The sequence below is a fragment of the Anarhichas minor genome, unplaced genomic scaffold (genome assembly GCF_050575085.1).
Source record: "Anarhichas minor isolate MPS153535 unplaced genomic scaffold, ASM5057508v1 ptg000011l, whole genome shotgun sequence".
In the NCBI taxonomy this organism is placed as follows: domain Eukaryota; kingdom Metazoa; phylum Chordata; class Actinopteri; order Perciformes; family Anarhichadidae; genus Anarhichas; species Anarhichas minor.
In genome coordinates, this window is record NW_027466457.1 from 12652567 (window position 1) to 12940924 (window position 288358).

General features: G+C 40.6%; 1 protein-coding gene and 1 pseudogene across 1 annotated transcript; one reads left to right on the forward strand and one right to left on the reverse strand.

Annotated features, from left to right (window-relative positions):
- The first annotated feature begins 12584 nt into the window (after nt 1-12584).
- LOC142947923 (NAD(+) hydrolase SARM1-like) lies at nt 12585-146046 on the forward strand (annotated as a pseudogene).
- A 28413-nt stretch (nt 146047-174459) lies between these two features.
- On the reverse strand, nt 174460-176313 carry lingo1a (leucine rich repeat and Ig domain containing 1a). Its single transcript, XM_076089985.1, has one exon. It carries the CDS (start codon nt 176305-176307, stop codon nt 174460-174462), a length of 1848 nt encoding a protein of 615 aa, XP_075946100.1. The 5' UTR covers nt 176308-176313.
- Between the last annotated feature and the right edge of the window lie 112045 nt (nt 176314-288358).

The following is a 288358-nucleotide window of genomic DNA, read 5'->3' on the forward strand; positions in this document are numbered from 1 at the left end:
CTGCCTGAAACTTTTCGGTTTAGGTTCACTCTCACCACTCTCATGGGGATGTCTGTGGTCACAGCAGGCATCTGTTTTTCAGCGGAAGATCTTTAAAAACCAACTGTACACTACCTGCTCAGCACCAAACAGCAGAGAGACACATTTAGGGACTAGCTGGGGAACATGGTGGAACATTTGGCCATAACTGATGTGTAGATAATTGCCTAATCATATAAATTTGCTGTATCAACTTTAAAGATGATGATATAACAACGTAGCATTCGCTGCCCCCAAGTGACCAAAAAACCCACTTCATGTTCGATTAAGGTAATTATTTTCTTTGTATGTATTTGTATGTAATTACTAATGTTTTAAAATATATTTATATTTTTTCGTTACTTAAATGTCTCAATGCATTTTTACTATTATTATTCTTCCTTCTTTTCTGAGAAGCACCTACTGTAAGATTATTCATTATTTAAGAAAATGAATAATGAAAAAAAGATAATAGTTTTCCCTCAGTGAGTCTATTTTGCAATCAACTTACTCAACTAGATAATAATTGTAAAAACAAAAGATATAATATGAATTTTAGCAAGCCTTTAACAAACAGAAAAGCCCAAGACGATCTACAATGAGGCGAGTCTCTTGTGAGGTGGCCCCATGCAGTTCAATCATGTCTGTAATAACAGTAGAGTCGGCACAGATTACAGCAAAAAACGTTTGATGGATGACATTAGAAGAGCGTTGTGGGATGTCATGGATTTGAAAGAAACGTAAGATGACGTAAGTACCCGTGATGATGTGATTAATGGTTGTTTAACTGTTAAAATCACGAATCAGCTTCTATAGCATTCATCATTTATCTTAGAAGATGGATACTAAACCCCAGGATCATGTTTCATCTTTCTGGAAAGGCTGATAAAAGCAATGCTCAATGAAAGATTACATTAAGTCACAGAAGCGAGTGGAACAGTAGCTAGCATGGAGGTGACATCAGGTTTTTGGCTCTCTATAGTGACTGATGATCCTCTGTGTTGAATGACCGCCTCAAGGCTCTCGATCTGTCTCCTCACCTGTGGGCGACACTTTTTTGAAACATCTCCCAATTGAGAGCATTTGCTTTACATGACATTTGCTGGCAATGTATAGCCGGTCATAATGATTTTGACTCAGGGGGGCCGTTATGTCCAGTACGATCACCAGGCCCACATTTTCTTCCGTAGCTCCGAGGAACTGGTGCCAGACTCCTCGCTGAACGATTAATGAGCGGGAGATACAAAGTCCAGACACGCGTGATGGCTGCGCGATGGAAGGCACTAAAAAGACTGGCCTTTGTTCAACCGACTGGGAGAGCTGAGGGTAGCGGACGGCGACTGGAAAAAATGAGGCAGCCTTTGCTAAATAAGTCTGGGTAATCCATCAGATGCCAGGCCTCATTATGGCTGTGGGTAGAGCATGAAAGAGAGCCTTTTATCTGGGTTTCCTGTTCTTATTAGTAGCACTCAAGCAAAGGATAGCAGCAGTCCCTCCTCCATTCCACCCTCTACCCCCCCCCCCCCCCACCTCTGTGCGGTGCTGACACAGAGAAGCAAAGTCATTCTCTGGCCTGCATACCCTGGCCAGGTCTGTGGGCAGGCCTGGCAAGTTGTGAAGGTAAGAGTGTCTGCGTGTGTTGTCTTTGCGCACAAGTGTGCATGTGTGCGCACACGTATCCGGGGAGGCTCAATAGTCGCTGTCGGAAACCTTTTGCCAGCTGCAGCACATCCTCCTCCTTCACTGACTGGTAGCCAAATCCAAAACGGTTGGAGCTATTTTAAGCATCTCGCTCTCAACACGGTGACACACACGCCACTGAAATCATCGCAGTGGGCTCGGCCTCTCAAACATGGGGTGGAACATCTGCACAATGCAGGATTGAAATGGATGTGGTTTTTTTGGGGGGTTATTGCATGCTGGTCTGAAGTTTAGAGATCTCGAGTCAGTCCCCGAAGAGAATTTTCTTGTTGACGAAGCAACTTGAACTATGCCTACTCATCCAACACAGCTGGAAAAACTGCTGAGCATGACAATATAAAGGGGAATGTGCCAATCCACAATGATGTAAAACACCCCACACTGTGTGAGAAAGACACCTGGTGTAGCAGAATCTTCTGCCAAATGATTGCTTTCTTGTCCCTCACAGGCTAGTCAATAAGGAAGTGCACTGACAAACTTACATGTGGCGGCATTAAAGATTACAACCGAGTGAAAGCCAAACTATTACTGCTAAATCAACCATTGCTCTTAATCTCCATCTCGTAAAACAAGACCATCGGAGCGCTGGTGTTGTTGCAAACAGATGCGATCCCCTCTGAGGCCAGCGGAGGGCAGTAGTTGACAGCCGTGGTGGCCGTGCACGTCACTCTCAGAGCTGTCCATGTGAAGGGCGGTGAGGGCTGTGCAACATCAAGGAATCCTGAAGTATGGCAGGTGGAGCGATTAATGCCCTGAAAAGGAGCGAGAACAAAATGGCACAAAAGCAACAAATTAGCCCAAAAGATGAGCTTCAATTATCACAGCCAGGGACTACCTGACAGTGGAGGGGTGCCAGATTGAACTTTTCAAAGAAGAGGAGGCGCAGCGTGAGGGTCATTAAAAAATAGGGGCCGCCACTTAACAGAATGAAAGGACTGGACTCGTGCACTTTGGATACCCACTTTGGACACTTTGAGGGCATGCAAGAACAGATGCCTCGGTGTGGATTTAAAAGCAAGACAGTCAGTCTTCTGACATCCCTCTGCTGCACCCCCCCCTCCCATCCTCTCCCTCTTTCTCCACTGACTCATGGATTGGGCTCTCATCAAGGTGGCGCCTTGGCGACGGAGTCTTTGGACGAATCCTAAACCAAGGAAGAGCCCTAGCTTTCACCATGAACAGGGCAAAAGAATTAAAGCACAAATGAGCAGTGCGGGCTATATAATTAAGCAGATATACATGGGGTTTTGTGAGTGTGGGTGTTATTTTTTACGATCAAGCGCTCTGAACACCTGTCATGCGTGCACGCTCATCGGTACGGGGCCTATAATCTACATGTCAAAGGTTACCAAAACAAGCTCACGGCTGAGCAAGCATGTGGGATCAAGCTGAGGAGAGCGGGAGGCAAATCAGTTGACTTTTCCCCCCAGACGGGATGACTACTGACAGCGGCTCACAGCCTCAACACAAACACAAGCAGCACAGCCACAAAGTCAAACACATGCTGGCACACACACACACACACACTTCTGAGTCGCGCACATCTGCCATTGCTCGCACACATACATTTCTTACTATCTAGTCCTTCGCCATGAATGCGGCTAATTGGGGCCTGATGAGGAAGTCCACTTCATCCAGAGAAACAATGATGCAGGCTGCAGAGGATATCGCCAGCCAACACAAATGGAGTCACAGAATGGCCCTACAGATAACATCTCAGCCAGCGCCTCTGCAAACCCCCACAGGAGCCTTTTCTTCCGTGCCTTTTCTTCAGGTGCTGGCACGGATGAACACGAAGGGGCCTAATTAAGGGTCATTTCCCAGGGGGAGTGAGTTGGACTCGGCTGCATCATTTGCCCAGTCCGATATGCAGCCAAGGCTGCTGTTTTCCATTTCTTTCTGCGCCTCAGGCCCATGTGCTTGTCCTACTTCAGTCCACAAGGTGCTCTCGGTCGGGTAAAAGTGGATGTGCGAGACTGGAGGACGCGTGGGACAGACGGGGGAGCCTCTCGCTTCTTGTATGACATTGGGAACATGTTTGAATTGAACCGTTTGGACTTTGGGAATTGATTTAATCAAGGTAAAATTGATTACATTAGCACTACAGTGGGTCATTATCAGCACAGAGTCTTAATGAGACTTGATGTCTTGATACTCTGACCACAGATGTCAAATTCATTGATGACTTAGTTGTCAGATTCCTTCAGATTCCTTCAGAGCTACGATGCCCTTAGCACCTCAATGCAGCCACAGAATCAGTTCAAATGAACTAATTAAATATTATTGAACACCACTGAAAAAAAAAGGAAAAGCTTTGTTATCTTTGGCTGCGTAGCCTCCACGGCTCCAGCAGTGATATCCAAGCAGCCCTGAATTTATCCCTCCTATTCTCCCCACACTCGCCCATTCTTCCAAACACAAAGCTAATATGCGGCGGGCCTGACAGTCACTACTGCGTGAGGAGGCATTTACATAAGCTTGTGTATACGGCCATTGTGATGATAATAGGCGTGTGATCTCCTGTGTCAGCGAATGAGAAAAACATCTCATCCATTCAAATAGATATGTCAGCCAAAGCATTAGTCTCCCCCCCTATAATTGGCCACAGAGGTCACCCTGGCAAAGCAGAGAGGCACACATTTAATGTGGCACAAGAATTTGTCGTGCTCACCCCCCCCCCCCCCCCCCCCTCTCTCCAGCCGACGCAACTGCACGTGCCCGGATACAATGTGATTCCCGGGCCGCTCGGTGGCCAGTCGCAGCTGCCCATCCAAGGGTTGTGTTTCTCTGTGTACGATTTCTTTAATGGTTTCCATTAATATCACTCACGTCCGCCGTCCCTGTAGAGACGCGCAGCCCGCCTCATACTCTAAATACGTTATTTGTGCACTCTGTGGCAAAAGGCTGTGACAGTCAGTTCAGGAGATTACAAACTAACACTGAAACCCGACCTTGCAGGGATGACACTGCCGTTAATCTCGGTGTTCTGGCTTTATAATAACTTGTTTTTTTTCTTCAGAAAAGCATGAGACCCATCCTCCTCACACATATTCTCTGAAAGAGGCAACAGGGAGACAGGAGGAGAACAGACAAAGAGTTGCTGTTGACAGAACGAACCGAGACTCGAATCAAAAAAGACTGTAAGTACAAAATGTACCAGAAACGTCACCAACAAATCATATAACACTGACATACTAGTGCTAGTGCATATTGACAGCTTTCGTAGTTTTCTGTACTTCCGACTCCCTTTCTGTAGATCAATCAGTAAAAGTAAAGCTTGAGAACTCAACTCTTCAAGTTTACAGATACTTACACTTTAATACTTTCAACCCTGTGCCCTACAAAAGTACGTTCCCATACAACTAAACTGCACTCTCAGTAATGTCTCAAGGAAAAGGTATTTTCTCTTCGATTACGGTTGCAGTTTTAAACAGTTTGAAATTGGTTTAAATTGTAAATTGAAACTAAACAAAAAATCTACAAAACTACTTAGTCAGGTTTAAGCAACATAATTGGTTAAGTTGAGTAAAAAAACATCATGGTTTGGCCAAAAATGACTAGGAAATTAAACAAAAGTACTTCTATTCACACCTGGGTGTGTTTTGACTCCACCATCCACCATCTTCTACAGATTCTGTACTGACAGAAGTTGTTTTTGTTGCCAAAACTTAAACTAAGAAGATGGAAGTTCATTTAGAAAAGACAAAATGTTTATTGACATTTTCAAGTCCAAAACTGACGCCAGAGGAACACGAAGAGAATCATAGTGTGAAGCTTAGCACTGACCAAGCAAGTATTTGATGCATTGAGGTACAATCAGATCAAATTGGATATACAATCTGATATATTACTAATAGTAAGAATGGATTATGTATAGAATCATATCCTGTGAATCCTTCTTTTGTCGCGCGGAAATACTGGATTGAAAAGCTAATAACAAATAATTTCTTTTATGAATAAATGAATCATAAACAGAGTTTAATTTCCCGAAAGTCTTAAGGATTATGACTTAAAATGTCTTTGAGCTTTTTACTGTGTTTTTTAAATAAGTGGTAAATAACCGATGTCTCGACTGCGGGGGTCCTGCTCTCTCTCCTGACTTCATGGGCCTGCTTCTGACTGTATGAAGACGCTCTATGTTAATGGCGTCTAACCATCACGATTTGACTCTGTTGCCATCTCAATCCTCAATGAGTGTTTGTTATTCATTCCAATTGATCTCCCCTCATGTGTTTGGATCCCGTCCAGCATTTGTTTCCGAAGTCTAGCATAATGTGTGAATTTGTTCTTCTTAATCCTTTTCCTCTATTTCGCCACCAGATGCAACATCTTAGACCAGACTGATTGGAATTTGCCGAAACTTTGGGGGGTTATCTGGCAAGTTTCAAAATGACAAATGTTACAGTCGGCTGTTGCTTTGTCACTTTTTGTCATTCTTTTTCCAAAGTCATCCCACGGTGAAATGCACCCAACTGTCATCATCTGCTCTCACCACTTTAAAGCACACAGCAAGCTGAAACTCTGTGTGCTGATGCATTGGCAGCAGGTCCATCAGTGAAATAAAATCATATATAACATTGTTTTTCAACAAATCTTAGTGCGACTTCAATATTAACGCTCAAAAGTTGTCATACTTTGAAGAGTTCTTCAACTTTGTGTTCTGGAGCAGAGCAGCTGTAAAACTGCAAAAAAACGAAGTAAAAAAACAAATTCAGCCAGCTTAAGCCCCAGCGCCGGGAGTCACCGCCGGCTGGTGGTTAGACCTGGGTCTAAGTAAAGTCCCCCGGATCAGACTGAATTCACTGCTAACTGATGGTCCTACCCCCGGAGCTGCCACCCGCTCTCCTCCTCCTGAGGACGAAACAAAAACCTGAAAGTCGTTATCCCGCTTCTGCCACTTTGGATTGAATCCAATAAACAAACTATCAAAGCACACAAACCCTGTACCTCCATTGCTATAAGCAAGCCCTCGGAGCAGCTCTACTTCTTCATCCTAATGCTGGAATAAGGGCAGACTGGAACCCAGCATCGACTCACTATCGCCTCCTGAGGAGGTATTACAAGACAGGAAGAGCCGGGGCTAGCTCATTTCAGTTGGCATCTCTGCAACAAAATGCATAAACATCTGTGACACAATGTCAACACTGTAACCTCTTCACTGTTGATAATGTTATTATCTGAAATTCTGGCAAGATCTTACACATTGCACCTTTAAGCAGTGTCCCCTAAGAGAAGGGAAAGCCTGGCTCACTCACTCCTCCTTTCCCAGATATTGTCGGATCGTAACCGGTGACCATCTGATCTGACTTGGCAAACAGAAGAACATTTAATTTGCTCTGTAGGAGTTACAACAAGCTGTGCCAGCGAAAAACTAATCTTGAGATGTGATAGGAAAGGCGGGAGCCACAGGGTGCCACGGGCATTATATCGAAATATAAGGGATACTTGTTTCAGAATCGTACAAAAGAGAAATAATTACTACTTTTCACTCCCTTCCAAGTCAAGTTCATATGCATTCATAAAATTCAAAGGCACCTCTGGGCCTCCATGTTGTTTCATGCGCTTTATGTAGCAATCAAATTGCCTCCGAGTGTTCTCTCCCAGAATGAGTACGGGAACACAAGGGACTGAGATTGGCCTCCTCATGCGTTAATGTTACACCTCATCTCTGGGCATCGCCGGTAGCTACAGCATGTTTTCCGCACAAGACGATAAAGAGAAATCTGATTCTTATGAAGATGAGAGGAGCTCCGTACACAGACCCTTCCCTAACCCGGCTTACATTGTTGTTATCATTACTGCCTAAGGCATTTAAAATGTTTAACAGAGTATTACATCAAGTTCTTCCTCTCCACAACCATTATATACATACCACCCATCCATGACGACATTAATAATTAACTGCCCCCAGTACTTGCCAGTGTTGCATTGTTTGTTCAAGTGGCTCGACTCCTGAAGGAAGCTATGGCCCTGCGGTCTGTGGTTTCACATCTGTCCTCCAGGGCAGATGTTGAGATCAAGCCATGCCAAGACCACCCATCAGCAAGATATGCTTCTTTAGAAGTAAAGGCTCTTGTAGACAAAAAGGGGAGACAGAATGTGGCATAGTGATAATGCAAAATAATAATGTCACAATGTAAGTCAGAAAAAAAAACTCTATTTGCATGAAATAGGCAATCAAAGACTGAAATGTAACACAGCAGTAGGCCAAGTGTGATTAAAAATGTATTATTTAGAATGCAATACAACGTTCTTCATCATCAGGGTGTTGTTAATATGCCCTGTAATTAACCAGGCTTTCTCAAATGATCTATTCAATCCTGTTTTAAAGGGTTGGCTCACCGTGAGTCTGTCCTCCCAAGTAAAGCTTCAGCAAACGCATGATAAAGAAATGTGTTTATGTTCAAGTGGCACAGCGTTTTTAGCTGTACCATCATTGTTCCAATGGCCCATTACAGTCCGTAAAATGGACCGAAAGCCCATTGTATCCTGAAAAAAATAGTTCTGACCGCCCATTGCTCAGAAAATACACACTCGACCTGCAACAAACAGAGGCACATGGCTAATTGTTAAGCAGAAAGACTTCAGTTTGGTTCAGTTTTCCTTCAGGGCTTTGGGTCTATTCTCACCAAAACAATGTTTTTTCTCCCTAAACCTAACCAAGTTGTTTTGTTGCCTGAACCTAAAAAGATTTTTGGAAGAACGGGCTTTCTGGCATAATGCCCTGAAGGCTACCTCTCCCATGAAGATGGCCATTCTGCATAATACATAAGAGTGTATTTTTTTTGGAGCAATGGGCCTTCAGAACAATAGAACAATCAGATTATTGTGGTTTCGGAGTGATGGGCCGTCGGAAAGGAGGATTCCACCTGAAAGTACCATGACCCAAACAAAGATGTTATTCTAACCCTACTCCTATTTGTGCTTAAGCATCTCTTTTCATATTAATGTATATCGGGACTGGACTGGTTGTTGTTAAATGACTTTTTCTTTGGAAGAAAGTCGTTCCGCTGGAAGCTGTTGTCATTGAGGTCTATGGATCACGCAGAGGGATGTTGCTAACAAATGTTGCAGTTTAAATTTCAAATCTTTTCATTTCTGTGGGGAGCACAAACACGATTCCATTCACCTTCACTCAAATGAAACATTTCTGCATGGCCAGACACTACTAGAGGAAAATTAACGTGCCTTTTAAAAAAACAAATTCCGTGAATATTCTTGAAACCCATTGGAGGGATTTTTGTGTTGCTCTCAATTTGGCCCGCAGGTCTTGCAATAAGAATATGAGATTCAGCTGCTTGAGACAATATGAGAAAACACTACACACTCGCATCCAATAATGCATAGACGGCAACATAATCCAACTGTGGTAATGAGATTCCTGCAGCAACGGTGTGCGTCTGAATGTCAGGCCGGTGCGTGGGAGTGATATCCACTGAAGGTTACTGAATGCTCCACGAAATGTGCAATGCTCCGGATGGCTTATTCATTAAGCAGTTATAGCCGTTCAGCTGCTAACGCGGTTGATCCCAACAGTCCATCCGATGTGCTTGTCAGGGAGACCGGTGTGTTTCCCTTTAGGCGCTGGATTAATATCTGGATTGTGTCTGAATGTGATTTATCTGGATTATCTTTGAACCTGACATTAAAATCTGACTCCAGCACTCCAGTTTAGCCCCTTTGGTTCAAACCGGGGGCCACATTGCGTCACTTTTGGACGTGTCAGAGACAGCGTGTCGGTTGTCACTTCTTAGTTGCCACTTGTCTTTTCAAAATAAACTTCTGTCTTCACAGGAAGTTCAGGTTGAGGCAAAAAAAACACTTTTAGGTTTAAGAAAAGAGCGTGGTTGACTGACTAACGACTCATGAGCCAAAGGAGACACGTCACTAGTGTGACTAACAGCACCAACGACTCGCATGACTAATGACGAAAATGACCTGCGAAAAGCCTAAAATGCGCTATCATGACTATATATAATCTATATATTCCCCATGAGATCAGGTTGTGTCTGAAACCAATCCGAACACCCAACACTTACTATATGTGGACAGCAGCTGCAAAGGAGATCACCGTCAATTTCTATATTAGTCACTTCATATAAAAAGCAGTTTCCCGCATCGTGGCAGTGAATTTGTTTAGCATCGCCAAGCGAGGGCCTCCCTGCCTTTCACTGAGCGAAAAGAAACTCCCACACGCTCTGTTTCCCTTGCAGTGCAAATGTTTGAGAGAAAGTACAACATTTTAACCCTGAAATGTTTGTTACTTTCACTGTTTTAACAGTGGACATGGTTATATAGACATTTGTACAGCTATGGCGAATCAAAACAAGAAGGAACAGCCTTTCTTTATGGTCAGATGTTGCTTTCCATCTGGTGCGACACAAATCGCAGCGACAACGAGACAGAGGACTGAATCCTCTCTGGCATGAAGAGAGGTGATAGGAATACAACATGTGACTTGGTGGATATTCTGTTAAGTGACCATAGCTCTTACGATGAACGAGGGAACAGACAGTCTCTGTTTGGGGTCTCTATGGTATTTCCATTTAAACAGCATCATTAAAAATGACAGAGAGAGAGAGAGAGAGAGAGAGAGAGAGAGAGAGAGAGAGAGAGAGAGAGAGAGAGAGGCAGGGCACATTCAGAAAAACTGACACATACACTTTCTTTAATGCTGTGCTTCAAATCCTTCCCTCCAGTGCAGAGTGTATGCATGACTGAAATGGAACTTGATTATTTGATTGGATATTATTGCAGTTGAGTTGCCTCCATCAGGATCACTGCGTGTGGACACAATATATGGATCGGCTTGTTTTGATAACGCAAACCCATTCAGAGGCTAATGAGTTGAGCTAAGTGAATGAGTCTCTCTAAAGATGCAACAACACACTTAACCATGGAAGCGCACAACGCACACATAATGTTCCTTTGTATTAGTTAATGTGAGTGAATATCCACATCATAAATAATGGGACTTCCAAAAGGAGGCCAAAGGCAGCCCACTGCTCGCACTGAGCAAGAATTGCTATTGACGCTTTAAATGCGCATAAGCAAACAGAAGTGCGTACAGAGCCGAAGATGAACAGAAGGGTGGCAGTAATCTAACATGCAGTTACACTATGCAAGGCGTTTGGAGCTCTGCACTCCTCCTTAGGCATAATTCTGCCTGCCTGCAGCATGGGATTATTTTTCATAAACAGTTGACAGCGGGAAAATACTGCAAATGAACCTGTTTTTTCAAATTTGCATTTTATTAGCACATATAGAATGTCTGTATACATATCGTTATTGGAAACGCATCTGTAGGAAACAGCTTAGATCCACAGGTCTCTTTTGTCAGCTGCTGATATTAGAAATGATTGCAACTCGGACTCATTCACAATGGTTATGTTTGACAGTGTGGTACACTGAGTGTTTATGTGAATACCTTTGTGTAGAGGGTAGAGGAATTACACATCAAGGATGGAAGAAAGCCCTCTGTCGCCCTCAATGTTTTCAAACATTTCTAAATAAAAATAAAAAATGCAATTTTTGCCAGGCACAAAATGATCGTGAGCGCTGTCCAGGGTGCTGATGTTGGAGCTGTCAAGGGTGCTGATGTTGGAGCTGTCCAGGGTGCTGATGTTGGAGCTGTCCAGGGTGCTGATGTTGGAGCTGTCCGGGGTGCTGATGTTGGAGCTGTCCGGGGTGCTGATGTTGGAGCTGTCCGGGGTGCTGATGTTGGAGCTGTCCGGGATGCTGATGTTGGAGCTGTCCGGGGTGCTTTCTGTCATCGGTGTCATTTTGCTGTGCCACCTTCTGCTGTGACTAGGCCTGTGGTTTGTCATTTACCAGCCCTGTTTACCTCTCTGTAGATACTGTGCGTGTACCAGGTCTGATTTGCAGAGCCTCAATTACATTTATTCTGTGTGTAGTTATTACAAAAAAACGGACTCAATTTATGTTTAGTTGTCACGCACTTGCAGTCATTGTGTTTGAATCGGAGTGACTGAATTTGAGAGAACAACTTCTCTTTATTAAAGTGAATCACAACACAAACATAGCAAATGGTAGAAGCTCAATTAGTGGTGCTATTCTGCAACAACAGATTTCGGTTTAGGGTCATTTTGGATGCCACAATGCGGCGACTAGTAGCAGCAAACAGAAAGGGAATACTCATCAAACCTCCAAACTTTGCGCCAGTGTTTGTGGATTTGGCTGTGGCTGCCCACGAACCCCTGATGTTTTTCCATCACAGATGCATTGTTGCCTTCACAAAGACGCTGCTCTGAAAGAGCACAGCAGATGTCATATGGTCGGTAATCTCCCGATAGCCCCCATTTTTTTTAGTCTTCCGCCATTTTGTCCGGTGATCCATTTGGGCGTGCACCTGCTGAGCGCTGTGAGAGGACTGACCTTCTGCCTCACCTCAAGGCCAAAGTTGTTAAAACAAATTGTTGTGGTGAATGTCACCCGCAACCCTGTAAGTATAAACGGTTACAGACAGATGGATACAGATGGATGGATGCATAATAATACACAGTTTTGTTAGGGATTCATTTAATAAATTGTTTGTTTGTTGATTGGGCAGTTTGTTGCCAATAGTGCTGACCGCACATCCATAGTGTTAATTACAGTACCTGAGTTTTGCCAGTGTATTAAAGATGTTCTACTACTTGCCTTTTTGTTTTTAATTAAATACTATTAAAATCTCATTTTAATTACAAGACCTGAAGGAGATTTGCTCTTGCCCCACTCTTCCCTGTAGAGATCTTAAATGTATGAGTACCTTTGACTGCATTATTTAATGTGTTGAGGTCACTGCGGCTTTCCGTTCAAGGAATCCGAAATAAAAAATGTATCACGAGTGAAAAGGAGTGACTACTATGTTTACTCCAGAGAAAAACCTGCAGACCTTCTGCCAGACACAGGTCATGAACCTTATTACCAGCACATCGACAGTGAGCGCACGGGCCATGTTTCACACGTAGAGTTGCCTATCTGTCTTCAGCCATGATCTTGTGGTAAACGTTGTGATTTCCATGAAAATATTGCAATATTTATTTGTGTGATTCAAACAGGAATAGAAATGGGAACAGTAGCCGGCTCAAGGAGAGAAGATATATAGAATGGAATATGGCAGCTTGGCCTGATTCATTTCTGTGTTCTATTTTTACATTGTTTGAATTTATCCTTCCTGTTAAAGTACAGTATAAAGAGGTGCAGAAGGCCAACGTCGAAAATGTCTTCCAAAATGTTTTATTATGTATGATATTAGTTTTAAATAAATGTTTCACTTTGACCTTGTAAGAACGCTGTGCCTCTTTTTTTTCGTATCAGAAAACAGTATGATCCATTCAATGAACACATTGTACAAGCACGATGACAAAACATGTTCTAATACTCATGTCACAGGAAACGAGAGAGTATTAGAAACAGACATTGCAGCCGTTTGGTTTCATGGTCTTAACAACTTCAATTTAAAGGCAACTCAAGCTATGTTGTCGGAAATTGGCGTGATGTGTCGTATTAACCTCACATGGGGTTCATGGCCTCAATTCTGCAACAGGACTTGAAAATATAAGAAAATCTCCTTTGAAAAATCACTTGCTTCTAATACCCTGCAGCCAGCCACTGTTGACTCTGTGGAGTCCAGTTGGTGTTGGAGGCGCTCCATATCTGTACACATCGACCTCCCCAGGAGGATTGCGCCTATCGCCTCAGCTGCATGTCACTCCAAGTCAATTAAAACTGGACTGGAAGGCCGGTCCAAAGAGACCGGAGACGGGACTGACAGCTGGAGTAAGAGACGGGGAGAGGAATGTGGGAAGGAAGAGGTGGATGAGAAAAAGAGCGTGGAGACGAGTCGCAGGATGAGAAGGAGACTGTGGAGAGAGGAGGAAAGGAGCCAGAGAGGTCTATGTGAAAGGAGACAGCGGGTGTGAATTCATGGAGAGTTTAGAGACTCTGTTCGTAGTTTGAACACACACTGATGTCTCAGTCTGCGCCATCAGAAGGGTCTTTCTCTGCTGGGGTGAAAACCAGCCAGCTGCTGGGAGGGAGGTGGGGTGGACAGGATGGAGGGAGAGGATGAGGGGAAAGGATCTGAGATGGACACTGGAGGCGGAGCTGGCACTCATCCTTTCCTGGCCCTCTCTTTGCCCCCGATCTCTCCCCTCTCTCCCTTTAAGCCCCCTCTCTCTCCCTCCCGCCGTTCCCTCTCTGTTCCTCAGTAATAAGCGATGCCCTGATCCAAAACACAGCACTTTGTGTTTGTGGGACTCAGCCGGACGGATAACTGTGGGAGGGAGGAAGACGTTCCGGAGTCGCCAAATCCCTCTGCTGAGCAGTCTCACCAGCTGTCATTTTCTCTCTCTCTCTGCACATGCATAACTCAAAATGCGATGGTTATTGATACAATATTCTGGCAGTACTTAGCACTTGCCTGCAACCCATTTCTTTCTGCAGATGAGTTGTTCAGTGTTTAGTATTGAGTTTGTTAAACCGGCGAACTTTGTCTCTGGGGTATTAACTGTGTTGTACCACTTTATAATTAACCACATTTTATAAAAGCTTTTGCAAGTAATGGCTGTATTATGGTTTAATAAGTCATTTATAAATGTGTTATAGATCAGCAACAAGCCATTAATAAGGACAACACTGGGGTTGGATAATTAGATAGTGGTTAAGACATTAAAGGGATATTTTCAGTTTCAAAATGTATAATAAGCCATCATGTCTGCAGGTAAGTGTTCATTAGTAGCTAATAAAGGGATATTTACAACAAAAATAATGTATTCATGTTTTAAGGTGAATAGGGTAAATATTTAAACTGATATGTCACTATGCAACTTCTCCAGTTGAATACTCACATTGCACAAGTTTTCTGAAATTTTAAATATGCAAATGAAGCATTATTTGATGCTAACCTTTGGTGAATTCAGAAGACATCTATAGACGCAAATAGGAAAAATGAAAAATAAACAAATTGTGTATTAGTTGTTTATAGATCAGTGATGAGCTATGTATTTATTAATCAATAATCCAATTCAGTTGATGAAGTGAGTAAGTCATTAAAGACAAACACATTTGTCCTTAGTCATCTGGTCTGTAGTTATTACTGAAGTGTCTATAAGGTGTTAATAAAGGGTATTTTCACCACAATAATCATGTATTAATAGGAGAAAATAAATAAATAGGACCCTTCTGGGTTGGATTTACATTAGCCATTTTGCATTTTTCATATCCTTCCATTGCGAATATGATTAATGGCTTATAATAAATAAAGTAAATAATTTATTATAAAGCCATACACTTTCTTTTCAAACTATGCTGTATTGGAAAGTGTAACCTGTATGCATACCTCGCATGTGTAAATACTTGACTGCACATGCTTTTCTTGCTCTCTCCATTTGCATGTACCACGAAAAACATGGATTGATGTCAAGCTTTGTAAAGAACATTGTTGTGCTGCAGAGATTGCTAGCCACCTACTGAGCTGAAAATGTCAAGAATGAACAACCTGGGAGTTATGCATAAATCCTGGGCAGCAGTAGCAGCAGCGGTAGCATTTCGGTGTCAGCTTTGCCAAAATGCAGATCTCCTCAAGGACTGACCTTGTTGTCACTGTGCTGGACAATAATGGATGCCACAGTGTACTGGCTGAACCTTACAAGCCATTGTTTGTCTGTGTTTTTGTGACTTTTTCCACAAAAAATGCAAACTATGTATGTAGGTGCATGTTTTCAGCTGTGAAGGATTGTGGGAGTGCGTATATACCCCCAAAAGACACAGAAATACCTAGAAGGCAGTATTCTGTCTCTGAGTATTGTATGTGTAGATGTGTGAGCATGTGTGTTTTTTGGTTGCGTGTGTGTGTGAGGAATGACAGAATAGCGGTCCCTCGGGGGAGACAGACACCAGTAGCCATCACTGCAGAGGAATCCTGGGGGATGGCGAGCTTTCGCTGGCACAGTCCACGGCAGCATCCCTCTCCCTGACAATCTGGCTGGAGACACACACACACACACACACACACACACACACACACACACACACACACACACACACACACACACATTCCTATAAACCTGTCTCACTCTGTGCCACCTTCTCTCCGTCTGTCTCTCTCACCCAAGCAAAATCTTGCAACAGACTTTCCGCATCACACTCACTCATTTCCAATTACCGGGCAGGTAGCTGCCGTTCCAAGACAATAGCTCACCAAACTTGATTACCTGTTCCCATGGAGCCGGTTGGGACAACAGATGAAGTCTGAGGTATTGAACGTAGCGAGAGCGTCGGCTCATGTTGCTTAGAATGGAGAGAATTTTCAATAACATGCAATTTGAATCATTTCTGTTTCAAGTTATTTTGTGAGAATATCTGGTTTGTGTCAGAGAACCAAAATATAAAAACATGAACTCAGAGTTAATGTGAGGATCATTTAACTGGTTTTAAAAGTCTCAACTTATTCCTTCTACCCCTATATAACTTGCATAAGTAAACGAGAAGCGAAGAGATTGACTGTTCCTATATTGTTATTGTAAATGACCCCACTGGGTCGGATTTGGTAGAAAAAATTTGACGAAATCAGGCCGGTTCACCAGAAACACCTTCAGCTCAGACTTCAGCGGGCAGTGAACAGACCGGACTCATCCAGACCCGGCTTCTCTGCCCCCTTCGAACCTGCAGTCCTACCTCCGGTGGGAATTGGTAAGCTCTGCACCCGGCAGCAGTGGCTCCACTTCCAGCGGTCTACTCCGCCAGTCCCTGCTGGGAGCCAACACCAATACCATGCTACTGAAGGCCCGGGTCCTATTTCTGGGCCCGCTAGAGGGAAAGAAGGCATGGGAGAACCAGAACCAGGACTACGTGGGGCAGACTGTCAGACCCTGCTGAAGTAAAAAGAGGTTTTCTAAAGGGAATCTGTAGCCAGGAAACACTACCACTTTTGGCCACAGGGACTGCCAAAATCAACACAAAATGAATTAATAAATTTTTCTTTCTGGTTCAAATGAACAAAAAGACACATTTGCAGAGAAAATTCAGCATTGGTTGGAGCTTTTTTCATACCTTTATTCAAAAGCGTGGTCATTAAATTTGAGAGCATGACTCATGTTCAGATTTTGTAATGATTCCCTCAAAACCCTGTCCTCGTACTCAAATAGCCCCTGCTTGCACTTGCTCTGTTTCTGCTCAGACTACATGCTTGTATGCTAAGAAGTAAAGAGAACACACCTGCAAGGAGGCAGGGATCAACTCATCACTCAACACTACACCTGCCATTTTATTGATTGGTGAATTTTTTACAGGGTTATTGCACAAAAAAATCCAAGAGCAGAGGAGAAATCTGAGAGCAGATGTTTCACAAGCACACAGAAGCAGCCTGAGTGTAAGGAGAAGGGCTGGAGCTGGAGCGCAGGAAATCTGTGCAAGCAACAATATATCTTGAGTGCAAGCATACAGTTTGAGCAGAAATAGAGCAAATGCAAGCGCCAGCAGGGGCTCAAATTTAAAGAATAAAGATAGCTCCATATGGTTTGGGTCTTGGCTGCATGCACAGGCTATATAGTGTGTAATTCTTCACACGTCAGCATGCTGTTTGTGACCTTCTGAAATTAGCTTAAATATCACGTGTGATTGCTTGTATTTCCTTGTGGGAAAGCATCTTTATTTTCCAGTTGATTGCCTTTGCTTATGTTTTTAAGAAACTGCGCAACGTGTTCGATTTCTGGCAAGTTCACCTTCATTGGAAGAGTATTGCCACCTTGATCCTGCAGTGCCACCAGGTAATCCCAATTTAGAGCATCTCAGCGGAACCTCTTGGAAAGGACTCTACTTGAAGTTTAAATGCCTTTTCAAAGTTGCAAACATATTCATGCAAGGATTAAATGTAACCCGGTGTCAGTAGTCCTGTTGCTGAGGGAAAGTGTTTCTATAGCAACCTCCAGCGCTATGATGGATTGCAAAACCCCTATGTGCCAACGCATACAGACACACAAACACTTACACTTTTCCACACACACACTTCAGACTCAGCAGGAAGACCAGACTGAATTTGATGACCTGGAGCACTCTTGTTCATCTATCTATGAAGCAAAGAAACAGCTTTTAGCTGGAGACAAGAACAACAACAGCAGAGTCTCTCGCTATAGGAAGATGTCGGGTACATCCAGAACGATAGTCAGTGGGTGGGGAGAGAGATAGACAGAAGGTGTGCGTTCTCTTTCTCACGATTTAACAACGGTATGATATGAGCACACAGCTGAGATTAGGACGGAAGCAAAAAAACACCATCTGCATCCGAGAAACACGTGTTTCCGTTCTGCTGCGTGATATTAATCCTCTCACTGATAAGGACACCAAGGAGCCCAAGTTATGACCAATAAACACAGATTGTAGATTATTATGATAAAAATGTGCTTTTGTGGTCAGATGCCGACACACTGGCTACTGATCCGCTCATTAATATTGATGCCAGCGTTTCCACACAGGTTCTCTGGGAGCAGGAGCTCAAGGATATTCAGCTTTTACCGTCCCTATCAAGTCAATTGCACTTTGCATGTCAAAGCATGCACACACACACACACACACACACACACACACACACACACACACATACACAAGCCAAAAAAAAAATCCCCAAAGCAAACAGCCTTATCTCTTAAATGTTGCACAAATCCCATAATTACAATGCTCATCACAGTTTCTCTGTGTTCCTCCCTGTTAATCATATGAATTATAATTGCTTCATTAATATTTTGAGGGGAGAAGGAGCCCATTCTTACCTGAGATGATGTCTGCCTCTATTTCAAGGCCAATTGACCTGAACAACCACCCCCCTCTCTCCTACTTCCCGTTCCCTCTCATTGCACCTGCAGTTTGAGCTGTCTGACTACAAGAGCAATAAAGTACCAGCTACTTTATCTACAAGAAAAATCATGAATTAATATTGACACATACCTATAAACAGAGCGTCTTAATATGTATGCATGTCTACATGGGTTCATATATATATATACATATATTACATGTATATATATATGTTTATGTAATATACTGTCTGCCTTTATATATCTACTGTAAGTATGGGTCCACATAACACATACATACAACATATAAGGAAATGTATGTATTTATTTATAGATACATTTATGCAGTGCAACACAATATATTGTATTTATGTTTTTAATGTCGCATATTTAATCCTTTAGATGTTTAGTCTTAAATTCCTGCTGGGTCTCATCAATATGCAAGACTTTCTTTGCCCCCACCACTGTTGAATTAGCTGTCGACCAACATATCCACACTTCACGCTCTGCTTTCCGTCAGTCAAGAGCAAAAGCAATAAAACCATCCCCGGCTGGATATTTGTTCTGTTTCTTTGTATGAGAACAGTTTGCGCCTCTCGTTAGTTCAGCAGACACGTTTTCAAACCTTGGATGGATTCACTTGATACTAAACTGAACAGCAGGAGCTGACAACACATCGTTCTGTGTGAAGGGCATGGGAGGTAGAGATGACTCACACCCTCCTGATTATCTTAAGTAACATTTTCGAGATGAAGGAAATGAACGTGCATTAATGGAGCGCTGCAGAGCGCTTCCTCCTATATGTATGAGGGAGGGGGTGGGTGGAGGTGCTTTGAGCATTCGACACACCTGCTCACAATCAGTCAGCCACGCAGCTCTTAAACAATGTGGCACCTGAGTTCTTTCATCCCTGCCATCAATCCTCTCCTCCTGCTGCCTCCTTTCTTCCCCATAAAGACCATTCTCAGTGGTCTTTAGGAGGACTGCTGGAAACTGCACTTTTCTAAAGAACACCTCAGTCTTTTGTCTCCGTCGCCATCACAAACCGCACTAAACTATTTTGTCTTTGCTCTGCAAAGAAATGGATATCACTCTCGCTCGTCTGAGTTTCGGGAGAGACGCGAGCATGCTCCGATTATCTTTCGACATTTGCTTTGATAGCTTCTGCCGTGGTCCTGACTATGCCATGCAATGCAATGACAGACCAGCATCGAGTGCCAGAAGGCACGCAACCTGACAGCTCCTCTCACTAGCTTTGCGCCTCAGCTTGTGTGAAGCAGCAGTGAGCCCAACGTGGGAGGTTAAAAGCAAGCATTTTTGTAACCATTTGGCACCCAGAAGCAAACCGTTGTCAAGCACCTATACATATTGATGCAAACTCATATATTGTGTTGCAAAAATGGTAAAATATATGTTAAATAATGGTTAATTGCTTTCAATAAACCATCACAAACCTTTATATCCCTGTATTACCACTCCTTTTTTACACAGTTTAGACAAAGAATAATTGTAAAACCATCCAGTCACATGGAAGTTAATTCATTGGTGACCATATATGTTTATTGAACATGATTTAACATGATTTATTTTTTTAATTACTTTGTGAGGTATTAGAAATAACCCTGACAACCCAGACTGTTGAGTCTGAGTGCTTGACTGAAAAAAAACATCAGGTTGTTTACTTGCAGTGTGACAAGCGCCCTGTAATAATCACACATAACACTGCTCTGCCTGGGACTAAAATCACAGAATTATGCCGGTGAAAATTACATTATTCGACATCGAGTAACACTAATCTCAGAGGACAAGGCTTCAGGCAGCCATGATGCTTTCCATATGGCTGTGGAGTGTGATGCTAATACAGGCAGGAGTCAAACTCCAGGATTTGTAGGTCCCGCTGTCAAATGCTCCAGGTTTCTACACATGCACTTTTCAACAATGCCCTCCTTCACATTCATGCAATGATAAATGTATAGCTGTCAAAGGTTTTGACTGCAAAGTCCCTGAGTGAGTCAGGGTTCCACTGTAGTTTGTACACTGCCCTACACTGGACAGCAGTCATTTAAGCTGGTACTGGTTTTGATCCTTTATGACACACTGCAGAGGTTAGAGAGTAATCTTTCATCAGTAATTAGTTAGAAAGTCCAGATGTTACTCAGAGTGCATGACGGCCTCTAAAAGGCTTTATTGAACGATCATAACGATGGCTTTGCATGTTGTTGCCCATTTACCACAAATCATATATTATTTATTACATTTTGCAAAACATGCTGTAGTGTTTTTATGTTTATATTTCAAGCCACTGCTTTGCATTCTTATCCATAATGCAATTCAACCTATCGACAGACCTTTAAAACATGCTTGAGTTGTGCCATTGTGTGTGCATATTTATTTCCGAGAGTAAAGGACTCAACACACCGGGGGTATGACAAATACACAGCACCAACATTCTCAAGTACTTCGCAAATAAAACTATCCATAGCAGCAACAGTTGAAACACGTTTTCAACTAGAAAGGTTCAGTCAGAAGAATGCAGATCTCCACCAGGTGTGTCTGCAATTACCACCGTTGTATTTTGTGATTGAATGAACACAACCCACAATTGGCTAACCCGACGTAAAGATACCTATGTTTAAACTCCACCTCGTGTCTGTGTCTGCGTTTGAGTCTCCAATCTGCCCCTCGGGCGTGACAGCTTTAAAACACTAATAAACTTAAAAAACGAGCAGCCGTGTTCTTTCCTAACAAAAAAACATGTATTCAGGGAGTGCGGGTAGTGACAGTGTGGGCTCCACGGTTGCTTTGGAATCGGGGTGGTGGGACTTCGTGTGCAGATCGTTTCTGCACAAGCTTATATGGTATTGATAAGAATCTCACTTGTTGTTCTGTTCAACAACAGCAACTGTCTCTGCTGAGTGTTCATCAGTTTGTCTTGTTTCTCACTCTGACTTTTCTTCTCAGTACACTTATCAGTGACAGCCTTCGTCTAAACTTGTCTCATTTGTTCTTTAGTGGCTCAGTCTTTGTCTCATTGCTTCTTTCTATCAGCTCTTTGGCCAAGTCTCTGATGGTCTGTCTCTCAGAATATTTCACATTGTTATTTCATCAGCAGTACTAGTGGCTCTATCACTGACTGCAGAGTGTGAAAAAAAGAAACTGGATATTTCTTTATACTGAGCAAAACTAAGGCATTATGCTGGTCCGTGGTTAACAGTTGCTTCCATCTAAACAATTGGGTGTTTGGTGATTTGCAGCATTATTCGTTTGTTTCAAGAGATAGAAAACCAGTCTAACTAGTTTAGCAAATTGGTCCTTGATTCAGGTACTGCTCTAGTCCAGATCACCATCACTGTTTTAAATCATGACAGATGAGCTCGTGAGGGGGACCTTGTTGAACCTGGCTGCACACATAGACACACCACACATACCTACACAAACACACACACACTCACTCTTCCAACCCCTCTGCATCTGGCACAGTTAGTTGTTCACAGTGGAGAAGCTAGAGGGAGCTGTGGGTGTTTAATATCCACACCCGGACCTCCTCTCTCTCTCTTTGATGACACATAAACATACCCTCAAACATAGACACGCGCACACACACACACACAGATGTACAAACACACCCGGCCACACAGGGACTCAAACATGGACAGGTGAGTTATAAATATCTCATGAGCGGCTCACAGGTTGGAATCATCCCAGGTTCCTCTGACATGTAAAATGCAGTGTCTGTAGTCAGCTGTTGGTACAAAGAACATAACTAAAAGGAAGCTTTTAAGTGCACCCTTCAGTTGCATCAAACCATGAAACAAGACATTATACCCACAGCCCAAAGCAGGGAGTGGGTTGCTCACTCAGGAGTGATGCATTAAGGTTGTACGCATGCAGCGGCCTTACCCGAGGTGGTGAAGAAAAACCCTCAAAGCTCTCGTTTCAGAAGGTGACTGACAGTTCGGCTGAGTTTAGAAGTAACACACCGGTATTCTGATTTCACGCTCATGGACTTTAAGTCTATAGACAAATCATCAAGGCAGAGCAAATAGACATTGCATTATCCAATGTTCGCAGACGCATATGTATCTCTTATTTGGGATTTTACAGGAGTCTTCAAGCAGCATGACAGATGCTGGAAAAGTCTGTTTGGTCAGGTTTTTTTGTTTTTTTTGTTATCTCTTGCGGCAGGTTGCAGCATGATACAGAAACATCTGAAATTAAAATCCATTCAGTAGGATTTCCATAGGTACAGCAGCTATTCAGCGTGCGAAAATGGATGATTCTGCCTTTTTTCCATTCCCAGTCATCACCGCTACAAAGACAAAATGGCGTGAACCTCCTTGGGAGGTAATCGATCTCCAAGGATGTGCAACAGAGGTTCTTTATATACAGATACAAATAAACAATGAACCAAACGGCCACAGGCTTTGGCCATTGTCCTATTGGTACACGCCTACTCACCAACTGTCATTGCTGATTGAAACCACAGAATGTTCCTGTAATCTCCTTCCCCAGAATGTGAAAAAAAGAACAAGAGACTGATTTGAGATCAACCCTACACAAGATTACACTTTTTTTTTTTACCAAACAAGTTGTTCTCTGTCAGTATTGCATGTACCTGCAAACAATCACCTTACCTCAACTATTACCTTGTCCTAAATCATATCATTTCGGTGTAAACCGTCACACATTCTCTACAGTTTCTGCTGTGTGTTTTTTTTGTATCCTTTCACCGCCGTGTCTCTTGTAAACAAAGCTTATGTAACCACCAAAGTTGGATTGAATGAGAACCTAATTTCATTCTTTTATTAGAGGACAATGGAACATTCAGCCTGTTTGATCACCGCATTCAAAACATTAAAACTCTTTGAGAGAAAGGCATTGATAGCCATTATGCCATGCGAATTACAGGGTAACAAACAGCTTCTAAAGGACACAGACGATATTGACAAGACCAATTTTTCCACAAGTAAACACAGAAAGTAATAACGAATAACTGAGTGGTGTTATCATTTGCATTTTTGATAGCTAAATGGAACAGTCTTCACTTTTTCTTGATTTTAATTACAGCCTTTATTTTGTCAGAGTGGATGGTTCTATCTTCAATTATTATTTTATCTATTTTTAAATCTGGGCCACAAATTCAGCAAAATCAAGTAAATATTTGTATAAACTATTTCTGTTTTTATTTTGGTAAATACTTTGTCAGTATGTGTACTGCCCCACTATGTGAGACAAGTGTTTTTCATTTGTGTGGGCAGGTATGGATTTAGCAATGGAAAGGAATCATCAGGTCAGGCCTTTGGCAGGTTGATAATAGTGCAGTCAGAGGCGAGCCTTCAGCTTATTGATCAGTCACACGCAGAAAGACGTCCAAATATTTCAGCAAATGGAATTTCATACCAATGTGTGACGGTTGATACTGTGCGATGACATGATTTCGGATGTTACAGAACTTTTATTCAAAGAGAGATCCTGTTTGGTTTGTGTGTTATCTCTGGTCGCAGGTTGCTGAATGAGGCGGTGCAATATGACATACCCTGCAATTTAAAGGACTGTGACTGTAAATCCATTGAATTAGGTTTCCACAGGTACAGCACATATCCCGGGCGTTGAAATCTCTACCACATTTGTGCTCTTACCGTGCCCAACCATGACCACTGCAAAGACTGGAAGCAGTTTTAACCTGTTTGTGAGAAAACCCAAGGCTTCAGCGCTCTCACAGAGGGGGAAATGCCGCTAAGGGCCAGACATCGTTCATCACCCTGAGATCTTAAAATCTCCCCGCTCTTTGAAAATGAACAAATGGACAACAAGATAAGTTTGTGTGCTGCACCATGTACCGAAAGAGCAGAATACTTATTGTTGTTTGGGCTGTGAGAGGCGAAAGGCAGCCTGTTTTTTGAAGCACCATCGGACGGCGGACCATAGTTAGAGCAGGGAGAGCTATTTATTTTATCTGTCCACACAGCTCACAGCCATTCATCATACAGAGAGAGGGCTGAGCAACTATCAATGCACTTTCAATAACACAGAGGACTGGATTGCCCCAACAACCACACAGGTGGCACACTCCCACGTGAGCTACATGCAGCCACAGACGCACTTTTCCTCTCCAAAGGCCGATCACCTTGACGCTGACCTCTCCCCCTCCCCCTCCCCCTCCTTTCTCTAGCTCTCTTTCCCTCAGACCTCAGGGTTCGTGGGGTCAGAACGATTGAACAAGCTGAAAGGAACATGTTGTGCCGCTATTTAACAGTGATGCCAAGTCATGGACCAAGGTAATAGAAAAACTTGAGGGCTGCTAACAGCCAAAAATATAACTCAGAAATTCATTTCTTTCAGCTCAAGGTGCTCACTGCAGCGCCGACGTGCCTTGTTTGCCATGACACAAAATCGTATGTGTTTTCTCTCCAGCGTAACCTGGGCCTGTCCCTTCCTTCCCAGGCTCATTTCAGAGCCTTTGAGGCAACACGAGAGAGGAAATTGTTGTGGAGTAAATAAGTCACGTCGCATCAGCGGTGCAGTAATGTGTTTCTAATGACCGTCTAAAATGAGAAATCCTCTTGTATTAAGCTGAGGTAATTAATAATAGAAAAAGCGAACTGACAATGAGCAGCAAAACAATATGGGGTGTGCTCGACTAACGAGGCTGCAATATGGATTTATGCTGATGTATTCCGATGACAGAGACACTGAAGTACAGTCAGAGGGCTCCAAGTTGCATATCATGTGTTCTTTGACACCAAAACATGTCATTAAAATGTATGTTTTTTTTACTGTAAACTTTCTTTTGTTTACTTTTCCTGACAACTGAAACTTAAACAAGTAATCGGGATGTGTGTGAAACATTAATACTGGCAATCAATGGAAGTGAATGCAAATAAAAGTGGGTGCGTCATATTGTGTCAGTGGAGCAATACAGTATTATAAAAGATCATCTCCTGCTTATTGAACTGCACGTTTTGGTACAATTGTTTCTTTGATATCGTCAATGTTCTCATTGACAATGTCACTCAACAAGGGGCGGGGGGAATACAGCAACATCCGAGAGGACTGCTAAAAGCTTTCATCTTGATCCGAGGGTAAAATGAACCACAAATGAGGTCCAGCTGACTTTGATCTGGTCTGAAATCTTTGTACAAATAATATTTATTTTGTTTGCACTGAATGTTTTTTTTTTTTTTTAGATCAATAATTAGTTTTACAATGATGTTGGCTTTGATGTCTCCTTTGCATGGCTTGGCTTTTTAGACCTACTGTATCTTATGAACTCGGTTTGCTTTCATTCTCCGCCTCTAGCTGCGCCTTCATGGCCTCTGGATCAATGCCAACAATAATCCTTTCAAAACTGTTTGGCCACAACTTAGTCCGAACCATTATTTCCCCACACTAAGCCCATGATGTACAAAATAGTTTGAATACAGCCATGTGAGATGTCATCAGGATATGAAACAAACAATATGTGGAACAGCTGTCTGCTCAATAGGGAACTTTCTTACACGTCTTCCAACCTCAGTTATTACTAAAATCATCTGTCCTGATAAAATAATCAAGACGCAAAAGGGAAAACTATTTTTGAACTGAAAACTTCCCAAGTGATTGAATATATATATAAAAGCTGAGGTCACTTTTCTTAATTCAGAATCGTACTGAAGGTAAACATACAAAGACTGATAGCAGACTTCGTATGTTGTGTCGTATCATATCAATGACCCGCTGTGAACATGACAGTGTCACGGTGACAATACAATCTGTGTGCTATGATGCAGCTGATAACTCGACCAACATCATGACCATACATGTCATACAGCACACCTGCCTGAGGCCTTCCATGTCAGCTGGTACAGCTGCATGTGCCTGACAGCTGACATCGGCGGGTTGAGTCACTGACAGCTTATGCCATCGCTGATGTCACTACACAGAACACAAACTAAAACCTTGTCATTGACAGCAATCTAGAAGCTGCTCCTCTTCAGCACCAGCCTATACAATCGTACAGCTACGAACACACGCACGCACGCGCGCACGCACCCACACACAGTAGATTCCAATTAAAGCTATGGCCTTCAATTGATTGCCGCAGGAGCAACTGATTGCCGCAGGAGCAACTGATTGCCGCTGGAGAAACTGTGGGTTGAAGGCCCTGATGAAGGACACTTTGGTGAGAGACATTCCGTCCATCCGCGTTGCACAAGGAAACAGTAACCTTGAGGTTTCCGGTTTCACCAACTCTTCTGTTAACATTTAGAGAGTTGTCAAACATTTTTTTGAAGTTCCCATTGAGGAATTGCTACCTTTATTAGGAAATTCAACGTTTTATGTTGTGATAAAGTCTTGTCTATTACCTTTCTCTTGTATACAGTTTCAATATGCCTATATATCTACAGCCTCTTTAGTAAGTCCATTACTGTACTTCTTTGAATAACATTTGAAAATCCCTAAATTGGGAGATGTTGCTCTTAAAGCAACAGCACTAAGAGTCTACAGCCATGCTAGCGGCTCTGTGAGGCTCGACCTAGGGTGCTTTCTCACATCACCACTTTGGTCCGGTTAAAAAACTCAGGTCCATTTGTCACCCCTAATCGAATCCTGGTGCAGACTAAACAACTGAACCGAGACTGGTTGAAAAGGTGGGTCTCTGGTGCGAATCGTTCATGATGTGAGCAAACGAACCAACTACTAATAAATCCATCTGCTGATCGTGAAATCGGTTCAGGAAGGGATCTATTGATCTATATAAGGCCATGTATATAACCTATCTATGCAAATCACCACGTATGCACGTCAGGGTATGAATAACTGGAAAAATGCTATTCAAAATCGTGTGCTTGTGTCCGACTCTGTGTACTTTGTCAGTTGTTTAAGTCCATTAAAAAGTGTGTGACACAGTAAAGTGAGATCCCACGATTCATAGTATAATAATAATAAAAATTCTTATGATCATTAATTTCTTCGTGAGCTACGCAACATTGATTTTAAATGGAATTGCCCCAAGTAGATGATGTAGGATGACAATCGCCAAAAACGGTCCAATAAAAGAGTTACCTGTCAGTCAACGGGAACTAAAATGCAACAATGTATCATTACTTTGCTTGGTCCGGACCAAATGAACTCAACTACAGGTGTGAAAGCACCTTTAGACACTTTGAACTAAATGCAAATGTCCGCATGCTTGCGATCATTAGTGATGATCGAGTTTTGCAGATATTCAAAAGCAAAGTATGGGAAAGATTCTAATTTAGACCTGATGATGGATGCAACATCAATGCATCACAAAACCTGGTGTTCACGAGTAATGTTTCATATTGTTAAAAACATTTATAGTATTTAACTTTATTGTAACTGTGCCAGAAAGATCTTGATGTTGTAATAAACTGTAACAGGGGGAATGGCACATTTTTTAAGTGTCTTACTGAGGCTTTTTCCCTTCATACCCTGCAATCACAATTTTCCTTATTTGGTCTATAAAGTGCTTACTGAATACCAGAATTCGTGACTTCAGGCACTTCTTATCACTGACAAGTGAGAAAGGCTTCCATCTGGCGCTCAGATTACACTTCATGTGAGCCTTCAAATGGCTAATTTCACATCACAAAAGAAATCCACTTTGATCAAGCCAGAAATCAGACTCCAAGATGGAGTGGACGTCTGCATCAATGTCAAAAAACAAATTTGGAGACTTGTAAGATAAGTCGGTGAGCAGAGCAGTGCGAATGCAAACACTGTGTCAGACTGATTAGAATCAGGCCATTAAAGTCAGACTCAGGCCTCTTTAAACTGAGAAAATTGTTTTTGTCCTCTTTAGCAGTTCTACCTCCTAAAACAACATTGAAGATCTAAAGTCGGTGTGTAACAGAGATGGGTTTCCCATTTACTGACAGTAGATGATGCACATGCAGCACAGGTGTAGATAACTCTTTGTCACAATGTCTATATTTGGACGCATATTAAGGAACAAAGCAACATGCTTGAAACCAATGACATTACTGTTTAGACGTTGATGCAGACATCAGGACACACTCTAGTTCACTGCAACATATAGAGAGGCAAACTCTTTTAAAGGGCATTTTAAACATGAACAGCTCTCTTCCGAATAACAAAACTATCGTGATACAACTTAAATTTGTGATGTCATCAAGTATAGAGTGTGTAACTGTTCCTTGGACAATAATTTGTGTGAGATGTTATCGATGACACTAAGAGCACTCAGGGGTATGTTTTTAGCAGATGGGTACATTTTCTGTTTCAGAACGGAGAACACAACAGTAGCACAAACAAAATCTGTCTTACATTCATTGTCTATGGAGCAGCTCCAGACTTTACACTTGATTACATCACACGCTTGAGACTCACTCAAAGACCAGAGAGGTCTTTGGCTTAGAGAGAGACTAGCTCATCACCAATAGCGATTGAACTTCCCCAGGCCATGGGGAAAAACACATCGGAATTTTGAATTTAGGTGGCGTTCCCCTTTAAAGCCAGGCCGTAGCCTCTTCCCCTGAAGAGACACTGCTGCAAACACCTGCTGCTCGTGTAGCATTGTGTGCTCTTTCAGCTAGCTCACCTGTCAACAGTTTAAAATGCTGCTTTAGGATGGATTTGTGGAAGAACATTCACCGGTGGTGCTCGGCGCTTCTCTCCACAAAGGTAAGTGCTCATTTCCTTCTGTTTGCTGCTCACTGTCAAATGGTTGGTTGTGTGTGCAGGCTTTTGGTCAGGCCTTGCTTGTGTGTTTGACTAAAAGGCTGCCAACACTGCTTTGGTGTTTCTTGTAATTTGATACGTTTATGCTTTTCAAATAATCTTAACATATTTCACACATTTGTTTATAAACCGTAGAGATATTTCACACAAGCAGCTTGCTGTACTATTGTTGCATTTCCACTTTTAAACTGATGTCCACATACTGATGGTCAACTTGTCATGTGCTTGACAATATGGCTTCCAATGCTTGTCTGCTGTGCTGTTGTTTTTTCTGTCTAGCTTTCAATGCTGACGTAGAACATTCACGTGTGAGTGTTACATATTTCCCTCGTGGTTGTTGTGGTTATTCTACAGCGGTGAGGGTTGTCTATTGCTTTCTAGTACAGAATCATATTGTTTTTTGGCTTCAAGGATGTAAACATGACTGTAATATTGCTCGCAGCTCATTCACGTAATCATTTCCCTGTAATATCGGCTTCATGTAATCTCAATAGGGTTTTTGTTACACACAAGATAGGTTGTCATGTTTTTGAATTTTGCCCACATACTTCATATTAATCAAATCATTAGAAATATAAAACTCAAAACAATGTGATGGTTTGCTTTGCTGCTCCTTCCTTGTCACTTTTAAGGTTGAATCTATACACTGATGGTCATCTTTGCTTCATTCAGTGTTTGTGTGCTTGAAAATACAGCATCCAACCTTGCTTTAGTGTTTGATGATCGCTTTATGTTTCTCTGCTTGCTACTGCTGTTCTCTATAATAATTATAATTATATCTATGTGCATTGATATTTGTTTGGCTTGTTGTTTGACTGCTTTCATGCTGCTGATTTATGTTGTTGTGAAATCTGAATACTCATGTTTTAGTATTATGGGCTACAACATCTTTGCCTGGTTGTTGCCATGACTGCATTCTTGTACACATGCCATTCAAATCATTTCCCTGTGATGTTTGCTTCATGGGGAACTCAACACGGCCTTTGTCACACACAAGGTAGGTGGTCACGTTCACCATTTAATGGCTGTTTTGTGCTTCTTGTTTTGGCTCAGTTTATTCTTCTTGGTTGTTTCATGTTTTTTCTCTCTCGTATCAGTTGCTTTCATGCTGTCGTTGTATGGTGACATATGAATACTCATAAGTGAGTGTTTCATATTTCCCTCGTGGTTGTTGTGGTTATGTTATGGGGTTGTGAGGGTTGTCTAATGGCTCAGCTTAAAGCAAATTGCTTTCTTTATTTTATTATGTTTTCATTTCATTCTTAGTCACCTTGGCTTTGTTCATTCAGTGTTTTGTGCTTCACACTATGGCTGTTGGGCCGTCTATACTGCTCTTCTGCTGTGCACTGTGTTCAATTGTATGTAATTACCTGCATCTTTTCAGCTGTTTGTGATGCTTTCATGCTGCTGGTGACGGTGAAATATTGACTTCATGGGAACCTCGACGGCATGGATATAATCACAACTGCAGTGATTTTTATCGCACACAAGAGCCATTCAGCCAACCATTATAAACATAAATAACTCATTATGTTAACTCTGGCATTATGAGACAGCTTGCTTTACTTCTTCCTTTGCATCTCACCCTATACTGTATATACCAGCTCTGCACTATTGTACTGCATGACACTTCAGGTTGCTAATGTTGTACAAGAATTTATTTCTGGTCCTTAAGTCATTCGGATGAACCCACGGCTGGAAGTCTCATGATAACGAGCATGTGACCATTTGTGTCTTGGGGCGCTGCAGGGGTGACATTGAGCAGATTCTGTGGAGCTCCAAGGCAATATGGACTTACAACCTCAGTGAAGTGCCCGAGCAAGGGGAAAGCAGAAGAAATCCTCTTTCTTCTTTCCCCTAACACGGGACTGAGCTGGCAGTAGTACAAGGCTAGGATAAATGGAAGTACATCAGAGTGGAGGGATGAGATTATCCTGGTTGGGATTTGGATTGGGACTTTGAGGAAATGCTGAAGGTGGGAGTACAGACGAAGTTCTCACCTAAGCTACGGCAGGCTGGTATAGAGCAGTCGACTGAAAGATGAGAGAAAAGCCAGAGATATAGAAAGTTCCCATCATTTTCTCTGTGCTGAGAAATGGACAAAAGCTGTAAGTGTGTGGATGTTAGAAAGTGTAAGATATTGGGCCAGCCGTATGCAGTTACTTCCAAAATGGTACAGAAAAGTGCTACATATACATGGTATGAATACTCATGTGGTAATAAAAGCAATTATTTGTGCACAATTAGACATTTTGTTGGTTCAATTAATTAGAATTCCTATGTTGATGCATGTAATAAGAAGCCCAAACAAACAGTTTAGTGTGTGTGTGTGTGTGTGTGCATCTTGGAATATTTCAAGGACCAATTACGCCGTCCTCTTAACTTTCTGGGGTTTGCGTAAGCAGAGTTCTCCAGGGCTCATTGGTACAGCAGGAGCATGTAAATCTCGTGCCTCTAACCGCGTGACATTGCTGCCGGTGCACTGGAGATTAGCAAATGGCAAGCATTACATTATTAAGAAAAGTCGTAGCTACTGCGGCACTGTGCTGAGTGCTAACACAGAGTCCTGCTACATTAGCAGCCTCTCAAAAAGTACATCATTAAATTTTCACAACTCGTCCCAGCTTTTGTCTTTGCCGTGACACATCCATTCAAGTTATTGTCATTTGAAGTAACAAAATACATGGTGGAGCAGGATTTAGTTTTCACTTTTTGTTTTCTGTGAGCCAGTTGTTTTAAACCACATAGATAGATCTGCTCAAGCAGCAAATTTGCGAATATCACCGCATGTGGGGTGGGTATTTTCAAGTCTATGCGATGACTTGATTTATGTATTATCCTCTTGATCCTCCTGATACGCTGCAAATCATGGTTCAGCAAGATTTCTCACATCGACTGTTTTTGGGACAGGGCCCACATTTCAACACCTGAAATCTATTGCATTGTACAGAGATATAGCTCTGTCTGCGGGCAGATGAACAGTAATACAAACAGTATATACATTACATACAACAAGCATTATAAAATACTGTTCACTATGTACAAAGTCACAGGATGCGTATGGTACTTACAGAACAAGTTGTGGTTGTTGAGTAAATAACTGTTTATAAAATTCAAAAATAATGATTCAGTCCACTTTAGGAACAATCACGTCATTTTGAACTTTGCATAGCAGTACATGATTTTACAATTCATCTGTTGAATGTTTTCAATGCTCTAGTTGCATGAATCGCAAACCTCGACAGACTCCTTAACGGCTACGGGTGAACAGTCCAGGCTGTGGTTTGCTTGAATAAACTGAGGTTAGCTGCTGTCGTGTAATCTGCAGAACTCCACTAACGCTTATTCATTTCATTCAGAATCTTAATTTGTAGGGATGAATTTTCTAAAGGGGCACAATTGTTACAAATTTCTGTATCCAGACAATTAGTGGTGCTTTGATCTCTAACGTGGACCAATCACAGCTTGTCCCTCTCACCACCGATCAGATTGCTAGATAGAGATTTTCAGCCGGAGACAAAAAGGCAGTGGAAGTTGAGTAGAGGTGGCCTCCTAATTAGCAGGGGGGAATGGTTATTTCATGGCTATCTTTAAACATTTATATGCTCGGAGTCCTGCTGTCAGTGTGGGAACAAGGAAGCTACATTATGTAACAGCCTCAAAATGGACCACGGTTTCTTTTTCCTTTTTCACTCTCAGGAGTCCATGGCAGCAATCAAATAAACATGTCTGCTTCTACTGTAACTTCCAGGAAAACCCTAATGAGACTTAGAGGAAGATCTCGCAAGTGCATCAGGTGCCCCTATAGTGATTAAATGTCAGCTTCCCTTTGGCCGTGACTAACTCTCTATGAACCGAAAGTGGGTAGTAAAAAAAAGTAAATGACTGCATTTGAATTATATTTGAATAAAGCAAAAAAAGAGTCTGCATGCATTATTTATTCATGACAACATTATAATTAAATGCATTAACACAAAATAGTCCTCTCTAATTATTCAACTTCTGTGTTTTCGTGAAGGAATGTCATGTAGTTTGTTGAAAACGGGGAGGTTGCATGCATAACTGAGCAGCAATATTTCCATAATGGGACCTAAACTGTATTCAAAGGGGTAGAAGGTTATAAAAAAACATTACAGAAGAGACAGTGACTTATGGGGCGACTCCAAACACACAACATCTGCAGCATATCTGAATTGTTTTTTGCCACCAAAAATCTCAAACTAAAATAATAGTCATTTCAGGCCAAATGCGACTGTCTGCTTTTGTAACATGATAATTGCATTGTTCAGTACAGCCTTCAGTGTTCAGTGTCCACATCAGATTTATACTTGAGGAGATATTCATGTAGACAGACTGTTAGTGGTTGTCTTTTTCACTTTTACTCATCCTGGGAATCATGCAGTGCTAAAATATATTTTTAGTGATAACTCAATTGCCATTATCACACCCACATTAAAGAGTAACTGCACACTTAAAGATACATTTTTTACCTATAAACTAAGTGTTATGGCTTGTGTGAAAACAGGATTTTCTTTCCCAAATTTCTAAAGAACAAAATCTGCATTCCATGGTTTAAAATGGCTCAAAACGCCATCTTCAGTTTTAAATCAGCCCTAATCTTGCAAGTCCAATCCTGAAAAGGTCTGCTGTTTATAATAAATCATGTTAACCCCTTCTAATTAGACCCCTCTTCGCCTCTCTCCACAGCGCCTATCTTAGCTGCAGCCTTACAGAACAACGCAACGTAGGTTAAATAACTTTGTGGACTGTTTAAGGCCACCTTCCTGATATGTTGGCTAAACTAGCTAGCATTAGCTAACTTCATGGCGTTTCTCAACTCGTTTCCCAGTTTCATCTCTCAGCATCCTTGTCGACTTTTTTTGCATTTCTGAAAATCATGCAGTGGGTGGACTCAGACCTGGGGGCGCAGCTACACATAAAAGATATTCCATATCTGACCCTGCAAGACGGATAGTTCTCTTACCAGGATGGCAGCAGTCGTCTCATACCCTCACGGAAGATTTTGGGTCAAATGAATGGACAATGGCATCTATCTACCGAGATCAGAACAGGACATTCAATCAATGGAGTAATTAAAGGTAATTTAAGGCCTCAGCTGGAATTGATTCTATGTATTATGCAGCTGTGAATTCATCAAATGCAAGTGGTGTGGAGGAAGAAGCCTCATGGGACGTGTTCGGGGTAAGAAATAGGAAAGTTCTCTCCACAGCATGCAGGCCATTAAACTTGGAGAGGATCTGGCTAACATCTCAAATCGCTTCCTTGGGGCTGCAGCAAGACTCGACTCTCATCAGAAAGGATTCTCCCAACAAACCCGTGTAATGGGAAAATATGTCATAGTCTAATGTGAAGGTTTAAGGAATGTAAGTCCTAAAAGAGCAGACACCAAACTGTAGTTTCAGTAGATGACTTTAATTAGTTTAGTATCCAGGTGTCTTGTTATCTGTTATCTTGTGCACTGTTTGTTTACTCTTCGTAAGACAGAGACACAGAGAGGCCTTGATTAACAGAGATCCTCTGTTTTAAATACTTTTGAAGTCATTTGTGACGCGTTATCTGAAGTTGTAAAGGCGTAAACCTTTGCATGCAGATGGGATGGGTGAGGGTAAAGAATGTCTGTTCTGTCTCTGCAAATGGTCATTTTTATGTTGTCACAGTGACTTCAAAAGAAGCATCTGTTGTGAGTTTAAACTGATTAGTGTAAGGCAAACTGTGAACAAAAGGGATTTGTAAACAGGAGATAAAGCATCTTCCTGACTGTCTTAAATGATATACTAAGGCTCGAAGGATGACCTGCCTTTTGTTGTGTTCTTTGTGTATTCTTGTTAGCTAAGCAGATAACAGGAAGCTGTCTGAGCATAAATGTCCATGCATTCTGACTGTTAAGTAGAGCATTCTCCCAGATGACGGCGATGTGTCTGTGAGACTGTTCTCTTTGCTTGCAAGCAAATAAATTGACTTTATAAACCTTGATCGTTCATCAAAACTCTGTTTTACTTTATATTGATAGAAAACCTCAACTTTCTTCTCCCGACTAGTCATAAGAAATATTCCACAACACCCGTTTTACTGTAAATGTATTCCAACCAGCTGTTGTTTTGGGCGTGTTCAAAGGTTCAAGACTTGAACCTTTCGACCTATAGAAATGTGTGCAGCTATGTTTTCCTTCTCCAAATGCTCGTGTGTCTTTAACTCATTATTTGAATTACTTAAACTACCAGCATGGCAGATATGTCTCTCATAATTGGGACAAAATAATTCAATGCATCATAGAGAACTTTCCATTGCAACCAAGGCTAACTCTAACTTCTCTAAAACGCTCTGTCGGTGTAAATACTGTGGTAGTGCTGCGTTTTGTCCTATCAATATTGCAACAAAGCCATCCACCGAGCCATCGCCACCACCGCTGCACTCCAACGAAGTTTGAAAGTTCTGACTGTCCGTGAGCGAGCTCTATCTCCAGGTAAGATCACAGATTGCATTGATCTCTCATTCACACAGAGGAACTAATGATAAAAACAGCCATGCCTCCTATTTTGTTTCCATCTATAATGCAGCAGCGTCGGCGAGAGTGTTTGCCTGACTCTTGCAGGCTTTCAACTTAGATTGCAGAAGCTTTCACAAAATCTGTACCCTCCAGCATCTGTCTCATTGTTAGTCTGCCTCTATTTTAAGTGTTTTATGACACCTAGCAGTTGGCAGAGATGGAAGGGAGGTAGAAATATCCTGCTGCTGAATTAATGCAAGAGATGGAGGAGCACCGCCGGCTATTGTCCACACAAACAGAATTTACACGGGTGTCAACAACAAAGAAAAAAATGTCACTATTCATACCTGCAAACTAGTCGCTTTTCGGCGAAAATCCATCCGCTTTGAATTCGAAATATGTCATCCGTGTGAATGGTGTAGATCCAAAGAGTTTTTTTTAAACTGAGGGGGGGGGGGTGCTGAGTGATAGAGAAGCCCGAGGCAAATGCCTCTTCCAGCAAATGGAGTGACATTACAAATGCAATAACAAACCACCGAGGTAGGGCATGGTCCCGCTGCAGACGGTAGAGAAAGACCCGTTCAGAGCGATGATTCAAGCACTGGATTCAAGATCGGTCTTTCCGGGGCGAAAATACTTAAAACAAGCTGCTATCCCAACATTCCTACAACAGAGATGCCAGCTGGAAGCGGAGCTACATACAGTCACTCTACATACAGCTACATACAGTCACTAACTTTTCTACAACACCTGTGGTCACAGTCAAGTTAATTCTGATTTAAAAAAAAAAAGAAAATTGCATAGGTACTGAGGGAACATAGGCCTGACTCCCTTTCTCTGTACCGCTTTACTTAATACTTTGAGATCCTAATATCTTGAGTGCAAGCATTGGCACACACGTAGAATTACATGCCACACAGAATTATAGCCTAAGTGCATGAATACTGCCACAGGCACGATTGTAACTTTACACGTGATGTATTTATGGTAGCGGGTGGAATCCCAGGAGTAGTAGTAGTAGCAGCGCAGGTTGACACCATAGATGCTGTCATGTATCGCGTCTCTCATGAGATGTTTCCATTAGCCTGAGAGAACGGATAACAGCAGTTTTGTGGGTGTTTGGATAAAAGTGTCTGCAATTTTCAGTGGAGTGTAGTAAGGATAAAATGGTTTGAAAAAATCAAAAAAATCACAGCAAACTAAAATGCCATTATTAAACTCCCTGAATAAATATGAATTTTAGCAAGGACTAAGGTTTAGTATCAACATTTGGGGGAATACATTTGATGTGATGGGGGTCTGGGTGTGCTCCCCCAGGACAATTTCTTTCATTTTTGTGAAAGAATTTCCACCATAAATTGGTGGAAATGTCTTTATCTATGTCAAGGAAAACATTAAATTCAGGTGACAGTTGAAAAATATTTGATTTGATGTTATCCCTGCTGAGTCAACACACATGTCGAAATCATTTTCGCTTTCGTCCTCTTTTGTGTCTTTTGTTTGGAGAATGAACCTCTTTCAGTGTGCAAGTGGCGCCTATTCAGCTCAATAATCCATTGATTCATTTGAATTTATTCAAAAACCCTTGAACTGTTAATGGCTCCTTTGTGTTTCAGCAAGATTTCTGCTCAAAACTTTTTGCAGATTCAAAACATTTTCCACATATCCGTGTTATCTGAGAAGTCAAGAATAAATAGTTCTAATATTTTGAGGAAAAGTCATTACAAAAATATGAGCATAAAGTAATAATATTTCAAATTGAACCTGCCCTACAGTCTGCTGTGCTCCATGTTCCCATTCAGACGGTGTGGCAGACGTATAATTCTGTTTCCTTCAGCTCAGTAGTGTGAAGTATCCTGGTGTAAGGAGACAGTACTAAAGTTGTTCTCTTGCGAATTTCTGCCACTGATATGCTAAACTCCATCTGAAGCACTTCGTGAGATCATTCGAGCTCTCGTCAAAGCAACTACAGAACTCGCTCTGAGAACCATGCTGCTGAGGTGTGCCTCCTCCGAACACCTGTGACGCAACACTCCTCTCGGAGGCGCAATGAAGTCAATGAGAAATGTGGTCCAACATCACAACAAGTCAACAGAAATAGTCTTCGGCTGGGGAATCATGAGAGGGTTGCCTACATCTGGGTGGACAGTCCGCGCTCACAACCCGCAGTGCCTCTGCTTCGACGTAAAGGTTGACTCGGTCCGCTGAGGCTGAGGCAGCCATCGTGGCGGGGCCGTGGGTGCCAGATGGCGCAGTCTCATTGATTGCGTGGATGAGTGAGAAACGAAGGAAACCGGAGGTGTGACATGATTGAATAAAACAGACTTTGGGAAAGGAAACTATATTACTTTGCTCTGTCATACGTGGAGCTGAGTCAGTAGCTTCTGCTACTTTTACAATATTATTTAATACTATGTTCCATAGATTATACCTAATCTGTACCTGTATCTCTAGTTTATACCAAAACAGTTATATCCTGTACATCCTCCTTAGACTTTACCAATACTGTAAAGTACCTTAACCCTGAATACATTTCAGTCTAAAGGCAGACTCACACCAACATTTATAGCAGCGAGATTTCACACATTGCTTTATTTGAAAGAAATCACAGGAATATGTGATGCTGACAGCAGTGAAATGAATCCGCATCATCCAATACACTGTTGAAAAGATGTTGACTGTTTAAGGGATGGCAAAGAGTACCAAATGGAGAACATTTTAGTTTTATTGAGCCCGAAGGTTCACTCTTGAAAGTTATTTTGCAAGGATTAACTCAAGGTACTCAACTTTGAATATTGACCGACTTCCTGTATCCCACAGCTTTAAAAGCTTTACCACTTTAGCATTTGAGTCAACCAATTATAATTGGAGCATTATTTAAGATTTATTTTGTTTGTTTACTTATTGTTTGATTCTGTTATCTAACACCAATTCACACACACAACAAAAAAGCCCGCTACGAGCAACCACGGATGCATTTGGCTGAAAGTCACCAGTTAACAAACAGACCCAAACACCGGCTCCGTCTACGGCTGCAAGCTTTTAAACATGTTAAAAAAGCTACCACTGGTTTGATCAAAAAGGTTAACAAGTTAACAGACTATTAATGTTGCAGTTGCTGTCTCATTAAATCTGTCAAAAGCATGTTTATAATCAAACCCAGATTTAAATGCCACTTACCCAATGCCTATTACAATGTAGGGATTCTGTATATGAGACACTACATTGAACCTACTGTATTTTTTTATGAGAAAAGTTAAAAAGTAGCTTTTTTTTAAGGGTTTATAATATTAGTTTGAACTGTTATGCCTACCTACACTTATATTGAGCAGTGTGAGGATAATTGTTATAGTAAAAAAGGACAAACCTCTGGTCACCCACAGTTTTAGTAGCAGCGGTAGCAACACCTTGGTTACACATATTACAATATTAATATTTGTGAGAGCATCTCAAAAAAGAGGCGAGGCTATTACACTAAAGGGTGAATCTGTTCAGCAAAATACACGTGTCCCTTTTTCAATGTTGAAACCACCAGAGAGCACCGCACTTCTGCAGCGATGACCATGCTTCATGGGAAGGATGTTTGGTTTTGCACAAGTGGTTTTAAATTGACTTTACAACTACTTTTGATATGCACAACAATCAAATACAATACAATGTGCAGCACTCCGAATGATTTGTGCAGCCCAGAGTTAAACAATTCTTCTCTGCCTCAGAGTTTGACTTTGATAGAAAAACCTTTTTGAAGTGAAGAAGTGCAGCAGAATGCAGAAGTCACTGGAGATTGTAGTTAAAAGTAAGTGAACCACATCATGACTTCGGTGTGCTACTTTCGTAAAACCACCCAGGACACAGCAGGCCCTGTGCCAAAAGGGGGGGGGGGCATGGAGAGGAGGCGGTGGTGGATGGGGATTGGGGGGGGGGGGGTAGTTTGAAGCATTGATGGAAAGACCAGCAAAGACAAAAATCAATATTTGCAGGGTGGATGAAAATTCCCCCAGCTTCCAAAGCGGTTGTCTGGAGGAGTTTGGCTGCTTCTCCTCCCTGCTGTTTTCTACGCTGGCTGCCCTTCATCTCTTGCCAGAATCCCTCATTCAATGTGCCTTACTCCAGAGCTATCATACAGATTGAAACGGAGGGAATCGTCGAGGCCTGAATCGTATGCGGTTGGGAATCTGGTGGTCCGCCACATGGTCGTGCACCTACTTCACACCATGTGACCTTTTCTATTGTACCCCATTAGCACCATTGTGCATGTGGGTATCAGTCTGTGTGTGTGCGCCTCAAGCTTATTGATGCATTGGCGTCCCAGTCTCTCCTGCTGTTACATATAGAGCTGATAAATGAAGGCCAACTTCCCGTCCCCCACCGGGATCCTTTTGCTGCCTCTGGCTAGTTCCTCTGTGTATTGATGTAGAGACATAGAGACCAGTGTCGCTTGTGCCCTTTAACCCCACCTTCCAATTTGCCTTCAGTGTATGGTAGGCAGTACTGATAATTTGCTGAATTGCACAACTGCATGAAGTATAACCTTCCCGAGTCCTGAGAAATGAGCCTATTAATTGCACTATGAATGGGGAAAAAAGCATTATTTAACCCTTTGGATAAACTCAAACTGTTAAACCATAACTCCATAGTGTTTCCAACATGTCAAAGGCCCATAGCGAATGCAACACATCAGCATTCTTCATTGGTCATGTTGTCACAGTGGGCATGTGTCAACATGTGGCCGTGATGGAGGGTATGGGCTAGTGGGGGTGCATTCTGGATTTTTGACCAGATAAATCTCCAATGGCAGCTCCCGGTAGGTTCTGCCAAAACTCTCAACAACAAGCCAGCAACTGCATCCATGTAGGAGCCTCCTTATTGGACGAATCCATAGCCACGGGCGAGGAAAAGTTCCCCACATCTCAATTTCACAATGACAAGAGCGCTGCTGTGAGGATAATTGTGGATTTGCCGCTCAATGCATAGAAACTGAGAGGAGAGGGAAGGAAAGGCAAAGAGAGAGAGAGCATCGGAGTATCAATATGATAAAACAATCTCATAACCACTCTAAAGCAACATTTACTTCTCGATTGTAATCGCCATTTTATAACGAATGTTAAATCACAAAATATCTGCTCTTCAAACCGCATATTTTGATTGCATTACATTCTGCCAGAGCATGCAAGTTCACTTCCAATCTACATTATGCTATTAGCAATTTTCATTATGTTATACTCCCCCATGAAATCCTGTCGATGTAAGTAATAATAGAATGCGTTTAGTCACATTCAGCCTGGATGAACTAGAATCCTGATGGGCTGTAATCTAAGTCTGTGAACTGTTGAGTCCTCCTTTCCAATGTCTATAAAAATACCTCCAAATCATTGTTTATTTGGTCATGTTTGGTTTTTGAAAATAAACTAAAACTATAGCTGTAGCCTACTTTGAAGGAAATAGCTGTGTGTTTACAATAGTTGGTCATGTTTTTTATTTTTTTTTTAACATTACGTTTCACCATTAATAGATGTATTTTCCCTTTTTTTTTTAAAGTTGGCAAAGTACATTACAAATTATAAATAGTGCCCATCGTAAAAGGTTCCATACCTACCCATCCCCCTTCATCATATAATGATGAAATTCATGTAACTGCCTTCAGCCCTATTGGCAATTCAGATTCAAAGTCAGATTTTGATTCATGTGTACAGTCACCCTGCTCCCAAATCCAACCGCTGATTGGAGCAACTGCAATAGAGCAGGTGCTGTCCACCACAGCAGTGAATCACCGGACCTCTCGCCCTGCGTGAGAAACATCACCTGATTCAGAGCGCTCACCCTCTCACTCCTGCCGATTTCTCGCAGGCCCATTGAACTCGTCTCCCTGCCTCCTACCAGCTGGTGTCTCCACCACACACCAGATGGCTCCGCTCGCCTGAAAAACGTTTACCCTTTCAGTGTGAACGTGACAGATTCTTTGCTGAGCGTTCGCATCCTTTACCACCAGTATGGAGGTGGCATTGTGGCTCAGTGGTTAGCACTGTCATTTCACAGCAACAAGGTTCACTCCTTGTTTCTGTGCGGACAGTTTAATGTTCGCCAGGTTTCCTCCCACCATTAATTGATTTTTTTGCTCGCTGAGTGTCTCTGGCTCTCCATGTTTGCCCTGTGAGGAGCTGCTGCCCTTTCCCTGGTCCCTTGACTTCTACCCAAAGTATCCTGGGATGAATTCCATCGCGGAATAGGAAAAATATCATTCACGTTCACAAGGGAAAGTTTGAGTAAAGTGGATATTCGGGATGTCCCCCCGACACTGAACATGGCAAGCATCCCCAACGACCCACAGATCCATTGGCAGTTGACAAAGTCTCTGTAATCATATTTAAAAAGAATAATAATACAAAAATAATGGTGTGTGTGTATATATATATATATATATATATACGTACGTATATGGTGTAATTTACTTAAACCTTTTCTAGGCCTTTTATTATCTCAAAAATGCATTCCACACAAAATGGGCAACGGCAATTGCATGAATGCATGGACTTTGGACATGCATTAATATAACCTTGAATCTGAGGGAGCTTATTCTATTTTAGACAAACGGACGAGCATTTCAAAGATAGTGAAATCTCTCATTGAGTAAAATTACTCATGTAGGCCTTTGTTCCAATTTGATTTTCAAAATTGCTTTGTACTGAGCACCCACAGTCATGCAATGATAAAAATGCGTAATGACTAAATCAATAATACGCTAGAGAAGTTGAACTTGTATTGGCGGAGTATAAAATGAACTAGATGAATCAATGAGAGAAGATTAGACAGATGTGCTTTACAATGCTTGCATTAGAAGCTCATAAGGAGATATTACAAAACCCCTGTTACACATTTCACAGACTATATTGTTAGATTGTCAGTTAATAATTACAATATTAAAACATCGGTATAGATGTGGACATTTTGAGCAACATTCTCGTCTTTTGTTGCTCTTGTGTCCCGAAAATGTGTCATCTTTGCTGCCTATCGAACTATTGCACTGCAGGCAATACAACATATAGCAGCGGACTACCTTGTTTAATACCCAAAGATACTTTTAAGGCTTAATTTCCCCAAATGTAGAAATAACAGGGCCTAAGTTCCCTTGTGCCAAATGCACATATAATAAGACATACTGGGACATGACAGCTAGTCGCAACCTAAAGTTACATGGTGCGCGCAGATGCTCCGATGCGGACACAGCAATAGACAGGACAGGATGTGAGATGACATAGCTGTAAGACCTTTCTACTATAACAGCCTTCTGACCTTTTCTCACTGTCAGACCAGTGGCTGAAACACAGACACTTTATTAGCAATGTGATGTCAAGGACCTAATCTGTGTCAGGACTCTGACTAGTAAAGTTCAAATCTCATGCTTTTAATTACACATGCAAGCAATGTGAACATTATTATATTCTGTTCTTTGCCTTTCTTTTCACTTCCCCAACTCTGAGGCAGTTGGATGCATGTAGAGCTGATTATTTTTAAAGGTTATACAGGTATTTATTCATTTGACTAAAGAAAAATACGTGTATTTATATACGGCTACTTTATTATATCAATTTTCAATTCCAATAAAATGAATGACTAACAACTTCAAGTTGTGATTCGCTAAGGATGTACATTTTACGACCAATTGCCTCCGCTTCAAAACAACATGAATATGACAATAGAGAAACTTGCCTGTCTGTCCGTGTCCCGTCCCCATATGGTCTACATGTGTGTTCCTCAGCTGAGAGGTTGTCTTCAGTGTTCCAACAGATATTTGCAAGATAATTGATGACAAAACACATTAAGATTTGCATTGATTACACAGACGGGGGGGGGGCGTCCTAATTAGACGGGCTACTTCGGAAAACGTGTGTGGCAGCAACTTGACAATTGAATTAAAAGTCCACTGAAAGCACCCCGTTTTCTATATACACCACATAGGCGTTTATGGGTGTAATGGATGAACAAAAGAATGAATCATCTTTAGTTACTTTGGGCTTTTTACAGCAGAGCCTTCAAGGGCAAAGACACCTTAAAACAGGCAATGTTAAAGTGATAGGCCTGTCAGGAGGAAAATGTATGCTTTGCCTGAGCCTCACATTGTGATTTACAGTTTAAAATGTCTGAGAACACAGCAGATTCTTTTTGCCATTGACCAATTTTGCGACATGATTTCAGATGCCACAAATCAGGTTTTTAAAAGTAAGATATGATGCAATGGAAACTCCTGCAGTTTGTGTGTATATCTGTATGATCATACTTTCAAATATAATTCATTTTATAAATATAATTTCAAGATAAGACATTCAATTAAATTAGTAATACATAATTAATAAGCTGTAATGATTCTTAATTACAAAATTACTGATCAGTTTGTAATAGGTGTGTTTTAATAGCCATTTACAGACTCTGTGGGCCTATATTCTTGTTGAGAATAATTCACTACAAGTTTACAATCCGATGGGGCAAAAAATACAAGGTCAGTGTTTGTGATGGAATAGTGGCATTAGGATGTGCAAGAAGCTACCAAATCTGGGCTTTTACTGGCATTATTTCCTCCAGGGTGGTCATGGGGGGCATGACCACCCTGGAGGAAATAATGCCCCCCTAACTTATTTTGCCCACTGGCTGGCTTCACAACATCCTTGTGGAAAGCCCTGCACATGGGCTATCTTCTCCTGTAATGCTCAGCTGAAAGTGCTCAGCTCAGCCAGTCGGGTTTCAGGGGTGATCACCTGGCACCCAGTGATAGGGTTGAGGATATTTGAGATTTTGCTTGTCCAAAAAGCAATGACCAGGTCCTCTGAGAGAGCCATTATAGAATGTCAAGAATGATCAGCTTTCGCAACTCTACAGCAGCCAGGAGTAGATGGGATAAATTGAAGTGCCAAAGTTTCCTTCTCACAAAAAAAACATACCTCCTGGACCTGATAAACCACAAGGCTGAGGGATGTCTGAAGGCTATGCAAACACCCAGGGATGCAGTGAAAGCAGTAGAAACTTCCAGATTGAAAAAAAAAAAGCTATAATACTTTACTTTGCTTCAATACTGCTGTCTATCCCGCTTTGCAATCCCCAAGAGGGATTGAGAGGAAGCATGAAAATGATATCCGTGGTCTCCCTGGAGTTCAGCAGACCTGTGGTCCAGAATTTTTGGTAGAATTTTTAAGCAGAAGTACTGGAATGTGTGGGGCCCAAAAATAAACAGGGACTGTATGCATCCTATAAAAAGTGCCAATGTGGGTTTAGAGTGTGGATTCATGTTGCTTTTCTTGTGTGTTGTGTTTGCTGAAAGTCCAGCTAGTGTGCACCAGACTGTGCACCTTGATGCTGTCATCATAAAAAATACCCACCACTGATTAGACGTTCATGAGTTTCTCCCCGTTGGCATTTTTTATGGAATGCTTCCATCAAGACCAAACAGACCTCCAGCTGGTACGAGACAGAACATACAAGGAGAGATGTGATGGTAAAGTGGTAATCGAGGTGTTCTGCAGAATCTCAAAGCTGCCTCGATGTCAGCTGTGTGATGCGACCCCTGGTCAGACATCTTGATACTTCAGACTAACGATTATTTTTAGTCCAAACATGTAATGACCAATTTATTGATTATTCTAAAGATTAATTTTTTAATTAATTAATTCAAAATCTTTTCTGATTACCATTCAAATATTTTATTGGATCTTTTTTCTTTAGAAACAAACACATGTAAGAGATAGACACTATTTGTCAGATGCCTGATCAGAAAAAATACTCTGCCTTTAAATTCCAAAGGATTGCTATGAAACAGATGAATTTAATCAATTTAAAACTTAAAATGAACATTACATGGATTGAGTCCATCACTGCACCAATATGCAGGTAAGATAATCACTGGTACTTTTTAATAATGCACCAGGTTAGAGGATTTCTTGTATTAGTTTTCAGAGAATCATTTTCATAACAAAGCAAAATTGACATAGTAATGCCCATGGTTTAGGAATAAAAGCTCTAACATTCTTATATTCTTAATCTACATACTGGATTTTGTTTTTAATGTTGCGTTTTGTTAACCAACTTTTATCTGTTTGATTAAAACTCAATTTAATACCCATTCTTTCACATACTCATTTTATTAAGTACACCTAGCTAAAACTAATGCTTTTTAATACAACAGTACTGCAATAAATCTGACCTGACCATTAAGGTTATCATGGTTTTATTAACATTTTATTGAGGAAACTGCAGTTTGTGTTTCTGCTAAACTGTACTTTATTATACAGAGAGTTGTTTCTGTTGTTTAGCCTACCGTCTTTGATGTAAATGTGATGGACAAAAGAAAGGAAACATCTGTCGGTATAATGCAATACTTTTCAGCACAAACTAGCAACATCCAATCCAGTGAATTGCGACGTGGCCAATAGTACGTTAACATTGTTTCAATGGGAGGGCCGCATCTTAACAACTATGGATTTTGGCCTTCAGCCCTTTGTGGAAAACAACGCTGAATGACAGACTTGTTTCCCAATGATGCGCTGTTCTGCATGCAATGTCCCATACATTGCCCATACCAACCAATGTCCCTCATAACAATGAGCGGGAGGAGACAGGTGGCCAGCGACCTGTGAGAGCAGGTCTCTTCGGATGCTGGCTGATGACGGCGAAAACATGGACGGGCATTGTATTAATCCAATTCCATGGCAGTAATGTGGAAAATCCAGCAGCTGTCTGAGCTTTATATAGAGGAGCCTAGGGCATGAGAAACCTGCAGTGATTCAAATGGCACAAAAGCACTGGGCCTGAAATACAGCACTCTTCCCCATGGCATATAGATCTCTGCGGCTGCCTTTTTGCCATTCTCTGCCCCTCTCACTATCACTCTGCTTAATTTTACTTTCCCTCCAATTTCCTCATTTGATGTCTCTTTATACTCTGATGGCCTTTCTGCTTATTTCTCTGCCTGCAGTTCCTGTCTTTCATCTTCCCCTTACATCCCAATTGCCTGTGCAGTTACAGCCCAAATCCATCCTCTTTTCCTCCCCTCATTCACTCTCGCGCTCACCTTGCCCTTCTCCCGTGTCTTTGCTCTCAACAGGGACTCTGGAGTCTTCAGGGACGCTGCATAACTCTCAATGGGGAGTGAAGGTGCAGCTAAAAGAATACTGTGGAGCACTTTCTTTTTAATGAAGATGCTGTATTATATCTGCAGGGTTTTATAAAGGTTTTTGATCAATACCAGAAACTTAATAAATTCTTCGCAATATGCTGAGATTTTAAGGATTGAACTCCACACACACATTTGTGTTTTCATGACTTTTGAGGACATTACATTGACTTCAATTCATTTCCTGGAGACTTAACCCTAACCGCTACCAGCCTAATCCTTACCCTAACCTTAGCATACGCTTACCCTAACCTTAACATAAACCTACCATACATTTAAAACAAGTCCTCGCCCTAATATGTAATGATTTACATAATGGGGACATGACAAGTCCCCACAATGTGTAATCAGTTTTACGTCCCCACAAGACTGTTAAAACATGCGCACGCACACACTTTTTCTGCTGCTCAACAATGGAGGGCAGTGACAACCACAAGCTATTTCAGTCATAAAGGCTAATGAGCCTCATTCTTTCACCAAGAAAGCAAATGACCACAATAGTGACCATAATTACAGTAGTTTGCATCACAGTGCTGCATATTACCTCTTCACAAAGCAGCTAAGAGATGGTTAATGGAGCCGTCGGGGAACTGGCAGAGGGGCCATTTTATGTAACGCCATCTGGTGGCTGCCTCCAAAATAGCTTCCATGCAAGATTTTGCGAAAGCAGCTTCTCACTAAAGGTACATCACTTGTTTTCTACAATGTGCTTTGGCGTCAGTAGCTAATCTCACTCCTTTTATTGCGACTCAAAGGGATTTGCTCTAAAATATTATCTCTAAGATATTATCGAAAAGAAAATGTGAAGGCAGATCCACGCGCACTGTATTGACGGCTCATGGTAAAGTTAGTAGAGCAATGCTCCGATCTCACAGAAGTCTTTATCAGGCATTGTCAGAGCAGAGCAGGCAGTACTCCTGATGTATACAAACTCACTACTGAAATGGATGTAACCTGTAAAAATCAATCTGTTACCAGACTTAACCAATTAGCGCTGTGTCATAATATAAAAAGATTACAATTAAATGTTGCACACCTTCATGGTTTAAAAAAAGTCACACAGACGATTGACCTTGTTTTGCATCTAGAAATATCCTGAATAAACAGTTTAGAGATCTCTTTCATAGTGGTGGTCAAGGGAGACAATGCTGTTCACTACATGAATACAACGTAAATAATCGGGCAACTTTGCTGTTTACTGGCTTTTTGACAAGTCTTGTGCCTTTTCCCAAACCAAGGGTTCGCTTGAGGTGAGGCTTTGATGTATTGTGGCCGGCTCTGTGTCACTGCAGTGCGGGTGGTTTATGCAAAATGGCGCCTGCAGAATGGCGCCCTTTTGCCGGGACTGTTCATCACCTGGTGACTGGCTTGGGGAGAGGTGGGTGCCGTTCGTCTGCAGGTGCTTTCCTCGTGCGCCTATGTGTTTATTTCCTTTTTATAGCAAATTACTTTTCTTTTCCCGTCCTTATTTTAATGTGCAAAACCAAAATAACATTTATATAGGTTATGATTCGATCCCAAACATTTTATCAATATTAGCGGTTGATCACTGTAACAGTGATCAATATAAGCGATTTCCACTGTAAAAAAATTGCTTAAAATAGGTTTTTCGCTAAATGGATATCGTTTTGGGCAGCGTCTAAGGAAAAAGGTCAGGATCTATCGCTTTGTAGTGTCAATAAGCAGGACTTTTGACAGCCATTAATAAGTACATTTCCTCCTCTATTGCTGACCACTTGAAGCGTTGGAAAGTTGGAATGTCCTCCCTCCTCATTCTGTCACTTCCTCTTCCTCTGCTAACAGTTGTGACCTTTCATCTGTCCCGCACCAATAATTGCTGTGCCTGAGGTGCTGAGCTTTAATGGCCGGAGACGGAGGGCAAGAGAATGAAAAGAAAGATGGAATGAGCGAGGGAGACAAAATATAGCTGTTTCCCAAACCCAGAACACATCGCTGCTGCTAACCCGACCCCCTCCTCTCCTCCATCTCTTGTCTTTTTTTTTTTTTTTTTTGCCCCCTCTCTCCTCTCCCCTCATCTTTTCTCATTTCGATTGAAGGCTAATGTTCAGGTGTCACATGCCTCAGCCTCGTGAGCCCCATGCGAGCTCCGATTCTGCCCTGTAGCAGCACAGGCTTCTCATTTCACGGTGGAGCAAAAAGGGTAGACACACACAAAACAAATGAGGAAAAGGTTAATGTATTCCAAACACCTTATCTACATTGAAAGACGACATGCCACCTCGTCGACACCGCTCCTCTATAAGACTGAACTCCGACAAGCAGACAACATCCCGGCTTCCCCTCGCTTACTTAGATTACGCACTCAGAGAGAACTAATGCAATGACTGTTGTCCCTTGCCAGTGGACCATAGTGAGCCTATTAAAATCACATCGCTACTTGCCTTTCTCTACGATGTGCCCCTCATTAAAAGCCCATGGCGCCATTAAATGAACAGGCCTGAAGACAATGCTGAGGACTCATGGATTTGATGCGACTCGATTATAATATCTAAAATGACCCCCTAAACACCATGACCAGTTATATCAACAGACGCTGAAGGGATTCATCAGCGGCATCATACTTGAGCTCCTTTCATTCAGAGAGGGGCTTGGAGGAAAAATCATGAGCCAGTCTCAGTCGGGCTACATTAAAGGCCACGCACAATTGCTGTCGTGATCGGAGAAAAGACAACCACGTCTTGCAGAGAATGATTACTCACTGCAGCGCGTGTGGGTGCTCGCAGTGAACACCTCAAGCACAAATGTGTGGAATGCCAGGGTCCTCGCGCGGCAGCTGGTTGCCAGGTGGGCACGGTGCTTTTAATGGCATTGACCTGTGAGACTGAGGAGCACCGGTTTCTTTTAATGTTGCACAATGAGGAAGTGGGAGACTCGAGTTGCGTAACTCGAGAGTTCAGGGGAACGCAGAAACAGAACTGTCACCCAACTGAAAGGAGAGGCTGTTTTTGAGATGGGGTTAATTTCATCCTATTCATCTCAATCCCTCGGAAATTTAAATGACAGCCCTGCACAGATCTGTCAAGGTCTCCTTAAACTTTACACAGGTAATTTATTCGGGGCTCAGAGAATAAAGGCGTAGGTAACACGACTTATTTTAACGTTTTCAATCTCTGCCAATTTAAAATCCTCCTTGCAAGTGATTGTGAGGCCCTTAAAGAAGATATACGAGCCTGCATATTACCTCCCACACAGCGGCTTCACCGAACAGGAATCATTTTCTTTGTGATGATCAGTTTTTTACTAATGCGTTGTCCTGATCTGAATTTTAAAAAGCAAACATCAACCTGACTTTTCCTACGGTGCAATACACTCCTTGTGTTTGTTCAGCAGGTTTTAGTTGCTCAAGTTACAATGCGGTTAACTAAGATCTGTTAAAAAATGTGAAGACGTCAAGCATGAAATTAGTGAGGAGCTCCTACTCCACTTTTATTTTATTTATATTCTATTTTGAGCTTCCATCCCACCTTCATTTTAGACCACTTAAGAAAATTGATAAACTGTCATTGAACACGGTGCAGTATTCCCTTTTCCCCCTGAAGATGCAGCCAGGACAGGTTTCTGATTAGAGGTTTAAACAAGTCAAAGCAAGCAGAGCTCGCCCATTTATTGACAGCTTGCAGTGTTTCCATAGAGCTCCATTAACAGTCTTCAGGATCCACAGGAAGGAAACAGCCGCCTTTTGTATGCAAGAGGAAATGGGATTTAACAAAGAATACATTATTATTGCACTTCCAAAATAAAATATAACACAAGGGGCTTTGTTGTTGCGTTAAAGTCAATAACCAGTGGTGAAATTAAAAGTCAAAATCTTACATCCAATGATTACAAATTAAACCCTGTATGTATGTATGTAGATATAAAGCATGAAAAATATATTTCAAAATAACAATTGAAGGTTCAATCTGTAAGATCTGGCCAGAATTTTAGTTTATATTATTAAAAAAACGATCAACAGAATGTGAATAGGATACAGTGTTAAAGTTATGTCAAGAGACTTACTGAGTGTTTTGCTGGAAGGTACCTGTGAATGCCTCTTAATGACTTTCACCTACTGTTTAATTGATTTAAAATAATGTACAGCTGATGGTGAATACCGCAGCAAATTAGTAATGAAGTGAATAGCAAACCAATGACTCTCTGCACTCTGACCTGCAGGAGTGCTCACCCAACCACAATGAGAAAAACATAAAATTGCTTATTGAATTAACAATAGAAGGAGAAAGGTTAAATTTCCACAGTCCAGGACATACAGCGTTCAGCAGTGACGGTGGATTCTGCCAACAAAAATCTCCTCCGGTACAATTGAATGGCACGTGTTGACCCAGTGGGGGATTGAAAGGTCATGAGGTGGTTTCCATTTTAGAAGAGACAATTCCTTTGCCAGCGGTGTGTCAAGCAAACTATATTGTCCTTTCGTCAACTGTCAAATTTAAATTAGTCATCATTTAAAAGAGGATCTTACTGGAACATGGGATAAGGGTTAGTATTGTGAATCAGGAACTGATAAACATTTTAATGTTTTGAAATAGTTTTTTTTTAAACAGGGTGTGATCCAAGCAGTTCAGGTGGGTGGAAGTTGAAATGTTGCCAATAAACCAGCAGCAATGTCGTTATTTATCATACGTGTAATTTTCTATCAATGCTCTGCCATGAATGCCACTGAGGAATTATAGATCGAATCATTAGCATGAAGCATTTATTAACCTAACAAATGATTTCTTCCAAATAACTATTGATCAAAGTAATTAAACCACATCAATCTCCTCTCAATACAGTTATCCTCTGCAGTTATCCTCACGGTGTGTACATTCGCTCATAATTAATCCTGTAACTTTACGTGTAGCTGGATAAAAAAACATATTTAAAAAGTGCATGGTAATGAACTCATTAGTATTTGTATTCAAATGCACTGAAGAGATGAGTTTTCAACAGGAAACTTGTTTGTTACAGTGAGAAAGGGGAGAAATAGTATCACAGGAACCGTCTCTGCATAGGAATGATCGTGAAATCGAGAAGAGAAAAAAAAATAATGCCGGTATCAGAGATTGCCTCTGGAAAAAGACTAATCGACAGACAATACATACGCTCCCAATTGGGCTTTATTTGCACAGCTCACCTAATATGTAGTCTCTTCCACTTGTTCCCTGTCGGCCATTCTCTGGATTCTCTCTCCAGCGGCGCTCAGGTCAAAGAAATGACTGTGATAAAATGTCATGATGAGAACAGAAACATGTCACTCTTGTTAGAATTGAAACGTGACTTGAAGTTTAATTCTTGTTTGTGCTGCTCACACCTCCCCAGACAGACCAACACACTAACACACACACACACACACACACACACACACACACACACACACACACACACACACACATGCGCAGATCTCTCTGACCTATCCCAATATTAAAAAGGAATCCCTCTTTGACATGACATGACATGCACACACAGACGCATTCTGGCATATATCAAAATAGATGCACTCAAGCGCACACACATGCGTGCACATACACCCCGGAGATTAATCTGAGATAAAATGTCGAGCTTTTTGTCGGCTAAGTCAACAGTGGTGACAGCAAAAGGGCAAAGAGGCCCACAAAAAGGCCCACAACCACGCGCTCTACAGTTCAGTTCAGTTGGTCATGTGAAGGAGTGCTTGTCAAGTGGGCGGCAACTACCTAATGAATTCTACTTCAATACAAGAAGACAGAAGCAGGATGGAGTGAGACATGTTGAAGATGAAGATGGTATCTGGAGACTGGAGCCAGCTGGCAGAGACAGTATGAAACATGGGCTGAGCAAAGAGTTCTTTAATGCACGTCTAGAACATACAGGGGTTACATGGCTGAAGCAGCATGGCTCTAATGATGGCAAGTCAGTTAACCACTTCCTTCCTTAAATATACTTAATTATTGCATTGACAAGTTCAGGCATTATTGAGCACCATTACGAGGTGACATTTTTGCTGTAGAGAAATGTGGCAACTATTGGATGGATTGCCATGACATTTTTCACAGATATCTGTGCCAACTGGAGTATAAATAAATGACTTTGATGATCCTCTGATCTTTCATCTATTTTTTTTCCCTCTCCAGCAAAAAAAAAATAATCCAGTAAAAAATCTCAAGATCTTCTTAATGAAGTGGCAACGATCCATTGTACAGACATTCATTCCAGACAATGTACCCACATTTTGTTGTTGGTCCTTTGACATTTCTTCTAGTACCACCATGATGTTATGAGCGAAATGTCTTGCCAACTTTTAGAACGATTGCCATCAAATTGGGTAAAGACATTCATGTCTTCCTCAGAAGGAATTCTTATAACTTGGGGGTCCTTTAACTTTCCAATTAGCGGCACCAGCAAGTCAAATTGGTATTTGATTTAGTTAAACATGAAAGGACATTCCCATGAGCCTCAGCTGTATTTTGCGTTTTATTGCTATTTGGTAAATGTTAGCGTGCTTTCAGTGCACACTAAACTAAGATGGCAGGAATAAAGTTTACCATGTTCACCAAACGTTGGCATGTTAGCAATGTCGTTGTTTGCATGTGGATCATAACATTTAGCTTTGCTCAAAGCACGCTGTGCCAAAGAACATCCTGACAGAGCCGTTTACTCGGCATGCAGACATGAGTTTAAAATATAGAAGTACATTTTTAATTGCCATAGCTGTGGTATCAACATTCTCTCAAGACTGGTGAACAGTATAAGGCTACAGTTGACACCTTTCTCATCTTCTTCTAGTGATTCAGCTGACTTGTTTGACATGTTCCCATTAATCTAGACAGTTTCCTCACATTCACACTTCCCAATCTTATTAAGTGTGTGGTGCACATAACACACACACACACACACTAAACAGACGGACTCTTGAGCACTAAGATAAATAGATTGAATAAATGCTGTTATTTGCACGCTCTGCAGCCTGTACATCACGGTTCTTACATTTCGTGATTCATGAATATACTAACAGAAGCGAGAAAAGCCTCTTAGACAATTAGTAGTTGTTTTTTTTATGGAAAATGCAGAAGTTCTGTTTCTGTCAAGCAGCTGGGGGTGAGAAAGTTGTTGACACTGGGGAAACACTTGGCCTTTAAAAACAGCAAGCCTCTTACATGACAGCGTGGTACAAAATGTGCATTTGTGGCAGTCCAGATTGTAGCTATCAAAGCTGTTTTCAAGGATTTGCTTCTCGAAGTGATGTCTGTCACTGCTTTGCTGACACTGATGCACTCTTCATCGGGTGTCATTTGTGCTTTTTTTTTTGCTCGACTAAATCACTATTTGTACGGACGGAGACGAGGGAAGAACAAGTCATTTGCATACCCCCTCTGCCCCCACAATACACACAACATCCTTGTGGCTTTTCTGAGCTGAAAAATGAGAAATAGTAGAAGAAAAGATGGACACGGTTATTGAGGACTTGTTGAGACTGAAAATAATTGCTTACGAACTCTCAAGCATCTCAACCATCAGGGTCAAGGCTACTGCTTTAAAAAAAAAAAAGTATTACTATTATATATTTATTGCATTTTATTAAAGTGGCACTAAGCATCAACATATAACAGTGGCACTTTTTTTTCTGAGATACATACTGTATAATGGTATGCAATTACTGGAAAAACAACAAACTGATACACGTAAAAACAACAAATGATGACCGGCATATGCTCGAATCTATGGAGACTTCCCTTCGCATATATGCCGGCATTATACGCAGATCTAGAAGGTGTGTGTGTGTGTTACAACTCCCCCTCTCATAGCGATTAATGTGCTTCTTGCATCCAAGAAATAGACTTTGTTCCAATGATAAATAAAAGTGAAGCAAGTACCCCTCCTTCAGAGGATTTACTATATGATTATGATGGGACCAACGTTATTGACTGCCATGTGATGGTGCCAAAATGATGGGCTTAATACATAGATTAAAAAATCTCCAAGGCAAGGCGTCTCTGGCAACTCACAGCATGCAATTAGCAAAGAATAACAATGCCATGTGGCGTGTAATTAGCAACGGGGATCAACCTCTTCCCCACTTATTACGGCTCCCTGACCTCAACAAGTACCAAGAAAGTCAATTTAAGACCGAAAAAAGGCGACAGTAGCACCAGAAAAGCTGTGTAATTTTTAAAAGCTGTCTGACCTCAAGAGGCCCTGACCAACGGAACTGCTAATAAAGTCAACTTATGAAGAGACAAAAAAAAAATAACGAGAGAAATGCCTACCATTTCCCAGGCTACTAATATGTTGACGTCGAGAGGCATTTGTCTCATAAAGCAGTTTTAATTGCGCCTTCCCTTATTGTTTGCTCTCCAGTTAAATCCACTTTGGCTAATCCTAAAGAACCGTGGTCATATTTCCCCAGACAAAATGCAGCTGTTGCTTTGAGCTCCTTTTCACATTAACCTCTCATGGCCCGGTCCTTGTGTATACTGCTTGTGTTCACAAAGCTTGTGCACCTGTTGTGAGTGGATTCACGTTATAGTAGATAATGGCTGTGCCTTGTTGAACTTTCACAGCCTGGCAAGTGCAAACGAGGAGTGGTTTCAGCATACAACCGCACAGATCCAGTCCTACACACACACCGACCATTACCCATCAGCTTCTCATATAGTATCAAGTGTACACTGCTCTCAGTAACATGATCACACGATGGCAATGCATGCTGGCAGCAGTGTCACAGTAAGTGTTACTCCCATCTTCTCTGCTAGACATGTACCATAAAAAGATGAGAACGTTCACTGCCACAACTTAGCAATGCGGTAAAAAGGTCAAACGCAGTATAACGGCAGTATTTGTGTTTATTTTACATCCTTTCAATGTTATTCTGACTTGTTTGTACATGTACTGTATGCAAACACATAATTGGTATGTAAAAATGAGAGCTTATTAGTCCCAGTCAGTTACAAAGAGGGTAAAATAAGTAGAGTTGACCTGCTTGATTGAAAGTTAATTTCAGCTAAACATTATGTAATAGTGATAGGATATATACGTTTCTAAAATGTTAGGTTTCTATGTGAAAACCTGTGGAGCTAACATGAGCAGAGTACGTTGGCACAACATTAACCAACGTTAGCACTTCTATTATACGCTACTGAAGGTATACAGAATTTATACACATGCTGCTTTTGCTTTTTAATGATTGTTGTTTACAGGAACAGTGTTGTTCCTTAGTTTCCTTGCCTTGTCTCCACCGCCGGGTGATGTGGTGGTTCACTTTGACACTGATCTGTAGGCTTCAGCTTCAATCTTTATCTTTATAACCTGTTTTCACTGCTAAATCAGTTTGACTTTCTGGATATATTCTTAACACGCATACAGTAGAACCTTCTGACTGCTTCTCTCTCAAATTGATTCTCTAAAATATGTATTCAGTGAGTGTAGTTAGTGACAGTGTGGGGTCCATGGTAGCTCTGACTGCTTGATGGAGAAGCAGGGGGCGGGGCTTAGTGAAGGTTCAAGAATACTTAAATATCACAATAACATAAGTTCGAGCTAGGACTGTGCAGTTGTATTTTTTTTTACTACTTGCTGTTCATAATCCTCACCTTTTTGTCTTTTTTTTTTTTGACCGCCTGCTTGTTGCCCCAACCTTTCAGAAAAGACAACTTTTCTAAATGACACACTTGGATAAAATGCACTCGATGAAGGAAAGAGTGCAATGAAAAAAATAGAGAAAAATCAGGAGGGTTTTAGAAAGTTGAGAAGTCTACGCCTCTCTGACAAAAGGTCATGCTTAAGCGTCAAAAGTGTACTCGTAAACATTGACAAAAAGGCACGCACAGACCTCAAAGACAACTGAACATCTGCAGAAACAAGGCGATTGGTTGTTGACAGTAAGTACTGTATGTATGCATGTATATTTGGCTAATCACCCATGGAGTGGTCTTACAGACGGATTAAGCCGGGCCTAATAGACAAACATGAGTGTAGTGCGGAACCGGGCTCAGTCCATGTCCCTCAAACTGGCATCTTAATTGAAAAGCTTGGTGTCCCACCTCATTGCCCCACACACTCTACCAGCAGCACACACGCAGCCACACCGTTACTGATATTTTATGGACACACAAGCGCACACAGACTCACACAGCTGTATCAGTCATAATTAAACTGCCACCATGACAGGGCCTCTGAGATTAGAAAGTCTGGAAATTTCACCCTCACCTTCAACAAAGGGCACTTTTCAGACATTGGAGACAGAGAAAAAAGTCCTCAGTTGGATCCTTCCGGTAGCAGTCAGCTGGAGGATTAGGCGGCTAATGTTAATGGGGTAGAGGAATCCTGCACAGCCTCCGTGTTCTTCAACAACCACACAAAAATACACGTGAGGACAGCTTTTGATGATTGCATGACTGTGGGCCAGGCTGTACCAGCGGGACTCACACTTCCGCACAAGCGTTGGCACGGAAAAAAGCTCAGATGATCACAGGTTGACTGGATGTTCTTGAGGCGTAGAGGTTACAGGATGATTACACAGAAGGTGTTTGCTGCCTAAACGTGGCTAACATCTACCAAAACACGAGCCCTACTGTGAATATCACTTGTGATATTCTGGTGAGGTAGGAAGACGGCAGCATCACAGCATCGTGAGCTGCTGACGTTTGCTGTAGGCTTTGACGTGAGCTCGTATCGTCAGTGATTATGAAATAAGTCTGTTTTTATGATGGCAATATGGATCAAAACAATCCTCATCATTGTGGCTATTAGCATGCAGCCATAATGGAACTAACCTTGGATCTGCCATAAATGATCTAATCACATCTCTGTGGTCTTGCCGCTCACAACCTCTTAAGTAAACTTTATTTGACTGTATTTCACATTTTTTACTTGGTTATAAGCAAGCATGAAACACTTTTGCTTTTGTGATCCACAAGTTTAGTTTGATGTTGTTAATGTTACAACACGTTTATACACTGGCATGCAGTTTGAGCCCACTCAACTTTAGCTTTTCTTGCTAGCTTTAGCAGTTTGGTGCCTCGCCTGATTCGCCTTGTATTCGAGAAGATGATGCCAGTTTTGACTTTAGTACAATTGGGCAGTAATTTGCAACGGTACACCGGTATCATGGCGTATTACAAATGACAGTTATGATACCGTGGGCCTTTGCTTGTCTACGGTATCGGGGGAAAAAAACCAACCTGACATAAGTGAGTGTGTATGTGTGGGTTAAAGCTACAGACAAGAGCCGTCTGGCACGTGCAGTTTATGTTAATTGTCATAGGACACAAATTGAAAAGCTCACAGCTGATGATATTTTTCATTTAGTGTGTAACTTGACATGCTATAGTGCTGCTAATGTGTGAACAAACGTGCTTCAGTTGTATAACACATCAAAGTTGCATGCTATAGTTTAAATCAGGCTTATCATTTTATTTATTTTAAAGTAAATTATAAATGTAATAATTAATAACAATAATACTGATAATAACAACAACAACAACAATACAGTCAAACCGTAATATATGTAGAAACGTACCGCTGTGAAATGAAACTCGTACCCTTTCAACACTAAAAAGTTATGAGACGCAGTCTCAGGTTTTTATTAAATCTCTAACATAATGAGAGCTTGAAATTACCAAATAATTTAGAATTTAGATTTTATATGTAAACTCAAGCATTGAATGTGTTCTTCTAGACCAACTTCACTCTTTTTTTTCTGAGTCATGTATGCAATACAAGTCCCAAGACCGAGGCCCAAGATTATTTTACTGCGGGCTAAAATAGATTGCAATAAAAAAAGACCTTTTACTGTGGGCTGATGATGTTTGGCATTCACAACGGTGCTGCTATGTGTTTACCCAATGGTAAACAAACAGCGGAGTCTCAAATTCTTTTAATTGCTTTACTGCTCTATGACTTATCTAGACAGAGATTGTGTTCTCAGCTGTCCAATACCATTCCACACCTGGAAAATGACTTGTTTCAGCCTACCCAAACACCAGGTGGTGGGGAATAAAATGGAAGTTATTTTGAAATAAAACTCAGTTATTCCGATGCAGTAAATCTTCTACCCCTGATTGGAACAACTCAAAAAAAGATAATGTACAATCTGTCTGACGGCTGATGTCTACATCTCATTAAATCAATTCACAATGACAAAATCAATCAACCGTGTATTACTCATTAGCACATAAGACACTTTAAGCGATTTGTCAATGGCGCTACACAAATGAAATTTACATTTCATTAATGTTTCTCAGCCATTTCCACAGAGAAACAATAGGACAACAAGCTTGATTTAATTAGACAGTAGTGGAATATCACCTGTGTATAGAACAATTTAATTATAGAGCATTTGTTTTTCAACCCTGCAAATGCGTAGCCTAGCTCAGACTATTTGATCTTGATTGCTGATTTTATTAACTCTATTTCCAGGAAGTCAGTGGGAAATGATTTCTACTCGACGAGCTACGAGCACACCATGAACAAACTAGAAGTAATGTGGCCAAGACACTGTTATACTGTCTCGTCTCATTTGTCCCCCTCAGCCCTGCTGAGCGAGTCTGACACTTTCCCATTTTATAAGACCGTGTAGAACTTTCTGTGATGAAATCTAACTAGAACGACGGCTCCATCACAGACTTCTCGACTCTGACTCTGCTGGAGGACCAATAAACCCGAATGACAAGACACCCGACCGAACCCTCTCTTCTGCTGAAACTTCCCTGCAATAAAAGAATAAGAGAACTTTTAGGCAATCAATATGAAGTGCTTTTACTTGATTAGGGCCTTGGAGTTCATGTAGAAGAGAGCGGAAGGTCTGTGTGGAAGGTCAGCAGCATAATTCAGTCATTCCAAGTTCTCTGGGAGATGGCACCACTTACAGAGCTGAATATCCATTCAAATAAAAGCCCACGGGGGCCCGCAGCTTCAGCAGTACACAGCCAAAGACGTAGAAAGAGAGAAGAGATGGAGAACGAGAAGTCCATGTGTGGAGTGGGGTGGCTTTCAAGCTGAGTTAGTTCAATCAGAGGCAAGTAACGCATGCAATCAGGCGTCAGCAAAGTAAATGACAGCAAATATTACTTGGAAACTTTGCCACTGATGTTTAACAGAGATGAGCGACTTGGGTTTCCTGCTTTCTGGCTTTGCTTCGGGATGCTGCAGGGTTTGCATTGTGAGAATTGTCTGTCAAACTTCCCCAGAAACCCCATTTAAATCGCTCCGAAGTTGGACCTGAGTGGGAAATGCAACATCACTTGGAGTTGAAAGGAAAGTTGCTTCCCTCGAGCTAAATAAGAATCCAAATCTAGATAAGGAGTCCGGGAAGAGCCATTCACATCAACCCCTGAGTGACTAGTGACATCAATTTCAGATTGGGAACATTAATTAGTTCATCTCCATCATGCGGAGTATCATCAGCTTTTTTTCCCCCTGCCATGTAGTGTCTTGTCTAGTACGTTGTTCCCAACGATGATGGGATGTTAATGTTGTTGCAGATGTCAGATATCAAGATCCACATAGCAGCTTATTTGGCCAGCAGTGAATTAGTCGTTTTGTTGTTACATTATTGGGAACTAACTTTCTGCACTTAAACTTAAAACACTTTTTAAAGTGATTTATTTATATACTTATATGTACCTTTTACAATATTTGAGTACTTCCATAACTTTCTACTCTGTGGTTGTAGCTTTTGTAGATAAGTGATGAGGAGCGATAACAAAAAGTCCTTCTTGCTAATCACTTTTGACAATGGAAATCTCCCTGATCTTGATGGTGAATGAATACAAAATATTCTGGGAGTGGGCGCTCTCTCAATCTCACTTCAATAGTTTTAAATATCTTCAGTGCAGAGTAAATCAGCATATACAATTCAAACTGTAAAGTTAGTTGTACATCTATTGGTAATTCCCTTCATGTTGCAAAAAATCGGTTTCCGCCCAGTAGGCCTAGCTTCATCTGAATCTGCATCCAGTCTGTAAACAGGGGAATGCATCTTGAATCTTCTGTATTACTCAGTATGTATAACTTTGTTGAACCTGAGTGATGCTCAGTGGGACTCTAGTCTTACTTATCCCGAAGATAAAAACCCTGAGGTCACTTTGCTCCCAATCACCTCATGCAAATGATGTCATTGTGTATTTTTTATTTTTTTGCTTCAGATTACGTCAAAGGCTCTAAAGTGAAGTGTAATTGGCACAGAGAGTAAGTGTAACTGAAGTAGCGTTGCGTGTCCTATCATCATTTATCAAACACTCTTGTAGTCATGCATATTCATGCTGTCAGATGACATTCTTGCATTGTAAATACTCGTGACGCTCTGGATGTCAAAGTAAATTAGTGTACAAACCATTCCCCCAATAAAGCCGTGCGCACGGATATATTCTGTTCAGAATTATAAGTACCTCATGCATTAGAAACCTGCAGAACAACTTCACTGGAGGGTTTCTGCTCCAGCAGTACATAGTTTATATTACATGATTTATCTTTTCAAGCTATTTTGGTCATGTTACACTTCAGAATAAAGTCAAGCTATTTTTACTGCTTGCCTTTCCTTTGATATCTAATGACGAGCGATGGAGAGCTAAAAGTAGAGCAGCATGCATTTTGCTTCCATGTCGAACACAATGACGTGGCTGCTTGAGAACGGTCAATAAGATATGAGATGGGCATTTATTTTACAACACAAGTCGATTTAAGGAGTCTTGGTACGGCCGGTTTGATATGTGCACATAGAGGGAAGAGCTTATAACCAAGCACACAGAACCTTTGTTCTGTGTTTAGAAATGATCCGGTTAAATATTTACATAAAGATCATGCGCATCTGGCTTGATATCATACTTTTCCACCATTTCCAGAGTGATTATGTTTGAATTGCATCAGCTTTTAAACAAGCAATCACATGTAGAATCTTATCTTCAGAGATTATCCTCTCACCTTTCTCCATATTTGGATTGCTCTAAAGATTTCCCCAGCTGCCCCCTTTCTGATCCATCCTTACTACATTTTAGCATCCTGAAATCACAGCTGTTTAACTAATAATAATGAGTAATAGAGTTTATTTTGATGGCAACATCCCCTATTAGTTCATTTTTACTTCCTGTAGTTGGCAGTAGTTGTACATCCTGATGTTGAATATAAAGGCACATATTGATCGATGTAATAAGTCTTCAGTATGATTATATTCGTCAGTGGAGTAACATTGCGTGAAGTGCCCAACATTGAACTTGAGTCTTCCCTCATTCCGTGCGGATCTAACTGACCTTGTCCACCTACCACCGAGGCACCAGCTGTGCAGACTCCGTATACTCCCAACACTTCTCCCCCAGCCGAACCTTTACCATGTGACCTGGCCTTTAAAACCAGCCGACCATGTACAGGTCATTCTGCACTCTGATTTCATGACTGTACAGCGGACTCACCGGCAGCTGAGGACAACATGTTAATCGCTGGCCGAAGAATAAAGCATCTGCATTTTCACGTATGTTAGTTCATATTGCACAGTGTGTGCCTCCGCTTTCTCTTTGATTTTTGCAGAAATTAGGAAGCTGTGCTCATCAATTTAGGGATACACATAATAGCAAGCATAAGACAACTGAAGCACCTGTGTGCTGTGTGACAACCAAAACTACCATTTACCTTCAGCGCTCATTGCATTCCTTCAGCTGTCTTTTTGAATTTCAGTTTCGCAATGCAGCTGGAGCTCGACTTCAGTTGGTGACAGAAGAGCTGATGCAGAGGTTGTGCGCTACAGCACGGGGGAGAGGAGGGGGGGTGGTTGGTGTGGCGGAGGGGGGGGGGGGGGGGTCGTGACAGTTAGACCATGCGCACAATGCACATGTGAGCATGAGTGGCCGACTCTCTTGCTCCCCTGGCCTGCTTTAACCCTCAGGCCAAAGTGTGACACTAGCAGTGTCGGATGGGAATGCATGTCAAGTGTGCAACGGAATACCCCAGGTGCCGACAAGGATGAAAGTGCCCTCAAGCATAACTAGCAGCTCTGTGACGTGCATGAGAGGAAGCCTGTTTTATAGATAAAGCCACTTGGCCCATGTTATTTAAAGCAACTTTAAAGTAAACTTTACCCCATTGAGGCACGCGATCATATATCATTAGAACCCTTTAACTCAAATGTAGGTCATATTTTACCCTCCTGCGCTATGGCATCATTTCTTTGAAGTAGTTAAGTTGTTCATTTTCATCTATTTTTTTTCACGAATAAGTAAGATTTGAAAATTTAAAAAAAATTATTAAAATCCAGTGTATGGAGTTGATTCATTTTACAATTGCTTTAGGCCATTTCATTAAAGATCAAAAAAGGTCAAATGCATTTTGAAATGATTAAATTAACTGTTGGCCTTAAGACAAAAACCACAACAAAATGATTAACACATTTGAATAATTGAATTATTGAAGAATAAAACAAAGTTTGGATAATAAGGTGATGTTTTACTCTGGGAATAATGAAATGTCTCTCTCTCTATCTCACACACACCTTTTTCAAGGTGTCAGCTCCTCAGATGAAGATTCCTCATCTGGTAAAAAAAATTCCCCCTCTGCAGTTTGAGATATATTTTTGTTTTTTTTATTAAAAAGGTGATTAATAAACCTATTTTAGGAAAATGAATAAACTGAGAGACGTAGGGGCTTTATTCGAACAGAGTTACATGCATTTGAAAATGCCACGGGGGTTTGAATAACCTCTTGACGCTTCTAGTGTCGGAGCCAATTTTAACTTTCCACATCCAAGCAAACTGCCACCTATCCAGAACACAATTGTGAATCGTGAGATCTGAGTGAGGGTGTTAATGAGCGGTGGTTAAATAAACTGTGGATTTACACACTATACTACCACAGCTGTGGCTCAGTGGTAGAGCAGGGTTGTCCTTCAATCAGAGGATCAGCGGTTCGATCCGCTACTCCATGTCGATGTGTCCTTGGGCAAGACACTTAATCCCAAATTGCTCCCTCTTCATGGGTCTGAATGTTAGTTAGAGTCCTGAGAGGCAAGGTGACACCTTGCATGGTAGCATCTGTCATCAGTGTATGAATGAGTGTGAATGATGACAAGTAGTGTTAAAGCACTTTGAGTGGTCAGAAGAGAAAAGCGCTATCCAAGTACAAGTCCATTTACCAATATATTTACATATTAACCAGCTTCAGAGAGTCTGACAATTTAAAACCAGACTGCATAAACTCATGAGTCGCTGGTTTTGTTCTCAATGAGTCTTAAAGCTCTCTTTTAGTTGAGACATGTTGAATAGATTTAATAGCTGTCCAATACATTGGCATGTCTAGACTTTGGAGCTGATGTTTCCCATCCATCCAATGCAAAGCTGGCAAATGAGATGGATGCGTTTACAATTTCATCTTTCACAGCGGCTTTGCATGATAATAACAACCAGGGTCACACTTCTCCAGACGAGCTTCAGAGGAGTGAGAGAGTCTTCTTTACATATCTTTTTTTTAGAGGAAGAAAGTATTTTGTCATGCTTTTGTGTTCCCTAAATAAGATATGGGATTTATTCAAAGTGTGGAACGGGCATCTGATTTCAATGGTAGGACTTTTTTCTACGTGATTATTTTGACTCTGATTGAGTACAGTCTTTTTCCATCAAGCGTGAGGATTACACTGACTTGCTAAAGTTGAATAATCTCTCAAATGATGCTACCTTAAACCTATAAATTATTTTATTATTCCATAAATAATTGCCAGATATCACAACTGCAGTACTAGGATTAGGAAATGAACAGCATTGTTATTTATTTATTTAAGCAATATCATGAGCTGCCATTCAAATTTAAAATCTTATTTTTAACATTAACTCATAGAACAAGTCAGACACACACCATGATCGGAGTATAAAAAAACTGCAAAGTTGGCAGTAAAGTAAAGAGAGAAGCCAAAATGTCCCTTTCCCCTGTAACTTCTCCAGCTTTTTGGTGGGACTCCAGTGCTCCATAGCCGGGGGGGGGGGGGGGGGGAGAAGACATAGGGTACGGTCCCGATATGTCCTGTGTCCACCACATGTTCTCCTCCCACTGGTACAGTACAACAACCAACAGTAAAAGGTTGGGGACTGATGCTTGAAATTCAGTTTAGGGTCCAAAATAAACTTATGTGTACCATATGCACAAAACATAGATATGCATCACTCTTTGTGTCCGATTTAGAAGGCACATGTATGTTTTTAATTATGAAAAATGGCGTATGCATCTTTACCGTATGAACTGAAATCCATCGAACTTGCTCACAATAGACTGTGATGTCCTAGGACACAGTCAGGAGTTGGTCCAGGGTAGTATGGCCTCTGTTTTACATGATCAGACTGTGAACCACTGGAATGATTTGCAGCTACTGTAAGATGTGTGATTCCCTTTGGGGATGAGGATTAGCGCATCCCCTCTGAGGCCGCGGTTGTCTAATGGAGAAAGTTGGCCCGTCCCATGCTGCTGCTTTGTGAGTCAATGAGCTTGAATTTCATTTCCCGAGATGTCATAAGGGGGCACTGAATCTGTGAGTGTATTGATTAAAACCGTTTGAATCCGCACGCAGCACGGGTGTTTTTGATGGAAAAATACATTATTCAAGTTTTATTTGCTGTCGTAAATGGAAGGAAGAGTCAAACGTTCTGAGAAATGCACTTGTTGGCTGTCGAACCCCTTGCCAGGTGTGAAGATTGATATGGATTGCATCTCTGTGTGTGCAGTACCGACATCCAAATATCCAGTAGAGGGGCCCAGTCACGACCCAAACACAATAACCAAAATGAATACTTCAAGTAAACTATATCCAAACCAAACTAAATGAGTCCACAGGGCAAGACACAATTTGTTTTAGATGAGTTAGACTGTGCTTTCCTTCATAGATGTTGTTGGCTTGCTAGATGAATGACATTTCCTCTCGACTAGACTTTTAAGAAACTCCACCACATCCACACTGCTGCCACACTTAACCTGCTCTAACATTAGACAAAAACAAAATCAAACATTGTTTGCTCCTTTTCCTTCAGAAGAAGGCACACTGACACATTAATTGTTGAAGCTCAACTTTATCTTGGTTCCATTTTCATAAAGCAGTATTATCTTCATGCTCAGAAACTGTGCTTTGCTGAACCACTGTCAAATTATTAATAATCCATTCAGGCACTGTCAAATAAATGCCCCGCCACCCGTCATGGGGAAATGGCTTGTGACCCATCAGACGCTGGAACGCTTTGTTCTGACGGCAGGCAATTCTAATTTGACTTCAAATCTGAATCCTTTAAGGCTGGTCATCTATGAGAGTATGTTGACGGCAAAAGGTTTGAGGAGAGTCTTGGTCTGTGAGAGCAGAATCTGATTTGAGCTTGCGATCCGCATTTAGTCGTGCTAGTTTTTGAATGTGCTCTCTTCATTCTCTCCAGCTGTTTTTGTAGTAAGAGGTTCGTCACGTGATGTTTTTTACGACATTCTGCTATACGGGGGCTTTTTGATTTGTTTATGTTCAAATATGGCATCCAGAAATGTTGGCAGTGTGTCACTTGTAAAACACTAGCCCAGTGGATATACAGTGCAGGGGCAGATACGAATAAAGTACCGTCTTTCAACAACAATGGGATCGTGTGTACCTCTGAGTGCACATTGTCTTTAAAAAAACCAAAAACATTTTCAATTAGTCTCTTGATCGGTTTGTGCCCTTTTGGGAGAAAGACACGTCTGACTTCATAGATGAGAGACTTATGTCCTTGTGTACATTTTCAGTCGTCCATGAAAGACGCTAAAGGCTGTCGATTTTTGTAAATCCTACTTCATCAGCAACGGAAGCATAAAGACGCCTGTGTAATTGCCTGACAAAAGGTATGTATTGCAATTCTATACAGCCGCCTAAGCAACACTATCTGTGGAGTTGCACATTACGTGGAGTCACCTGCCACTGACATTGCAAATCACAGGAGAAAATAATTGCTATTTATTTTATCTTCTGTTTGAGGGTATTCCCGCACTGGCATGTGGACTGAGTCCGCAGTTCAACCAGAGGATAGCTATGACAAAATCAGCCAAAAATAGTGGTTAGAATGTGTGATCTTTTTCTGCCTTTGTTACTTTCTAAGTCACTGCTGTGTCCTGTGCTGAGTTGGATCAAAGTCATCTGTTTGGAACGGTCAAGTCATGTAAGCACAAAACGCTGATAAATGCACAGTTTAAAGGCATATTTCCGTATATGATCAAAGCATTGAGACAACTGGATGAATCATTAAACCACTGTTACCGGCGAATTGAACAAAAAAAAATAAAAAATAGAACTACTGTTTCTGCTGTGTGTGTGAAAATGGCTCGGGGCTTGTCATCAGCCCCCTACACAACTGAACAGCTCCAGTGAGACTGCTTGTATCATTTAACAGGCTTCGGCTGCTATTGCTTTGCACCCTTGCCTTTGACAAATAAATAGTTAAATGCAATCTGGCAAAGCCAACGCTACATCTTTTTAGAAGTCTCCCCCAATTATTATTCCACAGTGTCACTATGAATGGAGTTTATTTACTAATTTGAGTTAGTGGTGGAACATTGACTATTTTTGAGAACATATTGCTTCAGCACCAAGACTGAAGTGTTATTCAGCCGATTGAAGCCCAAGCCCTGAATTGAACTTGTTCTGTTTAATTTGAAGCTACTTCGGAGCTTAAATATGTCACAAACAGTCTTACTCGACCTCATGTAGTTGTTGAATTAGACCACAGTTTAACCTGAACAAACCTGCTGAGCCAACTTAATTAAACTTAGACATTCATCTAACTCAAGGTGCATGTGTACTGGGCTTTTTTTTTGGAAGCAGATTTCTTTCAACAGAGTTTGATATTGCAGCTTCGGTAGTGCAAGTTGAATAATATTTCAATCAAGTTTAGATCTTGTCCAGATGTATTATTGTAGTCTTCACACTTCAGAAAAAAATAATTAGTTGGAATTGGATTTGCAAAAACGAGGAGTAAAGTCTGATGATTCTCTCTCTGAACGTTGCATAAGACAGTCTTGATCATTTTTGTAATGTATTGCAAGAGATTGAATCAGGTCAGATCGGGGTCAGTGTGATTGGCATGTGGACTGAGTTTGTGCTCAACTCTTTGTGAGCAGCGGTGACACAGGCAGACACGAGCTACCTCAGTATTATTCACACAACTCATGTGATCTGGTCTCGGTTTCTGCATATTCAGGGCTGTGTTAACACACTGAAATACAGCTTCTTGTATGCGTAATCTTAAAAAGAAAAGGTTATGTTTGAGCTTTGCTTACTTCAAAATCTGCATAATTCCCTTTAGACTGTTGTTTGCTGACTTCAAATATGTACATGTCCCAGAGGCTTAGCGCTGTTGGGTTTCCAGCTTGACTTTTATGAACGGTGCAGACATTTAAATGTGACCTCAGCCTATTCCCTTGAGGATGAGCGGTGTGGGTCACTTTGATCTCTCAGCCACTGTCTTTCAACTTTCCCACCCTGTGTAAAAAATGGGCCTTATCGGAAGGAGTGAGACCGTGTACATTGCTTGGACAGCAAATTTCTCGCTAATCCCCTGAACCTGAAGGCTACCAGTGCATCATTATTCTTTCATGTGTCGGGCAAGCGGCTGGAATGTCATCACTGGCAGAGAAAGTGTCAAAGTGGATGTTTACATCAATAATTAAAACTGAGGGCTCAGAGAGTTCTAACAGCTGAGATTTGGGCTGGTGTTACCCTTTAATATTTCCTACAGTTCGTCCCTGAGCTGCCCGTTACCGACACATTTCCCAAAGTGCTGGATTGTTGCGAGAAGTATTCTATCCGCTTGTTTTTAGATATTTCTTTGGCCTAAAAAAAGTTCATGGACCGGGTGTAAATTATGTGTGAGAAATGTCAGATGGGGTGTTAATCTCATAACAAGGCGAAAGGGCTGACTGGGGCTTCACATTAATTTTCAAGAAAAGTTAAAGACAGCCTGGTCTCCAAAAATGACGTATATAAAAAAGAATATTGTAATGTTCCAGTTACGAGTCGGAGACAGAGTGAAGTCCTTGCAAGAGGTTTATTAACACAAACCGTCAACAATGGTGCCGAGCAACTCCAGCGAACATTATCGGTCTTTTTACAGTGTGTTTCAACAACTCTCTTCTTCGTTGGTTCCGGTCTAACAACCTTGACTAGCTCCCGACACAGAACAGGTAACCCACTCCTCCCCTCTGCTCTACCAATCACAGGCACGCACCTTGACTAACGTGTACAGTGCGTCCCGTGATTGGCCAGAGAGAGGGAGGTGACAGCCTCACCCCTCTACTACCAGCTGTTACTGTACAGGGTCGCTACAATATTATTAAGTTAGATTGGAACAGAACTTTGTAGGAGACGGGGTTGATTCAGGCTGTTCAAACTGTTTTAGAGGTGATTGGAAAAAAGTAAATACGCCAACACAAGTAGATCCAAGTAGACAACAGTTTTAGAAAAATTGTGGGAGTGGAAAATGTTTTGTTGAAAATGTGCTCTTTTCCAAGAGAGTATGGCTGTATTTCATAAACCAAGTAAGATAAGAAGAAAAGGACAGGGGACTCAAGGGAAATCACAAAATATGCTAGAATACCTATTCGGTATTCAGAACAGAGTGTGAGCTGTCACACATACACATAATTGGTGCGTACGTTGCTAGCTAGCTCCAGCTAATGTCAATACAGTTTGGCATATTTGATGTGAAAAAATAAAATAAAATACAGCAATGGCCAAATCAGCTCAAATATTGGACATAGTGAATTTGCCTTGCATTATTTGCCTTAAGCGGTTAAGTCATTGTCTGTCCCTCGCCTAATTTCGATTTCTTTATCCCTGACGTTGCTTTCGAAGTGTACATAAGCCATTTAATAGTAGGTCAAATGCACCATGGAGAACACAAATACAAACGGTACCACATTGTTTTCATTGCACCACATGGACCCATCCCACAAGGGTAATAATAATGTTGAAACATGTTTGTTACCAGAGCAACACCAGTTTGAATCAGCAGATCGGATGGAACTGGGTTGATGTGAAAAGTTCATTAGTAAAGTTTTTCCCACCCTCAGCAGTTACAGCTCTGTGGTTGAGGAAGCCACTTCAAGACAAAACAGTAGTTAAACTGTGAAGCAATCAGAGGTGAATGAGTTAAACTATTCAAATGTTAAGCACGGCATGAGTGTGAACAGCAAGTACGATCAGTTTGACTTTTCTTGGATGTGAAAAGGGTGCAGCAGTGGGCCCGTCATGACATAAAGGTCCTCATTTGAATCCACGGTGTCACGGTCCTGTCACCAGGCAGACAGCTGTCGCCAGACATCTTCAACAGGAAACCTCATGAGTGTGAGGGTGTTGAAATCTAGAAGTCCACTTAAGAGCAGATCTCTTGTGATCGTGATATAAATGTCAGCAACATTTACTACTTCACTAAAGTCATGTGAGTGGCATTCATGGGGGCATTCCTTTGTTATTTATTTTTTTGGACATTCCAGAGAGGACTAAGCCGCATTTACTGAAGGCCACAGGACAGAAATATGTCTGATTTAAAGAGACCAGCTGTTAGGAGGCCTTAATAAAACGAATTATTAATGGTAGAGAAAACCACAATCAAGCAAACAGCAGTCCAGACATAAACCTGGACAATGGCTAATAAAAATCAAAATGAACATTGTTTTTCCTTTGTTTAAATGCTCAATAAAATCTGTTTCATCTCACTGTAGTGGAATAAGTTACAGTAGAATCCGGATACGGGAAATTAGTAAAAAATTAAAGAAAGACACTGTGGCTTGAATTAAAACTGTGGAAATAAAAATTCAAAAAAAAAAGTTCTAATTAAAATTGTATTGAAACTGAAAATACTTTTTGAGACTGGTTCACCTACAGTAACTCCACCATTTATAGGGCCTATAAGAGACACTGAGCAGGGTAACATGGATGTAATAATATATTGTGAAATGAGATTTGATGACAAAAACATGTGACATTTTCATTTGAAAAGAACATGAACAAATTAGTCCTTGTCCTGGCCAGAAACACTCCCAATTCATAATAAAACTGGAAAGCCAAACCAACCGGTAGATGATGGGTAAATTCTGTTCACTTTGGCAGGTCGTCAGCCAATCTAACAGTCATTGTTGGATCTCACTAGTACGGGGTATTTCTAGATAAAACATATTTTCAATCTAAAAATTGACAGAAACTAAAACCAAAACGCAATTATCAATACACAAGTACCACCGTTACTGTTGAGTGCTCAGGGTGACAGAGGAGCTGCTTTCCCTCACTGCTGGCACCGGGAGAAAACAGTGTAGTGTGATTTATGATGTTAATCATTAGCAGGAGAAGACTGGAAGCATAGAGGGGAGTGGAGAGAAGCTGCAGCGCCTGATGGAGTGTGTCCCCTTTGCTTGAGCCAAGCCTACAGTTGGCTCCACGCGGAGAGGCTGAGCTCACTGCAGGCTGATGGAGCGAGATAGACGGCAACTAGCGAAATGCATTCTTTTATTTGAGGATTGTAGTCTAGAAGACTACCATAGCTGCGTCCAAATGAGATAAGATCATGATTCTATCCACACGGCGCCAATGTCGAACCCAGAGGGGGTTGAGACAAGATCCAACCAAGATCCAACCAAGCAGCAGCAAAAGCAAAAAAAGTAAGTAAACATTGTCTCCAAATGCAAAACGAATCAGGGATTGTCGTGTTTCTTTACCGGTAAATCCACAATGAATCATCAAAAGCTTTGACAGCTGTTATTCACTTTGACCCCACTGATTGGGATTTGACCAAAACTCAATTAGAATGTAAAGACATTACAGCAGCTGTGTATTTCACAGGGAACTTACTTTTTAAAGATTTATTAAGTTATATTTTAAATCAGTCCAGGCAGCACATTACAACTGTAGCATACAAAATAAGGTTGGTGGGAAATCCCCAAAACTCAAGGATTATTTTGCCAAATGATGAAATCTTCTGGCTTTCAAGCCTCAACTTTTTGTCCTTTGAGGCTCATACTTCAGATTAAGTTCTTTCAAGACTCTTCTGAAATAATGGAGCTGCTTTTATAGCTGCAGTATTTCATGTTTTTGTGAAAAAATTGGCAAAGCATTTCCAGTAACACTTTCTATGACTCCCACGTCTATAATGCATTTATAAACATGCTTAGAACTATAACTACATAGTGCTTTAACTAGATTATAAGCACACAAATAATAACGCTTTGTAACAATAACAACACATTATAAAACATTTTAGAATAAACTCCTAATGTCAAGTACCATAATATTTTGTTGGCTACTCACTGACAGGTATAGTGTATTATAGTTTACAGTACGATATATTCTTTGTACAAATATTATAAATTATAAAGCATTACTATTACGGTATATACAGCTTTTATTATTCAGTGCTATAAGCAGAAAATAACGCATTATTAGTATTTTTATAATGCATTATAGACATTGAGGTCAAATGAAGTGTTACAGAGCTTCCGAGTTATACATTCAGTACACAGCAACATTATTATTCACTTGGAGTCGTCTTTCTGGCCACCTTATGGATGGATGTTTAATATTCACTATGCTTTTAGTTCATTTTTGATCTCCAACTCCTGAGGGAACTATCTGGCCCTTCAGCTTCTAAATGCTCCGATACATTCAGCAGCTACTTGCTAACATCGGCTGTCTGGGAATATTGGAGCTTTTTTTGGTGGAAAATACTGTCTGTGAGAACAGCGAGACTAAATCAAGACATTTAAGTCGTGGGCCAGAAAACCAAGGTTAGTCACTAAAAGAGTGGCACCTTTAACACTCACATTTAAATAGTTAATATACATTTTTGCCTCTATTATAACCGCATGCAGTTATAGTACCATAAACATCTGTGGCCATCAATTGTGATTATTACGAGACATAAATGGTGGTAGCGTTGATCGCTGGAACCACATCAGTGCCCAGTGTGATTTCTAGCTGCTTGATACTGAACTGGCAGAATCCAAAGAGGAATGCCACCCATACCTGAGACATACTAACCTGCAGATCCCACTGTCTCTCTGTCACATAGCGGAAAGGAACAAGGTCTCCATCAGAAGCCGCCCGCTTTGTGAAGCATGACAAAAGTTCCGGACGGGGAGGTGGGTGAGCATTTCGTATCACACAAGCTGTCAGGGAAGTTCAAAGAGAGTTCAGAGAGGAGTCAGACTTCACCTTGACGTGAGCTGTTGGCGCAAAGACAACCGAGACTCTACCCGATGTCTCACATTCTGCAGACGCTTCCCTGTCTCCTCGAATGGCAGGTCAGATTACTGGAATCTCCCGTCTGATGACAAGTTTTTTTGTTGTTTTTGTCTGCTTGAATGAAATATAACAGGCCACCGCCGAGGAAGCCAACTCTGGGAGTTTTAGGGAGCTATATTTGTTTTGTAGAGCAGACAATTGAAGTATACAGTGTGTACAGCATAACAAATGCTTGACTATTTTCAAAAAATATTGGAAAAGTAGTCTTCAAGGTGTGATTTTCAATTTGTTTCACTGCTGATTCGTCATGTCACACGTGAGAATCCCATTTTAATAAAGTCTACTCCTTGTCCTTGAATGACTTGAAATGGCTACGACTATGCTCGGACGTACATAAAGCATCAAGACCGTTCAAATTTAATGATATTGCTGACAGCTTTCACTTTAGTTATGCTCATCCTCAGAATTCTCTGCAGGGTTTTGTACCTGAAGCCTGAATTATGTGGATGACAAACTGCTCACAAATGATCCATGGGAGTGTGGGTGCATTTATGTTGCTTTCGCATTTTACTCGATGGATGATGGATGTGGGATTAGGCAGTATCATGAATCATATCAATGTTTTCCCAGTCACTGTCGAGACTCCTGCAACTAAGTCTGGCTCCTGAAATATTCACGGATGATGTTGCAGCTTCTTAAGGATTAACGTGTAAAATGTAAAACCCCACATATAAGCATGACAAAACACCCCCATAAGTCATAGAACGAGTCAACAAAATGCTCTTGCTACTTACTTGTGATTCAATCAGCACTAATAGGATATGATGTTTGTTTTGCGTTCATCTCTATACTATACTTTATGTGACGCAAAGGAATGCAGTTTTCCAATAAAACATGTTCGTATCGTTGCACTGTCATAAAATAATTACTGGTTATAAGAGTTAGAATCACCTATATTGGCCCTATAGGTGCCACATACAAATGATTTGGCTTCAACCTCTCTCGATGTACTTACACAGAAATAGAAATAACAGCCAGGAACAAGGACAGTAAAGCTGGACAAATAAAAGTAAAGAATAGCCGGAACTGTTATGTACACTATTAGTGAAGAAAAAAGGTGCAAAACATGATCCCTCTCAGCCAGTTGTCAAGTTCATTAAAACTCCAGCACGTCTCGCAGAATTTGTGATCGACAAAAACAACACCCTTAAATGGCCAAAGTAAATGTCATGTTTGTTGTCGGCGCTGACCGCTTTTGTCCTCCTGTCAGCAGCAAGACACACGCGCACTGCAGTCTTTTTCTATAGTCTGCTATGTCAACAACCTTAGACATCATTAGGGGCTCAGAGAATTCCTTTTGACACCGACCATCAGCAGACAAGAATCACTGCTCTCTCTTTGTTTTAACACTTAACTCACAGATGCTTAGGATCGCATCAGCAAGGAGGACAGATCTGTAAGGAAACCGTCAACTCATCACTGCTGACATTAATCTTCTCATGAGAGACAGGACCCGTCTGCGTCTGCGTGTGCGTACGACCGATCTGATGTTTAGCTATAGTTAGCATAGGTTCAGCCATGGATGCTGAGTCTCTCATTATTTACAGATTTTGTGGCATCTACTGAGAAATGTCTTCAACGATAATGCAATATTTTGAGCATTCAAATGTATTTCTAAATGTATCAGTCAGGGAGAGGCAGCAGGGAACACAGTTGCATGTTATCGCGTCTTCAGCTCCTGCACCGTGACGTATTCACAGTGAAAGGGAATATTCGAGCGGAGTACAGTTACAAATCAGATCCTTCGCATTGGATTGGACAAAAAAAAAAGTGTGTAGGCTAAGAGTATAACCTTGTTGTTATGAGCTGGCTCCATGTTCAACAAATTGTTCTGTTAAATACGTAACAAAGATTGCACCACCTGAAGACAGGAAGTGCTTTTCCTGTCTCGATTACTTACCTTGATTAACAGGGTAGATTGAAGGTGTGCTTTGTGTGTGCCTGTAGTGTAATGCCAGCTTACGTGTGTACCCATTTAAGCAGATGCCAATGCTGTAATTAGCAGATGTGACACTCTTGGGCACCTCTCGTAGATAGATTGCTTAGTTTCCTGTGTCAGAGTACAACCCTAGTTTGCAGAGTGGCTGACAGCTTCCCAGAGGATGCAGAGGCTTGTATGTGTTTACAGCTAACCCTAACCCCCCCCCCCCCCCCAACACACACACACACGAGTAGGGCTTCAACAAAATTTAAGGCTGTTTGCTCTTCCAGCAATTGGCCGATCCACAATTTTCCAATTTGTTTGAGCAGGAAGTGAAGGCCCTTCATGTTTCCTATCCCTGGAGTCCTGTTCTGATCATGTAGCCTCTCCAATGAGATAAGAGAACAAACACTGCAGCTCATCTGCAAGTCAAGTGTCACTCAGGTTTCCTGTGTTGCGCGGCAGCTGTTAATCATTGTAAATAACAATGCAGGCCACCAGGTGCGAGACATCTAATCCGTCACATCAGCCTCAATCGACGGAATGAAAATGGAGATTAGCATTTAATTATTGCAAATTGTGCTGCAATGTAGTAATCCCTAGGAAAATAGGTCTATTGGATTTGGACAAAAACAGCTGTTTTGTGCTTGTCCTAAATGCCAAACTTGTGTCAAACAAGCGACATCTTTGACTTTGTCGAGAAGTTGCATAGTTTGAGGGGAAACCGCAAAGTCAACTGAATGTGCTCGAGCAGCTCAATGACTCAGTTACTCTGTGCATCATCTTGGGGCTAAAAGACGATGGATATCCTAAACAGTCATGACAGAGTGCCTCCACTCTTTGTCATGCCGTGAATAATGTGCAAGTGTTTGGTCCATCAGCTGTGGGAGAGCTACATGCTGCTGCGAGCTTCGGCTTGATAATGATTGACTGTCGGACGTGTCTTAGAAACTTTGCTGACTGCTCATTACTTCAATCCCAATTAAACGGGAGAGCTGCGGACATTGATAGTCTCAAAACAATGTGGCAGACATGGCGCGTGCCTGTTGCCGTAGGAGACTATATCAGGCCATTGTTATCACCACAATGCACATGTGTGGACATTGGCAAACCTGCAAATATTCAGTGCAGATCGCTGTTGGCTGAAAACACACAAACACTTTGCAAGCATAATGATATCATGCATTTTGGCGCAGTCAAACGCAAATACTGTGGCAAAAGCAGAAGCCTGTAGGCTAACGCTCCAATAACAGAAAGAAAAAAGTAAATTACAAGTGAATAAAAGAAAATCCCTTCTGATGGAAAACAAACAAACAGTAACTCCGTGGTACACATAATTAACATTTTAAATAGACAAAGGCCATGAATTACAATCATCAAAATGTTAATTTCTGTTTAATCTTTTGGTGAAAGTTTCATGTCCATATTATCTTTGATGTTCATCATTTGTAATATTTCAGACCTGAAGTCTGCTGCTATCCATTTTCTGCTGTAATGACCACATGTCACCTTGTACAGGTAGCCCCGACATTCTCGCGGTGAAGCGTAACAATCACAAAAACCCATTCTCACCCCCGACTCGTCCAATACAGTGGCCGCCACTGTCTGATACCGCTGCATTAAGGTCCCCTTAATAAACATCTGAATGCAATGTACTGGGCTTTAAACTATCTCTAATCTAAACCCAACCTTATCATTATTAGATTCTCTGCAGCGGTGGCAGAAAGGTCAAACAGAACCTTCACCCAGGAGACTGCTGTTTGTGTCCCGTGTAAAACGAAAGACATGGTTGACTTATTCTGTCACGACTCGTTAGTATCATTAGTCACTCGAGCCGTTGTGGGCACTCGCTAGTCATGTGAGCCGTAAGTCAGTCAAGTTACTGTCAACTGCAGTCTTTTGCTGATCTTAATGGTTTGGGTGCCTGAACCTAACTTCCTGTGAAAACGGAAATTAATCTTGAAAAGACAACTATGCAAGAAACGAGCATCTTTTGACACGCCACCCCTGACATGTCCAAAACTGATGCTAGAGGGGTACCTACAGCTTCATAGTTTGAAGTTTAAGGTGACTGACCAAGCCTCTGTATTTGACAATTCAACTTTATTTCAGACATATGGGTCCATACTGTATACAATGTACACGTCATACAGACCGGCAGCCATATGTGAAAACAACACACCGATCACCTACTCCAATTTAAAACAAGGTGCCTGAGGGAGGCAAAGCTATGTGTGCAAATATGTATAAACGATTTCCAAGCTTCAGTACCATGACTGTTATTTCTGAATCAAAACAGCACTTGGCTCAACTCTCAACCCCTGTGTCAAATGTTGAAAACAATGAGTAACAGTTTAGCAAGGAACACAAACAGTTTTATCGACAATTGTGCTCTTCTATTAAACTAAGAAACTTAAACTGCAGGCAGACACAACGCTAAGCAAATGCTCTTGTTTTATTGAGATAACCGCCGCAATAAACAAAAGAGAAGTCAGTGTGTCAGGCACAGACTGTTGTCAGGAAATCATGACCAAATCCTGAGTGAAATACAAATTTAAGCAGCTCTTAAACAACTAAGAAAGTCTGACTTACCAACATAAGATATTTTGCCTCACTTGTCCTCTTGATAACCTTTGGTATAAAGTACTGAAGGACTAATCATGCTGTGTGCTGTTAAGGTAAGTTACAGAGCTGGATTTCTGGGTGTCAAAGGTGTTCAAGTTAGATAATTTTTTTTTGCCAAGTGAGGTGCAGTCCTGTAGGGAAGACAATTGCTCCAGACTACAATATTTCAACAACTATAGGATAGACTGCCATTCAATTTTGCACAGACATTCATTGTGTTTAATGGTTCAATCCTAATGTTCTTTGGCCAATACATACTCCGCGAGGGTCCTCTTTGGTCTGTGTGAAGTAAATGTCGTGATCCGACCATGTCCACAAGGACTCTATGTGGACTTCAAAAATGTAAACTGTAAATGTAACTCCTGGCAAACAATGTTAAGGTGCATTAAGTGGAATGAAATGTGGATCAGGGAATCGCACGCATGGCACACCATACCGACCGTGTGCGTGGCTGTGCGACCGGTACAAAGTTGTCCATGGATTGTGATCGCTTGACTTTTCCTTTAGCGCTTTAACAAACATTCATGTATTCTCTCGGATGGATTATATAAAGAGTGGCGTTCTCCTCATTCTTTGTAGTGCCACCATCAAGTAAATATTTCAATTTGTTCAATACTTTGGACCAAATACCTTAAATACCGATGCCATTCCCATCAGTCTCAGCTGTACTTCATGTTTAGTGCTAATAAGCAAACGCATTAAACTAAGATAGTGAACATGATACCTCCTAAAGAATGTTAGCATTGCCATTAGGTTAGCATTTAGCTTAAAGTAGGCCTGTTGGTGCCCAACTGTCTCCCAGAGCTGCTAGCGTGCATGTAGAGTCTTTGTAGTGTGTAGTTGAATCTATTTACAGCTGCCAGTGTGAATAGATGCCCAGTATAAATGTAAAAAACAAATTCTGATTGGCTCTATAACATATACAAAACCTGTTTTCTGGTATTGCAGCTTGACTAAGAATTAATTAAGAAGAAAATTAGTATTTTTAAAATGATAAAAGTACAGTAATTAAATTAATAATTTTGCAAAATTCACTATCAGAAAACCCTGCAGACTGAGGCCTTGCACAGATATTAGGAGATCCTGTTGTTGGATCCCACCTCTCCTCTTCAGCAGCCCACTGCTCCTACTTAGCACATAAGAAGTGGATAGTTGAAATATTCAATATACAACCTAAGAGGCAGCACAACACTGCATTGTTATTTATACCATCAATTTGAATTTCAAAGGAAGCTATACCCTCTTGTTAGAGTGATGATTCATAGACAGCATTTAAAGGCTGTGCAGATCGGCACCGCCGCCTTCCAACAGCAGTGCAAATTGACAAATGGGAAGAAATGACTTCGGAATGACTTGGGGACAAATGGATCAGGAAAAGGACAATATTGAAGGCTTTTGTGAGCATGTTATGTTAAATCTGCTTTATGTTGTGCATTTGATCAGGTTTTGGCCAGACTGCTGACAAAGTAATGCTAGAACTCTATTGTATGATGTGAACAGATTGTTTTTTTCCCACTGATACTATTCCTCCAGACTGATGCCGTGAAAATAACTGGTATTACAACATCCCTCTGTTCGAGATAGATACTTTTTCCAAATGGAGATCACCTTGAGTACAGTAATCAGTGAAGTGTTCAGTTTTTACAATTTATATCTATGTTAATAAATACTGACTCGCTTGTTGGTGCCAAAGCCTATGAAAATCAAAGGTCTACTTAAATACAACCCTGCCATATTAGTCTTCCTCTAGCCTTAGCCCCGTCTCCGGTGAAGAATGGCTGGTCCTGCTTAAGGTCATCCTGCAAGGCCTCTCATAAATTCCACCAGTGTTACCTGTCTTCTGGCACTTTCTTGATAACACTCATTATTGATCAATGACCTGGAGGCAAAGCTTCACTTCAGCCCCATCACCTTCAGGCTGCAGCTGAGGAAGCTCCAACCTTTTTGCAGTTCACCTCTGCTTTTAAAAGCCATAAACTCATGCCCGACAAGTTAGCCAGGAGATAAGAATCACAAGCGGTGATTATTTGATATTGTAAAGTGAATCACACCCTCCGCCGTCCTCCGGAGGAAGAGAAGGTTTTCCAAAGGACCAAAGGGATGTAACAAAGATGTGTGCAGTTTATGAGGCTCCTCAATCACACGAAGGAAGAGTGTTTGAATCCCAGCTCAACCAGGGGCAACAATGAAAGTTGAAGTCTCTGTCAGTGGTGAGATGAAATAATAAAAGAAAAGAGAAAACACACCCTCATCTGTGATGGCATTTTTTTTCCACTCTGTGATGATCATTCCAATCCGGAATGATAAGTCGCTTTAGACGACGCATCCAGTATAACAGTATTCATGACAAAGAGATGGACTAGAAACTTTCGACTTTAAATGGTGCTTCAATGTGTAGCGCTGGATGAAGCACCTTTCCTCAACGTAAATGCTCCTCTTAAAACACTCTATACTGGAATATATAGATGCTCAACCGAGAAGAGAAGCCATTGCAATGGTCGAATAGAGCAAGAGGGCCCTAGGAGGCTATTCACACTAGTGCTGATAGTTGTTAATACCCTGTGTGCTTCACTTCAAATGGGTTTTGAACAGCTTGCGGATGTGAACAGGGCAGTGGAGCAACACCATAATACACTCTGGGATGTTCACCTCAGGCAAACACACTGTGATGCTAAGCACCTTTCTCAAAGCTGCCAAAGAAAGTCCATTGATTTCTCTTTTTGTTTGTGGACTTGTTTCCATTGTGGGATTTGAGACAGAAACAGAACTACTAAACAACTCCCGCAGTGGAGGCTTCCCAACAGCCAATAGTTCAAAAAAAAAAAATCAATCAATTACCATGGTTCTCTTTCTCTGGCAACTAAAACAGGCCTCTCAAGACTATTTGAAAACTAGGTCAAACTAGAAAGTTGCATCCCAGAAACCGCATTGACTGACATCCATGACTTGTGAATGTACTGACAGCACTTGGTATATTATGAGACATTTAAGATGTATAGCTAGTGTAAGATTCCATGACTGAAGACCAGTTTAAACCACTTTTTATTTCTTCTGTTTATTTAATGTCCCTACCAAAGTGCATCTTCAAGCACTTGTGTGTCCTTGTTGTGACGATGCTTTTAGTGCTCTATAATCTCACTGTCACAGTTGCCACTTTAACAAATTGAGAACACTTTTCTGCAGTCACATTGCCAGTCGTCAAAGACAGAGCTTCAACACTACCATGTGTGCTTGACACTCGTGACTGCCATTTAGCTCGCTGAAATAGACAATCACAGAAAAAGCGACATTAAATGCTTGGGATTGTTGCTTGTGTTAGTTTGTGTTCAGCTTCTCTAGAGACTGTGTTGGAAGAGCAGTGAGTAAATAGAAGAAATCGAGATCAATTCAAATTTGGGCTGTATCCTTCCCTTAGACACGAACCATCTGCCCAATGGCAGTAAAAAGAGATTCCATTTTGTCAGCTGGTGTCTGCATTGTAAGAATCCCACCTGGAAAAGGAGTGTTTTTCTTCATCTACAAGCTAAATGAACAATGCTTGCATGAAAGGCAATTCACTTTTTATTGCCAGTTTAGCTGGAAAAAGCCAGCATATTTGAGCCGTTTATCTCACTCGCTTTCAAAGTTAGCATTGTACTGTTCCAGTATACAGACAAAAAGTCATGATATTATGGGCTGCTTTTTGACTGTTTTAATGCCACATCCAACCTAATCTTCATTATCCATTCTCTGGGATGGCTGCAGGGAAAGGTTTTGATCTATGTCATAATATACTTGGCACATTTTACAATTTTTTTGTTTGTTTCAAACTTAGCCTTACTTGCCATATCAATTTTAAATTTGTCCATCCCTCCAAGTGCCCTGGACAGGTTGGTGTCTATAACACGGTAAAACAGCCTGTCGGAGTCAGCCGTGCTAGTTTTCACTTGCTTGTCCCGGCTGAACTCAACCAAGATGGTGGACACTGGTGAGTGGTGAACTCTAATCCAGGCATAAAAATGTCCCTTGAGAAACCTCTTGTGATATCACAGATGTCCATATTTTTCTACAAAGAAACAAATGCACACGCAAATAACCAGCACCATCTTCTGAACCAACCAGAATCCAATTGTTCTGAGGGCGTTAGGTGTCAGTGGTATCTACCATTGATCTACCATGGCCTTGAAACCCCTTGAGACCATGATGTATGAAAGTGTGTAGAATTCTCCTGTTTCTCCAAGGCTGTAAGTCCAGCCAGGCCAGTGTGTCGTGGGTCTTCTCCAGGTTTTTTTTTCCCAATTGGCTGCGTTTTAAATACCTCTAATGGCAGGCAGCCGGTAACAGATGTCCACCTCATGTGGCTCCTGTCGGTGTGAAGACGTAGTGGCTCAACACTGAATACAGAATGTCACACATATCAACTTGTATGTAAGGAATACGAGTTATTCCCACTGTGGGACAATATCACATGCTATTTACTTTTACTCTAAATATGATGTGAAAAATGTATAAAAATTGTCTAGCAATTCAAATTGCGATTGAGACTTACTTGCAGTCAAAATGTTTGGCCCTTGCCACGCACATAAGCTCCACCTCCGCCTAAAATGCATAATGATTTACAATTTCAGAGAAGTTGACCACGGTCGGTTGAATGCTTCATTTAATGATTTAAAAGCTAAAGCTGAGATCAACTATTCCACACTGAAGCAGATCCGACTAGCCCCATGGAAAAAAGCCTTTTTACTTCGCTTATTAAATAAATGGCAATGCTCACGCAAGCTCGATTCCCTTTTTGTCTTTGTGACTTTTCCCTTGACACAGCTGATCTTTCAGAACCTCTCAAGCTGTTGCGACACTGATTCATGAGGACCCCTGTGTGAGACATCAAGGGTTTTGATAGAAAGTGATATTCTTCTCGGGCAACACTGATAAAAGTAATGCATACAAATTCTTGTCTTGTTTTTGCTGGTTCTGCTTTGGATCAGTAGAAATCAAAATGCCATAACTGCTTATGTCGAAAAAAAAAAAAAAGAGCTGATTTTGAGTCTAAGCTTCGCCGTGGATTTGCTATTCTTGAACCGACACGAAAAAAAATAGTTCTCTGAAGATGAGGCCATGTTCAATTCGCAGGGAGTCGGCTTAATGCGTTTGAGAGAAAGAGATTAAACTAGAAACACAGAAATTGGGGTTGCATGATTACAGGAAGTAAAGACATCCTCATGCACGTAAACACAGTCCATAATATAAATCACATGTTTAGGTTAGAGGTCAAATTAATCTGCTTAAAAAGCACATACATCCACATGACTTCCAATAGAGGTCAGCCATATATCACACATGCCCCGCCACTCGGCGCATCTGTGTTTTCTTAAAGCACGTCAGAACAGCCGTCCCTGAACACAAGTCAATCAAAGTCATGCATTCATCTTACATTTTCCATATAGGGTCACATTTGGCCATCATTCAGGACGAGAACTCAAGCATGAAGCTTTGAGGACATTATCTCCACCCGTCCATTTTTTCATATGCCTAACCCTGCTTGCACACACAGCGCAGCAGAGTTTATGCTTAGCCAGGCCCTGGGGAACAGTGCATACTGTACGTGGCCTGTGTAACCAGCCATATGTGACCCTGCTCGTAATTCAGTCACATGGAAGGAGGGAAATACGGTTACCTGTCCGCACCCGGGGACTTGCAAATCTGCAAGCCAGGCTCTATTTCATGTTCATCCTCACACATTTATAGGGAGCTGACCATGACAACCAGAAGATATTGGTGTGTGTGTGTGTTAGGGATTTCAGGTTGATGGTACAGGTGCCGGTGTGTGTGTTTGTGTGTGTGTGTGTGTGTGAGAGTCAAATCTGCACTTAATTTAAAATTTGTGACAACCAGATTTTGGCTAATAAATTAATTTTGACTCGTCATGTTAATGTGCTTCTCCAAAGCTGCATTAAGCTACAGTTTTATGCCTGCGTGCTGGCGACAGCGTGGGCCGGAGCTATTACGGTCATGTGTTGTCCGTTCGTCCGGTCCATTCTCCTGAACACGATATCTCGGGAACAATTTGAGGAATTGACTTCAAATTTGGCGCAAATGTCGACTTGGACTCGAGGATGAATTGATTAGAATTTGGTGGCCAAAGGTCACCGTGACCTCACAAGACACATTTTTGGCCATTACTCAATAATTCATATGCTAAGTATGACAATTTGTTGCAAATCTTGGCATTTTGGACAGACATGGATGCTCACTGCAACATGACTGGTTGGCAGAGGACTACATGATGCGGTAATTCTAGTTTTTTTAATTGTATTATTTCAAAACCCAATGAGAAGCAACACCAATCTCCTTATACATCCTTTAGTTCAATGTTTTGGTGTTGCTCATTTTGTGCTGTCTCTGCTGGTTGTGTTAGTATAACATATGAGCCATAAAACTTGAGACGCTGATGATGTACCTAGAGTGTTTTGGTAAATTTGCTTTTGAATCACCCCGTATACTAATTTGGTTTTAATATTGTGGAGTAGGTCTGAGGTAAGGTTGAAGGCCCAGTCGTTGGGAAACTATTGGTGGAGTTTAATAAGAGAGAAGTAGTTAAATAATCAACATAATGCCATGTCCAGAAGCCGCAGTACCACATGTGTCTGGGACATCCATAAAGATAAACATCTACACCTTGACCTCACATTTCACTGGACAGTGTAATACAGGAGTATTGTTTTAAAATATGGCTTCAAAAGAGGCGTTAATGATGAATCCCAGTTGAAGTTAGATGCAGAGCCTTTCTCGCTCAATCCCTCTGAGCACTCGGTGCTCTGTGTATCATGGCAAATAAAATGTAAAGAGCCATCCACCACAGCTGAGAGAGCTTTGAGATAGCTTGCGTTCAAGCAGGCAGAACCATTGGAATTGGTTTTGTACCAAATGGACATAAGTTGGAATCTGAGTGACCTCAATCACGTTGCCTGTGGGAGGATGAATGTTGTTTAGAGACCTCAAGCCCTATATAAACCAAGGTCAGATGTAACAAGCATCCTATTAATATGTATATTATCTCACTTTTGCTGTTTGTGCTGTCTTAGAGTACATTTTTCTTTTCTCTGTATAATGAAAGCTGGCATTTCTCAGCTGAAGAGGGATATTTACTGTGGAAGACCCCCATGTTTTACGTAGTGCCCCTTTCGTGTCATGGTCATTTTTGCTCTGGAACTCTGTCTTACAAATTCGTAAAAATGAAAGTGAAGAAAGCACATGTTTAAGTTAATGAGGTCTGGTCGTGCACAAACATATTAAAAAAGAAATGCGATACCAGTAATCTCATTATTTTTCTTTAGCTGTGAATGCTCTTTGAAGCATATGGTTAGCTCCTTGTATATCCTGAACTACATGAACTTGGTTTCACCCTGAACATACAACAAGGGAAAGACAAATCTTTAATTCAGTGCCGCTCCCCAACCATTGTAGAAATGGGAAAACACACATTATTACCCTTATCTGTAATCTAATGAGTCAAATAGAATTATGTTACACATATACTCTCTACCAAAATGCATTGACAATAAACACAGAGCCTGCAGCTTTATTGTCCCATTCCTGTGTTATTGAGCCAATTGCATGCTATCTAAGGCCATTCCACGTGCCGGTGGCATCACAGTGCTGAAACTGGAAAAGACGTATTGAGTGCAAGGAAAATGGGCTTTCAGCTCGGAAAAAATATCTAAGGAAGTAAGAGTGATGAAATGATTTCAGAACAACAGGAAAGTCAGCAGAACTGCAACCATGAGTGGGATATCCACGCTTATTCAAGTTCCACAGCTCGCCTCCTGTCACACAGATTCTTTGTAAAATAGAATGAATGCTGGTGCTGATACCGTAGAAAAACGACAACGAAATGCATTATTCAACAAAAAAAATCAAATACAAATAATTCATCAAACAACATTGGTCCCTCTTTCACTCTTGCCCGTTTTTTTTTTTTACATTTCTGCACCTTGAGAAGCATTCACAATCAAAAGCCACTTTGTTCATAATAAACAAGGGTAGAGGATTAAGTGCAGATGTCAACAAAGAGGCACTTGTTGATGTAGTGACTGGCATTGAATATGCACATCCAGCCAAGCCTGTCCAATTCACTGCATGTACACTGATAGCAATGGATTGGTCAGAGGATTACAGACTGGGGTGCCTGTTCCTTTCTGCCCAGCTGGCACTCATAGGCTACTACTGTGTTGTTTGGGCAAAGCAGCCAATTTAGATAAAGCTACCGTAATCTGCATTCAAGTGCAATCTACTGACGCCTACACCTGAATTTAGAAAAACAACAACTATATGTCTCATTTTTGTTTTGTTGGACTACACACAACACATAGAGATGTCATCAGTAAGTCCTCAGTGCTTCCTCGGGCGTTGCCGTTGATGTGTGATTGACGGGGTCATTAATTGGTTGACTTGAGAGAATGGCAACTTGCCAATGGGCTTAAAGTGTTGCGAATGCAACGCAAGGACTATCTCGTTTCACTGGCTGCCAGATGAAGCACATGCTAATGAGAAGGTCACTTTAATGTCGGATTGAAAGTCAAAGTTATGCTTCCGTCAAATGTACAGATGCGTACCGACACATTGCAAATTACAGGATTTGACGACATAGTTTGTTGTGGTGAGTTCATTTGGTGCAATTATGGTAAAGAGGGCTCTAAAGTGCACCCGTTTCATCACTTTACCCAAACATAACTTTTGTACATTTGTTTTTGTGCCAGGTCTCATTCATTGTTTACTTGACCTTTTATATGATTTGCATTATACAACAACCACCCCTATCATTTTAAGTGTTTGAAAGCCAGAACACTCTACAGTGATTTTCTTTTCAATACTTCAGTTAAATTATGTTCATATTTGGAAAGTAAGAGGAATTTTCTTTCTTTTTCTTTTACCACAGTGTGGCCTAATTACTTAAATATTTTGCCAAAGGACCTTTTCAAGTTAGAAGTTATATGGTCATCTATTACTGAAATGTGGACTGGTATACGATGACTACATCCTGCGCCTACTAACTATATTTTACTGTTCATTGTCCTTCTTTCAGATACCTTGCATACTTCAGACAGTAATGAATACTTAAGTACAAGGTACCTTTTTAAACAAAGCACTTACTGTAGCTCTGAACCAATGCTCAGTAAAGTGTAAAAGTGTGGTTTTACAGGTCATCACTTAAGGGAGAATATGTATAAATGTACAAGGCACCGTTCTTAACAGTATACGCTTGTTAAGCAAATCTTTCCTGGGTGACTATAGGCAAATCATCCAATTCATTGTATTCTCTGTATTTGCACATATTAAAGGGGACATATGAAAAACTCGTTTTTTATTGCTTGTACACATACATTTGGGTAGCTCATTAGAATATACCCCGTCTGAGTATTTCCACTCACGGCCTGAGAACTACCTTTGCAAAGGTGCACCATATTTTTTAAAAGGAGACAGACAGTATGAGACAATTTTTTTCTAAATAAAAGCATGTAAAGATGTTCCAGTACAAACCCCCCAAAATAGTATGAACTTGACAATGAACATGGCGTGTCCTTAATTCACAGCAAAAGATGTGGAAATATGACGGGTCTGCTCGCTGTTTTCCCCTGCTGTATTTCTGGCAGCTGCCCGACTGCAGCAGTTTAATAGCGGCTCTAACTTATTCCTCAGAGGCAGACGATTCAATTAGAAGAATACAATGACAAAAATCGCCCCGACATTGTCCTGCTGGTCTTGGTTGTCTTTTCCAGTTTTTTCTTTAGGGATCCTGAAAACGGTCTCCAGCACACCTCTGTCTGAGTGAGGAGGAAAACTTTCATGCAAAGTACATCACACAATTGCTCGCTCTCTTGGGGTTGTCGTCTGCGACAGCGCTGAACAAAAGCGTCCCTCGCTAACGCTCACTACAGCTGAATGATTCTGTTTCTGTTGCTATCAGAGGGCAATTTGCGCAAACGCACCACCAGTCGGTGTTTGCTCATGGCAATAAAGATTCTGAAGGGTCCCCGCCTGCCATATCCAGCTGCAGCTGCAGCCTGGAGCGGCCTCTCTCCTGCTGAATACAGCTGAATATCCGACTCAGCCAAAACACTGTAAAATCAACACTGTCAAATGTAAATGTTACATTGTAAAAATTAACTCATATAAACAAAAACGTTTTTGAGTGACATTGCGCCCAACAGCTACCAAAGCTGAAGTAGCACTCTGTAGTTGTTCTGTGTACCAACTCCGTCACTGGTATATGGAAGAACAACATATTTTGCAGCTGCGCCCCAGAAACACAGAGAACACAATTGCAGGAGATTTTCACACTATTTACCTAACTTGGTAGAGATAAGGTTAAAAGTCGAAGCTAATTTTTTCTTTGAAACATGCCGCCTGAAGTCGGTTTTCTGCATTTTTACATGTAATGGTTGCACAGACATGTCATGCAGATGAGATGCAGAAACTGTACATTCCAACAGTCAAACATATCCGTTGAGCAGTGCCTCTCTATCTGAGAGAAGGCCACCTCTCTGCCGTCATACTGCCAACAGACAGGCAGAATATTGCTACATGTGTGTCAGCCCACGATATTGCAAGTCGAAATATAAGCATACAAATGTCGGTGGCTCTCCCCTCATTCATAAATTGGAAGACAATAGACGATGATGAACGATGAAGATGATTGGCATCCCACCCTGCCGAACGTTGCTCGAAACAAATGAATTCCGAGGATGCTCATCATCATTTCAATGAGCCCCCCCCCCCCCCCCCCCCCCCCCCGCTATGTTCCAGCTTAAATCATGTTAACCTTCTCATTTTCAAGTTCATTCAGTTTTAAGGTGCTCTTCCTCCTGTCTCAGTGGCTACGGGCCTTGTGGATGCATCAAAGGGATCTGATTGCGGAGATTCCATTAAACCTCAGACTGCAGAATATTGTGTCACTTTCCCAGGAATGGCAACTCTACTATCTGTCATAACTCAGAGCTGTCATTGCAGCACTCTGCGCAGCATGCAAATGATCGTGGCAGGTCCAAGGATATCTGCAGATAAAGGGTGTGAAAAATCGGTGTTACAATGCCTCCATAAAACAGATGATTGAGCCGCACCATGACAGCAACACCCACACAGCAGACATTGTGACAGAGAGCTCTGTGTTCTTGGTTTGAAGTCAATCCGTATCGGATTTACACTTCTATTCATTTTAGCAAATTATTTTTGTATTCTTACCGGCTTCTCATAGACGGCAGCTCCTGTTTAGAAACATTTTGAATTCTAGTATTACCCTTGTCTATCAATAGACATAATGATGATTTTGGACAATTCTGCAAATATTCTGCAGAATTCTGCTCAATGAAAACATTTTGTACATGGAAAGCCAATGTTTTTAACAGAATTTCTTATTATATTATATGTGCATGGCATGCTAAAGTATAGCTGAGAGAAACATTGTGGTTATGGCAAATACACTTCAGTAAGTATCTAAAACACTTGGTCAAGGTTAGGAAAAGACAGTGATCAACTGTTGGATTGTGACAAACTGGGGTCTAATGGTAAAGACCCAATGGAAGCAAACAATCGTGCATCATCACCTTCTCCACTTTTTACTTGTCGCTGTGGACGTGAGCACTCGTAAGCTAGCGGGTGCCTGCTCATTAACATTGTGTAAATAAGCCTCCTATCACTTTCTCCAACTATTAACTTGACTTTGTGCCAAGCAGTACTTTTCTGTAATTTTGAAGGCAAGGGAAACGCTACAAATACATGCAAGTGATCCTTGACATTTTCAGTGTCTTTGTTTGTTTTCTGCATTTCTTTTTGTTTGTTTTTAGAAGTCAAGAATGAAATGCTGTTTGAGATCTTGACTAATTTGCAAATGATGTTGAAAAGTATGGTGTTTTTTGGCAAATATACCCGAATGGTCCCAGAGATGATTTGGTTTCTGTAAAGAATAACCTTTGATTCAGATATTTCTGATCCACAGTCCAGTGCTGTCCCATTTCAATACACATGTTCATTATGGTTACCTTTCTTAATATATCCTTCACCCAAAAACCCCTCGGAGCTTCAATTTTCAAGAGTTTGTTTGTTTTCTCCTTGGTTACTCTCATTCTCAATTGCTGTCTGTTTTTCAGTTCAAGTAGAACTGAACCGGATGACCTCCTGTTCTCCCAAGACATTTCATTATAGCTCTTTCTTGTTTGATTTTCTATGATGTGTTGTTGAGAAAATAAAATTAGAGGAAGAACTCTAATCACAGTCTTCAGATGTTCTCGGGGAAAAATCATGCAAGGCTACTTTTTCTTAAAGCAATTGATGCCACCAGCACATGTTTGAAGGACTGCTGTTGTACTATTATTATCGTCTTATTGAAAGTTGTAGCTGCTTTTTTCAGGTGATGTTTTGTAAGCATTATTTATTTTTTTTTTGCTTGTTACTCGACATATTCACACAGATAGTGTACCAGCCTCTTCAACGGGAGTATTGTCATATTTTCAACAGGTCAAATGATGTGTTATAATGCTATTAATACATCTGCCTTATGGATGTTTTAGAAACCAGACACATTTACATTGAATGATAACAAGGCTAGATTAGTCTATACTATAATGTTTTCCTTTAATTGACATTATAATGCTAAATCAGTATAGTTTAGATCAAATCATTTTTTCATGTCATTTTCAAATTATGAAAGAATTCCATTTTTGTGACAACACTCCCTGATGTGTGTAAGTGTTTTTACAATTAATGTCCATTCTGTTTTAGACTGACTAGTAGACTGTCTACTTCCATTGACATCTACAATTTCCCCAATTTGTCCTCACAGCCGTATACTGCCCCTTAACTGCCAGAGCCAGACTGCTGTCAATGGACATTCAACGTGATTTTTCACACAGGCTCCTAGCAGTCGCTATATCAATGCGACGTTGCCCTGCTATGTGATCTTTAAAGACTACCTGGATTTGGTCTAAATCGAACAAGAAAGGATAAGGAATGCCATCAGTCTGCCCCAAAGATAATACAATCAGAGTGGTGGCTGTATTTGACAGTTAAATATCTTCAGTTACAGAGATGCCTCACGATGAGTTCATGTGTGCAAAGAGATTGACGACTGACGCTTTGACGGCAGCACGGAAAAACTGAGCACCCCCACGGTTTCCCACTTAATCTACGAAAATGCTAATGCGTGACCGATCAATACCACAGAATATTTACTTCAGCTTTTTTGCTGATATTGCAATTGCTTGAAACGTCAGGCGGTTGAGAAGACAATTTTTTTTTTTTTGCCAGAGTAATCGAAAGCTGCAATAGAGCGATAAAGTAAGGGCCTAGGTTTACTCAGATACTGCCTGATATAGCTGCACTACAACCTCAGAACGACCCATGAACCATGATGTGGTAAAGATGTCAACTGGAAGACATAAGCAGGAAAGGCGCTTCCGGGCTTTTCTTGATGGAGCAAAAAACAAACAGTTTTGACACCATTCACTTCAGAAACCCTCTTTTTCCCTCTTCATCCGTACTGGTATGTTAGATCAAGTCAAGGGTTGAAATGCATTGAAGCAAATGACAGCGAGGGTAGATGAGGGGTAAATGCATGTCTCTGTCGACGTGACAGGGGAACACGATGTGAGAAACGTACCGAAATAGATTCAAGATGAATTTAGAGAAGGAAAAATACAATCATAGATTGAGTTCAAATATTCTCGCTATGTTAGTGGAACCATTTTTGTATTGATATTTCAAATCCAACAATTGGTAACACATGTTCTTCACTTTCTATTGGTTGTATTGAAAAGCCTTTGTTTCGATAGGATTATAAATTGGTTAACAGACTGACAAAGATTTCCACTAGAATAATAGAAAAGAAACAAGTGGAAGTTAGTGCATCTTCAATTTTAATAATATATTAATATATTAAAGCAATCTACTATACTGTGAACATTTTTACACCGGGGTTATTTTATATAGATGCTGGTGAAAGAGATGCTCGATAAATAAACTGTAAACTAAATGATTTACTGTAGATAAATAAATAAAAACATTTTTTATTAAAGGGTAGCTTCTGTATTTTTCAACCCATTTTTCCATGTGATTGTGTCTAAGTGACTAATGGGGATAACATTAAACATTTTTATTTTTTTAATCCAGTATTGAGGGAGAGCTCTGCAGACAGCAGCCGCTAAACAGCCTGCAATGTAATCGCTCTGGTCAATGTACGTCAATGTACGTCCACTAAAAGCGGAAAAGCTTGTTTTTGCCACTGACTGGCTCAGATTGTTATTATAAGTGTCTGAAAACATTACGGAAAGGACCCCGCAGAGAAATAAAATGATTTTCATTTTCATTTCACAAACGGACCAGCTCAAGCAAAAGGTAAAGAACATTGTATTTTTGTTTAGGGTCCTTTCCATAATGTTGTCAGACATTTCTAATAACAATCTGAGCCAGTTGCAAAAACAAGCACTTTTAGTGGACACTCATTGATGGGGAGGAATTGCGGAGCATTTCAAATTCAGCCCGATTAGCATAATTCTGGCTCAATACTACACCAATTTCAAAAATTGTGGTCCGCATTAGTCATTTAGACACAATATCATGGGGAAAAAGGGACAATTCGCAGATTTGAGAAATACCGAAGTTACCCTTTAATGTTTAATTTCACAAGGAGGGTTTTTCCATTGAACTGTGTTGATGGATTAAATTCATCAATCACATTTTAAAGATAACTTTAATGAAAATGACTGTTCTAATGTGTTTGGCTTTGAGTTACAGACGCAGCATGAATTTTGCAGCGCTCAAATCTGATGCTCGTTTTATTAAACACACATGACCAGAGTATCTCAAGCAAATATCTGGAACCAAATTAAACAAACAGAAAATGCTTTAGAAGATTTTATAAAAGATAACAGGCGCTGTTAGGCACAGTGCTAAGCCTAATTGATGCAAGGTCTTTCGTGAGGTGATTTCTGCTTAAAGAATTATTTAAATGAGATGAGATGTGAATTCATCCTTTTCCAATGGCTTCACACTTGACTCGGCTATACTGAAAATATCCCATTTTAGAAAGCACTGTTTGGTTGGTGGTTTCCTGATAATGGAATTAACCTCACAGACAGTAAAGTCATATCTTTTTCAAGTATGTTATTGTGAGAACAAAAATAGACAAATTAATAACGAGAAAATCTGCCCTCAATGTCTTGTTCCATGAAAACGGCATATAACGATCAGTCTCAAATAAAACCAGAGAAGGGCTTTTTAACCGCTGTTCTTTAACATTTTGTTTTAGTGCCTCAAAGTTTTCATGGAAGACACTTTTTACATCTGATGGAATCTGATGTAGTCTGTGGCCAATGACCCACGCGGAGATGTATTGACTGGAGCAAAAGATGTCTGACTCAACAGAACAGTTTTGGAAAAGTGTCCCCGGGAGGCTGCCTCGGTGGCTTCATTAAAACTTGTCATTTATATGTTGGAGTTCTGTGCACTGTGTGTGGCAGCCATAAATAAGGTTAGTCCAAGAACACTGTGGTTTTGTCCCAAAGGGTTCCTTAACTCAGCCCTCAGCTTCATGTCAGGTAGACAAAATAAAGTGTAAAGCATTAAATGATGCGTGTTTCTTTTGTCCTTGCTCTTTCTGACTGAGGTCACTTTAAGCCTCTGTCCACCTTTTTCTGAGAGCCAGCGTCTTTTTTTAAAAAATTTTCCCAAAGAGGAGAAAGCATACAGTATGTGGCCGTATGCAGCCGCCTCGAGAAAAGGCACTGCACCCAGCGTATTTTTTCTGAGCGTCCCGCCTTTTTTTGTATGGTAGATTTTTACCAGAGCAGCTGAGAAATCTTCACATTATAGACTGGAAAATAGACACAACATCTACAACTGATGGTTTTACAATCAATTTTTGAAACGCTAATCTTTTGCGGGTCGTCCTTTCCTAATATACGAGCCATAATTGTTCCACCTGGCTCCTTTGTGAGATTTTAGTGAATGTTCATTGCTATTTATTAGAGCATATAAACATTTATTTTTCAACATCATGATGTGTGTTGGCATAAACAATTACTACTTGGAGAAGTACACCTTGTATAATCAAAGATATTGTATTTAAGTTGAAGTGTTAATTGAAAATGACTAACTGTGGTGAGTGTCTTTATTGCCTCAGTAAAAAGCAAATTATTAAATTTAAGAAACTTAGTTGTAAAAAATGTTGACCAGTACTACACCAATTTTTGGAAAAATGTTTAAGTCGCTTATTAAAGTATAACTAAGCACAAGCATAGCTTTTTAATGAATCTAACATTTTGTCAAGGAGAAGGTTGAACTAGGTTTGTTTAGGCTTTTAAACATATAAATGGCTTTATAATGTTATTGTGTTTCACCCGTTACTTGATGATGAAACTTGAATACGACACTTCTACTGGCTTGTACGATTTGTGGTTGATTATTTAACGCTTAGTCTGTCAATCAATAGACATCCAAACTCACATGAAAGCACAGACCATTTCATCTTCCTATTCACAGGGCCACTGAGGATGGATGGACATATGAACAGATAAAAGATAATGGTAGACTTAGCATGCAGGTAAGATCATTTTCTTACTGGAAAAATAGCTGCCTTCTGATAATTAGCAGAGATTTAGATTGAAACCAATTTTTTTCCTTTATGTGAAGAAAAATTTGTACATCTAAATCCAAACTGTTCACGCTGTACTTCTTCAATGACCACACAGTTAGGATAAGCATTGACCTTACATGCTGTTAATGGGTAGTTAAAGAGATTGAGATAAATGTGCTCTTCAGTTCCTTATTGGTGAACTTTGTCTATTTAAGTTCCCAGTTATGGCTCCATGTCGTATAGTTCAGTAGATTTCTGTATCTATGATATCTGTTTGAAAAGAAAATTCTTTTGGATGGAAAAAAACCAAGATGAATCTATATTTAACATTATCTGCCGTCATTTAATGACATTCATCCTTTCAAGGCCAGTTTACAAAAGGTTACATTAGTACCAGTGCGAGACTCTCGATCCATGACCGTGTCTACAGGTCCTCCTGTAACGATTTTAATCAGGAGCTCATTATGTCTCGCACACAGAGGCCACTCAATCACATCAATTGATTAATTAAGTGCCAAGGGCGTTTGGGGACCCAGGTGGCAATATGATCCCTGAGGACGCAATGAAGGTCCGACAGCAATAGTCGTTAAATAAATGGTTCTGCGGGGTCAGTATACTGTCGCATGTACCTACTTCTACATCTAATTAAAAAGCAAGTGGTCTTCTCAATAAAATCCGATGACTCACTACAAGGGCAGATGTTCTTTCTGGGCTTTCTGGTGGTACGGTACACACTCCAGTGTTAAGTCAGCAGGAGAAGAGAACGAGAGGAAGGATAGGGATTTGTGCAAGCCGGCATCATAGTAAAGCATGTAATACAAGCTAATCCTCTTCCACTCGTGCTGCTGTGAGGCCAGGAAACTGAGGGAGCGCCAGCTTGATTTGACTCAACCTGCAGTAATAGCTGGGTAAATAAGAAACCACCTTTGTGTTGGCCATTTATGCATACTCACTGAATCGCATCAACATACAGTAGATGGGAGATGTTCCACCTGTTTGTTTTGCATGAGAGCCATGGCTCTCAAGCTGCTAGCATAATGAAATGATTTTGATCTGTTTGTTTGTACGCCCACCGTGCATACAGACGGGTTTGTTTAAATGCAGGGAATTGAGTATTTCCTGGCCTTAAGTGGAAGAGAACATCATGTTAAACTGCACATCAAATTTCAGCAGCAAACTTCCATACTGGACCCTGGAGAATTATTTATTTTTCATTGGGGTCATTGGTGCCAGAAAGCACAGTGGGGTGCATTAATAGACAGCTTCAAGACATTTTAAACGTTATTACCTCAAGTCATATTCAACTATGTTTGCATTTTGGCATCCTCTAAGAAAATTAAACTAAATGCAAATGCCGGCATGCATTTTTGAGGTGATCTTAGACATCGGCAACGATTTGTTAAAACCGAGCTTTGGTCATTTTAAGTGGTCTATTTTTTAATGGTATAAGACAATGTTAAGCCCATTATATTAGCAAGTGCGTACACTTGCCGGGTGACTTGACAATCATGTGTGCCAGCACAGGATGTTCACCAAGTAAAACCAAAACAACCCCTTTTCAGTCACTAATGATGTGCAGGTATGTCTCGTTAAAGCACTCATTACTTCGAGGCCATCATTTTAATGAAGTGTTCCAGACATTCAGCAGCAGTAGCACACAGAACAGTAACCTTTCATCGTGTTACATTAGTGAAATATCTTCAAAATCTTTGCAGTAAGATATGACCCACTGATTCTAGCATGGAAGTCAGAGCAGAAGAAAAGTCAGCGCTGGGTATTGGGAATAAAGATCTGTGTGTGGGGCCGTGTTTGTGTCAATGTGTGTCGCCCAGCAGTTTGCATCCTCCCCTAAGGTTGACTTGTGCCAAATCAGGAAAATGGACACCATGAAAGAGAACCTCGCAGCATGTGTTCTCCCCAAAATCTAAACGACTCCTTCCTGGCAGGCTGCTGCATTCGACTCTGAGGGGCAGATTGAAGAGTTTGACTGAAACGAGAGGGGAGTTGTCGATCCAAATCCCACAAACGAACGAATCATTCCCCCTTTAACTGCTGCTGTCAGTGTCCTTGAGGAGCCTGATTCCTTCCCGTAAAGTCAATCAGTGATAAAGAGTTTAGGATTATGATACATGCTATTTCAACGTACAATATGGGAGAGTATATCTCTTCCTGCATGGATAGATATACTACTGCTTCGTTCAGGAATTCCCTCTGCCTAGCAATGTTTTCCAAGCCCAATGGGGGGGGGGGGGGGGGTTCCCAAGCCAGATGAGGTGTATAATCTCTCTAGTGTTTTTCTGGGTCCTCCCCAGTTGGACGTGCCACGAAAACCTCCAAAGGAAGTCCTTGCCGGAGGCATCCTGATCAGGTAGCTGAACCCCCTCAACTGGCTACTTTTGATGCAAAGAAGCGGCTCTATTCCGAGCTCCCTTCAGAGGTCTGATTTACTTAGCTTATCTCTAAGGGGGATCCCAGTCACCTTTAGGAGGAAACTAATTTTGGCCGCTTGTATCCACAAATACCATTCTTTCTGTCACTATCTCATGACCATAGGCGAGGGATGGAACGCAGACCGCTTCCAACGCTGTGCCTTCAGACACAATCAGTTGTTTGCCAACACATCACCATTTTTACTTTATAAGGGGATATTATGTTAATTTTGTGTTTTCCGCTTGTTCTCAAGTGGCCAAAGAACGATTTTGTGATGAAGGTGGTGAAAATAGAATATGATTAGACATTGTGTTTTACTATTGTACTGTTGTGACACATTCTTGAGAACTAGTTACTCTCACATTAACCTTTTGAAAGAAATAATTATTGCACAAACAACTTTGCTCTCCAGTCAATTAGCTCAAATTATTCCTCTGTTTACATTTTCATTATTGGAACTGCTTTAATTACATGCCATTTAAATCCCGATTTTTATGTGAGGGCCATACAAGGCCTCTGAACATGTGTTGGTAGAGAACTCCTGAAAGACTTTTTAGATGTTTTGACATTTTGACTCGGTCCATAGGGGTTGAGCCCAGTGAGTTTCAGCATGGATAGACTCCATTTAGGAAGATTGCTGTGCCTTCTCCCACCACAGAAGGGCTGTGTGCCCACTGAGAGCCAATCCGCAGCTGACAGGTCAAATGCATCTCCATTCCCCTGTAGTGAAAACCTTGATGTGACCTTCTCCATCCAACTGGCCTTTTAAGGGAACACATAATCAATAACCCCCGTTGTGTAGTTTGGTTTCAACACGAGGCAGAGATCTGCTCTCAGCTTAATCTCCGTTTGTCCCCGCTAACTCTACTTTTTATCACCTCACAGGCTCCCAATTGACACCCTACTATAATCAATGCTGTGTATCTTATCACCCTCCCATAGTGTAGATGAAGGTATAAAACTATCATACATTTATGATCAACGCCATGCTAACTAATTTGTTGACGCCCAGCATTGCTCAAACCTTTTCACATGTACATTGTGTACTGTTGATGGAATAAATTGCCGAAACTGTTCTGCCGGAACAGAGTCTTCTTCACACAAGAATATGACAATTAACACAACGCCACCCTTTTGTCTAAAAACACCTCTGGCCAAAAGCTAACAGAGTTGATTAAACTCAAGTTAACTTTGAACCATAGGTTGCTCACCTGCTCAGTCCCTGGATTTACTTTATCGGCATGATCACTAGTTGTGTCTCCACTTTAACAACTTTTAGAGTAAGTTACACCACTCATACATTACATCATTTCATTTGCGAGTGGTATTTTTTAAGATGCTTTGAAATTCTAAATTGTTGCACAATTTGAAATTGGCATGTTTTTTTTTTTAATGAATGTCCAAATATTTTTGAAATGAACGGATAGGTGATATGAATATGTTTTGAGTTGTGCAGCCACGGTTGTCATCGTGCGTTTGGTGATTCAAACATGAGGTTTTATGTTGCCATTAAGTTTGCAAAATTAAAAGCAGTTCCTGTTCTCGTTACAACCATGAACTAAATTGTGAGGCACAATTCCGCTGATCTACAAATGGAAGTAAAGCACCAAAAAGAGGCCTCCTCATTGGGGACATGCATATTGTGCATATAATAATGAACACGATAGCGTACACTATTTTCTTCATGTGCAGACATATCTGTTCGTCTCAACCTTTACAATCCACAACTCACCCAATGTTTGAGTACAGTACGTGTCCTTGACCATGACCGAATGATACCTGATACATATTTCTAGCGTCCTACACAGTGGACATCGATTGTATACAATCGATATCTGAAACTAGGACGCTGTCACTATTTCTACATCGATGTTAACACAGATGTGCGACCACTTAAACTGTGAATCAATGTGATCATTGAAAGGAAACATGTCACTGTGACCTCCTCGTAGTCATACACACCCAGGACCTTTTTATCTAAACTGTTGATCTGCATATTAGGTCTGCTTACTCGATGTCCATTTGCTTCTCAGGCGCAACGGCTGCAGTTGAGGAAATGGATTAATATGCTGAGCTGTATGCAGCCTTTGTGGTTTTACAAAGTTTCACCCCGGGACTGATTGATCGTCCTTCATCTTAAGCTTCATTCTGGAATGTAAACACATCACACAATTTGAAGTCTAACTCAATTGAGGTGACGCCTCACACTGTTCCACTGCACCTCCCGTTTTCTGATAATGATCGAGTTCCACTTTTAAGTTTATTAAAGTACGGCATGTTCTGTGTCATTAAGAAAAAGTATTGGCTTCATGCTGCTATTTTACTTTTTATCAAATATAATACAATAGTAATTCTTTATTTTGAAAGAATATTAACATGGAACTGTTTTACAAAGTAATGCTTGAGTGAAAAACACCATCAAAACTATGAAACATATCCTCCCAGCTGAGATGACACTCTGCCTGCGGTAAGATGCTGTGCGCCTTTATCTCTTTCTTAAACCGGATCTGCGCTCACTGCTCATCCAGATGTACTGTCTCCTGACGCATTTGATCATACCTCTGCCACTGTAAATCGCTCTCTCTCTCTCTCCACCCCCAGATATCAGTTGACACATCAAAGTCGCAGAGGGTGGCTTTACGTTTGTTGTTTTTGCTTCAACCTAACATTTATTTTGTTGCCTCAACCTAACGTTTGTTTGGTTGCCTCAACCTAATGTTAGACAGGGGGATAGGATGGGGTTTTATTTATTAAATAAATAACAAAATGTTGAATATAAATAATGTTAAAAGACTGAAGGTTGGACTTATTTTATTACAACTGAAATACATTTTTTTGTTATTATAGAGAGTACAGTATCAAAAAAAAAATAAAAGGCACCAATATCAAATTCCAGGTACCGGTATTGGTTTCAATGTGAACAGTACCCAACCCTACTGACAGACAAACTATTTAATCATATCAAGTGAACAATAACTCCTACAAATAATGTATGAAAATGTTTTTGAGAAAGAAAGGAAAAAACAATTCTATGTTTGTTTGTTGAAAATTCCAGCCAAAGTTTTTGAAGAAAACAATTGTTGACTGAGCTTCTAGAATCTACCTTGAAGTCAGCCCCCCTCTGTAGTGTGACTAACCTCAGTAATCCGTCCCAGTTTCACACCTCTAGTGTCAGGAAAGCCTTTTCAGAAAAGAAATCCCTTGGCTTAAACCCAGAGTTGCGTGATCCAGCAGGTTAGTGCAAATACTTAATCTGTCAAAGATGTGTGTTTGTGCGTGCCAATGTTTAAATTTAGCCTCATTTTCGTTATAAATACCCAAGCCAACAAGCTACCCTGACAACCTGTTGGCCACTTTTAATTAAGTCCGACTGGACCTCAGTGACCTTGGACAGGCATGTTCAGAGAAATCTGAAGGCGGTGGTTAATATTTGAATGAGAAAATCAAATCATCATGGAGTGGTCCTCCCTCAGTTCCCTTCATTCATCTAAAACCACTTACACCAGTGCTTTGACATTTTTAAATGGTGGCCTTTATAGCTACAGTAGCATTTGCATTCAACACATCTCAGGGGCTGAAAACATCCCTTTTGTATGCAGTGAATGCTTTGAAACTAATTATGACAGAGGAATAGACAGAATACAGAATAATGTAAGCACTTCATATAAAAGGACTTTTATTCTGAAGTTACTCCTTTGCAGCGACAAACACTGCAAAAAAGTTGGGTCATGTTCGGTCAAATGCCAGTAAGCAGCTTTTGTCAGCTATGAAAGAGGTCTTACAATCAGCACTTTGATGTTTTTAAACCAGCGCCTGATGACTAACAGAGCTCCAAAACGTCCAAATCATCGGGGCTCACTTTAAAAAAAGGGTTATAAAGGATATGCATGTTTTCTTAAATACTGACAAACTACAGTGGCAAAGGAGAACAGAGCTCACAAGATGATCTAACGAACAGGGATGTGACAGACATGAATGCTATAAGAGAGTGAGGAAATGCTGCTGAATGGCATGCAGCCTAAAATTAACCACCTTCGTGCCAATGTATCCAACGTTGATTTAGTTATTTCAAAGTTGAAGCGTTTTCATTATTATCATCCGCCTTGCTGTGTGCAAAGTATAATGTATCCTCAAATCAATAGGGAGCAATAATGTTCCTCTGAGCCTGACAGAGCTTTTACAGTTTCACGAAGTCTTCTTTAATAGTTTATGTATCATACGTAATATGGATTTAAAGTACAGGCTTCATGACTGCAGAACAATAGATTCCAACGCATCCGCAGCGCTAGATTAATTTACGCACTCATTCGCTCCAGGATGCACCTTTGAATAGCGTTGACCTGCAAGGCCCATGGCCATCTGTGGCCCTTCCACGACCACCCCCCCTCCTCCTGCAGAGTGAGAAAAACCCCAGCTGCTCTTTTGGCTGCGGCAGAGCTCACCAGGAGGAGTATTTAAAAATCCCTAATCTATCACTCTGCCCAGCCAGCCCTGTCTCCGCTGGCTGGCTTAGAACCTACAACGATTTGCACTGTCCATTCCACAAGAGAGACATCGTTACTGCTTAGTTAATCTATCACACAGGGAGGGAGGTGCATAGAGAGAGAGAGAGAGAGAGAGGGAGGGAGAGAAAGTCATTGGGATCATACATAATGGTTCAGAGATTTACCGGGATCAAATGTAAACGACCCCTACGGTATCAAATGCCAAAGAAAAATTCCCCCTCCCGGATTGCCGTGGCCTTTTTCATAATTTTTATTATGATTTCATTTCATCAGATTTACCCCAGTGTCATTGGATCCCTTGCATCCTGTGCTGTATTTTGTATACCCACTTGACATGACACAATAGGCCAGGGAGCTAATCAGACATCCCACAGTGATAATAGAATTAGTAATAATATTGAAAATGTCCATGCCGGATGAGCTATTGCTGAACACGGCAGAGCAGCTCATACAAAAAGGGGGTTAGGTTAATCGGCCTATTGAGTTGAATGACTGAATACATGTTTACATGGTAGGGATGTTATAGAAATGAGCAGCATGTATTTTCATTAACATACACTAGCGGTGCTGTTTGACGGTAACGTCCAGAAGAAAACACATCTCACTAACGGGTTCATCACTGCAGTATTCTCCATGGTGCTTTGAAAGCACTGCAGTACTGAGCCGGAGGCAATTTTGTTATCAACCCTGAGCAGCCACCATTGGTTGTCCAAGGTAACGAAGCATTCTCCCTGACCGTGAACTGACACACTCTGCATTTCCTTCCTGGGTTTGATTTTAATCGATGTAGCCTTTGGCATGCTGGTTTAGGTTCCCTGGTGAGCTCAGCTCAGCAGTGGCAAGCAGACTTTGTTTTCACCCATCTGACATGTTCTGGGCTATTTCTTTCTCAAGAATGATTGTGATTCCCAACCACATTTCAGAAAATCAATGAGATCTGCTTGGGGGAGAGGGGGTAAAAGAACAGGGCCTGAATACATCAATCATCCTCCTTCAACTATTTTGATGCAACACGGCAGAACGGGGAGAATCAAGAACATACGAATGGATCGACAACATGGCCACTTCCATAAAAAGATCACAATCGTCTTGGGCGGCAGTAAGCCCATGGATGCTGGCCAATGGCAGGCTTATACCCACAGTCTACATCCGGTGGGTCAGACTATGAAAAGCATAATGCTGATTCCAGGTTTAAGAAAGATGATGATTGGTCTTTGCAGAGGAACGTGCATAGCTCTTTTTAAAGCAATAGCTTTTGAAAATAGGTTCCAGTCCACAAAATGAACACCTATATTTAAAAGAAAACTATTATCCTCTTAACGTTATTATATGTTCTATTAAAAACTCGCCTTTATCTTTGATGAGCCTCTTCAACTTATTTATTTCAGTTTCTTGGGCACGTATGTGTTATGAATAGAGCATGACATGCCCGCTGATGGGATTAATGGAATTTTAAACATGTCTCCCTCTGCCTGAGTCTTGCAGTCTGCCTTGGTCGGACATTGCAATCTCGTCGACACAATAAAACCGTCCCTCCTTCTCTGCACCTCTTTGCCTTTTGTCCGTGGTCATAAAGGCATATTGTGGTTGATTGGTGGTCATGTAAGAAATCAATTTCTGCCAAGTAGTCCTACACTTCAAAGCAGTTGAAGAGAAAAAAAACGAGTTTATTGAATATTTCAAGCTTGGTGTTCTCTACAAGAAGAAAAAGATTGGGAAAATGTCTATTAGTCCCATCAGCCTCTCCCATTAAGAGTTGGGACCTCTCTGTGCAAATGCTATCTATGCTTGAGTTCCATTCGTTGTGAATTGACCCGTGTGTATTTTTGTCACAACAATATGTTCAGATCTTACTTCACAAGAACTTCTAAGTAAGAATTTGAATAATTTAATTAATTAAAAATATCTGCAGCTAATCAACCAACTTGCAAACAATCAATCCCCTTAAATTCAAAACCAGTAACATAATACTAGCATCAACAAACTGCACTGAATCCAGCTTAAAATCACCCTTCCCATGTGGCGCTTGCCGGATTGTGTACAGTATGGAGTCATTACGGAAGCAATGAATGTGTCGTGTAAACAGGCGGGAGCCGGTAATTGCAAGTAATTCCCAAAAGTTTCTGTGTGCTTTTATTTTCAGCATCAGTGCATTATTTCCTAATTATCTTGCTGTGCGCTTATTGGAGTATTTGGACAGGCATTTGTCTCCAGGCGGCAGCATTGCAGTCGGTGTTTTCTCTTTGTGTGTGCGCTGTACCTGCAGGCGAGGCCTCGCTGGAGATCTGGCAGTGAGCGAGCGCATATGTGGTGAGTCATCCTCGCGCTCTGGCTCGGGTGACACGCCGATGCACGTGCTCGAGCACATGGGTGGTTACACTTGACTACAGGGGATAAGGGGGACTCAGTGATCTTTAATCATGTAGTCAGTGTCGTGACCCCCAAGTATGCAGGCTTCACTTCCTTTAAGTTCAGAACCTACAGTGTGAAATAGTTATGTGTGGAAGGTCCTTCTGTTTCACTCAAGATATTTCCATTTAGTGACACTTCATTGTATTCCAGAGGAAAATATATTCTTTGTTTCTCCACTACATTCATCTGGCAGATGTAGTGTGACCCTTTGCAGCATAAGGTTTTAGGGGCAGCACGGTGGCTCAGTGGTTAGTGCTGTCGCTTCGCATCAAGAAAGACCTGGGGCCTTCCTCTGTGGAGTTTGTATGTTCTCCTCGTGTCCGAGTATCCTCCGGCTGCTCCGTCGTCCTCGCCCAGTTCAACAACATGCAGGTTATTTGTCCCGGAAATAGTCCGTAGGCGTGAATGTGTTTTGGCTGTTTATATGTGTTCGCCCCGTAACAGACTGGCAGCCTGTCCAATGCCTCTCGCCCACTGCATGCTAGGATATATACTCTAGCCCCTTGGCAGCTGTGAACAACATAGAATGGTTATAGAGAATGGATGGAATGCATGAAACACATTATATTTATTTAGCTGATGCTTTTATCCAAAGTAAATTACAAAAAGTAAACCAGAGATTAGAAAAAAAAGTACATTCAATTCATCAAATATGCTCAACGGCTTCCAATGCTACCTTTTAGAAACATTAAAGATGAAGGAAGAGTTTATTATTATGGATGGCGAACTCGTAAAGCATGATGCATTGTTAAAGTAGCCAGCAACATATGGAGTTAAGCCAGGTGCAACAGAGCTGTGACAGGTTAAAGCTATGATTACAAAGGATGTGATTATCTCCTGCTTATATAAGGTGCAACAACCGCTGTGCAATTATAAAGCAACTAAGAAAGCATTCTTTACAACTAGTGCCTACATGGTTGACACTTGACTACATTTTTTTTTTAACTGCTTCTGTACAATTCCACTTCTCGTTTGTAAGTCGTGTTGTTTTTTCTTTTATCATGTTCTAATATAATCAGCACAACAAAGTAAACAGCTTTACGATGCAAAGTACCTTTTTCTGTAATATGACACATTCAAATGTTTATTACCACTCTGAAAGCATTTGCTCTGTCTGTGTTAATTCCTCCTAAATTTGTAACTGATTTCGATTAGAAGAGACAGCCTATCGGCCACACCTGAGCAAGCTTTGCGCAAAAAAAACCATCAATGCGGAGGCCTAATAAGTTTAAATCACTCTAAAAACTATTTTGTTTTCTTGCTTTCCTCTGAGTTGGACTGCTCTAATCTGTAGGCCACCGCTGTTTGATGTCTAGGTCTTTGGCAGGCACTGCCTAGAGTCAACATGAATAAAGTTCTTTCAAAAATAGCGTTGGCAGAATCTTCGCCTCTTGAAAAAGCACAGGGCCAAAATCAAAGTCCTCATTTAAAAAGCTGAATTATATTGTTCTGTGAGCGCGTGGAGGGCCTCTTGCAAGGTCATGTGCTGCAGCTTCTCGCAAGCCCAAAAAAAAGGATGAGCGTTAGAAAGCAAGACATACACACAGGATGAAAGTACAGCATCATGTTCTATATTAAGAAGGCAACGCGATGACACCATATCTCATACCTCTGTTTTAATAGAAACATGGAGCTGAGGGAACGTCACTAGAAATCACCCCAGCCTACATGATGCAGGAAGCTTTTTATTACACTTTTAGAATAGCCAAACAAACACGTAACACGGTGAAGGGGCTGACAAGTTCGGTAACGCTTTCCATGACACCCATTTCTATTATAATGCATTATAATGTGCTTATAGCACTGTATGATACTTGATACATTATATCATATATTGTAACGCAGTATAAACAGATTATAATGTATCACAACTCAATGACTGACCAGCAATTATGAAGTATTATACTTGACCTTATAAGTTATTATAAAATGCTTCATAATACACGATTAGTTATAAGTCATTATGAATATATTTGAGTGCATATACATAGAATTATATATATTATATTATATTAGCAGATTATAACGCATTATAAGTATGTTTATAATGCATTATAGACATGAAGATTATAGAAAGTGTAACCACAACTTCATTTATTTGTTATTTTTTTCCTTACAGTTACACTCATGTATAAGTCCTGTAGTATCATGAGAGCTTCACAACATGGAATACCTTATTAGACTAAACACCAAGGCCAAGAGTCTTGAACAAACCATAAAGTGCAGTATTTATCCGTCACGCCCATCAACCCATCAACAATTTACTATTGACTAAAAACTGTAAATCCTGCTGTTGCCCACTCCTACCCTATTGCTACTTGCGTCACACTGTAAGCACCTATACCACTCTATGCATGTTATGTTGAGCAATGCCACAGCAGCCTGCGTCAGTACACATGTGACGTTCTCGCACATGCACGTAAAACATGACACATGCAAATGCCATAGTGGTGCGGGCAAATCGCGGGGCATCCTCTTATCTATTTTTTTTTTAATTCAGGGCGTTAGCGTTTCATTAGCATTAAAGCTGTGCTGGCAACGTTGACTGCTATGATGGAAAGGAAGGTTTTGCTTCCCAGAGTCTGGGCATGTTTTATTATGGCATGTTGGTTTGCATCATGAGATGTTTTATGGAAATGGTCCCCGATTTAAGCAGTCATTTTTTATTTGCGTGTCTTGGGTTCAACAGTAGCCTACGCATGTTGTAGATGTGCAGGGAATCACAAAAAACTAGAGGAGCTTTTTTTATCGTCAGTGTTCGGTTTCTAATCAAGGATGGCACTTATGTGTATGTCTTTGAACATCATTACAGTACAATTAAAAATAACATGTTATGTTTGTCATGTGTAGTCCTTGATATGTTGAATACATATTAGACCCAATAACGAACAGCCAGGATCAAACGAAAAGTAAAGGAAGAGGTTTTATTTCTCTGTAGGATCCTTTCCATAATGTTGTCAGACACTTAAAATAATAATCTTAGCCAGTCAGTGGCTAAAACAAGCATGAACGTAACGTTACAGTGACGCTGCACATTTGCCCTTGCATCTACTTTGCGGCTGCCGGTTACAGCCTACTCCCTTAATATTGGACCATATTCAAAAGTTGTCCCCATTAGTCATTTAGACATAAAACCATAAGGAAACAGGGTCCGGGTTGAAAACTATCAAAGTTACCCTTTTACGGTAAAGGTTTTTGACAAAAACAAGTGTAAAAACCTTCTGATTCCGTCTTTATTTTTTCTGTTTAGAAGCACATGATGAAACATACCCTCTTGTACCAGTCATGCATATTGAAACAGCATATGTGTGGACTTGTGCACATGCACATATTGATGTTATCCCTCATCAATAATGACTCGTGAGACAAAGGTGTGAGAAAGTGGTCTTCGCTAAAAGTGCATCTTGGTCATTTCAAGCTGAGCACATTAGACCTAGCCTGTTGCTATGACTACTGTCGGGATGAATCCTTGTCGTGGATCAGAGCTCGGTGGAATCATCCACAGACAGACAGACAGGTTGAACTCTAATTTCCCCTAGCATGTTCGACAGGACTGAATGCAAAAATAACACCAACCCAATGGTCCATATGGCTGATTCTGGGAGGACCAGCTGCTCAGGGCTCTCAAGGCCATAATCTTTATTTCACACTCGCAGTGAGCCATTTTAATTTCTGATGAGGCGCCGGTGGTGTGGGGGCAAAAGAAGGACAATGATTGGGAAGAGTGAACCACCTGTGCGTGCATCTACACACTGAAAAACAAAATACACAATTTTAATCATACTGGTTGCAAGAATAGAAAAATCTAACAAAACACATTGCTGAACATATTTCTTATATTTCACTCCTCTAGTGCAAATATTTGGACAATTCTTTATCGGACCCACACAACAACAAAGCCTTTCATCCATGTAGTTACCCATGCAATAGGAAACACATTTTGTGTATACTAAAGCTCTCTCATTAGTAATACCATGAGAGGCTGGTAATTTGATTTTGCCTGTGCAAATTGGATGTTTCAGCCACTCATCCAGGCAGTAAAATTATTTAGAGGGAACCTTGGCAATTCAAGCACAGGGCCATGTGTTGTGTATCACACAGCATCATCCAGAGCAAAACCACAAACGTTTTTCTTTCTTTAACTGGCTCAATATAAGAATAATGCTAGCATAGCTATCACTGGTAACATGACCCTTGTAATTTATATACTATACCAAGTCAATAATTGTGTGAAACAGTTGTCATTCCAGAATGGGATTAAAATGGCCCCAGATGGTCCAAATTAACTAAAAGAATTCCAGCTGAGTTGATAATCCAGTTGGAAATTTGACCTGCGTAGCCAAAGAAAGTCTGAACTTTGTTCCGTATTAGATCAAACTTGTGAGCTAAATTCATTTTGCTCACAGTTTCAGACCCACTTTAGGATTAGCGGTCTCCAGCAGACAAACCAACACACGCTGGGCCAGTCCAACTTGAAACTAGTCTTTTTAGAAGGCTGTCCTAAGGTAAAGCTCATACTCCACATTACATCTCTCTCAGTGGCAGACCCTGCACAGCCAGGGAGGATGAATTATGCTGAGACAGTGAAAGGAGCATCTAATCTTCTGCTTGTAAGGCCTCGGTAGAATTCAGGATTATGCTGAGTCTGCATTGCTGATTACCGCAAAAGATGTAGCCACTTGTAGTCCCCGAATGATCTCACTGAATTATTAACCGTGCTAGCAGCTTGACTTTAGGGACTGCAATGTCGGTCAATTGGTCGGTCAACCACTTTGATCAGGACTGAAATATCTTAACAACTATGGGATGGATTGCCATGAAAATTTGTATTGACATTTATATTCCCCAGAGGATGCATCCTACCGAGTAATGATCCCCTGATCTTTTCTCATTTTCGACTTTTAGTTAATTAAGCTATTGGATGGATTGCCATGCAAATTGGAGCAGATATTCGTGGTTTCCAGAGAAGTTTGGTGATCCCTGACCTTTCCTATTATGCTACCAGCAGGTCAAATGTGATATACCTCAACAAATATCTGCAAAACTATGACATTCAACATAGTTCTGATTTAAGATACAAGCTTAAAGCATAACCGTAAATACAGCCTAACGGAGCCGCTAGCATGGATGTAAACTGTTAGTTTGGATGATTCTAGGTAAGTGAGCCTGAATGATCTCATTGACCGTTTGGTGGGGTTTAGGAAATAGACGCAGATGACGATGTAATGATCAAAACCTATTAACGATCAGTACAGTCTCACTGGGTTGTAAGTTTTGTGGTTTTAATGATTAGGTCCATGATAAGGTTCATTGTTTGCAAATATAAAAACTAGAAATGTCAGGAGATTCTCTGATGGTTTTAAGTAACTAACATTAAAATGAAGAACACAAAAAAATGTTAACATATTCATTCACAAGATCACAAGGTGAAACACTTTTATCTGTTTCAATAAATGTCACAAATACGAAGGTAGTGCTGACATTATTGTCTAGTTAATGGATTAGTCAATCAACAGAAGAGTAATATACAACCATTTTCAGAATTGACAGATCAGTCAAGTTACAAACACATTTGTTTGTTCTAGCTTTTAAAATATGTGAATTTCACTGTAAATAAGATAATTTAGGTTATTTTACATTTCAGACCAAAAGATTCATTGATTAGTTCAAAGAAAGATTCAAAGGTTAGTCGCCAGTGACCGTTAATGACCAAATTATATATTTACAACAATAGGCACCCTCAAATTTTAATACCAGAAAATTTGGAAGCAGAAATCAGCACTCATGATTCAGTACAGTGTGGCTATTAAGAAGCAGATTGTATTTAAAGTGCTCCCATTATGTCCTTATCAAACTGGTTGACATTATTGTAATGTCAACCTTTCAGAATAATGGGATAAAGTGCTATTCTATTAGATGAAACAAACACCAGAGACATCACAACTCACGATTTGCAGGATCAAAGGACAACTCATGTGGTAATCTCAATGTTTCATCATTATTTAAACTGCAGAACCACCTCATGCAAATGTTGAATTCAAATGTGTGAAAAGGAAATTGCTGCCTTTAATAGTGCAATTAATCAAACTGGTGCAGGTGGTCTCCAGGGACCTTTCTTATGCGCAGTGGGAGGGATCTATAGGACAGTGCTCTGTGGATTAAGTGAGTCGTTGATTCATCGCCATCGACCTTCACATCCATTTGGATTTACAAGCCTCTGATGTTGAAATATGAATGACCCCGCAGGACTGTGAATGGCACCTTTCAGCCTGCAGATGTAATGAGTGAAGGCATGCACAGTTGGTTTGCGTATTTGATTGAAAATAGCACATCGCATTAGTCAGCGAGAAAACACATGCAATATGCATGGATTGTGTTTTCCTTATTGCATTGCTTGTAGTCCGGCTAGCACACTCACTTGCTTCTTGTCCCTATCCATGCAGTAGATGCTAATAACACCATTACAGAGTGTGCAGATCTGCCTATCCATCCTGAACCCATATCCCCCTCCTACTAATGGACTGTCGTATGAAAACACACAAAGAGCCGATCGCATCTTTTATTACTGGCAGCTTTTTGCTCTTCGGTGGGAAATGTTGTTTTGCTGTCAACCCATCCCTCTTCCCCGGGCTTATATTTGTGGAGACAGCTCCCAATTAAACACAGCAGCCAATGACACATATCAAAATAATGCATGCCAAGAACTGGCTGAAATTGAGAAAGTTGCAGCTAAATCTTTCAACTCAGCTTGTGATGTGGACGGATCGAGGCAAGGGTAGCTCGGCACACGGAAAAGACAAAGCTGTATATTTACAGATGCACGGATGAATCACTCCAATAGATGTACATCCTATTCTATATATACGTAGCAGCTATTTGTTCTCCATGGAGAGATTTAATGAATTTCTATAAAACAAAACTCTATGTGGATGCATTGATTAACCACATAGCTGCCTTTCATAAAAATGAAATTCATTCATGCAGGGTTTTCCGGGGATATCTCACTTGGGGCTGGTCAATGAAGCTTAAAACATTTTTCATTTTTCTTTTTTTCATCCGCATAAAAACATATGCCCTCGAGCCCCACTACTTCAGGAGTAAATATATCTCAACGTATAAATCAGAGCACCACAGTGGAGCCTTGAAAAAGCACTTACTGTAACTCTGTTAGAACGATTTGTACGCAAAGGTATGAAAAACTATGAACTGTAGAAGAATGGGCGAGGAACAAATTTGGAAAATGTCCTAATATGATATTTAATCAATTTTGTTTAATCAAGAGTTGATTCTTAATTCAGGAGGTCTAATTGGAACAGAGACTGCGGTAGCTTCCAGACCCAAGGCCATATCCAAATACCAAAGTGAAATATTGCATTAGTTGTTTGCACACACGCTGGTAATTGTGAAAGTAAACCTTTAGTGAAAGAAAAAAAAATTTAATTTGACCTCTGCATTTAGCCCGTCTTAAGCTATTACACTGGAAAAAAATGATTCGGCCCCCTAGTAAATGTTACATGTCTTAATCTAGTTTATTTCATCGATTTTAATGTGTAATTGAATCCTACGTATCATTTTTAATCAATCTCAAAATGTACTGCACTCTTTTAAAATGAGTTAATTCCATTCAAGGAAAAGTAATGAGAAAAAAATATGTACAATTTAATTTCCACACGCTTTCCTGTCTGCGCATGGGCAGACTGCTAGAAATTCAAATTCTGAAGGCGGGGATTTTTTTCACTCTGGGGGATTTCCGTTAGAAGCTCTGCACTGCTGTCTGTCCACAGGTCTGTTTTCGGTAAGTAAGCAATTTATAACCTTATGTTATAAATTGCTATAAATTTTCTTGTGGACTTCACAAACATGCATGTAAATGTTAATGGACTATTTAATGAGTTGTAGACTGGCCATGCTGAATGCCAACTGTATATTCCTGACTGGTTGCAAGTGCGTTTTTAAATCTTTTCAGTATGGTAGAATTAGACAAAGCTAACTGTGAAATCACGTTAGTAAATGGTGTTGAAGATGCTCTCAGACAGCAAGGGGTTAATGTTACCGTTGAAGCCCTGACACAGTAACGTTATATTGCAGCAGCAAGCTGCCGTTAACGTTACGTATACAGTGTCTTCATAGATGTGGAGAAGCTGGAGTCCGGTAAATTCAAGGACAAACTGATCCAGAGGGTACAGCGGGCACGTAACTTCATCCTGGTCCTGTCCGCCAACGCGCTCGCCAAGTGCATGGGTGACACTGCCATGAAGGATTGGGTGCATCCTTTTAAGCCCGACATGGCGCCCAACATGTTACAATTGACCTTCATGAACTGAAAACACGCTGTGAAAGGGTTAAAGTTCGAACACGACAACTCCCAGCACAACATTGTGTGGAATCTGTGATTCAGAAGGATACCGCGCCCTAAAGCACAATCTGCCTTATTGTCTATTTTACTCTAAATGGGACTATATTTCACTAAATAAACATCATGCTGTATTAAAGAAGACTTGAAACTAGGGATTGAGACCATAAACTCATTTTTTTAATGTTAACTGAGGTAATAAATCAATTGAGAAGTAGGGTCATTCCGTCATAGAATTCCATACAATCAGACTTCTTTTTGCAAACAGAGGAGTCGCCCCCTGGCTATTACAAAGACTACAAGTTTAAAGCAGCTCTGCATTGGCTTCATTTTTCAGAAGCGAAGGGTTGCCGCCTGGTTTAACAATAGTTTGTAAACTGGCTACTTGTGTGGCAATTCGGTCGTACACATTGTCTCTGAACTCCAACTCTTACATCTCAAGTTACTAATCGGACTGTGAACCATAAGCAGCGCATGGAAAAGGAAGTCTTGACCCGGATATTTGCTGGCTACATCGGAACACCAGAAATACAGCCCCTTGACCCCAGAGGCTTATCCGTCGTCTAACCGATAGATGATGGGTTCCGAGATTGGTTGTTCAGTAACTTAGCCTCTGGTAGCACGCAATCATAAAACAGCACTTCACTTTGAACATTACGCCCAAAGCCCCGACAAACATACATTGCTGGGTTGCCCACTGCGAAGGTATCACGTGGCATTCAAATTCTGCTCTCTCTCAGATGCACTGCAAATCCCTCCATCTAGCAGCATTATTCAGGTTTATGCAAGCTCATAATGCTGCTCAATTGCCTGAGCATAGTTAAGGTGCTTAAGTGTAGGTCCAGTAATCTACCACTCAGGAAAACATGACAAAACAAAATCTGAATTAATCCTAATTTTAACTTTGCTTTGCTGGCCTGAATACAAGTTAGTTTCCTTACAGAATAAAATAAATTACACTCTTGAGAGAAAACAGTCGGAGGCTATATGCGAATAATTCAGCTGATATTTGACTTTGAATAATGCATTTCATAATCAAATGTGGAACACAAACACTGGTGGGACATATTGTATATATTATTATGACGGATGTAATTTCCTCCTAGCGTTCCCAAAGTTGATCAAGTGCGGTGCATTCACTGACATGACGACCTGCAGTGCTACAGAGCTGCCATGCTTTTTCCAGTCTTTCCACTTTGATTTATGCTGTTTTCTGTGATCAGATGTACTGTAAAGGCTTTGTTTTGATCGCAGAAAATATGGACACATGCATTTACCTTTAAGCTACAGAAATGATGTATTCATGCTTATGAACTTGGTTTTCCTACTCCAAAGTAGTTTCCATCTTGCCTCAAAACATATATTTTATATGCAGCAGAACTATACAAACAGACTTTTCAATTATTAAACAGATCCTAAATAATTCTGTTTGGGTCAGAAGAGGACGCATATGAAATTGTAATTGGTAGATGCAATTTGTCTCCCGAGACTTGTTTGTTCCATCCATACTTTGATAATATATGAGTCCAGACGTCACCATGTGAAACTTTTAATATATGGTCCTTTTTAAGGAGCGATAAAATACTTTATAAACTGGGTTTTATTGCACTCTTGTACTGATTTGTTTACGTTATTCTGAGCTAATGAGCCACATTTATTTTTGCATTCATTTTAAATTAATTGTTTATTTCTCTGAAATTAATTCAATATTTCTGTTCCCTGTTTATTATAATGTATTGTTGTGCTCTATATGCAGATCAGATTAACTCTGCAATTACACACCATTTGGTGGAGTTAATTATTCCATGTGACTAGTATAAAAAAAGAAGACAAGAAGGAAGAAAGAGTCGACAGGATTTCTGAGTGGAAGCCCGGGAGTTTGTATTTCTGTTAAAATGTTAAAACCACATGCATTATAAAGGGGTACTCTAAATGAATATAATGTCTGTGGTCTGCTTGGTTCCCTAATCATGATCTTATAATATTGCACCCAGCAGCTTGTATTCCCACCGAGTAGCCTCAAGTCAGATATCTTGAATCTACACCATCTTGGTGGCGTGTTTTCCCTCTGATAAAGAAAAAAAAAGGTTATGATGATAATCTACCTGTATTCAGCTGCTGGAGAGTCATCCATCATGAAACCTATCTAGTGATATTGGATTTGAATGTGCATGCTGGCAATTCAGTATCTTGTTCAAATGCCTACAACTACCCATGCTTCCTTGTTCTATATCAGGGATTCCCAAAGTGTGGTGCGCACACCCTCTAGGGGGTGCGCGAGAGGAAAAATGTAATGGTGGTCTAATGGTGCAGTCCTGTCTCCTAAAAATTACGTTCCCCCAAAACTAAAATGCATTCTCAATTACGTTTGACCATAAACGTATTTTCTCCCTGATTACGTTTGTGTTTGACGTATTACAAATACGTTTCTCATCAACATATCTTTGCCATACTCTAGTCTTTATTATTTTTCTGTGATCTGCCTCGCCTCTACCCCCACCACCCACAAGTTGTTGCCCCGCGGCCTGTTCCGAGGGCTGACAGACCTGACGATGGGGTGCCTCACGGCGGGGGCGGCTGGAGACCTCGCATCCGGCGCCAACGGGTGAGCGCCTGCCACTCGGAACCATAAAACCAAGTCCCGGATTTCACCCGGGGGACATTCTGGAGGTATTGTGGCCGGGTGATGTGCCTCGTTGCTGGGGAGGTATGAGCCGAAAGTGGCGGGGTGTTATGGAGGTATATTTTATTTATTTGTATCCATCTAACCCTAACCATAACTTCCACTAGGAAGCCACGTCCCCACCCAAACCTAACCCTTAAGAGAGTCACGGTTACTCCCGGATTTTACACGCGGGCCTTTGTGGAGGTATTGTAGCCGCGTAATGTTCCTCGTTGCTCGGCCTGGATGAGCGCGTTTCTGCTGGAGACAGGCGGGGTGTTTTGGTGGTATTCTGACCGCGTAATAGGGAGAAGGAGAGGCGGTGGTGGAGAGGGGGAAAAAAATGTTAAAATGTTGATTAGAAACGTATTTGTAATAAGTCAAACACAAACGTAATCGGGGAGAAAATACGTTTTTGGTCAAACGTAATTGAGAATGCGTTTTAGTTTTGGGGGAACGTAATTTTTAGGAGACAGTGCAGTGAGGTTCTGGCTAACAGCTGTCTGAAGCCCTCTTATTTACGTCGCCACCTGAACACCAAGCATGCCAGTGGAAGTCAAAAGCCCCTTACAATTTTTTATATCGAAATTGGAGGAGTTACAAAACAGCCCAAAACAACTGCAGTCTCATTCATGTTGGGTCTACAAAAAATGCACTACGGGCTAGGGGGGGTGATTGGGGGTGCGTGAACCCGTCGGGATGTAGAAGGGGGTGCGTGGCCTAAAAAGTTTGGGAACCGCTGCTCTATACAGCATGTCGAAAAAAGTCATAGTATAGCATGTCAAACACTCATATAAAAGTCATTCAATCTGGAGAGACTTCATTAGAATTTCACAATAGTTTATTACACATTGTACAAATTTGAATAGTGCAACGTCCTCGGCGATTGGACTCCATCCTGAAGTAAGACAATCGAGGGCTGGTGATGCTGAGGTCAGATAAGGCATAATCCTGCTGGAGTGCAGCCACTGGTCCTGGTGTTGACGAAGGGAGTTTCTGCAGTTATAAACGGCATAGTATAGCATGTCGAAATACGTTCAACCGGTCATAGTATAACATGTTGAAAAAGTCAAAAACGGTCATAGTATAGCATGTCGAAAGCAGTCAACGGTCATAGTATAGCATAATTTGTATCTGACATGGACCTACGTGTCTGAAACAACGTTAAATCAAGTAAATTGAATCAACAAAAGCAGAACTTTAAAGCAGACAAGTCTCTTTTCCTTGTCTTCTCTCAGAAGAAGTCACAAATCAGAGGACAGACTGAAGTCAATCATGCTTTTCTTCACCTGAATAATCACAGTTTTGTCCAAATTTAGTTGGACATTTTGGGACACATCAACCAGAAAGTCATGTAACAACATCAACTTCTATTCTGACTGAATCTTTCATGTCTCTCTCCCTCTTTCTTTCTCTCTCACTCTTATTTATTTTTTATTTTACTCCTCTCCACAGTGAAGCGATATCATGTAAACGTCTCAGTCGTTGAGCCGTAGGATTGACAGGAAGGGGGTCAAACTGACCCATTGGTACTTTTTCCTTTGGGGTCGTTGCTTTATTCAAGAGGGTAAACAAACAGTACTGTGAATGCTGTATACTTTATACTTTACCCGATGAGTACTACAAAAGAGTATTGAAATGATGCGGCAACTGATATTAGATATACTGTAACACCAATTTTGTTTTTGATTACACTGCAGAAAAGCTATTTTTTGACGTGTCAGAACAAGGTGATTTCAAATATGAATACAATGTATTTAAAGGTACTCTGTGCATTTGGTGGATTTGCATCTAGCGGGGAGGATGCAGATTGCAACAATCTGTGTCAAGCGAGTAGGAGAAATACGGTGGCCGATGTGAAAACCTGAACGCGCGAAACACAGCAATTCGTATTAAGGCGTTATTGTTGAAATAGTGCACTCTGGATCAACCCGTGTGTGTGTCTGCAGGTGGAACACAGCACCCCCCTCACAGAACATAAAACTTAGAAGTTGCACAAACTGAAAAGTTAAAAGAAAATCTCTGGAGGAACAGCAGTTCAATGCACAAGAAAGATTTATTTCCTTATTTAATGTTTTACATCTTGCCGGGTGGATGATGTCACACGGCACTGTTCATGAGTGTTCTTAAGAGTCCAAACTGACAATCTACAGGGACTCACGTGTGGTGCGCGCACCCCTGGGGGTGCTCGAGCTGCCTCTAGGGGGTTTTCTGACAATCGACAGGGACTCACGGGGGAAAACGTACTCAGCAATGTTGGGGAGCCCGGACAACACACAGCAGCTCACGCAGTCCTGTCTCCTAAAAATTACGTTCCCCCAAAACTAAAATGCATTCTCAATTACGTTTGACCATAAACGTATTTATTGGGGGTGCGTGAGCCCGGTCGGGATGTAGAAGGGGGTGCGTGGCCTAAAACGTTTGGGAACCGCTGTTCTATATCATCCACTCTGAGTGATTTAAAAAGGTACAACTCATTTTTACCTGAATCATATGATGAGCTTAATGTTTATTGTTCGACACATGGGGGTGTTTAAGGAATATATTTTGCATTAGATTGATAAATATGACTGAGCCTTATCAGAGTTTATACACTCAGAACATAATCAGACATACATTAAATGTAGAGTATGATAGCATTAAGATAATCTGTTACTTTCACATTGAAGCACTCATGTACTTTATGGAAAATGGAGATGCTATAGACTTAAATATCCCTCACATATACCTTTAAGAACTGCATCCGGTTTGTCTGGTACAGCAACTGATTTTTTCTTGATACGATAGCTCCAGAACAACTATCAAATATACCTTATCTTAAGACTTTTTCTCAATTAATGATAATGAACTGAAACATAATTTAAATATTTGTTCTTCAAGTTTTTGACTCTTGGTCTAAGCCGAGTCTACCATTTGCTTCCCCATTGCGCATAATTTAATGTTTTTTGCAGAATCTAATCAACGCAAATGGTTTATTTTGGGCCAAATTTTAAATGAGACATATTGAATAAAGTGATTTTGAAAGGCTGATAGGCTATTCAATCCTGTCGGCTGGTTTCTGCCTTCAGACGGAGCGTGAATAAAGGTATATTCAGACAGACAGTATGAGAACAATAATGTGTTTTTTGAACATTAAATCATGTAAACAAGTTCTAGTCGAAACGTGCAATAAAAGTATAAACCTGAAAATGAGCATGATATATCCCCTTTAAAGTTTCATATTTAAAGCATAGGTCTTGTTAAATTCTATATGTTGGTCATTATCAACACATTTTTCCTCTGTGCCTTAGAGGTATATGTTTGACCCAAAAAACATCAGTGAGCCTCACATTACATTACATACTGGGTGACATGTTCATTTATTGCAATGGACATGGGCACTGTTGTCTATTTTAAGCCAATCTCACATTCACTGTTCAGCTGCTGCTGCAAATTGGAAATGCATTGAAAATGAATCAATCCGCAGCTGAAAATGCCACCCTAAAAAAAAGCACTATTTACTGCACTTCAAAATAATGGAATAAGTATTTTAGCTCCTTCTACAGTCAGTCAAGTCGCTTATGACCTTCATGTTCTAAGCCCTTAAGTCACTCATTCCTTTTGACATCTGTTTTGCAATATCTGTGTGTAATGTTGAAGTTTTTAAATGTGCTCCTGGTACACTTTTAATCGTATAAATGTCCATGAGCGTTTCAGGATTTGGCCAGTGTCAATCTTAGCTGTTGTAACACACACCTCAATATACCAAGAGGGATGTATTAACAATACAGCCCTCTAATACACGGTTAGTGTCAGTCACTATTCAACTCAGTTGCAAACATTTCAAGTTCTTACTTTTGAATACTGCCATGTTGACTGAGCGGTAAACATAATACATATTAGGGCTGCACGATTATGGCCAAAATCATAATCACTATTATTTTGATCAATATTGCGATCACGATTATTTATCACGATTATTCATCACGATTATTCATTAATTTTAGGGACATCTTTTTATTGCACTTTCACGTTTAAATGAACAAGAACACTGCTTCCACTTCCATTGTTGTGCTACATTCTGGCTAATGCATCAGGCACAGTGCATCTCATAGAAGGAAAATATAAATAAAATAGTAACAACACTTTTCACCCAAAATTAAATCAACAGAGCACTGCTTTCACTTCCATGTTGTGCTACATTCCAGCTAATGTACGTCTTTGCATCAAAATAAAACTTATACGGTTCTTATTCACCTGAAGAAAATTTGTACCCAAAATAAAGGGCGAACTAAAAATAAATATGCCATCACAGAAATCAATATCGCAGACGATCATGCTCATTTAATTGTGGCAGCCAAAATCGTGATCGCGATTAAAATTCGATTAATTGTGCAGCCCTAATACATATCCATCAAGATGACAGGCCTCCTGCTTGTTTGGGCCAGTTTCATTAAGACTTCAGCCTCACGAGTCTATTGACGTGTCCAATGTAATGAAGCTGTAATCGGTTCATTACTGTAGAGACGCATGCAAAACAATCTAACATGGGTCGATGCATTGAAGAACACAGGAGACGGACCGAAACTCATTTTCTTTCTTTTTTTACTTTTGGATTTAGGAAAGTAAAACGATATGATATTAAACTTGCAACAACAGTATTGTAATAGGACACAGATAAAGCAATAATATGTTAATCAAATTCAAGCACAACAACTTTCAGATATATTTTAATTATATTGTTTAAACAGGGATTAAAACACCCTTTGAAGGTATGGCACACACTTTGAGGATCAGTTATGTAGATCAGTTGAGGATGATGGGTGTAATAAAATACCTTTACAATTGAGTATGCCAGTATTATGTTTTGTGATATGGTATTTTATTTGACAAATATGTATAATAATTGCATAATTTTCAAGCCAAGATTCGTGGTGGACAGTGGCTCAGATCGCACAAAAAAATAGTGCTATGATGGTGGATGTTACTGTGACTGATGAATGCAAATGCAGATCCCACTATTCTGATTGCATATGCCGATGTGTTCTTCATCTCGTTTTCATTCAGGGCGTCAACTACAAACCCTCTATCACCTCCCTCGGCATCTGATACACACACTTTAGGGTGCTTTTTGCATTGGTATTAGATGCCGAGGGGGGTGACAAAGCATTTTTCCTTGGCGATGAGATGAAATTTTCTAGGACAGGAATCTCAAACTCAAGGCCCACGGGCCGAATCCGGCCCGCCACGTCATTTTATGTGGCCCACGAATCCGCCAGCAAAAAAAATAAAATAAATTAAAGTTAGACTTGATAATAAAAATATCCCCGTAGTCGAAATTATGATATAGAAAGTCATAACTATGATAGAAAGTCAAAATTCTGAGATAGAAAGTCAGAATTCCAGAATTCTGAGATAGAAAGTCAAAATGATGAGATACTTAAACACAGTCACAGAAGCAGCTCTTTGGCTGGTTACTGTACACTTGAAATGGAAATGTATTGTGAGTACATTGAAGACTACTTTAAACGTGGCTTTAAAACACATGAAACACTTCACGTGGGATTGTGCAAATGCACCCTTGAAAGGATTTTAAGCTTTGAACAAAGTTATTGTAATAACTTGTTTGATATTTGTCTTTGCTATTTTCTTTAATAGTTTCATAGAGTAATGTGGGTTTCTTAACCCTAAATTAAAAGGATTTAAGTTATAACAGAAATGTGCTTAAATATATTTTTACTAGTGCTGGGCAACGATTACAATTTTTAATCACGATTAATCTAATGGATTTTTTTCGATTAATCGCATTGTTATGGCAAAGTTCAATAATGAATTCAAAAGTAGTGTATTGCGCACTTTTATTTTAAAAGTACTGCTATATGAACAAAAGGTCAATAACTCACGAGATGCAGCATGTTTTATACTTAATGTGAATATAATTCATACTTTGTTGGCATCTTATTCTGAAAACCGGATGTTCGTCTGAAGAAACCGGATGTTGTCTCACGTTAATCTTTCTGCTAACAAAGTCCTTTGCTCGCTCCCGATCTGTGCCGTTTAAATGCGTTTACCGTGAATTTCAGCATATAGGTGCACTAAAGTGTAAGTGTCTGCTTGACCACGGAGATCTGAGTGTCTGCTGACTTTACCGCAGCGATGTCCAGTAGTCTCCATTCCTCCACCGCTGCCAGTGAGCAACGGACTTTCAAAATTAAAAAATGCGTTAACGCGCTATAAAATAATTGTCGGCGTTAATTAATGAATGCGTTAACGTGATAACGTGTTAACTTGCCCAGCACTAATTTTTACATTTATATAACTGCATGTACAATATTTTTACACTTGAATAAACAATAATCAAATGCAGAGACAGTTATTTACCAATATGTTAAGGAGTAGTTACATTTACACAGTCTTACATTTACAACCGGCCCTTTGAGGGAAGCCATGATGCTGATGTGGCCCAGAGTGAAAATGAGTTTGAGACCCCTGCTCTGAGTATAATCGTGTAAAACCTAAAACACATACAGGTGGGTCAAACAAACTCAGGGCTCTCAACTAGGAGACTGGAACATGAACACAGGAGTGTACTGCACACTGCAAAGTGTTGAGTTAGTGATGTTTGTGATGCGTTTTCTGTACTAATGATACATTTTACTTAATTTATGTACATATTTTAAGCCCAGCCAAAAGGTTTTTCTGAACTAAGTGGTTTTGTTTGAATTCACAACGTTAACCACGCGTTTACTATGGCTACCCAGTGTGTTAGAAAGTGACGCCAATGGGTCAGACAAAGCACCACTATGTGACGAGTTGGAGTGAGAATGTGTTGACTATGACAGTTTTGCTCAAATTAGATTTGAAAAAATCCCAATAAATAGCTTTGTTTAAGGTATCGCAATATATACAACATATGGAATCATAACCCTTGACATCTATCTTTACAGTAGTTCCATTCAAACGTTGTTGAACATATTGCAGATATTAGAACAGATAAAGGCTCAGTTTACATATTTTAATCTTTGTATTACAATGAGACGCAAACGTATCCTCAGCATTACTCAGACTCGTAAGTTTTGTGATAAGTCTTTTACAATCAAGTCTTTGGAGCCATGGCACCACTATACTGTGGTGTTTTACTGTTACACAGTACACACAAGGATCATTTGGCAGTCAAAAATCACAGACTGTTGTGGCTGTGGGACAAGGGCCTTTCCCTTGAATAAGTACATTGGAAAAATGTTCCTGTAAAACGCTTGGATTTAGTGGAAAGATAATTATTCTCAGGAGTAAAGTTCAGATTAAAAATTGAAGGACAATATGGGATGTTAGCAGTAATGGTTTCTTACAGAGACTGAACACTGAAGGGTTCGATGAACAGCTGGAGAAAAGCTCCCCTTTTTTCAACCTCTGCTAACATTATTCATGTTCATCTTTATCTTGAGAGCAACAAAATAAATGCTCTTGAAGGAGCGGCATTAAAAAGCTGTCAAATGAGCATTTTAATATTATTGTAACAGCAGCTCATAACGTTAAGACTCGTAATAGTTCTAGGTAGGGCTTTTAACATTCAAATTACTATTGTATCTTCATAATGTGTCTCATTCCCCCCGTATTCTTGCAACTGAGGCACATCTTCAGACCTACTTACAAATTTAAAAGCAGAATAAGCTTCAGTTCCTGGATCTCCTGTATTACAATAAGCTCTGCAAGATTTAGAGTTCTGAGAACCTGACAATGTTGCTGTGAGCCTAAAGTCATCATGTAGAAAATACACGAGGGCAAAAGATATGTTTTGAGTAAAAAAAAAAAAAAAAAAGAGTATAACCACAAGAAGGTTATTTAAACAAATTAGGTGACATTCTTTAACATACCCCCACAGGCACAGCGGCTTGTAAGACTTTATTGAGGGAAAAAAGGTGACATTAATTATGAGTAAAACATTTTTTTTGTTACTAGAATACATTTGCTGAAATCTTCCATTTTGCTGTGCCAGAGTGATATATACCGAATATATATATATATATAATTTTTTAACAATAAACATTTGCTTATCAATGTGTTTTTGTTTTTGTTCCTCGGGGAAATACGCCCCGAGAGAGATACATTCTGCTGTCGAGAGATAACTTGGTCCTAAAAGGCACTAAACATAAAAGCAAGCACAATAGCCCACCGTCGCCCTCCGAGACAGAAGAGCAAAGAAGTTATTCTCATTGTGGAGATTTTCAATATTTGGTAAAAGGTATTAAAAGTGATACAACTACAGAGGCTCTCTCAACAGCAAAACGTTTGAATTCTTTCTATAGTACTTGCTAACCCTTAAAGATTGTCTGTGTTTGCGGAGGTTATTTATTTTGGTTGCCCTGTTTTTGATCTGAAAACAGTGGGAATTATCACATCTGAGATAAAAAAAAAGTACAGCTGTCAGCATAGTGTGCATGTTTACCCTGAACTTTACAGAGTTATAGCAAATTCTTTTATTTGGTCTTTTTGGCTTCATAGGTAAGATTAAAAACAACCTCGGTAGGCAGCACATTCTGCCTACTGACTACAATACTCCTGCTGCTAGTGTGCCTGACATGTAATGGCTTATAAAAAATACAAGGCTGGATATAATCCTCGCCCACTCACCAGCGGCATGTGTGATTTTTAAATCTCAGGAAAATAAAATATTAAGATTGCTATTCCATTAGCTGAGTGAGAGCAGGTTCTAACTAAATACAATCCAAGCAAATGAAGCTACTGTTAAGTGGGAATTAGACCAGGAAGCCCACCTCGCCTTAGCACTCGTAACAAAAGGTCTAATGTGACCCTGAAGCACTTCACTGCATAAATGTATTCCCCTTCTTCCTGTGTTTGTTCCCAAACCAATCGGTACATTTCCTTTTCTTTCTGTTTACTCCCAAACCGCTTATCGTTCTGTCTACGGGTACTTACAAACCTTTTAACCAATCTGTTCATATTGCCATTTTATTCCATGCAGCAAAAAAAAACGGTTACCTGTTACTGCCTCAGCCTGCCAGTTGGAGTTCAGCACTATAATTCCATCGCTCAGACCTGAGGCGAAAGGCGGCTCTTTAGTTTACCGACACAAGCAAACATGGAAGGGGAACAGCGGCAGCCCCGCTATCCTGAGAGGGAGGTATTGATAATGTATGTCACTAAAGATACATGGAGTGGACACAAATGACAGGAACATATACCAATATATTGTAGGAAAACTTTTGATCACCTCTCTAAAAGGCTACAAAATAGAACTTTAATTTATATATATTTATACATGTATAGCATTAAAGTATAATAATGTATTTACTTTATTATGTCTAGCCCCTGTATTTATGCTAACCACTGGAGTTAAAGTAAAAATTCCCGAAAGACCAGCTTGTTCTACAACTTAAATATTTCTACTGAACATTATCATCTACTTTTCATATATTTTAGTGTTTGCTCTTTTCTGGTAAATGAGCCATACCCTCAGCTACTGTAGATATTTTCCTAATGTATGTAGAATTACTCATTCAGAAACAAATGTTGCACTCAATATACACGACTAGTTCTCTCAACAGGGTTTGAATAATCTATTCCTCACATGTGCGAGCAAGTGAATCATCATGTCTTTTTTTTTTTTTTAACGCAGCACAAATCCAGGAAGTCAAATTGAAATATCATTTGGCACGCTGAGCAATTCTGCTCCCTCTGTCCCTCCTCCTGCAGCACAAAGTGCAGTCCCACCGTGTGCTTGGTGTATAGCCACAGGCTAGTCAGCTGTTGGCCTCTTTTTTATTTTTTTAATGGCCTACTTTCTAACCAGGATGGAGGTCTTTGGAACCTGGGGATAAACTCCCACATCTGTGCTCAGTCTCTTACAACTTATGTCTGGCATTGTGGAGCTGCAGCTGTAGATTGCATTGTGCTTTCTGCAGGTATCTCACATGATACTGACTGCGCTGGAAAAGAGCCAGATAGATTTAATCCTGAGCCAGTGACAGCTCTACTGCCGATTTCATGCCAGCGTTATGTGAGGCTCGTTAGGTACCTCTGCGTTTAAATGTAATTTTGAATGTGAATTTATCCGTCCATCCATCAATACATTCATGATTGAATATATCATAGTTATGGAGCTATGATTGTGTACATAGGAGATGCATATCTCGGTCCAGCCACTGTTTTTTATCATCTCTGCCAGGACATTATGTATTTGGTTGTGCATGTGCGAGTGTGCATCTCTGTCTGTCCACAGCTAAAAGCATACTAATGGACCCATCAGTGTTTGTGCTCTTTTATGATTGTATGCTCAAGGACCGCAGCACACACATAAATACGCATCTGCGCGAATATATTGGCAATCGATGGTGGATGGTTGGAGACTTTTAATATATCAGCCAATCCTACTGGGCAGCAGAGTCCTGCTTTATGTTTCGCAAACAGAGCTCGCATCTAACAGGGCTAATACAGCTTACAGAACTGCTGTTTAGCTGCACAGATTAAAATGAGAACATATCTGTTGTGTGCAACCTGATCTCACAGAAATACATGAAATGACCATGACTTCTTAACATTGCATTACATGGTGGTGGCACGAGAACATGCAATGCTCAGCTAGTGGCATAGTATAAACATTGATATTGTGACAATATGGACAACAAATGCCTTTGACTTCCAAAACAATAATATGAATCCCTTTATCTTTGAAGTTTCTGATAAACTATGTGCCTATAGACATACATTATCATGCTTGCTGCTTAAAAAAACAGAAGAAGGCAAAACTTCAGCATGTCAGCCATAGAGGATTAGTAATAGAGGATGAAACACTGCCCTTAGGTTCACTTGAGTCACGCAGCCCAGTGCCTATCACCCTGCAGTACCTCCCCCTCTTCAGCGCTATGGTAACAAAATGCAAATATACAACCCGTACGCTTTCTTTGCAGTCCGAACTTAAAGTCAAAATATACTCCAAGGAGAAACACACTAATGGCATTTTAAATGCTCACTTAAAAGAAGAAATTAAAATTGTATTACTTTTCTGCATTTATGAATATTGGTGTGTTTGTGTGCATTTGTGGATGGACAGACAAATTGTATTTCAACCGGCAGATCTTTTTTGAACACGAGGGTGCCCTGGTGGCCTAATCGTACATGTTATACACATGCCATATAACTGGAAGGTCCCCCGCCAATTCTGACTGAGGACCTTTGTTGGATACTCCTGACTTCTTCTCCCTATGTGTCCTGTTTGTTTCTCATCGCCGACTCTCAGCTGTCACTCTGCTAATGTCCACACTGAGGCATAGGCATTTAAAGAAAACGGCCCAAAAACAGTCTTTTCAACAATGGAAAAATATGCTCAATTGCAATTTAAAATTCATTAAACAAAAAAGTGAGTATTCCATTGACTATAATATTTATAATGTAAACAAACAATTCATGAAAATTTAAAGAGCAGATCTAAAAATAGAAAGGGCTCCCTGTGAGATCACCAGCTTATGTGTTGATGTGCATCACTCCTAGTTGGGTCTCTTCAAACTGTATTTTTATTCCTGTCTGAAACAATTACAAATACACATGCGACGCATATTAATCAAAGTTAGTGTTACTTTGTGTGAAATGACCCTAAAATAGTTGTAAACTGTTTGATGGCCTTGTTCAGCTTCGTGCTCATGGTCATTTAAAATGAGATTCGTATTGAGACATCCTATAAATACACAGAGGGTCATTCGAGTAACTCGGGGCATGCAAATCACCTCAACAGCTTCACTGGTGACCCTGAGACCAATATGTGGCTCATCGGTGAGGCGAGGAGGATGATGGGTGATGACTTCTGCTTGAGAAGTTTTCAATTTCTTCCCTTCCCTCGACTCACCAGTGAGGAAAATACACAATCGGAAACATTCAACACAAAGAGCCAAAGTTTAACGAGTGCCACACCACAAGGTTGCCTGAAGCTAAACTGCAGCGGAAATACGAATTAAGCACAAGTTAATATCGTTATTAAAGCACAGTATTATACTTGTTTTGTTTAAAAATAAAAAGCTAATATTATGCTGGCAGGAAATCTGGGATTTGGTGTGAATGATTCGTAAGGTGCAACCAAATCCAACAGTCTGAGCACAAAGCATTCAGCAAAGGTCAAGTGAATGATTATCCTGTTGGGGGCAAAATCATCTCTGCAACATTTCACTTCATTCTGGTGAATTGTTGATCACACAAAAAAAACAACTAAAAAGAGCTATACATCTCCCCATCACCACACACACACACACACACACACACATACCTTTTCCCACTTATTTATTTTTTCCATCTACATTGGAGTTTCACTCCACTGCTCAGCATTTACGACTGCCATAAATGGATTGTTTTGTCCCGGCATCAAATCAATCTGCCATTCTCACTGACACACAGCATTTGTTTTGTGCTTGAGGTGTTTGAAAAGAAACAAATGGGAAATTGGCCATCACCTCGGTGTGAAGTCTCAGGGAATCCGCTCGTTCTCAGTCTCTTGCTGCTCCTAATACGCCCGTATCAAATGAAGCAGCGCAGTATTATAGCACTGAGTTGTACGACTGTCATCACAAAAGCAGTGAAATGATCATATTCCTGGTGCTTTTGGAGGATGGAGATTTAATCAATTGAAAACAGGTCGAGGGTATATTATTGAATGCGTGCCAGTGCTGCCCCATTTATAATGTCCTGATTCAAAACTCAGACCCGGTGCAATTTGTAGAAAGAAACTTATAACAATGTCTCACAAATAAGACGAAGACTCGTTTTTATACAGATATATAGCGCTGAATTCTCAGACAGAATTCAATTTAGCTTTGCTTCGTGACTGCTGAACATGCACTTAATGTAGTGACAGATGCAATAAGCCAAGGTCAAAATGTTAATCTCTTCCACAGTGATGTCCACATTGCATAATTATGGTCATATGGACACTAAAGCTGGCTTGTGAAATAGAGCTTTTTAATCTTTAATCGGGAGCACAATAGCTTTATGTAATGTTCCTGGCCTCCCTGATCTCGACAAACACACTTAAAGATCGGTGAGTGAGAGAGGGAGAGGAGGTGTAGTAATACATTCATTTATAATATGTTCGTTCAAATTATGTCAGACTGAAATGTAAACCTAACATCAGAATTTCTGTCAAAGAAATGGAAATCTTCGTCGAATAGAAATAAATGGATTTCATTCACTTATTTTCATTGGTCTGCTCCTAATCTATCAAGGTGGGATGCAGACATTCAACAACAGATGTTCTTCATTATGCTGTTGTTTATACAGCACATCTAGCTTTAGGCTCCGGCACATTGGGCAAAGGGCTGATTCCTCTTATTGGATACACAAGAACAACAAACCTATTAAAGATTGTGGTATGAACAACAGTATTACAGGCCCAGAGGAGGCGATTTCATTAATATTATTACGCATCTAGAAGACAACCAAGGAAACGGCAAAAAACGTCTCCTTGTTTCTTTTGTTCGAGGGCCTGATCATTACCCTATTGTTTGGTTGGTATGCTGAACTTGGAGGTTTACTGCAGGCAATATCTTGTGTTCCTACATAGAGTTGTGATCTACTCACAGGGGACGAGAGGGGCTATCAAATCCAACCGCCTGCAGCTGAAGACGAATATGAGTTCCCCCCCATTTAAAGCAAAAGGTTTTCTACTCCTGCAAAATGAACAAGCAACTAAAACAAATGATGATACTTTTTTAAAGACAAATGGATTCCGGCACTACACTGTTAATTTCCTGGGGGATAATATTAAACAACCCCCTCCTTGCTGTATATTTTCACCGCTTGAATTATTACCTCAGTAAACATTTGTAAACATGAGTTTATGGTCTCAATTGCTAGTTACAGTCTTCTTCAAGGCAGCGTGACGTTCATTTAGTAAATCATGTTCCCACTTAGAGTAAAATAGACGGTAAAGCAGGGGATGTTGTAGAGCGTGGCTACCTTTTGATTGACAGATCGCTCCCACCACGTTGTCCGGTCTCTTATCTTAAAACTTAAATTCATTCACAGTTTTTTATCAGTGCATGAAAGTTAATTGTAACATTTTAATCTCCCTAAAAAATGTCTAGTTCACCATTTAGTTGTACTTAGCTCCACCCTCTCGTGTCTCTTCTGGTTGCAGAAAACCAAGATGTCGACAGCCAAAAACCAAGATGGTACCGGCCAAAATGCACAACTCAAGATTTCAAAACCATAGTCCACAAACCAATGGGTGACATCACTTTGACTATGTCCACTTCCTATATAGAGTCTATGAAACCTGAAACCTTGACAATGAACTTCCCAAGGGAGGTAAAAGGTTATCCCTTACATGCAAAAACCCCTTTACTATCAGAGACAATAAATCCTGTTTTAGTTACCCCTTTATAATACATCATCTGTTTCATATTGTTATGGATGAGGACCAGATCAACCAAATAGTGATTATTTTCCCCTGATCTCCCAGTGTCTTACAGGAAATTGGGTAACAGAGTTGGAAAGTTTAGTCTGATTATGACTGATTGTCTCACTGAGTAAAGACTCAAATAACATCACGATGTGCTGCTCTGATTAATTACTGATGCGATGAGCCAATCAATCGCCTGCTGTTCTGAAACAGACAGTTCCTGAAGCTCCTCATCTCCTCATCAATAGTTACTCACTGAGGTATACTGTATGTGCGGCCTTTGCTGTGCAATTTAGCAACACTGCTGATTTTCCCTGATAATATAGTTCATAAATGTGTGATCATTTCTTTTGATGTTAGCAGAGGAGCTATTTAGATGCCTGGAGCTAAAAACTAGCCAGTTTTATCCCCCCAAAAAAATGATATAGTATAATATTACATTACTTTGTGTAGATTGGATGTTCAATTTCTGATTTTCTGTCCTTTTGTTCATCTTGTGGTCCCCAGATTTATCTTGTGACGTTCTGAGGTTGATGCAGCAAACTCTAGACACAGTCCATAAAAGATTCATTTATCTTAATATTATAGAACATTAACCTCTTCCAACTCCCCCCCATTTTGGAGCAAAACCGCCTAAAATGTCATACCCAAATTAAAATGGCTGTAGCTTCTGAACCACTCTGACTATATGCATCAATGAGGTCTTTCTAGAAAGAAAACCCCCTAAGGTTCCTTGTGGAAGTGTCAGAAAACCTGTAGGTCATACAGAAACAGAGCAGTGGGCCTTTGAAGTCAGTAAAAATTGAAGATTTTTGTCCGTCTAAAATAAAAGGTATCTTTCAGTATAAATAACTGCCTGTGGCTGTATTTTTGCAGGTAATGACAGTATAGGGCTGTAACTACACTATCAGTGAACAACTGCCTCAAATTTGAAGAAGATTGGACAAAGTATGACGATTCTACAGTGTTTCTTCCATGAAGAGATCCAGGCGGAGCTCTAAAAGGATATTTGGGGACCCAAATGGACACATGGTAAGCAAATGATATTCTGACACACTAAAGGTGTTTCTCCCTTTATATTTTGATATTATATTATTTTCCTTTTATTTTTAGCCTTTGCAAATTGCAAAAACTATATATATATGGTCGAAGACGTGGTGTGTGAGTAGCGGACTTGCTGTGCGTAATGGCTGCGACAGAGCACACGATCGAGTATGCCAGTAGCTCATTTACGCCAAAGGTTATACGTTGGTTTACGGCTTACGTAAGAAACAGTCAAGGTTTGCACTATAAGTACTAGCGTTTTCTGAAGCTACTAGCTCCATGGTAACATCCGCTAGCACATTGTCGGGTCTGTAATGTGTCTTTTTCCGTCGAAATGCTGCAAGATCCGACTTGCAGCGGTTATGGCGACTTTAGACAGTGTGTGTTTGGGCTCGGTTTGTGACAAAATCCATAAGAAATGAAAGAAAATAGATGTTTTCTTTGCAAAGATGAGGATTTGGGGCATGCTGGGATACCAAACACGGCCATGTTTTGTGACGTATTTTGCGGAAGCAAGCCGTACGAACGGAAGGGGAGGGGATCGAGGACGCCGGCGTCCTCGCGGGGTGGAGGAGGTTTTAAAATCCAATCGGACGAGGACAAGAAAAAAAATAGGTTGATCGCACTCTACACACACTACCTGTTCATTTCATGTAAAGTATTGACAGTGCACTGCGCTGCAATTTAATTTTGGTCCACTGAGCAAAAATAATCCATTTCCCAAATGGTGAAATTCAACCGAGATGATCGCCTATTTGTCCGCCGTTCCACTTGATCTCTTGATTTTAGGCTAAAAACAAATGCTCGTCTACATTTAATGTCGTGCTGTTGTTTTCTTTTTTAAATTCACCTGGATTCACTGTAGCAGCCATTATGGTTGACTGTAAAGGTGTAATGTTTCCCTCAGTACAGCTTTCCTCTTGACTTCAAAGATAAAAATAACATGATGCCATCAAGAAAATAATATATTAGCACAGCCTCGAGGATATTTTTATCTGTACTTTTTTCTTTATCTTTGAAATACTACAACATTTGTATGCTACTAATACTATTTATAGATGTAAACAAGTGAAGAATACACAACTGTGGATTAAACTGCGAGATAATCCCATTTAACAACACACAGCAGGAAAGCTTTCCAAATAATCCTGGACTCCAAAGTGCTATCTAGGTCCTTAAACTCGGCCATTTGGCAGATCTCCCCCATCACAACAGGATTAACTCTGAGAACGAAGCTTGATGGTGCAAATGCTGAACTTCCTGCTGTAGCCTGAGTAACAGCCCATGCGATTCTGGTTACAATAGAGCTGGCAGTAGAATGCCTTGAAGGGTTTCTCTTTTTGCTGGGTATTTAGTTAGCAACAAGCAGGAGCTGGTTACAACTTTATTGCAGCAGAGCCGCAGCCTTTCAGAGGCTTTAGTATTGCTGCGTTTAATTATTATTTCATGATTGTGACATCACGGAAGGTGATCAATTTCACCATCTGGGAAATGGATTAATTTTGCAACAGTAATCCACACACACACACACTTTTGTAATGCAACCCAAATGATCTTGAGCCATTTGGGTTGTAATATTGTAAAAGGAAATCTTCATTAGTATTAATTACCTATGTTATGCATAATTAGACACTGATGTTTGTGTTTGTGATGCCAGGTGCTGTCGTGTCAGCTCCCCAGTCAACGTGTTTCTGTCAGCTCTGGCATGACAAAGTGCCGGAGTACAGTAGCGTGTAATTTTATCTCCTGTGCTACACATATTCATTTCAAGTGTCTTTAGCAAAGTGGTCACGTTTTCATCATGCTGACGCTAAGCATTCGTGCATAGTGCCGTGACATCACTGCCAGAAGAGAAAGTAGAGAAGTAACTGTATTTACAGTGACGATCACATTAGCTACCATTATTATTCCACCACGATGATGGGAGTTCTGGGTTGAATAAATGACCTTTCTAACACCGTAGGCATTAACATTCTGCTTTACCATCTACCATCCAAACTGTAAGTTCAGCCCCTGAATCTAATCTTCCCACTCAGTTATAGCTTAAAAAAATTAACTGAGGGAATTCCCTCCCTGAAGGCAAATGATCTAAACATGTCTGTTGAAGACATTTGCTTAAAAAAAAAAGAGAGAAAAAGTGATGCCTACACAAAAAAAACTGCTAAAATTGAAATACTTGATGTCACATTATACTACATGAATGAATGTTGTTAACCCTTTGCTTAGTAAATAGGGGGAGGGGGGGGGGGGGGGGGTGCTGAAGCCAATCCCAGCTGAAATTGGGCAAAGGCAGGGTACATGGTGGACAGGTCGACAGACTATCGCAGGGCACACAGAGACAGCCATCCGTTCACGCTCGCATTCACACCTACGGGCAATTTAGAGTCATCAATTCAGCTGAACTGCATTTCTTTGGACTGTTGCAGGAAACTGGAGAAAACCCACGCTGACACATCGGAAAACATGCAAACACCACACAGAAGGCAGACAGAATTTAGATTAAAAGGAAAAGAAATGAGGGGACAAGTGCCACACGATCAAACAATGGCATGGTTAGAAAACATTGTATGGAATTAGTTTGTCAGGTTATTTTCATGTAAAGGTGCAGTGTTGTGTTTGAGGAGGGTAATTGTGGATCTGACATCTGATATTTAAACCTAATATGAATTTAGGGGTAAAGAGAATCTCTCAAATATACCCAAGGAATAAGATGAAGGTACTCCTGGAGTACACCTGGTATACTCTATGACGCTCCGGCCTCTTGGGGTATAGTAAGTGGTTGGCAGGACAAATGCACATTCTCTGAATCAGACTCACAACAACTGGTTAGATTGGCTTCCACTTATTGCACTTTCAAAGGGGAGCTCTAAAGGATCAGGGCTGAATCTGTTTCCCAGCAGCTGTGGCGCGGTGTGGGAATGGAGCACGCCGTAGTGCAGAGCAGTTGTCTCAAAAGTAAAAGTGTTCCTGCTCACTCGAAGAGACTGCCACATCCCACAAGCAAGCCCTGTTCAGATGCAACCTGTCTCGTTTTATTTGGCCATATTTGACAGCTGGACTGTTTTTGCAGTCCATCTTTTGGCCACAAATAGCCAATAGCCTTGTTCCCTGACAGCACAGACGTTTGATGTAATGACACACATCCAGTCTGTGAGTGGTGTTTGTCTGTGGATATGCGTGTGACAGCTCAGACAGTCATATTTCTAGCTCGAGTCCAGTTGTTATTTTCCTCCACTTCAGGCCATCCCCGTTTTACTCCCACTCTGTTTTTACATTGGGGAAGTGCAGTCATAAAACTCTTTACTGGAGTTGAAACATTTTTTTCATCATCGACCTTTTCAAGAAAACATATTTTAAAAAAAACATGTTGTACGTTTACATTTTTGAGCAAGTAGTCAGTAGAATTAAATTAAATTAACTACCTTTGTAATAGAACTGGCACTACTAAAGTACAGAGGTTTCATAACAAAACAATAATAAACATTGATTTGGTTTTGCACGGTAGACAAAGAGCAGTCACCCAGGTGAAAGTCCTGTGTTTGTTTGGCCGTCCAACCTCCCATCTAACTCGCCATATCTAGACTTTGTCTCTCTTTACACTACGTCAGTTGCTCTGCTCTACATTGGAGTTAGCTGAAAGCCTGGTGCGTTTCATACAGACGCTTCAGGGTATCTTGGTATCAGACGCCGAGGGGCACTGACCAAGCCTCCGTATTTGACAATATGGGAGTGAGAGCATGTTAGATTTATACTATAAGTGTCTAAGACTTGTCTATAGGTTTATCAGGCAACAACATATACAAAAAAAGTATACCTTAACCATGAATCTGAAATAATGAAATATTAAAGCAGGATTTGCATTTGAACCCCAACATCAACAAAAAAGTCTAAACAAGTATTATTCTGCTCCTGAGATTCTAACTCATGTTATCATGATCAATGGGAATGATAACCAAAAGTATGAAAGCACGACGCAAATTTGAACAATTGTTGCGGGAGAACCATGTGTTTAAGCCCACTTTAGGCATACTTGTATAAAATTCCGCAATCTTAACATTTAGTCAGTCATTTTCACGGCAACACTATATTTAGCAGCAAGCATCCATTCTTCTCTGCCTCATCAAACCACACAGCTCAACTGCCTACGACACATGCGTCTGAACGCTGCAGGTCGCCGCATGTACACAAATGGGTTTCCTCCTCTCATTAACGGTTGTGCCGGAAACAATCATGTGCATGTTATATGTTAATGGTCTGCAAAAGCCCCTTGAAACCCCTGGTAGCGGAGCTCTGTGAGAGTGTGTTTGTGTTTCAGGGTTTAAAGGATCCTTTTTATTGCATCTTTGAAAATGTGGACAGATGGCATGTGAAGATGCTTTGACACTCGGTGATAGCGTAGCACAGATTCACAGAAGTGTCCACAAACATGCAGTGCAATCAAATGCACAAGTTGACGAGTCGTTTTGTGTTTAACACTTACATGATACATGTCGATTGTTAACTAAAAGACTTTTTTTGAAAAATGTTTGAACTCTGAGAAAAGGTAAGCATTTTATTCAATCACCATTTTTAAATGCTGATTGTAAATTAAATACGATTTTAATTTTACACTCAGTGATTTCCAAGTGTCTACATTGAAGTCTATGCAATGCGCCATATCACGTCACAGCATGATTAATGCACTACAACTTCTCATTTAAATAAAGACAGAATTTTTCTCATTTTTATTTCATACAGCACATTAAGCACAAACCCAACTATGTTTTAATTGGCTTCTCATGCACCACATGGTAAATTAATAAGATAAGAGAATAAATTATCGATGAGGAGGACACTAAAACTCAAAATAAATGTACTACTAAGCACATGATGGGAAAAACAGCCTAATAGAATAAAATAAATCAGCTCTTATGAGACTATCAGCATTTTTCTCTTTTCTAAACCCATTGAACCATTCCATTAAATCCTATATTAACTGGGTAAACAAAAGAGTATCACTGCCCATTCTTTCCACGAAAAAGTAAAAGAAGAAAAACAACAAAATGGATGAATATTAGTGACATTTGTTAAACTGAACTTAAGATGAATTCATGCCGCAGTCTTTTTCAGGCCTTGGAACCTCATACAGACTGTAAACAAAGAGGAATATAGCAGTAATAAGAGATTCTCTAAATAGTTTGGATACCTACTGCAGGTGTTATATTTCAAGAATCCAAGATTCAAATCCTTCATCCTTTCATATCCAGCAATCTCGACATCAATATACAAGATTGGCCGGCACTCCACAGCTAAAAGGCACTCTCCGAAGGTCGAGCATTGATTGGTTTAGCTTGCAGATATCCAATAGCCTCACCAAACCCTACACCGTTGACCTTTACCCCACAATGAGCCCCACGGCTGCAACTTATATCTAATGTTTAATGGTACGTGTGGTCATTATTCAAAAGGTATATAGAGAGCTATACCGCACATTACTCAGTGCATGTTGTTCAATAATGCAATCTGTCCAAACAAAACACTATCTTACTGGCAAAATGCCATTTTTTAACCAAAACACGAGGGAGGAAGATATTGCCACTTGAATATGTAGAACTAACCTTCACCGTTACAGTTTGGATTCATTGAACAACTGACATGTGTCAACATGATTGACCTGGGAACTCTGACATGCTGTGTGTTCACCTTCGGTTTGTTCAACATGAATAAGTCAGCTCGAGTCTCCCCCATCTTATCATCAGCGGTTAAGTGATGGAATAGAGGTCAGCCTGTGCAGCGAGCAGGACGTGAGATGTTTCGATGCCAAAGGATAATAAGCACAGGCAATTGAGTCCCAATGTTGTCAGGGAGTCACTATCTGCCTTCCGCTGGATAACAAGAGGGGATCAGACCACCGCTTTTGCAGGGCGCCGAGGGAGGTGAGTTTAATGTCACTCTCCAAAAGCTATTTCCAAGAGCTCACCTAGCATGTCCCTTTCAAGGTCACGAGACAAGAGGATATGTTTATATTGACAAATATCATTGCGAAAACATTTTTTTGCTACCTGTCTAAAAAATGCAGTCTCTTCTCCAACTAAGAGAAATAATCGTGACAGCACTAAAAGAACAAAATAACTTATGAAAATTGTTGGAACTGTTTAAGTTTAAGCTACACAGATAAAAGTAAGAAGTCGTAAGTAAGAAAGTCAAAGGCAGGTACTTCCACAGCGGTGACATTTTGTCTCTAACCGAAACACGAGAAGAGTCCATAGCTTTATGCCTGAGGATCTTAACCGCATGCAAGCTCAAAAGGAATCAAAAGTTCAGAATGAATTTATAGAGGGGGGGGGGGGGGGGGGGGGGGGGCACGCAAAGCCATCAAAATAATCAGAAAATTGAATTCTACAATGAACAGGCACTGAAGAGACATTCAATCAAGTGGAAATAAGGTGCTGTCTGTTAGGTTTGGTGAAAAACATTATTGCATTTTGAAGATGTTAGGAGTCACACTACAATTTCTTTCATTTCTCTCTCCTACGTTTCTTGGACATTCTCAAAAAATAAAAACCTTTAAATTGCAGTAATTTGACCGCTTTACCACAGTACTTGACAAAAGATAACCCTGCACCATCATCATCATCAACACAGCCTTTTCATCTCTGTATTGTTAGATGGAAGCTGTGGATCAAAAGTAGGTGCTTTGTACTCAGCTGCAGGAGGGGGACAAAGAGAAACATGCTCGACTAATACGTCTCATATGAGGAAAATGCTTCCCTAGCTAGAGAAAATGTCAGAAGAAAAGTAATGTACATGTACATTTGCCAGCAAATAATGTGGAAAAAAAATTGAAAAATGTCAAAGTGGATGTGGGAAAGCAAGCTTCTTTGTTGGACGCAAATCAGTCTTTTGTGTTTGTGGCTAGCAGGCATTTGCTCAGTATCACAGCGGCGTGTGTGTCATTACTCCTCAGAGTCACAAATGAGCTCTAAGCATGGAGCTGCCAGCAGCTAGAAGCAGGGACATGGAAATGAATATTGATATCTCTCAGTCACAAGCACAGGTAGACTTTCAATTACATAGTCACGACAATTTATATTTCATTCTCTTATTTATTGTCTTGTAAATGCATCTTAAAGGACGTGTAGATTTCAATAACAGCAAATGTGTACAGCCTAAAAGAATGCAAGTGTGAAGCTTGAATTAATCATCATTGCAACTCCATCCACCGTGGTCGCCACCTCACACACACACACTCACACACAACACATTCTATTCTGCAGGCATTATGTTTTGCAGGATGGAGGGCTCTACATCTGTTACCTTTGCTCAGTGCTTAAGTACCCCACAGTATGTGACACATCTGGTCGACATGTCAATGGGGGCTGTTGCTCAAAATTATATTTCCAGTCGGTTCTTTGCTACCATACTGCGACCACCCACCACTATCCTGTTCTTCAGAAGATACAAATGGATAAATCTCCACAGGGCTTCTGTGCATAAACATAGTGCCTTGAGTCCCACTGGTCACATGTATGTCTATGTATTACAATCATTGTATACTGCTTGTTACCAAGCGGTGGGCATATAAAACCAGTATATACCAGTTAGCCATCAAGAAAAAGCTTGCTAGGAAGCATGTAGTTGTTTTTTTTACTGGTAAGTATGTTGAAATCAGTGTTTTTGTTTCATAAGCCTGATGCAGGAAGCTCTGCAACTTTCAGCCATATTGGTTCTGATTTGTTGTTGTCAGGTGGCAATGTGTCACATTGCTGAATTTTGAAATTCAGAGCATATACATGATCGAGGGAGTGCCTCCACACGGCTCTCAACGTGGTGTCGCCTGAGCCGGCATTCTCTTTATACATCCATCGCGGTTAGCAGCTAACGGTGCCAGCAGCACAACAGTGCAAACAACAGCAACAGTCCTGACAGAGCTAACAGTGTTTACCTGGAAGGTAACACTTTATGAGCCCAGTGCAGATAACCTAAACTTCCTGTGAAGACATACGTTTATTTTGAAAATGTATCCTGATAAGTGCTTGGCATTGACCTATTTGTAGTTTACTGAGAAAAACAGTAACGTGTATTTTCAGGAATAGCCATATCATGTGAGGGATCAACAACTTGCACTGTGATACAGTTGTATAAGCTATATATTCTGTTTTATTGCTACATTGCGCTAGTAATTCAACTTAATTCCTCATCCATCAACATGACTCAGTTATAGTTCTGTGAAGTACTTGGTGCTTGTTCATATTCTGCGAATTCATTGAAATTCTGCTCGGGGCACTTAAAGATCTGTGGCCACCACTGATTTATGTGAACACATTCAGAAGCTGCAGAGTTCTGGAAAACTGATAAATACTGTGAGCACAGTTCTCAATTGCACAGCCTGAGCAGGGCTGGATTAGATTTAGAGTAGGAGGTATTTATTGAGTAATTTCTTGATGAATGGTGAAGATTCTTTGACAGACAAAATACAATGTTTGACAAAATGCAGGCTGCGTTTACTCTATAAGATGGAGCTTATTGTTGATCTTTTTTTCGCACCACGGACAACGTCACGGTAATCTGCAGTAATAAAGGTAACACACCTGTGTTTAATCACTCATCAGCTGTCCACAGTGCACCGCAGATTTGTTCGGAAGAGAGTAGTTAAAACGAGCTTGCAGTAGACCTTTCTCCCAGTGGATTTATTTGACTCGTCAAACACAGGTGTTACTAATCATATTAATTACGGCTGTATTCCATTTGGGTGGTTCAGTGCCAGATTTGTGGTAAAGGCCCTTTTCACAGCAGTAATTTGGACACGTCACTGCAGGGTAAACACAGGTGGAATTGATAACATTAATTATGGGCCTGTTCCATTTAGGTGGGCTAGGGCACTGGTATCGTGCATGCTGGCTCACTGGAATGGCTGTGACACACTCAATAGAACAAGACCATGATAATTTTTTTCGCAATTACACTTGTGTTTACCCTGCTGTGACATGTCAAAATGGCTGCCGTGAAAAGGACCAATTGTGCATGCTGACTCACTGCATGGCTTTCAGGCACACTTAGATAAAAAAACAGAAAGTATCGTTAATGTTATTGGTTGTGCTTTTCTTGCTGTGACAAGTCAAAAGGTCTGCCGTGAGAAAAGGTAGGTTTCTACCAGCAAACGTATATTTCTACCTTACATTACTGTGCCTCATATGCTGCATTCACATGATGTGGGACTTAAGGTCATTACCTGTTTTCAAAAAATTCTGTGTACCATTCACATCAACGTCTGGTCGTATCAAAGACTGGGAAACTTCTGGTATATCAGGCTTGTAGTAGAATACAGAAATGACTGGAAAAGCAACCACACGTGGAAGTTTCACATAAGCTAAGGTATGTCATTTCTTTCAAGCGGACGCTAATATATTAGATATAGCACTATAATACCCATGCACAGAACTTTTTAACCAAGTTCAAATCACACGTGTTACTCGTAGCCAAGATAGTTAGCTAGATAGCAATGCTCTATTTTCTTCATGTTTATTGATGCCATTATGGATGTTGGGAGAAAAACATCATAACTAGCTAAGAATAAGGCAGTAATGGTGCCAAACAGCTGGAATTCCCAGTAATGAGTGAAGCAAAAGCACAATGACAGCCACCATCTCCAGCTGTGTGAGCATGTGGATATTTCCCCAACACTACCTTCAAACCCACATTATGTAAATCCTTTATGTCATCTTCATGTACTAAAGGCCCCGACCAAAGTGCCTGAGTTAGTTTACATAGTTCCTCCAACCAGTTTCATTCAGATTATTAGAAAATAATACTGTTGTTTTAAAGTCAAGGCTCCCTGCAAAATACAAAAACAAACTTTTGCAGCATTTCCCCTTTGTGTGTCTCTGTGTTGGGCGACCATGCTTGTGTGCACTTACACATTGCGTCCTTGTCTGCATGGTAATACATGTGGCTGTCAGCCGTAAACTTATTTTTGTTCCTGGCTCTGCACACGTAACACACCTGGGCAATCTTTCTCTTGGGACAGCTAACAATAGGGCAGTCAACTATGCCTAAAGCGAATTAAACCACTCTATTAATTCACAACCCCAAAGTGATTCAATTCCATTTTCATGCAACACCGGTGAGACATGATCCTTCCAGGGCTATTCACATGAAAACATGTCGCCAAACAACAAATGAGATTGAAAATTTTGAGGTGAAGTCTTTTTAATGTTCCTTTAACATAACATGAAACAGACAGTCTAAAGGTGCTAAATATGAAATTCAGAGCATAAATATAGCAGCAAACAACTGTCTGTTCCATAACCTGCCTAAGGAGATAAAAAAGGCTCCAAAATCAGTAATCTCCTATAAATCACTTTATTAAAACCCATTTTTACAGACCGGCTTTTATGTGTTGTCGTCACTTTACTACTCTTTTTTACTTTCCTAAATTACTTTAATATATTTTATTCATCAGTTAATTTTCATTGTATTGATTGGTTTTATCGTTTCATCTATTGTACTGTTTTACATTAAGAGGCAATAGAAATGCTCCCAATCTTGTATTTAGCACCTTTAAAAATAGGCGGTATTCTTATGAGATGTATTTATCAGTTTCTTGAGAAAGATGGTTGATAAGCTATACCTCATCGCAAGTACACTCGGAATGTATTCATCCCTGCACCAACTATGACATCTCACATCAGCCATTCTCCCGCCAGAATGGTATGTGCACCCACACTCTCAGTTCCAATTACTGGAGGAAATCCCCCTCTGCCAGAGAGAGCTGGAGAGCTGTGTTGGAGATCCTCGTTGCGTAGCTAGTGTGCATCGGTCATTAGCTTCCCACTGGGTGCAGCAGCATGCATGGTCTCCCATGCAGCCAGCCAACTCCACAGCCTCCATCCCTCAGTAAGCACCTCTGCACACTGTACAACCCCCCCAAAGAACCCATGTATTAAATCCAGCATTCTGAATTTCTTCCTATGGAGCCTTTGTGGTTCTCCGCCTATGGTTCAAACTTTTTACGAGCAACAGAATTTAGCAGCGTGTTAACAGGATGCCTATTGTTTGTTATTAGCCATTACTGCTGTTCTAAAAGCAATGGATACAATTTAGCACCTCTTAAAATCCGTGTGATTCCACTTTCTGTCTGCAGTCTGATGGAAGTTTGAACAGATTTTCCCCTGCCAGCCGGCTCCCTGGTGTTAACTGAAATTCCGGGAAGGAGATTGCCTCAGCATATTCAACAAAACCAGGGAATGTGGGAAATTAGGCTTGCGTAACTTTTTGACTTTCTTGTGAAGTGAAGGTAGACTTATTAATATAATCTTTACTTTATCAGGACTGAGGTCAGGGCTGTGTGCCAGCTAAGCACATAGCACATTGCTTTTTCTTTAAAACTGTAGGAAATTTGGGGTTTAGAAGTGTGTTTTAAGAAATTATAATAGAAGTGTTTAATGATTCATAATTAAGAAATCATAATTAGAAGTATGTTGGAATACATAATTAGAAGATTCATAATTAGAAGTGTTTTAGAATTTGTAGTTAGAAGTGTATCTTAGTAGAATTGTAGCACCTTAATATTTGCTTGTGAAACTTGTGAAGGTTTTTGCCAAAAGTTGCAAATCCTAATCTTTATATAGAATGTTTACCAAAGAAGTGTTAAGCCATAAAAGACAGTCATTGAATGTATTAAACTGTGAAGAATAGCCAAGGGAAAGTCAGACTTCTAGACAGACATTTGCAGGTTGTGCCCGCGCGAGGGTTTTCGGAAGCCTGACGCCAGGAGGAGGCAACCGAAATTAGCCAATAGGAATTAAGATGGCCAAAAGGGAGGGGATTTCAAACTGTAAGAGGAAGTGCTGGAAAGGTATTCACTCTCTTCCTACTCGGCTCTCAGCGTGGAAGCATCTGTGTTTTCAGGCTGAGTCGCGAGTGAATAGCTTTTCCGCGCGGATCATATTATTATATATTTTGTTAGTAGTGTACTTCATTCTGTAATTGTATTAGCTTCAGTAGGATTAAATACTTTTAATTGTAAACCAGTTTAGGGTAGATTTATTAAGAAGCAACTCTACTGTAAAATAACAGTGGAGCGTGCTCTCCGGCCTTCTCTCGGGGGAGATTCAACCCTCCACAAATTATGGAAGGCCACGTTTGATTGACGAGCAGCAGGATGTTTGGTCTTCACTGTGACATCTTGCAGTTCGGCTCCCTTCTCACTCCGGTCGAGGCTTGCCGGGGGAATTGATTAATATTCATCCGCGTTTGATATTCATGGAGAGAATCAACACTGTGTTTGTCTGAAATCCAAGGAGGGGATCGCTGAGCATTAGAAACAACACTGCAAAGTTAGGACAACACAATGTGAGCAATACACATTATTCATGCAAAATCTTTTTTTTTTTGGCATCGTAGAGGCATCAGTTTGTAGTAAATTTGAAATTCTATATCATGTGTGTCCAGCTTGTGGCAAATGAGACAGGGGTAGAACAACTATTTGAATTAACTTCGGTGGAAAGAAAGTGTTTTCCTGACATACACACACACACACACACACACACACACTGTGATATGACATTTATCTACCAGACATTGCTGCCCCACTCAAAAGCTTCCTGCCAGTCATTTCTTGTTTTGCTTTGGTTAGTGTCAACATATTTCTGATGCATAATGGAAGATAAATGGGAGGCTGAAGGTAATACAATTTTTCTGTGTATCCTTAATTGCGTATTTGAAGAAGCTGTTATTCCCACTAAAACGTCTTCAATTCCCATTTCAGGGCAGTGAATGTCACAATATGAATGGTCGTGTATTCAAATGGAGGGGAGCGTACTGGAAAATGTAAGCGTTTTGCTCAGAATGAAATTTGTGTGCAAAGACAGCTGAGTCTAATCTCTTGACCTGAGAATAATGCCCATTAATATTGTTTTGGAAATGGTATTACCGCAGGTCGTGGTGGATACAAAGCAGTGGAGTACCATAAGAATTCATTTGTGTCAGAGGGAAAGCTTAGACCAAGTGAAGCACTTGAGGCTGCTTCTTAAAGGCTTTGATTCACAGTTATGAAGCATTTAAAAAGAAAAGATCTTTTTTTCCTGTGCAGGTCACATTTCTTAAGGGGATCTTCCTTTAACGTTATATTGCTGCAGCAAGCTGCCGGTAACGTTAACGTAATATTGCAGCAGCAAGCTGCCGTTAACGTTATATTGCAGCAGCAAGCTGCCGTTAACGTTATATATCAACCTGACGTGACATCAGGAAGATGCGCAGCTGGCTCGCAGCGTCTCGGGGATCCTGGAGCACATGTTCAAGCACAGTGAGGAGACGTCCGTCCACCTCATCTCCAACGGTGCCCTGGATGCCCTCCTCTTCTGGTGCCGAGGTACGGATCCCACCGTGCTGCGCCACTGTGCTGTGGCACTAGCAAACTGTGCCATGTACGGAGGCCACCGCTGCCAGCGATTGATGATCGAGAAACAGGCAGCCGAGTGGCTTTTCCCACTGGCCTTTTCCAAAGAGGATGAACTCATTCGCTTCTACGCGTGTCTGGCTGTGACAGTGCTAGCTGCAAACCGAGAAATTGAGAAAGAGGTGGTGAAATCTGGAACCTTGGAGCTGGTGGAGCCATTCATTGCTTCTTTGGATCCGGATGACTTTGCCCGCAGTTTGTTGGACAGTGCAGACTGCATGCAGGGTAAGACAGCAGCTGATCTGCAGCATCTTTTGCCCTTACTGGATGGCACGAGAGTGGAGGGAAAGTGCATTGCAGCCTTTTACCTTTGTGTTGAGACCAGCATCAAGTCTCGTCAACGCAACACTAAGGTACACTGTCCACTTTCTATGAAGCTCAAAAGTTTAGGTGATACTGTTTGGTAGCTTTGTTGTGACTGAGTTTTAAATTGTGCTCCTTTCCAGATATTTCAAGAGATCGGAGCGGTGCAGAGCCTCAAAAGAATTGTCATGTACTCCAGTAATGGCACAGCCTGTGCCTGATCAGGGAGGAAGTGCCGAAACACATCCTGCCATGTGTGCCCAACTGGAAAACCTGTGAAGTGCTGACCTGGCTGCAGCAGGTTGGATTCAGTGCCTACTGTGACCGTTTCCAGGTATGTTTAACAGTTTATTACTCAACAAATAGAAAAATAACAGGCATAAAGGTCCAGCTAATATACAGTGTCTGACATGTCTAACTATCTTGCTGTATCGGAGCTCCAGGTGGATGGAGACCTCCTGCTGAACATCACAGACCAGGAACTGAGCGCTGATCTTGGCATGACTGCAAGCCTCACTCGCAAGAGGCAAGCGGTGCAAACCTTTCAACACATGAGCAACGCATAACACCAGTCTAACAAATAACTCTGTTCTGTCTAATCCTGCAGGTTTTCGAGAGACTTGCGTGTGTTGAAGACGTATGCCAACTACTCCACATGTGACCCAAACAATATGGGCTGACTGGTTAGTTATGGTGGACCCTCGTTTCCGTCAGTACACCTATGGCCTGGTCCAGTCAGGCGTGGATCGCAACATTGTCCAGAGCCTGACCGATCTGCAGCTCCAACACGACTGCCACATAGACAACGGCGTCCACAGAGCCAGGATACTCTCTGCCAACCGCAGGCCCTTAAAACCATGCCACACAGAGGCCCGACGTCTTCATCAGCTATCGTCGGACCACCGGCTCCCAGCTGGCCAGGTCAGAACTGAAACGGGACGAGTGGAAAAAAATCATAAAGAGTTAAATGGACAAGGTCAGAATGCATGTGTACTGAAACTACATCTTTCTCATTTCCTTTTCCGTCCCAAGTCTTCTGAAGGTGCACCTGCAGGTTCGAGGATAGTGTCTTCATAGATGTGGAGAAGCTGGAGTCCGGTAAATTCGAAGACGAACTGATCCAGAGCGTACAGCGGGCACGTAACTTCATCCTGGTCCTGTCCGCCAACGCACTCGACAAGTGCATGGGTGATACTGCCATGAAGGATTGGGTGCATAAGGTCGGAAGTTTTCCATTCTCTGCATGTGAGGGACTCCATGTTGAACTGAACGCTATATTGAAATTCAGACACTCCTCTGCTCTTAAACTGATTTCACGCTCTGTGGCTATCTGCATGGGAAAATAATGTGCAGCATTATTAACTGGGAGAAGGGGAGGAGAAAATCACAGGGGAGGACAGGAGGCTCTGACTGAGAATCTGGGCCCCAGATAAATGGCGCCAGTCTGTCATCCAAAGCCACATCCAAACCTAAAGTGGGTATTCAGCACTGTTCTGTTGATGCCGTACTTCTCCTAAGTACCGAGCCATTTGAGCTTTGGGAAGCTCGTGTTGATGAGCAGCCCCACTTTTTCTGTTTTTTTTTTGAGTCTGCTGCATCAAAGTGGCCAGCCTCATCAGGGTTAAATTGATTTCAATCTTCTCTCTGAAGACCCAGCTGCAGGGGAAGTCAGTACAAGAATGGTAAATATTAACTTTAAAGTTAGGGGATAACAAAGTCTATTGTTCTTCCTTTAATCATTGTTTCTGTTAAGTTTAAACCCACATTTAGTCAAAATCTAAATGAATAAGATAATTACATGATAATAGCAACACTATGTGTTTTGCTGTGCACTCAAAAACCTGGTAAAATAAAATCAACCCTGTCTTCTACAACATTGCATTTCTATAAAACTAAACTGCAATTACATTTCAAGGGAAACCTATTTACTCTCGGATTACCATTGCAGTTCTAAACAAGCGTGGTTAAGGTTGTAAATTGTAAAAAACTAATGAAATAAAACGTCTTACTTAAAAAAAATAGTTTAGCTTCAAACAAGTACGTTGGTTATGTTATTTAACTTACGGACGTGAATTAAAATAAGTTGTGACGACCCTCCTCCTGTCATACACTAGGTGCCGGTTTTTCATCCGTTACAGGTGCTGAGTGGAGGATCGTTAGCAGGATGAGTCTCACCTGTGCCGGTGTGGCTCATCCTTAAATACCCTTTCCAGTTGGCAGGCGAGGAGAAGGAAAATTAATGTATGAAATTGGTCAAATAAAATCCACATTTTACTCTTCTATTCAAATATTTTATTTGCTGCTAAACGGGGGAGAAACCCTGGTGGGATTCCTCCTGTGGAAGAAGAGCCTCCTACTGGATCTATAACAATGTATGTGTATACAGTTGTTAATGTTGGGGCATGCAGTGAATAAATTCAACCAACAAAAAAAAAAAAAACAGAAGAAATACATTTAGCAATTCACTGTTGTTAGTGTGTCCAGGTGCTTCCTACATCAGGGGAAACAAACACGACTGAAAGGCCCCAAACATGACATCTTGAAAACACATTGAGTCGGATAGCTGGCAGCAACGTTTCTGGGAGATAAAACCAAACTCCTCATCAGCTGCGCAGTATCACAAGTGGAATCCCTTGATGGTGGCACAAAAGCAAATTACACAGTTTGAGTCCAACCGCACTGGTTTAGAGCTCAAATCATGTTGAAGACCGAAGTGTGTCGATCAAACAGTTTGAGCATTTGCTGTCGTGCTGTTTTTGTAACCCTACTAACAGATCTGCTCGGCAAACAATGACAAGGTGATTAAAGCCTCAGATTGTGTTTCCCTTTGCATAATAACTTGTTGTTTACTACAGTGTGTGCTGGTGTGTTTATCTTTCCCGGAGTTTCACGTAATCCAAATGTAATAATGTTGTTTACAGATGTGATGACAATTTTTTTAAGGCGTGCTCTCTATTTAATTTAAAGCTAAACGGGTTAAACGAGATGGTGCTATAATGAAAGCAAGTACTTAGTTTATTACATCTGCAGTGTAGCTGCTCTAAAAAAAGAGAACACGACATAGTACAACAGATAGAAACTTCGACAGTCTAGTCTAGTCTCTCACATAACCAGAGAGGAAAGTGCAAATGTTATGCCCCAACATCCTGACAGCAAACACTGAGCTACAGCAGCTCTGAATCTCTTGTGAAACATCAGTAACTTGATACTCGAGGGCCAGATTTAGAAAATGTGTATGGAAGACTGGAGAAAATTAAGTGTCAATGCACATATCGTGTTTTTGGGCTTTTTGGGGGGGAATCAGATATGGGCTGACTGTGAATGAGGCCTTTGTCTTCATTCAAATATAACAAATTTTGTGAAAGGAAATTACAAATACATACATTTGATGATCAGAATAAATCAGAGTTGGTCAAACTGTCATTAAATTAATTACTAATAACACATAATGCTTCGACTTATTATAAACTTAAGCCTACTTGTCATATTTTGCCGCTTGGGGCAGAAGCCTTTTGCATTTACGTGTTACGAAAATGTTGTAACACGTGGTTATCGTTGTGAAACGGTGGCAGTTTATGCAACAAAATTAATTGATTATTATGGTAAGAAAAACGTAATGGTTTTGACTTAAAATAAGTACCATTGTAACGTCACTTAAGCTTCAGATAAAACATCGATTGACTCAGTGGCTCGACATCGTGTGGCATGTCTTCGTCAGTAACAGTTTAAAAGTCAATCAACTTTAGGTTTCACATGGGACATAAACGCCGGACCCCTGAGTAAAAGTCCCGTCAAATAATTACTTGGACGGATTTACATTGGAGCTAGTTGAAAGCCGTCGTAGTGCTTCGGCATCAAGGCGCCGAGGATCACTGCCCAACCGTCTGTATTCGACGCCCTGAGAGTGAGACCAGGCTGTTTGACTCTATACCATAGGATTGTTGTGTTGTGCATGTAAACATAGAAAAACAGACATGCAGTATATGGTACATGTAATATTATAAACACTTTCAAGGAATAGGTTAGCATTTTGACAAATAATGTTATTTGCCTTTTTTGAGAGCAAGATGGGATTGATATCAATCACATAACGTAGTTCGCCAAGACTGGAGACAAGCTGGAAAGAGCCAGCCTCACTCTCTCCAAAGGTCCAAACACACACTCCAACACCTCTGAAGCTGACATATTAAAACAATAGGTATTGCTATTTTAACCCACATAAAACGTTGTTAGTCACATTTCTTGAGTTTTGGATAAAGCCCAGGCTAGCTGTTTCCCACCACTTAGCATCAAGCAAGTCAAAACATGACTGACTCCTGCTTTGTCCTTAATGCACACATTGATACCAACACCTTAATTTCACTGTCAGAAAGAAAACAAATAAATTAGCTTTTCAAAAATAGTAATTCATTGGGCACACAATCCTTTACATCTCGGAAATCCAAGATCGGCATCAACACTTGGGATACACAAAATATCCCGTCAGTCCAGGCTCACCTCCTCTTGATTCAGTTCACATGTCTTCGTCTCTCTTGTCGATCTTTGATGCACGGTTGGCTCAGAATCATTTCTCAAAACACTGAACAGAGCACACAGCGAAACAACGTGAACCAGGAATTGGGATCTGAAGAGGATCTGGACAGCAAAACGAAAAAAAAAAAACACACAACAAACCTTGCAATCTGGCTCATGGTGACAGAGAAAGTGGTTTTTAATCTAATAGAGAGCTTTTGAGCTTTGAATTAGTGTGTGTATGGAGTGGAGGTAGTAATCCTCAGCCTGGCATGAGCTTGTGCTCCGAGTCTGCCTACGCTGCTACAGGGTGACTCAGACAGTCCTCTCAGTACATTCTCCTCCAGTCTTTGGCTTATTAGTGATGTATGAGAATATTTGTGAATAGTCCTGAGAGGACCCCGTGTCTGGTCAAAATACTGCACTACTTATTCACTACCTCGCCAGCTATTTGGCCGTGTGTCATCTTCACTGTTCGGATGCTAGCCGTGCTACATTAGACTAGAATAGTACTTCATGCTCCATTTGCGCGTAAATACACTCCGCTTAGCGCAGTGACCTTGGAGCGGCTGGACATCTGGTGCCTTGCTCAAAGGCATTTTGACAGTGATGGAGAGTTTTTCTAATGCTAGCTGCTCTCCAGTAACTGGCTCGCAGTCCACTCGCATCACCAGCGTCATCACATTAATGTTTCAGCCGACGCGCTCGCAGTTGCACCTTCCGTTTACCTACTTTCCAAATCGAGGGAGTGTAATTCCATGTTTCTCGTTTCTTTAATTTCCGTCGCTGAGTGACTCACTCCGTCCTGGACACAGGAAAATCGGGGCGATGCACACTGAAGGCTGGGGAGAGATTCACTGAATATCAGTTTGGGGAATTGAAGCATTGCATTGGACGACAGTGAGTGAGTCTCCAGGGCCAGCAACTGCAGCAACTGCTCTGATATACCCGACCAGACATTTCTGCTGTTTACCCTGCTGGCCTCCTGTGTCCTACTGTCCTCTCACTTTGACAAACTGCAGCATCCCGGGAGACAAAGGTAGAAGGAAAATGGGGAACCTCTACATTTGCAGGCTCTACCTCACTCGGAAGAATATCCCATCATTCTGTAAGACTTACAATGAACCACAGCACTTCTCTTTAAAGCTTGCTTTGTTTGCTTATTTATTAATTCTTTGCGACTCTTCTATATTTAATATTTCTGAGATGAGGTGCTTAAACCTTACCTGAACACCTTATAATGCACATCACAACAGCTTAAATATATAGTGTTTATAGTCAAGTTTATTGATATTGCACGTTTAACAACAACCGGAGTCGACCAAAGGGCTTTACAAGTTGAAGTGAACGGCGAGTAAAATGTCATCAACGAAAGCAATAGAATGTAATGTAAAAATACAAGGCAATATTATAATAGCTGCCCAAATTTAACAAAGAAACGGAGCAAAACTTGTAAGAGCAATTAAAAAAGACAATAAACTATTAAAACATTAAAACCATTGAGAGCAACTAAAGGCCATTGGAAATAAGATTTGAGGTTTGCTTTAAAAGCGTTAATTTGATAGAAAGCGGAAGGCCATCCCAAAGCTTTGGAGCTGAACGCTGGGGAATTATGAAAACAAATTAATGCTGTCGGACAGATTGATATTGCTTATGTTATGGCCATAACTCTTGGACACAGGGAGAAATTTCCTCCCCCCCCCCTTGCAGCCATGTGCTCTCAATTGCCTCCAAAACACAACAGCAGGTTTAAGTCAAAATCAAATGGATTTATTATCCAAGAAGCATAAAAACGGATACAAACAGTTACAAACCGAATCACACTACTAATAACAAAACAAACATAAATTCCATGAAATGTGAGATCCAATCCGAGCCACCCAGGAGGCTGGTATGCCTCCTCGGTGGCCAGCAGAAGATCTGAAATCCCCCAGAGTTTCAAACCCCTTGTCCCCTCAAAGTTTCATCGATCAGCTCATTGATTGGCTGAAGTCCAGCAAGCCCCTCCTTGGCTCTTGACCTGTTGACACCTCTAACACCTCACGGAGCTACTTTCCAACCCCCATTGGCTCTTGGGCTATTGTTCTTCTCCAACACCTCAAGCAGACACTTTCGCCCAACCCCCGCTCCAGCACATTCCTCAAACCTGATCACACAGACACTCAAACACATTTCTTGGTCTAAACTTCCATAAGTAAACACATTGTAACATATAATATCCATAATTAGGAGCTTCAAAACCTAAATTTCTCACACTTACCAGGTCAAAAAGCAGTTTCTTCAAAGGCTTGTCTTTAAGAAAGTACCAGTTACTCAGAAGTTGGTTTTTTCCCCTCACAGATGGGAGCAGATCTATCATAGATTTGCTTCAGCTCAAGCCAGCTTCCAGACCTTTACATGACAAGATTTGTTCGGATATTCAAATACATTTGGTGTTTTCCTCATTGACTGCGTTCGTTGGAATCATCATGAAAAACATCAACTGCTAAAAACAAAATGCTATTACTAACTTCTCTGTTGATTGAAAATGATCTGTATGTTCTGGATACTGCATTGAAATGTGCAGTAGTGTTTTAGATAGTCTTTTTAAATGAATTATTCCTGATTATGAATTTGTACTTGTTTAGATTTAATTAAACAGGCCAGTTATGAAACCAAAGGTTTTTCTTTTAAAATGAGTCAAAGCCTCCGCCCATTAAGTCCTGCGATGACTAAGTCCTGTGATAATGTATCCATCCATTCATCTTCAAACAATTTACTCTGGACGCAAGACAGGAAGACACTCATCTGTTGCAAGGTCAGTTAGGCCCTTCGTACACCTGGCATTAGAATGCTTCTCCAATGGCCACTTGTGATCAGCGCTTACACGTACACCATTTCCGTTTAGCAAATACCAAATAAATTGTTGTTTTCAACCAATGGGAAGCAGCAATGCACGTCCTGTGCCTAGTCTGTCGGAAATTAAAAGAAGAAAAAAAAAATCGAAACAAAACTGTGGATTTACAAAATATCACCGTGAGCAAACCACGCTGTAGCACGGCATGGCTACGGTTAAATACGGCAATGCAGCCATCTTACGTTGCTGTTGAAACAGGTATACACAACTCCTGCTAGCAGCTTCCTGCCAGCTGTAAGGCATTACATGCCGCAACTTTCTTTTTGACAGATAATCGTAGTGCTACGTTCTGATGTATTCTTTGATTTTGAAACAGAAGCCTGTTGTTGTTGTCGGAGGCTGCAATGTGGAGTCGCTGAACAGTAGCAGTAGCCTGCTTATGAGACGTTTAGGGAACATTGGTATATTGTAGCATCTACCGATAGTTTATAATGTTGCCTACATCAAAAAAAATGTTAAACCTATATTTCCAATTATTTTAATTATGTAGGCATTTGCTGTTCTTTACCCCTCTGTCTGGGTCCCTTAGTGGAATGCCTGTGCTTGGATTCAGCTCTAAGTAAAATCCTGCTGCAAAGCATTTTAAACTAAGGTGCAGTGTTTTGGTAGATGCAAATCTTTAAATTCATCGATCTATTACTCCTCGATCCTTGCTTAAACACCTGAAGCAAATCGCCTCCACTAAACACAGCCCCTTGCATTGGTTTTCAGTCTTAATGCCCAGCAGGACTGTTTAGTCTGAAATAGAGCTTTCCCAAAAGTATGCACAATACTGTGCAAATGCAGAGTACAAGAAAGTGAGCTAACTTTAAATGTTCAACTCATCATTATTTTATCATGTTTTCTCCCGAATTTATTCCTCTTCACTGGTTTTGATTCAAAGGCCAAGCTTAAGGAAGACGCTTTCGTGAGAAAGCTGACTTGTCCGCAACTGTACTGTACCAGAACTAGTCACTAGCTATGATCTCAAACTTCATATACAGGTGCCACAACAACAATTCTATTAAATGCAAAGGAACACATATTATACAACAGAATACAGGTGGCAGGTGGCATTAGAACTGTTTTTAGGTTTTAACAGACACACACACACACACACTGCCGTCAGAAAGACACACTGCTCTACCATCCTGTCTTATACAAGACGGCTAGTAGCAGAGCTTCTGGGCCGTAGAGATTGAGGGGTTTGAGTGTCGGATGGATGTATTCGCAACTTGGACAACAGCTTGTCTTTTGACAAACATATTAGGCTTTGGACTAACAGCATAGAAAGGCATGTCAAATATTTACTAAATGTTTCTATTTAAAGGCAGACAGAGGGCACAATAGTTGAACACTGTTTTTCAGCCATCAGGCTTGTGGAAAGAGCAGGTTTGCACTGCTAGCATACTATCAAAGAAGCTGTCACGGCATCTTCTGTCAAACCCTATATGCAAGTGGTGTTTACCTCCTCTGAAGATCTTCACCCCTTGCACTCAAGCAAGGTGCTCATGCATATGCCAGGATAGAGAAACACATTTCTTTAATGCAGAACACAAGCACATGGGATAGACACCTTTGCACAAGTGAGAAGCCGAGGTGCCAACTCAGATTATCACGTTAGCCTACTGGTAATTGGAAGAAAAACAAGTCATGCTCAGTGTGTTACCTTTATAGCTTCATCCAACCGCACAAAGCACAACACAGAATCATGTTAGCCACCCAGCCCCTTTAGGACATGCATGCATTCTGTTTAAAGCAATGGTTTTACAATTGATGACCACAGTCATTGTATAATGCATAATACTGTGGTGGGGTTGTGTTGTTGACATCATAGTCAGTTTAGATATATTGCACTAACGTGTCACTTCTTTGGCTAATTTTACTGGAGAATGAACGCAGATGGTCAAATGGTTTATCATTTTGTCCTGAAGCAAGCTGAGCAGAGCGATGCACAATTCAAATCAGCGATTGTAGAACACACTACAAAATGTAAGACCTTGTCCTCACGGGCAGGATTGCATTTCAACAAGACATCATTCGTACAGGCAATGGATCCTTATGAATGCAGCTAAGTGTACTTTCAATGTGACATTCTGACCAAAATAACCTTTTATTTACCGAGGGTCATTTTGTTCTTGTGAGAAGCCCTGAAGAACTCAAACAAAATACATCCATTGCACCATTACATAGAGAAAAATAAGAAATGATGTGTGATACTGGAACAAACAGCCAATTGACTAAAGATGTCAGAAATTAGCTGGTTCCAGCTTCTTCACTTGCTACTTTTCGCTGTTTTCATTTTGTGAGTGACAACATGTTCTTGCTATTGTAATTATATTGTTGCCCAGTTTGGCCCTTCTTGGCTTTGGGTTTTTACAGTAGTAAGTATTTTATTTTTTCTGATCTTTTAAAGACTACTGATGAAACAAACCAAAACATTGATAAGCAATTAAATCTTTGGTTGAAGCTCTAAATTGTTCCTTTTTTTAAATTACTTGCACAGCATTACACTTTAAGGTGCTAAACCCAAAATGCCGTACATTCTATTGCCTCTCAATGGCTCTCAACATGGCAACGACGGAGAAGGCTGCTCGCAGCAAACAGTGCAAATGGCCCTAACAGTGCAAACAACGGCAACCGTGCGATGACGATGACACTGATGGTAGGGACGAAGTTGAGAACAGTGCAGAGCGGTGGCCATGAGCTAGCTTGTTGGACACCATTAAATGAACTAAAAGGCACGCGTGGCCAGCCTGGCTACGTAAACAAAGCACAGAGAAGCTCTGACTACAGCACACACAGCTGGAGAGCAGCTACATTCTTTGATCAGATAGACATTACTCCACTACATCTTCACATATCAAATAATTGTTTTCTGCTATATTAATGCTCTGAATATTGAACAGAGAACCTTTCAGCAGTATGCCATCGTTAGGGAAGAGCTGTATGAATCTGTATCTGTCTCAACATACTATGCATTGGTATCGGAATAAATTTGCTGTTTGCTGGCTGGCACACCACTGAAGCACAGCAGTCTGAACCACTGGAGACTTTCCATTACGACTGATAATTGTTGTCTGAAGAGGAGTTTTCATGGAGGGAAAATACCAGATGTTGCAGACGGAATGAATCTTTACACCAGGGGCTTTTCGAACAGATGAATACGTGTCGGGCGCTCTTAAGGAGCCTGCGGAGCAACACTTCCAATGAAAGAGTATGTAAATAGTCTTCCATAGGAGCCGTTTTACAAACCATAGGAAGGGCCCTGAGCAAGCGGCAGAATAACCAAGTTCCCCTTGGGCTTTTCAGTTACGCTGTTGGGTGAGCAACCTGGCTGGGCTCGTTCTTTCCGCTTTATGCTTTCTAGACATTACAACATATCTATACGCTAGCAACTGTGAACTTATCTTCAAATGCAAATTGCAGGATGTCCAGAAATGTGTAGCCTTCTTTCCTTTTCGTTAAGTGGTGTGCACTGAAACGAAGAGCCAGTCTTGTATTTAACTAGAAAAATGGCTGTTTGAAGAACTACTTTTATGCAGGACTCACAGTGAGACAGTCATTGCTTCAAAGAATATGTCCTGAAACAATGAAATATGTCGTATTAGAAATGTAACACATTCTGAAAATTAAAAAAAGGGAACTAGAGTAGTAGTTGATAATAGAGCTTGGTATTATGATCCTGTGAGGTTCACAGTTTGTGAAATGAAAAACGTATTTGATACAGTTAAATAACCTATTAAAAAATGAAGACAGTAACCTAATCCAAATATCCAATACGCGTCGGGGTCCTGCTAGACGTTTATTTCACAATAATGACCGCCTTGCTGTTCATTATTCATCTAATATTGAACACATAGCATTTAACATGTTCTTAGAATTTAATAAGGAAATCAAATGGGATTGTTATCATTTTCATCATACTTCCCATCAAAATCTATAACCTCATCTCTTTGATTAATACAAAAGGACATATTGAGTTTATAGCTACGATTTAGAAAGGAATGAAAAGAGCAGGTAAAAAGTAAAATACTGGAGAAAAAGAATAACTGAGTGCTTGATGTTCTCCCATTCTGGGTTTCTTCCAAGTCTCTAGTCCATGTCAGTTTTTTATAGCGCCTCGCTCTGTTCTACATATTTTTTATTTGATTTCATTTGGTCCATTTGGAATCCGGGGGGATTATTTATACGTGGATAATTCCTCAAACACAAATGTCTGAATGTGATGGAGAGCTTCTGGCTGAAAGAGTCAATACAATTCATCCTTTTTGTCCATTTCCTATTTCCTGCATTGAGCCCACCCATTAAATCCCCCAACCCACAATGCATGCAGGGAGGCTCATCTATCCTCTCTTATGAAAACAACACCTACAGACTTCTCTGCCACGGCATCTATAATTTCTCCCCACACACAGTCCTTGAATTTCCTTGATTTCGGTGTTAAATTGGAGCCGTGATAAAACACAAATCAAACAGATGCTTTCGCTATTAGAAATGTATGCGATGCATTGTTCTAGGACAGATCAAGGTTAGTCTTGTGTGGTCTCTCTACATGAATTATAAATAGGTGCGTGTCTTTGTGTGCGTGCAGTTTCTCAAACACAAAACTGCAAGAGAAAGTATAAAGGCCTAATTGCCCAGCAGGGATGAAGAACCTGTGTTTGGTTTGTGCAATGTTGTCTTTGCTCTGAAATACTGAGAAACTGCATTTGATCTGACACAGATTGGACTGGTTGTACACCAGACCATGATGAATATATTTTTAGTTTTCATTTCTAAAGCTTATCAGATGCCTTGTATAAGCTTCAAAAATGGGTCCAAACCAACATGTGAATTCTTCATGTAGAAATATGTGAATGAAATTTCCTAAAATATTTTAATTTATCATCTTACATAAAACACAATGCATTTTCTCATGTAAAGATAAATTAGACAAACACAAGTTCTGAATACTAATATTTCCACATTTAGGGAAATGCTTTCTTTTTCTAGAATTAGATGAGATTCCCACTCTCTTTTCTGTGCATTAAAGGAACACTGTCTAGCACTTAGGGGGGATCTAATGGCAGAAATGGGATTTAATATTATTAAGTATGATTTATTCAGTGTATAATCACCTGACCGCCTTGTTTTTACAGCAGCCTAGAATTGACAAAGCAAACATTGGTTATATATGGACCATTCGCGTTTTCGTGTCAAACATAGTTCTCCTACACAATTGGCACATGGGAGGAGTTACTTTTGGTTACAATCTGCAACCCCACTGCGAGATGATGGCTGATTCTACACACTGCAGGGTCTTCGGTTGTCTTAGCATAAAGACTGGAAATGGAGAAATAGCAAAGCTGGCTCTTTAAGGACCTCTGTAGCGGACAAATGTATGCATTGTATCTCATACATTTAATACACGCACAAATAGAAATATAAAACAATGTGATTGTATAATTACAGAAACGGCTTCGGGGTGAATGGTTAAAAGTCTTGTTTATGAGTAAATTATCTTAGCATAGCATTAGATAAGCTAAACTAATAGTCTTGGAGCTACAGTTCTGTACAGAGAGAATATGAATATTCACATCAGCATTTTTCCTTTTAATTGTTGATCTATTCCTTTAAAGTCTTACTTGGGGATTCGCTGCATCCCTCCTGAATTAAGGCCCCCAGTATATAAAGTATTGTGCTGCAAGAGTGCTTCCAGTATTAACGATGTCTAGCTCTTTGGCACAGGATTATGTAAAGGCCATAGATACCAATTCAATCTCAGGAATGTATTTTTTGTACCATTGTTTCCCACATCGTTAGTGATTTAAATGCTAAGCTGCATTCCCCCTTTTTCCATTAATTGTACATTTACCAGTCTTATTGTCGAGGCATTCTACCGTAATTGATGGTAGAATGCAACATTTTTTATTTGACCTCAAATTCAGAGCAAATGCATTTACCTTGCACAGATTAGTTTCGAATTAAACTTATATAACATGGGGTCTGAGCAATCAGACCTTTCCCGGTAGCTCCCCGCGACTCATTTCTTTGAGCAAGTTTAATTATCTTTAATGGCAAAGTCAAGCTCTGCATATCTGGTGAGAAACGAGGTCCATTCCTCATAAATTCATTATACTGTTGGGCCTGGGTAGAAGGTGGTGCTTAAGGCAAGTAAATGTCTTGTGTCATTTATGGAAATGCGGAGAATGAAGTTGGCTGTGGTATTTTGTTTTGATAAGACTACAAAGTAAATTACCTATTGAGACAGAAATAATTAATTGTAATCAACCTGTATAACACATCTAAACACACATCGCGTCTCAGCTGCGTCTCTAAAGCGTAACAGACACCTGAAGCGTCTATTCACGCCGCAAGTCTATTTTTAGGACAATAACGTGTAAATCCGAGGTTGACGCCCAATAAAACACACCTGTTTTACCACAATTAACTTTTTATCTTTATTTTATCATTTTAATTATTAATCTTCTTTATCATACTATCTGTATTGTTATTATCTGACCTTGTTCTTTGTTTTCATTGCCTCTGATGGCTTGTTGGCTCATTTACTGCTGTTTATCCATTGATTCTGTGTTGTGTAATCGTATGAATGTTTAAAGCGTTCATGTTTTATTTTTTTTAAAGGTACAAGATCCGAGATTGGGAGCATTTCGTCTTCCTCTCAAGGGCTCTCAACATGTCGACTGTGGGACGGCGGCTAGAAGCGAACAGCGCAAACAACAGCAACAGTGCTGACAGAGCGAACGGCTCTATAATAAACTCTGATGCTGCGTTCACACCAAACGCGGCGCGAATTATTCGCGCGAGTAGATTACATAGAAAGTCTATGCACAGACGCGACGAGACTGGCACAGCGCGAATTTGCGATGGCGCGGCGTGATGGACGCAAATTTGCAGCGCGATGGACGAGATGATACAAGTAGCCTACAAATCGGCATCATTACGAAGTTATTTCGGAGTCCCTTTTTGTCGGTTTATTGCCGTTAAATCACAGCCAAATCAGTTTATTTTGTGTACATACAGCTGTAGTAAACAGCGACTTGTGGCTTGCTAGACAGTGAATACAGCTCGATAAAATCCACGCTCCTCTGAACAATATTATGAACCCAGACATGACGGCATTTAGTTTCCCGGGATATCTGTGACTTCCACAACACTTACTAAGCAGAAATAGGTTATTTTTTCCATGGTTAACGGCGGACAGTTGAACGGCTTTCAGGGCGATAAGCCGAATGTACACAAATGGTCCCCGGTGAGAGCTGCGGCGCGATTGACACGAATTTGCGGCGCGATGAATTCGCATTTAGGATTGTGAGCGGGGAAACAGAAAAACTGGGCAGACAGTTTGGCAGCTCCTTTGCTGCTCGCCGCTTTGAAACGCTCGGACCAGACGGAAAAGGAACGGACAGTCGCTGTAGTGTGACGTGAGCGCTGTTGACGTTTGAGGTCTGGATACGGGGTTTGAGGGTTTCATTCTGTGCGCATGACACCTGTTGCACTTCTGTCCATCCTGGAGAGGGATCCCTCCTCTGTTGCTCTCCCTGAAGTTTCTTCCATTATTTTTTTTATCCACGTTAAAGGTTTTCTTTGGGAGGAGTCTTTCCTGTTCTGTTGCAGGCGGCAACCTCCGGTTCTGTAGAGTGAAACCAATGCTGAAGTGTCATAAAGCTGCATTCTCTCTAATGTCCTCTGGTTGTATAGAAGTCTATGAGAAAATGACTCTACTTCTCTCTTGATTTATTACCTTAGTAAACATTGTAAACATGAGTTTATGGTCTCAATCTCTAGTTTCAAGTATTCTTCAAAACATTTGTTCTAATGTGATACTTAAAAACTCCCATAAAAATATGTCAATGGAAAAATGAGCAAGCTGACCGGGAAGCGCCACCAAGCGGATGATACGTACTTTTGTAGTCACGCTGATTCCATCTTCTCGGACATTATATTCATATATTTATTTTTGCAATGACCAGCTGTCCCCATGCTTTGGTCCATGTCGTGTGTGAGTGTAGTGAGTCTTCTGTCTGTGGTGTAGATGTTGACACGTTTTTGAATCAGCTGATTTTCTGAAATGTGAGCGAGTCGACGTGTTTAACGTGACGTCTGGAAACAAAAGGTCGTATTTATGGCGTTTAATCTTCTCAGCGGCTGCAGCTCTTTGTTCGAGATGTTGACCTATATGACATTATTGATGTTTACAGACGTCACCGACTGTCATCTTATCTTTTCTACTTTGTCTTTAAAAAAAAATTCTAATTAAAATAATCCAATAAGTCCAATTATTTTATAAATTTTCAAATAATTGTATGTATTTTTTCATTTTACGGTGGAATAATTGTATTTAATTCCAAATTAATTTAAAAAACAACATACATTTCAACATGAAACCAGCCAGGTCTAAAGTCTGACATTGTGTGTAATCGGTAGTTTAAAATGACGTCATCGCCTAATTTGCATAATTGTAATGAGCGCTGTAGTAGAGAGGCGGGAACAGCGGCGGCTTTGCGCATGCGCGATTCATTTGCAGTCTGGACACAGAGTGTGGGTCTCTTTCTGCAGCTGGGACTGCTGCGCGAGGGGCTTTCACGTCAGAGTCAAAACACCAGAAAAGTCTCCAACAACGCCAGAAAAAGTAGCTAGATTTGTCGCCATGAGGGTTTGGAAAGTCGCCAGATTTAGCGAGAAAGTCGCCAAGTTGGCAACACTGGTCGGTAAACACCACCGTAGAGATTTTCCCTCCGGTTTTAAACACCTGCGAAGAAGAAGATAAGAACTTTCAAAATAAAAGCTTTGTTGACGGAGAGAATGAGTCAAGGCAAGGCAAGTTTATTTGTATAGCACATTTCAACAACAAGGTAATTCAAAGTGCTTCACATAAAACCATTAAAAGCATCAAAACATAAGGCAAAAGTAAAGGACATTTAAAAACAAGAACATGCATTGAAACAATAAAAAGTCATTAAAACAAACAAAAAAAAAATCTGTTTTATCAATACAGTTTTATCACATTGCGGGACTCTAACCCGGCCTCCCTGAGGTCTTATTTAGCGTGTGACTCCAACCCCGCCTCGGGACTCTAACCCGGACAATTGGATGCGGGACTCTAACCCCGTCTAGATGCGGGACTCCAATCCGGTCTCGGGACTCTGAATGAGAGAAAAATGTTCAGCCTCGCGCTAAAAAGATTAACGTTGTAATCACACACGTAGTTATAAACTGCAGTGTGAAATTTTACATTTTACATTTTACAGATGACATGTGAACACATCGTGACATCATAATTTAAGGGCTTTATTCTCGTCTCGCGTGTCTCCGTTAGACTCGTCGTGTACCTGCATGCCCAGGTTTCCAAATCCAGCGGCGGCAGGCTGAGCGGCGCCGAACAAGCCACCCGCCTGAGGCGCCGCGGCGTTCCCGAACAAACCCTGAATCACAGGAAGCACCGGAGTTTGTGGGTCTGGGGTTTGATAACCCCGTTGCCAATAATATAGCCAAGATATTCAGTCTCGGTCCTGGCAAACTGGCACTTTGAGGGGTTGACAGTCAGTCCGGCCTCCTGGAGATGTCCGAAAACCGCCTTCAGGTGGTCCATATGCTCCTCCCATGTGTCACTGTGAACAATAATGTCATCCAAATAGGCTGCAGCAAAATCAGAAAATCCCAACAATACCTGGTCCATTAGTCTTTGGAATATAGCTGGGGCGCCATGCAGTCCAAAAGGCATTACAGTGAACTGGTACAAACCCCATCGTGTACGGAGAGCTGTTAACTCACGGGACTGCGGATTCAGCGGCACCTGCCAGTAACCTTTGCAGAGATCAATAGTGGTTAGAAATTTTGATTTACCAAACCGGTCAATGAGTTCATCAATGCGAGGAACGGGATAGGAATCAAACTCAGAGATTGCATTCAGATAACGAAAGTCTATGCAAAATCTTATGGTGCCATCTTTCTTTGGAACTAAAACAATGGGGTTACAACACTCACTTTGATACCTCAATGATGCCCAAGGACAGCATCAGATCTATTTCCTTTTTTAGGGACACCAGGAGGCGCTCAGGGATTCTGTAGCTCATTCTTTTCACAGCAGCATTATTTTTAAGCACAATTTTGTGTTCCGTCACTTTGGTACAACCAGGAGTTTCTTTAAAAATAACATGATGCCATCAAGAAAATAATACATTAGCACAGCCTCGAGGATATTTTCATCTGTACTTGCATAATACAGTACTTTTTTCTTTATCTTTGAAATACTACAACATTTGAATGCTACTAATACTATTTATAGATGTAAACAAGTGAAGAATACACAACTGTGGATTGAACTGCGAGATAATCCCATTTAACAACACACACAGCAGGAAAGCTTTCCAAATAATCCTGGACTCCAAAGTGCTATCTAGGTCCTTAACTTCAGTCTCTGCTTCAAGAGCTGCACATTATCATGTAAAAAAAAAAATACTTCTATTAAAAATACAGGCAAACCAAATCTCTGAGATTTATTCCAGCACCTCAGCAACAACGTTTTCCTGTAAACGACTTTCGGCTCGACTATCTGGTTTCGCTTCACAAGAACTTAATGTTGACAAATGGCGCTGTCTTGTCAAGGTGGTTTATTTATGGTCGGTGTTCGGTACCTATTGTGGGCACAGCTCAGTGACTTGACGGTCTGACCCACCTCCACCATCTTGCATCTCAGCTCTCCCACTTGACCTGGATTTGCTGATCCACAGTGAGTGAGATCAGGGAGTGTAGGGGCAGGTACAGGAAGGTACTGCTCATCATCGTCGTCCTCTTCTTCCACATGTCTAATCAACAACACCTCTTTCTTGTCAGACCTGGGAATCCATTCCTTTAGTAGATTAATGTGCAAAGTTCTTTGTGGCCGTGCCTCCCCAGGAGTTGCTATCTCATACGTGGTGGGACCCATTTTCTGTTTTATCACATAAGGCCCTTGCCACTGAGCTAGAAGTTTGCTCTCTTGTGTAGGGAGCATTACCAAGACTTTCTGTGTTGGAGAAAAACTCCTTTCTCTGGCAGATTTGTCATACCAAGTTTTTTGGTTTTGTTGGGCCTCCAACACATTCTGCTGAGCCAGTGCGGCCATTTTCCCCAGTTTCTCCCTCATGTGGACAACATAGGCAATCACACTCTGTGGCTCCGCCATTTTATGGCTTTTTCACCAGTGAGTTTTAAGCAGAGTAAGTGGACCTCTTACCTCATGTCCATACAAGAGTTCAAAAGGAGAGAAACCAGTTGATGCCTGAGGCGCCGCGGCGTTCCCGAACAAACCCTGAATCACAGGAAGCACCGGTGAGACACCGCCACAATAAAAGTCCTCAAGGTGCGAGATGGCATGCTGCTTTAAAAATGGCAGATTTAAAAGGGACAGAAATGACAGGAGCCATTTGTGGACTGTCCATCACGAATACAAGATTCAATCCAAGAGTAATCATAATCAGAACTAGAACATTTCGACAGTGTGGCTTCTACTGCCCGAAGACGTCGCAATATAACCATGCACACACCCTGAGGGATGGACACATTTTCAAATATGTTAAGATAAATCTATATCAGACATGCAGATGTATACGACTGGTGGTATATATTTTATTTTTAGTATGAGAATCTCGTCTAAAATATACTTTTCACAGCTTGTAATACAAAATTGTATTAGATAGGGCAAGATTCTCTCAATAGCACTCTTCACACAGCTGCCTAGGCTTGAAAAACAGAACAATTAGAGAAAGAATGAACAGAAAAGTTTTTTTTTAAATTTGGTATCTAAATCATTAAAAACATGACATTTCTTCCTTGCAAAGAACCATATGCATACAATTTTTTACACAAACAACTTTAAGGCAGGCAGACCAATTTCAATATGTTTGTCTTCTTTTAGAGATCACTGTTGCTGTTACTTTTTAACCAATATATATATATTTTTTAAATATACCCTAAGTTTAAAGATTTGCTTAGATATCAGCGGTCACCTTCTGTGGTTGGCTATCATTGGCTCGTGTCACATGATATGCGGTAATGTGCTGCGTATGTGTGTGTGTTTGAGTTCACTTGTGGGAAAGGATGACGCCCGCAGGATTAATTTATTAAATTTCGTGCAGATCGGAGGTTTAAATTATGCAAACATAACTCAGAGTGTCTCCAGACAGGCGTGATATCATTGGCTGAGTCAAAGCTAAACAGGTGGAGTCAGAAATCCACCACCCACCCACCTGTCTTCTGTAACGTTTCTCTCAAGGTCGGGGGCAAGACAAGTGATAGGAGAGGAGGAAACGGATACTGTAAAACCGCCTCAGGCTACTAACTGACAGAATGTAATCTCGCTAATTATTTACTGTAGGTATGGCCAGTTTACCTTCCCGGCCAAGTTCACGGTTGCTGTAGAATAATCCTGTTACTGTGCCAACCTGTCAAGAGCATCAGCAATGTAATAAGTATGTAACCGACAGTTTTCATTTGAGTGTGCCATTTGTACCAAATACATTTTGTTAGTCCCATCAAGTGTCAATTACTAGGTGTATTTCTGAGCTTCACAATAAGGTGCAACAGATGCAAGACACAACCTGCTGTAGCCATTCCAAATGTCTCTGCACAACACATGTGCACTATCCAAGTGCATGGGAAAGGTTGCCACAAGCTATTGTTATTATGAAATATATTTTTTCTTTTTTTAAAGGGTTGTTCAAATATCTGAAAACAGTTTTTTCCATCATAACCTGTGGAGACGGAAGTGTATTTTGAAAAGACCGTATGCAGTTTGGGCCGAAATCGGCAAGTATTGCAGGCTGTCACATGAAAACGCAAGGAAAATAAACGGGTAACGTTTTGTATGATACCATACGAACCGTTGTATGAGGATACGTTGCTGAGCTATAGAGAGACTGTGGCTCCACACACACACCTGCCTCGTGGTTAGTACTAGCTTACATAAGCACACTTCATATTTTTATTTCACGGGAAAAAAGTAGATTTTGATATGAAAATACAAAGAAAGAATGCTCTGTAATGTTTTTTTTAAATAACTGGTCCTGGCGATCTGTCAATCTGTGAAACCATGAACATCTGAATCTGACACTGACTGCAGTAAGAGGTCCTCTCCCTTACAGAGCTCATGAACATTGATCTCTCTGGTACAGCACAACCATTCCTGGCACAGGCTGTATACAGTATCCATGGAAACAAGAAAATATAACCTGGCAGGGCTGAAGAGGGACCCTGGCACAAAAGAAGGGTTGTCGAGTTTACTGGCCGGAAACAAAGCAAACAGAGTTGACACTTCCAACTCAAAAACAGCAATATGACTTAATTCAAGTTAATTAAGTGAAGCCTTGGACCTCACAAGTGACACACAGAATGCCTCATTGTCCAGGAGGCTAACATAATAATGGTGCTATTAGCCGGCCCATATAGCACCGATATGAGTGGTGATAATGTGAAGAAATCCCCCCCCCCATAGAGCACAATCTTGCCTAGTGCTCCTAAAACTGAGACCAGGGTTTTTTGGAAACAAAAAGAATAAAACCCTATATTTTACAAAACTCCAAGACATTGGCACTCAAACTAAATTAAATAAAATCTTCAATTCCCACTCAAGTCACACTGTCTGTAACCTAGAGGAAATCCTGCCAAATAGCTGTACTATTTAAAACATGAGCTGTTGCAGTAAGTCACATGTCCTTGTTTATCACCCCATTGGCTTCCAGGGGTGCTTGTAATGCCTTATTTGATACAGTGAGAAGCTTAAGCGGCCACCTAGTGATAAAATGAAAATTGGGGACCGCCTTTATTTGAAACGTGGCACAAGCATGGCAGTTAACTCAACAATTTGGAAGCTTTAAAGCTGCCCACCTGCACAAAATATATCCTTTTTTATAGAGCACTTGGCTGCATGCTGCTCTCGTGTTTTTTTTTTTTCTTCGTGTTTGTAATCTGTATCCTCACTGCATCATTTTTTTTCCAGGAATTATCTTTGGCTTCGCTTCTGCTGCACCATTTACACACAAATACCTTGCACATATTACTGCATCAGCGCTTTTTTAGTTGTTTTTTTTACTATGACTCAATCTGCTCCTCTTTCTTAAGCCATAGTGTAACAACACACCTGTTTTTCACTGTAGTCTGAAGAGTAGCAAGCTCTCAGCCTATGCCGCTTTCAGAGAAACCGCTGGTTTCAGAGATCATAGAGCTTCGAGTCTCTCTTTAATGTTTCAAAATAGTTCAAAATGGTAAAATCACCCCAGGAGCACTTGGTGTCTGCAGAAAGATGTGTCACAGATCCTGTCAGAACAAGGGACATGGGATAACAGAGTCTTCCTCTCTGAATCGTACCATTGTTCCAGATTGCCGAGTCTGAGATGAGCAACCACGAGGTATAAATTCAGATGTGTTGTCTCAAGGGCAACGTTGTGCGGCTCAGACTCCCAGTAAAAGCAGTTCACATCCTTAACAGGGTCAAAAGTTACATCTCTGCAACATGCAGAACCAACCTGCCGGAGCTGCTTTTGTGTTTCCTTTGAAACCTCAATTCAGGTTGTACTGTCTGGTATGTAAATGAACCTTTCGGTATTGGCTGTCCATGTACTTTGACTGTAAAGTTAAGAGAACATGTTATCTTGCTCTTTTGCAACCCAACTGTTCTTTGAATAGGCTTTACTTTCCATAGTCGATGCAGTTTAGATTCATTGTACATTTCATTTTTGCTGGATTTAATTTAATACCGTTTGCAAAAACACAAACCTTATTCACGCCTTGTTGGTCGCTTGCCAAAGATCTGAATGTTTACTTGTTAGAATTGTGTATTTTGTCATTTTACTCTTCCTTCATCATCGTTTTTTTCTTTATTTTTATAAACCATTGAAACAGAGATTGAATAAAATCAGTAGTACATGTTCTGTCCTATTCATGGTCAGCGTATAAAGTATTGTATTTGTCCTGTATTGTAGACATCCTGGCACTCTTGCAATGAGGGCCGGTTGCTAATTGATGATTGGTGTTATTTTCTAACGCAGGTAATGAGGTTATGCCAAAAAATCTTGTCAGCCTTTAAAATTCTACAGGGATGAAAATATTCTAGATGCAGAGTTATTCAGCTTGTTTTGTATCCAAATTCTGCTCAAATTTACAAAGCACTCTAACCCATTGTTAGAGTGCTTTTATTACGATGATATGGCCAGCATGCAGCCAACAATTGGCTGCATGCTGGCCATCTCATAGTAATGACTACTAGATAGCAGTTCTTCCCTTTAAAGCTCATGCTGAGGCAATAACTGAAAACCATTGGATGGTTAATTTGTAGAAATGCGAAAGCTCAGTAGACCATCTGGCTTTGGATAATGAATATACCTTGAGCAAGATACATAAGCGTTGGTATTGATGTTGTTTTGATACGATAAAGTAATCCTACAGTCAAGCAATGGTTGAAAGTCAGGGGGGAAAAAGGAAGTACTCTGTATCATTTTATAAGACAACTGATCTCAAGGGCTCTCCTCTGCGCTGTAATGTGAGAGAAACAGGATTTTCTCACCCTCATCTTTCTCCTTGTGACTCCTTTTAAATAATTGAAAGCTGAGCAAAGCCGGGCAATTCCGTCCCATTGAATGATATAAAATTCTTCTGTGGGCTCCTGCAGTGAGACTGTTGAAAAAGCCAAAACAGCTTAGATTCGTAATATCTCTATGTGGGGTCTTGCCATTGTTGTGTTGCTCATCCTCGGGGCTTTGCAAAGAGAAAGTCATTTCTGAGGCATTCAACTGGTTTCTGACATCTGCACTATTTTACTCCGAGGGATTTGGTTCTCAACTGGAATGATCACAGTCCCTTTTGTGTTGTTCAGCTCGTCTCCATTGGAACATTAGGATATCAATTGATCTGCTGAATTTACCCCGTCGTGCAGTTATTACCTCTATGAAAGATTAGTAACTGCCTCAGGAAATTGCTGGATGCCATGAAGCACACTCCATATAATGACATATAATAATTATGGTGTTGGCAAATGTAAGTGATTTTAAACACGTCTGTACTTTTTGAGAACAGCCTGCAATTAACATCAGTCAATATGGAGTACTTTCACTTCTATTTGAACAACTGTTATATGCACATCTAATATAAGGAGCACAGTTGATTATAATGGTGACATCATTTTTAATAAATTAATGTGACTTTGATTAGGCACAGCTGTGTTTTAGGAATTATTTATTTCTGGAATTCGAGCCGTCAGAGATTCAAAAATGTTTTCAGTTACAGTAAAAATACTTTGAATGCTGTTAAATTCTCTCAATTACATATTTGTTTAGATTAGTACATGTTAGTAGGGTGACTCTCTCAGCCTGAGTTTTGATCCCAGTCCCCTCGGGACCAATGGATCTTCATTGAGCAGTGACCATGATTGTCCGACATCACTAAGACGGCCTTGATTATTGCTCGTCTTGACTTCTCTGCAACACACACGGGAAGGTTACTTATGGAACATCCAAGTGAGTCAATATCTTAAATTGATTAGTGAGCTGCTAAAGAGACTAAACCTTTAGTGTTGGGGGCCTGGGAATTAAATAGCTTTGAGGTATAGCAAAGAATTCTACACATTTCCATCATGACAAGTCAATTTTATTTTATAGCCCAATATCTCCAATATTGTACAGGATCTGCTTGTCTTGGATGTATAACACATATTAGGTTTATTATAAAAATTGACTTACGGCCAAACTAGCCCAATACCCACCTCTTGCACATTTGTTCTCTTTGCCATTGCGATTATGAAATTTAAAGGGGCACTCCGCTGAATTGGTCAATTCTGATTGAATTTGACTGTGACAAGTGACATCACCAAGGTATCTCGGCTTTGGTTTGGTTTGGTTTGGAGTCATGCAAACTGCGTTGCAAACTGGGGCATTGAGTTTGAAAAATGTGAGGTTTTACCGGGAAGGGAGAGGGGTAACAAAAATGCCATTAAGCTGCATTATGGTATTTAGGATCAGCCCTGTAGCCTACATAATTAAGTTTCCGCTAAACTGAATTCTCAATTACTGTTGGAGGGAAATGTTTTTAGTCCTAAACATGTGGTGAATGTTGTTAATTGAAGCAAAACAAAAACTTTAGGCAACCAAACCACTTGGCTAGGTTTAGTAAAAACACAATTGTTTGGTTTTAAAATAAGTAAGTTTCTTATGTTATTTAAGTTACGGATGTAAATTGATATAAATTAATGTTGACTTTTGGTTTTACACGGGACATCATTGTTGCATATGAGGAACCTTTAACATCACTGAGATAACATGATGGTAATGCTTCTGGAAAATCTGCCCAGACAGACCAAAGCACGATATCAGAAGGGAGATGGAGAAAATAATAAAAAATGAAACCCATACTCACCTGCAGATGTCTTGAAACAATGCTGACAAATGGGAACAGCAGCCTGGCTGTGCTGTTTTCATCAGATCCCATCGTCTAGCTCGCCATGGCACCTGCGTCAGCTGCCCCATTGAATTTCAGAAGCCCGCTGTCCTTGAGGCAAGTAGGCAGAAGCCAAATTGTTTGCACACTGGTTAGCCACTTCAAGGTGAAGCAACAACTGAGCTCTCAATTATTTCACACTGGCATATTCAGGCCTTACACAGGGGGATTGGAAGTAGAACAGAATTATGGAATGGTTTGCCCCCTTACTTCCTCACCTCCTTACCTTGATAATTACATCTGCCTCCTAAAGTGAGCCCAAATTATAGGTTCAGTATTGACATTTGCCAGCAGTGAGTCGGTTTTAGCAGGCTGCCAAAAAGATGGTTTTAATAGCAGACAGATGCAGTCTTTTGGCTGTCACATTTTTTCGAATTGGGAACTCATGACTCTTTCATGGGGTTGTTAAATAAATAAGGAGGGTAGATTGAGTTGCCTACAGAGACGTGGACTGTGGCATATGGCCCAGGCAAAAATGGGCCTCAACAGATCGCCTTTTTGGACGCCATCCTGGCGCGTGCTCGATAGCCACGAGCCGGCCAAGACAGAAAAACAATAGCAAAGCAGTCAAAAGCGAGTAACAGAGGGGAGTCAGGTGGCTTTTTTTTTTTTAGCAGCAGGGCTCAGGGAGGTGTTTATTGACTATGCAGAAGTGCCTGCTTAACATCAAAGCAACCGCTAAATCCCCTCATGGGAACCACACCAGACATAAACCCCTGAACCCAGCAGGATCAAAGACTAACCCACTATTCAACTTAAAGCACATTAAATAAAAATGAATATTCTGAATATTACGTCACGAATATAAATAGACAACCCACCACCTGGAAACCATCCTTTGTGCAGATCATATGGTAATCATGGATATTTTGAGAAAATGTATTGGGAGTTGAAAACCTGTTTTTGGTGGGAAGTCAAGTTTTTAATATTCTTGAAACACTAAAGTAGTGTGCAATTGTCACATTCATATATTTGCACGTGATGTTAAAATTCAGCACATGCTATACTATATGGTCGTTGGCACATTCTATAGTTAGTTATTCAAAAACAGGTATGCAGATGCGTTTCAAAAATAAAATTGAGATTCAACATTTTTCACTTCATTAAGTTCATGTTTATATCTATTTTCGTGGTTACTGTAGAATCTGGTGTGCTAGTGAGGGTCTTGTTGTAAACAGTCAGTCAGTTTCACTCAGGTATGATCAAATAAGTCGAGCAGTGTCCCGGCTAACGGTGATATAAAGCAGGCTTGCTGCTGTCTGGCTCGTAGCCTCTTAACTTTATCATTCAGTCAGTGGATGCCGGTAACAAAATAAAGTGTCAGGCTCACTTTGCCAACAGTCCTGAAGAGAGAATGTCAGTTAACAGTTTCCAGAAACAGACACATTCCTGCTCACTTCTGAAAGGATGTTGCTGCTTTGATTTTGACTTTCACTGAAACAAGACCAGACACTCCCACTGTGTTTTGTGTGTCCACTCTCCTTCGAATAGCTGCAAATTACTCAGCCTCGGGGATTTGTCAAAAGCAGGAACTAGTGATGGTCTGGTATGTGAACATTAAAGCTGAAATACTGGACGAGATGTTTGTTTTAAATCAAATCCCTATGAATGGATGAGTGTGAGAAACACAAAATGCAGGAGATACTCTACTCCATGTCAGGTTGCAGCAGTCTTGTCCACTGTCTGATTGACAACGACAAACACTGTTGAACTTCAGTTTTACTATCCATCCATTTTCATTTTTTACTAAATATTTTTGACAAAGTACAAGTGACAATTTGAGCAATAAAGTGTTATCAGTGCTGAAACAAGTGTGATGTTAGAATTCATATTTTGTATTAAAACATCAAGTAACTTACATCATCACTGTTTCCTAAAAATATTTTTGGGGCAAAGTTATAGAACGTTTTTTCACCGAAGCCTTTGTGTTGAGTAAGTGAGATCATCTGGCATTTTAAAATCTATTTATTTAATCCTCCCTCCCTTTGGCTCATGGACAGCACATGAAGTACTTAGCTTGAGATGACTGAAAAGGCAAATTATGTAATGTTCAAGTAAATGGCAACTTGCAAAATCATTATTTGCCAAAATATTTCTCAAAATAATAAAAATAATTTATTTTTAATATTTGAATATGCTGCCGTCCAGTGACATATTGTGCTATTCAGGATTCAGTGATTGCGTTGGCCATCCATGTAGAAATAAATGTGTGTGATAAGTGATTTAACTAATTAATTATTTCTAAGAAGAAGCCGTTGTCTGACATCATACAACAAAGGAAGCGCACATTTTATATTATTATATTAGCCTGTATTTAATCAAAATGATACATACTATTATGTAGTAAAATGTACAAATCCTTGTCAAAATATATCCCAATGTTATTAGTTATCTGGTTACTGTAAACAATATCAGAAAGTTATCTTCTCTGCAAAAACGTTATTTGGGAAAACATAATAAATAGGTCACGGTCAGCCATGTTTTTTGTTTTCCACTGTTTTTGCGTTGTGAACCTGGAACGCTTGGAAGTTGACAATACAACTGGGGAAATTCCAACCTCGGAGTTGTCTGGAACGCAGCATTAGATATAGTAGGTATGATGTGGAATCATAGACCTAAACAAGGGCTTTGATATAGATAAAGTACGGATTAGAAACAGCCTGCCTGCCATGAGTTTTTATTCCACATCAAAACACAAATCTCAAAAGACTTTCTTTTTATTTTAGGCATCTGATGCTTCTATTGTGTGACAGGCACCGCCAAGAGAAAATTCATATTTCTATTTGCCTACACATGCAGTGTTTCCCAAATGCCATTAAGCACATTGATTTGGATTAGCGCAAGGAACACCCAGAAGTATGTCTGTGTTTTTATACTCAGCTTAGGAGCGGTGACTTGTCGCGCAGTGTCAGAATCCATCAGCCTGTTCCTGACCTAGAAATTTAAGCACATATCTAATATCTGAGGAATGAATACAATGGATGTTTCCATTACTCCCCAAGGCTTTTGAGACCTCAAGAATAGCTTCTCTTCTCTTCTATTCTGCCTGTCTGTTTTCAAGTCAGAAGATAAATGAGCATGCTTTGATACAGCTTGCTGGGAAAAAGGAACATCAAAAGTCCCCATGGAGCCCTAAGCAAGGAAGCAAGGATGTGGAATAAAAAGGAATGGGACGGAGATCCAAACGTAATGCAGAGCGGCACCATGTTTTATTAAACTAGGCTGTCCTACTCATATCCCTGGTCATTTCCCATAACCTTCAAAGGGTAACCTAATTTGCTCATGTTTCGCTAACAGACACCCCAAAATAAAATTATTGTTCAATGTTAGTTACGTTTTTGTTTGATTTTTAAGTTCACTAACTAATTACTTTACCAATATTATCTCTTTTAAAGATTAACAATGTGCAGCATAAATGAATAATACTTAGTAATGGTGCTTTAATTAATGCTTAGAAGCCATACAAGTGAATGAGTGAATTATCAATGACTTGAAAACAAGTAATTAGCCTTGAAACATATGATATTAAATTACCTTGCAGCCTGAATCATCATTTAATGAGGTATTCATAGAAGAGGTATTCAAAGAAGTCTGTACCACTACTTAAAAATCAAGATAAGACCATCATATGTTTAAAAAAGTCCATAGATTGTTTAATACAACATACCATATTCTCAACAATTCAACATCAACGAAACTTTGTTAATAAAAAAAAAAAAATCTGCATATTACCTTTATTGCACAGAACAATTTGAATGTATTTTCCATAGATTTCTTTTTTTAGTATCTTTTATTTTTATTTATTTTTTTTTTAGTAAAAAGTTGGCTTGGACTACATGTTCAATAGTCCAGGTTCAAAATAAAAAAAAAAGGAATAACAGGAACAAAAAAAAATACAGAATCCCGCGGTCACTCGGGATCAAAAAAGGCTAGGTACAGTAGCCACACTTTGAACAAAGAGAGCATTCATAATCAGCAAGAGGGAGAACCATGAGCCATATCCAGTGATTTTTTTTTTTTCCTTTATGCAAAACGGATTACACCAAAGCTGCTTCAGATTGCTCCATGGGTGAAACCATCTGTGTCACTCCAACCATCTGCATATTCTGTCCATACTTCCATCCCATTACTGTGTTGTTGTCTGTAATGTCATCCATCATCAATAGCTTAGCCTTTATCTTCACACACGTTTGCAAAGCCCAGCTGTCCACAGTGTGTACTTGAAAAGGAAAGTCTGTAACCTCAGATCTTATATGCAGGACCAACTGGGAGCGTACTATTCACAGTTCTTTTTCCCCTGACAAACATTGCACATTTCTGGGGAATAGCGGACCTGGAAATTATCCTGGAAAGTAGTATTTCCATGGCCTTTACGAGGGGAGCATCGGCATAAATAAATCTTTGATTCCATAAAACAATCAAGAAAAAAGAACCAACAATGAAATAAATTATTCTACAGCTTGAGGAGCACATTATATCCAAAAAACGTGAGCACCACAACTTTCATTCCTCACAATCATGTTAAGCACAAAATAATTCCATTACATAATAGTTTTGGAAATGCAATTTTAAAAGTCAGGGATAAACGCTTATACTGAAGTATCAAGGTACTAATGCCAACCAGTCTGTTGGATGGTAAAGCCGTAGGATAGATGCTGCATCTATTGTTAGTACGGAGCCCCATCATATCATCAACATCTCACATTTCCTTCTGTATCATGCCCTCAATCCATGTGTGTGCACTGTCTGGGTTACATCTAAAAATTAGGGATGAGTGACGCTGATACTGATATCATATACAGGGTGCAAAATGCTTTATTAGAGTATTTCCTCAATGCTTGAATCTGATATTAAGAGCCTCATTTAGCAACAGGATTTGCTGCTAGTTTCCAACACTAAATGTTGTTATATTTGTCTATTCAAACATCATTTTTAAAGTACAGTTGTGAGAATTGGTATCAATAGTAAAAGTTGCACGGATGTATTTGTATATTCCGCTTTTCACGTCACATAATGACCAATGTAAACTGCTTTAGATTACCCGTCATTGTACTTTCTTGGTCAAGACGGTGGCTATGAATTAGTAGTTGTGAAATTCAAATGAAGTTTTATATAGTATGTCACACAACAGTTTTGTATCCTCCATATTATAATTGTGCCATACTATGTTATGTATTTCTGCTTATTGCCTTTTCTTTTTAATCAGGTATTGTGACACAGATATATTGTACATTCGATGGTTTACAGAACAATCATCATTATAGGAAAGAAAACAGACCATATGTAGCACATAGTATAGTGATGATGACGTTCGAATGCATCAACTTTGTATAAATGTGCTCATCAACCCATATAAATCTTATTCATAACTTGACATCTAACCTTGGCAATAAAAAAAAGAACAAACACTAAATTAAAGATACAGACACAAAACAGCAATGGCCAAACTATGATCTGCCCCTCGCATTCCGGCTGTTTGAAGTGTTTTTCTTTTACGATATATTTTTCCCAGTATAAATCCACAGGAGTATGAACTGCTCATGACAAATTTGACTTTCAATTGATGCCCCCACAGGCCTTGTAGAAACCACCAATGCAGGGGATGTGCTTTCATTCCCTCTCACTTGTGAAAGTCAAGAACTGCCTTCCTCTCTAGTGCTTCAGTCAGGAAAAAATGTATTAGTCAATGTTAACAGACCAGGATCCACAGGTTTGTAAGGGGGGGGAAAGAAAATGTCTTCTTTTCCATTTGTCTTGCTTTTTTTTGTGTCCAAAATGTGTTAATTCCACAGCTCTGTTAAATCATTTTCATGTTAAACTTGCGAGGAGCATCCACTGTGCTGCTGTTCATGCCAGCGTCCGATTTCCGTGGCACATACTCAATCTCAATGTTGTGCTTGGTGTTGCCTTTACCTCTGCTCCAAAGGAAGAGCAGTACCAGGCAAAACAAGACGACACCAAGAAAAGAGATGAAGCCCATTGTGGTCGCAATGATCAACGTCTTTATATCAAAGGGGAAAGGAGCATTGGCTCTTGTACCGTTAGCACCAGTTTCTGAGGGCTGGTTGGAGATGAAGGCAAAGGTCTTGTTGGGCTGGTGTGGCCAGTCAGGCGAGTAGCTATGAATGTGCAGGTGAGCAAGGGAGGTGTCATTTCCTCCTGCGTTGCTAGCTATACACACATATGTACCATTGTCTTGAATCTGGGCATAGCGAACCTCAAGGGTGCCGTCTGGCAAGACAGAGAGCCTTCCAATTGTCTTGGTGGTGATAAACTTTTTCTGCGGGGACAGCCACATTATCACTGGGGCAGGATCTCCATCTGCTTGGCAAGCAAAATGAACAATGGCTCCCTCGTCAACAAATTTCTGCTGGGGTTTGCGATCTCTAATCCTAGACTTGCGACAAGTGAAGTAGTTTGGCTGCAGGACATCCGGGAAGTCTTTGAATTCTTTGCCTTGGACAAACTCAGGGGAGGCACAGGTAGGCTGCTGCCTGTTGAAGTTCAGTCTCCAGCGTCGCCGGAAAACCCATAACAGTCGGCAGTCACAGGCCAGGGGATTATCATACAAGGCAAGGGTTTCAAGGTTGCCAACTGAATGGAAAGCAGACTCCTCTAAAGTGCCAAGAGAGTTTCCAGACACATTAAGAATCTTCAGGTAGTTTAGACCACGGAAAGAGTAGGGCTCAATCATTGCCAGTCTGCCTCCTACCAGGTGAAATTCCTGCAGACGCAAAAGATCATGGAGCTTATTCCCCTCAATGGTATGGATAGGGTTATATGAAAGATTGAGAAAGCGCAAGTAAACCAAGTGCCGCAAGGCTACATAAGGAATTGTGGTCAGGTTGGCATTTGCAATGGTCAGGGAGGTGAGATTTAATCCATACAAGCAATTTGGGGTCATCGTATCCAGATACGGCCAATTGGCTATTTCCAACACTTTCAGCCGATAGAGCCTTTTGAAGGAATAATCCCGTATGACATTTATATTGAGGAGGCGCAGCCTGAGCGTGATCAAACTGTGGAGGTGGGTAAAAGCCTCTGTTGGAACAGAGGACAGGTTGCACTTCTCAAGACTCAGGTGCTCAAGGCTACTTAGGCCATGAAAAGCCCGGTGAGAGATGAAAACCAGGTCGTTATCACCCACCTCTAAAGATCGCAGGTTGTACAAATCCTGGAACATGTAGTCCAACAGGATGACAATCTTGTTCTCACTAATGTCCAGCTGTGTGAGATTGCTCAGGCCAGTAAAGACACCGAGCTGGATCAGCTTAAGCTTGTTGCTACGCAGACCCAATGTCCGCAAGCCGTAAAGGTTGTTGAACGCTCCAGGTTCAATAGTGGAGATCGTGTTTTCACTGAGCTCCAGGTGCTCGAGGTTGGGAAAGTTGGCAAACTCGTCTGGGTTGATGGTTCTGATGCGGTTCTTGCTGAGGTCCAGCAGTTTTGTTTCTGCAGGAATGCCCTCGGGAACTGTCATGAGCTTCTTGCGGTAGCACATCACAGAGCGCTCTTGAACATTACACTCGCAGCGGGATGGACAGCCTGTAGTAGAGCCAGACAGCACAGTGCCAAGCATCAGGATCAGAATGGGCTGCCAGCAAGTCACCAGGTAGCTGTGCCCAGTCGCTTCCCCGGCTGCCATCTTATCGGTTACCTATGGAGACACAGAGAAGAGGGAAAATATTTAGTTATAAGTGACACACCAATGATTTAGACTACCTTCCATTGCGTCAAATTTTTTTAGCTCTGAATTTCCTTCTTGTCAACAAAAAAAAGCCGATTGCGGAACATTAAAATATGTAAGCTCAAACATGGACAATAGGAGAAAATTCGAATTAAGTTGTATGACATGGTTTGACATCACTGAGCTATGGGCGGATATGCAAATATGCTCTGGTAAATTCAGCATCATATGTGGTAGAAGTGTAGCCCTGCAGTGTAAACTTATATTACAAATATATGAATCCCGCTGCAATATTCATGGCGCAGACTCGAGATGAATAGAGGTGGATAGTTACGAGGAATAAGGTATGTGCTTGCATAATTGAGAGTGCTGACAGTTTTGAATTCTGCATCGTGCACTATTCTGCACATGAGCTTCAAAGGGTATTTCAAATGCAAGTACCTGCTGTGAATGCACAGCATTCTACCACACCTATATGTGACATAGAGGAGGATCTTCATAAGAAAATCAAAGGCCAAATAATTACACTAATCTACATACATCTTGCACTATACACTCATTGTCTCTGCTGTCGAGTGCTCAACGCCATTTCCACTGCACACCTTCCAGATGATCAATCAGTCAATGCTATATGTCCGTGCTCCTGGTAAAGAATGAGGGGCGCAGCTTCAAGTGGAATTAGCAGTAATCCAATTTATGCTGTGTTACAGACAGATGCTAAACACTTATTTGTTCTAGTATAATAACCTCTTTTTTCATTCTTATTATTTTCATCCTACTTCTAACCTGAATCTGCTGCGTGAGTTTTAAAAAAAAAACAGTAGGGGGGTGGAGCAGCAGTAACGGCAGGATGCAATCAAAGACGGATGGTGGCAAGTGTGATGTATGTGCTGTGGCTGACACTCGACTCATGCAATCCTTTACGATAAAATACAGACCATACACCAACAGGGAATTGGATACAGAAAGATAAATACAGGGTTTTAGAGCAAAAAACAAACCATTTAATTCCAATGCCTTCTGTTAGCATGCCTCCAACCCTTCCACTAACAATGCAATTAATAATTGATTGTATCATGTTAGAATGTCCCGTTGTTTGCAAAGATCCATTATCGCGCAATTTACATTATAGAAGAAATTGAACATGGGAGCATTATTTATGCTATGATTTGTAGACGATGATTCTGAAATATTTTTTGGATGAGGGGTCCAGTAGTATAAGGTAGATTGATTTTAAGAGTTTTAATGATTCATTTGGCCATATATATATATATATATATATATTTTTTTTTTTTGTTAATCTGTCATAGTCTTGCCAGTTTCTTAAGATTTTCAACATTCAAGCACATGTAGTTGGATTGTAATTCCCTGACATGATGAAATGTGCAAGAAAAGAAAAAAACAGAAACTAAGTCCCTCACATCTATTTCACACTCACCAAGACATGTCTCTGGGGGACACCTGTCTACTTGTGAGGGCTGTTGTCACAATACGTAGAATTTTGCCAGTGGTACAGAGTTTCATCTCTTGCTCTAAATTTGCCTTTATAGTCGATTGCCACACATTGAGGATCCAAACGAGGTTTGTGAAGAAGGGTAGTGCACATGTTTGTGCTTCAGTTGATTTCATGGACCATATTACATGGGACAGATATAGAATGTAGAGTAAAGGGGAAACAAATCTGTGATATTATGGTTATATCATTGTTGACAGTTAATTATGGGGTGACATGTTACTACCATTGTGGTCACCACTAATAACTTTTTCCCACTAAACCCATGGACAAACGGACATCAGACTCATCAAAAGGGCGTTTATGGGTTAGATTTACTTCACTCAATTTCGTTTTATTCCCTCTGAGGTCAAAGTTCAGAATGGAGATTTGATGATACCATCTGTAATCAAGTGTAACCAAGAGATTTCAGGCAGAGACGATGGTGTGCCCAAGACCACAGACCTGCTGTGCTGCCTCCAGCCATCCTTAATCATTCTTATTCCTTAACCCACATTGATCAAGTCACTGCTGTGGGCTGTGAGATGGAGTGGTGTGGGGCTGTGTATAGCATGATAAGACACATAAAGACTGGTCTTATTGCAAGCTCAATTCCATCTGTCACCATCTATCATGTGGCTATTGGATATAAGTCAATGAGATGTTATTATGTCCAACTCTATTACCACTGACACTGAAACCTAATCAAGAACATGATCAAATCATAATCCCTTGTTGCTAAAGCTCCACGACTGCAACTTCAGCGGGTTATGGACCCCAGGCAGGGTTTTCAATGAGTCCTCGCACTCCTCCACACAGGGTCAAAATACCAGAAAAATAACACTGCACTTGAGTACTCCATCGAAATTAATCTGATTCTTTATCAAAATCCATCAGAAAGAAATGCTACCAAAGCTTTTAGTCAGTCCTTCAAAATATGTGACCGTGTGTTTCTTTCAAAACAGGGCAGCTTTATTGCACATGGCTTCAGCAGCAAATAAGGAAAGCAAGTGAAGACGGGGACACATTAAGATGAAGAATGCCATCCACGGGTAAACATTTGCGGCACTGTTTTGTTAATGATCTAGTGTTATCATTCCCTCGCAGGCATGTAGTCTGAATGCAGTTATTCATACCAATCAGAACTTGAGTGAGCTCCCAGAGAATTACATTAATTGAGGTGAAGTGAGAGGGGGCGTGCCTCTCAAAGAAAAGGATGCAGTCGAGGAGAAGAATGACAGCAGTGCTGAATAAATTAGGACCCACTTGTCCAAGACCAGTAATAACTGGATCAATAAACAGAGCTTGACACCTTTTATGAAAGAATACACTGTGATCTTGCCTCATATCTGGAAGTGGATGGTGCCCTATGCACCTGTGAAAACAGAGTGGTGCAAGAGCAGCCATCAGTGGATGTACACTCATAATTAAATTGGCAATAAGTAAGCTTTTTACTATCTCGTCCAAGCTGCTGTCCAGTCAAGTTTACTGGAAATTCTTGATACATTTTGAGCTTTGTGTTCTTCGAACATTTAACGTTTTCAGTCTCGGACCCAGTTAAAATAAAATTGCAATTGCTTATTTCTTTGTATAACCAGGCAGCAGTTTTACAATAGTTTAAGCCCAATCAAAAGATCAAGCCACCATTTCTGCATCATAAGATCTAGTCGTATATTTTCTGAGAAGATCTTTTTCACTCTCTATTTTTAAACCTTGTGGCTACATGTTTAACAGGTTTTATGCTCCCACTTGTAGTAAGTTGATGTAATTGCTTTCTGTCCTCACGTAGCTTTCACATACGTGTTATCGCTCCACTAAATCTTGTTCCATGCGTTTGAATGAGGCTGTCTGTCATTATTTAGTTCTACACAATAAGCACAATCAAACATAGGTTGGAAGGGGTATTGTAACCACGTAAGCGTCACCCAAAGCTTTAGTTTACCTGTCACAAGACATCACTCCTGAGCCGTGTTAAATACCTGTAAGCTTGTGGGAAATCCCTGAGATAATGCTGAAGTTATCTGAAGCACAAAGTGTTAAAAGCCTTTAAAGCCCATTCCTGCTTAGTCAGCTGGCGGGCAAATCCCGAATGGACACTGTTTACTATTTGCATGACTTTTACAGTCTACCTGAGACAATTTGTAGTGTGCAGATTCCACTATTACCAATATCCTCCTTAAGTGGAAGTAAAAAAATGGGCAGTATGCCTATTTTTGGTATTCATTTTAAACCAACACTATATTACACATATATTGATATATAATATATAAAATGCTTATTGGTTCAATTCTCTCCAATAAGAAGCAGCTTGGAGTTATCACGCAGAACATGTATATTGACAGCCACACTTTGGCTGAATCCAACTTAACCAGGACACCCTGACCTTTAGCTCCCCAAGTAGGATCACTTTCACAGTGCTATAATGTCGCGGAGCCGAATTTCGAGAGAAAGGTTACCCCTTGTGTCATTGAGAAGCTGAGCTGCCTGGTGAGACTGCCGGCTAGGGCTGTGCCTGTGAAATGGCAGGGCTTAAATGTAAGCCGATGCCCGACAGATGGACAGCAAAGCCCTAATCCAGGAGAAGAAGCTGGCTGGTGCAACAAGGTGCAGAATTCCAACAGAGTGGCCAGCTGTTGTCCTGAACTGTGCCATGAAACCTGTTGACATGTTCCTCCTGAACTTCAACTCCAAAAAGGGGCATATATTGTCTCTGTGCAGGTGCTCTGCTTACTGATGTCCAACTCCACCACACGGCTGCAAATACATTTTATGAGAAAAGTTCGTATCTAACAAGGCACGCATCGACAGTCTTTTATGTGCAGCATGTATTCATGGATAGATGCGTGAGAGGTCATTCTAGTATTAAGTCCACCATCCTTGTTATACAAATGAGGCACAAACTATAAAGCCTTACTTCTCCTTTTCTTTCCCTCTGCTGTACACGGCTCTCTCTTGCAAAAACGATATTGATTGAGTAAGGTTTAGAATGATTAAAGGTGATGATAGTAATGCATTGGAATTGGAACACCCCATAATATGGCCTCCAAAATGACCAGTTTATTTACCACTCTAAAATATTGAACATTATGAAGGTCAGGAAGGTTGAATGTTGTACTAGACTGCATTAGCTTCACTTTATTTATTATTTTTCCTGAAAGCTCCCAACATTCTGGACATGTAAGAATTGGTTAAAAAGGGTAAAGTTGATTGAAGTTTTCTGAACCAGAGGTGATACAGATGGACTGATATGTCCAAAAAACACTGTTATTCATCCATTTTTGTTTTTGTCAGGGTCCTCGAGCCTTTAGAAATTGAATCCCTAAAACCATATGGACTGTTGACCCTTTGCTGTGACCTTATTGACTGGTGTGGGTTGTAGGAAAAGTGATCAATTAAATGATATTATGATCATAAGATAACTGGTTTTATTGTATTTACGTTATGTTCATGTTTGCAAATAATAATTATGTAAATTGGACATAAATCTTAAAATAAGTGGGATTTCACCTCAACAGGACATGTTTACTGACAGAATAAAAAAATTAAAAAACACACTGCTAATGATAATGGCAGTCATTTCTAAATGGGTGACACTGTGTGCAGAGATCAGTAGTCTAATGATTGTGGTTGCTAAAACTCTGGAAGTCATGTTTCCTTGCAAGTTCACCCAGACTGCTAATTTGGGCTAGCTCTTTACAGATGTGGTTGGGTGTTATGAAAGAGGGTCTGTGTGTCCTGATATGGTGTTCCATCCTTATCAAGCTCATTAGCCTCGTCTCCCCAGCTCTGTTCAGAGAACTCATTTTTGGTTCTTAAGGAGACGTATTTTCAAAGAGTATGAACTGAATGTCAGGCTTTTATAAAGTGGATGCAGGATTTAGCATCCCAAAAAAAAAAGAAGCCTTCCGATAGTTATGTTCGGGGGAATAACACAAAAACTTTTAACAGTATTGATGTGTGTGATTCGACAAAAAATACAAAGTTATATATTTAATAACCATCTGACTTTGCTACCTTTTTTAAAAGGCTACAAAAAACTACGTAATGCTGACAAAATCAAAGATGAGAGTACTTTCACTGACAATGTTTGTATGAATAATATGGGTTTTCTAATACCTTCTCTTGTTTATAAAGCCATTGTAATATTTCCCCTAAACTAAGCGTAGGCGGTCTCTAAACCATTAGCATTTTGGAGATGAGAGCTAAACAGGTGCACATCTTCACGGTTCATTTCATTTAGCTACAGAACAGTGAAGTAAGCTCATAATATTATCACTTAACTATAATGCAGCCTGCATGTCCGGCGAAAGACAACATGTTATCTGTACCAAACTATTAATACATTTTGCAATACCAATAATATATTTCCTATAGCTCTGAAAACAACCAATTCAATCTCTGCTGATATACACTTGTTTAAATGTCTTCAAAGTGCCTCTATAGTGCAACAGTATTTGACTTGATTCATATTAAGCTGTGTTTGTCCTGTGCATTTATGTTTTCTTAAGCCTTGTCAAGCACTTTAGCGTCAAAAGTGAAACTATAACTAACTATGGCTCGGTATCTCTGCTAGCTAGCAGCTTTATAGGGCTATACTTAGCAATGCTAAACAGCAATGCTAAATGCTGACATTTAGCCGGTGTAATTTGTGTACCATGTTCACCACGTTAGTTATGTAACAGTAGGTCGCTAACAACTGCTAATTAGCACTAAACCCAAAGTACAGCTGAGGTTGATGGGAATGTCGTCAGTTTTGAAGAGACCATAAACTCATGTGTACAATGTTTACTGAGGTAATAAATCAATTAGGGTAATTTATATGTCTGTACCAGATTTCAAGAACAAACTATACATAGTAACTTTGATAAGTAGTCTAATAGAGTCAAGGGCTTGTGGTTGCCCCTTTTAACCCATTAGTATAACCTATGCACCACTCAGTGGGTACAAATCTGACGTATATGTATAGAAGCTAAAGTACATTTTGAGTGTTTTGACTGTTGAGGGAACAGAAAGTAACTAAGCCAAACAGCTAGATTGTGAAGGATGAGCTCCCCCAGAGAGAGCTACTAGAATGGCGGTTTCCTTTTCCCCCCCTCAGGCTGAGAGAAAATGCTTCACAGGCAGGAGGGCTGCTTCTTTCTCTCACACTCACACACACACACACACACACACATAGATGCTATTGTAAAAATTCAGTTTGTCTGTGTATTGCTTTGTCCCATATTGCCGCGCCCCCCCCTCCCCTCCCCCATCCACACACACACACACTCTGAGGCCTGATCTTTTGGGTTTGGGACAACTTGCTGACACAGCCTTCAAGGCTTGAGGTGATTATGTCACGGCGGCACACGTTACACATGAACTCTTTTCCAAACACAGCAGGCGATGCCAACCTTCAGTGCTCTGGAGCATCACTTGCTGCTACACTGGAAAAACTGAAAACACTGCAGCCACGGCAATAAATGAAGGGGAAACAATAACCTAAGAAGGTCATAGGGCTTCATATTTCCGCCTGGATGCAGATCTTGGATGAGTGTTGTAGCGTGTGGGCTCAGTCTGACTTGTTTAAGTCTGAAAGATTGAGAGTCCAGCACTAACAAGGGCCTGTGAGGTGCTGAAGAAAGTCTGTTTCAAGCAATGTACCAAAGAGAATATAGATGTTTTTTTTCTAGTCATACTATTTTCTAGATCAGATTACAAACTGTTTCACTGACGACTATAAAAATGTATATAAAAAGGTAAAAGGCTATCAAATCTACTGCTGCTGCTGCAAAAAAGACAAGAAAGTTTGATAAATGATTAATCATTGATGTGATTCATTTAGCAAAAATGTAAAGTTAATGTAAATATCTTTGGGTTTTGGACTGTTGGTCGGACAACCCAAGCAGTTGCTATTTGCACACAACATTTAGTAACTTACATCAACTTTGTATTGGAAAGAAGCTCAAAAGCTTAGAGTACTTGTTAAATCTGGAATTGTTTTTGTCCCCTTATATTTGTTCAAAAGTGAAATATTCTGAAAAAAAGGTATGTGTGGCTTTTAATGGACTTTAATATACCCATTACTTTCCCCAATTTTACCCCAGCTTAAGGGGTATTAAAACTTCAATAAAAATGGCCCCAAATACTTCTCATTCTTCAAAGTTTTGCTTATACAAAAATAAAAACTAACTGTTTGTACAACATAGTGTAGAAGGCTCGACATAACAATTCATATTTGTCTTTTGTTAAAAAACAATGTTATTCAATTCCTTTGGATCCAAAATTAAGAATCTTTTCCCTTCTCTTGCATAACGTACCCACAAGCTTCTGATTAGGAAGAAACACTGAAATCTCACCATTATTATTGTAATGAATTCACAGGCTATTGTGCAAAAAGCAAAGGAGCTTAGGAAAATAAACACGTTCCCCCACCGCTGCTTTGATGAGCAGCCATGAAAACATTTCCTTATGCAATCATCCATCTTTTCTTCACCTATATCTGACATCTACTTGTTTTCATGCACCATTTTAAATCCAATTTTCATTAAAGGACATCTACCAAGATAATCAAACCAATCTATTTGGTTGTTAAACAGTTTATGTTAATTACCTTCTATATGTTTCTATGTATGGCTATGACAGAAAATAAGCAAATGAAGTTCACAGCCCCAAAATGAAGAATGTAAAAAATGCAGACAAAGCCGCTGTCAACTCTCTCACACATCCTGCCAGAGCATCCAAACTTATTTAAATAATCCACATTTTTGCTCAGAATTAATCATTCATGAGTGATGAGTTAATATTATGCAGCTAAATCAAGCCTGCCCTACCTCTTCCATTGCACATAAGCGTTTGCCGAGACATTGTGTCAGATTTAATTTAAGAATGACGGTACTTATGGAAATCAGAGCAGTCCTCAAGCAGTGCAATTGAGAAATAATCTGTTTTTGAAAGGTGAAGATGTTAAAATTGTAGATAAGAGCCCTACTGAATATCTCCAACAAAATGAATTCAAAGGTGGAGGGAGGGTAAATGAACATTTTGCAAGGGGGATACTGAACATGTTACTCTTCTCACTCAATTTGTGAGTGAATATTTTCTTCCTTTAGATGAAGTGAGTGAATTTGACAGTCGCCTTGATAGCGTGTGTTGCATACCAGCTTATGGAACAACCACTATATCAACTCCTCCATATATGCCTATAGGATGTAGTTTTAATAGCTACTGCAAGCTACACTGGTTCCTCAATCAAGGGAGTCAACATGAGAACATGCCTTCATTTCATAATGAATAGTTAAAGCTATATCTTATCGGGTGCTAGGAGGTGCGATGTCCACAGCGTGAAGCGTCTAAGGGCCATATTGACTTTAATTGTGACTGGCATCCAACCAGTGTGGCGAAGAAAATGTCCCCTTTGCTTAGCTGGCCCTGCAGCTCACAGTGAGGCCTTTAAAGGGAAATGAGCTGTAATTAGTTGATAGAGAGGTGACCCCGATGCAGAAAATGCCACACTAATACATCGGGATCAGACACCGGAGGATACTGCTGTTCCCTACTGTTGCGGAGGAGCAGCATAGATAGCAGACAAATACTGGCAAATGGGAGCTCCAACAATACAGGGATTGTTTTCAACATTCATACTTTTATTTCAGTATCTATGTACTGGCAACGGGATCTCATCCCTACTCCTCATATTTTGAAGCTACAGCAACCCTGTCTCCTTAAAAAGTACGCTCCCATACAACTAAACGGCACTTTCGCAGTATTAAACATGTGGTTAACGTTGTGAATTGAAACTAAACAAAAAGATGATACAAAACTACTTCATTGGGTTTAGGCAATATAACTACACTGGATACAAAACTAGTTAGGTTTGGTAAATAAAAAATAAAAAAACTGTTACTGAAACAAAATACAAAGAAACCACAAAGGTTATTGTTTATGTAAAGGCATCAAAAGGGTCTTTACATCACTAAACAAAAAATAACAAACAGTCAACGTCAGGGTGAGTACATATCTTTGAAGGGTTCGGTACAAAATATGTTTTTTTATGTTGTGTGTTTACGTAAACATAATGAATATTGACTGATGTATATTGTTATAGTATCATCTTAGAAAATGTATTGCTCTATCTCATGACCATTTTAATTCAGCTATTAGTCTTTATAACAAAATATTTCTCATGATTAAGAGAGTAAATGTTTAATATCGCTTGCAAGGACGTCTAATGGTGCAGTCCTGAACAGCAACAAGCATTCCTATTCAGGTAAGGGCTCAGTGGCATTGAACAAACAAAAGCAACAATGAACCAAAGAAAAGAAAGGAGCAATATAACGACTCCCTAGCCTCAACCTTGGGTCATGTTTTCTCATTTTTGAAATGGAATTGTTAAAATAGATGCCAGAGTATCCACTGAAAGAAGGGTTCCGAAATGTGGAAATCAAAAGATACAAATATGGTAAAATACAAATGTATAGCTCTCAAATGTACAGCCTCTTGTATGACACTGCCTGAGCAAAGTCACTTCAGCTTACTCACGTAATATGTATCTCCTTCAGTGGTGTGGGCAAAACACTGTCTCATAAGTGCTTTATCAAAAACCAGTTGCATTATAAAAACTGCACAGCAGCCAGCCAAAGCTGAGGCAGAATCTGTTTCAGCACCACAACAAAACAAATGTGTTTTTTTGGGGGGTTTTTCTACTACAATGTGAGAACAGTCAATAGGTAGATTTAACCTCCCAAACAATTAATGACAGGTCGGCGGTGTATCACTGACGTCTTCCTGTTCACCCTCCTATTGAAATGGCAAAGGTATACTGGCTGTTTTTTAATGTGTTGACCCAGACTTTCATCCGTTGACTTTAAACACTGAAATATAATGAGAATCGACCCAGGACAACAAGGCATTTGAAATTCATACAGTGCTTGTTCTTGCGCTGCCAAACAGTGACTCAGGATCCCTACTTCAACCAAAATGAATCACCTGATTGTGTATGCAAACGAAATGGCGCCTATTGAGGCATGCAAACTGATTGTAAATGAATTGTCTAAAGGCTACACTCGACTTGGTTATTGATTTAATTGGCTTTCTGCTGGGGAAATAGGACGGACAATTGACACATACCAGCATTGAAAATAAATTACAGTATGTAGGTAATAGTGGGATTTGTTACACATTGTATCTGATATATAAGCTACAGACTAAGATGTTTGTCCAAACTGAAGATACTCTACTATTGATTTTTCCAAAACCTATACCACAGCTCATCAATAAGTCTGGTAATTCTCACTTTCGGCATCCAATATTCATAATTTCCTCCTTTTTCTGACTATCATTTCACTAAAACATCCTCATGTCAATGCCTTTTTTCCCCCTCCACAATCTACAGAGAGTGGAGCAGCCCTGGACGACCCCACCGTGACTCCAGTGCAGAGATAGTGGAGTTTAATCCATGTCCTTTGAGAGATTGCCCAGAAAGATGAAGCCTTAATTAGCCAGATAAAACCCCACATAATAGTGCTATTGATATAGGCTGGGAAAGGAGGACTAAGCAGAGCAAAAAAAAACAAAGACTACTGTATATAAGATGGCTGAGACAGGCTTGGGAGACAGTTACGAAGTAACTGCAGTGGATGGGAAAAAAGGGGGGCAGTTCAATCCGTTCACTCTAGTTCTCAACTCCAGCAAAGGGGCATTGTCTCATCTTTCTGAGCGATCCACCTGCTCCAAACTCTCTCATAAGAAGCTTAGAGAAAAATGCTGACCTTCATATAATCAAAGATTATGTGGAGGAAAACAACAACAGTTTTCTGGAGTACTTAAGCAATAGCACTCATGGGAGGTTCGAGCAATTAAAGGCAAAATGACTTGACTAAGCTGTCCTTGTATCCTCCCGTTCCCTATCTTGGGTTCCCTGTAGTATGAGAGGAGGTCATAAAGATAGTGAAAGGAAGAGAATCGCAATAGCTCTGCTTATCCTAGGGGTACTAGAGGGAGCCGGATCTCAGTTTTAGAAAGACAATCTAGGTATTCTGCATGCTACACATGGATCAATGACAAGGTGACCCTGTGTAGTAATAGCAGATGGCTTTAGGGTTGGCAAAGACACTGCAAATCCCTCGTCAACACTTGAGCACCCCTTGAAAGAAGTTACAGAAAGAATGCATTTGGACTTTGTTCCTTTTGAGCTTTGGATCTTAAAAGTAATTTTGCTAAAACCGATTTAAAATGGTAGCATTTGGAACGTTCATAATGACTATGTGTGGATTACTATCTCTTAGAATACCTCATTAGATTCTAAGTGCAACTCATATCAAAGCCCATCCAACCTCAATATGCAGAGCTAGGAAGTGAGATCCATTCTGCCGCTCGTGCCTTAATTAATGAGAATGACTGTCTTTTTCCTCTGTGTCCCCGTAGAGCAGTGCCTTCGTTGAAGCATGCTGACAGGCGGATGATATGCTTGTGGACACACATTATAGAATTCCATCTTTGTGGTCTTGTCATGTTAGCCTTGTTGTGATGTAACTTGGATGACATTAACAGAGGAGACGTAAGCCAACAGTGCCGAAACACCGCTAACTGTGCTGAAACATCTTTCCAGATTTCTCTGTTTAAACAAAAAAACAAAAAACTTTATTTGTGCAGTCTGGATGATTAAACACGATCATATTTATAGAGTTGGCATGAGGGTGAAAAAACAGGAATGGTGGATCATCAAACAAACATTATCCTACCTGAGAGCTACAAAACAGAAAGTGTGTGCTTCGGTGCAATAAACAGTTGCACTGCAGAGGTTCAAATTCCAATGACATTTAAATGTTGCATTTAGAGCTGCAGGGTTAGTCAATTATCAAGTAAAAATACCAAACATTTTCTCAACGTACTTTCTCTAATGTCGGGGTTTGTTGATTTTCCTTATTGCTGTTTCACTCATTATTGCCATCATGGTAGGAGCAAGCACAAGAAAAGGCAAAAGAGCTGAATTATTTATTATGCATTTGCATATCTACCTCGGGATCAGGGTGAGGGTTGTGTTATTGAGGGGAGATTACTCTTGAGGTTTCTTTTTAGGGCATGCTGTAAGACCAATTTACTGAATCCATTACTTCCCATCAGAAGCAATATTTGAATGCATAGAGTTACACCGTAGACGCAATTTTCTTCTTACCTTGAATTGACTAATTCTGTCATGGCAATAACTTTTGCCCGTGCACATTTACACCTTCGAACAGAGCCCCTTGCGAAATCAGTGTTGAGATGGAAGAGTTAAATTGCCTGGACCATCCTCTCGCCCCACATCAGCGCTCTGCGGACCTGATCTCTCTCTCCTCCCGATTCCCACAGGTTCCCAAACTACTTTGCACATCTGTGGCAGCATGTCGCTCGCAAGTGTCCAACAAGGTCAAATGCCATTTAATTTTCTCGCCTTTGATCGCTGCCTGGCCCTTTCATCCGTCCCCATCCACCCACCACCGCCACACACACACACATTGAGAATGTGACTGGCAGCAGCCACAGTTAGAATCTGTCTCTCCAGAGGTAATACACAAGCAATCAATCAACTTGAACTTGTCAAACTCGTAACGTCAGAAGTTTGCTTTTAGAGAGGATGGAAAAAAAGAACCGGCCCTTTTTTCCAAGCAGAACCTAAAGTCCATTTAGGTGTGGCATAAATGTCAAAGCCTTCTGCCAGTAATCCGGCTTTCCCTGCCCTTAAATGAAGCTCCCTGCATTCTGTTTTCCTGAATGAAAGCTAAAAACACATTGACAACATGGGGCTCTCTGCTGAACCAACCCCACCCATACGGTGAAGCTCAGCTTAGGAGGCTATGTGTCATGGTATGTTGTCCTGCACAGGTCCTCTAAACTATGATGTAAGCTTCAACGTTGGCGATATTCAGGCTTCCTAGTGGCGTTTGTTAATTGTTACTCCTCCACCTCTCTGTTTTTATCTAATAAAGGCCAAATGCCCCCCCCCCAGATCATTAATGTGGACATGAACACATTCAGTGACACAGCACAAGTTCCAGTATTTCTCCAAGAACTCGGATAGCCATGTCTATCTGTAGGTGAGATTATTGTTGCTGCTTCGTGTCTAGCAAATAACGTCTCCTCATGCCACCCAGTTGGGTCGATAACCTGAAATCTGACCCCTTGTTTCCTCCATGCACTTTAGCTCTCCTCCATCGACAGTATTAGCAGTTCTTTTGTTACAATATTCTGTCATTCCTTTCTCCCTCACTCTCTCTCTTTGCATTGACAGCGAGTGGGTGAAAGAAAGCCTGAGTGAGGGAGGGAGGGTGAAAGAGAGACAGACAGGGCTTCTCGGGGAGTTAAACAGAGAGAGCGAGATCGAGGGAGAGCACCAAAGAGATGGAAAAAGTGAGCTTTTAGGGAATTAAAAGCCTCTGCCCCTTTATACCTCAAAGCAAAGGCCCCTGTTGTCTTGCATCACATGATGAATGGGAGCAGGCTGTCAATGGATGAAAAGCACCTCCACGTATCTAACGAAAGGAGAGTATAATGGGCTTGAAGCACATTAAAATATTTTAATGATCGGAGAACACTTTAATCCATGTATCACAGAGGGTAGCCTTGCAATACCGTGGCAGCATTTGAAGAGGGGGGGTCCATGTTCTTAATGAATGCTAATGCGATTAGTGGCTGTTAATGGCACTTTTTGAGTGCCATGAGATAGCAACAGCAACAACACAAGTTCCACTGATATCGTAGGAAACCTGCAGCAGGTCCGGCGTCAATGACAACTTCACTTCTAAGTAGATCCTCGGTCAGCCTACTAGACAGAGGAATTGAGAGTTGAGAGTGCTAGTGCTGTACCTAAACACCGGACTCGGTGAACTCTGGATCTCGACAAGGTATTCTAACAGCTATTACATCAGGGAGGTGGGGCAGCAACACAAATCTTGTTCCTACTCATGGAAAATATAATTCGCTCCATTCAAGTGTGGCTGTGTAAGTGGAGCTGCTGTTGTCCTACCAATGGGTTTCCAGTCGCCACTGATGAGAACCGTCTGAATAGATGCTTTCAGTGGAACAGATGCAACACATTGTAATTTTGCTGCACAATAACAATCATTACCACTGCAAGACAATTCATTCTGACTTGAGTTACAAATGCATGTGTGAATATCAATTGGGACAATAACATTCAGATGGAAAGTAAGGCATTGTAAATAACAATGGATATGGACAACACACTTAAAAAAAGTCACATTTGATGCTCCAGCTTTCGGGAAATGGGTGAAGTTAAAGAGTGCTTTTTGACACTTACTTCAGAAACTTCTATTCCGGTGTTTAGGCTTTAGTTTCCTCTCTCGAGCTGTCAGTCTGAGGGCAGCAAATGCCTCCGCCAACGTAATTTACAGCCCTCTAGCAGCTTACCAGAGTGACATACATGCTAATCGCACAATCATCTTAAAGATGGGTGTCTAAGTTTAAGTCTGCCTGGCAACAGGGGTGCCAGCATAGGGACTGATTAGTCCCTATGCAGTGAATACAAATGTCCTCTCCAGAGGGTTGGTGAACACCTTCAGTAAGAACAATAACACCTCCCCAACCCTTGACCCAACCCTCGTCCACCATTGATGACTTTTATTTTAATGACGCATCCACCAAGGGACTCCAGGTGGTTTATGGCAGGATGTGTATCATTTCAAAATGCTGGCAATGGTCAAGCAACATTAGAATACAATCCATATGGATGCTGTATTTACGTGCAGACTTAGGAGGGTCAAGACTTATGGAGGCAAAGTAGTCTTAGCACACTCTAGCCAAGAATCCGTTTCTGCTGGCTGTTGAAAACATTTGGTAATCCAGCTTTTCTTTGTGGTCACCTTGATTTTTCACACAAGCTTAACAGCTGAAATCTCTCTCTCAAGGCACCTTTTGCAGAAACTCTCTAAAGACACTTTTCACAACACTGTGAAGCAGATCATAATTAGGTGCACTTGTACGAGCTGTTCTTACATGGATCCTTTAATGGTGAATGGTACAGGTTAATGTGAATGCATGGTGTTTTGACATTCATTTAACAGGCTGTCTTACAATCAAAATTGGTCATAATCTTTTTTTTTTTCTTGCTGCTTTTGATTAGAATGAGTCCTGAAATATCTGTCAAACAGCCACTAAAAATAAATGCCAAGTCACAGTAAGTTGTGGATATTTTCACAGAGCATCGACCAGCATCGACCATATTGGAACCTACTTTGTAGGTATGAATGTGGTATTTGGAGCTTTGTGACCAGTATCGTTGATATGATAAATACAATGTCACCTATTTTGTTTAAATTCTGGACTAAGGTTTACAATCATTATGTTAATGTGTCCACCACCACACGATTAAGGGCAATGCAATCTGAGTTGGACAAATTGTATTGCAGAAATTACAGTGAAAGCCGCTATCACTCTGATGAAGGTAAAATGGAGGGCAAAGCATTGGCTGCATGCCCAAATGTGTGTTTATGCCGTGCAGTATTCACTGTAGGAACCCAGGCTATATTAATAGATATTCAACAGAGCTTTTTTAAAGTAGCATGATTTATCTTTGAGCCGAGAGCATAAGCTTTTTGATTTTTGGTCACCTAGAGGCCTGAGCAACCATTAACCATTGCAAGAAGAGTAAAAAAAAAGAAAGAAAATAACACGGACACTTTTGCAAAGAAGCATCCACATTTTGTCAGGCATAGTTCAGCACAATAAAGTACATCTGGCAGAGGCATGCTCCATATTAATAAACAATCTTATGATTCTTCATTATAATTTGGGGGACTAAATGAAATATGTATTCGTTGTTACTGTTTTAGATCTGTGCCATGTGTTTGTGCTGCAGGTGAAAAATCATAGGGATGCACAGATCGGACTATTTAAGTCCTGATGCCGAGGCTTTCGGTATCGGCCGATACAGAGTACTGATCAGATACCAGCGTTTGTTTAACAAGCTGTATGCCTCACTGTGTGTAAGTGAGTAGGATCATTATTGTATGTGTAAAGCAATATCAGGCTTAACTTAAACTGCCTTATTAACTTTGTAAAACAAAAAATGACGAATACAAAACTATGAATTTAGTCAATTGTCGATACCTGATCTGCCCATTGTCACTGATACCTGATATGCGAGTCAGTATTGGACAGTTATCCAATGTCAGTATCGGTGTCGTTTGTGTCCCTAAAAAAAACGTACGTTCAAAGGGATTGCACCAAAAATGATGACGTTTAGACAGCACTTGTAGCTGCTCTGTCTGCTTATCTATGTCAAAAGCCAACCACCAAGGACAACAGTGACTTGTGAACAAGAACCTCCCTCCCCCTCCCATCAAACAGCAACTATGATCCCACCGCGGGCCTTCTGTAAACACGCCATCCAGCCCAGGGCATCGATGTATCAAGGCAGTGGCATCAAGTGGAATGGCAGCCGGGTCTTATGAAGACAACATAATTGCCTTCGCGGGTGAAAACTCACAGCGCTGTGTCATTGTACAATCATGTAGGCATCATGGCCTCACAACTGGGAGCTAATAAACACCTTGTCAATGCAGTAGGTGTCAGCTTTACACCCAGGGTGAGTGTCTCCAAGAGACGCACTCACACGTCACAAGCCAGCATTATCCCCGCTCACGAACACCATTGGTCATTTGGTGTGTTGTGAGAAGGCAAGCCTGTGATCAGTCATCACTAACGTGATGGTCCACTCCATCGCCACCCACTCCGTCTCGACTGCTCCTCTGCCCCGGTCTGCTGACAAATCTACAGAGAAGCTGATTTTTCTTTTTCACGAGTTATTAAAATGCGGCGCAGGCACTCTTCTTCTGGTCTTATTGGTTTGCTATTCCATTCTTTCTGCATGCGATTGAATTGCAAACATGCCTGGATGTAACCTTCATAGAAACATAATGCAGTTATGAGGAGCATGATTTCCCTATGACATCTGATACTCTGTATTACATCGGCCACTGTGTAGAGGTTTAGCTTATTGCAAACATTGATCAACGTGTCGTAATTCAATATAGAATGTCAACAGCAGCATAATGTAGTAGGAAAGGTGGGAGGTGTCTTTGCTACTGTGTCCTGTAGCCTACTGCAGGGCAGAGGTGAATCCTATTGAAGACTCGTAGAAGGCCAAGGTCAGCGGCCGCACATTTGTTTAATGAAGGCAGCCGGGGCGTTTGGACAAAGCGGATCAAACATCTCAGCAGCCTCCCAGCTGTTGCGAGGCAGCAATGATTGAGTTAGCAGCATCCCAATCATCAAATAAGTGAAGAATTACAGAAATATGATTTTTAGTCTGTATTTGACGTATAAAACGTAAAAAACTACAACAGGAATGTAGTGAACATTATAGGCTTCAAAGGAAAAAACAGCAGGTGTGATAAGTTCACAAAAGTCACTATAGAGTGCCACAAAGAGACCTGGAGACCAAGCAGAGGGAAAACAATAATAATAAAGAGAGTGAATAACTCTCTGGGGGAAAACAATGAACTCAGGATGGGCTATAATGCACATATGAAGCCTCCTGTGCCACACCCTTTGCCCCTGCATCTGTGCGATATCTCCAAGTGCATCAGCTATCTATCATCTTGGATGGTGAGCCCAGAAAAAGCCGGGAGAGGCTGTGCTGCTGCTGCTTGAGCTACGGGAGGCTGCTCCTGTTCTATCTGGCTGTCCGCTCCCTCCGGCTATTTATAACCAATAGAGCTACAGCACTTTATGAATGTCCGCGGGCACAGCATCACACAGTCTTCTGATACTCTGCCGCAACTGTTTTGGTGTGTCATTATAAGAGGCAGTGCTGGAAAATAAAGGGGGGGTTGGGGGGTACATTTCAGGGGCCACTCTCATATTATTCTCTGCAAATGTGGCTTGAATAACAAACAGCAGACGGCGTGTGGCACCGCAAACACACACAAGTTTCACCCTGTGTCCTGTGCAGTCGCCGCTATATATAGATCCCATCACTGTTGTCTTGCTGAAAACACCCCCCCCCCCCCCCCCCCAAAAAAAATGAATAATTCCAAAGTCATTATGTGAGGATCAATGAAATGCACGACTCCTTTGCAGCAGCCTGCTCTGCTTTTATACACTGCCCATCTCACAGATAGCCATCTTTTGCAGATGAATAAAATGGCATATGGGGAGGATCACGACTGCCTCACACTTCCACACAATGAGAAGTGTTATCTCAGCAGAGCCTATACATGGCCAAATAAAGGCTAGATTAAGATAACATTTTGTAATTCACCCCCCTTCCCTCCCCGCACACACACGCACGCACTCACATTCGCGGGACAATTACATTTGATTAATGGCTTAAGCCTTCTTCCTCCCAGACAAGCACACATAGAAAGGAGCAGATAAGACTGTCAAAAATGTGCATGGATAACACATCTATGAATCCATCGTGAGTGTACGAGTATTGGATGCATTTTACCTGCAGAGGACGCGCCTCACCACACACTCAAGTCCCCCGTTTGCGTTTCTGTCCTGTCAACCGATTCTGCCCCAATCAAAGCGGACTTGCAGGGACATTTCAGCCGATTTGACATCGGAATGAGATCCGGGGAGTTTTAAGAAAAGCTTCTCTTACGGATTGGTGTCGCCGGAGTACAATTCACATATGTGAGGGACGTTTTCTCTTAAAGTAGCCCAGAGAGACCGCTGCGTTCTGGTTACCCTTTCTAAAATCCTGGCCTCAGCACACATCATTAAACTGCATCGACATGAGAATAAACACTGAGAACACTAACCCCCCCCCCCCCCCCTATTTTTGCGCTCTTAATCGGATACTCACCTGCTGTATCCTTCACTGCTTCCAAGCATCCTTTCGCATTTCTCCCCGACGGCAACTCCCAGTCACCAACACTCAAATTAAGACGCACTATCTCAAGTCCATCACCTTGAAAGACAGCTTTAGAAGAAAAAAAAAAAAAAAAAGGCTAGAGAACAGACAGTCGTTTCACGCGGATTTCCAATGAGTTCCTTCACAACGGCAGCGCCGCAGTTCTCAGATGACAGCTGTAGTTAAAACACGCAGCCGACGGACGCATACACGGTGCGATCCTCCCTCGGTAATGGGACTCCCGGTGCGCCCTGAACTGGCGTCCGATGGCGAGTGTGGAGAATAAAGAAGCGACGCAAAAGGCAGGTAGAGAGAGAACAACTCCCCCACACAGTTCCCGATGCAAAGCGCGCAGTTCTCGCTCCTTGATGCAGTCTCTCCACAGTCTCTCCACAGCCTCGCGCTCACAACACTGTGCGACTGGCTGTCGTCAGCGGCGCAGGCAATCTGCTTGCTGAGGGGAGGGACGGAGATGATCGGCGGAACGCACTCTGCCCGGTGTCCTACTCAAGTGTGTGTGTGTGGGGTAAAACTGTGTGTGTGTGCGCTGTGTTTGCCCATATGCGTTTGTTCACCGCGCGCATGCAGTCTGTGCTTTTGCTGCTTTATGTGTTTCGACTGCGCGTTTTGTTAAGCGGTCTTATCTGTCAAGATCTGTCTGTTCTGAATCGCAGCCTCCTCTGTTAGCGCACGCACGCTGACGCGAGGATGCACGCACGGAGGACACAATTCAAAACGGCGAACGCCTTTCGAGGGTGAATTGAAGCAAAAGAGCTCGCGTTGCCCTCACCACATGCAAATGTTTCACCGACAAGCTGCTGGCATATATAAAATATTCAATCACACTTAAGTCTCTGAGACTGGAGTGGAGACATGTGGGGGGGGGGGGGAGATGGGTCTATAAGAAAGTAGCAGTTCCTGTTTTGAGAGCCTGATGGCACTGTGGGCTTCAGATACTGCAGACAAACACACACACACACACATTCACAACACACAGGCACGGCCATGCATGTTTCATATCTGATCCCTTGTCTATCTCCTGTGATTTTAAACGGGGTGTCAGACACATTCAGTCAGAGATTGTAGGGGGCTTTAAAAGTAGGAAGAGTAAACATTTCATCTGAGCAAACTCTAATCTTGTCCAATCCACCGTTCTAATTTCACTGTCTTTGCTGTGATGCTACACGAAGAGAAGATCAGATTGATGTCCTGAAACATGACGATGAGTGGAGTTCAGCATCACTGGATCTCCTTAAATAGTCTGGGATCAATTTAGTCCATTTTAAAATGCATTGTAGTAGCTGAGTGTTAGGACTCATTTGTAGTCACTGCCCATGGTGTACATTGATTAGCTAAGGTGTGTGAGAGCACAGCAAATGCGATGGATTCCTTAACGCCAGCCGCTGCTCACCCATGAGAGGCCCCAGCTAGTAGTCTGCTGCACGTTTGCTGGGGGTGATAGTTATTTCATTTGTGGAGCAAGAATTCGCTCACTCGTTGTTACAATTTGAAGTGTTGAGGTTGTCCTGTTTGAATCTCATTCATTCATTGAGGCGTTTGATAGGATGAGAGGACGACAACAAGAGGCTGGTCCAATTAGAATGCATCTGTAGATCTTAAGCCGGCGACACCGCATCTTGTTCAAATGCCTCCACTTTAACATGAAAGAAAATCCTCGAAGGTATTTGGTCTAATTTCCAAAGAAAAAACACAAAACAACGTTCTATAATGTACTCAGGCAGTAAATTCTGCTTGAGTAAACTAGTCCGACTAGTCTGACCCTTACTTATAATCATAATAATGTTCCTGTTATTACTGACAGGTGTCATTTTGCATAACTGTAATCTCCACATCTATAATATGCATTACATTGTATTGTGTGATTTCTAGTAAAAGCTGTGTCCAGGCATTATACTTCTTCAGTTCCATTGTGAGACTTTGTGAGGACTTTTCACAATTAAACTCCGTCCTGTCCCCATAGGGTAAACCTTTTTGGTTCTTGGTTGAACTACTGCGAAGACCTATCCCTTTTACATCCGATGGATCTTTCCCTAATCTAACCATGGTTTTTGTTTAAAGGGTTGGCCTGGGGCCATGGGAACCACATCCAGCAGCCTTGGGCCTTGTGAAGCTTCTAGGGCTCTTCAGAGGCAAATGGTTTGGGGTATGCATGATCTCTAGGGATTAGTTACCTCTAATTACCGTATGTAATGTAATGTATTAGCAATTTATTTATTATATATTTATTGGTAAGTAAAAAAGTGTTTGCCCTTTTAACATGAAGAGTTACAGAGTAACTCAAGTAAATCCAAATGACATTTCATGTCTCCTATAACCTACATCATCTAACACACTCATCGCGTGTATTACATTACATTACAGTCATTTAGCAGACGCTTTTATCCAAAGCGACTTACAATTCAGATTCTATCACATTTCTACACCGTAGGCACAGCTACGGGAGCAATTTTGGGGTTAAGTGTCTTGCTCAAGGACACATCGACATGCGACTAGCAGAGCCAGAGCCGGGGTTTGAACCGCCGACCCTCTGATTGAAAGACGGCCCTGCTATCCACTCAGCCACAGTCGCCCCCATATTCCGTGTATATTCCACTCAGGTTTTCACTCATAGCCCACAACAGAGGAAATGCCACTAAAGTAGTTGTCTGGTTAAAATGTGTCTCTGTCTTTCTTCCATCCTCAAGCTTTTCTGCACAGACACCCAGAGCAACTTAAGCCACTCAGGCATCACAGCTACATGTGAATGTCATCAGCATCAGTTCACGCATGGCCAGGGCCCCTTTGCTTTGAATACAGGGTCTTTTCTCTGTGTTTTGGAGATGTTTCCCAGTGCCTGGCCGTGAAACCATTCCTTCCTTCAGGGGCGGGGGGGGGGGGACTTGGGCTTCTTCTTTTGCGGATCAGTGAACTATACCCAACCAGATACAAACTCAGCTACTTTATTCTAAAATTCGCTGGACATTATATTTCCTTAAGGATATGACATTAAAGTTGCTCAATAAGGAATTCAGATCATATCTATTGCCTCCGCACAGCTCTCCACATGGAGCTAACAGTGTTTACCTGAGGGGGTACCGGGGGTTGAGCGCTTTCGGTTCCGCGACGACTTCGTAAGTTGAAACGGTGTAGTCGGCGGTAACCGTTGATCACAGTGTAGAGGGTGGCAGTTAGCTAGCCAGTGGGGTACAACCGAGAGACTCATTTGCACTAAAAGGCATGCGTGGCCCGGAGAGAATGAGGTTAACAATTAGCTTCATGGGAAGGAGGAGAGAGGCTAAGTTTGTGGTCTTTATCCCCGCCTGCCTCATCTCCTTCCTCTACGCCCTGCTAAGAGCTGCAAACAACTACAGAGGTAACAATGGATACCTAGTGACGCCACAGGCTTTGAAAGCATCCCGTCAATAATTCATTTGTTCTGCTGTGTTCCTCAACAATGGCACGCATGCCTGTCCTTAATCTTTTGCCATACTAGGTGTGCGCTGTCTGTCATTCTTGACTCTAAAAAGTTAATGGTTTCGGTGATGAGATGATTAAATAATAATTTGCTTGTTATGATGGAATCATTTCCCCTGTTGTTCAGCAGGTAAGTGGTTGTGCATACTAACCCGCAAGGATGTCATTTTAGCAATTAAACTTTATTGATAAGCTCTACCTTTTAATGAGCATCAATCCTATTCTCATATTACTACACTTCACAACATCATTTCTCTGCTTTACCAAATTAAATTCTGGTGTTTGGAATGAATGGTCTTTTGTCCCCTTGGTATCCTTTGGGGTAAAGCATGACAGCGATGACTTGCATTAGATTGTACAGATGTTAATGATGTTTTTGTTGATAAACTACAGAAATATAGTCCAGAAAAAGTACTGTATTCAAAGTACAGCATGCGCTGGCTGTAACAGATGTCTTCACTGGACAACTTTTACAGCACAATAGTTTATGATGTATCTATATCATGAAGGATGGAAAATACACTCTGCAGGTGGGCTGGCATATTTCAACAGCGAAGATGGATGTGAAAGTGTCAACGGAGGGTTTCTATTTCAGCATTCCAACAGTTATTTTTGAATGAGAGTGAGTTTTTATATTTTTTATTTCCTTATTTTCTTGTTTTTTTGCAGGTGCCAAAGGTCTCTTATTAGAAAAGTTTTTGACTTTCATATTGAGGTTCAAACACAACACTGTGTAGTTTTCCTCCCAGCACAAGATTCTGGACTGCTCTTTGTATGAGAGGACGTTAGCTAAACCCTCCTGCTGAGAGGAAAGAAACACAAAATCTGCCCTACGTAAAATGGATCTTTATTTTATGAAATGAAGATATTTACATACTTGTAAAGCATATATATATATATATATATATTCATTTTTTTAGTTAGCTTTTTTGTCCTCTTCAGCAGCATGTAAACAGAAGTCTCTTCCTCTCTACTCTTAATTCTCTGTTGAATTCAAATCGAGTTAGTTTTATTCCTACAGCCCAATATCACCCTTTGTCCTGAAGGGGTGTGCAATGTGAGCATGTACAGATTCTATACTTTGCAGCTGCGTTACAGGACCATGGAGAGCATCAGCCGCTGGCCTGCTTTTTATTCTGTTCAGCACCACGGACAGAGCCAGACTGAGGCAGACAGGTCCACAGCCACAGGAATGTCATGTTCTCTTTTCACAGCAGCGTAGAAAGGAAGCTCGGATACAGTAGACCCAAATAATTCGCCACCCTTTTCTTTATTCATTCCCTGTCAACAACGAGGACAGTCTCACTTCCTGCAGCGAAACCCAGACGTTCTGCTCCTGGGTGTGAGAAGGTTAATATCAATATCGATGTGATGCTGTTTCAAGCAATGCAAGCTTCAGAACATACTTAACCCTGGGAGGTGGACGTCAAAGTCGCAATCAGGCAACTGGCTCTGGCAAAAACACTCAATCAAGGATTCATATTGTAAATATACATTTCTGATTATGTTTAGGAAATCAACAGGCATTCAATATGTACACATGACTGCTGACAGCAGGTATGGACCCGTTACCGGTTTACTAAGTATCCAATGGTGGGAGAAGTATTAAGACACTTCAGTACAATTTTAGTTTAGGTACTTGGCCTTTACTTGAGCATTTCCATATTCTGCTACATTTTAGAGGTAAATATTGTGCTTTTTACACTATTTATTTCATTTGTTAGTTACTTTGCGGATTCAGTTTAGTAATACAAAATATAATCAAGAAATAAAATATGACATTGTTATAGATTAAGCTACCCAGCAGAATATAAAGCACTTAAAATGAGCTCCGGCTGCAAGATGAAAGTGATGAACACATTGATGTATCAATAATTACAATCCAATAATATACATTTATACCTTACTCTTGAATGCAGGACTTCTACTTAAACAGAGTGACTGTGGTAATGTTATTTCTCAGTACAAGATCCGAATACTTCTTCCACAACTGATAAGTAAATACCACAATTTAAAAATACTCTGTTAGAAAGTCAGTTTTAAAAATCTTCATCTGCAAAGTAATCTGTAACTATAGTACAGGTACCTAAAACATGTAGTGACGTAGGAATTACAGTATTTCCCCATAAAATGCAGTGGAGTAAGAGTTCATATACAATTAAATAACATTAAAACACAAATAACGTACCTGAAAATGGTAATTGTACTTTACTTGATTAAATATACTTAGTTATTTTCCACTCCTGCATATTCAAGATGTTCAAGCTCTGACCTGTTTTTCATCTGTTGTTGAGTCAGATTAACAATTGAATCAATAGCATTCACCAGCAGTTTGTAAAGCATCCCATCGCCAGAGCACCACCGATCAATCTCTCTGTGCTCTACCCCTCGTGGCCTTTTTAGCAGGGGCCCGGTCTAAAAGCCTCTGATTTACCACCATCTTGCAACATGCCTATCCTTCTGACCTTTAAGTTGAATATGCTTTAGTGGCACCGGAGCTTATTACAATGCTGAACTACTCTTGCACTTCCTCGTGGTTTCCTGGCAAAACAGCAGCCAGACTCTCTCCACTTTCCTCTCTCACTGTGTGAACACATCAGGCACACTAACACATGAAGAGTTCCTGTATGAGACAAATCCACTTCACCTTATCAGTGTGCATAAAGACAGTAATACTTTGCAAAGTAGTGCTTGTTCACCAATACTGCTTTGTAATAGCTCGATGTTAGTCGCGGTTTAAAGTGGCGAAGCAATTGTCATATTGTGACATCACAACGATGTTGTGCAACTTCAGTCATCACATTTCAATTTTTGCCTCTTTCATTTTCATTTTCGATATTTTAACTTGCAACATTAATCTTTAAAAAAAAAATGTATTTCAATTTGAGGTTTCTGTAACAACTATGGGACAAATTTGGTATCAGTGCTGAAGAGCAGCTTGGCTTTTTACATTAGCAACATGAGGGGCAACATGCTTCTCCAACATATGCCATAAATTTAACAAGATTAGATATTTTGTTTGATATAATTAAAGGTACAAAAATGCATGTGTGTCTATAGGGTATTGTGTTTATTTATATATATATATATATATATATATATATATATATAGTATTATCCTGACTTGTATTATTGTGCTGTACGTGAAAACGACTGCTGCAGTGGAAAATGGAAAGCAGTGTGTCTGGCGAGGTTGGAGGGGAAAACTACCCTCAATGGGCTTTGAATTGCCAAGATCCTGAATAAGCATTGTAATATGGGCTTGCAGGCAGCAACCAAATATGCATCAAATTGGATTTGGCATTACCGACATCTAGTTTTACCTTTTCAAATGCATAACCCACAATACATATTAAAAATCCAACACTAATAACACCCTGTCATACTGTAAAGGATATTATTGAGGGACTGCATGGGGTTTAGGGGCGGTCATTTTGGTTTTACAGTATGACAGAGTTAGTTCATTTAATATTATTCTATTTCATTGCATATATTGTGCATTTTTATAGTAAGTATTTTTTATTTTTTACTTTCATTGCTTACCTGTATCAGACTGCTGCTGTATCGAACAAATGTCCCCTTGCGGGATTAATAAAGTATCTATCTACAGCATCTATCTGACATCCTTGGGTGAAAGCTATTTTAATGACGGGCAGTTTATAGCCATAATGTTGCAAAGGTGTCAAACCAACGTGATAATGAGTCATCGAGATCATGAAAATCTGTTTTGAGACAGTGGCAGTGCACCAGAGGACAGTCTTTGTGATGGTGACAAAGATGGAGAAATATGCACAATGAGAAAAATAAATTGCTCATTTATTCCATGGTTCTCACACATGATTGTGTTGATTATCATCAACTATTATTAGGATATTTACTGTACACTTCTTCTCTAATGAAGAAAGAATACTTCGATAGACTTCATATCCAAGTGACATGAAGTCAAATATATCCTACATTTTAGAGGGATAAGAAGGGCCTTATTTACAACAACTGCGGCAAATTGGACCTAGTTCTGTTAAGCCAGTGGTCATTTGAGCAACACTTTTTCTTCAAAACAATTGGCAGGCTGTGGCTCTCTTACTGCAACTCAGCCTCAGTGCTGTGCAAGAAGTACTGCAGAGATGATGCTCCCATGCTACTTGCACACACTGCTTTGGGCGGACTATCATTCCCATTAAACTAATAACAGTTAGCCTCTTATCTCACAATGTCTTGGCAAAGTCACTTCCACCCTTGAACAAAACACAATGTCTTTGAATACTTGGGTTTCATCTATCACTGAGGCCCAAATGAGACTGCATAATCCTGTGCAATTTGCCTTCTTGTACTCTACATTATCACATATTTTCACTGTGTTTGTGGGAACAATAATGCCATTCCTCAACTTCAAGAGCAGGAACATTGTAATTATTCGTTTCATTTTTTCTGCTCAAACAGCAAAAAGCATTAGAGTCTTCTTACAACATCACTCTCATCCTGTATACATCACACTTCTCTATATATATTGTGCACCTTTTCAACTATGTGTGCAAAATTGAATAATCAATAATTCCTGTGAATCAAGTACCAACCAATTTGATCCTATGTATTATGACACCAGTCAATCTTAAACTTTTAGCACAAAGGGAGGTGTTTGTGGAGCCACAGTCTTCTGTAGCTTCGTATCACACTGCATTCTAAGCCTATCCATGTTCTAGTGCTCCAATCAAGTTCAAAGGCTTCAATATAAATCCCTCTTGTATATTTACTGCATACCACACAATGCTCGTCACACGCATAGTGTCTTTTTAGAATACACATCTGTCTTCACAGAGAGTTTAAGTTAAGGCGCGACAAACAAATCACGTAATTAATGACTGATGTGAGGAATTTAGTTTCACCCTGGACACAAACAGAGGTCTCCTGAGTGAAAGTCCTCTGTTTGTTTGACCCAACAACCACCACCCCCACCTATACCCTATGTGGACTATCTCACACTGTTTACTTCGTCAGTTCCTCTTTACATAGATATGTCATAGCGGACACTTCTTTGTACGTAAAGAAGTCCAGTTACATGTTTTTTTCTGTCTTGTCATTAGTGGAAGGAAAGATGTTTCTGTAAGAACAGACTGAGAAGTTTGGTGCAGCAGGGTTGCCTTTTTTACATCTCTGATATGTACAGAAAAATATGTGGTGTTTTGTTTCTTACTTGAGAATTTGATGGGAGATGCTATCAGGAGGGTGATGAATGTATTGACTAGGATGGTGACATAACTACTTGCAATTGGATTACTTTGAGCCTGTATACCCAGGGTTAGCCCTGATAAGACTGGTTTTACCTGGGAATTACATACTATGCTAACCTTGATGGTGGGACCTTTGAAGATAACCAAACATCAGAGTTGAATCACTGAAATTGGATGAAAACTGTATTTTAAAAGGAATCTTTCCACTCTTTAAAAACAAAGTTCAAAACAACATGTAAATTCCTACGGGAGCTGTCAGCCTCGACAGAGTAATTTGGAAAAATACTGTAGGTCCAATTACATCATCGGTGGCTGACAGGTCCTTTGATGCCATCTAAATCGGGGTATTTTGCTGTTGGCATTGAGTGCTAAGGGTGTTTAAGATCTCATAGAGAAAAAAAGAGCATCAGAACCATTACTCTGGATGGCAGACAATGATGGAGGGTAGATGGGGTTGAGGAATGGCATTGTTTTTGTGTTATCACCTTGAGAGTCAGTGGAGTATAATTTGTGATAAAGACTTGTGGAAGCATTATTTACCTGTCAACGTACTGTGAATAACTCAGCATATTCCCTTTTGACAGGGTCTTAAGGTGAAACGTAGACTTTTTTTAGACTCATAGCCAACAGCTAGCTTTTTTCTACATCATAAAATGTATGTTGTGCTTTTGATAAAAGGGATTATTTCGTTTTTGTGACTGCCGTTAAACATGTAAGCCTCAGCAACCCCAGGTTTCAGGATTCATACCATTGAATTGGTGTAGAGCAGATATAGTAATTCAAAAAGGCCAGATTTAAGAAAATGCATTACCTTCGTGGGGGGACCGATACACTCACTGGTTTCACCACTTGATGTTGGTCAAATGAAACTATGACCATACAGTTAATGGTCAATAACTGTACATGCTCTTTTATCTTTTTTGTTGTATCTAGCCATTTGGGATTTCATTTAGCCACTGAGACAAATGTGAGAAATGTGTTTCACTATAGACAAGCTATTACGAGCAGCGCTTTAGCCTCAGACCCCTGCAGATATTCTGCTCATGGCCTCTGAAACAATGGCTCCATTTTTATTTATTTTTTCCATCTGCAGGGCACCATCCATTGCCAGGGCTCCTCGCCTGTCAACTCAGTGCACAGACAATAGCTTCCTGACATGAGAGCTCCTTGTAAAAGATGTTGCCACACCATAAAAGTATGTGCACAGACAAACACACAGTCGCCACAAACATGTTGGTACAGGAACACACAGATACTCATGCACACCCACGCACACACATCTAATCTGGCCCTGAATCTAATCCCATCCTTTTATTTTTCAGACAGTAAAGGAGAGTGAGGGAATGGTATTGGGAGTAGCGTTCACTGGTAAGTAATCACTATTTCAAGCGGTTTTGGGGTCACCCCCCCACTCCTCACCAACACCACACCATTCTGAGGGGAAGAGAGATTTTAATCACTTTATAGCTGCCACCATGGCTTTAGTAAGTAGTTGACAGCCAAATCCATGCCGATCCGTTGAGTGATTGCTGCTGCGAAAGGTCTAATCTCATCTTCTCTTCAGCTTTTGACTCCCTGTAAATGAGCTCACATTAAGTTTAGGTGTTGCACTGTTGTATCGTAGAGCAAAGGCAATTCATGAATTTAAATTAACGTGCAGTATGTGAAGTCACCAATCAACAAGCCTCCAAGGTGTTACAAATTATACAAAGTTAAATACATGATGTGTTAACACTTGGAGTGCCGAGACGGTCTGACAGAGCATTTGGGTATTTTGAACCACTACAAGCTGTTCACCCCACAACTTTTCTAAATGTGTGTTTTTCTGATGTTTTATCAGAACTGGAGAGCATTTCTTCATTAATAAGAGAAGAGCAAAGAATGACCCTGAAGGCTTTGCTCAATAGAAAACATGTTTCCTCTCTTCTCTCCAGTGGCTTATATGCAATAGTTTGATTGAAGGATGGTTCATCCAATCACCTGCCAAGTATTTATTGGAAGTGCATGCCCTTTTTCAAACTGTTTCCAACGACGCCTTCTCAGGTGGTTCTGTGTAACAAACCATCTGGTGGGTCAGGTTAATCATTTCTAGTAACTTCATCAAACAAATGCTTTGTTGATGTGCTGGTGAACACAGTGAAATTACATATGATGGTCTGGCAGACCGTTGGGTGGTAGAATCCGGATGGTCCTCGTGTAAAAATCTGTCCGAACGTGTCACTTCCTCAAACTAATGCACGTTAGTCTGCCCAATATCTCCACAGTATGATGAGATAACTTAACACTTCAGAACGGCTTCACAAATATGGCGGTGGTCAGCGTTCATGGATTTTGTTGATGTCACACATAAAAATGCAAAGCCCAGTGCCTCTGGCTTATTTTCAAATGCCTGCACTCTTAATGCTGTTCATGCATTTTAAGATTGTCACGAAAAGGCTTGAGTCATGGGGAAATTATATTAAATCTTAAAACTGAATTAAAAAGGGCTATTTCATACTTAACCAAACTGTTAGATAGGAACATGTTCATGTACATGCTGCACTCGCAGCTTTGGCACAAAAAAGGGGAGACATGTAAAACCAAAATCTATTTTAGTATAGCTTTTGATGGATAATGTGGGGAAATAAATACACCTGAAATCCTTCAGTGACTATGCTAGTGGGACCGTGTCAGTGTCTACTTTGTGCTGTTTGTACTCCACAAATTCATTCAACCCATTCATCCATTCTATCTCACTGTATAGCATATTTAAAATACCTATGAATGTACTGATGTATGAATATCATCACTTTACACATTACAACTGGAATGGAAAGTCCAATAATGTTGTTATCATGTGAAATCAAAGCCCTCCCCTCTTGAGCTTTGCTTTGCAACATGATAAACTGTCTTCAACACACTGGAATTGTTTGTCATCTGCTGTACATTAGAGCTCCACTGAAGCATCAACAATCCATTTCTTTTTAAACATCGTTGGTTTTCTTAGCAGAACATTTTTATTCTAAGCAAATGACAGACAGCTCACTTTTTAACCCCTCATGTGAAAATGTCTGAGTTTGCAAGATGCTAATGGTTTGCATCTGACGCCTCATTTGAACAAGGTGGCCACTTTGACCAAGAATATTCCCTCTCTGTCATTTCATCTCTGAAGGCTAGCGCCATTAACCCTAATGCACTGATGTAATGTCTATGTTACAGGCCTTTAATGTCACAATCTCTGCTTTTTTTCCTCAACCCGAGACATTTCAGTGTGTTCTTACAGGAAATATGGTGGGCTAGTGACCACAAAGACGGACACATTTTGCTGCTACTGCTGCAGAGTGCTGGTGCCAAGGAAGAAATGAAAAAAATGAAATAACAGATCCTTTGGTACTCTCCGGGTCTACAGTCTTACGTACTGCTTCCAGTGCCTTTCTATCTGTATACGCTACGTCAAGTTACTTTGAAATGAAAATACAGAGATAATCTTTTTTAACCCACACATTCTTCTTCCTTGTCAAATCTGGCACCTGCATTACCCATAAAGCAACATGGCTGATGTAGTAATGAGCCCCTTAAGGCAAGTTTCAGTCTTTTTTGCAAGTTTATTTATCAGAGCTTATGCGGCCCCTTCTGGAGCCACAACATGCTTGATACAAAGGTGGATGATTATAACAACCATTTTTTTAAACTTTATTTCTAATGCAGATCATCTAAATCACATTAGTATATTTATTACATGTATATATTTTAATGAAACTGACAGCTTCGCTATTTACTGACCCACTGGCAATTCTTGTGCCTTTTTTTCCTGGCCAAGGATGCGCTTGGGGTGAGGCTTTGACGTTTTGTGGCCGGCTCTGTATCAGCGGGTGGGGCATGCAGATGAACAGCGGCCCCTTGTCCAGGGGTCGTCACTCACCCGTTGAGTGGCATGGAGGGAGACGTGCGCTGTCTGTGTGCATGTGCTGCCCGCGCCGTGTTGGCGTAGAGTCCGCCAAAGATCAGTAGAGTTTCACGTTGGGGACATCGCGTGACCTGGCATTAGCAACCTGCTAATGCGAGGGCGCATTTCATTGAAGAGAAAATGACTTGCTTTTACCCGTCATGATTCCAATGTGCATGTAGCAGCAGCCTCAGGTAGCCAGCCAGAGAGCAGACAGGTTACCAAGAAGCAAAGTATCAAGGGAGTAAAGAAAAAGAAAGTTGGTTTTATGTTTGCCTACTGTAGTTTTAAAATGTTTTTCCATACGTTGTCATGTATGAAAAGAGCCAAAATGATCAATCTAAGCAGACTATTTGAATAATAAGCAAATTATTTAAACAGCATATACATAGGAATGATTCTGTCCCATATTTGATGCAAACAAATTGATCACTGTAACCCTGATCACTATAGGCAGTTCACACTGTACAACTTAATTCACATCAGCAGCAGTAGCTACTCACCAAGACCTGTAAACACACAGACCGATGTGTAAAATTGGCGGAGTTCCCTTTAAGGCATTGTGGGTGGTGACACATTTCCTCTGTGTTTACAGAATCTCCTCACACTCACTGCGTTCTGCAGTGCTCTAAACAATCCTCCCTTCCTGTATCATTAGCTGAAAGCTGCTGCTCATGTAATCTTTGTTAGATTTCATTTTCGGAATTCATATCCAGCATCTTTTACATGGTACCTATGGTCGTCTAGTCACAGTGACTATACTGTGCCATGCTGGGCAGCCATTAAGAACCAGCCAAATTCAATACTGTTTGGAATATATTGGACCCCTCAGGGCACTGTTATGGGCATTTGACTATGGTGATTTGTGCATTGTGCTCATCTTAGATTGTGCAATTAAATTTGAGTTTACTCATCTGCGCCGCATCTTCATCTTTATTCTGGTCCCTGAGAATTTCGCTCTGACCTTGCTAGTCGTCTGCCAGCTGCTATCAGAGTTTAGCACGAAACCACATGGTGTATGGCTTATTAATCACAACAAATCAAATGAAAACAAAATCCACAGTTCTGTCCCGTTTGATTTACAACATTCCGGCACGGACAACCCGCTGTGATCCAAAGTCTGTCAGGAACGCAGTCAAACAGAGCTGCATCTGTCAACATTTGCTAAAACACAAAACCAGTAGAATCTACTCAACTGAGAACAAGAGTCATTTGTACTTACCAGAAGTGTGACGAGTGTTGAAATTTAACAATTGTATTGGCTGGAATGTTGAACTGTCTCCTCAGCAAACAAATCATAGTTTCAGTACTTTATTGATCTCCATAGAATAATTATCATCATCCAAAAGCAAGTCCAGGGTCTTGATTAGCTACAGAGCTTCATGTTAGTCACTAGTGAACACTTAACAGTCTAGATGCTTGGTGATTTTTAGGCTTTGTATCCTGATCTTCTGACTAAAGTGCAGAAGCTCTATTCATGCTGCCTGCCTGCTGCCTTCACCGATTCATAACATTATACCCGATAACTGTTGAGAAATGCTGGGTTGTATATGCAAGTAAATAATTTGGAATAACAGCATATCAGCTTGTAGACTCACATTGTACATGGCAGAGGCTAAAGGTAAGCTTTTCCCTCCGCTTTTAACAGCTGTTGAGCTGTCAGTCAATGTTTCTGCATTTCAGAGCCAAAGCTAATTATTTAAATAATAGAGGATTTGGATAATAGAGAAAGAAAACACCACTTTTAAAGGAATCTTGCAGAGTTCCCTCTCCTATTACAAACCCCAAACAATCACATTGTCGTAATGCTCTGTAAAAAGCGGTAGGATGAAATGCTGTTATCGTAGCAGTGTCATTTTTTCAGGTTAAGAATAGATGCAGCTATGATACTGGATGGATTCCTGGGGAGCACGGAGATAGGAGTTTCCTCAGCACAAACGAAAATAGCAAAATAAAGCCATTTAACTTCTTCTACCCGTCCACCCTGAAGAGGCAAATCATGATTTGTAAGTTTAAATGATGGCAAAGCCAGGATGACTGTCAGAGGACATTTACAATATTTGATGTCATGATGTTGCAACAGAAAACAAGATATTTTTGGGCTTTAAAATTTCACTGAATATTAGCATCATATCTTCAATAAAATGCTGAAGCTATCACATATTGGACCAAAAGGACATATGAGCACAGCAGCGTTCAATACTGAAATCCACTGTCAAGAAAAATGTGTTCAACCTGAAGGGTTGTGTTACTTTATCTGTGTCTAGTTAAGTTTAATCACCCAAGAGCTGGTCAGCAGTTACTACCAGTTAAAGGAAAGAACCAAGTAAAGCTGGATGACTCGTGCTACAACACTGGAAAAAAAGCAACAACGACCCAGACCCACTTATCTTAAGATAGGCAACGTTGCTGCATCATTCGCCAGACAGAAACTCATGTCAAGCTCTCATGTCGGTTGATTTATATTCAAATCCTCCCTGTCCTGTATGTGCGCTTTAAAACCACGTCTCCCAACAAACAGACCACTACAATCACTTTTGCGTAATGGGTTTTCTCCCAACGCTCCCTCGCTTCAGACTTTCACTTGAGTCTTGACTCAGCCCCAATCTGCTGGCAAAAAATAAATAAAACCCTCTCTTTCTGTCACAGGGAGGAAACAAATATTTACAAATATCATCCCGCAAAATGATGCGGACATGCCATAACTCTTGGGGCCTTTCAATTTCACAAGTCTTGACCTTTAATTAAACTGCTTTATCGGACCAATTAGTGTAAATTAGGGTTTGAAGAACTACAGACAAGCCAGAGCATTTTTTCCCCTTTACCAAAATGATCATGTGTGCAGACAGACCTTTTGACACAGCACTTTGGAGATCGGTCTGTCTACGCGAGACTGATCAAACCCCCGAAGCCCAATCTGAAGATGTATCATTCTTCTATGTTTTGTCGAAAATCTGACGAAGTAAATGAAGCAACACAAACCATTCGATACGATGGTCTCCACTTCTATATCATGAGGCGAAATTATTCTGGCTCTCTGAGACAATTTTGTAGATATCACTGAGGTTCAGGAGCCTCGCACTGGACCAGAGTTTCGAAGTCAAAGAGGGACTTGACGCAGCCTTGGCAGGAATGGCAGAATTAAAGGTGAGTCAGGCCACCACAAGTATCCTACTGATACCAAAGCCAATAAACACTCACTGCTCCCAGCTGGAGACCAGCCAATACCACAGGGTAGCAGCAGGATTAAAAGGTCTCCTGAACAACTGATAGGGCAAGGTGGGCTCAGCAAAGTGTGTACAATGACACATGCTGCGTCGCCCTGTACCAACAGCGGTGTGTAATGTTTTCAGCTAAAAAAACTTTATATTTAATTATTGCTGCATGATTCCATTCCTTCAACAGAACGCGGGGAAAAATATGTCTTTCATCATGTTTCAAGCAACGCCGTCTCACCCCAATGCTGACTACAGCGTGTCAGTTTCCACTCGTTGCATGCATAGTGTCTTTTCAAAATAAACGTTTGCTAAGATTAAGTATAGGCAACGACGCCACTTAGTTAGGGAAAAGAGCGTGGTTGACATTAACTTGGGTTAAAATGGGTTTGGTTTCAAACCCCTCACAAAATAATTTGTGTTAAAGGCAAATAGGACCCCTGACTGTGTTCAGGGCAAAGGAAGCTTTGCTATATGCTGTTAGTTTCCATTCAATGCCAAGCCAGTAGTTTGATGACTTTAAAGATCACATATATCATTTAAGAGTTTCACTAATAAATGCAATATCAGCTTTTTAAAGACCCAAAGTGTTCCAGGTTGTTGGTCGTAGCAAGTTCTAAATGTTGGTGCTAGCACTACCTTTTTTTGTTAGTTATTGGATCAAAGATTGTGCTTTTAAGACTGAGAAAAGATCATTTTTTGAGCTAATTGATGAAACTATTTTTGTTTAAATACTTAGTGTATCTATTAGTGAATGATTCTGCATTAAGAGTCCAAGCTTAGTGCAGCTTGATGAAACATTTGATCTAGATCGTTCTTTTGCTGTCAATGACACCGTTATTCTTTTTTCAACAATAAGCCTTCACAAAAAAAATGATGAATCTCTTCTGTTCCTTCCCATTCCACTGATAAGTGGTGTGCTTGTTTTGTATTTAATAGTCTTATAGTATATTTCCGTCGCAAAATTGCATCAGACACAGCCAGCTAGGGGGAACCTTAGTTTAATGTCAGTATGCAAATTGTGCAGAATCTGAATTGTTAATGAAAACCATTGCTTTCAAAAATGATTCCTGACTTCAAGTTTTCAAAAAGCAGCCCTGTGTGTAAGTGTTCTCAGTTCTAAACAATGTTGGGTGATTCACAGAGCTTTGTGCCATCTAGTTTCCCCCCCGCTGAATACACTCAATTTTATTTGCATGAATTTGTTTAATTCTGCTGCACCACCATAAACAGAAGACCGTGCGTCTGCATTTGTACCTGTATTAATCACTAATCATCAATGCCTTGCTGACGTTGTCGTGACATACCTACATGGCATTGAAATAGGGCATGTGAGTGAGAGGCAGTGCGCTTTTCAATTTGAATAAGTAGAACGGAGCAGAAGTGGTATCAATATTGTGATCTCGATCAGTGGGCATCGAAAATAATTAGCGTTGGAGGCCGACTGATAACAGCGCATGCTCTATAACTGATATGTCCAAAGTTTGATTCCGGCTTATACGGCTGCGTGACCCTGTAATTAATCTCCGCTTCCCAGATGGAGCGGAACACATTCAATTCTTCTACCACCTTTGTAAACTAGCCTTTGCACTCCGGGAAGATCTGAACATGACCTTGCAATGCCATTTAGCACAGCCCCTTGAGTCCTACTTAGCACTTTAGGTTTAAGGCTATTGACACAAAGTTGTGGCATTAAAGGACTTCGAGACAAACAGGCTGCATAATTGCTTTTGTAAGGAACCCTTTTTTTGAAGCCTCAAGGGTTCTAATGCAATTCCCATGATAGTGGCATTATCTAACATTGCTTTCACCTTCCTACTTTGATATGCTCAGAGCTGCAAGTAATCACGGGGTAGAGGAAAAGATTAGAAGCCGCTGCTGTGAAGGTTCTGCTCTGCCATCACTTTGATGCATCTCTTTTGCAAATGATTCATTGGCCTTCACTCTTTTTCAATGATCCCCTTTCCAGATCATTAAAGCACCTGTGGCTTGAACTGTGGTGTGGCACACATCATCCACAGCACACCCACGCCCACTGACCCACACCTCCAGTATCGAGAAGCCATCCCTCACGCACTGCAGAAACAACAGCCAACAAATCGCTTTACCATAGGGAGTAAACGACTCTTTCACAATCAATGCTATATTCCTCAGATGCGATACATTAGTTGCTGCCACTTGGCACCACGGCAGGTTGTTTGTCAACCAGCTGGTTCATGTATGCTTTCAGCGAGGCAGCATTTCCAGATTGGTTCTCCAGTGAAAAAGCAGCAAAGAGACTGAAGGCTCATTTCGACATTAAAGCGGGCATGATGAAGAATCTGACGCTACGTGTGCTATTGAACATTCACAGAGAACGTATAAATCTTCAGCATGCAGGTGTCTCAGAGTGATGTCAACTCAATAAGTGCGCTGGAAGACCACACACGCGTTCCCACGCCGCAAGTTACTGACTGTGGTTCTAACGTATTATATATGTGATCTGTGTCTTGTGTCGTCGCTGGGAAACAGTGTTCTCCCTCTTTGTTGTCCTCATCAAAATCCCTAACAAACAGTACTGGGACACCTAGTCTCATTAAACCAATGTGCTGCTCGCTGTAACTTGCCACGCTTAGTTGCCAGCAGACAGAATAATTGACCGTATCAATTAGGGTCTGCTTACTGTCTCACCATCACACCGGCACACTTCACGGCTCTCCAGGGTGGAAAATAACAGAGGATGTCCAGCTCCACCCGAGTAAAGCTACAACCGGTCATTTTAAAACAAATTACGTGTTCATTTTATAGTTTTTTATCTTGCCTGGAATATGGGCATACGAAGCAGATTTACTACTCCAGTTTCAGTTCTGGTAAACTTTAATTATCTCAGCATAGCTTTTCTGTGGAATCTGCAGCCTCCAAAAACAATTCATTCAAAGGTGTGCCTTCTTTAAAGAAACTGTCAATCTTTTCTGATTGAGGTTTTGTGTACAGAAAGTGAAAGAAGAGCGAGGAATGAAAACATAACTTTTTTTCACCTTCTATAGGAGATTTTGTTCTGCCGCTGGGGATGAAAAAAAAAAAAAAAAAGCAATTTCTTGACTCCTTTTTCTCTTACACTTCTACTCTTGACCTTGAAGAGGAATACCTCGGTGATCATTGTCTCTTTTATTCCTTCCCGCCTACCCCGGCTTGAGAAAATGTAATTTTCAGTCACCAGTTTTGATCATCATGCAGGAAAAACATTATTAATCCAGGAATCATAGAACTGAAACATACAGCCCTTCACAAATATGTCATGACATCAAAAATTCTAAGTTATTTTCAGTAGATGAGCAGACTGTATTTATTCATGATGTATCCTATTTTAACATACAGAATACAATGGCAAATCAATCAAATGTCAGTCTAAACTATGTGTGCCTGTGCCAAAGAGGTGCGTGATTTAATACAATTTAAATATGCAAATGAGGCATTATTTAATGCTAACTTTAGGTGAATTCAGGAGAAATCTACAGACACAAAAAGGCAAAGTGAAAATTAGCACCTAAATATGTATTCTGATTGTTTTGCAGGAGACTGAATGAAGAAACGTTATGGAAGCTAAATAGACCAATTCTCAAAAATACCAGTGCATGAAAAAAAAAAATATTCCATGTTCAGGTTATCTCCCTTCGAAGTATTTAAATAATGCGTTCAAGCTCAATGAGAATAGATTTGTCTTGTCTTCTGAAATTAATCATTTAAAACAGTTTTAACAGTACTTAGTCTTATCTCGATTTCATTGTGTGATCTATCATTCCAAACTGTAGTATGTGCATATTGAGATAATGACGTTAAATCAGATTATACAAAAATGCTCAGCTGATACATTTTTTTGCATTGTTTATTCACCACACAGCAATTGTGTTCACCTTCCTCACTTAAGGGTAACCTAACGGGCCAATGTTTAGCATTCTCACAAATAGGACAGTTTTTATGTCCGGCCAGAACAAATAATACTTTGGATGGAAAATTAGTTTTAGAGGAATTGCGCACAACAGTTGACCCTTTTAGGTAATTCCAGGCAGTAGTCACAACGAAAATGACCAACCAGAAACAGGAAGACAGTATAAAACTACCTTCCTCATTTGTAACATGGCAGGGAATATCGGGCAGCAGCTGAGGAGTCAGGAGAATGGGGCGATTTAGTTGAATGAGCCCAACAAAAAAGGAAAGTATGACGAATGCCACATGAAGTGCGTCATAGGTTTTGAGGTGTCTTCATAGGCAGGAGGGAGAGACAAACGGCGCATTTTGAAGAATGAAGCGAGGTCACACCAGAGACGACCCAAATTATCACATTTTTGTGTGTGTTTGCGCAGAGGTGGTTTTGAGCTGCGTGGGCACATTAATCAGGTTACAGAAATAGAATAGTTTGCTCCTGTGTAATAGAAAATCATACCATTAGTGGAGGCAAGGTGATGGAAATAAATATGTTTATTCTTCCCTTCCTTAAGACTAGAAAAGCAAATCATGAGCACACGGCTGCTTCCTGTTTCCACTGGGCCACATCCCTCACCGATAGCTGAGCTTCTCTCATGCATTATAAAGGCAATTCACCAACAAAACCAGTAAAACAACTCATAAAAAGAATGAACACTGTGGGATGCATTTTCTGTCATGGCCTCCCTTTAAATACAAATACAGTTCTGAGCCTGAAAGCACAGCATTTGGAAGTGAATGATGTATTCAAAAGTAAAAAAAAACAGTCATGGACAGCGAGGTGAGCTGGAAAAAAGAGATAGCGACCCATAACCAAAAGATAATAAACTAGATTAAATTGACAGCCCATGTATCCGTTGTGATGGCCCCTGTGTGTTTGTGTGCTGCATCAGTTACTGGGTTTATGTTGTTTTGAAGGTGCCAGAGGAACCTGATTTAGTGTCTAGCCAGATCTACAGTTCCTCGGCCCAGTGATGCACAGGAAATGAAAGTCTGTCTCTCTTCACTTTATACTCCACAACACCTCACACAACATTATCCCCACACCTCCAAGTGAACACTACTGATGTCACTGACGCACCTCACCTCAATGTGCTCCTCATCTTCTCTATAATAAATGACTTTGTGCCCGTTCCTGTGATATGACACCATCTGCAGCTAGACCCGGTGAAAGCCATCCTTGACCTTGAATAAGATACTAAAATCCAACAGGCTCAATTATTGTAAATCAAGCCTGATAAGAACATCAGTCAAATGTCAAAGACAAAATGAACATAATCAAAACCATGTGTCAAGAAGGGCTTATCAACTAATCTCAATGGAAAGATGGAATTACCGCCTGGCGGTTGTTCGCTTCCGCCACTCATGTTGCAGATTACATCCCCGTCTGTCTGAAATGTCTTCACCTCATCATTCTATCCTGGTAGACATTCATGTGAAACTGTCATGATTAGCTTATGAATTATTGAGTTGTGACCAAAAGCGTGTTTTGTGAGGTCACAGTAACCTTTGACAAACCAATTTCTAATCATTTCGGGCTTGAGTCCAAGTGGACGTTTGCGCCAAGAAATTCCCTCCAGGCGTCCCTCAGGTAACGCGTTTACAAGAATGGGACGGACGGATGGACGGACAACCCGGAAAACACAAGGCCACGGACATGGCGTACAAAACAACTCTCATTGAGCTTACTGAACAACGTGTGCAGTTATCACAACACACAGGATATAAAATCGGTGTTGGAGTTATTTGGGTTTACCTTGAGCATTGTATTCCTTTTCTTTGTATTTTTGCTATTCAACTCACTTCACTGTAACTGCAATTCATAACCGTGCATCCGATTTTCCAACCGTGACTCTGTAACTGTGTTTCTTGCTAAACTGCATCCGCTCTCATCCACTCTGAGCCGTTTCTCGTCAGTTAAAGGCATCAATATTTCATGTACAATCAGCTCTAAACCATTACAGCCAACCTTGGATGAAGCTCGGTAGTGTAATCTTTGGCAGCGCGGTGAACCCACCAATGTGAGAGGCGATGACCTTCACGCACTGATGCTTTGCAATCATTTTAAAAGCAGAATCACACCACAACAGCGTACACGAGATAAGACTAAACCTTTGAAAGAGGAAGTTTACGCTCTACATTGAGCACAAAATCTGTTCGGAAACTAAACTCAAAACATTCGACAGCTCTGTTCAACTCAACCCAGCTGCACTTTTTTAAACTTGTACCATAACAAGAAAAAAACAAAAATCCCATTGCCGACTGGGATTTTTCATTAATTCAGCAAACACATTGACGTCCTACTGTCAGTTCTTCTGAGCAAGATCCGTGTAGAATGAATCACAAAACTATTTCATCGACAAATGACTATTGAATACTCATTTAGAAGACCATTAAAACATACATCATAAGCAGTATAGATTAATAATTCCCAGGGACATTTTAGCACCACTCCACACCCAAATTGTAGGAAAACATTATGTAGTTGCATTTCTTGTCAATGAGTGTGCTGACATTCACACTAATAACTCTTCTAATCCCAGTCGTGCTTTTATTAAAAGACGAGCTTTTGTGTATCTTCGTATTCCAATCGAAAACACCCTTACATAAACACACGGCGGTTTGCCATGGTAACTGCCTCCACACTGCAGCCATTCAAAAGCATTCCCTACCTTTTCAGCCTGTGCCTGTTCACATTGCGTAAATATGTACAGTTGGTGTACATTCTGGAGGTCAATGGAAGTAGAGCACTTATGCACCACAAAGCTGCGCCCCGTAAATCCTTTTATATGATAGTGTGGCCCCTGCATCCTGTGGAAAGCCGACCTTGGATTCTTGTTTTGCGCTCAGCAGCAAAGGATTAGAGGAAATCTTCAACAAACACGTTTTGCTCTGAGAGATCTGGGCCTATTTTGCCTCAGCTTTATTTCAAAAAATGCAAAGCAAGGCTACTTTTGAACTGCAATCTGTGGCTATTAACAGCAGGGGAAAATACAAGGGGTTGATTTTTCTCTTTATCATTTTCTTTTTGTGTGAAAAGTAGGTCGAGCTGAGAGGCAAAGCAACTTACTGATATTCAGTTCTGTGAGAAGAAAAGACTCCAAAAGTCAAGCTAGACTCGTCACCTCCCCATAAATTAATGAACCTATTTTAGCTCTCTGAAGCCGTCATAGCTGCCTTTTTATGCCAATAGTTACTGAACTCCATGTGCTGGATGATGTTTAGATGGAAAAGGTAAACATATCCTCTTAATTTGTCAAAAACAGCATAAAACCAAATCATGTAGATTTTTGGTAAAGCTGTCTTGGTTTGAAATAAGAACTTTATTTACAATTCTCAGTCAGTTTTAGGTCAAACCGACGCCTCTTCCCTTTCTGGATTTAAAGCATTTCAAATCTCAGTCAACAGACCAGAATATCAATGTTTGGAGACAACAATTGCAACAATCAACAAATAATTTACAATTAATAGGAACTATTTTATACATCTGGGAGCAGTCCACATTCCCCACATACTGTGTGCAATGCAGATTCTGTTTAATGGAGCTCAACTGTCTGAACTTTATGTTCTGCAATCTTGTGGACAGTGAATTCGGCACAGGAAGTAACGATTATGGTTTAACTCGAGGTGCAGGCAAGCCAAAGTAACCTCGGTAATAAGGGGATGTTACATTTAACAAATACATGTTAGACTTTAGAAAACTCGCCCGACAACAACTGGTAACGGTGGGGATGATTTTTTAAGTGGGACGTGGACTCATGTTCACACCAATTCTCGGTCAACATTGCATTTCAGTCTGGTGGTAGAAGCGTTATGGCACTTCCTTATCAGATCACTAATGCACTGCATGAACACGATTTGGAACATCTCATAATCACAGAAGCACACTATACTGGAGCTCAAACTGCTTTGAAGAGCTCTTCACACACAGAAGTTATCTTAATGTATCGCACTTGAAAAGCTAATGCATCTCTTGAGAGCCAGTTGTCCAGGATACAGCTCACGCCTTGAAGTAAATGTACAATAGAAATGCTGGTAGCTGGCTATTTAACATTCTACATGTAGCATTTCATGTTTCTGAATATTAAAAACACAATTTATTTTAAGTCTGTTGCCCTCTGTTGCTTACGAGATGTTACTGTTCCCCACTACAACCCAAGTTGGACGATAAGGACAGTGAAAGCCCTTGTTAACAGACAGTATGCAGTCAATAAAAGCTTGCATAACGCCAAAGCTCTGTGGCTAGAATACTGGAACAAGAGTAAACACTGGTGGTGGCCCTGGCATATTTAATGCCTTAGGCAAGGTCTTGAATGAAAGATTTCCATTTGTTACTGAGGTGAGAGTCTAAGTTTTCTTTTGTGTGTTGAAGGGCAGAAACACGCCGTCTTTGGTAAGATGCGTTGTGTTGACAACCTTTCGATATCACCCAAACTCTGGAGAGCATTACTTTGTGACAAACAAACATGCCTCCCCCATCTGTCAAGTCAACTGAATAAACCAGTGGGCACAGAGCACAAGTGGTGAGTGAGGGGAGCGACGTGGAAAAAAAACATGACATAAGAAGGATCTTTCTTTGTGACTGGTAATATAACAGAGAAAATATTTACTATGTCCAGGCTGCTGCTGTCCAAACTGCCCACCACTGGGAATTAAGTTATTACAGTAGAAAGAGCTCATTGTGATCAGGGTTACAGTGATCAACCACTTATATGGATCACATATGTGTGTATAGGATATGGTATGATATCTCATATAGTGTTATATTATAGAGCCAGTGTCAGTTTATTGTATACTCTGTGCATCCTCTGTGCATACATTCAGAATGCACCCACATCAGAATCAACACACCTATAGCTTGGCAGTGTAGGCCAGCGCAAATGGTAGAACACACACCACCACTGTGTTTTCGGCCATTATCAGCTCCTACAGCTAATTTACCGCCATGAAACTAGAGGCATATGTTTCGATAAGTTCATTATTACGAGCCGCGACAGCAGCTCCCGCTGGTGTGGTTTTCATCTTCTGAGTCTGTGTGTGTGTCATCATGGCAAAATGTTGTGCTGGTCCTTCGGAGTACTTTGCCAAGTGTTTATATTTCTGTATGTCTGTCTGTGAGCAGATTGTGGCACCTTGATAGAGCAGCAACAGTGCAATATGCAGTCCCAAAACTATACAGGTTTGTAGTGTCGGAGATGGGTGTGGTCCATGCAAGGGCGCCTAAAGAAGGGGGTAGGTAGTGGGGAAGGGGCTTTACGTCCCTGGCCCAATTTGGTGGTGTGATCCAATCGCAAGATGAGCTCTCGTTTGATTTAGCTTCAAAATAATGCAGATTGAGAAAGTAACAAAATAAGTTTGTGTCATCAAACAGGAAATACAGTACCTCGACACCCATCCATCCATCCATCCATTTTCCTCCGCTTATCCGGGGTCGGGTCGCGGTGGCAACAGGCCAAGCAGGCTGACCCAGACCTCCCTCTCACCGGCAACATGTTCTAGCTCATTCTGGGGGATCCCGAGGCGTTCCCAGGCCAGCTGGGAGATGTAATCCCTCCAGCGTGTTCTGGGTCTTCCCCGGGGTCTCTTCCCAGTTGGACGTGCCTGGAAAACCTCCAGTGGGAGGCGTCCAGGAGGCATCCTAATTAGATGCCCGAACCACCTCAGCTGACTCCTTTCGATGCGAAGGAGTAGCGGCTCGACTCCAAGCTCCCCCCTGATGACCGAGCTCCTTACCCTATCTCTAAGGCTGAGCCCGGCCACCCTACGGAGGAAGCTCATTTCGGCCGCTTGTAGCCGCGACCTTGTCCTTTCGGTCACGACCCAGAGTTCGTGACCATAGGTGAGGGTAGGAACGTAGACAGAGTGGTAAATTGAGAGCTTTGCCTTCCGGCTCAGCTCCCTCTTCACCAAGACGTCCGGTGCAGCGCCTGCTTTACTGCTGCAGCCGCACCGATCCGTCTGTCGATCTCCCGCTCCATCTTACCCTCACTCGTGAACAAGACCCCGAGATACTTGAACTCCTTCGCTTGAGGTAGGCACTCCGTCCCCACCTGGAGGGAGCAATCCACCGGTTTCCGGCAGAGCACCATGGCCTCAGATTTACCTCGACACGATGTCAAGAATACTCGTCTAAAAATACACCACCAAACAACTAAATAGGCCAATGGGATGCAAGGTAGATCATCCAAAGCAGTTTTGAATAGTGATGCGTGTTTTATGGTGGCCTTTTTTCCTTTAATTATAACCAATGCACATTTCTGATCAGATGAAATGAAGGAAACAATGATGGATAGAAAGGGTACAACACTTCTATCTCTGCCTTTGTTTCCTTGTCAAAGTGTTTAACAAAATCCACTACGTAACAAGATTCCGATAGTATGGCTGTCAAACTTATTTGTCCAAACAGCTTTGATTGTCAGTCCAAGCAGAAGTATTTTGTGAAGTATTTTGTTGTGAGAGCTCAGACACAGCTCGCATGGATCCTACAATAATACCCAACGGAGATTACAGTATAGCTTATTTGATTTTAAACGGTTGGTGTGAAGATATCCTTTGGTGAAATCAGAATATAATGATCTGCTTTTGACAACTTGTATTGAAAGCTGAAGGGGTTCAACCGGAGGGAAATTGCCTCTAATGGGACAAAGAATGATGCACTGCCCGAAAGCACAAGAAACCAATTATGTTGCAGGTGCTGGATATAAACAGGCGCCTTCAGTTAACCGTTCTTTGAGGAGACATTTCTGAATTCTAGATCAATCAAATACAGTCAGGGTGTGTAATGATGTGTACAGATACATCTTGCATTTGAAATTCAACAGGGCAGCGTGTTTGAAATACAGCCGGTGTGATGAAAACAAGACATTGAAGCTAACTTTACCAACACTGCCTGAATGTGGATGTTGGCTTTCCTTCAACAATCTGATACACAGGTTTCACAAAGCAAAATGAAGTGACTCACAGCCATCAACAAAATGGCCTCTCAGGATGCTTTACTTTACACTGCTCCCCTGTCTTGCCGACATGGATGCAGTCACACGCAGTGGAGAATGTTCATGATTCAAAGGTCAAGTCGTGGGGGTTTTGTATGCAAGGTAGAGTGCAAGCCATCGAGCAAGAGCATTTCTCATTAGAGCTCGCTGAGAGGTGTCCTTTCATTGTTCTTATGCAAATGACGAATCATTTTCTGATGCTCTACATGGCAGTTATCCTGTGCAGCAGAATATGTAATCTCCATTCTTAAGGCACATTGAGCGTTCGATCCTGATGTAGAAGAATAGAACTGACAACCGCTTAGTTTTTGACTCTATAAAGTGATATTGAATATAAGAAGATTATATATTAAATAGTATATTTGAACGAGGTGTTTCATTTGACGGTTTTGTGAAGACATTTAGTGAGGCTTTCAGGAAAGTTTCTGGTGCTCCAAGATGTTCAGGGTAATTTCATTGGCCTTGATAATTCACAGCCAACTTCCAAATGACTCTCACAGGTACAGTTTGTTGAGATATGTCAAGAGGAACTCTCTCTTCTTTTATTGTGTCATTGTGTTCCAGATAACAATGACACAATTCTGTCCCTTTTGAGGAATGTCTTTGGTCCGTGGCGGAATTAAAGCACCAACATCTTAGAAACTAACTGTAAATAGATGAAAAACTGGCTGAACAAAGAAAGGTGAATCACAGAGACAGAAATATAAAGACACAGATGTGTGAACTCATTTTCAAAGAAAAAAAAAAATGACCATGAACATCATGCTCATCCTAAGGTTGTCTAATTGTCTAATTAATGGCAACATTAATGTGGTAATAACCTCATAATAATGAGTAATATATGTTGATGTTTTCACAATATTATAGGCTGCTGTCAGCATAACAATCTAAATTGGTCATAACCATATTATAAAGCTGAACTTTGTTTTCCCTTACGTTCCCTTAACATTCCCTTTTGTTTGTGCTGTGGCTTGTTACCCTGAGAAACCTGTGGTAGCTTCTGAGTAAAAACCATGAACTGCAAAATGCTAAACTGCCTGTTCAGAAATACTTCATGCGTGTCTCTGTAATACACGATGAGCTGACCAGATAGCAACATGCTCCAAACACGTAGCTTTACCCCGATACATTTTGAGTGTCTGCTGAATGAATAAATGTCTATCATCATTTTAGACTGCAGTTAAAATATCTGCAATTGATTTAGTTGTATAATGACTGTGAAGTGACTCATAAAGACAAAGAAAAAATGTCAGGAAGCTTTCAGCTCACTGTATTCTCTGACGATTGAGACACCACATCGAAAATGCTCTATTCAGTCAGAGGCATGGCAAGCATCCCTATTTTCCCTGTTGGCACCTTATGGCGGCGCTGAAAATACAATGAAGAAAAGCCCCACTAGCTTGCCTGTATGTCTCATACATCTTCAGTCATGCGGAAGGCCGTCCGTCAATTTTACTGCACATCAGCTTCCACTCCACGCAGCATCGATGATAGATGGCCCTAAGTGCAACTAGATAACTACGACAGGGGATAATAAAAATGTGAAAACACACATCCTAGACAGGAAATTGGCCATTTTGGAGCAATTGACACAGAGGAGCTTGAAGTGATGGCACTTCCTGTAATGCTCATCCTTTGAAAAGCGAAGGTGTCTGGTTGTCCACTGGGAGACATCTACAGTCCACTGGACAGATTACTGAGGTGCACTAACCTAATAGATCTCCTTTATGTATTTTTTTCTCCATAGCTATTTCATATGTTATTTGTCAAAGGGTCAAACCTAAGATGGAAACGTTTCAGTCGATATCCTGGTCATCTGCAGCAAAACGAATCAATTGGAACAAGTTATGATACGGTGAGCTAATAACAGGTCATCGGAAGAGGTGGAATTAAGCAATGACCTGGTTAAAGTAGGAAAATTAGTAAAAGTGACTACCTTAAGTATTAAAATGGATCTTAATGGTGAGTGGAATAAAGAGACAGGCAGGCGTATGAAACTCTGAGATGCCTCAACTCTACTTCAGAGTAGAGTCGGAATCTGTAAATACCTGTTTTTAGACGCAGCCTCGTATCTTTTTCTCCTCATCCTTTATCTCTCTCCGTCTATTCACCACACGTGTGAAGTAGTGAATTGAACTGAATTGATTGGTGATAATGCTACTGCTGCTCTTCCAGGATTATAAGCACATTATAGAGGTCCGGTGTTTAACCGTTCGTATGGAGCGCAATCAAGGAATTACATACTATCTCTATGTAATTTGACGCCAATAAAGGCAATCATATCAATTGAACTGGGGAGGAATATGTATTTGTCGGCGCACTAATGTGCTTTAGTGGATCATGTCCTTTACAGATATTTCTATCACTGACACAAACCTTTGTCACATGGCAAGATGACATTCTCCCCGTTTTGAAGCAAGCAGTCTGTACACAAGTGGGTGTGAGTATCACTTCAGTGCTGATTAATAATTCATCTGTGTGTTGTCAGAAAGTGTTACTGGTCTAATGCTTATCAAACTGCATTACCTCTGAGACCAGAAGATTGCATTCTTACGGGCCAGCCATAAATACAGTGTTCTGCTGTTGATTAAGCAAAGCATCTTGAAAGGCAAATGGAGGAGAATTTGTGGCACTACAGCAGTCGCAGGAAAAACAAGTTCATTTAACTCATGTTTAGCACATAATTGAATAAATCCAATGGAGCCAAGTAAAAGGTGCACTTTAACACAGATGAATGAAGAGCTTTTGCCACCGCACACATTCAACACCAACTACATTATTATGGTCTCCCAGAAATTACATTCATATACAACTAACTTGTAAAAAAGCAAATCTAATTTTGAAGGAATTGTTAAGAGGAAACTTTGTGAATTCATGTGTCTGGCAAGTTGCAGTAAAATGTTCATTAACAATGGATTTAATTTGTTTTCCTTCCACTTTTGCAATACAATATTCTGCTTATAGCAACTAAAGCGATTTTAAACTTTATGTGTTTTTTTATGTTTCGGCACTCACAGCACTTGGTAATGTTTGGGAAAGAACAAGGTCTTGGTATAAACTGTCTCCAGTAACTTCAAATATGAGACACAGTGTGTATAGGCTTTAAACAAAACCACATTTGTTCTCCCCTAACCTTTCCCAAATTGCCTGTGTCGCATAAACCTCTACGCAGGACTCAGGATTCAAACTCTGAAATAGAGACTAATCACTGTTGTGAGATGCCCCAGCAAGCTGCTTATTAAGCACCTAAAGTCCATCGAGAAGTTCCTGCATTCTAAGGGATGCTTTGGTTGACATGTATGGTCCAGTGATGTTGATTGGCACTAATTAGGACATGAGGACGTCAGAAGTTTCAACATTTTATACGTGACAGCTGTGAGTTGAGTCGGCGTTGTTAAGCCTCTCGTTGACCGCACCCTAACACATTAGCATGTGAGATGGTGTCATGTTGTTCTCTCATTACTTTCCTTAACAGTGGTAAGTGTCGGCTGGTTATAAAATATGTCAGGCATGGCCTGCATTTCAATGCAACTTGAATTTAGAGATGATGTGAGATTTTTCCAACTGAACTCAAAAGTCTGTGCGCTGCATGCTGATCAGCGGGGACGTCTCATAATTGTGGTTGTGCGATGATACTCACAGGCAGTAATCGCTGTCCTGCTGATTCCAAAGAGCTGCTGGAGCTGCTACTGTGCAGAAAGCGGGTGGCTGGAGGTGTGAGGTGGGCAACGTCTCCCTTTAATCCACATACCCTCGCAGCATTCCTTCTTCACTTGATCAGCCACCTGCAAGGACCAAGCAACAGTGGAAACCTTACTCCCAAGCTATTAAATCACATATGTATGTATTACTGCAGCTCTGGAGCCAGCAAAAAATGTTGGCTTTGTAAAATTAGCGCAAACCACGGATATGTTGAATGTGGATGTTTTTGCATTCGTTTAAAGCGAGTAACAACATTTTTCTTTGCCGACTGGGTTGATTTCATTTCTGAAAGTGAAACATTTAAGGATTATAAGTATATAAGCATGTAGAGAAACTCTTTATTCAAACAATCTATATTGCTCTATAAAAAAAGACATATTCTAAGCAGCCGCCATCACATTGTGCAGTATGTGCATGTAGTTCCTATTTCTGCTGTTGATTTAACGAACAACTTATTTGCTTGAGTAAATTGCTTTTTTAATTATGCTCTTTTAATTATGCTTCACAAAGTCAGAAGCAATTTAGAGGAAGACATGTTTCAGTGCGTTTTCATACTGATCTTAAGAGAGCTTCTACTGAAAGCCCTCACATACCACCACCTCATGTTATTGGACTCTTTTCTTTTTAAAAGACCTGAATGATATTCCAGATGTGGTATGAAAAGTCTGACTTCAGTTAAAGAAAACAGTTGATTATGGTTTAAGTAATAACGGGTGCAAACAATCAGCCTGAATAGAAATTCACAGTTTTAACTGCAAGAGCATCCAGAACTGAACGTGGCATATTTACCATTGGAGTCTGCATAAATGTCCCTCAGTTAGAATTAAATAAATAGATACACTGAGCATAAAGAAACAACTCTTATTATAGATGTGTCTATCAACTTTATACCAAAAAAAGCTCTTTGCAAGAGAGTTCAACAGTATTTCTGCCTTTGCATACTTGCTGCCAGTAATAACCACATGCTCCATTTCCCTCTCTGGGGCTGAGATACAATCAGACTCTGGAAGAAGAACTTCAGTGTTCACATTTTGTGTATGAGACAGTTCATTTCTACCTTCATTACAGAAAGTAAATAACAGAATAACTTCTGGTGAAATTATTAATATTCACATTTCCCAATAATAGATTTTGTTTAACATTATTTTACTCTAGAGTCTAGCTGCTACTAGGGCTATAAGTCTTAAGACACCAAAACTCAGAAGCCGTAACCATAAATGATGTACACAAGTACTGTCATTACACCAGCTGAGCTGCATTTATTAGCCAACAGCGCAAAAGGCAGCGACCACCAAGTGGCTTGGCAAACATTTAATCTTCCACATTTTGATACACACGCCTAGAACTACCTGATGCATTTACATCAGCAGGGATGAACTTCCCTTTGATTTCCTGGCGAGTGAAAGGGAGACCTTGGATCCAAAGCAAAGTGTAGGAGCATCTGTGCTGCTGTGACTTGTCTGCAGAGTTGTTGGCAGTAACACAGACACCTTGTTCTTCCTCAGCAAGATGTTCTACATCTCATCTCCCTCATTACTGGCAAAACAATTAATTCCAATGTTTGGTTCCAGATTATTGAATAGCATCTGTTTTACAGTCTACGTGTCGCATTATTAGTGGCATAGTGTTTGGGTACAGCTGCAAACTTACATGTTACTGACGTACTTAAAATGATATTCTGTGTAGAAATGATTTCTTTTAACACCCATAACATCCTATGTGTGAATGCAAACTGTGAGGTAATGTGTTCTTCTCCCTGTAGAGTCCTCACAGGTTTATTTAAGCAATAATGGCATTACTTGCTGAAATAGCTAACATGCTTGAAACTGCTTGAAGGAAACCTGGACATCAGCTCTCCATCAAAACTGCTTCTGGGTTTGAGTGAAGCAGAGCCCGATAAGGGAATTGACTCATTGTTTCCCCACTTGAAAGCCGTCAGCTTGGGCCTGCCAACGTTATTCCTGCCACTCCGTCATATTGACGGGACCTCCGAGAATATCACTCGCCACCGCCGCTACCACGCCATGCAGAGTGGCAAGTAGCTACAGCATGTTTACTTGTGTAAGGATAGCTGAGATTCAAAGGAAGCTACGATGCTTAACTGACATATTGTGAGGACAAAGTCAGGGGACAACAGGATTCAGACAATAACCTGAATTGAACACAAGTCTCCTCCGACAACCTTGGGATAATCGTTGCCAAAAGACAAAAGCCCACACATTTAGTCTGAATGAAAATTGAAGGGCGCTGGAGAGAGAGACGAGTCATTGACAAACATCATCTGCACAGCATTTAACATGGAAACATGATATATGATGGGCTTCTTGTGTAAAATTCCTACCAGTGGGCCAAAGCTCAACCCAAAACTAAATTCAAGGGTTTCAAGTATGAAATTAAAAATGGCATAAATGTATGCGTAAGTGATCTACAGCAGCAAAGCCTTTGGGAAGAAAGAAATTCAAACTTTTCTCAGTTTCTATCAAGTGCTAGCATGATTTTACAAATCATCTCCGTGCACAGAAGTCTTTGCTACTGATATTGTAGCTTGGGACTTTCCTCCCACCCTTCCCTGTGTCTGTGACAAGATTAGACTATCTCTTCTTGTGCACATGGATGACTGACTCCTTGGGGCCGGTCGCATCTCTCTCGCACGCCCTCCCTCAATCCCAGGGCAGAAAACATTTCTATTTTCAACAGGATTAGCTCTCACCACAAGCTACCTGACAGGCAAAAGCATCACCCGCATTGGCACACGCCCCCCCCCAAGGCACCCAGCAGGACATATCATGGCCTCAGTGACTAACAGGGATCCCGGGGAGTTTACCTTACAGTTGCACGCACAGTAGGTAACAAAGTTCCAGCCTCTATAAGACATCTTTCAACCGCTCCTGTCTCACATGGGGTTTTTGAGACCTTTCTTCCAAGCCATAAACAGATCTGAGGCTAGAAGAGACACAGTCCCTCGGCAGAGGTAACAAACTACATATTTGTAAGTTATTAACTTAAGAGGATGGATGGATTCAATACCCCGTATTATAAAATTGCAGACTCCTCCGGAAGCAGACAATAAATAAACAAACACTTTAAAAAGTGGTTAAGATGACAGCTATAGTGTGCGCCAAAGTATTTGGTGCATCACTCTGCAAGAAGAACACTGTCATTGTGTTGTTCATGATTCCCGTAGTAATCCCTGCTCCAGTTCCTCTTATCTTCATTGTGGAATGAACTTTCTGTCAGTGTGTTCTGTATTACACCAATACTTTTCCTTAATCTGTAATCCTTCACCAAATAGTCCTCAAACAGGGGATGATACCAAAAAAAAAGACTTTGAAGGGCATTTTTATATTTTGAAATATAGCCTGATTAACAGCGCAGCATCGATCATTTTTTTTACAAGCACAGATTATCTGTAACAGTTGGAAAAGTCAAAGCAGGGGAACGAAGGCAGAGGATTCACCTCCCCCGCATCAAATTACCAGCTGTAACAATGGCTTTGAGGTGCCTCTGAGCACAACACCCCAACTGCACTGTTGGGACTGTGCACTGACCTGCAGTACAAACCTGCTGTTACACTCACAGGCTCCAAGGAAGTGTTTTCACTGACTCGTCCATTTTGGAGAAATATGTGTGAATGATAAACTTTCACTAACGCAATGAAGGGAAATCAGCAGCAGCTAGATAATCTGCTAAACCCTGAATATTAGAAGTACTGTGTAATACGAACATAAACACAGGTCACCGTTTCACATTTACTCATTTTCTCCAATTCAAATCCTCCAGAGAGAAAACCTTGAGGTATTTACTGAGTAAATAGATTCCAATCATCCGTCTTTAGAATCACTGTTCGAAACCAGCCAGTAAAACAATAGTGAATATGATTTTACAATTAACAGTTAGGCATTTTGGAAAATACACTCGTTTGCTTTCTTGCTGAGAGTAAAATGAGAAAACAGATTTCATATCTGTCAGTAAAATATAGAGCTGGAGGCAAGGGAGATAGCTTAGCTTAGCTTAGCTTAGTATGAAGACGGTTACAGACTGATCTCACAGAAAGACGGGGAATTACCACGACCTCTTAGCGCATTACATGGTGGTGGCACGTGATGCGTTAAAGTCAATAAGGATCTTTTGCCGTGATGGACATACACATTAAATCCATGTGAATTTGCAACAGTCAGATCTATAGCATGGCTCCAGATTCATTGTGACTTTCTGTACTAAACAATGCAGCATTAAATATAGCACATTTATGGTCATAGCAACAGAGCAAATAAGACATTTTTAGTGTACTATAATTTTAAAGCAAACTGCTTTTATCTGTTCCACAATGACTAGGAAGAAACAGAGTGTCTTTTACACTAATACATATTACATGCTCTGCTTACTTCCTCCTCAAACAGATTCCAAGCGTTCAGAATTGTGTCCGGTCATGGCGGTTTTAAAATAAAAGCAAATAAAGCAAATCCCCACTGCACTTCTCAGGAAGCTGAACACTTGTGTTTATTATTATTTTTATCCCCGTCACATTATACAAAGAAAATGCCAATAATTTGATGTGATTAAAATAATTTCAGTTCCAAGTTCTGATATTTTCTTGCCCTCCTTAAATTTATTTATTTTTTTCTTCAAGTACAAATGTAAGTCCAGCAGCTCAGATCATTAACTCTTCCTCCTGTTGGTGAACTGTCAGCGAATGGATACGCGACGTATCCAGACGTATTTACAAAGCTTATAATTAGTTGAGTTTATTTGAGAGAAGGGAGAGTTTAAATGAATAAATTCACATGGTATAAAAAGAGAAATTACAATTAGCCAAAGGGCTAGTTCAGGTCTGTGGTCCCTGGCCAAGGTGTTCAAAAAGGCTCACTAAAATACATCGGAGCATAAACTAGAACAGGGCGTGCAGTTTAAAGGTTAAACAAAGGACACACTTTTTATTTTAAAAGCACTAGAAGCAGTAGTGACATTTGAACATTGCAAACAAGCATGGCATTTAGTAACAGCAGCAATAAGAGAGTTTACTGCCGACATGTGTATGCATTAATTATACATTGTTTCAATTGGTTGCTAAAAGATCTACAAGTTGTCAGCTGTTTGATGTGAATTGGAATTATATTCCAATAATAAATTATTTCTCTGAGCCCTTTGTGACACTCCAGAGATACATTAACACATAAAAAGGAATAATTGAACCACACGTATGAAAGGAACAGGTGCGTGTTTGCACAAACATAAGACTCCGTGTTGGTTGGTATTTGTTTCTGTAATATTCTTATAATCTTATACCAGAAGTCCCTTTTTCTTTTACTTTCACATTTTACCCTCCAATCCCAATTTATTTCCAGCATGTCAACACAAAAAAATTGTCTTTTTATGCAGCACTAGTCAAGCTCAAAAACACAATCCAAATAACCACAGTCAACCTCCCACGAGGCAACACAGAAACCCTTTGACATGCAAAAGTAATCATGTGCTCCCAGAGCCCTTGTTGTCATGGTTCATGACTCCTGAACCCCTTCCCCCCTCCCACACACACACACACACACACACCTGCGAAAGGAATCTGAATTAATTTAAATGACTTTATTTAAAAGTACAACACAATCAAGGTAATTAGGGGAACCGAGCAAAGTTTGGGCGCCTGTCAGGTTTTAAGTCTGTGTCATCGAGGGGAAAGATGCTGCGAGTGCCTGCCGTGACATTATAGTTCCAGCTCTAATTGGAATGCAGCAGTTTAACTGGGGCAGATGAGAGAGCTGTCCAGGGAGCTCCGCAGGTCCACTTTAATTAATGGATAAGCAATTAATCAATTACTCATTTGTGAGGAGCAATTAAAAAAACAATGCGTACATCTGATCTCAATTGCAGTGTTATGTTGTGTCCCAGGTTTGGGCCTGCAGCCACTGTGAGAGGTCCGGCGGTGCTTAAATCTATTACCATATGTATCGGTCGGTTTTAGTGCACCATGAGAAAAACTGAGCGCTGTCATGATTCACCATTTTCTCCATTCCATCCCAATTTCTAAGTAATCCGTCAAATAATTTGCCTCACACAAGCAAATTAATCTTCAACGTATAATTATAATATCATTAAGAAGCTGTGTATCCCGGAACATGATGCCTAAATGATTTCATGAATCATTCCGTCCAAGGTGTTAAGAAAAGCTGGAGTGCAGAATCCACTGCGTCTCTCACCAAAGAGACGCATTTTCTACACATTTACATTTTTTTGGAGTCATGAGTATCATACAAAGTTAAGTCAAGACACTATGTTCCTGTAACATCCCGTTAGCTTCCTCGTGTCTCTGTGTTCCTGTGTCTCTGTGTCTGTCTGTGTGTGTGTGTGTGTGTGTGTGTTTCCCCTGATTACACTCATCCTACTCACCTGCCCAGTCCACCCACCTGCCTTCAATCTCCTCATCACCCCACACATATACAGTATACTCCCCTGCTTTCCCTGTTCTTGTTGTCAGATCGTCCTTGTTCGTTCCCCTGTCTGTTCCTTCATTGTGTCTCCCTCGTGTTTTCTCGGTGCTCCAGAGTTTACTCCTGATTTGTACCTTTGCCTTTCTTTTGTTATTTTAGATATTTTTGCCCGCTCCGTTGGAGTCGCTTTAAGTTTGTTTTTGACCTTTTTTCCAGTAAAGATCCTTAAGTTTAAACTTCACATCGTCTCTTGTGTCTGTATCTGCGATTGAGTCCCGGATCTGCCCCTCGGCTTGACAGTTCCATATGATACAGCAGAAAATAAATGCCATCATATTGGACACTGTGTCAGTGTCTCATACCCTCAAGCAGTGTGTGAATTCATTTGATGTTTCTTGCATGTTTATAATAATTTAGTGTATAATATTATTATTATTAATGAACAGTTAAGAAACATGCAATCATTGACCATGGTTTGCCTTTATCCAATGCTTAAAATAATTACTCAAATTGTCGAGCCCAGTAAAACATCTAAATGTACTTTGGATCTTGGCACATTGCGTTAGCTGGAATTCAATAAGTCACCCTCACTCCCAAATGTGGGAAATATTATTATTTTATGAATTTATATTGAATGCACAGTACAGTGACCGAGTATACACAGTCTTATAACTGCAGACATAGCATTTGATAAGTCCTATAAGCAGATGCAACTTCTTTCTTTTTAATCTTCCTCACTGGTGTCTGTCTCATCATAAAATTCTGAAATATTGCCCTCACTTACTGTAATTGCAGTCTTGGGTATGGCTTATGTAGAGGCGCAATTACAATATTAAGAAAGTTTACTGACGGGATCAGGTTGCTGAACTTTTTTTTTTTTACCTCCGAGGCATATTTCTAAGGGCATATCATCCTTTCAGTGGCCATAAAAGCACCAGCATCGCTTTGAAGACCAAGTCATCAGGGAACGTCTGATAAAGTAGCAGAGAACTATGATGGCGGTGGCTTAACTTCAATAAGGTAAACAGTTGCTAGACAAAGTGCCCGCTTTAGGGTCAGATCAATGACTGAATGACAATACTGGGGGAAGTTTGGGATTTGCACATTTTAGGGAAGCACTGACACCGGGTCAGTATTTCACAACAACATGGGTGAGATAAAGTTAGAATCCTCTGATTTTTGTTTCAAGTGTTCAGAGTGAAAACGCAAAGCCGGCGTAACGGCGGATCTTCTTTACAGCAGTATTGAGGAATCTCTGCGTGAAAGGGGCTTGTGTTCCATGCAGGCTCATTAGAATATACCGCCCACGACTTGGAAAACTACCTTTGCAAAGGTGCAGCATATTTCTCTCACAAGCCAATCAGAACAGATTGTGTTTTTTTTGGAAGGGGGGCTTAAATAGACAGAGCATGTCACGGTTGAATACAGGTATATTAATAGAAATAGGTAGAAAAATACTGTTTTTTGTATATTGAAGCATGTAAACATGTTCTCTTGGAAACCCACGATATGGGCATCAACCTGAAAACATGCATATGTCCCCTTTAAAAACCCTCCTGTGGAGTATAGGCCATATTTCTATGTGATTGACTTTGGCAGCTATCCATTACATCAATCAACACGGATGCAAAGGAAAAGGGTTAAGGGGAATTACCAGCCTTGGAAAATTTACAACTTAGAAGAACATGACTGCACATTTAAAGTACATGATAGATCTACTCATTAATGCATCTCCACTAAATGCATATTTATGCTCAGAATGTTTCGGTGACTTTCTTGACAGAAAAACTGCTCGCAGCTTGTGTGGACCTGCAGCCCAGACATGAATACTAACGACAATAACGCAAGACCAGAGTTTCATTAATTTCATGATAGCACAGAGCATGCATTCACAGCCTTCATCTGCACATTCATTCACACATGGCAGCATTTCACCAGTTTTGTGTAGAGGCAGAAATACGACTTCAATGGCAAACAAAACGGCAATCACTATCAACACATGTGCTACACTGTGAGCATGTGTCTTTGCATGAGTGGACTGTTTGATGATGTATTTTGGAGCTTCATAACAGCTGCTTCCATCTACATAACATGCCCTGACTGCAGCAGCGAAGTATCACCATGAATGATGCTGCACTGTATGTGATGGCCAGATGTTGCTGTGACGTTGCACAGTCCCAGAATACATGCAGGTCCCCACCTTGAAGCATCCGCATCAGAAGGGTCAGCAACGTCCATTGCTTTGTGCTGAGTCAGCATCATAACTGCTGTCACTCCGTCACCAATGCCATTGGTGTCTTGGCTTCTGTTTCTCCCCCTCCAGACTGATTACCAGTCCATTATGTTGAAAAATAAATGAACATCCTGCCCTTCCTCTTCTGTGTAAACAATCACTAATAATGCAGTGGCACATTAAACCCTGCCTTCCTCTTTAATAATGGCTTAATGGTGGCACCAAGTCCCTGGGCATTTCCTGTTAGTATTCCCTCAGTGATGCTTAGGGAATGATTTATATTAGTCCTGCAACCTGATACCATATTCACCACATGGCACTAGAGGCTAAATAGTCCAATTTATACCCAGTGACACTTCATTCACAAATGGAGTGGTCCAAGGAAAAGAACTGCAAAAATAGGCAAATTCCAGAGCAGCAGATGGTGTGAAATGACTTGGGATGTTGGTGTGAAGCAACTTGAGATTTAGTGCAACAAACAAAACAAAAAAATGCTCCCAAAAGCACTTGAGCTTATTTCATGGGCATAAAGTGCAAGCGAGTGGCATTTTTGGGTCTTGAGATTAATGGCGAATGTAAATTTGTGATTCTGTAAGACGTCCAACTCTTCACTGGCTCAGAAGTACAAACAGTCTGAATAATTTGGGAAGTAAGATAATAAGATGCTGATGCTCGCAGTGGTTGGAAACTTGATAAAGGACTTTAGTTCTGTGTTTTCAATTTGAGTTGAGTGAGGGAAACTTTATGTCGAATGTGTCAAAAATGTCACTTACCGGGATTAAATGCTAAAGAATGTAAAGACAGCATTATAGTCAGGAGTGTGCAGCTCTCGCTGTATATCTCAAAATGCATAGCTGTTATAAGATGCATTATGGATAAGATTTGTATGCCATTGGTTTCCAACCTGGGTGGGGGGGGGGGGGGGATTGTAAGGGGTACCAAGTCAAAAAGGTTGGGAATATTTGGTTACTCTTGGACAAGCATATTTATCATTGTATGTGATTTATGATAGTTCTTATTTGAAAATGTTATCTGTAACTGCAAAATAAATATGGTGGGTTGAAAAGTACTGAAATCTAGTAGAATAGAAATACAAGTACTTCCTAAGTGTACAAACGTTTAGTACCACAGTAAATATACTTAGTTACGTGCTGTGGACTATGTCTTCACACGCTTGTGACCTGTGATTTCATTTTATATTATGTATTTTTTTGTGCTCAAACTGCAATTCCCTGGGCGATAATACAGTTCATCAATTAATCACATTCTAATAAATAGAATAAGTAAAAAATTCCGACATCAATAATAAATAAATAAATAAAGAGGACAAGTACACAGAGGTCTTAAGATCCGAGCACTGCTGACTGCATGGGCAGCCCCCCCTGAGCTTTCTCCCCCCTCATCTCAATAGCCTTATCTGTGATGTGCAACTGATGAACTCCTGAAAGACTCTCTTGGTTTTGCCCGTATGGATCAACTGACGGAGGGACGGGGGGCTCAGCCCATTTCTCTCTCTCTCTCTGGGAGATAAGCCCCGTCCGTCAACTTGATTGACGTATCAAAAAGGTGCAGCCTCTGCCATTGTGGGGGGACTTGACTTCTAGATAGGCTTTCTCAGCCATTCGCTGGACTAGTTTCTAACACAAACAAGCCAGCCAGACAGACGTGGCTGCTTTGTTTGCAGCCATAAAGAGGTATTATGATGCTGCTGGATATTTAGTACAATAAGAGCTGAGAATTGAATAGCAGACTTCAGCAAAAGCAGAAGGGGGACGGTGAGGCGTGAGAATGGCCGACAGTGGAATCCAACAGTGGATTCAGGATCCAGGATACATGTCTGGAGTTACTGATTGGAGTGCAGGCATACCGTGTGTGCATTTGTTTTTTGTTTTTTTAGATGAAAACATGATTCCACGTATTTGTTTGAATCAAAATGTCAGTAATCTTTGTTAGGCCTTTCATGCTAAAGCCCAGAGGCGTCGTTTGTTTTGTTTCGCGCTCAAAGTGGCGTTGAGGGACGCAGCAGCCACCGACTGCAGCCTACCCAGCTGAGCAAATAAGTTGAATATAAAGCTTTGAGCCGCTGTTGAGTTCATCAATCGGAGGCATCATGTGGGAGAAATGTTGATCTGCGGAGGCTTGTTGACTTCAAAGCATCACTAGTAAATAAAAGACTGTAAATACTGACCGAGAGGCCGACTCGCAGTGAGGCAGAGCGAGAGTTTTTCGCAGTGAAAGACCAAGAGCAGCGTTCTCGTTTGATACGGGGGAGCAGGCGGTTAGCCAAAACACCCTTATCCTCATTTCACCACTGCTCAAACGAGGCTTCAATTATTTAGCTAGACCAGCCGAGAAATCATAAGAAGAGCTTGTGCACATTTTAGCGCTAACAGGGTGTCTGAAATGCATTTCTCCGAGTTTTTCACGGACTTCTAAACACCTGATGGATTTCCAAAAATGTGAGCCCAGCTGCAGGTGGTCGCATTAAGCACGCTCACATTACACCGCTGGCCAAGGAGGTTCGCCTGACTGAAGTTGACAACAAGTGTTTCAAACCTACTTCGACTTCATGCTCCGCTCCTGTTTGACAATACATTGCATTACAACAAGCACTACAACAACAACAAAAGGTGCGAGGAAAACAAGCCATACATATTGCAGCCGTGGGCTCACACAGGGGGGGGGGGGGGGGGGGGGGGGGTTTCATACATCAAAGGCTGGAGGGGGCTGCCGAAAATCACAGAGGCTGTTTTGCATTCACCTCTCCGTCCTTCAAAAGCCGCGTGGCTACCGGCCCGACTGGAGAAGCCACAGAAAAGTAATTGGAAATTCAGCCCCACACGAGGAGCCGCCATTCCCCAGTGAGTGATAGCTACAGTAGCAGTTTTAACCCAGCGACTTTTTTTCTTCCCCCAAAGTGGTTTGTTACAGATGAGTCTTGTGATGCAGCCAGGCAAGCGATGTGTTCCCATGTTTGGGTCAGTCATTGCTTTTATTCAGCAGATGCTAATGCTGGTATCATCTGATTGCTTGAAGCTGAATAATAAGAATAAAAGCAAAAAAAAAAAATACAACATTAACACATGCGCATACTGACATTTTACTTTTATTTCGTCAATGTGTTGTCACTACCTTCTATACACAAACTGAAACTCACCAATGTGAAATGAATTAAAAGAGAAATTGGTTAGAACTGTCGTTACAGAGCTAGTGTGTTGTAGCCACTGTGCTCGTCACTCTCTTCATCCACCTTAGAGGTTTCCAGGTCAGGGGGTTCAGAGACATACAATAGCCTAAAGTTATGGATGTGAGTGCCTGTAGTTCTGTATTAAACCAGTGATGGAGTGACAATCTGCCCAGGGTTTCACCCAAAACTCAAGTACTCTTCTAGACAGTCGTACATAATGACTGTTTGGGCAATTTGTGGGCCCATTCAGGCTCCAAGCAAGACGCATGTTATTCATCTTTTACTTGTTTGCTTTAGCCACTTGTTGAGGTTGCACCTCTCCTTCTAATTCAACCAGATGTTGCACACAGGCAGTGTATCAGGGCTAATTTGCTGATTGATTAATTGGCTAATAGTTCCAGCTTTAATTGCAGTACAGTGCTCGACAGAGTAAGATAATTCATGACAAGAAAATTAAACCCCAAATTGGTTTTGTAAGTTCGATTTCTTTCCGTCTCCCGACCTTTTTATCTCTGCATGAATAAGTCATCCTGTGCTTCCTTTCAATGAATAATCCTTCAAAATACTGTTTGTCACTTTCTTCACATCTTAATTGTTGGATCCGTGTTTAATTATTATTGCACGGCAATTTAGTTATTTTTTCTTACATATGATCTGCGCTGCAATAATTGCTTGTTAAATTAATAGCTACACCATTGCTCTAAATTACAACACCGTTACCCTTTAAAGGTTGCCTTATGCCTGTCATTAATGTACTCAATTACCGCTTTTTTAAAATTTGACGGTGAAGTAGCCTCTAGGTCTCAGTAAGTGTGAACAGCTCACAAAAGATCATGTGTCTAATTAGTTTAGTTTAAAATAGTCTTTGACAGGAAATGTTCAAGTTATTTTACCTCAAACTGCTCAAAGAAGTTTGCTGTTCAAAAGCTGAAAAAGAAACTTATTTTATTTTTTTTTTGGTTTGTTTACCAGTTAGAAGCACTGACCTACATTTTTCTTTTCCCTTACTTCCTGTCTGAAGTATACCCTTATTTCCTGTCTGTTTACTGATACAGCATGCCATCTGTGGGCCATTACCATTAAAACCCAAAGAATGACACCCCACTGACATGCAGGGAGAGACGTGACGGAATGAAAAAGAGCAGGCATTTTTTTCATTGTCGAGACAGATTTCAAGGTGACAGAAGAGGTGTCGGACATTTGATTGATGGCGCTCAAATCCAATAGTCCAATAACGCACACAGCTGAGTCAAACCACCTGGATCGATACAGTTCCAAGTGACTAAGATGGATGTGCATTCGTCTTTTCTGTGAAAGCATTGTGATAAATCAAGTGCAGTTGGTAATTATGTCTTGTGCTAACTGCCAGACATTATGATTAGCTTGGGAGTCATGCTTATTATTATTATTATTATTGCCAAAGCAACTGAACATAAACAGGGGGCTAGTGTTCACAAGATGTGCAACTTGTGAACACTCGACGTGCAGGCTTGGTTGCAGGACAGATGCAGAGCAGAAACAATTATAATCCCCAAAAGTGCTGCAGTCACTGCATATAGTATGAGAATATGACGCATCCATGCACTGCCAAATGAAACGTTATTTCAACACCATCTACAGCATTTTCTGATAACTGACTACAAATCTCATATAAACTGTGATATTTCAAGAGAGCACTATAATTTCCATCATGATGCTACACTGAAAGGTCACTTCACCCAAGAACTACTGAGACCTATTTTCCACCAAAGTACCACCACCATTTCTCTCTGAAACCGTGGACAGCCAGGTCTGTGGATTATCCCGAGTGACGGGGGAATTGTGTCTAGACACGGTTTTATTTTTTGGCAGATTTAAATTTTTCATGTTTTAAAATGCACAAACCTTATGTACTTCCGCTCCATTGTGTTAAGATAACAGAAGTCTCAGTGGCAGAGAGAAACCTCTGCAATTAAAAAAAAATGGACTCTACAACTAAGCAGAGGAACATTCCTCTTTGTTTACCCGGCATTACGAGGGCAGATCAGGCGGAAACCTGCGGTTCTGAAAAGTGAATGTGGAAGTGCCTTAATTAACTTTACATTCTTTCCAGTGGTCAACAGGGGGCGGCGACTCCGGTTGAAAGAAGAAGTGTGATTGTATAGAAGTCCATGAGAAAAAGACTCTACTTCTCACTTGATTTATTACCCCATTAAACATTGTAAACATGAGTTAATGGTCTTAATCATTAGCTTCAAGTCTTCTTTCATACAGCAGGATGTTCATTTAGTAAGTGATGGTCCCATTGTGAGTAAAATAGACAGTAAAGCAGAGTATGCTTCAGGGCGCGGCTACATTGTGTTTGACAGGTTGCTACCACAGCGTTGTCTGTGTTTTCATCTCACAAACTAATGATAAAGTAACATAAATTATATCATTTCTAATAATTAGTAAATGTGATCATTTCATTGTTTGTTTACAGTAAAATATCTAAAGTTTAATTTACTTTCAATTCACTATTTATTATAATGCTTATTATAAATGTTAACTGTACATTTTACAATAAGCCCCAGACAATATTCCTTTGAGTTTATGTAATATGCTATATTGTCAGTAGTATAGTTGCAAAGCCAAGTCGTGTAATTGAACTGCACCATCCACATAACAGATGGGGGAATCATTGATAAATTGGTAATTATAGTATGTTGCTTAATCATCACTAAACAGTATATTTGAGAAACCTCTTAATGAGAAATGTGAGTTCCGCAGCACCTCAGGCCTTAAAGCCGAGTGTATGGGCCCAGACAAAGTCAAGTGTATAGACTACTCGTCACATAAGAAAATACCTAATTATCTCACTCTGCCCTGAATGCAAAAACACTCTCAATCAACCTAATCTTCACTTTAAATTCAGCTCCACTTTCAAGAACATAACCAGAGTTGTGCAATGGAACAGAATCCTTCACTCAGGTTGCTCAGCCAAAAGACGACACCAGATGCTTGTTAGATTATCATGCATACTAATGGCGGCAGACGTTTCACAACAAAATGCTAATTTCCCAAAAATGAAATAATCTACCATTCTGTAGTTTAATTAGCAGTTCGTTTTTCCACAATTTTGAAAATGTTATATCTGTGCCAGCTATTATTGGGGGCCTGTCGGGGGGGGGGGGGACTCACACAAGTGGAGAACAGATATACTTAAAAAAATAAAATCGAATTTCCCTTTGGACAATATCATATCCCATGGGTCACTTGCTTTTGAGGCCACTGAAAAATGCCACACCAGCAGCATGAAATGAAGTCGGTCTAAGAAGCAGGGAGGACATGAGAATATTTCTTTTCCCAATCCCCTAAATCAAGATGATTCTGCACGGTCTAAAAAAGACTAAATCGAAGGAGCTTCGCAAGTCAGAACGCAGCGAAAATAATTTCATGATATTAATGTGATAGAGTCAAGGGCCGCTTAATTCATTGAAATGTTGTGAGTAATCATGCTCTTACCTAATGTATTAGACCCATAGTTTATCTGTCATTGTCTTTCATGGTGATGAGTAACAGATGTGACAGCAACTAGACTTTGCGTATGTAAACAAGCTGCAAGGAAAAGAAGATGTCTACCAGACCTAAAACCAAAATAGCATTTCAAATGTGTACACATAAATGTTCAGACTATAAACCAGACAGATTGAATGTAGAGTTCAAGTACGTACGAGTTCTTCCCTCTGTTCTGAATAGTCTTCTGCCGACACGTTAAAAAAAATACCTTTGAAACACCAGAACAAAAGCAAGAGTCTGGTTTTATGAGGGATATGATGCGTGACTCTTCACGCTGTGCCATTTGACGTCCAAAGTAATGACTACGCCAACTGAAACTCAGAATGGTAATTATAAAAATAACGGTGTTTTATCGAAGCACAGCCAGCAGGTTACCTTTTTCATACAGTATTTAATGATAATTCTGCAGGATTATCATTTAAAAAAGTCTAAAGATTGTAGATTCTTGAGAGAGAATGGGATAGAGGTCGATGAGATTTTAAAGTTACAGGGTCATTCATTCGTTATCTCCACAAAATCTGGCCGTAATAGTTTTACATATCTCACCCACTATTTTCCTAAGAATAATGTAGAAAATTGCAGGAGCAGGTCAAGTATGATTTTTTTTTTTTTTATGTTATTAGAGATAAATGCTTGTTTGTGCAACCTTTGAGATTCATAGTCGGTAACAAAATATTACCTATAAAAAATTAAAATGGGGAACGGGACTCAACAACTCTAATACAAAAACCATGGTAGTTGTAACCTCTACAGTATGGCAGCAGAGTGGCTCTGTGAATAGGAGAAAGGGCTCTCGGTGCATACACCTCAGTGTCACTATCAGCAGAAGGATGCTGTTGTAGCAGCTGACCTTCCTGTGAGGTGGGGCAAACAAAGACAAAGGTTATCTACATTGAGCAAGAGAGTATCTGTAGCTTTGTTTAAATAATGCAGCATTTAAGAATTTCGGTTGATAAGCATTATCTTGTCTCTGAGAAGACCTTACACATTTTAACACAGTCTCTTGTCGGTTAATCTTTGTTAATTCTGGAAGTTAAAAAGAGAAGAACAGGATGTGGAAGAATGTAAAGAGTTAAACCTCTTCACAGCCTTACTTCCCTACTCTCTTTCTGTCTTGTTCTCAAAGCTCGAGGGAGCTCTTTGAGGGAACGAAAAGGGATATTTTTAGCAGGATCCACAATCCCTCCTGTAAATAATTACCCTTGTTGCCGTAGAAGCTGCCAGCTCATAGGATTGGATGAGCGCATAGCGTCACACGTCAAAATAAAGCGGACGGAGACATCACATCTACACACACCTCTTGGTGATGAGAGACAAACGATACTCGCCCACACCACGGTGTAATGGGAACACTGGAGCGGTGGAATGGGGGGGGGGGGGGGAGTGTAGCTATAGCACCAATCTGCTTAGGGAGCTATTGACTAGAAGTAAATGTGTAAAAGTGAACATAAAGAGCGAGATGGCTAAAGAAAATTTTCACACCCCCCACTGCTGTAATGGTGCTGCTCAGTGGCCAACAGTTGAACCAGGCGGTTCCCAAATGTGAGTGTTTATCTGTGTAGCCCTCCCTAGTCCATTGCTGTAAACAAGAATATGCTGTTCGCAGAGTTTGCCCAAATAAGGATAAAAGACAAGAAACTCCAACGAGAAGTTCAATTAAAGTTTGCTGTTCTCTCGTCTTGCGTCCTGCACTGAGACACGTATACAATGCTGCACGTAGTTAATGATAAGGCAGGGTCAGTTTGAGTATTAAGACTGGTGTCCTTTTATGTTTGTATGTTTTGCTGTGAAACTACTGAATGGATGGTTTCCTCGGGTTCATACACAACCAGCTGCTCAATTGTTCAAGCTTTTGGTAAGTACACTTATTCGCTTTCTGGTGGACAGTTACACAAACATCAATACTACTCTCATATCTGTCCTTTGAAAATTCAACTGATTGCATTGCGTCATTTTTTAATCTTACTTTCGATTTAGAGAGGACGTGTGTTTACTTTGCCTAGAGTCGCTATCATCCTTTACTAAGCTTAACGGTTTTAATATATGTTTAGGTGAGAAATAACCTATGAAAATCAACAATATCGTCCCCATTCACTTAAACTGCACATGGATGCACTTGAGAGTCTGCAGGCCTCGGGCCTCTCTTCTTACCTAGAGACACAGAGGTGAAATCTGATTGGATAAAAGCTCTACTTAAAACAAGCTGCACTGGAAGCAGAGCAACTGTGCATTGAGAAAATAAGACAATTGGAAAAATAATTTTATAAATTATAATACATGTAGTGTATTTAAGAAAAAGTATTAAATTATAAAGTAGCTCTAGCTTTGTGATTCTGTTTAGGTCAGCAGAGAAGGCCTTGCAGGCCCTGACGGCCCACCACTGCTTCTGAGTAGAATAGGCAGTCAGCCCTCCATTGGTAATTTATTAGGACTGTTTGAAGAAGCTGACGCAATTCCCCCTCTGCTGTGATGTCACTGATGTTAACTTTCATCTTTTTTTCCGCCTTTACTGCCTTAGCAGCACGCTGCATTGCTGCTTCTTTTCTTTCCATCTAAAGCCTGTCTTATTTCTTTGTGTGTAAGGCAGTACGTTGATTTCACATCCTCTGGGCCTGCATAAAAGAAACCTAATTTGGCCAAACAATGCCAAATCCTCCAGTTACATTTATCAACCGTGAACCTGCTGGATCAGATCAATTAACATCAGTCATTGGCTTTCAATACCCACTGCCAAATATGTGTCCAAGAGAATGTTCTCAGCTGTCTGTCCGAATCTTTCCAAATCAAAGCCCTACTCTATGAATCTTGACACAATCCATCTTTGCTGTTATTGGAAACGTGATTGTGGTATTTCTGTGAGGTAACTGCAGCATATTCCTTGGAGGCAAACATTGGACCTCATGTAAGAACATTATCTTATGTGTTCTTATCTTATCTTTCTGTTTTTTTTTAATACGGTGAGCTCGTACATGTGCCGCATAAGAGTCAACAAATGCTCCTTACATCTGATGACTATGCAAATGACCAGCGTTAACATGATGAATGCCACCCGTGCATAAATGAGTATGTGTTCATAATAGCAAATTAGCATAAACAAAGCCTCAACGATACCATAAGGCCAGACTTTCCTGCCCCGCATGTCCTATATGTAAGTCCGGCTTTTGGAGATCCCTAAAGGGGAGTCTATCATTTGTAATAACATCAGCAGCAGAATTAAGTGACCTGCTAAATGTAAGAAATGGGGAAAAAATAACGAGTGCTGTTAATACCGAGTCACCTGAGCATGGTACTGAAATAAATAAAAAATGGTTTGACATGAAAAGGCAATCGATGACTGCGCTAGGAGGGCGTCAATGTCCATGTTTGTATCTTAGTGTTGTACAATAGCATCATTAGCCAACACAATTTATTGGTGATATCATTAAGCAAGATCAATACATTTTGATGGTCTAATGAAGACTGTGGGATGCTATTGAAAGAATACACGTCTGTTTCTGTAGTTTTAGTTAACCTCACCATGACCAAGTGATCTATGCAGTGTGCATATTATAGGAGGTCTCTATGTGTGACCCTGTCTCCTACAAAATGACCTTCCAATACAACTAAACTGCACTCTCAATTACGTTTTGAGGGAAAGGTATTTCCTCCCGGATTACGGTCACTATTTGTAACACGTTAACGTTGTAAATTCACAAAAAACAAACTAAACAATGCTACAAGACTACTTTGATAGGTTTGGTTTAAAATGACGGTACGAAATTGAAACAAAAAAAAGCAATACATACGAACGTATTTTGTTCACACGGGACACATTGGTCAGAGGGACGCAGTCTCCTCTTTTTACCCATCCACCACTCCAATCTCCTCCATACACAGACTTCGGCGAGCCATTTGAAACTTGTGATACTTCAAAAGCAAACGTAATCCAGGACAATTCACAATCCTGTTTCGTTGTATGGCGACAGGGCCGCTGTGTGTAGTCTAAACAACTAATACAACTTGTGTACTTATTCTTTACTCACTGAAGGTTACAGTCCTTTATATTGACACAACTCCCACACAGTGAATATGTGCACCACTTCATTTACTCCAAACACAGTACTGGTATACACACCGATATTGTGTTCATTATATTCAAATTAAAAAGCTGTAATTGAATGACTGTTGAGCTCTTGATGTCTCTGGCTCACACTGTGATGATACATATGCCTCTTAGGGACTGTAGAGTCAGAGATGAATCGGAACAAGCAGCACATTATCACTCACATGACGTAAACAATTCAGTTATAATGATGTTCACAAAATCACAAGTCTTAGTTAGTCATCACAAAATGTGGTTCCCCTCTTTTCATGTGTCACAAGTATGGATCGTCTGTCATTTGGTGTTGCCAGAGCAACATTTCCATCATCTGGAATTCTGTCAGTAAACTGAAAATTAAAGTTGTTTAAGAGTAAGACTGACAAAGATCAATACAGTCTGTGTCAAATGAAATGACTGAGGAAGTTCTTATACGCCTGTGCCTGTGAACTCAGTATATTTCTTGTATTACCACACTACAAAACAGCCTACACCGTGTGTGCATGCAAAGAATGAAGAAACATTCAAGTCTGTTTTTGTTTTTTTAATTGACAGGAATAGCAAACGAGTTAATCTGAGTTTACCCCGACACAGAAGCCCTTAGTAATATTTGCCACTGGGTCACACTATTCTGTTTTAAAGACACAGTCTATTAGAAATCTTTCACATTAACCCATAATAATCTGTATTCACTTGGCTTTAGCTACTTTGTGTACAGTAAACCTTGGAAAACTCAAATTAGTGAACACAGTGAATGTTCAAAAGGAGAAAAAAGCGATGCACTTTCCACTCCAACACCTAAAAGCACAGGGACACTGCTGTGCCACATTTTTTTCCCAGAACATTTTGTGAAATCTTTGTATTGTTTTATCGTCATCATTTATTATTCTTACATATAGGACAAGATTGGTGTGCACAAGATTTCATCTGCGGCAGGAAATCCATTAGAAAATGCAAGCGCCACTCATCACCCAGAGTGTGATTAAATATTAAGGTTCACATCAACTTCTTCAACACCTTAAAGATTTAACACGTCTGTTATTTTCACTTGTCAGTGCACAGCTGGGTATTGTTGGCTGCTGCTCTCTGAAGGAGCAACAGCAAACTTTTTTGATACCCAAAAGATAGATTTTGGGTGAAGTATCACTTCAATGGTTTAGCTGTATACTTGCTGGGGCTTTTTACTCATCCAGGCTTCTTTTAGATGTTTTTTTTTACCCCCCACCAACAGCTCCTGAGCTATTAGAGAAACCTTTCCAAAAGAAAAAAACACAGCAGTCATACTTCTGCTGACACTAGACCATCAAAGAGATATCTGTGGCACTAACAAAGATCCTTCCAAGAATACAAGTCCTATACACTTCAGGCTCAGATTCTAAGAAAAAAAGAGTTCAACAGACTTTTTACTCTGCCTTCATGAGACAGCATCTAAAACAGGAGAAATTTATAATTCTATAAGCTGAAGAAATAAAGGGAGAGAGATGGAATGCTGAGTATTGGCTTAGTGAAGATATGCAAGGCAGGAACAGGATGAAAGACCTGGTGGGAGACATGGAAGTGTAAGTGAAATGAGGAGAAAAGCATGAGGAAGGGAGAAAAAAAATGGACGGATGATAAAGCGATGGCACAACATCTAAGACGAGAAGCGATTCTCACTGTCCCTCTTTCCCTCCCACTCACTCTCATTATCGCTGTGTTCTAGCCAGCTCCTCTCAAAGTGTCAAGCTCAAGAAAGGATGTCGCTGTTGTTGTTGTTGTCAAGATTATTAGTGCATGTAAGGCGCAGTCAGAGGAATGTGTCTTCACTCCTGGCGCATGCAGGTAGAAAATAAACAGCTGTCAATCACTTCGCAGGGAAAGGTGGAAAAGGCAGCGCTTCACTGAAAATTGAGCACAAAGCTAGCGAGAACTTGGTGGATATCCAATGTGTACTTAATGATTCCAGGTGGTTTGAACAGTAAACAAGAGCAAAGAGAGCCAAGGACCCCCCGCCAATTCTAATGAGCATATTCTGATCTGCCTCCCCTTCAGTTAAAAGGTTCTATATATGGGATTCAGAGCATTAATATAGCATCAAACAACTGTCTGCAATGTACAGATATGCTGGAGTAATGTCTACCCCTGTGTGTGTGTGTGTGTGTGTGTGTGTGTGTGTGTGTGTTGTAATGCTGTGCTTTGTTTACATTGCCTGGTCTGCCAAACATGCATTTTAATGCATTTGAGTGTCTCTCTTGTGCTCTGGGCTGTACTCGAAAGGCGCTTACGACGTCACTGCGGAAGCACAGCACCCACCCTAACACCGTTGGCTCTGTCAGCACTGTTGCCGCAGTGTTTCTCGGCTGCGTTGACCATTTTAATTTTTAGCTCATAGTTTAAGAGCAAAAATAAAAACCAAACTACATTCTCAATCTTATTTCTAGTCGTACAAGATTTGTTTTCTGGGAAAAAAAAAAGATATTTCCTCCACCAGTCCAGCACAAAAAGGTAAAAGAACGTTATCTATCTATCTAGCTAGCTTTTTTGTATTTTCTTTAGAAGTTGGTGGAGAAAAAAACTGAGTCAAAATGTATATTCATCAGGTGAATAGAAACATGGCTCCAAATGAATGTTAATGTTTTTCCATGTCTCCTGAGTATGTACCCAAATAATGCAGCTTTAAGGCATGGATAAATGTAGAAGACTGACATACAGATTCCAGACCTTCGCAATTAAATCACGAGTCCGGGTTACCTTTAACACTGAACATCACCTCGCTTGAATATGAATCATCTGATAATGGTTGAACAAAAAGACAACTCTGTATTTTTCGAGACCATTGCTCCCTCCAACATGTCTAACAGCAAGGCGTCAACAGTTGGTTAAATCTCATTTGTCGTAACAAAACAATATTTACAATTCATAACATTTCTTTGTTATTCCCTGTTTCCAAATGCTAGGTTTCCTGACTTGGATTACTAGTAAATCCAAAAATAATCACACAATTTACTCACTGAAAAATATTTGAATTAACTGATTTTTGTAAACGCCTTAAGCACTTATCAAGTCAATCCAGTGTCGCTTAATACTGCTTTTCAATTAAGTTGAAGAAAAAGAAAGAAGTCATTAAAACTCAATTGAAAGTCAGTTCTCGAATCCTCGATCATATCTCACATTTTTCACTGATGGAAGAACACAATTTGAAAAACAATGAATGTGTTTTGAAAGCATGAAACGTTGTGCACCCAAACAGATGGTTGATGGGATGTCTTTTTAAGACGCTGAGTGAATGACTCATTTTCACAAACAAAAAAACAAGCTGTGTGTGTGTGTGTGGTGTCCCCACTTGACTCCCTAACCAAGCCCATATGAGCACCAACAATGATCATCTTTTAAATCTCTCAAGAGATCAAAATACATTAACGAATTTAATATCCCTCTAATTTATTTATTTCCTCTATTCCAATAACTGGATATATTTATTAACTTCAGTGTGATGAGGGATTTCTCTTCCCCCTTGTCTCCAATGTCTCATTAAAGAAAACAATGTCTCCGTTTGCATATTCACAAACTCGTATGAATGTCTGCGTATCAGCAGGTTTTTGTGTTCAAAGTCATTAGAACAGATACTGCTCCAGACTGCGATGCTGAAAACTTTACACTGCGCCGAAAATCATCTACTGAGCCAAATTGTCTTCCTCACAGCATAAAATTGCTGTGCTAAATCTAGCATGGCCTTTAGCTACGGGTGTTGCTGTGCGTCACCAGAATGATGTATAAAGATGGCACCCGACCTGCTCTTCATAAGGCCGCTGATTGCTGGCTCTTATCACTTGCCTTCATATTGATTTCATGGCATGTCGCCCTGTGATTGTGATTCACGGGAGTAACAAGTGCGGCATCAACATTTTCCCTTCCTCTCCGACCCGTTACGACTTGCCCGGTGCTTGGGTCAAGTTTGAAACATTAATTTAAGTTTACAGCTGTCGTCATCTCAGATTAACGACAGAGATTGTCAAATTGAGATGAATAGAAATGAGACCATACCCTGTGCTAGTGTTATTTACATGAACACTATTGATTTTAGATGTTGTTGATCTTTAACCTGACACTAGGGCAACACTATGTCTGTATTCCCACTTGAAAAACTATTTAAACACCTACAAAAGATAACTTTGCTACAACCTTGTGTCACATTCATTCCAAACTCCTTTTGACACATTTCACAAGTCATTTATCTCCCTTGTAACACAGGTCATACACCAAACAGTATATACATTTATTCAGCAAAACCTAAAGCTTTGTCTATATTTGCAGCAAGGCCTGCACACCAGAATATGACACAATCACGGTCTGCGCATTGTGCAAGTGGCCGGCGCTTGGTCATGCACCTCTGAATTTGTGTAACTTGGCGCGGCCTTTTATTACTGATAAATCACTATTAACATGTCTGGGAATTATACAAAGAAGGCCAAAAGGAGGTCTTAAAAATCTACACTCGAGTATAGATTTTGATCGCATAATTAAATTAAAAAAGGATATTGAATTTTTGTTTCTTTATAATGCATAACATGTTTGACCTGCTTCCTTACAGGCCTTGCACAAAGGTACAAATTAGTCCATGAATATGAGATATGAGTTTACAATCCGTCCTCAGCATTGTGGAAGTTGATCTATGGCTTTCTGCCGGTTACACTCGTTGTCTTTTTGATTATTCACAGTTCATTTTGTTTGCACGCCCTCTAGCGTTTCGCAGAATAATGCAACGAACGGTACATTAAGCATAAAAGCTTCTGTGCATGCTTGGAGCTGGCGCACCAGCTGCGGAGGCTCGCGCTACAGTGTCAAGCGCGAGTATAAACAAAGCTTAAAGATGCACTAATCCAGATTTTTATATTACGCAGTTCCCTTTAGCGAAACGGAGATTCATAGCATCTTTCAGCCAACTGTTTTGGTTAAACAGCCTACAACTTTTGGTATTTGTTTTGGCTCGGCAACCTGGTTTCCAGCCGCAGCCACTGTTTCTTAGACAGACTATAGTCACTAACTGTAGTGACTAGCCAGCGAACACATTTAGCAGCTAAAAAGCTTAATTTTTCCCGCCGAAGTTGGTGTTCACTCAAACAAAGCGAGAAGAATAGTTAAAAATGAACTCCAGTTCAACAGCTGGTCAGGAACATGACCCCACTGCCTACATGGTCAACTGTTTTGCAACCAAGTTCCCCTTGCCAACTTGTGTTTACGACTTGGTCTGCTTCCACCAAGTGGCCAAAAAGAGAATCCGATGATGCTGCTTTAAAAAAAAAAAAAAAGTCCTTCTAATCAGACATAGTTCTTGTAGGTACTGTTATATAGCTGAATATGTTTACGGGTGATACAGCAATTAAAATGTAAGTCACAGCCAAATATAGCAGACTGACAAAAATGCCTGTCGTGACTTTTTCAATGGTGGCATCTGAATGTGATATTGAAAAGAAGATAATCCATCCAATCAACTTAAAGGATGTATTTCTGTCAGCTTTGGTAATTAGTGAGTAATTAGAGTTCGAAAACTGCGGGGCATTTCTTGAATTTTTGTGAGGGAATTCAGTTTTAAAGCACAGAGACTAATTACCAATTTGGTTGAGTATTCATTAAAATGAATCTACATCCTCTTCCGTGGTTTCCTCTCCCTGCCTGTGCTGACAGTGGCAACAGATCGGTATTTCCCAGAGATAAAGGTGGCCCAGACATCTATGCCCAATGGTGACAACAAAGGCCCGTCCCTAATAAGTAACAGTATTGGTTTTACCTTACTGAGGAGTGGCAAACATTATCAGCAGTCTTTTGATAGGACAGGGGTCCCGTAATAATTGCTGCACCACAAAAGACAACATATAGCAGATTGTGTCTCGATGTTTCCTGTTTTTGGCAAAGGGCTCTCTTGTAACCATACTTATAATTTACAACACGAAGGGCTGTGTACTTCCTGGAGCATTTTCATTTGTGCGTTTAGAAACTTCAGAGCCTGTCCTTCATTCCCTGTAATGTTGCCATGGAAACAAGAGGAGAAGTAGGGAACACAGTAAATCAATTTATATTTTCTCAGGAGTACCATTACAGTCATTTTTTTTTTTTTTTACATTACAGTCATTTTAGCAGACGCTTTTATCCAAAGCGACTTACAATTCAGAGTCTATCACATTTCTACACCGTAGGCACAGCTACGGGAGCAATTTCGGGGGTTAAGTGTCTTGCTCAAGGACACATGGCCGTGCGACTAGCAGAGCCGGAGCTGGGGATTGAACCGCCGACGCTCTGATTGATTGAAAGACGGCCCTGCTATCCACTTAGCCACAGTAGCCCCCACCAGGACTACAATCAAGTCCTCAGGTTGACTAATTGTGTGTGGTATTTTTTATAGATAAAGTATTAAATTAAATAAAGCGGATAGCCCCCACAAATAATAAAAAAGATATAATCCGCAAAATAAATGGATAACATAACATAATACCATTAACTGCTTATGCATACAATCGTAAAATGTGTAAACCAATGTCTGAAATTGTGCAGAACATATTTTGACATTGATCAAAATATATTATTATTTAGCATTTTAGTGTCACTCAAAGTGTATTTCACATATCATGACTCCATGTTAAACAATATGTTGGTGTCCTTATTAGAAGTTATCCCATGGTTTATAGTGCAGCTTAAATACCTTCATGCTTGCAACTCCTTGAATATAATCACACTGTGTGGACGTTAGGGGTGGCAAATTCATTTTCGGATCATCTGCTATCTTTGACTGGGTGCTGATGCTGCGGGCTGGCTTATCGGGCATATTTTCAGTGTTTGATTACAATCTGCATGAAGATGAGGAAAAATTCTCAGACTGTAAGTTTAATAATACAGCTCCATGTTCTTGTTTTGTTGTAAAACGTACCGAAGAACATCCCACCTGATTCCTTAACAAATGTCTCTTGTTGTTGCCGAGAAGTCATGTGTGTGCTGTCTATCCTGACCTCACACTCCTAATGGCCTCGCCACACTTTTAATGTCATGGACAATGTAAGTTCATTAAACTGGTTATAAAATGTAACATCAGCTCCCCTTTGTACTGAGTTGAAGGACTTTTTTAAATCATTGTATCAATTCAATGTCAAACTGCCGTTGTCATCTGTAGTTATTTGTTGAACATCCCCACTGTGGATTTCACTCAAAAGATCAATGCAATTTTACTTTTACAAAAGACAACTACGAAACTATGACAGAGATAAACTGAAAGTAAAGACATCTGGCCTCATGTAGGAACCAGTGTAATAACAAATGTCCTCTTTGTTTCCGTGTTCGTATCAACGATTCGTTCTTATTGTGTTTGTACCCACTGATTTCTAGGATTCACCAATTTTTACTCTTGGAAAAATCTCCGGCGATAAGAAAAAAACATCGTCTTCTCAGTCTCCAAATTGTTTGTCCAATGCGAGAAAACATTACTTTTGAAGTATTTAAAAATAATTAAACACCGTTAAGTTTAATTATGACAAAACAAAAGCAAAAATTCCAACAACTCCTATGTAGTCAACATGCTTAGCAACATTTGAGAAAAAAATAATTTTCCTCCCATATTTAGGACATTTTAATGATATAAAAGGGCACAGCAGGCTGCCATCCATATGAAAGCATCTACGTCTAAAAGAAACGATAGTCAATCAGATCCGAAGACGGCGGATTTATAGAATGTGAATATATATATATATGTGAATATATATATATATATATATATATATATATATAGTAAATAACAGGTTGTCCAACTGCCAAAAAAACTCTCCTAAGGATTCCTCCCACTCTTTTCGAGTAGTTATAATGATTGGATCATTGCATGTCTGGGCTAAAGACAAAATTGGTCCATTGATAACAATGAAGACTATAAAAACCCTCGGATGTTATTGCTCATTCATGCTTTGACCATCCAGACCTTTGATTTTCCTGTAAGTACTGATGCTCTGGACAATCCGGTTTACTTTGTTCAAATGTTTTTAAAAGTGGCTGCTGATCACTACTGCTAAAGCTCTGTTTCTTCTTACGGCCTTGCTTTGGTGGCATCTCTCCTGTTCTTGGGCATGTGCCAGAGTATTTGCACACAGCACAAAAACCTGCCTTTACAGAGTGTTTGAGGGGGAGTTACCTTTGCTAATAAACAATAGCCCACATGCATCCAATTTTACAATCAACTGGGATTCATCATTCAGCACACCTGGGGAAGAGCAGATTCAGATGGTTGAGAGCATTTGGTAAATCTGCACTTGATGTTTTCTTGTTTTTTCATTTAAAAGGAAATGAAGACAAAATATGAGAGAATTTTCAGAGCATGTTGTCGCATAAACCATTTTGGATTTGCATGCACTTCTCTACAGTATACTTAAGTGACAACCTACCATGGAAGATCAAGTTGAGTGGAAAAGAAGATTTCTATTCGATTTAAAATAAGAAGGCAGTGCCTTAAGACATCCCAGTGAACCCCCCCCCCCCCCCCCCCCCAGGTCAGGTGTGACTACATTAATTACACTATATAAGAATCTCCCTGTGACAGATGGCGTACAATTATACAGGCCAATCCGTTCTGTTTTTAACACACAGGTTGAAATGTATCAATGAAAATCATCACACGAACCAGAAGGTTTGTCCTGCAGAAGAACTGCTCATTAATTCTGTATTTTATTTTTGGGGCTTGGACAGCATGTGGATGAGATTATTACAAATCAGTCTGATTGAGAGTAGCCCTTATGATCTGAATTGCTTGTGATGATAAATAATACACTCATCTCTACAGTATGCCCAAGGGAAATCTAGTGTGTGTGTGTGTGTGTGTGTGTGTTGGGAGGCTGAGGTGGACTTTCAGAGTCACAAGTCAATAAATAATTGAAAAGCTGCTCTTGTTCCAGTTTTCTCTCTGTCTGCCTTTTGTCGTTAATTAAGAGGTTATGGACCCGCTAATCCAGAGGCTCTGTGTCAGGGAGACCAAAGTCAAAAAGGATACGTGAGTCAATCAAACTTTAGGAATTAAGGACCACAACAGTTGCAACTTCACCAGAAGTGGTAACCCATTGCCATTCCCAACTCGTCACATACTGACGCTTGCTCAGACCCCTTTTCTAACGTACTGGGCTGTCCCAGCTCGGCAAAATGACATTCCACTACCGTCACATGGTTGTGAATTAACCAAAAAAAAAGCAGTGGCTTAGGTTTAGGCAACAAAACCACTTCGTTGGGTTTAGGTTGGGATTCAATTAAATGAAAGCGAAATGTAGCATTCTGAAAACAAAGACACCAACACGTTGTTGGTTTCACACAGAACACGAACAGTGGGTGAATGTTTTGTGTTTGTTTGTCCCATCCATCTATCCTCCCCTCCCACTCGCCCTATATGGGTTTATGGGGCCTTTATACGACATCAGCACATTCCCGGAGCACTTGCGCTGAACATCTGGTAATGACGCGGATGGGATATTTGAAGTCGTGGGAACGGGAACAGGTTGGATATGGAGTCATTCGAAGAGAGAGGCAAGGCAAGTTTATTTATGTTGCTCCTTTCAGCAACAAGGCAATTTGAAGTGCTCTGAGAAAAAGTGCAAAAGAAGCACATCATGTCAGTCCCAGTTCCTAACAAAATATATATATTTTTTCCCGAAGCATATCCCTTTCAATTAAATTAAATGAATTAATTAATCCCACCCTATCAAGATCTTGCCTTAGTGAGTTATAAGGTAGAAAAACCTTGAGGAGCTTTCTGATCGGTAGTTACAACTGACTAATGAAACTTGTAAATACAACTAATCAATACACTGAGTTGGTGGATTGTTTCATGAATAAAAGCTCTTACTAGCAGCGGTTAGACAGTGAATAGAGGGCCTGTAGGTTTTGAATCTATTTACTGAAATTATTTCCTAATGGGGATAATGCAAAATAAAAAAATGTAAAGTAATAGAACATTTCTTGGCTGTACATGTGCTATTGGTATTTTGTTGTACAATCTCAGAATGAATTGAATAGTTTCACTATGAAGTTACATTTTTCCTCACACACCTCTTGATATTTCACCAGAAATTGACACTTAAAAATTAATAAATGGATCCTTTTAAAAACTGCCGTCATTGTCTTAGCTTTCATCTTCCAACAAAAAACCGATGCCGAGCTTTTTATTTGAAACAAAATGTGAGAATTGTTGAGTATGTGAATTTGTGCCACCTCGTCACAATAACTCATCAGCACTCGCCTTGGACCGTCTGCTGCTGGTGAGTCGTAAGGCAAGGACGAAGAACAAATGCCTTATGTAGCTCTGAGTAAAGCCACCATTCACACTGCTGTATTTGCATAACTTTCCTACCTGCACGTAATTATTCAGGTAACCTTGAGTCGGCCAGTTGAATGAGGTGTGACTCATTAATTGTGCAGTGTGTGCTCCTTTAGACTGGGCCAATGGAATGCTAGGGGCACAGAATTACATTCACAGATTTTAGAGCCATAAAACTCCTCATTGGGTACTTAAAGCCGTAAATTTATGAAGTTACAATTACATGTGCAGACTGCAGAGCAATAGCCTATGGTGACTTTTGCCATCTTTGCCTGAGTAGGGAGATTTAATTCCAAGAATGAAATAAGGCACGAGGTCAGATCGTCATCCATTTTGACAAAAGCACAAGTTAAACAATGAGAAACATACAGAATGAGTTTAGATGTAATTCTATTAGTGTCACACACAAGCAGAGGAGAAGAAGAAACTCATTTTGACTGACATCAGACAAGGACCAAGGCCTTTAACAAGACATTGCCTGCTAATTTGCGCTTTAATAATGTATTTTTTTTTTCAAGCCATTTTTCTAAAACAATGTCAAATGGTGAATAATGTGTTTCATTTTGCCTTTCAACAGTATCATAGCATCAGATTGTATGAGGGAAGCAATCAAAATGGTGGACCCTGATTTGCAGGCATTACCGTGCCAGCAGCTCCTGATTGAAATGAAGGAAACCTGCTGAGTGTAAACATTCTGGAGAGAAATGACAAAGCAATTACCGTGTGTCTAGCTGATTGGAGGGGTTAGACTGGCTGTTTAGGATACCAATCAATAAAGCCCAAATAGAAAATGACCACAAATGGGTAACTCTTCAAAACTGAGAACAAATGTTGTTCAAACTCTTTCACCCCGACTTCAGGGACCACTCAATCACAAGTGATTGCGGAGCTTTTAACACTCTGTGTGTTTACATGGACGTGAATAAACTGATTTACGATTTGTTGTTTACGTGAGGATAGCCATTTTAGTTTCAACGTCCACTGAAGGCAACAGTAGAGCTTGCAGTAATAATACCATGCCAGGAAGAGCAGAATCACCTTCCCTAATTGTGATAGAGTTCTCTCTTATATGACAAAACATTCAGATTTCCAAAATTTTCATCCAGCAGTCAGAATTTTTATTTTAGAAAGTGGCCATGTCATATTATATTATATTTTCTTTTGTTTTTTACTTTGCAGAAACAACAAATATGTATATGCTCAAGGTTTTTAATTCATTTTACAGGCATTTCTGTTTGCATTGAGCCTTTTCCCCTCATGTTTAATTAATAACAAACAACAACACAAATTAGGAAGACCTCTTGAACTCTGGGCTTTGATTGATTCATAACCATCCATTCAGCATGTTTTCATTTCTGTTCAAGGGCCTTTGGTCAAGCTAAGTATCAAACAGTAGCTGATATCTGCACTCTGTGTGATCACTTGTGCTTCGCCGTCAGCAAAGTAGCTGCAGCCTGAGGGGTGGACTTCACTGTAAACAAACCAACAGAACAGCCATGAATTCCATGAATTCCAATGAGATCTCGTCAACGACATCATCCCCTACACACCGAATAAGAATTTAGCATGTGGCCATGCCGGCAATTGATCAATAATCAGATAGGGTTCATGGATGAGCATTTGCTACGTTAAAAGAAAGTAATCGATTTTGCCTATGTAGCGCTAGTTCTGCTCTTAAAAGGCCTCCTTCACGGTAGGACATGAGCAAAGTAGGAATACATAAATAAATAAGCAGCAAACGCTATGAAACCCACCGCGGGTGAAGCGTGAGTGAAACCAAAGCAAGCATCTTGGTCATAGTGGTGGTGAAAAGCAGCATCACTCAGCACACAGCCTGGAGTGAGCAGCAGTAGTGGTAAGTGGTCTCTTCTGCATCGCATTAGTCCAACACTCCTGTCATCTCATTACTAACTGTATTACTAAACCAAACAAGTCAAGAGACGGACAAAACATGTTGATTGCCCAAAGGAATGGTTGTAGAATAATGACCATTTAAAATGTCACGTTAAAGTGCTAACATTTTCTAATTAGCACTAAACACAAAGTACAGCTGAGGCTGATGGGAATTCTTTTCAGATTTTCTGTCATAAAGTAGACAATTTAAAATTCTGACCAAATGGTGATCTAAAAAAATAATAAGGATTCATCCTATTCTTTGAACTCTTTTTATTGCTTGTGAAACGACTACCTTCTACCCAATGACGGCGATGCACCTGTGCCACCATCAATAAAAACAGCTTTGCTGAGTGTTTTAAGCAGCTGTTAACAACTCCCGCAAAACTGGGACAGCAGGTAAATTGATATTATAAACCATTTCCAGATCAAAGACGAAAGGAGATGCTGAGGAACTGACGGTACCACCAAAGACAGATGCATTTAGGGATAGAGCAGAAGCAGTACGATTATGGGTGCATTCATGCAGTCTCTGCTGTGCAAGATGACTCAAACTTGAATTGGTCCTGATGTCTGCCTTTGACATGCTGTGAAGATATTTTTGTCTTTTAAAAAGAATAAAAAAATAGTTCTTCCCAGTTGGTTCTGTGGAGCAGACAAACAAGTGGTTTTTTTGGATACAAATGTGTGATCTAATTGAAGAGGCGCAGCTGCAAAAGATTCACAGTGAATCTGCGTGTCCTGCCAGAATAGACTTCACTTACTTCAATTTTTCAAATCATGAGACACTAACGGAGAGTGTTCTCCGCCACACACCAGCGGAGCTTCATAAGTATACCTAATTACACATGTGAAGAACACTATCAACTCCCAAAAACAGCCTAAACTCATCTCAAGTTTAGTCGGCGCTCACAGCTATTTAAGTCTTGATGTGTATTTCTAGGTCACAGATTGTTTAGTGCTACTTCAAGCTGCGAGCAATGCAGCAACTGCCATTTCAGTCTTATGTTCCATCGACAAGTGCAAATAGATACAACAGTTAAATTGCTTTCAGAGAAGACACTTTTCCCCAGGAAAATAGCTGTATCATGTGTCATCAGGAAAGACCCTTTATAACCTCAGTTGACATAAATTTAACTTTAATGTCAACCAAAAATCGGGCTATCGGAAAGTAACTCCTGCTAATGCCAAAGCAATGACAAAGTATCTTCAAATATGTCGGGCCACACAGCCACATACTTTATCAATGGAATCTAATATCTTAGCCACAAATGTAACAAAACAAACGGATTAACTTAAGAAAACAAATGCCTGGATGTCGACAATACATTCTGTTGCATTGTTTTCTCCTGGTGTATGCTACCATGTAAGTATGACATACTGTGCTACTTCCCCACAAACAACAAGGCTATATTTAATAACTACTTAAAATAGATATCCTCCCTCAGTATTGTGTTGACAATGACAGACTTAGCAAATCCCCGTGGCTACACTAAAATCCAGGAAGGAGTGTCAGAAGGGACCAGGGCAAAACTCCCAGTGGGAGACAGAAGTGCCTCAACCACACTTTACTCCACAAATAGCAAAACCTTAAAGTGTAAATTCAAGTTTGGGTAACACTTTGTTATCACACCCATGTCTATGCATTATAAACATACTTATGAGTATGCTTATAGCACTGTATACTTATAATTATAAGCACTCATAAACATTCACAATACCTTATAAAACAATCATAACACATTATGAAGCTCTTTATAATGACTTTCGTGGTCAACTATCTTAATTCTTTATAATTTCTGGTCACTCACTAACATTTTTTGATTTTTTTTGTAAGAATCCTAATGTACGTAGAGATCAGAGGTATGCGGCAATTTCACAAACAAATCAAAATGGTATATCTTTGGAAATGAAAGATGCTGTCATCCAGGAGAGATTGTATGTCTGCGCATAAACACAACTGTCAGGAAGAATACTTGTCCACAGCTACATTTACAAGACATGATCTGACCTTATGAGAGAAAGCCTTGTACTGTAGTTCAGATCCCAAAAATCTGCAAAGACTTCAGAGTAAGAGAAATAAGCTGTAATGAGACAGACAATCAGATCTTTCAACTAAAGAACTATGTGTTTGGCTTCACCAGCCTGCAATATGTGCATGGTTTTTAGGTTTCTAGGAATAAGAAACACTTTCTCATTAAAATTGTTCTTCATTGTAGCAATTAAAACAAGACCGTAGGTCTTTCTTTTGGCATTATTTAGGAGTGTTTGTTATGTGTTGTGTATGTTTACAAGTTTTTTATTTGTATCCTTCATAATAAAGTGTGCTAAGAGGAAATGTGTGACAAAGATTGATTTATTAGCCTGGCCTAGAGGAAGGCACGGGTTGGCAGGAACTGGCAACGAAGAAAAAAAAAAAAAAGATACCCATGAGAAGTCCTTGGAAATGGATTTCCAACCAGTTTCTTGCTGCAAACTAGAAAAAACAGTTTTATTGCACCTGGTTTGGAAGATGATATCATAACCATTCGAAAAATCTGAGATAATCACTTCCATAAACTCTTCAGATACCTGGAGAAGTCACTTTTAACAAAGTCGATTAGCAGCTGAGTCAATGTGCATAGAGCATGAAAGATCCATTATCCCCACTCAAGCATTTTCATCGTCTAAACACGGCAGCCTCACCACTTTTATAGTGACAAAAGCTGCCACATCAAGGGACGAAATGTGACTCCTTCCTTTCCTCCTCCTCTTCTGTCTACACCTCGAGGGTTTCGTCCACCGTCTGCTCATGTTGTAACAGTTTTTCCACGCATTATGTCCCGCCACTGCATTGACTTTGAACTGGAAGTAAAGTACAGATTACTGAAGCAAGACACTCTCCAAATGGGGTTTCGAGTTGTCTTTAAAGGCTTGGATTCCCATTGATGCATTATTTGAAGTATTCACCTTCATTACTGTGAGACACTTTGGATAAAAGTTACCCAAAGAAAAAAAAAAAAAGGAATATGTTATGCATATTTAATGATGGTGTTTGAAATTATAAAAGGTTACGCTTACACTCACACTCTCTCTATCACACACACACACACACACACACACACACACATATCCATGGCTGTTTCCTCAGTGAGTCAGATTAAGAGCAAAGAGGGGGCACCTCGATTACAGCAGTAAAATGACCCGCTTCGCACAAAGTTCACCTCATTTTGGTTGCAAATTAAATGTCGGCTTTGGTTTAGAGAGCTGAGCAGGGAGCCTCACAGAATACGAATATGCTGTGGCCATTCCTCTACATCAACCCTATAGGGTTGTTTCATGAAATCAATTCAACAGACGTTATGCTTTCAATAACTATTCATTTCAATCAATGTACAGTGCGCTCATAACGATAAAACTGGAAGCGTTGAACTATTTTAATTCTCAGTGGGAATACACAAATTCATCTCATCAACTTCAATTAGACTGTAGCCTCAGTCATATTAACAATACATCATCATCATTAGTTGCTTGACCTCAAGTGTAATCACGGCAAAGTGGAATTTTCTTATGAGCCTGCATGTGACATAGCAGGGGGAACCAAATCTGACTGGCTTGTTGAATCACATGTTTTCTGATCTAAGCACAACAAACTGACTGGGTTGTCTTATTTTACAGTTTCTGGGTTGGAAGGCACTCCAGATACCCAAATGTAAGTGCACATACACTGAAAAAGTGAGCTTTTCATAGTATGCCCCTTAAGTCCCTGACAGTGTAACTTTGAAAGTAGCATACTCTTCTCAGTGAACAACACAATGTCCCAATCATCAAAAGACTCCACTTACCCTTCCCTGTTAAGCCCTACCGACTGTGTATTTTCTTCCCCCAAAAAATTATAAGATCCATAATGCTTTCCTGAAGCTCAGCTTGGTATAATACTTTCCTAAACCCCCTTCACAGACAGATCACTAGCTCACCAGTGCCACTTAGCCTTCTGCGCTGAGGGTCTTTTCCAATTTGGCTTAAGTGTGGAAGGCTCACCTCAGCCTGGCCCACTGGCTGAAGACTTCAGCTACAGGGAGCCTTCTCCTGTCGCAACCTCTTCCATCGCAATCCTGTCTCTCAACCCCTGACAGCGTTTACTCCCTGCTGGAGCAGGTGTCGAGAAGCAACGCAGCGTCAACGTAATGCTATGTAGATCACTAGCGATGATAACACAAGCTGCAAACGTGTGCCATCATTTATGGTTTATGCATAAGCATGTAAACAAGATTATTGATGAAATAGCCTACTTTCAGTTGTTGCTCACCAACTACAAACATGCTTTTTAGGTTAGCGAGTACGAACTGAGTGCATAAACTATCAGGCAAATCTCTCCAGAGTCTCATCCAAAAGACTTAAAAAAATCTCAGCCAGGGAGGGGGATATGACTTCTCTAGTCATAAAAAGTATCTCAGTCTCCCGTAGGATGTCTGGTATGACAATTATCAAGTGATATATGATGTATACTGCTGAAACATCTCTAAAGCATGAGTATCGCAAAGCAAAAATTGCTGAAAAAGACTGAAACAGACGAGCACGGCCGCTATGAGCCAACTGACCAACTGGAAAAAAAGATAAAAGGTTCAAAGCTTTCAAGGCTCTGGACACAGGTGTTTTTAATTTCACCACAGGTAATAAGCCTTCTGCTCAGGTTGAAGCTGAACTCTGCTGTGACTGATATTAAATAACTTCCACAAAGTCCATGTACTGATAACATTGATAAAGGTGTAAGCTGTGAAGGAGATGTTAAACATGCTTGTCTTTACACACCCACACCGTCCTGAAAAGATCTAATCCGGCACAGTGAGTGAAAACACCTGTGTGGGAGGATCATTGGCTTGTAGAGAGGACTGAAACCTTTCCAAAACCAGTTTGTCAGCTGGTCATGGATGGAAAAGAGTTTGCTTTGAAAGAAGTATGAAAAGGCTACATAGAGTAGAAACATTTGTCAGTTTGTGTCAGTAAAAGACATGATGTGGTGTATTCCGTTAGTTAGCTACAATAGTCGGCTTTGATGCTTCACCGTACAACATACTAGAACTGAACACACAGGAAGCCAAATCAGCAGACAATAGATGTCATAACTAAGTTTCCCTATATTTCTTAGACAAAAGTTGATATATTACCTGTCCCTAAAAGCATTTTTGTGCAATTCATTTTGTGGGTTTTTACGAATGCTTGGACAAAACTGCGGAACATTCGTGCGGGGGAATAAAGTATTCGGACGGACCTCAATTTCTGCAGATTTCTGCCAGTGGAAATGTATGTTTGACCAATGAAATCTTTTGTTACAACTAATGTCATGAAAAATATTGCCTTGCCAACTTGGTTGTTTTCGAGGTAACAGACTGTCGGACACATTTTGGTTCATTTGGGACATTGTAAGGAGTATTGGTGTTTGGGAATAATGGGCCTTCAGGACAATGGGCGGTCCCCTTCTCAAAACTCAATAATGTACGACAAACACCGCAACGACTATCTCAACAACCAATTCAAGGACGATATATGGCTTGGGATCGCCCAGCAGCTGGGATAGGATGGAGATGCTAATGTAGCTAATATGCACTTGCTAACGTTATATGTTAGTCACGGAACAGGACTAGCTAACAGTTAACGTCAGCATTAGCATCAAATTTGGGGCCTGATTAGTTTGTGTAGTTAACAAAAGCCCTTTAGACATTCTATTCTTTTATTTGCACTGGACCTGGTGTGCAGTCATCACACTGGTGCAAGTAGAACAATAATACATAAATCTAACAAATCTCTGAGGGTACTGTGTGCATATCAAGTGACCTCACATGGCCTCCCAAATCCAATGTTGAGGAACTAGATGAAATATAAAATGTACAAAATGCACAGCATATCTGCTTTGTCCGTAATCTGTTGAAGATTTTAACATATTTTACACAAGCAGAACGTCCACTTGCCTGCTCCAGTATTGTATGCAAAAAGGGTGATACATTTCGCTGACTAATCGGCAAAATTCAGCAAATGAATCAAGTGAAAGGCACAAGCCCAAAGCCCCTGTTCTTTTCCTTGACTCTTAAATAGTGCCCTCTTAGAATGTGCGCATTAGCATTCATTAGCATTAAGGGTGTTTGTTTATTTATTTAAACCTGGACAGTATTTGAGTGGACGAGACTGCCATGAACAAAAAGGCAAAACTAATTTCAAAAGGGAAATGGCCAACCAAGATGAGTGCAAGCCACTGTCCAGAATACTAATGATAGAGGACTTGGTGAGAGTAGAAGCTCTTTCTATCACACAAAAACCCTCGACTGCTTGAACCCTGTTCAAATTACCATACACAGTGACAGTTATTCATGCCAGCTATCGGCCTAATGACATTTTTTACATTGCATTTACGTTTTTTTTTCAGCACTGCTGAGTAATGTTGAAACCATCAGGATGACCCATATGTGTGTCTTCAGTTTCTATGTCAATGAACTCAGGGATGTTTGGATCATGTCTATGGTATCAGGGACGATGATATGATGATATTAGGGAGACTGGGGACACTGCAACACTTTTTGCATTGTTCTCAGTATCTCAGAGACTATTTGGACTAGACCAATCAAATGTTTATATCATGTTGTATTGCATATGAAACCTACATCTGTCTGCTAATAACCCATACCATTTAAGGAGGATTAGATATGACATGTATTTGAATGGAAGAAGTTAGATCTTCTAACTGACTCTTACAACAATATTATAAATGATGTTGATTCTAATATTCTAAATCTAATCACGGTCGGCTTCTACGGCTCCAGCCTTGAATGTTTCCTCAAAAGCCTTGAATCTTTTAAGTTTTCAAAATGCCTTCAACTTTGTGTTATTTCCCCTCAGTCTCATTAACCGGTTAGCTAAAGATTCATGCCGTGAACTCTGCTCCAGCATAGCATAACAAAAAGGGTTTCAAGATTAGTTATGCTGCTTACGCCAAATTTCAAACTAAATAGTTAGTTCAGGCAGTTTTTGCCTCTTTTCAGGTGGCAGGAATTTAAATTAGTCTTCCTCAACATGTGTTCAATTCCATTCCATTACATTTATTTACATAGCCCAATATTACAAACAATGTGTGCAGCATAGGACTTCTTCTTTGCTTGAACCCTGGCATCGAAAGAGGAAGGACTTCCCGAAAAAACCTCTTTAATGGGGTTGTATTTTGGGTTCCACAATGTTGAAGACAGCTCGAGATTAATTCGATTCAAAGTAGGTTCGAGGCTCTGGGATTTGATTTTTTTCACAGTGATGTATAGATTGTTAGGCATTCTACTCTTTCAAATGGCTTGAAAAAAATAGTGCATATAGTTGGCGAAATGGGAACCGGAAACCCCTATGTTTGGGCTCAGTCCCGAATGCTTACAACATCTCGCTCCACCGTGCACGTCATTGAATACTGACTGCCAATTTTGATCATGACCCGGCCTTGAAATGTAATAGTTAAAAATAAAGTTAAACATGTATTGATTTGACATTTTATATATTCCTCGCTTTCTCCTGCTGATCCAAAAATAGAGCTCTGGGTGCATCATCCATAATAATTAGAAATATTGGCAGCTTGTTTTAGCCTGTGTTTTCACTCTGAACTGACGCTGATCAGAGTGGAGACTTCAGTACAGTCAGGACTGGGAAAAGATCCAGCAGCGATGTTCGTGCAGGAGGCACCTCTCACCCAGCTGTGCTTGTGTAATAGATGAGCTCTTTTGAGCCTGAAATGAATCTAAAACAAAATAAATACTATTTTCATGGTCTAATTATATCTTGTTTTAGCATGTTTCCAAGCAAGCTGTTGGTGTTACAGCTTTTGAAATATTGGTCACAAAGCAGGATTTGTAAGGAGCGTGTGTTCCAGGGCACCGGAGTAACACACACAGTCTGGGGGCCGGGGGAGAGGTCTCCACTAAATGTGTTATCGTTTTTAATTTACCTCCAACTGTGAGTGTGTGTTTGTGCATTTGTGGAAGGGGCAGGACCGATTCTACGATTGAAAAGCGATGTCAACCAGCCAAGAATGCAATATTTGAATGATGCCTATTTGTATGTCATCCCCATGCTGACTCACTGACATTTACCATTTTCATAGGCTGTGCACACATGGATCCTGCATACAGATGGTCCCAGTTTTCTTCACACATTAAGGCCCACAATTCCCTTGTAACGGTAACTTGTGCCGACTTTGAAAAACGTCCTAAAAACCACATATTGACGCAGGATCAGGTGGCACATTGCCTTACAGGTGTGAAAATCCCCGGCACTCGCATGCGCCTATGGTGCAAAAACATGTCTGAGAAATTGCCTCTGCCGATTTATGCCACTTTTTTTTTTCTACTTTAAATTCATGGCGGGCTAAGTCAAGCATCATAGCCAAATTACATTTAATAAAGAAGATAAAATGATAATCTGTCAACTATTGCATAAATCTCTTCACAATAATATTTTCAGCTGAGTAGGACGTTAACCCCAGTACAGTAAAATATTTTCTATTTGCAGTGTTTTTTAAAAACCCAGAGGAAAATAAAGAGTATAAATATCAGGAGGCACTGCTATTAATACCGGGATACTTATTAACATGTTGATGCCAGCAACAACAAAAAAACCACAAGATATCTTCACTTTACATCCGTTGGAAAAAAACCCAGGAGCATCTGGACAAACATTTGGGATTTCTCCAATCTGACCTCCCCCTCAATTTCAGAGGGCTGCGTCCACCGTGTGCCAGCAATCAAAGAGAATCTATTGAGCTTCAACCTCGGAGTATTGTTTGTCCTTTCATCCGGCTGTCCGTAATAAACTGGCACAAACAATTTCGACAAAAGTAATAGGTGGGACAAAATGGCAAAGGCATTGTAAATTGAGATGGAAATGTGATTTAACACAGGCCAGCTTTACGTGATTGGGCAGAAAGTAAATATGTGTAATTCTGCGTAGAGCTGTACAAAGTTCAGCGGCTCCCTTCAGGTGTCTCAGTCCTCATTGCAAGCGTACATCGCTCCTTCCTGTAGTAACACTTTCTGTTGGAAGCAGTTTCACTTGGATGTGGTTTTGTGCCAAAAACTGACACGGAAGGAAGCAAAGCTGATGCTTCCTTTTCCCAGCATGACTCTGATGAACAAGCAGTGTTGGCTCATGGTCCTCCATTTCAGAGATGTAAATACAGCACAGGATGTATAGACTTATAAGTGGATCAAAGTGCATTTTCAAGAAATGCACTGCACATAATGATCAATAAAACAAGCACTGCGTTGTGTCACAGTAATTACAGTAAGCAGGACTTCTTTTTTCAAACGGAGGCCAGGCTTCATTGAGGAGAGATTAGATTATTCCGAATTAGATTAGACCTAATCATCCTGCACGTTTGGAAACAGGCTTGTTTTCAGATTGTTCAATACGAAAACAAAAAGTTGTGATGAGCATTTATTTGGTCCTGTGACTTTTTGTTCCTTTCTAACCTAGAATCAAATCAAGCATCATACAAGCTTTATCTTCCTTTGGACCCATATTGGCCAATCAGTAACTAATATGTCCCCTTGTAACTGTTGCACTCCTCTCGGGCCACTCATTGTCATTCTGAAAATGCTGCAGTGCAGTGGCGAAAGCCTTCATTTCCCTAAATTCCCACAAATCAAATCAGTGTCATCAGAGATTCTGCACATGTCACATGGATCACCAAGCAAAGCATTTAGTAGTAGTCTAGCCACTGGTTTATTTTATGTGTATAAAACAAAAAAATGAGTAAATGAATGCAGATTCATAATCCTCTGCCCAATATCGCTGTGAAGATCAAGAATAAAAGTCTGAATAAATGATTTTCTCTTTGGGAGGCAACGTATCTCAAATGAAAACTCGGGCAACAGAGTCAGTAGGCGTTTGATATGATTTTGTAGAACAACAGGATGCACAAAAGGTCAGTGAGGGTTGAATACTTTCATGATACGGTAACATACGAGAACCGCTGTTATGTTGGCCGAGCAATGCATCCAAATACAAACGATAAAAGCCGTTCATTCCTGAATTATTTATACAATTTCAAATTTATACCATTTAGAGTCTAACTGCTGGCTGGAACAAACTAGGCAGGGGAAGTGAACAAATCTTGCTCTCTCATCCTACATGAACAACTGCTGAGTAATGTCCTTAACCCCCAACTGCTGCAGACGACAGCTGTATTTGACAAATCCCAAATTTGAGTGCTTGAGTATGCTCCGATTCTAGAAAACACAACACATGTTCAAATTTGGAGCAGATTTAACAGCTAAGCTTCGTGACTCTTTTTTAGTGTCGGATAAAAAGGTCGTTTTTTTTTGTTTAGAAGATGTGCTTGTATTTTTAGATATTACTGTGCAGAATGATTGAGATGGATCTTATCAGTCTCTGCAAACTGAAATCCAAGGTTGGTGAAGGGCGAGGTTTCTTTGATGTCCAACTAACAAACTATAACATCCATATTTTAGATAATCACTGAATATGACACTGAACGGGTTTAGTTTACATGAGAAATATGTGGTAGTCGTACTCCCGTCTACCTATATATTTCCATAGCATATCGTTGTTTGCTGCTATAGCATAATGTCAGATAGAGCACCTTAAACAGTGTGTTAGGAAGGAGCTGATTCAACCGGATGGTCATTTTTGTGGCAGTAGTTAGAGATTGTGCTGCACCGGACTACATAATATTGAGATGTGTTTATTATTGATTTGTTCATCCAGTTTCCATCCATGAGGGGAACATAATAAGACCTCAATTAAATTTTCTTTCTTCTTCCTGTATCCGGACTCATTAGCAGCGAGTTGTGAAAAAAAGGTAGATTCATCTGGATTTTGGATTCATTAGTGGCGATTAGCTAATCGTTCAATCCTTTTAGGTCGTGGATAGCCAATATCAAGGGGTGCATTAGAGCTTGTTTGATTGAATTTACTTTTGAACATCATTGTGAGAGTTATTGACTTTTACAACTTTGTTAATATAGTGTTTTTACTGGGTATTATTAAAAGGGTCAAAACAGCACTGAAAAGATGAACAGTGGCGTGTGTTAATACGTGTGAGACTACACTGGGATGAGAAGCTCATATGCACAGAACCTAACAATGCCAGCCCACCACTACGGACACCATTAGCTGTGAATTGCTGTGACAAATTTGCCAACTTCATTTCATGCATCATGGTGAATCATGAAACCACATCGGTAATAAGCACCATTCGCTATAGCGGCCACGAGAATAATTGCCTTGGAGGTTGAGGAAAAATGAGTTGTTAACTTCTCGTTTGACGATGGGCAGTATCGAGGGCTCCTGGCTGTGGGTGGAGTAACATTCATATGGGCACTGTGAGTCACTCTCGGATGCAAGTCACCCACTGCATGGCAAGCTTTTACCTCAGCAGAGTAGTTTAAAAATGACTCCTCCTAGCCACACTAAGGCACATCCTCTGTTTACGTCTATGTGTGTGTGCCTGAGGGAAACTGCGAAATAAAGACGGAGACATCGCTTAATAATTAACAAATAAACCAACCAATGAGCATAAATCAGGAGATCAGCTCTGCATTTAAAAGTGATGTATCCTGGGATATCTTCTTGGTTCCATCTTTCATTCACACTAAAACCCTCATGATCCATGTTGTTTATTCAAAACCCTTCAATCTAAACTGATGGTGCACTCCAGGCTGACTGTGGAAACCAATAAAGAATTTAAACAAAAATAAGCAGTAACCAGATATGAGACAAAACCCACTACATTAAATCCTGTCTGCTTGAGTACATGTTTCACAATGAACACTGCCAATGTGCTCCGCAATACAAACATGAACCACTGTGGCTGCACCTGTATTTCAATATGCAACAGAGCATCACCTGACCTTGCCTAAATATAAGGAATTATAAATGAAACAGAAAGAGAAGGTCTACCCCAAGGTGGGGTAATTTGATTTATCTTTTATTATTGTTCCGTCCACCGGTGTTATCATGGTTTCTTCACTGAAATGGGAAATGTGATAAATATTGATGTTCTTGGCAGGAAACGCAACCAGGCATGTGTGAGATGCAGGCCATGGCCTATCTATCCTGTTTCCCTTTGGAGAGGGGGGACGTGTGTAAACTGACCCCCTACCAGAAGAGGTTGGCATGCTTTAAAAGCTCTTTCTGAGGCTTTGTTAGTTAGCACACGCTCTCCCCTCCTTTGTTTCGTTCGTCCTCTTGTGTCTGGCTTCCTGTCGATCTGTCATTGTTGTATCTTCTCTCTTTTGCTGTCTCCCAAATTTCACCTTCCCCTAACACCTCTTTCATATTCTCTTCATCGCTTTCAGTACCAGTACCACTTTCCCCACCTCTCTCTCTCTCGTATTCCACCATCTCTCACCCGCTCCCCTTTAACTATCTCTCTTTACTCTCCTCCCTGAAGAGCTCGTAGAGACAAGAGAGAGAGATGAACAGAGAATTAATAACAAGACAGCAGTAAAGATAAAAGGAAAGAAGCTCATCCGGCATGCAGAGAGGAACAAAATAGCAACATCAACGTAACCCTGTGCTTCCAAATGACAAAGTGGAGAAAAAAAGGGAAATAAACCCACCGTCTTCATCTTTATGTGAATCGCAATGTATATTCCCAAGGATAGGAATCATAACAAATACAGTAAAACTAAATATAAAACAATTTATTTAAAAAATTCAATCTCTTCCTCAAGAGTGATCTGTAAGTCAGCCATCTCAAATCAGTGACTGGTGATTTCTCTACGAGTCAGAGCTGTTGTGGAAAGGCCCAATCAGACAAATCAACATGGCGGGAAGCTGCAATTTCTCACTCGCCACTTCAGCTGAGGAGGTCTCAACGAGAATATGTGCAGTCTGCAGACAAGCATCCGAAGAAGGATGGCAAGTCCCACCTTGTCGCATCACAACACGCACAACATCAAGCACCCCCACACACATTCTGTACAAACACAGTTTCACACGTTCTCGTGCTCTCCTCTCCTGCTGGGAACAGAAGGCAGAACACGCATGTAAATGTGAGTGTTAAATTTAGCCGTTCCTTGTGCGCTTCCATCTAAATGCACCTCCTTATTATGACAAAGTACCTTCCTGTCAGCGTTCACAAATAGCCATATCCACTACTATCACTGTCAGGTAGACCATGCAAAGTTGTCTCCAGGGGATTGGAACTGAAAGTAACAGGAGATCAATAGCAAGCACCAAGTTGAGCATTTTCCCCTCCAGCGTCTGACAGCATGAGCAACACTGCTGGTTTTGGCACACATTTCTGTTCCCTGCACTCTCTCACACTCCCCAGCCAGCCCATCCTCATTTTCTCCCTCTCTCCATGTCCTAAATAGCCTGCTCTGCTTCATTTAACTGCTCCCCTATCCCATAATGTGTACGGCTTGCACCTGTCAATATGTTATGAGAAGCAAATCAGGTAGAAAGTGCAGGAAAATGAGATGGATATGCAGAGAGAGTGAGAGGAAGAGAGATATCCTTACCAGAGCTGTAACGAAGGGAATCCAGAAAACGCTTGCTTCGTTCCACGGTGGCTGCTCATTAAATCCAAGATACTCGGGGAAGGATTGAAGATTCCATGGAGATGCTGCCTCGAGAGGAGGAAAATTTGATTCTTTAAGGATAGGGGGATTTTAGAGTGTTGTTAAAAAGATGTGGTTAATGTGCATAAGGGGAAGGATCTGATATCCAAGTCCAGAGCACTTCATGAGTCCTTCCCGTCAGCTGCGAAGCCACATGTGTATACACGCTGACACATGCGGTTCACACGGCAAGCCACACAAGTACACACACACACAGGTAGGGTGTATCCTCTGGTAGTCTCAGCAAGGCTGAACGATTGAGGGAGAATGAAGGAGGGATGGAGACGGAGAGAAAGAGAGACACAGCGGACGGGAGGGGTATCTGGAGAAGGGCAAGGTGGAGGGAGGAGCCGCAGTATGTGATGAGAGATTGCGAGAGGGGAGGGAGGAGGAAGACGGGAGGAGAGAGTCGCTCCATCCCTCCTTATTTCTCCCTCAACAGAACTGCAGTGTGATCTGCACAAAGGAAACATGGCAGTTAATGAAATTATTTTTACCACGTCCTAATATATATATATATAAATATACAGGGTGGAAAGGGAGCAACACAGAAGCTGTTGCAATCAGATCTATTTGTGCATCTGAACACTGAGTAATGCCCCTTCCTCGTGCACAAAGCCAAACGCCCCATCTGATGGCTGAGGAAGGGAGGAGGTGTGGCGCCGGGCAGAAAGTCAAGATCCATATCAACTTACACCAACTATAATTTGCAAATTACTTTCACAGCTCCGGATCCAACTGTGGTAACCGCTAGCTCTCATAAGCATCTCCCTGTTATCACATTTACATAATTATACATAGTCAAGACCACGATCTGACCCAGTATCCTAACACAATGGTTCTAATATCTTACGAAACGTCATTTTGTTATCTTGCATGCGCTTTCCTACAAATTCCCAGCAACAGGAGCAATCAGCATGCTACGGAAGTGGCGTAGGTTAAAATAACTACGAAAGTGGCATTACACAAAAATGGCACTATATAAAAGTTATGTAACAATTAGCGGCACTACGGAAGTGGCGCTAAGGAAGGTAAGCAACCCATAAGTCAACGTCTGGAATAAAGTAACTACGGAAGTGGCTCTTCTTAAGTACCAGAGTTACACAACAAATGGGTCAATGTTTGTTTTTTTAACAACAATGGAAGTAGTGCAATGGCAACGGTGCAACAGAAGTTGCACTACTTAATTACAAAGCAAATTGTTAAAATAACTATGGAAGAAGCCCAACTTATGTACATAAGTTAAATGGCAAATAAAGGCAACATTGACAACAGGTTTCACACAGGACACGAACAGCGGTCTTCCTGGTGTCCGTCATTATGCTCTTTGACCGACCCATCTACCTGGCCTCCTCTAAGCACACTTTACTGCTTTTTATACCTCACCTGTCCTGGCACATGAATGCAGAGATCACATCTAAATGTATTACGTGGGTTGTATACAGATTACAGTGCATTACGTTTTATAGGTATAGCTACAAACAGTTTACAGTATGAGAACTACCTGATCTGATGTATGCTAATATAATGTATTCAATGCATGATATTGTAATTTTTGAAAGTTACACCAAAAGTGCATTTTACCATGCGCCCTCTTTATGTACAACTGGCTCAGAAATATGTTTTACCATGGAAATAATAACAAAAAATAGGAATGGTGCAAAGTCTAAGTAAGTCAAAGTTAACTCTATTTTTCCTAACAAAAATACAAAAACAATAAATTCAGTTTTTTATATCTTAGCACTTTCTGAAGCAACTTTTCTGAAAGTGAAACTGGACATCATATATTTATCCTTGGGTCTTCCCCCGAACAACAATGTATCCTTCAGTATTGTCTCACCAACCACGCACATTACAAAGTATTCCCGCCAACACATCCATTGAAAAGCACAGTGGGCATCCCTTGACTGACGTGACTCACTCCATATCATCCTACTCCGATGATTCATGCTCTATATCAGCATACAGGGGGAAGCAGGGGTTAAGAGTATGGGTGGCATAAGCGGTCAGGACACCCCGCTGTGCTCAGTTTACAGACAGGATTAAGAATCAGTGGTGGATGGAAGGAAGGCTGGTGGGGATATCTCTTTCCGCAGTGGAACCGTGGTTGTCAGCGGATGCCCTTCAGTGGTTGAGGCTCTTGGTTGGCCTTAGAGGATAAGGATGACTGTCCTTTACACAGCTGGCATGAATGTTAGCATTTCAAGTGTGCAAGCTGACAGAAATTGATTAAACAGCATACACAGATTTCTGTAGAATGTTTTTATTTTCAACACAAGATGCAACACTTTGAAATGGACTTGTGTGCTCTCAGTTAGTCTTACTGTTGCGTCAATAAAAGCCCTTATTCTTACTGACTGTACTGGTTCTGCGAGGCTGCACTCAGGCCCCCTTGGGCTCTCAGCTTGCTTCAGCATGTCATCATTCTCACAATGACAAAGCTAACATGCTAATGTGTAGTTTGTATAACGTTTGCCATGGTCACTAATCTTAGCGTGATAGCGTGCTAACGCTTTGCGTTGTTTTCACTTTGCTCAACAATTTTTCATTTATGAAAAATTGAATTGTCAATAGAACGACTTTAAATTTCAAACAAGTTTTTATCAATGAGGCTCACAGTATTATCTCCTTGTGCCACTGAATGTATGGGTTTTGCCAAAACCTTATTAGGCCAACTGAAGCTTTGCTTTGTTGCTTACAACTGTTTGTAGGATTCTTTGCTCATACTTTATTAAATGTTAGTGGCCACCAAACAGCAGCAGGAACAACATGTGCATCTCCAAAGGGAGAGAGGTGCTGTGCTCACTGGCGCACCTGGCAAAACAGCGTAACTTCATTAATTATTCAATATCCCTGACACACAGATGGGATTAGTCGCAATCTAACAACGTCTGTACTTTTCTACATCTGAGACGGGTATAAGCTTTCACTCAGAGATTCCAACTTTATGGGCTACAGTAAAGTGATTTGTTCCATAGCAGCCTTCCTCAGGTTGAGTCCGATCGCCATTAGAGATGTCAGGACATCTTTATTTGACTTTAGGGAAAGGTAACATCCATTTATTCTGGGGAGTCAAAAATACATTTTCTGTCTTGTCAAGTGTATCATTACGTTTTGCATTTTTCAGTTTCGCTGCTTAAATTCAAAAAGTCTACAGCAATTGCTGTAGCAGCATTATTGTGCACAGGGATGCGTTTCCACAAACAGGACGTTGTCAATGTAAATTATAAAATAGGGCAACAGGATGTAACAATGAAAAGATAATTCATTGGAACAAAAGTTACTGAATTTAGATAACCTTGGACAAACTGGGCTTTTTCAGGTTGGGGCCTGAAAGAGACGGACACTAAAACAGAGCATTTCAGCCAGAGGGTGAATAGAGGTATACTCAGAAAGACACGATGAGAAATATGATGTTTGTTAACATTAAAGCATGTTAACATAAAATAAATCCCAAATCCAAGTATGAACCTACAAAATGAGGTTGATATGTTCCCTTTAATGCATCAGGAAGAGGTATACCTATGATGAAAATGACAGGCCTCTCTCATCTTTTTAAGTGGGAGAACTTGCACAATTGGTGGCTGACTAAATACTTTTTTTCCCCACTGTATATATTCCCAGAAGTTACAGTAAATATCCGCAACGAAGAAATATTGCACCTCTATGCGAGGCAAACAGATGCTTCTGCAGGGTTGTGGATTGCTTTCCCTGCAATCCAGGCCTTTGCTCTCGTCATTATTCAGCATGTGCGGTGTGATCTCTGGGGTAATACGGGCACAAAATCCTAGCTCTCTGCAAGACACCATTTTCCCCTTCTCAACACCATTGTCATCCCAAGAAGTGTTCAGTCCCTGGATTTCCCAATGGAGCACCCAGCCAATGTAACATATGCATTCCCCTGTCATGGAAGCGATAGGATTGATTTGTATGTGTGTGTGTGCAGTGTACATGATTGCATGCTGTTGTAAATAACATACGCTGAAGCAATCTGTTGCGTATCCTCTGGAGACATGAAAAGGGAGGCTAACGTTACACCTGTGAGACAGTTGCATGCACACATCTACTCAGGTTTTACATGTTTCTCTTATTAAACTCTCTCTCTTTCTCATTGCAGATAGTGTTGCAGGAGATTTTTAAATAATATAACCTGAAAATAAACAAATAATTTACATTAAAATAAGTTCAAACTAATGGACACTTGTTTAAAGACAAGCAGCAAACTACTGGATGAGAACAGTATGAATATAGGAAGATACTGTAATCATGCAAGTTTATCTAATTACAAAACACACTAAAAATGAGAGAGTGCCTGCTGCACTTCCATTGGCCATATTGATTTGTGCTTACACAGCAGTTCGGCTTGGACATATAATTATCCAGCACATATCTTTGGCCTTATTACCTTTTTTAAACTTTATCTGTACTACTTTTTTTGGCAATGGCATTGTTTCTTTGGTAAAATAGAGATTTGAATTAGGGCCAGGCGCGGCGTTTTCTCCTTTAATGGACATGAGATCCATAGACTGTGGAAACGTTGTGTCTGTAATCCAGCAAACGAGCCAAAATACCACCATGCAATTGAGTATTTCATGATATGCTCAAGTTGGCAGTTGTGTTAGCAGTTTGCTACACAATCAAAATGGCCAACTAGCTGTTACATTGTCTATAAATCTATTTATTTATTTACCTTCCATAACCACTAAAAGGAAAGAGCAGAGGACACAGAGGGTCAGACTCATCTAAAAACAGTTGCCCATCAATGCCAACGTAAATTTGGACAAACTGTGCGACAACATGGCAGTTCATTTTTTTTTTTTACAAACATAATCAAAATTGTCGCAGATATTACAAGAAGTGACCTTGACACATTTTCAACACTTTTCTCAACAGGTCTGTTGACTAACAAAGTATTTTTAGCGCTGCACAAAGGTAGCCCAGGGGCATCGCGACCATATGCACCTTGTCGCCATCCTTTAGAGAGAGCTTTTCTCTGTCAGTGTGAACCAGTGAGGTCTAAAAAGGAAGAAAGAAAAGAAAACACTTCATAACACTAATGTAAGTGTAATTTGACATGATTACAGGAAGTATTGTCTTTGACTCTAAGTTCAAATCTGCTTTACATCTTTGCTTACAAACATACCAGTTCTCACATCACAAATAGAACCAAAACTAATGTCTGCGTGTACAATCAGTACTTGAAGGGAAAAAGGGATCCAACTCAATGCATATTATCATTTTTAATAAAGCAATTAAAAAAAAAAAAAATTATTATTACAGCTGTTGGGGACAATGGGTCCCTATAAGAGCTGTAATAATACAATGCAATGATACCATGGGTCATCTAAAATTAGCAGTACGCAATTAGGCAGAGAGCAATAAGCCACTCAGACCAATGTTAATGAACTTGCCGTGAACAATAATGGAGCAGCAGTTTTGAGTCCCAAATGAGCCAATGTGTGAAACATATTAAGGTCACTCGGCATGCAAATCTATAATCTGCAGAGACGAGCGCCTCAAACAATGTTCCGTTTTTGTACAGAAACTCGAAATGTAGATATTATTTTACTCTAATGTATTCTGCAGCTTTGTAATGTTTAGGCCATATTTTAATTATTAGTTTCATTCCTTTGGATGGTATGCTGACTCTTATCTATTTGTTTATTTGATAGGGAGAGTGCATTGCTTCTTAGCTGTGCCACAGTTATCTATACTTTCATTTGATGAGATCAAGACTTTCATTCGAGAGAACCACTGCTGCCTCTATTGTTTCCAATATGAACATGGTTTCAACCCTGCCACTGAAGTAAGCGACAGCGGCAATTGTTGAATATTTTCCATCTTGCTGCTCCAGCCCACCTTTTGAGTGCTTGGGTTATGTTCAGGATCATATTAAATGGAGTTCATGGACGAGAGTATTTCAAATAGTCTGTTATGTTGTGAAAGCGCTGTGAACAAACACCTAAGGCACGTCACACAATTTTAGAGGTGAAAACAATAGCTTCAGCTTGGTTGATTTAGGCATGCGCTAGTTTACTGTTCCATGGTGTGAAAACAATCCATGTTCCAGACACCTGGCTTGGCTAAAACCTGTGTCCCTCCCCTCAACTCCCTCTTATTAACTTGACCTCTTACCCTGCAGTTTTAATAACCCACAATATAACTACCCCTAGTGACCCATGCATATTTATAAAGCCCTCATTATGCCATCACTCAAAGTAATCATTATCCTGGGGCCCATTATAGCAGATTTTTGGCACTATCCACCGCGGGCCTGTTTTCCAATAGACACAGCACAAACGAGTGCGCTTTGGCAGACTTTTACACCTTGGGGTATCCCAGGGATCACAGGTGGCACTGAAGAGCGACAGAGAATACACTTTGCATTCATCACTCGACATAAACAACCAACATATTATGTTAAAAGCATGCGACCAAAAGGAGCAAAGGGGATGAAATTCCATTGTCGGATGGAATTACTGAAAACAGAAAGGAGAGGCTTGGCTATAAACCTCCCATGGCTTCAAGGACTCTATCCGAGAGTCTTTCGCATACTTTCCAGCTCAATAACTACAAAAACAATCCTCTCTCTGTGCTGCTTTTGTTTGTTTTATTTGCTTTTAGCTGTGTATTGATTGCTCCTGTTCCTGCTGTTGTCTGTAAGTCAAAGATATGATGTGTATTGTTGTTCCCCAGATCTATCCCGGTGCTCATATTGTTTGTGTTGGTACCAGTGTGCGTCGTCTGATTACGCCCCTCACTTGAGCGTGTTCTGCTGTGGTGCTTGCAGCTGTGCTACTGTTGGCCTGCTGTTACTGATTCCGCCTTCTCTCTCTTGTCCTTTGCTGTGTTGTTGTACTTTGTTGTTCTCTGGTTCTGTCTGTGACTGGGGAAAAGAAAAAACAATGAAACTACCATAAATAACAGGCCGCACAACTGCCAATGGCTATGAAAGAGGTGATTTGGCATGCAGATGAAAGGGCACTTCAGCATTTCCAAAAAAACTCATGCACACTTATTGCTAGTGCGCCATTGGTTAAGCTAAGGTTGCCTACCCCTGGTGCACAACAATTATTGAATTCAGGATTCCACCGTTGCTTGCAAACTCTGACCACTCTAGCTTCTTCTAGAATAACTTTTCCAATGGGTGGTCATAGAACATTGGGCTATCACACAGGAGACTGCTGTCCCATGTGAACCATATACTGTACTTTTGTTGCCGAAACCTAACCAAGTAGTTTTGTTGTGTTTTTGTTTGGCTTAAATTTCAAAGTAATTTTAAGCCAAACCATGATGTTTTTTTCCAAAGCCTAACCGAGTACATTGGTGCGGAGTTTTGTTTTGTTTTGTTCGTACACCATGTGTTTCAAACTGTGATTGTTTGGTCTGGAAACAAACTGACACTGGATAAGTACTTTTCAATATTCCTGTGATGTTTTTTACATACAGTATGTAAAAAAATGTCAACATGCAACTGCAGCGGGGGCTTTTTGCAAAATATAATACAGAATGATCTATGTTAAAATGCAATATATATTTGACTTTATTTTGCAAATCCCCCGCTCATAACAGCCAGACTTACAGATGTGTTCTGAAAAATAAAAACAAAGAAAAAAACGGCCTTGCAGTTGCCAGCTGAAATGCTCTGCAAAGGTGCAAAACAAGTGCCTTCTGAGAAAGGATTCATTTTTTCATTAATTCACGCAGAGAGATGAAGGTTTTGTCAGGAAAGCTCTTGAGGGTGTTACCTGCTTCACAATAGAGTGGCTGATTAAATGAAAAGTGGCAGTGTCACATACAATGGTACATTGTGCATTCAGTAACGCAGCGGAGGTATTATGGCTATTTTAGAGATATAACCCTTTAGTCTGAAGAACCAAGGTTGTACTGCTCATCCAGTACAAATGCCTGGGTTCAGACCTTTGAATCCGTGCACTCCACCAAGTTGGAGTTGACAAATTTTCGTGGCATCATGACAGAAAATAGCTCTTTCTCGATTAAGTAAGTATTCACTGAGCACTGTGGGGTGGACTGACAATTAGGCAATCTGTGCCAGGGGTGGGAGTAAAGCCGTTGTCAAGCTGTGCGTCGCACATATCGCTCAGTTTCCTTTTACATTGCAAAACCAGTGGCTATGCATCAGTGTGGACTTAAAATACAAGTAGATTCAAAAGGATACGTTGGTCTCTCGTGATTGGTTCAGAAAATGAGCCTGCCTCTGGACCCCCCTTGAGTATCTGAGGTCCACCCACTATACAAAATCCATGCAGTGAAGTGGGACAAAGCCTGCCCAGTAGAGCAGCATTTTAAATCACAAATAGTGGTAAAAAATTGGAACCATTTGGGCATGAATATGTTCTTATTTTTGTTATTGCAATATACTAAAACATTAAACAGGTCCCGTAAGTTGTCATAGCTAGAAAAGTAATTTTCACCCTGTCAGCCAGCTATCATTGTCCAGCAATTTGTTTGGTGGTGTGATGCTCATAACTGCAGCGGCAACTTCCTCCAACTTCCTTCAATTTTGCTGCCAAGAATGCTGCAAAAAGTGGCCTGCCGTGCCCTCCTATGAATATTTTAAATGCAAAGGTATAAATGTTGAAAAGATTATGAAAAAGTTAAGACCTCATCCCACTGTTCAGTGGCTCAAAAGTTTAACTGTGTACTTGCATTATTTAAGATGCGTGGTTGGTTGCTACTTTGTCAGTATTGCTTAATATTTGACAAAATAAATGCATGCAATCTGGACCTACGACATCTGCTAGATGCTTACATACTGCATATGTGTCTTTTGATAACTCACAGTAGAGTGAACCAGAGATGATGGGTGAGATTTGGCTACGAGTGACAAAGGCTGGAATTGAATTCAGGTCTATGCAGGTACTTAATAAATCTTTGTGAATCACCATAGAATTAATTTTTTTCTCAGCAACAAAATTATGTAATTATTCAAAAAAACATAATGCACGCTGGGCTTCCCTTACCTTAGCTCTAACTTAATCAACCTTTTTCTGACTGTTGGATTTTGGCCGGGCAAAGAGTATGATGCATCTATTACTATGGAAACTCACTGATCCTCTTTCGTTTTGTGTATGCTATCAGCTAGTGATGGGGATTAGTGGTAGTATTTCCATAATGATATCCTAGGCACGATGGGAACATCTTTTTCTATATTTTCATGATATCAGCTATCAGGGGAGAAGTAGTCGTATTTCAATAAGGGGATTTATAGCTCTCACACAACTCAGCATTATTTTAAATCGCATCAACACTGCCATCTTTATACCTACTGTAAATATGATACGATAAGATGTAACTGGGACATATCAACATCTGTTTGTTGCCACAGTTATTACATATTATTTGCCAAATTTCTTGAACTTTTTATTTTTTATCTGCCTTCTCCCTGTTTTTTTTTTCTTCTTTTATAAATAGTCACATTTTTGGTTTTGCCTTGCCTTTATGTCATCATTTGATTCAGCTGCTTTGGCTTAATGGTTAGAGACTTGATTTGTTTTTTTAACCATGCATATTCAAATTGTGTCCCCAAGTTGGACATCAGTAAATGTGAACTTGTATGTTGACGCGTTCCTTTTCTTACTGCACCGTCCACATTCATTCTCTAAGGACTTTTCCTCTGGTAGGTGTTTTGAAAGTTTTACCTTTTTCAATGGATTATGATGTATTCTTTAAAAAAAGCCTTACTTCTGTATATCTTTGGTAACTATCAGGACTAGTGTAACCAACAAGTGTCCTGCTGCGGACTCCTTGCCTTCTCAAACCTCACTGTCAATCGTTTGGGCAATAAGGTCATGGCTAAATTGATTATGGAAATTCATGGTAATCTTGAACTATTAACCTTTAAAATGATTTTCACCTCCAATGTATTGGGGTGGAGGTAGAAACCTAAGAAATTGATATCGTAAAACCTCTCAACCTTTGCATTTAAGTCGGTAACAAGGTGCTGACATAGCACTCGACTCAGTCCTTGCCTGCAGTAGAATGCAGATATCAGTTTGAACGCAGCAAAAAAATCGGAGAAAGCTGGATTAGATTTTTTTGGAGTAGCAGGGTTATTCAGAGAGCTTTTTTGAAGAGGGCTGGTTAATGTGGCGCCAGTGTTCATTCTGCTGCACCAGAGCCAGAGGATGTCTGCCAGTGGGGACTCTAAGTGTGTGTGTGTGTGCGTTTGTGTTTCAAAGGGATGCACTGAGCCGCAACCTGGAGCCATTCCAGATTATCTCTCTCTGAGCTCCAATACCCCTGTGTGTGTGTGTGTGTGGCACACATACAAACGCACACCCACAGACACCCACAGCAGCATCCAACATGAATGGATCCAAATTAATGGATGAATGGTTTCGACTGATCCTCTTCGGGGTTTATAAACTCTCTTATTGTCTTTTTAAAATGTGATTGGGTAAAATTAAACTTATACATCACCTAATTTAATATATTCCTTCATGTACTTTAATACACACACCTTTGGTGACCCTTACCTGTCAAAGCAATAGGTCGAGAAAAAGGGATTTGGGGATGAAACGTTATAATGTGCCATATCTTTTACATATTTGTTAAGCCTGAGAGCCAGACATTTGTAGAAGTTTTGTCGATGTACTTAATTAGCATTGACTTTCTATTTCTATTACGTTTGCATGAATAGACCATTTCACAGGTAACCCTCGAAACAGCTGAATCCCCATGATTATCTGAATGTTACATTATTCCATATCACTTAATACGGTCAAGAGACCTGTCAGAATGGGGATAAAGTCAGCTTATTCTTAAGGGCACCCTTCCCTTTAATGCTTACAGTGATAACTGAAGGTTACCCGCTCAACGGAGCTGCCATGATAATTGACATTTAGTGATGAAATGCCTCGCACAATGAATGCTAAAGGGGGAACTAATTACTGCCTATCAAAGTGTCAATAGCGTCTTCTCCTGTCTTCTAAATGTCAGTTTTACATTGAAATGCTGGAGGCATGGCTGCCAAGCACTCATGGCTGGTCATTGACAGCACCAGCTTTGGAGCGCACTCGCAGGTAGGATGTGACGGACATAATGACGGCACCCATCTCCATGCTGCTGCTCGTCCTAAAAGCTGCAGTAACTGAAATTTTTCACATTTTGAAATCTTCAAATGACCACAGACGGCATCATTAAGTCCTGATGTCCTTATCTCAGTGTGCGGCTTTGCCACGGGATGCATGTTATGTGACTAGTGCAGTAGTGTAGTCTATTTGGCGGCCACACTTTCTGCCCTCAGCTGCTGCCACTAGCTAGTCCTTAAAAATATCCAAAGGTCTGCATCACATGACCTGTATACTAAACCTAAAGGGATGTCAGAGTTACGTAAGACCCATGCCCTGTTCCAGCCCGTTCTCATTCCCAGGGCGTCAAATACCAATGCTTTATCACTCCCCGAGGCGTCTGATACCGACGCACACAGCAGCATCCTTTAGCGTCAGAGGTACTGCGCTTTCAAGTAACTACAACCTTTCAACCACTATGAGACCGATGTTCAAGACTGGTGTTCACAATCAAAAGTGTTGTTGTTGTATTTTTTAGCTACATGTTTTCCGTACTTCTGTGACAACTAAATTATTTTAAGTCCAACCATGATGTTTTCCCTAAACCTAACTAAGTTGTTTTGTTGCCTATGTTTGAATCCACAACGTTACCCCACATGTTTACCATTTTATCCATCAGGGAAATCTAAAGCTGATTACCTGTGCATCCAGGTGAAAACTAGCCATCATCTATCTTGGACTTGTGTGTCTACCTGCCACCATTGTTACTCTGTTGGGTTTGTCTCCATTCTGACCCTTACACAAGGCACAGTTGAGGTCCTGCTACTCATTACCAGTTGCAACAAGGGGTCACAACCACTCTGGTCCTGGTGATGGAAGGTCAGGGCTAATTACAGTGACATAGCAATCATGTCAGCTGGGAGGGCAGTGTTGAATGCCGGGGCTCATTGTGCTATCAATGACATTGAAGGCAAGTTAGCAACAGAATCCTTACTTGGTCTCACAGAGTCCGCAATGCTTCACCTATTTTCTAAGGGAGGGAAACTCTATATAGATAATATGCTGCAGAGAGAGTGTCTGAATTACTCATTTGTCTGCATTGTCCTTTTGCTTGTTATATCCCTTGCTCTGGCACTAAATAGCTCATTATTCACTGCATAGAATCTCAAACTGGCGATTTGCAAGTGCAAACGTATACGAAGTGAAGTGTCCGCTGTGAAACAGTATGAGCAATGTTTGGAACCTTGGTGCCCAAAAAGTTTAATTAGGAAAGAGAGATTTTATTTGCAATTAGATACAACCCCACATTGGAAAACTTCACTAAGCTTTTACAAATAACATACCCACAAGATATGTAATTGCCGTATATTAAAGAACTTTAAAAAAAGTTTGTAGCATTGATAGTTTTTTCTGCACATTTTTGTGTTAAAACTTGCAGTAGTATTTTTAGATATGTTATAAGCAATTCTATCAGCATCTTTACATTAAAAGATAAGATCACCAGACTGGAACTGGTGCTGAGACATTTGTGAGACAAAAAATTTCTGAGACATAGTGTGAGAGACTGGTTCTCTCACACTATGAATGGGCCTTGTGTTGTTTGTATCCCCTTTAAGCTTTTTTTGTCTCTATTTTGAATAATTCACTATACTTCTCAGTAGCAGTCCACTAGAGAGGGTCGCAATCTAACACTCAGAATGTGTTCTGCAGTGTGAGATACTTCCATGCTCCCAAAGACTACAGCATCTCAGAACATGTTGACAGGTGTTGACAAGTTTAAGCAGTAAGTAGTTACAATCTCCAACATCTTTTCAATTGCCTTCATATTGCTTTTCCAAGTTGTACTGACCCATGGCATGCAGGCGATATGGCTGGTAAAAGAAGAACAAGGCTGAGAAACATGGCAGACATGCAAACAGACTGCTGATTTCCACAGTCATCATGGCGGAAGCCTCCCACAGGGTATTTGCCGGCTGCTCCAAGGAGGGGGAAAAAATGACAATGCCACCTGATGTAGTCCAATCCTTCATGTCCCAATCAATTAATAATGGCTCTGCCGTTATGAGCCATATAGTAAGTGACTGATGGAGGTTAAGTGTGCAGTGGTGGTTCCACATGTTATTAGTAATGGAGGGCTTATTTTAATGCATTAGTTACGATATAATGTGGAACTAGGGCTGGTGCACAAACATAGTATTAATATAGTGTATCCAAATCACAGCAAACTAAATAAATCCACTCAAAATGACATGAACTGGGCATGCTGGGCCAAATGGTTACACTGGTATGCTACGTAATCGTAATGCTACTTGTTCTGTGACCAGTATTTCTCTCTTCTCTCTTGTTTCCCGTTTGCCTATAAAATGTATATAAAAAAAATAAAAAGCACTACACCCTGGCCTTGTCCACTCTGCCTTGGTTTGCATGTTTGCATGGAGGATTTACCATATTAATCTCCATCCCATGCACCATCCTCCATATAGTGGGGAGTGGAAATTGAACACAAGACCCTGCACGGATACCGACTTATCATACTCCACTCTCCCTCATGAAAACATAAAAAAACGTATTTTTGCTTCATCAACCTTTGAGTCCTTTGAGAAGTGGCTGGGAAGTTAATTCACCCTTCTCCCAGGTCACCCTCTGTTCCTCCTCTCCTCAGGGCTGGGACAAAAAATGGCATATTTTGGCCTAGACCAGCCCTTATTATTAGTGACATGAGTTAAATGACTATGCCATGTCATGCTCACTCTGGCCTTCCTCATCTTGCCTGTCACACGCCTGCTCCTCTACCTGGCAGTAACCATGGCCCGCCACCTCTCCACCTTCAAGTTCCCTCTGCAAAATGTTGGGTACTGTGTAGACATTGAAGCTACTGCAGCAAATATGTCTGTTATTTTTTGCAGATTTGGCGGCATCCACTTCTAGATTTTAAATTGTTTTGGCCCAAAAATTCTCCACACCCCCGGGTTCAGCCATTTTCATGTCCTTCACAGATTTTGGGCTCTGAGCCGTCATCTGACATGAGAAAAAAAGGAGAGAGGGGAGGGGTGGGGCCAAGTAAGAGAGGAGATTGGGCCAGCCCAGTGTCAGTGTTGAAAATAAATGGGCTGCTCTCCGTGTTTTATGGGCCAAATTTTTATTTCATTTTTTAATCAAAAATTCTAGATTCAAATATACCTGCTCAAAGGTGCGTCGGCCACACGGAAAATCCTCGGTATGCCCGATTCCCAGTCCAGCGCTGCCTCTCCCCACCTCTTCACAGACCACATTGGCTGTGGGCCCCTGACCAGCTGCGCTACGTTTCCCAACTGCACAGTTTTGACATCTGCCTCTCTTTCCCCAGCTGGTAAAAGGCACAGCATGTCCAGTTAGCTCAACTGATTACCACCAATGGGAAAAAAGTGAGTACTTGCAAAGTTCTGTTGGGTCCAGGTTATGTTGACAACGAGACAGCCCCAAATACAAACCAGGACCCAGTGTGCCTGTAACTTCTCCATTCATGTGTTGATTGGTAGACTGAGATTCAAGCACCACAATTGTGTAATCTGTTATTTATCTAATGTCATGTCAGACTGTTCTGGAGTCTTCTATAAATACTACAAAAAAACATTAATTTAGGATGTATATTAAGGCGCACGTACATTTTGTTCTCATTCTTCATAAATGCATGGCCCCAGGTGTTTTGGGTCCAGCAGCACCTGCATATGTGATCGTTAATACAGAATCCAGATCCAATCAGTCATGTAATACCGTCAGTGACCTTGGGGAAACTCATTAATGCGTGCACTCATTTTATTGCTGCAAGACAGAAATTTATTCAAACCCATATTACCGTGATATTTAAGCATGACATTCTCCAAACACGGTAAAACAAATAGCTTTGAAATGACATGTTGTCCCACAGAGTCCTCGCGGAAAAGCAGTATTTTTATACATAATGTAGCCGAACAATACAGTGAACAACACAACTCAGCAAAATTACAGGAGAACCTAGAATTAGACTGCCTCATTTATTCTCCAAACGTTTGGAGAATCATGCTCATTCTGTTGGGTATTTCTTTGAATTGAAGCTACATTAAAATTGCTGCATAGGGTTTTATAGTTCCATCCATAATATATCCATTCAAATACTGTCTTCATCAGTTGGTCCTGTACTCTGTTATTCAAAAGAGGAAGTTTTACGACAGATAGCTCCATTAAGCCATATTTGAATTAGAAATATGACTGTTTAGGGCATACCAAACCCCTAACGCACAGAGGAAAGGTGAAATAAATGACAGGAATAGCTTCATTTGTTTATCTTACATGAATATGAATCTTTGATACTAAGCTTTGAAAAAGTGAAAGCTTTTTAAAAAGCTCCTCAAATGTTGAGAGCAGTTTAGCTTTTTTTGTTATCAGGATTCAACACACCATTGATTCTGTGGATATTTCCTTGACCGTCATGCACAAACACAAGAACTAATACTGGACAAAACCATATACCAGTGTAAACAATGTTAATGCCACTAACCATTAAGTTAATTAAGTTGAAGAGCTTGTTAGGCACAGCATGTGTGTACTGTTCAAGTAAATATATTATGAGGAAAGGAGACATATCACCTGAGGCTAGATACTTAGAGGCTGTTTCTCAGACTCATACTGATGTAAAAATGTCATTGGTGAACGGCAGGTCCCCCTTTAAAGACCACCTCATTGCATATTAGATCCATTCAGCTTTTTGAGTAGATTTGTCACCGTGTGGTGATTAACTTCTCTCTGGTCGAAACGAACAGATCAGTTAGGAGGAGCTGACATCTGGTTGAGAATGAGTACGATAATGCTTTTAAATTTGGGCATTGCGTACACATTTCAGCATCTGTGCTGTCTGCTAAGTGCCGTCATCATCACAAATCAAAGAGTAATTTAAAGCTTAGACAGCTGTAAAATCAGTGTTATGTGGCAATCCTTGTAATAAAGAATGAAAATTATAAGGAGATAATGTTTGGTGTAAATTATGGGATGTGTGATCAACGTATTATGCAACAATCATCTAGATTTTCTGTGTCAGTTGCAAACATTGGACCATACAGAAGTGTTATCAGTAATAAACATACAATAAGAAAATATATATGATAATAAATATATATATATATATATATATAATATTTGTTTTGTTTCTTTACAGTTGAGCATTGTGTGACTGATAATGCCTTACATTACTGTTTAAATCAGTTGACTACATATTCTGATTCTTGTGATTGCACCAGTCCAGAGCAGACGTATGGGTCAGTTTTAATGTGCCAGATGCTAGTGCAGGCTTCCCATTCGTCTAACAGGTCTTTACAGCCATGGTAAAAGCTAAATACGCTTTGATGAAATCGTAAAATTTGTCCATGAGCTTTATTTTGCCATTTGTCCCCACCTCAGCCATTATATAAGGCAGCTGGTTGTATAACAGCAAGAATAAGACCTTTACAGTGGCAGTACTGAATGGAAATCCACCAAAGCCCTCATTGTTCATCTGGGCTCTATTAAGCTTACATAATGATGCAGAGAAAGTATCAAGGAAACATACCAAAAGAGCATTATCATTCTTCACCGCCTCCCCTAGGAAGCCAAACAATGCTTGTAAACCTCTGTGACTTCTCTCCGCCTCCTTAAGGGTAATGAGCCCACCATTGGAATTAAAGGCCAATGAATTAGCCCTCGGCCTTGCTTTTAATCAAGCGTCAGATCAGCAGAAGATTTCTCATCACTGCCTCTCCAGTTCCTGCAGGCTTAATTATTTAGAACTTTGTTCTTCCAATGAACTCTGCACTGCCACAAATTAAAGAGTACCGAAATACCACATTTACAGGGAGAATAACGATTGTGAATGTGTCGCATAATACCTGCTTCAAT

What these genes read in the sequence shown, in the direction of transcription:
- lingo1a (XM_076089985.1), bottom strand. Translation starts at nt 176,307, where the DNA reads ATGGCAGCCGGGGAAGCGACTGGGCACAGCTACCTGGTGACTTGCTGG.